Consider the following 288,358-nt stretch of genomic DNA (forward strand, 5'->3'; position numbering starts at 1 on the left):
CCCTCTCTCCCTCTCTCTCTCTCTCTCTCTTTCCACATACACCAATAACATACATGCATAACCAATCCTGAGCATAATAGATTCTCACTCTCTCAGCAGAACAGGCTCAATTATCCTTCTGGCCCAAGTATTCACAACTCTATGAAAGACTACTACAAAGGGCTACCTGAATCTGTTGGAGAAGGGGTGGATGGTGGGAGGCTTGTTCCAAAGGGCAGGTAGAGCAACAAAGAAAGGGGGTAAATATTTAATTGACTTCAGCATCCCAACCAATTTGCATCTTCCTCTATGAGTGAGGCCCCAAACAGAACTTGTCCTCTTCCATCCCTCTGGAAGTATCAGATTTGGGTAGGTGGGTAAGGTCACTTAGCAGCATATGGCAGGATGGATTTGTGGCAGGAACTGCTTGATGCAATCCGAAAGGAAATGGCATTAACCATTTGCACAGATACCGTCTACTTGAGCAAGCTGTTGATATGACTTCTGGTTTTGCTTCCTCACTGTAATGGAATGGGACAGCAATCTTGGAAAATGTGTGTGCATGTGTTTGGGGTGGGGGAGGGGGAGAGAGGTGTGTCCCCAAGGTAATATTTAGATAAAAGAAGGAGTAGCCTACAAATGAGTAACATGCAGAGGGGAAAAAACTTAGAAAGGATCTTCCGTAACTAATAAATGGGTAAAAAGAGATTATGGGAAATTTGCACTTTCAGGCTTGCAAAATTCTCTTAATGTATCCTTGCAATGAAGTAGAATTAACTAATCTTGTCATGTGCCTTGTCTGGTTTACTTGGGAGGCTTACATTGATTACGATCAAGTCTCTTCAGAAAGGGGAAGACGAGTGTCTCATATGGGTTGCAACAAGAATAGTAAATGTCCACAGCAGTAACAATATGAATGATTCATTGGGGGGAAAGAGGGCATAGACTTTTTTCTAGAACCCTGTAGGTGGGCTGATAGAAGAATAAAACTGAAAAAGTGAACATTTGCCTAGGGGTAAAAGAAAAACTGATGCTTTTGTGCTGTACAAGCTTTCAAATCTCCCAGTATAATTGACACAAGTTCCCCTCTAAGAAGTTCATAATTAAGCTAGGTGCATACGGTTAGGCCTAGCCTGGTACGTATCTGTAAAATCTCCAAGGGAGTTGAGGAATGCAGAATATGCCATTTTTTTACACAGGTGAAACTGTGGGAACCTTTTTAGCCACACCTTAAATACCTGTCGGAGGGCTATATGTGAGAGGGAAGATTAAATTGCATAGGAGGAACTCAGTGCTGTGTTGTAGACCCTCCTGGGTTTAAGTATACAAGGAAATGCTGTCAATTAAATATTCTGTTTTCCTGGAGGTTTATCAACAGTGTCTCCTTTATTTATAGTTTTTCTCTGAGCTTCCTCATAAAGGATGGTGGCTTTATTTTACGCCACTCTTTTATGCAACCCTTATTCAGTTTCCACCATCATAAAATTGTGTGGGTAATAAAATGATCCTGTTTCTTCAGGAAGCTTTTTCCCTCCTTGCCCAGGACTTTAAAATGCGGTGTGATGAATAAAAACCTGGGCCTACGTTTTAGAAGCTATTTTATTTTTTTGTCTCGTATTGTTGATTTGGACCCACAATGGAATCAAAAGAATGCAATATAAAACCAGGAACACCTGCCTGTCAATTGACCTCATTGGGAAATAATGACTGTTGCTTTAGCTGAGGTAAAAATGTCCAATGGACATTCAAATTCACTTAATTCAATATGGAAGAAACATTTAAACAGAACATCCTAGTATCACTGTTACATGCACATTTGAGGGGGGATTTCAAAACAGTCAAGATAGCAATCATCACTCCATAATCAGAACCTGCCTCTTTTTTTACATGTTGTGATTGGTTTTGATCACATGCTTGCGACTTCGGTCATGATTTTTGGACATCCCACTTGTGCCCCTAATTATATGATCAGACTTACTGATTTCATGAGCATATCATAAATGTTGCACATAGATTACTTAAAATTTGATGCAGTTTTCAAAGTTATATGTGGCTACACTCTGCAATGGTGGCTTTTGCATATGCCAAAATCAATGCATAGCACATTGGGGCTTCTGCTGTAGCTGACATCTGTGTAATTTATGTTACTGGAAAAAAGGTATTAAATCTACAGATTTGTTTTGATTTTACTTCTTTTTTTTTACATTTTTATTCTGCTTTTATTACTTTATAAGTAACACAAGGCAATGAACAAACCTAATGCTACCTCCTCCTCCTCCTCATATTTTCCCCACAGCAACAGTCCTATGAAGTGGATTGGGCTTGAGAGAAAGTGATTGGCCCAAAGAAACCCAGATGGCTTTCATACCTAATGCGATACTAGACTTCACAGTCTCTTGGTTTCCTGCCTTGTGCCTTAACTACTAGATTGGATCTTGGATGTGACATGAAAAACTGGTCAGGTGTGTAAGCACCTACCCAGACTCTGTGGTTCTAGGGTCAATTAAACTGAGCAAATAAGGCAAATTAGCTTCCTGATGCCACTGAGTCATTTTAATAACAAATTCAAGCCCTAAACCACAAACTGAGGCTGGCAAGAGGTGGACTGAACAGAAACATAGATCAGCAAATCTCTTGACTATTTAAAGACAGCAAGTCATGCTTATTAGCTACAAAAGGCTCAGTGTCTAAAGGGAAAACTCAGAAATGTGAAAGAGGGATAGAAAAAAGCAGTGTGGAAGAAATCAAGATTGGCTATTTATCATTGGCTGAAACTAGGAATATAGGTAGTTATCAACTTATGCTCACAATTGGGTCATAAAAATGTCAGTCTCTAAATGATATGATTATTAAGCGAGCCACAACTATTTTTTTTACCAGTAGTTAAGTGAATCAGTGTGATTGTTGAACAAGTAATGTGGTCATGAAGCAAATTCCCAGATTGACTTGGCTTGTCGGAAGCTGCCTGGGAAGGTTGCAAGTCACAATTGTGATGGCAATAATTATAGTAAATGAAGCAGATCTCTAAGGATCTTGGCTGAATGAGCCAAAAAAAAAAAAAAAAGACAGATGGGATTCCTTCTAATGAAAACCCAGATTCTCTGAAGGAGTCTGAGGCAGCTGTATCATGAGAATTTGACAGATAGTTCATTCAGGAGCCACGGTCGCCCAGTGGTTAGAGTGGTTAGAGTACCGTACTGCAGGCTACCTCTGTTGACTGCCGATTGCCAGCAGTTTGGCAGTTCAAGTCCCGCCAGCTCAAGGTTGACTTAGCCTTCCATCCTTCCGAGGTGGGTAAAATGAGGACCCAGATTGTTGGGGGCAAGATGCTGACCCTGTAAACCGCTTTGAGAGGGCCGTAAAGCACCATAAAGCAGTATATAAGTCTAAGTGCTATTGGAAAGAACAATTAACCAAGATCCACTAACATCCTCTCATCGCCTGACTCTGTGTAAGTGAATTTTGGTTGTCTCTTCAAATCTTTTGAAGCACATTTCCCATTTACTGGCATTTTGCTTAGACCAATTTGTATGATGACTCATTTTCTTTTTTAAAAAAATGCTTAAATTTGGTTCAACGTTCCTTTAGTCACTCACTCCTCTAATGATTTGCCAACTGGGCAATTTCCTCTAGTTCTTCTACATTTTTTCTTTTTATGTTCTGTACCAAGAGAAAGAATTACATAATGGATAGCGTCATCAATAAAAGAAGCTGAATTTATCAGGACAGAAACTGTTCTCGGAAATGCATAACTTGTGACAATGTTTTTTTCCATCAAATATTTGAATTTGTCTATGGTTTTTGGCACCTGCAGAAATAAACTCTTCCTCCTAACTTGATAAAATGTTTGAGATTTTAATTTGCACGAAGGTAGGTCTCTTTTTTAAAAAAAGAAAATAATATTAATTTCCTTTTTAGATTTTGTATTAGATTATCTTTTATTTAAAATGCCAGTAACAGACTCCATTGAAATTGAATAGAAGTCATGGCTGCAAAAACATCACTAGCCTTTAGGAAAAACAAATACAGGTTGTCCTTGACTTATGACAAGTCATTTAATGACCATGCACAGTCACAATGGGTCCTTAACTGCAGAAGTAAACTCTTCCTCCTCTCCCTTCTAATCTCATAAAATGTTTGAGATCTTAATCTCCATGAAGGTAGGTCTCTTTTTGTAAAGAAAAAGAAGAACTTCCTCTTCAGATTTTTTTTAAATTAGATTTGTTCATTTATTTATATTTCATATTTCTGAACTGTCCATATCAATTATCTTTTAATTATTCCAATTACAGACCACATAGATTGAATAGAAGTCATGGCTACAAACATCACTAGCCTTTAGATTAAAATAAATACGGATAGTCCTTGACTGATGCCAAATTATTTAATGATCATTCATAGTCACAACAGCCTCACAATGGATGCCTTACTATAGGAGTAAACTCTTCCTCTTTTCTCCTTCTAATCTGATAAAATGTTTGAGATCCTAATTTGCATGAAGGTAGGTCTCTCTCTCTCTCTCTCTTTAAAGAAAAGGATTAACTTCCTCTTTAGATTTTTAAATTAGATTATCTTTTTAAAAAATACCAATTATAGATGTCATTGAGATGGAATGCAAATATGGCTACAAATATTACTACCTTCAGGAAGAGCAAACCCATTCAGCCCCTGATTTATCACCAGTCATTTAACAACCTTTCACAGTCACAATGGCCTCAGCACCAATGCTTTGTAGTCTACTCTACAAAACAATACCAGCCTTTGTAAAACGTTGCATTCGCCCCAACCTCAGGTTCATGATTTTGGATGTTTGTCAACCTGCTTGCGTTTGTAACTGGTTACCAAGTGCCCTGCGATCATATGATAGCCATTTGCAATCTTCCCTGCTAACTTTCCTAGAAAGTCAACAGAGAAGGCAGCAGGGATGGTTGCAAGCAGAAGAGACATTGGCCTTAAGGGCCATTTCTCCAATGTGCAAAGTGATGTTTTCCTCTCAAGTACTGGAGGAAGGGACCTCAATTCTGGCAAAAATGTTATCAAACACCAGCATCCTGAGCCTTTCAGAACAAAGACATCCATTAACAAATGTCATCATATCTGCCCCACCAGAGTGGAAAATACCAATGAACCAAACACTAGCATTTTTAGCCTTCCAGAATGATGGAATTGTTTATCCAGATTTGGGATCCCTTCCTCCAGCATGCTAAGAAATTTCTTGCTGGCAGAATGGACCTCATATGAAAAACTGCTGGTGACCTTCTACCGCTGCACCGAAGAGAGTATCTTAACTTACTGCACCTGTGTATGGATTGCCAATGGCACAGGGGCAGATAGGACAACACTCCAGAGGGTTAACATCACTGCCCAGAGGATCATTGGTTGCCCTCTCCCCTCTTTGGAAGAGCTTTATAGTTCCCACTGCCTTAAGAAAGTTCAAAACATTCTCAAAGCTCCATCTCATCCTGGGCACCTTTTCTGAACCACCTGACAGACGGTACAGGATAACAAAAACAAGGACAAATAGGTTGAAAAATAGCTTCTATCCCAGGGCAGTAACTCTATTGAATTCTACTGTATAGTGCAATATTAATGCAATATCAGGGATTTTCAATTCAGTGTATAGAATGTGAAGGATGTGTGTTATTTTCATAGTCATAATGTACACTGAAGATGATATTTAATTTTGTTGTACAAGGTGCAATAACAATAAACTAAACTAAACTAAACCGTATCTGGCAGAAACAACAGCAAATCCCCATCATTCTCACAATCATTCTCCCTAGTAGGGCAGGGATAAGTTTTGGCTCTTCTAGATATGATGAGAGGCCTGGTCCCACTCTCTCCCCAGTGTTTCCCTTATCAATGTGTACAGTTACTTAATAAAAACAAAAAAAAAAAAAAAAAAAAAAAAAAAAAAAAAAAAAAAAAAAAAAAAAAAAAAAAAAAAAAAAAAAAAAAAAAAAAAAAAAAAAAAACACAACACCACACACCCAAACCCCCCCCCCCCCCCCCCCCCCCCCCCCCACCCAAAAAAAAAAAACAAAAAAAAAACAACCCCAAAAAAAACCCCCCCCAAAAAACCCCCCCCCCCCCCCCCCCCCCCCCCCCCCCCCCCCCCCCCCCCCCACCCCCCCCCCCCCCCCCCCCCCCCCCCCCCCCCCCCCCCCCCCCCCCCCCCCCCCTTAATAGCCAGCCACAATTCAGAGAGCCAGGATTGCAGTCGTTGAGCAAAGCAATCATGTGAAATCTCTCTTAACGACCGCTTCACTCAATGACCACTCAATTGTGGTTGTAAGTGGAGGAATTCCTGCAACTTTCTGTAGTTAGACTGTCACAAAATTGCTGGAAACAATTGTAGTATATCCTTGACTTGACTTTGTGAGCACAGCTTGAGAATTTGCATTATTTGTATAAATTCAAACAAGTTCCTGGCTGGGTTTGCCCATAGTTATTCACTTTATTAGCTGTTCTTATTTTTTAATAAAGATAAAATTGTTTACAGAACTGCTTCAATAGTTTGGAGAAGTGGGTTCATATGCTTCATGAGTGTATCTTCTATAAACATCTTTTCATGCATATAGATTGGAGTCTTGTAGAACTAGTTTTTCAGAGTTATCCCTGGAAGCATTAAAGGTTATGTTTATTCTGAGTATCATGAGGGTACTTGCCAAATTTCACTAATCTTCTAAATATATCACTGCATTTAACTCAAATTTTACCCTCCTTTCCTTTCCTATTCTAGCTATACTGGGAATACCAAGCTGAAATCTGTTAAACTGAACAGGAAAGTTTCCAGGTAGTTTGTTTCTAACAAATAAAGATAACATCAAATTTGCTACAATGAGTTTCTGTGAAACTTGATCTACTACAATTGTTTCCAGCAATTTTGTGACAGTCTAACTTGCATTTCCTTCTGGCTTGCATTTCCTTCTTTGAGTGACCCTCAAGACAATGATTGTCATAGTACCATAAATGCAAAAACACAAACAAACAAATGGTTTCTTTTTCCTGGATTTTGGCTATAGAAACTGCTGTAGAAATTAACAATGATGGAGAATGGCATTGATGCAGGAGGACTCTTGAAAAAAAGAATGAACATAGAAGAAGGAAATGCTTTTTGTTTGTTGTTTGAATTGTCTATTTTAAAAAAATAAAACTAGTTTTTTTTTTTTTTTGCAGCCTAATTCTCCTCACCGGGCTCAAGGTTGACTCAGGCTTCCATTCTTCTGAGGTCGGTAAAATGAAGACCCAGATAGTTGGGGACAATGCTGACTCTGTAGAACGCTGTAAAGGACACAGTGGGCTTTAAAGCACAATAGTCAAAGGGGTATTGCTATGTAAGCCACTGTTTCCTATAAACCATGACTGATGGTTGAGCATGGTCTGATAGCTGGCAGCATCTCTAGAGGACTTTGGACCTCTCAAAAAGCTAAACAAGGCTGGACAAGGTTAATGTTTTGTTGGGAATCCCTAGAAAATACCAAATTATCGACTAGGTGAGGAAGCTGAAAATACATGCTGGAAGTTGATTTAAATCATTTCCATACATTGCCAAGGAAATGACATGGATATGTCCATGAAGTCACCCCAAAATAATTTTTGACAGTAATATTATACAGAGCTTTTCAACTATGCTTAGTTTAAGAAACCATGGTTTACTGTGGTTACTGAGGCATGTTCCCATAAATAAGAGTTTGGAGGCTAAGGTTATTTTAACTATTTATATTTATGGAGATATAAATATGCATATTTCTTTTTCTTATTCCTCATGTGGGTCACCTAAGACATCTCACAACCTTGGCTGAAACATAAACAAGCCATGATCGGAAAGAGTTTTCTGAATTCATGGCTAAGGTGGGGGGCTAGTATTCAAGGTCTTCTGGTTTCTAGCCTGGGGCCTTAACCATTAGACCAAACTGGCTGATGCTGATAATGGTTTTTCTGTAGAAGTTAAGGGGAGCAGTATCATAACGCTTGTTTCATCATTTTGGCATGACTATAGTCAGGCAAACTTTCAGAATGTTTACTCTGAAATTTTGTAATTGTTGAAACATAATTTGTTCACACATACTTTTTTAAAATATTTTTTTAACATGCCTTTATGGTTTTTATAAAGAACTCAAGGTGTGAACATATCTAATACTCCCTTCTCTCCAATTTTCCCCATAACAACAACCCTGTAAGGTGAGTTGGGTTGAGAGAGATTGACTGGCCTAGTTTACTCATACTAGGTATGACCTTCTACAATAGCACGTGAAACTTGCGGCCCGCAGGGCAGATGCGTCACATGCTGGCCACATCCAATTTTCCCCATAACAACAACCCTGTAAGGTGAGTTGGGTTGAGAGAGATTGACTGGCCTAGTTTACTCATACTAGGTATGACCTTCTACAATAGCACGTGAAACTTGCGGCCCACAGGGCAGATGCATCACATGCTGGCCACACCCATGCCGGTTTAGCAAAGGGGAAAAAAAGTCCAATATGCTGCCATGACGGTGCGAGTTTGACACCCCTGTAGTTTTCGCGGGTACTTACATGTATGGCCTTCAGCTTTGTTCAGGTATTTTCCCATGTCATAGTCGTATACCATGACGTGGGAAAATACCCGAACAAAGCTGAAGGCCATATATATATATATATATATATATATATATATATATATATATATATATATATATATGTATATGTATATGTATATGTATATGTATATGTATATGTATATGTATATGTATATGTATATGTATATGTATATATATATATATATACATACATACATACATATATGTATGTATATATGTATATGATGTATATGTATATGTATATGTATATGTATATGTATATGTATATATATATATATATATATATATATATATATATATATATATATATATATATATATATATATATGTGGATCTTTAGTTATTCGGGTTTTCTCCGCGTAAGATTCAAAGTATCTAGGCAGCGTTTCGGCGAGGTCCCACTCGCCATCTTCAGGCTGGTGCTTTCGGCTTAGTGCCAGTGCAAGCAGTGTGTGACCGGAGCTGCCATCTCTCTATATACAAGTGGTGGGGATGGTGTGCTGGGCTGGTTGGCTGTGCTGCAGCCTCTTGATTGGTTGATGGAGTTGATGTTGGTATAATGGGCTGTGTAATGGCCTTTTGTTGTAGAGATATCCTGGATCTTGTGCTGTCATCTCCTGGGTCGTTAGCCTCTTGTGTTTTAACGGCTTGGGTAATGGGTTGTGTGATGTGCAGGATATCTCTACAACAAAGGCCATTACACAGCCCATTATACCAACATCAACTCCATCAACCAATCAGAGGCTGCAGCACAGCCAACCAGCCCAACACACCATCCCCACCACTTGTATATAGAGAGATGGCAGCCTCGATCACCACTGCTTGCACTGGCACTAAGCCAGCACCAGCCTGAAGATGGCGAGTGGGACCTCGCCGAAACACCTGCTCAGATACTTTGAATCTTACGCGAGGAAAACCCGAATAACAGATCCACATACAAATACCCGAGAACCTCAGAAAACAAATATTGCACCTCTACGGGAGGAAACCCACCATCTGACCAGGACTTATAAAAACTTGAAGTCCAAAGAGCTTCCATTTTATGTGACCTCACATTCCTATGCAACTGCCGAGATCAAAATTTAATTCCCACAAGCTTCCAATTGAAATTCCACACCAACACAGCAGCCACCAAACGCATCCTAAAAAGAACAGAATTGGCCCTAATTAGAAATGAACTTCACACAAAAAGATTTCTCCTAGACCAAATCAACAAAGATCTTCTTACACTTCACCTCAGACTCAGCAACAAGATTCACCCCTTACTTTGGGACAAATCCAAACAACTCGCTGTCTGGAGAGCCGAAACACAGACCACCCTCAAGACAGACACACACACCAACAAACTCAGAAAACTACAACAATGCCAGAAACCAACTCCCCCCTCACAGCCACACATGAAACAAACAGTGCACAACATCTCAGACAAGATCCTCACGAAGCCGAAACCAAGGTCCTTTCAAAAGGATTCAACTTTGCTGTTGCTCCCAAACACATCCCCACAGAAACCATCATATGCGGAGTTGAAACCAGCCTGACCAAAACCAACCCTGATGAGGCTAATAGAATCAGACTCGAAATCACCAACATCCTCTGCACTAGCAAACCACCCAAAAGCAACTTATCCAAAGAAGAACAAACTGCACTACGTAACCTGAAAGAAGACACCAGCATAATAATCCTACCAGCAGACAAAGGGCAACGCAACAGTGGTTATGAACACATCTGACTACCAAACCAAGTTAACCAACCTACTCCTAGACCCCACATACAAACCCCTAAAGACAGACCCCACCACCTACCTAGAAAAAACCACCAGATCCAAAATAAAAGCCTCCCCCCATCAGTGAAGAAATCCAGCAAAGAATCATACCCAGAGAGAAATCATCCAGATGCCCTAAGCTTTATGGTCTCCCCAAGATACACAAAGAAGGAACTCCACTTAGACCAATAGTCAGCTCCATAGGCTCACCTCTACAAAACCTAGCCAAATTTCTCGCCAAACAACTACAGCCCTATGCAGAATCCATCAACTCACATGTAGAAACTCATTCCAGTTCATCGAGATCATAAAGAAACAAAACTTACAACCCAGCGACCTACTAGTTAGCTTCGATGTCATATCCCTCTTCACCCAAGTGCCAATAAAAGAAGCCTTGACAGCCATCCAAAACAAATACAACCCCCAAGCACATCCTAGATCTGACCAACCACTGTCTATCAATACATACTTCACCTACAATGGACAAAAATACAAACAAATAGAAGGAGCACCCATGGGATCACCCTCTCACCTGTCATCGCAAACCTCTACATGGAACACTTTGAAACACAAGCTCTAGAAAATATGATCACAAACCCAAACTCTGGCTCAGATACGTAGATGACACCTTCATAATCTGGCCACACGGGAAAGAAAAACTGAACAACTTCCTCACACACCTCAACAGCCTACACCCCAAAATACAATTCACCATGGAAACAGAAGCTAACAATCAACTTCCCTTCCTAGATGTCTTGGTATACAAAAACCCAATGGCTCCCTAGGACACACCATCTACCAAAAGAAAACACATACAAACCGCTATCTACACGCACTCTCACACCACCACCCAGCACAGATCAATTCCGTAGCTGAGACACTCATCTCCAGAACAAAATGCTTAGCTGATGAACAACACCTAAAACCGAACTAAACACTCTCACCAACGTACTAACAGCCAATGGATTTCAAAGAAAGAAGATCACCCACCTAATCCAAAAAGAAACCCCAACCAAAATCCAAGACAGAGAACAAGAGAACGGCAAAGCCCTCCTCCCATATATAAAAGGCACTACAGACAAAATCAGCAAGATCCTCCAAAAACACAACATTAAAACAGCATTCTGCACAAACAGAAAAATATCCACCATCCTAAGAAACCCTAAAGACAAAATCGAGTTAGAAAACCAAGGAGTATATGAAATCCCCTGCACTGCCTGCCTCACCACATACATTGGACAAACTAACAGAAGAATAAGTGCACGCGTTGAAGAACATAAGAACTCAATCAAAAAGAAGAACCAACCTCTTCCCTGGTCCAACACCTCAAAGCCACAGGACATGAGATTGACCTTAAAAATACCAGAACTATCGCCAAAACTGAACACCACAGCAGCAGAATAATCAGAGAAGCCATAGAGATAGAAAAACGCCACACAGCATGAATAAAAGAGATGACACCTCCCGCTTACCAGCCATTTGGAAACCCGCCCTCATGAACAGGCGAGTACCCAACATGATAAATGACACCAGACCCACACCCATGAGGGCCACACAAGATGCCACCACCACACTTCCACGTAAAATCAGACTCACACCCACACAGAAGATGAGACACGACCACAGACCAGAAGCCGCACTGCAGCTGCATCACTACCCACTTCAAACTCCTCTGAACCATACATGAAGCGAACTGACCCCCACCATGAAGATGTGGCACGACCACGAACTCGAAGCCAAACGAACACAGACCCAGACCCCAAACTCAAAGCCATATTAAAAACCCAAAATGCTACATCACAGCCACCCGCTCAGGACATCACATCAGAAAACTCAAGAAATTACACCTCAAGAACTCAAGAAGTCACAACACAGCAAATGATCCAGGATATCACAGCACAAGACCAAAGATACCACAGCAATAAATCTCACAAGGTCATCACACAACCCATTACCCAAGCTGTTACTACACAGGAGGCTAATGGAAAAGAGATCAAAACACAAACGACCCAGGAGATTACAACGCAAGACCCAGGATACCACAACAAAGAACTCACAAGCCCATCACACAACCCATTACCCAAGCCGTTAAAACACAAGAGGCTAACGACCCAGGAGATGACAGCACAAGATCCAGGATATCTCTACAACAAAAGGCCATTACACAGCCCATTATACCAACATCAACTCCATCAACCAATCAAGAGGCTGCAGCACAGCCAACCAGCCCAGCACACCATCCCCCACCACTTGTATATATAGAGATGGCAGCTCCGGTCACACACTGCTTGCACTGGCACTAAGCCGAAAGCACCAGCCTGAAGATGGCGAGTGGGACCTCGCCGAAACGTTGCCTAGATACTTTGAATCTTACGCGGAGAAAACCCGAATAACCAAAGATCCACATACAAATACCCCTGAGAACCTCAGAAAACATATATATATATATATATATATATATATATATATATATATATATATATATATATATATATATATATAATAAAAGTTTTATTAATTTTCAGTAAACAAACATACACAAACAAAACACAAAACATGAAAACATAAAACTTCTTTTTGGAAAGCGGCTTAGTCCCGGGTTACATCTTTTGTACAGACATAATTCAAATTCATGCTCACTTTATATACCATTTCATATCTTATTTACCATTCTACATTTTTTATATATCTTCTCCCCTGTTTTCACTCTCCTAATTCTATTTTATTTATTTCATCTCAATTTAAATCATTATGCTTGTATCTTTTGTCTGTTCTATTTCAATTATCTATTTATCTTTTCTCATTAACACAAGATTTCTCCTGTAATCACTGATTGAAGTATGATGCCTTTATATCTTTCCCCTAAATTTAACACTTAAAATAATATATGATTTCCATTCTGATTCTGCTTAGTACATTCTAAAGCTACGTACTATATTTTAAAATAGGAAGATAATAAGTTTATAATATAATTAAAACAATAATCCATAGCAAGTTAAACTCTATCGTTAAATCTTAAACATTTTACACATTCCTTTTAGTATTTTATCCCATTTTATAATCATATAATATTCCAGTTTTCTAACATTATTTCAAATAGAAATACAACAATACAGTCTTATGTACTTTTGCAGAATCTCTTTTTTAATTATATTTTTACCCATTATCTCTGAATAAATCCTGTTTCTTTACATCTTGTTTCAAACCTTGTGTAACTTCTCTTCCCTTTTTTCCTTTCTTTCTTCTCTGATCTAGCCTTTTTACCCCCTTGTCTCTTGATCTCCACCCTCTTAATCTCCACCCTCTTCTGTATTCCTCTTTTCTGTTGCTTTCTGACATTATATCGATTTTTCACCTTATTTTTCGCTTTTTTGGTTGTTTTTTTAAGTCTTAAATTCTCTTTCCTCTCTTTCCCTTTTCTTCCTCAGCTAGAGTTGCTTGTTCATTAAAGATGGCTTCTTCTTCATCCCACTCTTCTTGTTCTTCTTGTAGTTTCTGATAGATAAAACTCGCCATTTCTAAGAAATGAAAAACAGATCCAGAAGAGCCCTTCCTGTTCCTCTTCTTTTAGCTTTTTAAATTCCATTTTGAGTTCATCAACAAGAAATGCCATTATGAAAAAAAAATTTTTTTTAAACAACCCAAATGTTTTTAGTCTTTCAAAAAATAATTTCCAAAGGTCCCAAAGTCACCAAGCAATCCAAATAAATAGTCTGTTTCATTTAGCACTTTCTTCTTTTTATACTTTTTCTTCTTGGGGTTACAGTTCAATTGCAAAGTTCCAAAATATATCTTTTAGAAGTCTTCTTACAATTTAACTCTAGTCTTACAAGTTCCAAGCAGCCTCCTCCAGCAAAAATCTTAATATTAATTCTTTTCCTCTCCCTTCCCACTTATAGCAAAAAAAAGTTTTTTTCCCCCAATGTTCAGAAATCTTTAATGTCCCCTTGGCTTTAATTTTCAAGTTTAATTACCTGCTCGTGCCAAAACGGGTTTTTCCGATTTCCATCTGCTATCACCGTAAGGAAGGAGAGTGAGAAAAAACAAACTTCCCCTTTTAACTTTCATCCGCCGCTTTTTCCAATCTTCTTTGGGAACAATGTATCTTTAAAGAAGTTTAAATTCCAGGGTATTTAAATGTTACTTATTATCCCGGTCAGCCAAAAACTTTCACTTCTCAAGCTTCCTCCTGCACTTTCTTATCTGGATGAAAGCTTCTTTGTGGCGGCCATTGCTGACCGCCGCTCCACCGCTTTCGGAAAAGGGAGTTAAGCCAGCTGAGGAGGGGGGTTGCGATTCCCCCGGACCCCTGCCGGATCTCCCCTGTCTTCAGTTACCTCTATGGGGTAACTATTAGCCCCCAAATCCGGCTGGATCGGGGGCACTCCAGTGGCGAGCGCAGCAGAACCGTGCACGATCGCGGATTCCTACCGCCGCCGAAGCCTTGCAAACCGGAAGTCATTTTGGCATGACTATAGTCAGGCAAACTTTCAGAATGTTTACTCTGAAATTTTGTAATTGTTGAAACATAATTTGTTCACACATACTTTTTTAAAATATTTTTTTAACATGCCTTTATGGTTTTTATAAAGAACTCAAGGTGTGAACATATCTAATACTCCCTTCTCTCCAATTTTCCCCATAACAACAACCCTGTAAGGTGAGTTGGGTTGAGAGAGATTGACTGGCCTAGTTTACTCATACTAGGTATGACCTTCTACAATAGCATGTGAAACTTGCGGCCCGCAGGGCAGATGCGTCACATGCTGGCCACACCCATGCCGGTTTAGCAAAGGGGAAAAAAAGTCCGATATGCTGCCATGACAATGCGAGTTTGAAACCCCTGTTCTACACGCTCACTTAAATATATTGAAATCCTTCCATTGCTGTGACTTGTCTTTAAAGGCAAACAAAAAACTTTTGTCTGAAGTCAGTCCATTTGTAAGACAACCATAATATTAAATTCATTTTCTTTTTCCTTGCAAAAACACAAACAAACCTGGGTCAATTTTATTGCTGTAATATTTCAAACACAATATTTCTTCAGCTTCTTTCTCTTTCTGTTATTCCATAGAAGAAATTGAACTTTTGTTCCCTGATTTTTTGAATGGCTGCTTTATTGTCCTATATAGAGCCTATTTTTGAACAGGCATAACACTTTAATTCAACAGTCAGCTATGTAATAAATTTAATTCAAGTCCACGTGCTATGGTTTTATTAACAAAAATAAGAACACAGCATATTTAGAAGTAGTAGGGCCACATTCAGCCCCATTAGCTGAATTGTGTTCTATAAACAACCAGGTCTCGAAGGTCAAAGTTCGAACCACAACCTTTTACATTTGAGTTGAAAAATTTCTCTGCCGTGGAAGGACATAGAACTATTTAATTATTTTTAATCTCTGCTGTAGCTGTAATAACAACCCCACCTCCATATAATGATGAATAACAACAAACAAGGCTATTACAGATGTGAAAGGTAATTGATTGCTGTTCTGCTAATGCAATATGAATATAATTGACATTTAATTGGTTGGTCGCTATATTTTAATTCAAAAAGAGATAGGGAAAGTGATAAAGCTGGCCTAGAGAAACAATGACTTGTATATTTGGGTTTTAAAAGTGTATTCTTCATTCATCAAATGTGGTATTGTTCCATTTTGTCGTTTCCAAAGATTGTGAAATATAAGATCAAACTAGGCATGTATATTCATAGCCATTTCCCAGCTTATATGACTTACTATATACTTTTTCTTGTACATGTTTATCTTATTACTGTGTCATTATATGTGTTTTGTTCGTAATCATCTACAATGTACACATTACTCTGCATTTTCCCATACAGTAGATATTTTGTGTATATTTTCTAAGCTGGGAACCAAACCAGTATGGACTTTCTCCCAATGTCTCTGCTTATTTTGTAAGATCTGATAGAGTGACATTCTTCATATCTCATTTGATAAGCAACACCATCTGAAGGGCCTTCCCTGCCCTCTGGAATAGGAATGGCTTGGAAATCCAAACAGCTCAACTCTATTGTCCTTTAATATGCCTTGAAAACTTTACTTTCCCTCCAAACTCTAGTTTGGTAGGATGCATTTGGGGTTTGTCATTTTCTCCTCGATTTTTTTAAATTTTTGGGCAATGTTTTTAATTTGCATACTGCCCAGATTCCTAATGGGTTGTGTGGACTTATAAATTGAAATTGTAAATACATAAATAATACAAATACTAATTTTGGCATGGGACTTTCATATATGCTAATTTATTTGGTGGGACTGTGTGTTTTCTTAAAGAAAATGCAATTATGCATTGTTAGAATTTCAGAAGATAGTAGATCCTATCATCATACTTGATCATTTGCTATATGAACTGCAGGTGACATGCAGTGCTGGGAAGGCCTGAAGCTGACATTTAATGGATGAGATAAAGATTAAATATTCCTATTGGGGGAGATCATATTGGTAGAATATTTCAATATAGCATGTTAAGACTTCCCATTGCAAATCCTGGCCTCCAGTCCATATGAGACCTCCAATCTTTTTATGTGCTTCTTGGATTTCCTTCCAGCTGCCTTTTAATTTTGAATAAGAAACATGTGGAACTTGTAGTGAAATTTTTAAAAATCCCAACAATAAAAAAGAACATTCCAATCCTACCCACTTTTCATAGCCTCAATTAGCTCACCATTACTTTACTCACTATGGAAACCACTATGGAATCCCCATGATTCCAGTAAACATTGCTTCTACATACCAGAGTTTGCCCTGTCCTCACTGAAGGCTCCACAGCAGGGATGTCAAATTCATGTCATCATGGCAGCGTCACATGATGTATTGGTACTTTTTATCCTTCACTAAACTGGGGACGTGTGATGCATCCAAACTGTGTGCTGCGAGTTTGAAGAAAAAAGGCAATTACATGCAGAAACATGCCTCCCACCCCAAAATATTTGAATATTTGAAACCAGAAATGTTTGGGGAGGGAGAATAGAATTGCAGCATTCTTTGGCTCCAGGAGGAAGGGGAAAGCTATTTTTATAGTTTGAGCCAGTCACTCTCTCTCATCCCAGATCACCTCAGAGGGTTGTTGTTGTTGTGGGGAAAATAAGAGAAGTGTTTTGGGTATGTTCTTCACCTTGAGTTATTTGTAAAAATAATAAAGGTATGATATAAATAATCAAATAAATTAAAAAAATAACTTTTTATGGAAACTGGATTTTTAGGTCTTTTAAAGCTAATAAATAATATATTTTAAAAAAAATAAAACTAAGTCACTGGATGTGAACAGAATGGATGATTTGGCTGACCATCAACAAAACGAAATTCTGTCCTTGTTCTTGGGATATTTGACAATGAGCTTCCCATCTATTTCTTAAATTTCTTTTTATTTCTTCAGAGGGGAGAAGAGAGAAAGAGAAAGAGAGAAAGAGAGGAAGGAAGGAAGGAAGAATAATTTGCATGTACAGAGATAATTTATCTGATTATACCATAGACCAGCCTGATTTAAATTAACTGCAGCATCCTATTTTTATAATTCTGGAGCATTCTTTTTTTATTTTATGATGAAAAGAGGTGCTCCTTACCATTCTGAAAAGAAACTGGGACCCTTCATCTTGAAGAACCTGTTTTGTACCCTAGGGGATTGTGATTTCCTTTGCTTAAAACCAGGAGCCATTGAGCCAAATGGCAACCTGGATCAAAGCAGATTGTTTTGTTGGCACCAGTTGGTTCCAATTGTATCAAAAGTAACTCAAAAGGGGTGGAGAAAGAGGCAGCAGAGGAGAATGCTTTTGAAAAAAAGGATAAACTTTGCAATCCTGGACAGAAAGCATTCCAATGCATCATTGTTCCAATCTCAGAATTGCAGCATTGTACTTAATCTCCCATATCAAACAGAATGAGATTTAATGGGGATAAATGTGAAAGCTTGCATTTGGGGAGAAAAAGTAAGTTCCTTACATCGCTTAATCAGGCCATGCTAGATTGGTCATCAAGAGAGACAGGTCCTGGATAATTAGGACATTTGGTCTCAGTCAATAAGTCATAGGTTCTTAGGGCCATGGTGTGAAACATTCAGTTCCTTTTCAAGTCAAGGTTAAAAGATGACCTTTGTAATCTGACTTCTCAGGCTTTGTTTAGGATTAAATATTATTGCTTTAATCAAACAGATTTACTAAGGACTAGGTGTTCTAGCTGTTTCTTTTATGACTTTGGCCAATAAATGATAATCATCCTGTACCAGTTGCTTTCTGACAGCACTCATACCACATTCATAAACATATTTTGGACACATTGGTACTGAGTGTGACACATACTGAGTGTGACATCTGTGTGAAATCCTCTTTGTGATATTTGTATGATACCTTCTTTTGGGCAGGTATAGAATAGGTGATTAAGGTTAGCCTAGCGGCCCTAACCCTAAACCTGGCTCAGTGGTAATGACTGTGAGAGGAATCCTGGAGTCCTAGCGGATGATCACTTAAATAGGAGCCAGCAGTGTGCTGGAACCACCAAAGAAGTCAACACAGTCCTAGGCTATATTAACACAGGGAATGAGACATTAGTACCACTTTATAATGCTTTGATGACCATATTTGGAATATTGCATCCAATTTTGGTTGCCATGATACAAAAAAGATGCTGAGATGCTAGAAGGAGTGTCTAGAAGAGCAACAAAGATGATTAAGCTAAAACATAAGAAGAAGAGTTGCCGGAAGTGGGTATGTCTAGTTTAATGAAAAGAAGGACTAAGGGTGACATGATAGCAATATTCAAATAACTAAGGAGCTGCTGACAAAGAAGAGGGGGTCAACCACATGGAAGTGTATACATTTATCTTCACTTTGAGAACAGTAAGGCAGATGGCTAATGAAAAAGATGTGGAAAATTTGCTTAGGTTCTATAAAGCACTTGGTGCAGGCATGTCACTGAAAATTCACTTCTTACACTTGCATTTACACTATTTCCCTTTGAACTGTGGGGCAGTGAGTGATGACCAGGGGGAGAGATTCCATCCATTCTTGCCAATTACTGCAAGGGCTGAGCCTACTGCAGTCCACAAGAGAAAAGGCAAGAAGTTCAGTTTAGATACCGAATAAAGATGGAACCTTGTCATTTAATCTGATGATAGAGCTTGTCAGTTTTTCATGCCAAAAGCATGGCAATGTTACATGAAAAACCAATAAATGAATGTCAAGTTAGATTATCAATAAAAAGATAAATTTATAATGATTAGTGTGGCACCATTCTCATTGCTATATCACATATTGCAGAAAAGTTATGGAGCATAATCACACATCCCCCCCTCATAATTTTGAATTATTTTGATGCAATTTTGGAGCCAATTAATACTCAGGACTTAATTTTCCTTTCTTAGTGATCCAATTCTGATAAAATTAAGCTACTTTCATTTCCGAGGCTTTCTCCTTGTAGACCAGTGTAGCAACGATCCATTTTGAGGTATGTGAAAAACATTTTTTCATTAAATACATAATCAAGCACCTTTAACCATAGCTTGGCAACTGTTTTGGACAGAGGGAAAGATCAAATTAATGGGCAAAACTCGTTCATTTCAAGGCTTTCTCGTCAATAAATGCCACATTTTTAGTGCATTGATGTATTTCTTTGCTTACAAGAAGGATAAAATATGGTAGAGAGCAAGAGATAGGCATTCTTATATATCTTTTTGTCTTTATCTCAGCACTGCTTTTCATCCATAATAATCACTAGGACCCATATCATTTCTTTATTAAGCATTTCACATGCATGGGAACGGGGAAGGCTCAGGAATTCTGGGAGTTAAAGTCCACAAGTCATAAAAGGACTATAGTTCCCTACCACTGCTTTAGAGTTCGATTCAAATAGATGTCTACTCAGATGTAAATTTAATAATATTTAATCCCAGATTAAAACATATGATTAAAATGGAAAGCTTGATGTGCTAGAAGAAATGACATAGGAGCTCCCAGTGTGATACACTGCATAACTCCAGTTTTGGTGCCCCCTTGAAGATTCTCAGGCAATGACTAGTCTAAAGGTGTTGAGTAAGTGGGATTGAGCCTGGGATGAAATATGTATTCACAACTGGGGCTAGATTTTTTTTCAGTGCTTGGTCCAAAGTGCCCAATGTCATGCCAGGCTCTCCCAAGTTCACTTTATGCCAAGCCACACTTCCAACTGGAATTTTTCTCTGTGGTGTAGCATCAGCACACCAAAGTGTTCAATCAATCTATAGTTAATTTTCATCTGTTACTTCTTTTGCTCTTTGAAGCGCACCAGAGAACCGATTGCTAAGACAATAATCATGCTAAATTGCTATCAGCTATATTGAGGGGCAGGGAGGAAGAGAAACCTCATCTTTTTCAGCCCCGACCTCTCCACACAACCTCCCTATATTTGTATAATAGCCCCTTCCATCCAAGAAAAAAAAAGTATTAGTGTCTCTCTTGGTGAACATCACTTTCTTGTTTGGGTTTAGCATAGGATAAATATCATTGAACCCAGTCAGGCTTACCTCTGAGTAACCTTTGTTAGGATTTTTCCTTCTCGTTTTCTCACCTACATTTTAAAATTTAAACCCAGCTGGTAGCCAGCACATAGCCAATTTTGACTGATCTGGGAGAGATTAGCAGAATTCTTAGAAAAGAACAACCAGGAAATCTCAGAGCTAAAAGCTAGACTGGGAAGTCAATAAAAACTCCTAGATGAAGAAGACTCAGTCCAAGGGCTTCCGTTCTGCTGCTAGGACAACCTCATGGATATGTCCTGTCCTGTGATTTTAGCTAAGCTCAAGATATACTTGATCTTTATTCCATTAAAGCAGTAGCAATAGCACTTAGACTTATATACTGCTTTACAGCTCTCTCTAAGTGGTTTACAGAGTCAGCCTATTGCCCTCAACAATCTGGGTCCTCATTTTACCCACCTCAGAAGGATGGAAAGCCGAGTCAACCTTGAACCAGTGAGAATCGAACTACAGGCAGCAGAATTAGCCTGCAGTACTGCGTTCTAACCATTGAGCTACCATGGCTTTTGAAAATAATATTGAGCAAAATCTGGAGTGCAAGGGCTCTGTATCTCACACAAAGGCTATCTACCAGTGCTTTTTTTTGCCAAACACATTGATTTTTTTCCAAACTGAATGAACACATTGAGGAAAAAGTGCAGAAGCAATTTCTAGTACAAAATAAATCATCCCACATACTTTTTCCAGCTAGTAGGTAGTTGGCTTCTTCAGGTGTATTCAAGGTTACAGACTTACAGTAGTTTCACAGCTTATCCCAGGGGATATTTCTTTAGTGATGAATGAATGTATTGTACCTCATACTATTGTGTTGATACCCAGTGAGCAAATGCACACACTGTGAAATGTCAAATGTAATACAGTATCATTGTGTTTTCAAACGCCAGTTTTTCAGATGTTATGAAATGGAAAAAAATCAGATCACAGGATATTTATTGTTTTATAATATCATTACTGAGTCCCACTGACTAGTAGGGCAATAACTGGCTTGATCAAAATAAGTTAGACTGGATCGTTTGGATATATGATTTCATGCTGCTGACATCAAGAAGTGATTTGACCTTTGAGTTCAGTGGGAGCTGGATTGCATCTGTTTTTCAGAACTCACTTTTTAGTGCTGTATACAAGGCTGAATTTCAAGGTATTCCACTCTATACACACAGAGAGAGGGAGGGAGAGGGAGAGGGAGGGGAGAGAGAGATCAGTTAAATTACTCTGGTTTCTTGTATTAATTATGTCAAGTTGCTGATATGCCAACAGCATATCTTTCCAGATTTAAAGCTGTTATGTTTATACACATTTGGGCCATTTTAATTATTGACCAGCATGTGAATAATTAATCGTGCACAAAAACATTAGCTTAATGTCTTTTAAAAGAATATTCTTAAGTTTGTTCTGGACATGAGAAGGTCACGGTTGCCCGCAAGAAGAATCCATCCACTTAAACATATAAAATTAATTGGTCTACTCTACAGTTTAGCTATTTGATTAGAGAAAGTTCAGAGGAAATCCCTGTTGCCCTACAGTTTCCAGTATGGTGTTAGTGGTTGTTAAAATAGATTCTACTCTACTCTCAGCGGTGGAAATTTCCTGCTGACTTTGTCTCAGTTACAGACCTGTTGTAACATTGGAGGACAGAAAGTTGTTTTTGCAAGCCTTGAGCTCCTGAATACTGTAAAAGGAGAAATATAACTGTGGCTTAAGAGAAAACATTTTACAGATTCCAGATAATCAGAGTTGGAAGGGACCTTGTAGGTCATCTTGTCCAACCCACCCACCCCCGCCCAAGCGGGAGACCCTACACCATTTCTGACAGATGGCAGTCCAATCTCTTCTTGAAAGTCTCAACTGATGGCGCTCCCACAACTTCCGAGGGCAAGCTGTTCCATTGGTTGATTGTTCTCACTTGTGACTATTACAGGGAGAATACTATCTACAATAATGGAGTACTGAAAACAGCAAATAATTATTTTTAAATAAATTCTGCATTCCAGCCAAGGTGGCCTTTTTCACAGAATTGTTCTTTTGGTGGCAGATTACCTTGTAGAAAGTTAGCACCCACTCCTCTCCTAGAAGAATGAAATATTCTAGGCAATATTAAAAAGGCAGAATATTTTCCCTAAAACAGAAATAAAAAAATTAAAGGAAACAGAAACAAAAGACCCCAGCTCCCTGCCCCCAGCAGATATTTTGGTGCCAGTTTATCTACAAGACAAAAGACCCCAGGTCCAGGATGATGGGATTATCCTTCAGGGCAAAACCATTCAGCCACAATAGCAAATTACCTTTCATTGCATCACCCAGCAAGATTCAACCTAGCCTGGAGCACAAACAACCTCAGCTATGACTGCATAGCCCATGGGAGTCTGACTGCAACCAATAGGATATATCCCTTACCACAGGAACAGGAAGCTCAAATTCAAAGCTGAAGAGAGGATCTCTCTCTCTCTCTCTCCCCCTCCCCACCTCTCTTTCTTCCATGTGGTCAGCTACCCAGGACTTCAAACCCACATGGGTTTGGTCCTGTTCACCATTAAACCATCCTTCCAAGCAATCTCCATGTTTCCAGTGTCTTTCTTCCCATTGGAACTGAACCCAAATGCATATGTCTTCCAACAACCTTTTACTTTACTCACTTCACTTCACGTACGTCCTGACTTCCTTTGGGGGTTTATGGCAGCATCAATTCAACATCTTCCCTCATTTTTATTTTTATTTACAATAACTCAGCTATGTACTGCAGATTGGAGTGAATCAGATTTAAATGTGAGACAGATTTAAACCATTCATTTCAATTGAAAAACCTGTAGGCATCTTAGACCAAACCAGATCAAAAAAGGCAGATGAATTTCTAGAAGCTTAGCATTACATGTAACAGACACATGGAAATCAGCTCCATCTACTGCTGAGAGTTTGGAAAAAATATAAAGCACAATTATCTCCTAAAACATCTTTTTTTCAAGAAGAGAAATGATACTTATACAAACTTGGTTGATCTATTTATGTTTATTGAAAAGAACCTAGAAAAAGAAAGTTATATTTATCAATGGTTTCCTTATATACAATCAGCAGAAAGCGTTAAACTGGATGAAAATAATTTTATTTTAGCAGATGAAAAAACAGACTTTGAAAGGGATTTATGTGCTAATGATGAGTATCTCATTGCCAAAGTATATAAATTACTGTTGAAAATGAATAGGATTAATATGTCGAATGGTATAAGAGTAAATGAAGGAGGGGGAATTGTATCCAATTCCCCCCCATTTAATCTTATAACATTATGTTTGATCAGTGGGAAAATATATGGATTAATGGAGTGAAATTTTCACTGAACTATAATTTGAAAGATTTTTTTAATAGAATGATATATCATTGCTATTTAATGCCTGAAAAATTGTCAAAGATATATAAGGGGATATCAAACAAATGTTGGAAATGTAATCAGTATGAAGTCGCCTTTCACATCATGTTTGACGGACATGTTGGACCCCCAAGAAGTATTGGGATCAGATGTTTGATTCAGGAAAAACTTAAAAATGAATGTAAAATTGAAACTAGAAGCTTTTAGGAATCATGGATAAATATATTGAAAGAAAATAGGGGATTGTGTTTATATATGATAACGGTAGCAAGACTTTTAAATGTACAGAGGTGGAAAGATGTACAAATTCCCATAATTGAAAAGAGGACTGTAAAATTAATGGAATTGGCAAAACTGATCACTTTGATGAAAGACAAAATCTAGCTTTGTTATTACTTGGAAACTATTTTTGGACATCTTGCTTGAAGAAGATAAAAATGAAGTTTTGATTTTAGGATTTCACTATTAGATTTATTATGATTATAGAAATAAATTATTTCATTTGTGTTATTAAACATATATATTGTATATTTTAAATGTCTAAGTTTACCTAGAGTAAGAGGTTACTTTGTTACATAAGTCTAATTATATTTTATTGTTTAATCTGTGGTTTTATATGATGGATTCGTGCTTTTGTTTTAATTCAGACTGTGAGGTTATTCTACTATATCTATTTGTATCTATCTGCACTGAAGAAGATTGGAAATCAATCTTTTTTTACTTATCACTTTTTAACTTTCTCCCCTTTTGACCCTCCCCCCCCACTTCACACAATTTTTCCTTTTTTGTTATTTGTATTTAATCTGTTTGTGGAACCTAATAAAGTTAAATTTAAAAATAAATAAGCTCCATCTACAATTCTTTCAAAAAAGGGAACCACCAAAGTCAAGAAAAGAAGCAAACAGACTTAAACACATCCTTTTTCATCATGTTCCTCTTAACCAACATGAGATTAGCAGGAACTAGCACCAGATAAACAAGAACAATAAAAGGAGAAACAATCATCCATTCAAAGACAATCAAGGAAGAAACATTATCCCAATTAAAGCTGATAAGACACATATTTAAACAGAGAGCAAAATTTACTCACACGGGCACCTAGCTTGCTAATGAAATGTCTGCAGGAAGATAAGCAAGCTCAGAAAACAGGTGGAACTCAACAACTCAATCCCAAACCACATATATTATCTACTATGGCAATTTTCAGTATTGATTTTACAAGGAAAAATAGGATTTCTGATATTACTAGAAGCATTGCCATCTTAACAAGGTCCACTAACTTCAGTAAGTAGTGGTGGTTACTCTTGATCTGGATTCATAAAGCATGTTAAATCTCCATAATTCAAACTATTTGACTTTAGCTTAATATATAATTTGTTTAATTTGTTGAGCAATGGTGGTGCAGTGGTTAGAATGCAGTATTGCAGCCTAATTCTCCTCACCAGGCTCAAGGTTGACTCAGGCTTCCATTCTTCTGAGGTCGGTAAAATGAGGACCCAGATAGTTGGGGACAATGCTGACTCTGTAAAACGCTGTAAAGGACACAGTGGGCTTTAAAGCACAATAGTCAAAGTGGCATTGCTATGTAAGACACTGTTTCCTATAAACCATGACTGATGGTTGAGCATGGTCTGATAGCTGGCAGCATCTCTAGAGGATTTTGGACCTCTCAAAAAGCTAAACAAGGCTGGACAAGGTTAATGTTTTGTTGGGAACCCACTAGAAAATACCAAAGTATCGACTAGGTGAGGAAGCTGAAAATACATGCTGGAAGTTGATTTAAATCATTTCCATACATTGCCAAGGAAATGACATGAATATGTCCATGAAGTCACCCCAAAATAATTTTTGACAGTAATATTATACAGAGCTTTTCAACTATGCTTAGTTTAAGAAACCATGGTTTGCTGTGGTTACTGAGGCAGGTTCCCATAAATAAGAGTTTGGAGGCTAAGGTTATTTTAACTATTTATATTTATGGAGATATAAATATGCATATTTCTTTTTCTTATTCCTCGTGTGGGTCACCTAAGACATCTCACAACCTTGGCTGAAACATAAACAAGCCATGATCGGAAAGAGTTTTCTGAATTCATGGCTAAGGTGGGGGGCTAGTATTCAAGGTCTTCTGGTTTCTAGCCTGGGGCCTTAACCATTAGACCAAATTGGCTGATGCTGATAATGGTTTTTCTGTAGAAGTTAAGGGGAGCAGTATCATAACGCTTGTTTCATCATTTTGGCATGACTATAGTCAGGCAAACTTTCAGAATGTTTACTCTGAAATTTTGTAAATGTTGAAACATAATTTGTTCACACATACTTTTTTAAAATATTTTTTTAACATGCCTTTATGGTTTTTATAAAGAACTCAAGGTGTGAACATATCTAATACTCCTTCCTCTCCAATTTTCCCCATAACAACAACCCTGTAAGGTGAGTTGGGTTGAGAGAGATTGACTGGCCTAGTTTACTCATACTAGGTATGACCTTCTACAATAGCACGTGAAACTTGCGGCCCGCAGGGCAGATGCATCACATGCTGGCCACACCCATGCCGGTTTAGCAAAGGGGAAAAAAAGTCCAATATGCTGCCATGACAATGCGAGTTTGACACCCCTGTTCTACACGCTCACTTAAATATATTGAAATCCTTCCATTGCTGTGACTTGTCTTTAAAGGCAAACAAAAAACTTTTGTCTGAAGTCAGTCCATTTGTAAGACAACCATAATATTAAATTCATTTTCTTTTTCCTTGGAAAAAAACAAACCTGGGTCAATTTTATTGCTGTAATATTTCAAACACAATATTTCTTCAGCTTCTTTCTCTTTCTGTTATTCCATAGAAGAAATTGAACTTTTGTTCCCTGATTTTTTGAATGGCTGCTTTATTGTCCTATATAGAGCATATTTTTGAACAGCTATAAGATAACACTTTATTACATAGCTGAGTGTTGAATTAATGTCCACGCGCTATGGTTTTATTAACAAAAATAAGAACACAGGATATTTAGAAGTAGGGCCACATTCAGCCCCATTAGCTGAATTTTGTTCTATAAACAACCAGGTCTCGAAGGTCAAAGGTCGAACCACAACCTTTTACATTTGAGTTGAAAAATTTCTCTGCCGTGGAAGGACAAAGAACTACCGTATTTATTTATTTTTAATCTCTGCTGTAGCTGTAATAACAACCCCACCTCCATATAATGATGAATAACAACAAACAAGGCTATTACAGATGTGAAAGGTAATTGCTGTTCTGCTAATGCAATAAGAATATAATTGACATTTAATTGGTTGGTCGCTATATTTTAATTCAAAAAGAGAGAGGGAAAGTGATAAAGCTGGCCTAGAGAAACAATGACTTGTATATTTGGGTTTTAAAAGTGTATTCTTCATTCATCAAATGTGGTATTGTTCCATTTTGTCATTTCCAAAGATTGTGAAATATAAGATCAAACTAGGCATGTATATTCATAGCCATTTCCCAGCTTATATGACTTACTATATACTTTTTCTTGTACATGCTTATCTTACTACTGTGTCATTATATGTGTTTTGTTCGTAATCATCTATAATGTACACATTACTCTGCATTTTCCCATACAGTAGATATTTTGTGTATATTTTCTAAGCTGGGAACCAAACCAGTATGGACTTTCTCCCAATGTCTCTGCTTATTTTGTAAGATCTGATAGAGTGACATTCTTCACATCTCATTTGATAAGCAACACCATCTGAAGGGCCTTCCCTGCCCTCTGGAATAGGAATGGCCTGGAAATCCAAACAGCTCAACTCTATTGTCCTTTAATATGCCTTGAAAACTTGGCTTTCCCTCCAAACTCTAGTTTGGTAGGATGCATTTGGGGTTTGTCATTTTCTCCTCAATTTTTTTTAATTTTTGGGCAATGTTTTTAATTTGCATACTGCCCAGATTCCTAATGGGTTGTGTGGACTTATAAATTGAAATTGTAAATACATAAATAATACAAATACTGATTTTGGCATGGGACTTTCATATATGCTAATTTATTTGGTGGGACTGTGTGTTTTCTTAAAGAAAATGCAATTATGCATTGTTAGAATTTCAGAAGATAGTAGATCCTATCATCATACTTGATCATTTGCTATATGAACTGCAGGTGACATGCAGTGCTGGGAAGGCCTGAAGCTGACTGAACATTTAATGGAGGAGATAAAGATTCCTATTGGGGGAGATCATATTGGTAGAATATTTCAATATAGCATGTTAAGACTTCCCATTGCAAATCCTGGCCTCCAGTCCATATGAGACCTTCAGTCTTTTTATGTGCTTCTTGGATTTCCTTCCAGCTGCCTTTTAATTCTGAGTAAGAAACATGTGGAACTTTTAGTGAAATTTTAAAAAATCCCAACAATAAAAAAAGAACATTCCAATCCCACCCACTTTTCATAGCCTCAATTAGCTCACCATTACTTTACTCACTATGGAATCCCCATGATTCCAGTAAACATTGCTTCTACATACCAGAGTTTGCCCTGTCCTCACTGAAGGCTTCACAGCAGGGATGTCAAATTCATGTCATCATGGCAGCGTCACATGACGTATTGGTACTTTTTTCTCCTTCACTAAACTGGGGACGCGTGATGCATCCAAACTGTGTGCTGTGAGTTTGAAGAAAAAAGGCAATTACATGCAGAAACATTAAAATGCCTCCCACCCCAAAATATTTGAATATTTCAAACCAGAAATGTTTGGGGGGGGGGGGAGAATAGAATTGCAGCATTCTTTGGCTCCAGGAGGAAGGGGAAAGCTATTTTTATAGTTTGAGCCAGTCACTCTCTCTCATCCCAGATCACCTCAGAGGGTTGTTGTTGTTGTGGGGAAAATAAGAGAAGTGTTTTGGGTATGTTCTCCACCTTGAGTTATTTGTAAAAATAATAAAGGTATGATATAAATAATCAAATAAATTAAAAAAATAACTTTTTATGGAAACTGGATTTTTAGGTCTTTTAAAGCTAATAAATAATATATTAAAAATAAAAATAAAACTAAGTCACTGGATGTGAACAGAATGGATGATTTGGCTGACCATCAATACAACAAAATTGTGTCTTTTTCTTGGGATATTTGACAATGAGCTTCAGATCCATTTCTTAAATTTCTTTTTATTTCTTCAGAGAGGAGAAGAGCGAGAGAGAAAGAGAGAAAAGAACTAAGTAAGTAAGTAAGTAAGTAAAGTAAGTAAGTAAGTAAGTAAATGTTGGAAGAATTATCCTTCTGGGTTCAGTTCCAAGTGGGGAAAAAGACACTGGAAACACGGAGGCTGTTTGGAAAGATGGTGTAATGGTGGACAGGACCACATGACTTGGAGCTCCAAAGTGAAAAGGATGATCACATGCTTCAAGGTGAAAAGAGAAGGGAGGGCCAAGATGCTGAGAGACTCTTATATACCCTCTGTTGGGCCCCACCTTCGTGTTTCCTATTCCTGTGCAAGAAATGTATCTGATTGGCTGTCAGACTCTCAGGGGCGGGGGTCTTAACTAATTTTGTAGGCTTTGTCTGGACCACATGGCTTCACCTGAGTGTTGGCTGATACACTCTTCCCAGGTGGTGAGATGGGTAGAGGCCTTTATTATGTAGAATACTCTGGCCTAGGCCTTAATGGCCCATTAGCAAAGGTGGCGGGGCTGAGTTTTTGCCTCTCTGAAGTGAGTTTCTGCTTCTGAGTTTCTACTCTTTTTAGGGGAAATATTCTGCCTTTTTAATATTTCCTAGGATATTTCATTTTTCTAGGAGAGGGGTGGGTGCTAACTTCCTACAGAAGGAAGGAAGAAAGAACAATTTGTATGTACAGAGATAATGTATTTGGTCATATCACAGACCAGCGAAGGCTCTGATTAAATTAACTGCAGCATCCTATTTTTATAATTCTGGAGCATTCTTCTATTTTAATATGAAAAGAGGTGCTTCTTTCCACTCTGAAAAGAAACTGGGACCCTTCATCTTGAAGAACCTGTTTTGTACCCTAGGGGATTGGGATTTCCTTTGCATAAAGCCAGGGGCCATTGAGCCAAAAGGCAACCTGGATCAAAGCAGATTGTTTTGTTGGCACCAGTTGGCTCAGATTGTATCAAAAGTAACTCAAAAGGGGTGGAGAAAGAGGCAGCAGAGGAGAATGCTTTTGAAAAAATAAAAAGGATAAACTTTGCAATCCTGGACAGAAAGCATTCCAATGCATCATTGTTCCAATCTCAGAATTGCAGCATTGTACTTAATCTCCCATATCAAACAGAATGAGATTTAATGGGGATAAATGTGAAAGCTTGCATTTGCGGAGAAAAAGTAAGTTCCTTACATCGCTTAATCAGGCCATGCTAGATTGGTCATCAGGAGAGACAGGTCCTGGATAATTAGGACATTTGGTCTCAGTCAATAAGTCATAGGTTCTTAGGGCCATGGTGTGAATCATTCCGTTCCTTTTCAAGTCAAGGTTAAAAGGTGACCTTTGTAATCTGACGTCTCAGGCTTTGTTTATGGTTAAATATTATTGCTTTAATCAAACAGATTTACTAAGAACTATGTGTTCTAGCTGTTTCTTTTATGACTTTGATCAATAAATGATAATCATCCTGTACCAGTTGCTTTCTGACAGCACTCATACCACATTCATAAACATATTTTGGACACATTGGGTACTGAGTGTGACACATACTGAGTGTGACATCTGTGTGAAATCCTCTTTGTGATATTTGTATGATACCTTCTTTTGGGCAGGTATAGAATAGGTGGTTAAGGTTAGCCTAGCAGCCCTAACCCTAAACCTGGCTCAGTGGTAATGACTGTGAGAGGAATCCTGGAGTCCTAGCGGATGATCACTTAAATAGGAGCCAGCAGTGTGCTGGAACCACCAAAGAAGTCAACACAGTCCTAGGCTATATTAACACAGGGAATGAGACATTAGTACCACTTTATAATGCTTTGATGACCATATTTGGAATATTGCATCCAATTTTGGTTGCCATGATACAAAAAAGACGCTGAGATGCTAGAAAGAGTGCCTAGAAGAGTAACAAAGATGATTAAGCTAAAACATATGAAGAAGAGTTGCCGGAAGTAGGTATGTCTAGTTTAATGAAAAGAAGGACTAGGGGTGACATGATAGCAGTATTCAAATAACTAAGGAGCTGCTGACAAAGAAGAGGGGGTCAACTTACTCTCCAAAGCACGTGGAGGCAGAACAAGAAGCAATGGGTGGAAACTAATCAAGGAGAGAAGCAACCTAGAACTAAGGAGAAATTTCCTGACAGTTAAAACAATTAATCAGTGGAACAGCTTACATTCAGAAGTTATGGACGGTCCTTTTAAGAAGAGATTGGACAACTACCTGTCTGAAATTGTATAAGGTCTCCTGGTTGAACAGAGTGTTGGACGAGAAGACCTCCAAGGTCCCTTCCAACTCTGTTGTTCTGTTGTTCTATTTCTATCCAGCAAATCGACATGTAATATTAGAGAATATCTTTGGCAATGCCATTCACACTACTATTTGTATGCCAGCTTTTGACACCATCATCTACTATTTATTGTAAGATCTCCAAATAAATGATGACATTGAGCCTTCATGCCTGGTGATAATAGTATAACCCAACATACTTGAATGACTAAAGATTAGGGCAGGTTTATCTAGACTGAACTGAAGAGCAAGGATCTGGACATTTATTATTTTTTAAAAAAATAATTATAATTTTATTGAAAGTTTTTACATGAATGATAAACAAGACCCAATATATAAAATAAAAATAGAGAAAAGAAAAAGTGTTTGAAACAGATAAAAAAAAGTTAATGAAGCATCTTCCAATCTTCTTTAGAAGTTAAAAATAACTTTTATCTTATCTCTCCCCTTAGAACTATATACTACCCTTCTTTCCATATTCAACCTTTTTAATCAACACCCCCCCCAAATCACCTTTTATTCAATTTCAGCAAAAAGTCCATAAAATGTTTCCAATTTTTCATGAAAGTAGTTGTTTTTTCTCTAATCAAACAAATTAATTTTGCCATCTGTGCAAGTTCTGTCATCTTCATAACCCACTCCTCCATTGTGATGAGTACTTCTGTAATTTTCCAACTTTGTGCTGATAAGTAGTCTTGCTAAAGTTACCATATATTGTCTACAATAGCCTGTTCTGCTCCAGTGCTGACCTGATCCACTGGGCTTTTGAAACAAGAACATCCAATTTACAGAGAGGACATAAATAAGAGGAATAGCTAATTTTGCCTATGGCACTTTGAGTACTTTTCTACATGATAACAAACATACATATTCAATATGAGAAGCTTTATCTATGCCAAAGATTCTAATAATTCAGAATAGTCAATGCTTTTTTCATTCTCGTTTCTTTCTTGGCTTCTGACAACTGTGTAGCAGGGAGACTTTACAAAATGACTACCTATACCCCCCCTCGGATGAAAGATAGAACCATTATGACAACATTTAAACCATTCTTTTATTTAAAAATAGCAATACTACTACTAATAAAGAGAATGTGTTCTGCTAAGAGAAAAAAAATGCTCCAAGATCTAATTCCACCCATTCTCTCTTCCTTAACATTTTACGTCCTGAAATGGCTGCAAGGTCATGATAATTCATTGGCACCTTTATTGTGTAAATGTGGGCCAGCATGGAAATGTCGCATTTGCATAATGAGCTTGCATGGAAGAACCCACAGGTGATGGTTTAATAGCTTGCCAGGGTGGTAAAACAGAAAGGAATGGCTATACACCTCAGTGAGATAAGCTTGTTGATTGCTATGGTTACTAACTCTTAAATCTTGATTCCCAAACAGAAATACATTTATAGCACCAGCAGCAGCCATTTTAAAAGAGCCTTCCGCATTCATGGCCTTGAATGAATTAAGCCTGGGGCCAGAGAGGCAATTAAGAACACTCCTTGTTTGAGAGAAAGAGATAAAACGGGAGGAGGGGATATCCAGTATTATTCTGTTTCCTTTCATTGAAATCCTGTATTGGTCAAATACAAATAGATTACACTTATCCTCCCCTTATGCAGGACATCCAAAAATACAATTTTGGGAGGGGTGTTGTTGAGAATCAGATAGATTTAAAATGGGAAGGTTGCTTGTTAGGAAGTTAGCACCCACCCCCCTCCTAGAAAAATGAAATATCCTAGGAAATATTAAAAAGGCAGAATATTTCCCCTAAAAAGAGTAGAAACTCAGAAGCAGAAACTCACTTCAGAGAGGCAAAAACTCAGCCCCGCCACCTTTGCTAATGGGCCATTAAGGCCTAGGCCAGAGTATTCTACATAATAAAGACCTCTACCCATCTCACCACCTGACCTGGGAAGAGTGTATCAGCCAACACTCAGGTGAAGCCATGTGGTCCAGACAAAGCCTACAAAATTAGTTAAGACCCCCGCCCCTGAGAGTCTGACAGCCAATCAGATACATTTCTTGCACAGGAACAGGAAACACGAAGGTGGGGCCCAACAGAGGGTATATAAGAGTCTCTCAGCATCTTGGCCCTCCCTTCTCTTTTCACCTTGAAGCATGTGATCATCCTTTTCACTTTGGAGCTCCAAGCCATGTGGTCCTGTCCACCATTAAACCATCTTTCCAAACAGCCTCCGTGTTTCCAGTGTCTTTTTCCCCACTTGGAACTGAACCCAGACGGATAATTCTTCCAACACTTGAAAGGCTTGTCTTTCGAGATGAGGGCTGCCCAGATTCCTAACCCTATTTTTTCGGGATCTCTGTTCACAGAGCTGGAAGAAATTCCACAAATCCCTAAATGTCTATTGAGATTCTCAGTCATTCAGGTCATGGCTGTCCCAAAGGTGTTTTTTCAAGAGGCAACTGGACTTTTTGGTTTTTCTCTAAGAAGCTTCTTCAGCTCTGACTGTATGTTTCGGTCAGAGATGAAGAAACTTCTTGGATGAGAAGTGAAACATCTTCAAAGAAAAACCAGAAAGTGCAGTTGCCTCTTGAAAAAGAAACTTTGGGTCATCCACCAATCCCTACAAATCAATTTTAAAATCTAAATATCCTGATAATGGCTGATACAATCTTTCTTGAGTACCCCCTTAAAAAAAATGAAGATGCCTTCCTGCCATTAAATCCCAACTGTAACATTCAGATGTCAGTATTTGTTTTAAAAAAAGTTTTTAGGATTTGCTGATGATAAGAAGTATTGTGGAAGGAAGTACCAGCCTATTCGGGTAAACATTCCTTCCAGAATGTCAGGGACTCTCCTAATTAAATAACAAAAGGTCCTTTCCACAAAGCCATTGCTACCTCCCTGTGCAATGTTAAAAAAGTGGAAACAGCAAACTCAGCCAGCTGAGCACACATTGTTTTTAAAATAACTGCAGTAATGTATTCTTCCTTTGTCCATTTCAAACTAATAGCTTTCTGAAAGACAGAGTTTTATTTGGGCTTGATGTGTTGTTACATGTATTCTACCTTTATGTGATAAAACAAACTAGGCTTAAATTTGTGAATCCAGCTAAAAGGAAGCACCTAAAGGATGTAACTTTGAAAACAGATCTGTCGAAGTGGGTGATGTGTTTGGTATTTTAGAAACCATTCACTTTCTCTGCTGAATGATTTCGGTCTATCTGTTCGGCCTATCTGGAAATCCTATACACTACAGAAGATATGCAGCCCTTAGCCAAATTTATGGGCTATTTTCTATATCAATATTTTAAATCCCTTTTTCCAAGATGGAATACAGCAAAACCGGCTTACAAAGTGTAATTTTACAGGTGAAAAAAGTTTATTTTGAACTTGGGTGAAGCCTGTAGAACAAAACAGAGCTAGATGGGTTTATTGATTATCTGTCTATCTGCAGCAGGAGGTGGTTGAGAAGCAGGATCCCACTGCTGTCTCTTGAGTGATGAGCTCCATTTCCAGGCCTCATTTTATTATGTAGGTTCTTCTAATTAATATATGGTAGCTAATTGATAGTGCCTTAGTTTTGTTGATTTATTCTTCTGTTCCCTCCTGGAGCCCTCATGCAAAGGCATGAGTCTTTGCCTCATGTGAAATAATTGCTTTATTATTACTGCTTTGATATAAGTTATTCTGGGGAAAAAAATTTAAGATAAAGAGCAGGATAATATGCTTTTAAAAAATAAAGCCATCAGCTAATCTAATAAGACTTGTAACTCGAGCATGCTTGGGAAAATTCAATAGAAATAGTGTACTATAAACTATTTAAACTCTCCTTTTTTCTCAAGGATTCTCAGTAAAAGGTAATGGCACCAGTCTGGCTGTTCATCTTGACTCCTCTAGCCTGCCCAGATAGAGAGATCTGTTATTTCACCTTCTTGTTCTTTAACTAATTATGCAGTCCTGCATCCAGAACAAGGGGAAAGATTGAAATGAGCTAAATAAAACTAACAAAGCCAAATTTTAATTACAAAAAATATTTGGTTGTGAATAGAGTGCTATAAGAAAAACAAGAGAAGTCAGAATCCCCCCCAAAAAAATCACTTAAATTGGCTACTCCCCCCAATAAGATTTTAGGTTTCACCGAAGAAAGGATGATTTGAGAGTGATCATTTGGGATCCTCCTGTTTGGAAGTCCATGGACGGGCCTTTGTCATCTTCTTGCTATTTTACCCTATCAATATTTGGTTGATAATCCTCAGGTTCCGCCTAGTCCAACAGTGCCTCTAAAAGAAGCTGGTAAATTGATCCTATGCTAACAGGCCTGAAAATATGGATTTGTGTTTCTTTCCCAGAAAAGCATCTCCCATATAATTTTTATAAGAGAGAATGGACTCTCATTCTCCCATAGTTTCATCATTCCAACCAGGTTCATTAGGAAGGTGCGTTTAATCCCTGGGCCATTCCTGATTTATATGCTAGTCACAATGCATCAGAAAAGAACTACTGTCCTTGACTGGACAAAGTCACAATCAGTCTCTCTAAAGAGTCTGACTTTTTAAAAATCCCCTTATTCAACTAGGCTGGGAAGAAGAGCTTAAAGGGGTGGGGGGGAGAGATAAGGAAGGACCTTCCTACCAGCAACCAACCAAAGTCTCAAAATTCTCTTTCCCACCCTCCTCTTGGCAATGAATATGTGCTTCATTCAAGGAGATAATTAGTTAATTCCTTAGTTGATTAGTTTGTGATTGCTTCATTCCCTTGCTTTCCCTGTAGTTCTCTTTTCCCAATAAACTCTTTTGAATCTTTAGATATTTGACTTCCATTGTTTCAAAAAGTGAATTTATTACACTGTTCTCCCGATGCAAGTTATCTCCTGGGTTTCATCACCTTCCTTTTGATTTTCCTAAGGCTCATCTAAAGGCAGAAGCCTATGGAAGGGCTAAGAAAAAGGTCAGGAAGTTCAACTGGTCCGATGGCTGCTATAGTAATTATTTTTTTTTTTTTTGCTGAATATCCCTTGGGAATAGATGTCAGACAGAAAGGTTTGAAATTATCTTCCTCCTGGGTTGAAACACCACCAGTGGGGATCACCAAGCCCACCAAACTCCTTGCAAAACTGCATTTGCTATCCTTTCAATTTTTTTGCTGAAGCAGCAACTGAGTTGGAGATTAACTGAGGACTGATACTTAAGACCCCTCCCCACAACCCAAGGAATGGCACCCTGGGAATAGGGGCACAGTGCAATGGTCGAGGGGTCTGTATTCAAATTCTGAAAATATAAAGCTTTCCTTATTTGTGTTTTATATAAATGTTATTTGTCCTTTCTGCCTTGGGATTAGTGGTAAAAACATTTCATTTTCAAAAAGGAAGTAAAACAGCTTCAGTATATTCTAATTAGTTGTCCTGACCATGTACAGAATTAAACATATAGATTAGTTACTTCTTCGAAGAAGAAATATATTTTGCAAGATAATTATGATATTAGGCCAAGGCTGACAAATATGATTTTAAAAGACAAATCAGATTACAAAACAGAATACTTATTGGAAGGGCAAAATTGATCTAGGAAGCAATTAATTTGATATGTGTGTGTGTGTGTGTGTAGTCTTCAATTAAAATTAAGAAATACCAAAAAAGTTGCTTTAAACCTGCAACCAATTTGACTAAATTGCTGTCTTTACATTTATGTAGTTTGCTAGTACTCAGGCTACAAAATAAAGTGGAACATCCTTATAACTAAATTAACTGAAGAGCATAGAGGCAAGTTTCTTCCCTTCATCAAAAAATCCGCAAGACAGCCAGTTTACTTGAAAATCAGTCAAAAAGATAAAAAGTCTCGGAATACTGAGGCTGACCTGATATTCATACTCATATTCTTCTTTTAAATCTTGCTTGCACAATTAGCTTTTGAATAAAGTATCCATTATCCATATATGATGCCCATATGCCTAGCACTTTGGAATAATAAACAGAACGTCAACCCTTTTCACTCACATTAGCAATCATCTGTGAAATTTAACTACTGCTTTGTAAAAATCAACTAGCCTTTTATTTAACAGTGCTTTAGAAACTATCAATTCTAAACTTGGAATCAGTGTGATTGCTCAATAAATAATCTGGATAATTTAACTCTGTATTTTAATAAGTCTTTATTAAATCTTCAATGAGAAGTGTTTCGTTTGTAAAAAAAAAAATAGTACATTGAAAGCTTTGATACACAGAGATTTGTACTTTTCTAAATCTTTTTTTATTGTATAAATAATAAAGTGTCCCATCATTGCTCATGAAAAAAATGCCGACTTCTGGTGAGACATAGTATCAAGAGGATCCATAATTCCTTCTAGGTCTAAGGCAGGGAATTGCACTTGTGTTTCAAACCATCTGGCTACGGTGAGGAGCTGCAGCTCATGAAAAGCACGGCCAATAAATTGCAATGCAATCGGCAAGCCCTTTCCTGAGAGGGCTGAAGGAACACTTACAGCTGGCAACCCTGAAAGACAAACAAACATTTCTTTCTTTGCATTGTCTGATAAGGAACATACAGTACAACAGAAAAACTAAAGCAAAAATTATCTCTTTCTCTTAAAGGCAAATATTTAATTTAGTTTTGTAGCTTTTCAAGCTGTATTTAATTAAGATTAAAAAACCCAACCTTCATTTCTTCTTAAAACATTTCTTTTATAAGCATTGATAACTACTTATTATTACATAATATCTAAACTAATATTGTATATCTCTAGTGTCTTAGAATAAATATGGATGGTTGATGCAAATTGTCCTTTATTGGGACAAGAGCAAGGTTTCATCATTCTGAGGTTCAAATATTCTTCCTAACTATTCATCATGATAGCTTCAGATTAAAGTTCCAAATATACTGAATTTAATTTCTCACTCATTATGCACTAACTGCTGCTTTGATAAACTAATATGAAAAATCACTTGAAAATGATTTGGGTTTTTTCATGTGGGTTTCATCCCAACAAATTATCCCTTTCCTAAATGGGTAAATTTAGCAACCACATATTTATTTGCTCATACTTGTTAATTTAGAAAATTGCATACAAACATACTCAAATACACAATTGATCAAGCTTTGGAAGAGTACTGCTGTAATCAAACTTCAGGAGTTGTTCTTGTTACAATTACATATGCTTTCAAAACTCCTCATGACATAAACATCACTACATATTTCCTCCTTCTTGTTTTGGATTTTTTTTTCTGATCAAGATTATCTGAAAAAAATCAAATGTAATTTTGCAAATTTTCAGTTGACATACTATAGGGATTTACTCAAATTTGGACAGAGTGTGGATTAGCAATATTTTGAATAGCTACAAGTAGAAGATTGCAGTATCAAGTAAGCCAAGGTTAATCTCATCTGACTGTCCATTGGAAGTCTGACTTGGTGCCTGGTTTTTGTCGTATTTAACGTTTTAATGTGTTTAGTTTTTTCAGTGTTAATATGGTTTTTTTGTTTTGTTTTAACTTTTCATTGGGAAATGCCCAGAACTGGCTAGAAAATGGGTGACTACACAGATATTTTAAGTAAATAAATAAAAATAAATATTGTATTGTCACTTAGTGTTATGATGGGAAACTCTACAGTGAATATGTTTTGTAAGGGACCAGATTTTCCTGAAGGTTGGAAGCTTTTACCCATTGATTGAAACAATTGCTGCCTGGTTTTAATTCACAAAACAAAGAGTGTCTACAATAAAAACTTCCACTTTTTTTACCGGCCATGTTGGCAGCCTGAGTGAAGAGATCATCCTGTGTGCTGCGAGTCCTATTGTCTTCCTTGATGAATTCTTGATACAACATAGCCTGATTCAAGGTAGTTGGGGTGAGTAGTACATCCACACCAGAATGGAAGAGTTTTGCAAAATCAGTGGCTATGAGTCTTCTTACTTTCTGAGCTTTGATGAAATAATTCTCATAATTTCTAAAGGGGAAGGGAGGAAGAAACCCAAAATATACAGTGAACCATTATTCTAGTTTTCCAGCTGGCTAGGCAATTGGTGGACGGCTATACTTTGAAGCAGGGCACTGGTATTTCTAAAACCATTACAAAAACAAAATCATGGGCCAACACTTCATGATACTGGCCTCGACCTGTCAATAGGACAGTATCTGTTTTAACACAGTCTGAAAAGTGAAGTTTATTGCTAAAGATAGACATAAAATGCTGTAACAAGCACTCACAATTCAACAATGCGTCAACTGCAGAGGTAAGTAACATTTTACTGCTACTTGATATATAGCTCTGAACTTTAACACGTGTCTTTCAGCGATGCTACCACGTATTCTGTATCTTTCCAGATATCTAACAGTCTTTTTCTCCTTGAACCCTCTCCATACTAGTGGACCCTAGATACTTTCATATTGCAGTTTCCCAAACTAACTATTCTAATTATTGGGATACCCGCCGATATTTGACTCTTGAACTTATTATCAGGCCATCTCTAAACACCTTGCATCACCCATCCATGCCACTGAGCCTTCAGCTCCAGCAATGATCACTATTGCCTCTGCTTACTAATGATGCTGAAAGTTTATTTTTATACGCCCTATCTTTAACCACCCATCTCTCTCAGAGTTTCAGTTTATTAACAACTGGGGTGCTTCAAGTTCTTTATTAAAAGAATGGGTGAACTTTGGGGATTAGGAGCTATACGTGCCCCTGATTTAAAGATATAAAATAACTTTTTGAATATAAACTTTAACACCAGTGGAAGTTTCCTTTTATTCAGTCATCTTAATGGGGCTGCAAAGGGAGGATAGTAAGCAAGTCTTTGCACATATTGGGAGTTCCCTTAACAAATAAAATAAATTCTTGACCTACTGGATTATGCATAACTTTAAGATACAGGTAGTCCTTGATTTACAATCTTTTGTTTAGTGACCATTCAAAATTACAGTGGCAGTGACAAAAGTGTCGTATCATTGTTTTTCACACTTATGACCATTGCAGCATTGCCATGGTTACGTAATCAAAATTTTGACAAGATGAAAAAATCTTGTACCTTGTGGTACTTGTGGTTTGAATTGAACAACAAGTAAAACATCGGTTTTGTAACATTGAGCTTTAAAATGTGTGAAACGTACTGTTTTAGCAAGAAGTAGTTCCCTGATAGAATTCTTCCCCTTACAACATCATTAAAACCTTCTCGGCGTGTGGCTGCAATCAAAGCTTCTGTGGACTGCTCAGCACTGCTGCGATGCCCTAAAAGGAGAAGAAGCAATCAGCAGTTGACAAATATATCCCCAAAACATTCAAAGCTGATTAAATTACACCAGGAGTGTCAAACTGGCGGCCTGTGGGCCGGATGCGTCACACACAGGCCATGCCTACCTCAGCTCCGCAAAGGGAAAAAAAATGTCACGATATGTCACATGACATCAATGAGATGTGGTAAGTTTGACACCCATGAACTACACAATCCCATTCAGCATAAAAAGCTATCAAACTGACTTATTGTTGCTAAACCCGTTACATTCCATTTATACATCAGCTCAAATGGGGTGGGCTTCAAAAATTTTAGCAATGGGTTCTCTGCCCAGTTGCTGGGTGGGTGTGGCCATGGTGGGTGTAATCGAATTGGCCTCTTGCACCACGGTGGGGTGGTGGTGTTTTTTTCCTTCCCCAGGTTCCAGAGGTTTTTCTCGAGCCTCCGGGAGGGTGAAAAGGGACTACCCAGGCTCCGGAAGCTCTCTGGAAGCCGGAAACAGGCCCATTACTTACCTTCCTGAACTTCCGCGAGGCCCATTTTTTGCCCTCCCTGAGCCTCTGAGCACGTCCTACACTTACCTGCATCCAAAACAGGCCGCGTGGGGACTCCTGGGAGGGGAGGGGTGGGTGGGTGGGGCCAGCCAGGAATGGGATTTGGGGGTTCTCCAAACTGCACAGAATCTTAGCTAGGGGCTCTCCCGAACCCATGCAAACCTCCAGCAGCCCACCCCGAGCCCAAAAGCTAAACATTTTACATGGGTTTTAACAGTTGACACCTGATCTAGCAGTTAGAAGGACTGAGCTGAACCTTCTTCACCAAATATTTCTTGCACAAAAAGGATGGTACACAAAGAGATGGAAATCCTCCCCAAAGATGACTAAATGTGACCTTTTTATGTCTCTTTTTCCTGATTCTTGCTGAAGAAGGAAAATGAGAGAGAGAGAGAGAGCTAAAATTAAGTGCAGTTTCCCATTGATACCTTACCTAGAATACTGGGGTTAATACAGTATATTGAAACAAGGCAAGATTTACATGCCAACATTAAACCAAGATTTGAAAACAAGGCTTGCCTGGAACTTTGGTTCCTACTTTATTTTTCCACAAAGATAAAAAGATACATGAAATAAATGATCAAGAAATAGGCTTCATCATGGTACCTTCGTTTAATCCAGATGTAATAATCCAATTAAATTTTCTATATCCCTATTCAATAGTGCAAATTATGAAAACTTCTCAAATAATTCTATACAGAGTAGAAAAGAGCTCTACATATACTGGGGCTCCATATTTTATCATATTACAATCACTGTGGATTTGGTAAACATTAAGCGAGCAAGGGCCTAGTTCCTTCCCTTCAATACTGCCATCTAATGGAAAAGCTAGGAAGTATGCCTTTTCTGTGACAGCCCCTGCCCAATGGAGCACTCTGCCCCGAGGTTCATAGCCTCTATCCTCCCAGCCTTCCATAAGACCTGGCTTTCCCCCCAAGCACTGGGATAAGATTGGATAATTGCACATTAGAAGTTGACTTGGCATCAGGTTTTTGTTGTTTTTAATGGTATAATATGTTTAGTTTTATAGTTCAATATGGTTTTGTATGTTGTTTTAACTTGTGATTGCAAGCCACCCAGAGTTGGTTATAATGTTTTAGATAAATAGCAATAGCACTTAGACTTCATAGTGCTTTACAGCCCTCTCTAAGTGGTTTACAGAGTCAGCACATTGCTCCAACCAATTTGGGTCCTCATTTTACCCACTTCGGAAGGATGGAAGGCTGAGTCAACCTTGAGCCGGTGAGAATGGAACTATTGAACTATTGGCAGCCACCAGTCAGTAGAAGTAACCTGCAGTATTGCATTCTAACCACTGTGCCACTGTGGCTCATAAATAAATTTAGAATGAAGTATTTCCAAAATTAGCCTAGCATAAGGTATTAAGCAAACAATGGCTCTGCAACATCAGTTGTGCAATGCAGTGTTTTATACATTGAAATAAATATTTTGAATTCAAGCAATATGTCCTAGCTTTGTTGTTCTTCTCTTCAATCAAATGCTGGGCACAAACATTTAATGGTCAAGATGTTGAATGGACAATATCGGTGCTCAGAGAACTTAATAAGCACAAGGGAAAATGTTATCAAGCAGGAATGATTCAGAATTGCATAGTTTCAGTAACACTGTATTTATTTTTCAGTTAGATTTGAGTACAGGACACAGTTGAGTTTAAGACTGTATTTTTGTTGTAATCAAATCATTCCTCAAAGGACAAACCTGAGACAATATTTCCAAAATATTTCCAAAACATAATAAAGTTATTTCCACCATTCATCAAGCCTCAACTCAATTCAACAAGACTTTTCTTATTATAAAAAAGCTATGGCACAGACTTGGTCACCTATAATTAAACAATTATTTCATTACTGGTTCAGAGTTGGCTCATTCTTTATAAGTTGTTTGTTATTCTGGAACATATTAGTGGATCCTCATGTATTTAATTATCCTTATTCTATGAGATATGATTCATAGACAGGTGTACATAAAAAGCTCAATTTTTTTTCATGCAGGTTGATGAATTTTAAAATATTTGGCTTTGACTTTGAATGCAAAATCTTCTATTCCAAAAGTGCTTTTTCAAGAGGTAACTGGATTTTCTTGTTTTTTCTTTTGAAGACTTCTTCAAAATCTTCCATTACTGCAGTTTTCTACAGTTAGCAGGGCCTAACTAGATTATCCATCCAGGTCTAAATATTTTCTACATCTATATCTAAGTGAGATACTCTAAGAAAGGTTAATGTAGAACATTTCTTCTCTAATCCTAACGTATTCTGGTACTGGTTTTCTCTAATTTCTGAGGCCATTATTTCCAATTATGTTTTTCACTGCTAGGTACCAAATTATTAACAAATCCACAATCAGAATTAGAATTATTTTTATACCAGGGTCACTCAAAACAAAAAGATTGCAGTATAACTTCCTGGAATGTCTCAGAACATTACTCATATTCATAAAACATTAAATCCATTATTCCTGTTGTTATCTTAAACTTTAGTATAAGATTAGAGAGATATGCCAGATACCAGATTCCTCCTGCTAAAATGTTTTACTTCCTGTATCATCAACCAACAATATATTTTTATTTATTGACTCTGACTAATACTCAATCCTGCATGGCATAGTTTGCCCTTGCCTTCTTTGTAGGGTTAAAGGGAGAGTGGCTGGTCCAAGGTCACTCAACTGGTAGGCCAAAGGAAGTCTGGAACTTGGATTTCTGCACATAGTCCTTTAATTACAAGACAAAACTGGTTCTCTCTCACATACCCATCCTAAGCCATGATATAACTGATTTGACTTTGCTTTACCTAGTTGTGTGTAACTGGCTTTTTTTTTTTAACAAATAACAGTATAGGTTTTACACATTGTGTGAATGCAACTCTTGTCACATTGCTGTAGCTGGGAAGCTTCCTTAGGTTTAGGCAGGTGAACAAGTTATTATAAGAATGAAGGCTACTTAGAAGTCTTATTTTATAGGGCCCCTTATGAATTGCCAAATGAATTGTCAATTAAAGAACCAACATTCTTAATAATATATTATCTTTTGTTATTAAGATTTTTACTACATAGAGTTTGGTTGCAAATACACTAAATGTGAATATTTAAGAGACGACTTAATATTCAGCAGTGAGAAGGCTTACCATACTCCAGACCATCAAATCGAGCCATATTAGAAGCTACCTCTGCTGCACATAACACATGGTAACAGACAATGGAATAGGAAGTATGGGGCAGGCTCACTTCCATCACTTTAGCTCCAGCCCTCTCAAAGAGGTCAGCTGCCTTGGACCACATGGCTAGAGTCTCATCAGATAATCCTGCAGTATGGTATTCCTGGAAAAGGGAGGGAGGGAGGGAAGGAGGGAGGAGAAAGCAGAATGTTATAAACCAGGGGTTGCCAACCTTTTGGACCTCAGGGACCACCAAACTCATAATTTTAAATCCCAGGGACCACTAACTGGTTCTGTGGGCATGGCCTAATTTGTAGGTGTGCCTTGGTGGTCAGGTGACTGGCTGGGCATGGCTTGTATGTAAATATTATAAATATTGATATAAATATTGATATATATTTTTTATAAAAAAGAGCAACTTTTACCCAAAATCAGGCAAAGCAGGCAGGCAGATTGAATTGCTCACAGAATCACAGATTCATTCAGAGATCTATCTTATCTGCCATCGGCTAGCTCAGTCTGTCACATAAAATTTGCTTGCAAGCAAACTCATAAAATTTGCTAGCAAGCAAACTCACAAAATTAACTCACAACACACCATGTATTTAAATATTGATTTTTTTATAAAAAAAGAGCAACTTTTACCCAAAATCAGGCAAATTGAGTTGCTCACGGAATCACAGATTCATTCAGAGATCTATCTTATCTGCCATTGGCTAGCTCAGTCTGTCACATAAAATTTACTAGCAAGCAAACTCACAAAATTAACTCACAACACACCATGTATGTAAATATATAATTTTTTATTTAAAAAGAGCAACTTTTACCCCAGATCAGGCAAAGCAGACAGACAGATTGAGTTGCTCACAGAATCACAGCTTCATTCAGTGATCTATCTATCTGCCATCGGCTAGCTCAGTCTGTCACATAAAATTTGCTTGCCATGAGTGTGCACTGAATAATAGAATCTTCAGTCCTAAGGGAAGTTCGGCTGTGCTTAAAAGCAGAGCCGAAGATCTAAAGATGAGCTAGAAAGTAAGAAATCCAACAATTTCCTGCTTTCTAGCTAATCTAAATCTCCCGGCACAGCAGAACAGCTGTTGGTTGAAAAAAAAAAAAGGAAAAATAGCAATTTAGCAGGCAAGTTTGCTGGGTAAGGAGTGAGTGGGCAGGGTCGGTTCCTGCGGGCCATGTGGGTGGTGCAGCCTTGTGTTTCTGCGCAGCCTGGATTAATTGCTTTGGGGGGGGGGGTGCTCTGGTGGTGAGATTTCTCTGCGGTCCACCAAAATTTTCTCATGGCCCACCAGTGGGCTGTGGCCCACTGGTTGGCGACCGCTGTTATAAACAACCAGCCACATTTCATAGGGTTCATCTGATCTGAAAATGTCAAAAATACTCAAGTGAATTGTGGGATGACAATGAAAGGTCCTGTGTTTGAGAGTGAAATTTCTCTCTGGATTATACCTTATTTCTAATTCTGTACAGGTAGTCCTCAACTTACGACCATAATTGGACCCAAAATTTGTGTTGTTAAGTGAAACATTTGCTAAGTGAGTTTTGCCCTATTTTACCACCTTTCTTACCACTGTTGTTAAGTGAATCACTGCAGTGGATAAATTAGTAACATGATTGTTAAGTGAAACTGGCTTCCCCATTTACTTTGCTTGTCAGAAGGTCACAAAAGGGATTCACATGACCACGGGACACATAGCAACAGTCAGAAGTATGAACCAGTTGCCCAACCATTTTGTTCTCATGATCATGGGGCTACTACAAAAGTCGTAAGTGTGAAAAACAGTCATAAGTCACCTTTTCAGTGCCGTGGTAATTTTGAACGGTCACTAAATGAACTGTTATAAGTTGAGGATTACCTGTATTAGGGATAGTCTCTATACAGGGCAGCCAAGATGGCTGTGAATCTGATATTAAATTGCAGCCCATCTCAGAGTCAACTTACATTTTGGAAAATCCTGGGATAACAAGGGCTTTTGCTCAGGGAACAAGAATGATATTAACTAATATTAAGTAATAGCAGTCATTAAGTATGAAATGAATAACAATGCTAAGAACTTGTTCTAAGACATTTTATAAATCCTAAAATAGGCTTAAGAAGCTTTAAAGAGCATACATCTTCTAAACCAGGGGTGTCCAACCTTGGCAACTTTAAGACTTGTGGACTTCAACTCCCAGAATTCCTCAGCCAGCAAAGCTGGCTGAGGAATTCTGGGAGTTGAAGTCCACAAGTCTTAAAGTTGCCAAGGTTGGACACCCCTGTTCTAAACGGTGGCTTTACTCACAGTTACTCATGCCCTGCTCACCACTAGGATGCATTACTACAATGAGCTCTACGTGGGGCTGTCCTTGAAGAGTACAGAATGCTATTCCCCTTGAGATGAGTGTCATGTACAATGAGAGTCGTCTCTCCCGTTATCCTGAATTATTTTTTTCTGCTTTTACTTAATATTTTATGTGTTAGTTGTTTTTATGTATTATATGTAGTCCAGAATCACATTTGTATACATTTGTTAAACAAAGATATGCTATGATATAGAAACAATAGAAATTTACAAAGGTTTAATATTGTTCTTCTGTTACATAACTATTAAATCTAGCACCATCCTCTTATTTATTTTTTTTTGTAACAAATAATTCTGAAGAACATTAATGTGCAGAAATGCCAATAGCAAATGGATGCTACACAGAATAAGCTGCCATTTCAGCCATGTTCTTTATTAAATAAAGGTTGTTTTTAACATGCTCCAATGGCATGTTCGCATGCTTTTTTTTTCTGTAATAGTACAGTGAATTCTTTTTAATAGCCTCCATCAATCTGGACACTCTCCAGGTATATGGATTCCAGTTCCCGTAAATCTCAAGAGTGATTCTTGACTAATATATCTTTTCTTTTATGTATACTGAGTGTATTTGCACCAAGACAAATTCCTTGTGTGTCCCACCACACTTGGCCAATAAAGAATTCTATCTATTCTATTCTTCTATGGCCATGTGGCTAGGAATCATGGTGGTGAAATTCTCGATGTCTGGAGAGTGCCCTTGGAGAAATTTGTATTTACAATTTTTTTTTTTAAAAATGATTCTCAATTCATTTAAGTAGAGAAGGAAAAATTATAAATCACAGGCTTTGGTCTTACGTTCAGAATGTGAACTTCAATATCTACAAACATGAGTTTTGAACACAAGATTTTGGTTTTGAAATTTAAATTTTTGTACAGAACAAAAAAGTTTTAAAAGAAAAATGCCACACATTCCCTTTATATTTTTATTCTGGTACCGGCATCTTTCTCTTTAGAAGACAGAAAGACATTTGGAGCTGTCACAATACAACCAAATATTTCATAATCCTCTCTAAAACATGCAATACATGTTTTTATTCTTGAAATATGAGATGGCTATAGTACGTTTCATGTATTGTGAACTATAACTTGTAGCATCAATCACAGTTGCCAGTAGTGCCTGATGCTGCTGGGAAGATTAGTTTACAAATGAAAACAAATATGAGTCCCAGGATAATGTTGCAGAATCCAATCTGGGTCAGTGGAAAATATGTCTCCCAATTTTACTAAACTAATCTTGCTGTCAACTCGTAAAGCATTCCTATGCCTGTTTTAGAGTTGCTATAAACAAGGGGGGTGCGGGGGAAGGAAATCTGAAGGAGCAGTGCGGCAGTTTAAAACCAGAAGACATTCCAACACTCATCTTACACAGTTTGTAGCTAAGCTACCGGATCTTCTGCCCACGAAAATCCTTAATTGGAGAACGTGATTGATGCCACCCGGCCCGGTGAACAGCTTCATTGGAGAATCTGATTTATGACACACCCGGGGGGGGGGAGGGGGGAAATAGGGTCACAGGTGACTGTAAATTATGTATGCCAGAGTTGGCTTCATACAGGTTAATGCCGGACATGTTGCTCCTAATAAATCTTTTGGTTTCTTTTGAAGCTTGCCTCGAAGCTCATGATTTAATTAGGGCAATCACAGGAATCCTAACACTTGCAGGATCCAATCCGGGTCGGTCAGTGGGACCAGAGATTTTAGTCTTCTGAGCTTTCGGACTTGTGCTAGAGCCCATCTTCAGGGAATTTCTTTCTCAACCCAGATTGGATCCTGCGAGATTAGTTTAGTAATATCTGGAGTCACATCTGCCATAAAAAGGTAGAAAAAGCTTACATTTCACTTTATTTTGGGTAAATGATGCTGAATCAGTACAACCAACACAAAACTTAATGCCAAATAATAATACAATTAGTGTTGTACTAGTTAAACTAAGAATAAGGAACCTGTGTAAAGAAACACCTATTAAATTCCCACTATCTCTGACTATTCATCATTTTAAGACTGGCAGAAGCTACAAGATTTGGACAGGTCCAGGGTTTCTGTCTCCCATACTGGCCTTATTACCTTTGCAGGTTGAAAACATGAATCAAAGATCGAAGGATATGCTCACATGTTTAATTTAAGTTAAATTAATCTTTAGTGGTCCCTAACTTAATGCTCACTAATTTCTTAATTTAATGCAATTTAATGTAACAATGCTCACTAATCATACACCCAATTTACCTTTGGAATCCCAATGCAAAGATTCTTCATATCTATCAAGTTAGATAGCTGAAATGGACAAAAGGGATCTTGCACTGTGGTTGAATCTTTTGGGTCATGCCCGCCAAGAACACCTGAAAGAAATGGAATGGCACATGACATAACAGGAAAAAGAGAACTGCTAAACTAGACTTAACTTGGGACAAACGCCTAAGGAAACATATAATTGTTGTACCTAACACAGCAGCTGCATCATCAACACATCTGGTTAAAATGCCTGGGACATCCATTGAGTTCACAAGTGGGATGAGACCATAGCGGGAAATGAGGCCATAGCTGGGCTTTAGGCCGACAACTCCACAGAGGGAGGCTGGATTTCTTGTGGAACCTCCTGTATCAGATCCCAGAGCCCTGTAATTGAATTTTAAAAAAACTCATGGAAATCAGACACAAATAAAAAACTGTATCCCATTAGACTCTCCTTTTATATCTGTTATCTGAAAGCCATTTTTGAATGAATGAATACACATGTAATTATATTTCCTTCCAGTTAACTCTTGAGGATTTCATTGAGTTTTCTCAACAATAATACAAACACAGGTGCTTTACCATTACCTTCTGGTATTTTATTTTTTATTTTCACCCTATCCTGATGCTCTGAAATTTACTGATGGCCTTCTATCCACGAATTAAGTATGTCTGATCTGACAAGACTGGCCTGATATTGTCATCTGCTGAGCAGAAACAGACAAGCTAGAGTTAAAATGTGTGTGACCAACCTGTAATTTTGCACTGGACCATTCACCTTTCAGCTCTTAGAAGAGGCATGTTTGCATTCCATTTTATATTTAATTCCATTATAATTTGGAAAGAACTTGAAATGGTACTTAGCACTGCTGCAAGTAGTCCTCGACTTATGACCCCCATTGAGCCCAATATTTCTGTTGTTAAGCGAAACACCTGTTAAGTGAGTTTGGCCCATTTTACGACCTTTCTTGCCGCAGTTACGGTAAGTGCACTTAAAAGTAAGAGAAGCACTGTAGCTGTTAAATTAGTCAAACTGTTGCTCACTAAATCTGGCTTCCCCATTGATTTTGCTTGTCAGAAGTTCTCAAAAGTGACCCCGGGATACTGCAAGCATCATAAATACCGGTATGAGTCAATTACCAAGCATCTGAATTTTGATCACATGATCATAGGGATGCTATAATGGTCGTAAGTCTAGAAACTGGTCGTAAGTCGCTTTTTTTCAGTGCCGTTGTTAACTTTGAACAGTCACTCAACAAGCTGTTCTAAGCCGAGGTCTACTTGTATTACCATGTTCGAAAGTCAAGGTTGTGAGATCCTCTTACGCAAAGCATGTGAAAGAGGACACCGCGGCAGCACTGCCGCCAGAGCTCCCTCCAGTTATCAGCCAGCCAGTATCGTCGTGTTGAGCAAGGGAGGTTGGTGCACATTTTTCTCTGTACTGCCTTGAATAACTCCAGGGGTTCCGCACTGGCCCAAATGCCCCATCTGTACTTCCAGACCTAGGATGAGCAAGTTGAAAAGGAAATTTTAAGAATTGTGAATTATTAAGCAGGCTATTTTTTATTTTATTTTTTTTGGCCTTTCAAGAATTTAATTCAACTTACCCCATGGCAAATTCGTCTAGATTTGTTTTTCCAAGCAGTACAGCTCCTTGATCCAGCAATTTTTGAACTACTGTCGCATTGTATGGTGGGATATAACCTGAAAAAAAAAGGTAAATATTGGATTGGCTAAGGATTCTATCTTGTAACAATTGAGAGTGTTTTACCATTGCAAATATATTTTATTCATCCGATATATCTGATTGATTTTTGAGTCTTCATTCGAAAAAGGCAGTGCATAATAGGAATAGCACTTAGGCTTATATACTGCTTCACAGTGCTTTTACAGACATCTCTAAGCCGTTTACAGAGTCAGCATATCGCCGCCCCCCCAACACTCTGGGTCTTCATTTTACTAACTTCGGAAGGATGGAAGTCTGAATCAGCCTTGAGCACTGTCAGGATCAACGGAATCCAACTCCTGGCAATGTGAGTCAGAGTTACCCCGCAGTACTGCATTCTAACCAGAAGTGGTATTCAGCAGGTTCTGACCAGTTCTGGAGAACTGGTAGCAGAAATTTTGAGTGGTTCTGAGAACCAGCAAATATCATCTCTGACTGGCCCCACCCCCATCTATTCTCTGCCTCCCGAGTCCCAGGTGATTGGCTGGGTCTTCTTTTGTTGCCCTGCACAGGAGAATGGAGCTGGAAAGTAGGTTAGTGGGGTGGGGAGGGAATGGGATTTTGCAGTAACATTCTCCTGCCACGCCCATAGAACCAGTAGTAAAAAAATTTGAATACCACCACTGATTCAAAGCGCTATATGATATGTGATATATGTGATATATGATATACAATATATGATATATGATATACTATTATGATACACTGTCGCGAGGGAAGTTCAAACTATAAAATCAATGCCGCACTTTGGACTGCATCCACATCACATGAGCAAATTTCTGCTTTTTACAATGCAACTTTTCTTTCCTCTTCCTGCAAAATACAGATGGGATGAGGCTTCAAAAAGGAATCCAGTTCTGCTGGTGGAGCTATTCCATAGGCAGAAAAATAACACTGGATTTCAATTGAAATTTACAAGTTATGTAGTTACAACAACGTAACTATGTACATCAAAAATTTGTCTAGAACAAAAAAAAGTATAATATAAAAAGTGTCACCTTGCTGTGAGATGAGCAACAAATTTATTAAATCAATAATGCAGAAATCAATCATTCCAAGCAGACTCCACAAATAAGAAACATGGCTCAGTCTTACAGCATGTGATTTGCAAGACTTCAGTTTCAATCTGTTATTTGAGACAGGGATAGAAAAATTTGTCTCTGAAGCAGAGAGAAATTCTGCCACTGAACATGCTTAAAACTTGGTTATATGAACCCTTGATCTGCTTCAATGGTAGGCAGCTATCTATGGTCCCATGATTCTACATAAAAAATTGTTTTTAATCCTGTTGTTGCCTTGCCCATAGCATCAGGAAATCAGCAATTTCATCCTTGAATTAGATGGTACTGGGAACTAATTGCTTGGTTTCCTGCTATTAATGACAGAACTCCATTTCCTGCTCACTTACTGACCACACAGATCAGTTGAAGACTAAAAAATTAGTCTGTCTCAAAACCGCAAGACCTGAATTCTGCGGCCAAATAACAACTGCATTTTTCTTATGAATTGTATTGGATTTTCTCCCTACCTTTCTCCATTACTTTTTTATTCAACGTTTTATAGGAAAATATTATTTTGAATTTGATAAACCTATGACAAAACTCTGGCATTGCTATCAAAATGATCAAAGGCTTCACAATTAAAGCCCTTAGATTAATGTGAGACAATTAAGACACTAAGAATCAGAGCTCTAAAGTGTGGACTTGTGTTTTTTTTAAATCAAGTTTACCTTTTAACATCTTGGATGCACATGTTGTTTCAATGCCAGCAGTGCTGAAGTTGTCTTTCACAGCAACAGGAATACCATCTAAATCACCCAATGGCTGACCTTCATTATGAAGAATACAAGGATAATTAAACCAGTGTTTTGTCAGAGTTATTTGAGAGTATATTGCTAGTAATAGTAAATAAAGATTTTTAAAATACAATATGAACTCTACAATACAATACAGGTAGACCTCAACTTACAACTGTAATTAAGTCCAGAAATATGGTTAAAAGCATGGCAATCATTAAGCAGATCATCCAATGATTACGTCTGGCTTTACAAATCTTTCGCAGTGGTTGTTAGAAGAACACATTGGTTGTTAAGCAAACCCACTGCACCCTATGGGTGTTTGAAACTGTAAGTTAATGCTGGTTTACAGCAAAAAAAGTAATAAATTTGATCATATGCTTACAGGATGCTGTAAATAGCTGTAAATGGGGGCCGGTTGCCAAGTGTAACATATGATCACATGATGGCATGGTGTGTGTGTGTGTGTACGTGTGTGCATGCATGTGCATGTGCTGCCATTGGAACTTTGAAACTGGGTTGTAAGTAGCCTTGGAGAGATCCACTGCAACTTTGAATAGTCACTAAGTGATCGGTTGTAAGTGAGGGATTACCTGTATGCACAATATGCAGAACTAAGCCATAATGGCTTGATTCATACAACACAATAAGCCATATTCTTTGGGTCTGTATGTCATGCTAAACAGAAACAAAACATGTTATGGCTTATTGTGAGAACTAAGTCTTCAACTCTACGTAAAGGGAAGTGTATATTATTGGAATTCCATATTGACACATAGGTTCAATAATAAATTATCTCTCTCAGATAAAGGAATATCTATGAAAAAACATCTGATCTAAAAACTACCTGCTCTCATATATTAAGTTCTTCCTGTGGATCATGACAACATCTAAACCAGCAAATATTTGTGGGCCATTTACAAGCTCTGAGAAACCCAGAGGAAAATAATGTTACCTTAAACAGAACCTCCATAGACAGTTACTTTAAACAAAGAAGTAATATTTTTCTGTGGTATAAATAAAATAACTTAGTGATATATTTCTTATGATAATTAATTAATTAATTCTCTTGAGGAAACAATAGTAGGCTCAGAGGCTAACAATTTTAGGAGAGAGCAACTGTTTAGTAGTAGTATCCTACCTTGTCTGTATCTCTCCTCTGATGCCTGAGCTTGTTTTAATGCTGTGTCTTCTGTTACTGTTATGTAAGCATTAAGAAATTTGGTAGTTTTTATTAACGAGAGACATTTCTGACAAAGTTCAGTTGAGCTGACATGGCCTTTCTTTAATGCTGCAGAAATCTGAAATGACAATGAAAAAAAGGAAAAAAATACATGTACTGTAGTAGTTATACAGTACTTATATCTAACCTACGATGATTAAAATACACTAAATAATACAAAGAGAAAGAAATGAAAAATTAAAGGAAAAAAGAGATAATATAATATAATAATAGCCATTTAGTATTCATAGAGAATTAACTTATTTTAGGTAACAAATTTGTATTGTGAATCAATTCCATAGTACCAGCAGGATAAATTTCTATTTATGTAAGATTATTCTTTTTCACTGAGCCTCAAGGTCAGTAGAACCAAAACTCTTAAAAAATATATTTTAGAAATAAAGTTTAGCATCACATCTTTAACGACATTTCTTTCTAAGATTGCATTAACATGTCCTATAACTGAAGCCAACACAAATGATAAGACAAGAGGAGATCATATGAAGAACTCTCAAATTTCTTACAGTGCTAGCCAAAAAATGAAATTCAACCCTTTTTAAGTACTCTTTGGGGAGTTCTAAAGACACAAGGCATTTTCTGATGAATTAATTTCTATCAGTTCCCTCCAGGTAAACACAACCAGATGAGCTAATTCTACTTCATTATTATTTTATTTACATTAACAAAAACTGCAAATTTGAAAGCACAGATGTCCTGCAGAAGATTATTAATTGCCTGATCCATTAAGGCAGGTCTTTTCTAAATTTCTTTCTCTGACTATTTATGCAACTTAGATCTCCTCTTCTTGTCTGATAATTTTTAGGCAGCATCTCTTAGTCCCTCATTCTCACATACTGTTACAGTTTCAACCTTAAATCACAAGTTCTCTGTATATGTGTGTGTGTGTCTGTGTGTGTGTTTGTGTATGTGTGTGTGTATTTGCCGAGGCAATAGGAATAAGAGATCCACAAATAAATGCATTCCAGAATATTAACATAATCATAGAATCCCTATGGTTATTTATGTAGAAATGAATGAATTTTTGATATATTCTGCAAAAGAAGGCTTTCCTTACAAGAGAGGTATTCAAACACCACCTGGATTGTTCTATATTAGATTTTTTAATTTCTCCTGCTTTTGGTGAATCACATCCCCACTGCTATCTTAGACTATGCTCCATTTTTAAGTACAACTACTAATAAATCTTCTCATATCATCACGACGTGGCAGTATCAGGTAACCAAATACAGTGTGTAATCCCTTGCAACCTCCCAGTTTTGTACATATGTAGTTGTCTGTTTGCAAACATGAATATTATATTATCACATTGAAAAAGGCATAATAATATACCTACAAATGAAACATTAATTTATGCTGTTAGTTTATGTATAATATGCCATATGCTAAACAAATAACCTACAGATAGCATAATCCTGTTCGTGAAGGACCTCATTGTGTTCACTGGGGGCTACTTTTTTTTTTTTTAATAAAGTTTTATTTGGGTTTTCACACATACAAAATACAAGTAAAACATCATGCTCATTTTTGTGTTCTATTCCATATCTTTTACTATTCTACATTTTCTATATAGTTTTTCCCCTCTTTTAATTTTCTCAATTTTATTTTGATTATCTCACCTCAATTCAAATCATTATATTTATACTTTTGTCTGTTCTGTTTCAATTTCATATTATCTTTTCTCATTAAACAAATTTTCTCCTGTAGTTACTAATTGGAGTATGACACCTTTATATCTTTTAATTACATCCATTCAACTCTTATTTAAACTTCAATATATACCTTAAGGTTATGACCTTCAATATAATACATAATACATAACTTCGAATTCTGCTTGGTACATTCTTATAATACACACTATATTCTTTAAAAAAAAGGATTATAAATATATGTAATTATAAACCCTCATTCCATTCCAATTCAGTTCTATCATTAATAATCATTAAAATCTTAATATCTTTAACATTTCTTTTCAATTAAATATCATACTTCCTTAAAGACACATATAATCTCCATAATTAATTTTTCCCTTATTTCTCTTCACATGATTTGGAAATCATTAAATATTCATTTTGTTACATGTATTTATTGACAAGCATTCCACTGAGTTATGATAGCTATTTTATCAAACATTTTAATCATACATTATTTCATATTTTCTGAAATTATTTCTATTTCTAATATAACAATGCTATCTTATGTACCTTTGCAGAATCGCTTTTTCTATTAAATTTTCACCCATTATCTCTAAATAGGCCCTGTTTCTCTATATTTTGTTTCTCCTTTATAACTTCTTTTCCTTTCTTTTTTCCCTCTCATCTTCTCCCTCCCCTTTTTACCCCCTTGTCTCTCTACTTTTAATTCTCTCTTCTGCATTTCCCTCTTCTGTTGCTTTCTGATTTTATACTTATTTTTCACTCTATTTTTTTTTTTGGAGTTGTTTTTCCCAATCTTAAATTTTCCATTCTCTTTCCCCCTTTCCTTCCCCCCCCACCTAAGATTAATTGTTAATTAAAGATGGCTTCTTCTTTGTCGCAATCTTCTTGTTCTGCAGGAATTTCTTGTTGTTTCTCATAGTTCCAAATCTCCATTTCTAAGAACTGAAATACGAAGCCAAAAGAACTTGTGCATCTTCTTTGTACTTTTTAAGTTCCATTTTCAGTTCTTCTAAAATTGGAGCCATTTTAAACAGTTTTAAACAACTACCTGATTGATTTTAGTCATTCAAATACAATAACCAAGAATCCAGAGATCACCAAGTAATCCAAATAGTCCCAAGCTGTTTCTTCTTATTTCTTTTTCCACTTTCTCTTCCTGGGGTTTTACTATTTTGTTGCGATGTTTCAGTTAAGATGTATCTTTTGGAAGTCTTGTTGAGGTTTTGCTGTAAGTTCTTTTTAAGTCCAGGCAGTCTCCTCCCTTCCAGATCCTGCCCTTTTATTCTTTTTCTCTCCTTTCCTGTTTTCAAAAGCTTTTAATTATCCAGAAATCTTTATTATCCCTTTTACTTTTTATTTTCAGCATTAAATGCCTATTAATGTCAAAGTGGATTTTTTTTTCCAATTTCTTGCTTAAGTCTCTTAGCTGTCAGTATAGGAAAAGGAGAAAAAAAAAAACCCAAATCTTTTTCCCTTTCTTCTCCTTCGCAGCTTAAAAATCTTCTTAGGGAACAATGTTATTGGTTTTTTTTTAATAATTTCAATTCCAGGGTACCTTATTTGTTGCTTTTGCTGTTTGACTCAGTCAACCAAAACTTTCTCCTCTTATCTTCCTCCTGCACATTCTTTTCCTGTCGAGTTCTTTGTGGTGGCCATTTCTGACCACCGCTACAACTGCCTTCGGGAAAGGGAGTAATGGCCAGCTGGGGAGGAGAGATGCAGCTCTCCTCAACCCTGCTGGCAGTCTCCCCCCTCTTCACCACTTCTACGGGGTAGCTTAGCCCCGAAACCAGCCGGCTCGGGGTGCTCCAGCAGCGAGCATGGATCGAAACCACGCAGAGACGCGGTTTCTGTCTGTCGCCGAAGAAGCTCAAACCGGAAGACTGGGGGCTACTTTTATATAAACTGTATGGGTTATATTATGTAAATATAAATAGTTTATTTTGTATGGATTTAGTGAGAAACTAAAGTATTTGTATCATGCTGAGCATAAGTAACTATTTGAGTTTCTCTCTCTCTCTCTCTGTGTGTGTACTACTGACATTCATGGTTTCTTTTTACACTACCAAGATTGCAGCTTGCCCTGCAAAAGTCCGGACGAACTACTATCTGAACTTTCCATATCCCTTTACTGTCATCTACTGGTCATCTGGATTTCTTCTACCACCCACATCCGTTATCTTACCCTTACTACAACAGCAACCTAAAAAATAATAATCATAGAAATGCAGTACCCTCCATGCAATCCTGAAAGTCCTGAATTTGGATTTCTACCCTTTGTATGCCAAGTATACTTGGAACATCAAGCGTCTCCCCCAAATGCAGCAGAACCCAGTTCTAGAGACAGAAATAACTTCCGGAACAGCCAAATAACAACAACAACCGACGCACCTCTCGGAGCGAGGAGCGCAGCATCTTTCCCGGCATCCCGGGATGGAAGATTCCGAGAGACCAGCAGACCTTCCTTCGCTGTACGAACTTCTGTTATTGATACTGCAGGAAGGCACCTATGGGGGCATCCATCTTGGTAAGCATTTCTAACATTGAGATCGCTGATTGGTTTAGCGCTCACAGCATCAAAGCATGCTTGGTTTGTATTGGTCCAGGCTCCGGAGCCTGTCAATCGGTGCCCGTTTGAGTGCATGGGATTTGGGTGACCGGGGTTGTCAAGCGCTGATCTGCACGAGATTTGAGATTAAGACGGGTATATCTTTGCACGAGTTGAAAAGTCATAGGAAGAACGTTGTGGAAGGGTGGAGAGAAATATTATAATATTTGGCGGCGGAAGAGATTAGTTTCAATTGCCTTGAGGACTTGGTGCATTCTGGAATTGGGAAGAGAGAGAAAATAGTTTTACTTCCTGTGAACTTTAGCATTCTTTTGCTCATCAGCCTGGAGGATCAATGAAAGCTATTTCTGTCTTTTCTCCTCCACGGTTTTTTTTCCTTGTCTTGTGAGAAAAGAGAAACAATAGGGGAGGAGGCATATTTTTCAAAAATTGTAAAGGAACAAAATGGTAATTTTAAGATAAGGATTAACGTTTTCCTAATTTATTAGAAGCGTTTTTCAAAGCAGATCAAAAGAGGCTTAACATTTCTGTTGTCTTTTGCAATCATGTTGCTAAGGGGACACACACTTAGAAGCAAAGTATGTTCTAAATTGTTGGGCTGTCTTAGCTTGTCTGCATTGAGGCAGAGTTTGAGTCTACGGCCGCTGAGTAGAAAGTTCCACGTTTCCTGTCAAAGATGCTCAACAATGCCTTCCTGGGTGATTGACCGCTATGGGAAAAATGATGTACTTCGATTCACAAGTAATATGACATTTCCTGCAATTCGTCTCCCTAATGAAGTTATTATTAAAGTTCACGCTGCAAGTTTAAATCCCATAGATGTTAACATGCGAAGTAAGTAGAGGTTATGCATTGCATATTATAGATATAGATGATGGATGGATAGATAGATGATAGATAGATACATAGATATGAACATCAGTGAACTAATTGTAAAAGTACTCTGAACTCACAAAAATAAATCTTATGGATGATTTCTGTACTTTTATTTCAGTACTGATGGAGTATGGTGTTAATTATCTTTTTTTAAAAAACAATCTCTAAGGTACAGTGGAACATTGCAGTATGCATGTAACTGCTCTAATAACCAGTTTTATGCTGGATGTTTCTATTTTATTATTAATGTCATATGAATTTGTCTAGTAGAAAAAAAGTTCTAGAAAAGCTGATGAACACAGAATTCTCTTGTCATCTTAAGCAAGAACTACCAGATTGGAGTTGTAAAAAAATTGAAACAAGTACTGGGTGGCAGCAAATCAAAATGTCTATATTTCTTAGCAGCCTTCTACTGGCTGCTAAATTTTTGCAGCCAAGATACAATAGTGTCTTAGAGATTTTCATAAATAGACTGTGCCTTGAGCTTCTTTAGAGTTAAGTCTCTTAAATCTGTTGAAACCAGTGGCATAATATTATTTACAAAGTGAATATTGTTGGAAACTTATTAATTTTCATGGAATGCAAGTGACATTTAATAGAATAGGCTTAGATTCTTGCACTGTAACCTTAACTGAGTCTGCTTAAACATTTTCATTAACTTAATTTTGTCTTAATCCAGTCTAAATGAGCATAGAATTATCTCCATTGACATCTGCTCTTTGACTTTACTCATTCCTTTTTGTCCTGTTTCATTTTACCACTTACAAGGAAGTGTGACCTCATTTTCTCTTTCAGTCAGATCATCCTATTAGGAAATGCTGAGCCTTGCTGGGAAGATTCCCCTTCGTTTTTCACATTGGCTTATGATATTTAAGAGTAAATTTAAAAGTGGAAAATGTGCAGTAGGAAGCACCAGCGAACATAATAGTTTTATTGTTATCTTATATTAACCAGACTCCTGTTTATATGTACACAGTTTAAAACTTCAGTATATACTAAATTGAATTCAGACAAATCTGACTTTTATGTTGCTCTGGGATGCTCTGGCAATCCTCTGGGACATGCTGATGGGGTTGCAGTTTTAAAGAAACAAATAAATACACTTTTTCTTGTTTAAAATAGCCAAATTGGATACCGGATTATATGTATTTATACTGTGGCTGAGACTCTAAGCCCATCTCAGTCTCAGTTTTCAGTCTGTAAAATGGGAATCCTCAGTTTGGAATGAATAAAGTAAGGAATAGTGCAAGCAAATAGTGAAGAAAAGAAGTATATAAATCTAAATAAAGGCACGACAAATTGACTCCTGTTTTTCCATTTCTTTTAATAGATGGCTATGGAGCTTCTGCTCTAAGAGTGAAACGAGATCCGTTGCACATATCAGGAAAAGGCAACGAATTTCCTCTAATTCTAGGTCGAGATGTTTCTGGGGTTGTTATGGAATGTGGACCGAGTGTTTCCTACTTCAAACCTGGAGATGAGGTAATGGAAGATTGAAATAGAATCCTAGAATGGAAAAGAACCTAATCCATCTTCCTGTTTTATGCAGGAATTTTCAAACCACCGTGGCAGATTATTTAGCTCCCATTTGAAAACCTCCAGTGAGGGGAATCGACCACTCTAATAGGCAGATTGTTTCACTTCTTCACTCTTCTCATTAACATCTCATTAAGATGTTCCTCTTAATACTCAACCAGAATCGCTTTAATTTCAGCCCATTGTTCCTTGTTTTGCATATGGTTTCAACAAAAATCAGATCTGATCGCTCCTGTATGTAATAGCCATAGCCATAGACTGTTATACATGTACTTCTTGATTTAACCGCCATTTGTTTAGCGACTGTTCATAGTTTTTAAAAAAACTGAAAAAAGTGCCATATGTTTTTCCACGACCGTTGCAGCATCCCCATGGTCACATGATCAGAATTCAAATGCTTGGCAAATGGCATGTATTAATGATGGTTGCAGGGTCCTGGGGTCATGTGATCACCTTTCACAACCTTCTAACAAGCAAAATCAACAGGGAAGCCAGATTCACTTAACAACTGTGTTGCTAAGTTAACAACTGCGGTGATTCATTTAACAACTGTGGCAAGAAAGGTCGCAAAATGGGGCAAAATTCATTTAGCAACTGTCCTGCTTAGCAATAGAAATTTTGGGCTCAGTTGTGGTCATAGGTTGAGGACTACCTGTAATATTTTCCTTGTGTCTCTTTAGAAAACTAAGAATGTTAAGTTCTTTTAATTGTTCCTTTTAAGGTTTGGTTTCCAGGCCCTTTTTTTGTCCGGATAACTTTGTTCTGTTATTAAAACCTGTTAAAAATCCTTGTTAAAGCATGAGGCCCAGGATTGGACATAGCTTTCCATGTATGATTCAACGTGCAGAGTACAGTGGCAGATAGGAAAGCACTCCAGAGGGTTAATGTCATTGCCCAGAAGATCACTGGTTGCCCTCTCCCCTCTTTGGAAGAGCTTTATAGCTCCCGCTGCCTTAAGAAAGTTCAAAACATTCTCAAAGATCCATCTCATCCCTTTTTTTTAACTATTACCATCTGGCAGATGGTACAGAATAATAAAAAACAAGGACAAATAGGCTGAAAAACAGCTTCTATCCCAGGGCAGTAGCTCTTTTGAATTCTGCTATATAGTGCAGTGTTGGTGTGGTGTTGGGGGTTTCCGGTTAAATGTGTAGAGGGTGAAGGATGTGTGTTTGTGTTTATTTTCATGGTCATGGTCATGATGTGCACTGAAGATGGTTTTTGATTTCGTTGTACGAGGTGCAATGACACTAAACTAAACCTAAACTAAACTAAACTAAACTAAACTAAACTAAACTAAACTAAACTAAACTAAACTAAACTAAACTAAACTACAGTGAGACTATTACCTCCTGTACAGGAGTCTGGATTCTATCATTGTGTTAATGCATTTGAAGTTTGCACTTTACCTTTTTAGCTGCTGCATCATGCTGCTTCTTTAAATTCACCTGGCATATATTAGCACTTTTAGAATTTTTTCACACAAGAAAATTCTTCAGCCCTGGCTAATAAAACCAAACCAAGAAAAATCATTAGTATTTTGAATGGGTTTATAAATCATTAGCATAGAAACCAATGACTTCAACAGAGATGCTTCATTTAAGATTGTAAGTGGGAGTATTTTTCTCTTTTACTGTTATTTTATGGGAATAACAAACTTGCTTAAAGGTTTTCCACAATGGAATGAGTTGGACATTCTGTGTGTAATACACTACCATGCAGGAGTATGAATTTTAACTATCTGCTTGCTTTAGATATAGCACCTTCTGCAGGGTAAAAAATTTGTTATTTTGTACAAACAAAATATTTCAGATTGTTTATTTTTCAGGTATGGGCAGCAATTCCACCTTGGAAACAAGGTACCTTGTCAGAATTTGTTCTAGCAAGTGGAAATGAGGTAAGTCAACAAAATTTTATTTTAAAATGACGTAAACATATGCACAAATGCAATTTTTTTTTAAGTTGTAATTTTTAAAAATGGCAACACACTTCAATATATATACCCCCTCAAAGTGCTTTACAGCCCTCTCTAAGTGGTTAACAGAGTCAGCATATTGTCCCCAACAATCTGGGTCCTAATTTTACTGACCTTGGAAGGTTAGAAGTCTGAGTCAACCTCGAGCCCCTTCAGGATTGAACTCCAGACTGTGGGCAGAGTTTGCCTGCAATACTTCAGTCTAACCACTGCACCTAAAATGTGATGTTATGTCTATATTTGCCCTTCAAATGGTGGCTAAAAACCCTCTGAAGTTAAAATATTAAAACAACATAGAATCTCCACTCCGATCTACATAGTATTATAAGCATTTCCCTCTTTTCCATTTGGCCTTGGAAAAGAGAGCGGAAAGGAGGAATCCGACTGGCTGCTGCAAAAGTACAGTGCTTTATTTGTCCATCTGGCAAAACAAAACTCTGCAGAAGACAGAAGGAGAATTTGCATTCTCTTGCCTGCCTTTATGATAGAATCAGAAGTTTTTCTAGCAGTGCCGTTCATCAGAGTAGGTTACGGAAAAGACCTGTCACTCACTGCCAAGTCTTACTTTCCATAGGTGAGCTACAGTACAGTTAGTCCTTGACTTAACAACAGTTCCTTTAGTGACTGTTCAAAATTACACTGGCACTGAAAAAAGTGACTTATGGCTGTTGTTCACACTTACAAATGTTGCATCATCCCCATGGTCACGTGATCAAAATTCAGATGCTTGGCAACTGGCATGGATTTATGTCCCGGGGGTCATACGATCACCTTTAGTGACCTTCTGACAAGCAAAGTCAATGGGAAAGCTGGACTCACTTAACAACTGTGTTATTAACTTAAAATTTTATTTATTTATTTATTTATTTTACATTGCTGCCTATTTGCCCATGGCGACTCAAGGCTGCTTACACAATGTAAAACCATGTTTAAAATAAAACTAAAACTAAAAACAATAAAAACTAACAAAAAGAATCAAATAAATTAGTAAAGTACAATAGAACAAAATTTGGGAAAGCAAAAAACAAAATTAAAATTGCAATAATTCACCGAACAACTGTGTCAAGAAAGGTTGAAAAGTGGGACAAAATTCACTTAACAAATGTCTCACTTACCAACAGATACTTTGAGTTCCATTGAGGTTGTAAGTCAAGGAGTACCTGTGCTATCTAAAGCAGAGGTGTCAAACTGGCCGCCTGCAGGATGAGTCATGCACAGGCCACACCCACCCCAGCTCCGTGAATGGGGAAAACGTCGCGAAACATGCTGCGAGTTGGACACCCGTGATCTAAAGGGTGGCTGTTCATTTTGTGAAATTGATTATCCCGAGGTGTCTTTCCAAATACAACATTTTCCAACTGCTTCAAACTGAATAGATACCTGATAGAGATACGTGTATGAATTTGACAATTGTATGGACACTTGCTATTTTGGGGGGTGGGGGGTTAGATCTGCATTGAAGGAAAATGTTTTGATTGAGAGAACCCAGGACAATGTCTCCATGAGTTTATTTTTATGCAGATATCAAGGAAACCGAAGTGTCTCACTCACACTGAAGCTGCGTCCTTGCCTTATGTTGGTCTAACCACATGGTTTGCCGTGTCCAATGCTGGGGGACTTGATGCAGATAGTTGTCTCGACAAAAGGTAAAAAGCCAGATGATCTGCAAGAAGTTAGTCATGGGCTTTCTCGTTCCAAAGTAAGTCCCTAACTTTCCTTTGGATGCCTGTGAGTATGAATATTACCTTCCTGATTCAATTTTAGCATCTCTTAAAGAGTAATAGATTTCATGCCTTTCAGCTTTTGTAAAATAATACTTCTTTGAACATAACTAATTTAAATATCTTACATCAGGCACAGGAATATGTCACAGATAAGTTCAAAAAATCATTCTTCATCTGTATAATTTTCTCAACATTGCTTGATTTTATCCTTCATGCCAATATTAACCAAGTGTAACCAATTTTCATATTTTATTCTCATAATATTTTACTATGTTATTACCTTTATTGTCAGAGTACAACGTGTATACAATGAGATTGGCTGAGCCTCCCTTCGTGCACCCCCCACCCCAACACAACTCACAGTGAGGACAGAAGTCCCTAACCCAGTCCCAATCTTATTACACTATGTGACCTTGTTGCACAACGCACCAGCCCCGCAAGTCTATCATACTATGTTGACATGAAGTTATTTTTCATTCAGAAGTCTGACAGCCCACGGGTAGAAACTGTTCTTCAGCCTGTTGGTGCGGCTGGCTATGCTTCTATATCTCCTACCTAATGGTAGGAGAGTGAAGAAGTGCTGACCGGGATGTGAGTCATCCTTGAGGATTTTCCTCACTCTTCTAAGGCAGGGAAACCTAGTGATGTCATCTAGTGGTATCAGGGAACAGCCTACAATGTTTTGTGCTGTGCTCACCATACTCTGTAATGTCTTTCTATCTTATTTCTATCTTATGTTGATATCTTATTATACAGTACATTTAAATATTACTGTCCTGTGCTTTAAACTTGCAATATTTTAAATGTGAAGGTTACCTGAAATGTAGGTTTCTCTTCATTTATAGTTTCTTAACGCTGCACTACGTAAATTGAATTCCTTAAATACAGCTTGCACAGTAGGCACTTTTATCAGTTTACTCCTTTTGATCACTAGATATAAAACTACACAGAAGTTAATACTTTCATTATTTGTAATTGTTTTTACTTCATAGAATATTGATCATAGGTGCATCAGGTGGAGTGGGTACCTTTGCTATACAGGTAAGTATGTTAAATCGAATCATCTTGGCAGACGTTTTGCTTCTGTTTTGCTTCTGTTTCTTGAAAGAATCCTAGAATAGAGTCTTGGAATTGTATAAATATAATTCATTACTTTATCTTCATATTTAGAATAGTGACGACAATAAAGAATATTGTCACTTAGAATAGAATAGAATACTTTATTGGCCAAGTGTGATTGGACACACAAGGAATTTGTCTTGGTGTAAATACTCTCAGTATACATAAAGAAAAGGTACATTCATTAAGAATCAAGAATCATAACGTACAACACTTAATGATAGTCATAGGGTACAATCAACAATCAAATCATACTAGGAAACAGTCAATATAAATCATACGGATACAAGCAACAAAGTTACAGTCCTACAATCACAAGTGGGAGGGGATGGGTGATAAGGAGTGATGAGAAGATTAACAGTAATAGTAGTGTACACTTTGTAAATAGTTGAATAGTGTTGAGGGAATTATTTGTTTAGCAGAGTGATGGCTTTTGGGAAAAAATTGTTCTTGTGTCTAGTTGTTCTGGTGTGCAGTGCTCTATAGCGTCGTTTTGAGGGAAGGAGTTGAAACAGTTTATGTCCAGGATGTGAGGGGTCTGTAAATATTTTCACAGCCCTCTTTTTGACTCATGCAGTATACAGGTCCTCAATTGAAGGCAGGTGGGTAAAAGTTGTTTTTTCTGCAGTCCTAATTATCCTCTGAAGTCTGTGTCTGTCCTGTTGGGTTGCAGAACCAATCCAGACAGTTATAGAGGTGCAGATGATAGACTGAATGATTCCTCTGTAGAACTGTATCAGCAGCTCCTTGGGCAGTTTGAGCTTTCTGAGTTGGTACAGAACATTCTTTGTTGTGCTTTTTTGATGATGTTTTTGATGTTAGGTGTCCATTTTAGGTCATGTGATATAGTAGAACCTAGAAATTTGAAGGTCTCTACTGTTGATACTGTGTTGTCTAGTATTGTAAGAGGTGGTAGTATGGGAGGGTTTCTTCTAAAGTCTACCATCATTTCTACGGTTTTGAGTGTGTTCAGTTCCAGATTGTTCCGATTACACCACGAGGCAAATTGTATAACCTCCTGTCTGTATGCAGATTCATCATCTCGAATGAGACCAATCACTGTTGTGTCATCAGCAAACTTCAGTAATTTAACAGATGGATCGTTTGAGATGCAGTCATTGGTATATAGGGAGAAGAGAAGTGGAGATAGCACACAGCCTTGGGGGGCCCCTGTGCTGATTGTACAGGTATCGGATGTGATTCCTCCTAGTTTCACCTGCTGCTTCCTGTCTGTTAGGAAGCTTATGATCCACTTACAAGTGTGTTCAGGTACCGCTAGTTGGTTTAATTTACTTAGAAGAGTGTCTGGAATGATGGTATTGAATGCTGAACTGAAGTCTACAAAGAGGACCCTTGCGTAGGTATTTGGAGATTCAAGGTGTTGTAGGATGTAATGCAGAGCCATGTTAACAGCATCATCTGTCGATCTATTTGCTCGGTATGCAAACTGCATGGGATCTAACAGCGGATCCGTGATGGTTTTCAGGTGGGACAGCACAAGCCTTTCAAATATTTTCATAACTACAGATGTTAGAGCAACTGGTCTGTAGTCATTCAGTTCCTTGATGGAGGTCTTCTTTGGCACGGATGATGGTAGAACGTTTGAAGCAGGAAGGAACATAGCACATCTCTAGTGATCTATTGAAGATTCGGGTGAAGATGGGGGCCAATTGGTTAGCACAGACTTTTAAGCAAGAAGGAGTTATCTTGTCTGGCCCTGGTGCTTTTCCTGGCTTTTGTCTGTGTCATAGATCTTGCACTTCTTTTTCTGTGATCACCAGAGGTTATGAGCCCAATGGATTGGGGCCAGTTGTAGGAGGCTTGGCTGTTGTTGGTGTGTTTGAGATGCGGGTTGTGGAGATAGGTGGCTGTAGTTTCTTTTCAAACCTGCAGTAAAACACATTCAGGTCATCTGCTAGTTGTTGATTTCCTTCTGCCTGGGAAGGAAGTTTGCTGTAGCCAGTAATGTTTTTAGAGTTTTCCACACGTTTGCTGGTTCATTTGTTGAGAATTGATTCCTTAACTTTTCAGAGTAGCTTCTTTTTGCTGCTCTGATCTCTCTTGTTAATATGTTTCTGGCCTGGTTGTATAGCATTCTGTCACCTTTTCTGTAGGCTTCCTCTTTGGAACGACGTAGCTGCTTAAGTTTAGCTGTGAACCAAGGTTTATTGTTACTATATATTTGCACGTTCCTTGTTGGTACACAATTGTTGGTACTTGTTTATGTTCTCTAATCAAGTATTACCAATTGCATTATAGTTTATAGAGGTTCAAAGAAAAACTTTGACAGTGCATTATGTGAACTTGGAGATGTGTTAATTCAGGTTTAGTGTTCCAGGAATCCCTGCTATTGAATCATTGTGGGAAAATGCTGTAGAAAGAGACAATTATTAGTGTAAAAGGAAACATAATTAAAAGCAATGCACAATAAGACTCTCTTTGAGAGTTAAGGTTTTTTAGCATCATTTGTAGGTAGTTCTCAACTTACTACCATTGTTTAGTAACTATTTGACTGACTTCTTGGAGCTATTTTTGACCAGGATTCAAAGTTCTGAGGACTGTCCCTCCTCCCCACAAATCACATTATTTTGGGTACTCAGCAATTGCCCTGCATAGATGGCCATTTGCATTGCCCTGTAGTCACATGACCACAATTTATGACTTTTTTTACTGGAAACCGGCATTTACTTTTTAATTTCTGACCAAAAAAAGCTCATTGCAGAAGTGAATTAGTTTAACAACTAGCGTTCCCTTAATGACTTCAGTGTTTACTTTATGACTGCTGTGAAAATGGTCACTTATGACCCACTTAAGGACCGGCCTGACTTACTACTGTAATTTTGGGCTCAATTACGGTCATAGTCTAAGATTACCTGTACTGTAAAGTACACAGGTATAAAACATGAATAGCTGACAATTAAACTTTTGGAAGGTACTCAAAAGCATCTATTGGAGCAAGGGGAAAAAAGAGTTCAAGACATAGCAGTGCTGTTGCATTGTAAGGCTCATCTGTTTGGGCTACTCCATATCAAAAATGAGATTGTAAACTGGGGGGAAAAAATCCAGAACCGACAACTAACAAGTTAAGTCTTCCCTAATCTGCCATTCTGATGTGTGGTGGGTGAAATGTTAAGGATGAAAACCTGTGGAAAATGTGACACTGCCAAATATCCCCACAGCATTTCCAAAACAAAACAACCTTTGGTGTAAACCTGAGTTAGAATCAGGGAAATTGTGTAGCATTCATAGCTAGAATAATGATTGTGCATGTGGTTGAAGATTTCCTTTTTTGTCTTCTCTCTTAGTTGATGAAAGCTTGGAGTGGTCACGTCACTGCAGTTTGTTCTCAGGATGCCAGCGAATTGGTGAAACGTCTTGGAGCAGATGACATAATTGATTATAAATCGGGAAATATGGAAGAGCAGCTCAAAAAATTACCCATGTATGTACTCAACTAATTAAATTGTGTGTTTGGCAGAAGGTTTCCAAATGGCGAGGTGGCTATTCACTTTTTGGTACCTTGCAAATCAACATGGCTATTTTTCACAAGCTAGAAATTTATTTTCAGATGGCCCCTATCTCTAAGACACGAGAGGACAACCTGCGGATTTCAACTCCCAGAATTCCTAAGCCGGCCATGGTGGCTCAAGAATACTGAGGGTTGAAGTCCACAGTTCATAAAATCGCCATCGTTTCCCATCCTTGCTCAAAAACAATTATTTCCTGACCTCTTTTAAATATCTTATAGGAATTACATTTATTTCTAGGATGGTTTGTGAAAGTACATGTCATGTTGAGCTGCTCACTTTTTGAACATTAATTGGTGCGTGCGTTTTTCTTTTTAGGTTTGATTTCATCCTAGATAACGTTGGTGGATCTACTGAAAACTGGGCTCCTAATCTTCTCAGAAAGTGGTCAGGGGCCAGATATGTGTCTTTGGTCACACCCTTTTTAGTCAACATGGACAGACTTGGCGTAGCTGATGGCATGCTACGGACTGGCATCACGATTGGTGCAAAAGTTTTGAAGGTCGGTTGGGGGGGGAAAGAAGGTTTTGTTTTGTTTTGTTTTTTTCCCTTTGCTTATGTAGGTGACAAGCTCACTAAAATGTTTGTGGAAGGTTATGCAGTTTTGCTTACTTTTTGGTGCTTAGATTTCTTTCTTTCTTTTGCAGCATCTTTATAACGGGATCCATTACCGATGGTCATTTTTTGCATCAAATGGTCCTCATCTGGATGAGATTGCAACTCTTGTTAATGCAGGGAAGGTATGTCTAACCTGGCTATTTCATTTTTTGCTATTGGATGAACCCATGATATTTTTGGTTCAAGCCTTTCTGCTAATTTTAGCAGGAAAGCAACTCGCCACCAGGTGCCACTTTCTGCTGAATATTCCTAGTGGTGGGAGGGTTGTTTTATTTTCCACATTGTACTATCACAGCTTACCAGAAAAGATGTCATTTGCAGAATGTGGTTCTCTAGCTTTTTAGTTCTCTTGGGCTTGACCCCTTCACCTTGATGTCAGGAAGAGTTCAAGAGCATTAATGCATGCAAACTGGATAAAATAAAATACATTGGGAACATCAGGCCTTCATTTATGTAGGCTTTGGTTTTTAATTTTATCCAAGGTTAGGGGTTATTTTTTTGCGGGGTGGGGAGATATTCTTCTCTTCTCCTTTATTATTGAATACTTCAGAAAAAAAAGTATTGAATTAAATGAAACTATGACAAAAGTAACCCTATTTATTGGAAGAAAAACAATCATCTTGGTTTTTGGGTCTGGCAGTAGATCAGGTAAAGAAACCAACACATAAAAGTCAGGACAGTTTTTATTGTAACAACTATTTTATCTCCCTCCCTCCCCCTCCCCCTACATCTGTCTACCTACCTACCTACCTGCCTACCCTCTTTCTGTCATATGTATCTGCCTATCTAAAGAAACTCTTAGATATGTTCTCAAGTTATTTTCTTGACTTGGATTCAAGCCCAAATATCTGACTGTTGCCTTGGTAGTAGCTTTTTCTCTTGTAGTGGTATAAGATACCTCCCCATAACATGTGAGCTGCTTTAATTGCCAATGCTATAAGATTCCCCCCCCCCCCACTTTACATGAGAACTTCTTAAAGTGCTCTGTTAAGAAAATATTTACAACAAGCTTCATTGACTGAGTGGTGATGGGAGGGAGGGGGGGAAACCAGATGGAAACAACTGACTCAATAAACCCATACTTTAAAGATATTAGCATATTGACCTAGTAACAGTTGATAATGAAAAAGTCACCCAGATGGGTTTATCTAGCACATTCCAATGCCATGCTGTAATTTACACTGTGTCTGCCTTTTCCTTTTCCTTTTCCTTTCCCCTTTTTTTTGTCTTTGAAACTAGTGGACCTATATAAACTCAGATTCTGCTTTTGTTCGGCAAACTGCCAATGCTTTGCTGGGAGCTTGGTGTACACTGCAGCTGTTTGCATGCTTAACAAATTTGTATTGTATGTTCAAAGTGATTTCAAAGTCATAACACTCTTGTATTTCAATGCTATTCTCTATGCCCTTTACGTCCCCCCTGCTAACTCTTTAGTTTTGATAATTCCTGTTAATCAGCTTGTGTGATAAGAATAGAACTATAGTGCACATACTATATTTCACAATACTTTGCATATATTATCTAGCTGAGGTCCTAAGAATGACCTTATAAAATTAGTGCCTACTCTTATTTCCCAAATGCAAGTTAGGCTGAATGTTTAGTAAAGGTGTCGTAGTGTGATCATTGTACAGGTAAATTCTCAATAAGCGATTCATTTGCTATTGCTGTGAATTGTATAATGCATCTTCAAGGTTGTTTCGTGTCATGTATAAACTTGCAGATCTAACAACTTTTCCTGTAACAAACTGAAAAAAGAACCCCAATAGATTCTTATTATTTATAGAATGACATACTTCACTGGACCTAAGTAGGACTTTTCAAGCAAAACCAGCAAACTGTACATGTCTGGGAGAGAATGAGGAAATATTACAGATAGAATTTGGCCAAATGGCCATGTCACATTTCTTTTTTGTGGTTGGGAAGATCTTGTCATTGCCCTTGAACGAGAGAATAGTGTGGCTTTAAGCCATCCATTTGCGCAAGACCAGAGCAGGTGAATGTTCTTTACTATTAAAAGTGTGGTTGGAATGTTTGTGGATGGCTAATTTTCTTTTGTCATAAGAATAACAAAGATTAAAAGTGTTTGCTTCATCTTTTGTTTGCTGTTTTCACAAAGGACAGCGTTTAATGTTGTACAAATGTCATACTTTCTTATCTGCAGAATGATCTTTTATTTGTTTATTTATATATATACTTATTTGGATAGGTGGGTAATCTTTCTTTGGAATCCATTGGCTGTTAGTATGTTAGTGAGAGTGTGTAGTTCGGTTTTTAGGTGTTGTTCGTCAGCTAAGCATTTTGTTCTGGAGATGAGTGTCTTCTGGAGATGAGTGTCTTCTTTTCATCCAAAAAGAAACCTCAACCAAAATCCACAGAGAACAAGGGAACGGCAAAGCCCTCCTCCCATATATAAAATGCACTACAGACAAAATCAGCAAGATCCTCCAAAAACACAACATTAAAACAGCATTCTGCACAAACAGAAAAATATCCATCATCCTAAGAAACCCTAAAGACAGAATCAAGTTAGAAAACCAAGGAGTATACGAAATCCCATGCACCGCCTGCCCCACTACATACATCGGACAAACTAACAGAAGAATAAGTGCACGCATTGAAGAACACAAGAACTCAATCAAAAAAGAAGAACCGACCTCTTCCCTGGTCCAACACCTCAAAGCCACAGGACATGAGATTGACTTTAAAAATACCAGAACTATCGCCAAAACCGAACACTTCAACAACAGAATAATCAGAGAAGCCATAGAGATAGAAAAACGCCCACACAGCATGAATAAACGAGATGATACCTCCCGCCTACCAGCCATTTGGAAACCCACCCTCATTAACAAACGAGTACCTAACATGAAGAATGACAGCAGACCCACACCCACGAGGGCCACACAAGATGCTACCACCACACTTCCACGTAGAAAGCAGACTCACACCCACACAGAAGATGAGACACGACCACGGACCAGAAGCCGTACCGCAGCTGCCCACTTCAAACCCCTCCGACTCATACATGAAGCGAACTGATGCCACCATGAAGATGTGGCACGACCACGAACGCGAAGCCAAACAACAGGATCACAGCTCACCAGCTCAAATCCCCCGGCAACTAAGACTAACCTGAGCACAACCAAGCCCCCACCTGAACAGAACATACCCCCAGCCAATCAGAACACAGTCAATCCCCCCAACCAATCAGAACACAGCCAAACCCCCTACCAATGAGAACACACCCCCACCCAATCAGAACACAGCCAAGCCCCCACCCAATCAAGTCACACCCCCACTAGCAGTTAAAAGGAAGAAGCAGCTGCAAGCTCACATGACTCCGAGAAGCATAAAGCCGAAGACACAAGCCTGAAGATGATGAATGAGACTTCATCGAAACGTCGCCTAGATACTTCCAATTTTACGCAGGAGAAAACCCGAATAACCAAAGATCCACATACAAATACCCGCAAAAACCTCAGAAAACATATACTTATTTATATATATTTATATAATACTTATAGAGTAAATATTTATTTATTTAGTGTATGGTATATCATACATGGTCTAGCAATATATGTTAAGATTTCACCTAGATTAGCAAAACACAATAAAATATAAATGTTAAAAAAGACCTATTCTCAAATACCAATGTCTAGGCCATCTAATCATTATAGAGTAAATAGTATCATATTTGCTTGTAGAGAATGTAATTGTGATGTGCTTTTTAACATTTTTGCCATAAGCTAAATAAATAAATATTTGATTGTTGTTCATTCAATCAATTTCTATAGTCACCCAGCTCAACCAAATGTAAGTCTGGGTGACTTACAATTCTAAAATTATAAACATTTAAAACAGATTAACCATAATAAAACAGTAAAAACATCCCCAAAAATGAATAAAAGCAGCACCTAAGATAATTAATCAACTAATATAGTATTGTATAATAAAGCCATACTATAAATCAATGGTCAACTTTCAAAATTTAGTTATACAATATGTATTCTTATTTCTGTTTTGGTATGTTGATGAAGTTGAACTCGAGGAACTCCAAATTAAATAGGGAAGCCTGAGAATTTTTCCTTGAGATGCAGCATACATGCATCCTGATTGTCCTTGGGAATTGTTTGGAGGAAACATGTAACAAGGCTTTTTTGTGGCAGCATCTGATTACAGAATTTTCGCACCAATGTGGTGAGATCCTTGAATGTTTAAAAGGCAGCAAAAGTAAGTTGAATAGTTAGGGCTGAAAAGGAGCATATATCTTAACATAAATATGTGTTATGAAAAAATGTCACAAATAAATGGATAGACTATTGTTATAAAAACATAAAGGTTTTGAAATCGATTGAAGTTTGTGCCTAAGTATTTGGTGCATCATGTTCTCAATGTTTTGGATGAGAAAGTGTTTAATTTTATGTGGCTGTCTTTGCTGTGTTCTATGTGTTTTCTCTGTTATTTGTTCAAAAGACCAGCCATTGCTCTGAGGGACAACCTTAAAAGTCTATCCTCCAGTTTTTTTCCATTAGGGAAGCTGCAGTGTGACACTGGCTCCCTCAAGAGGGAGAAGGGAATAAGAAAGCCAAAGATCCAGGATGAAACCAGAGTTCCCACTAGAATGGGGTTGTTTATACACTGTTACTATTTTAAAGAATAGTTTTATGATTCCTTCTGAGGCAAAACTTAACCAAATGTTGATTTGCAGGGCAACCAAGGATAGCAACACCAGGTAAAAGGAGGTGGCTTTTGAAGTCAGTAATTTCCTCAGTAATTTGAGTTTCATTACTATCATAAGTCATTAAAGGATGCTTTTATACATATTGTCTGGGCAACTGACTTTCCCATCCAAACGCACAGTGCATTTTTTTATTTATTATGTGCCACTAAGACCACATAAATAGATTTTCTTCATAGCAATCTGTACCTAACCTAGTATTTCAGGCATTCCAATGCTATAAACCCAGGGCCACTAATGTATAACTGAGTTCATTCATCTTGCTGCTGGTAATTCTCTTCTTTTCATCTTTGGCCAACATTAGACCCTTCTCCAGAAAGCCATGCCTTTGCATAATGTGCTTGAAGTAGGAAAATTAGATGCCTTCTCTTTAGGCAGTTTCCATGGCTTATTCTGATATCCAGTTTGTTTTCTACTTCTTCGTCTTTGTATCCTGTTCTTGCATTCATTCTAAAAGACTTCTTTAAGTCCAATCCACAGTTTCTCAAGATTCCCTACCAATGAGATCAGCACTTCTAAGTAATTCCTGATCCTCCCTGAAAATGGCGGGTAATGCTCAAAGTTGTATTGTGGAAACTGGTTGGCTTTTTTCTTCTTCTTTAGCTTGGGGTAGAATTTTTACTTTTAGCCGTTTGTGATCTGTTCTATCATCAGCACCTCACCATGTCTTTGATGCAATAATAGGGTCAATTTGATTTTTATGCACTTCATCTGGTGATGCCCATGTAGGCAGGCATCATTTTGACTGTTTGAAAACAGTCTTAGCTGTGAAGAAATCATTGGTTTTTGTGTTGCCATAAAACCTGTTTCCTTGAGTTTGTCAGTGTTCTCTCCAACATCAGAAATAAGAGTTATCAGGAGTTTCACATGTCCTCGTTCTATGGCAAGACAAGGCAAGGGAAACAAAAATCCAAGATGGCCAGTGTCCATTAATTGGGAAAGATGGTACCTGGAGAGGACAGGAGGGAGATCTAGAGTCTGGAGAACAGTGCTGGAACTCGTGGGAAGATGTGCTCTAAATCTCCAAAGGAAGCACTACAAAACTCTCTCAACAGCATTTTCTCTGATAGAAATTCGGCTAACTTCCTGCTTTCCTTGAGCCTCACAGTATCAGTGGAAGGTACAATATCTTGACTGTGGAAGGACATTTTCCTTTAATTTATCAATAGGTGTCAGTAGAACCCGGAGTATAAAAGTACAGTTGTACCCTGCCACAAATACATTTACGGGATACATTACTCTTGTTCAGTAGTCCAACCAAACAAGGCTTCTGTTTCAAGAAAGAGTCTATTTTGATTGCCCTCCTGTTCTTTTAAAATCTTGATTTATTTTCTCCATATTTGTGGGTGAACAAAACTGAAGGTTTTCTTAGCGACTCCTGATAATCTTATTATTACATAAGGACAGGGCTGTTTTGCCTAGACTATTAGAGCACGACCAACACAAGAATTCAGTTTGCTATTAATATATAGAATGATTACACGAATGAACGATGAACTAATAATGGACAAATGTGGTCAGAATTCAGCAATAGTTCTTTGTACAATGTATACAACTCTTTTCTGCTGCAGAGACCTTGGTCCTTCCTGAGTTTGGTCATTTGTTTGCAAACATTTCATGATCTGATTAGGTAACATGATCATGCTATTGAATCAAGTATTTGTTCTCTAATTATATAAAATAGTTTTCCTTGGCCAGTGTTGGTGGCAGTGTGGTTTTCTCCTTGGTAGTTTCTTGATTAGGCTATTTTCTGCTTGATTGTTTATTTGCTTGTATGTCTCCTGAGTAGTCCCTTGATTAGACTATTGTTTTCTGTTTAATTATTTATCTGATGTGAATCTCTGCTTATCTGGGTGTTGGTTGTTGAAGAGGATATGTTCTGATCTTTTTGTTTCCTTCTTGGGGTTTTTTTTTTTGGTCTCTTTTGAATGGCGTGTAAATGTAACACAAAGGTAGTGTTTTCATTGTCTTGCTAATCTCCTTTTACTGTCACATCACCACCTGCTGACTTGCATGGTGGCGTGTACGGAAAGAAATATTTGTCTTAGTCAGGCTGTTTGGAGTAAACAGTGAATGACATATTATACTGGGTTACACGATCAGCCCTTTTCAGGTTTATTGAAACAATGAGTCTGGATCAACCAGCCAGATAAAGGGCTTAATGTACCAAAGTGCTGTGCTCATCAGTCCCAGCCCTCATGACACTTCCTGTCAGTGTTGAAGGCTAGCAACCCATTTAGATAATGGTCTGCAATAATATCACACAGGGAAGTAGTTTGCTATAGCCTTGAACAAAAATCTGTTTAAGCTGAAAGCAACTTGCTTCTTTGAAAAAAAAAATGGTGTTGTGGGCATCATTGAGTAGTAAAATTGTGCCCTCTAGAGAGCAATCCTAAGAATTACATATTTTTAAAAATCACATTATATGTAATATTACACGTTAGTATGATAGTGTAACTTCCAAAAGAAAACGATGCAGGGTGAAATCCTGAGTTATTTTATAGAATTCAAAAACTTGAACATTTAAGAATTTCACTAGTTCTTTCTATTTTTATTTGTAAAAATAAGATAGGAGCTTAGAAATTAGAAACCATAGTTTTGTTGGCCTCGTCAATCTTTTAGCTCTTTAATTTATTTAACTCCTTTTGTGGAGTAATTTTGGGTATTTTAATGTCTTGTTCTATTGTCAGCAAGAGATGAAAAAGTATTTCATTATTCTGAATGAAATCACTGTTGAAGTAGCTGTCCCCTAGTAAGTAGACATTGAACGATGAGGTGATTTCTATGAAGAACCTTATCCTAGCAAGAGATGGCATCTTGTATTTGCCCCCTCTGTCATCAATTTTTATTAGTTTTATCTAGGGTAAAAAAAATCATACTTGCAAAAATAGGACGAGAATTAATTCTAATGTGTTTGTATGTATGTGGGGGTGGTGGTGGTGGTGGTGGTGTGAATAGTTGCTCAGCATTTATTCCACAAAATGTGCATTGTTTGGATAACATATTTCCAGTAAAGAACCTCCTTAAAACTGGTGGGAGGGACCATATTGCAAGTATATTTAGTTTTTGTTGCTTATACTTTTTCACATCATCTAGAGCAGGGGTGTCCAACCTTGGCAACTTTAAGACTTGTGGACTTCAACTCCCAGAATTCCTCAGCCAGCTGGCTGAGGAATTCTGGGAGTTGAAGTCCACAAGTCTTAAAGTTGCCAAGGTTGGGAACCACTGATCTAGAGCATTGCTTTCATAAATAGTTTCATATGCAACAATAGATAAGCAATCAATCATCTGAGAATTTGTTTCATTGCTATCATTCTGTTGAAAGGCTTTTGAAAGCTTCAGTTACACCTCTGTGAGCAGGCAAGTGTTACAGATCAATTACAGATATACTGAAATTGGTGGCAGTTTTAAATAACAGTATTTTTCTTCCATGTAGATACATCCAGTTATTGACCAAGTGTTTGAATTTTCGGATGTTCCCATGGCCTTTCAGAAGATGGAAAGAGGGCATGCACGTGGCAAAACGGTGATCAATGTAATTAATAAAAAATACTGAAATCTTGGTTTCTGTTTCTTTGTAAGAATTATTACTTTCTTTAGAAATTCCTGGTGCTACAAATATTGTTAGCCACTTGAAGAATTCCAGCGTCAAACCAGGAACATAATCTTTGGAAGTATATTTCTTTCATATTAGCCTTTCAACATTTTCCAACTGAAACCCCTAGAATGTTTTTGTGCAGTTCCTTACTGTTATTTAATAATAGTGGGAAGTGGGTGGAAAAATGGATTCTTATCATTCGTTAGTATGAAGTTGTAGGGAACGTAGAAGTTACTTAGTATTCGTACAATGGCTGCATTGGATCAGTTATATGTGGTTGAAAATGTGGTAGCTTTAGATACAGATATAATTTAGGTACCGTATTTTTCAGACTATAAGACGCTCTGGACTATAAAGACACACCTAGCTTTTGGGGAGGAAAACAAGGAAAAAAAACTGCCTTTGCCTCTGAGCAATTGGCTTCCTTGCAGCAAACAGCCTGGTCGGCTTCAGCACAGACTGATTTAGCATGAGCATTGGCGGTTGGATCTGCCTCCCGGAATACCACCAATCAGCTGTTCCAGGCTGTGAGGATTGCCACTGCTAATCGCTGCTGCCACCTATCACTGCCTCCGCGTACCCCATTTTCAGCCTCCATGTGTTCCATTTTCGGCCCGTTCCAGCCGGCACCAAAAATGGGGCACGCGGAGGCCAAAAATGGGATGCACGGATGTGGCGATGGACGGCAACAGTGCTGATGGGTGGTATTCCAGGAAGCTGGTCCAACTGCCAATCAGCTGCTCATGCTAAATCAGGCTGTGCTGAAGCTGATCAGGGTGTTTGCTGCAAGGAGGCAAATTGCTGGGAGGCAGAGGCTGAAGGGTGGAGGCTGGCAGGTGGATGGGGTTTCGGCAACATTTGGTCTATAAGACAGAGGCATTTCCACCCACTTTTGAGGGGGGGGGAGTGCATCTTATAGTCCGAAAAATACAATATATTAGTCTCCTGGTTCTACAAATATTAGTGGAATTATGTACACATATATAGGCAAATATGTTTGTTTTGGTTGGGACACGGGGAGGCCAAAAATGGGATGCACGGAGGTGGCAATGGATGGCAACAGTGCTGATGGGTGGTATTCCAGGAAGCTGATCCAGTGGTGTACTCTACCCTATTGATCTAATCATTGAAGGGATTTCCATTCAGATAGTTTATTTGGGTGTAAATGCAATTCTCCATGGTAATTAAAATATGCTCTTTGTTCATCTGAACCATGGATTCTCTTATTTCTAATCAATGTTGTGATTACCATGTATATCACCTTTAGAGCAAATGGCTGAAATTCTGCATAGCAGCAATTGCTACATTGATATTTCCTGACCACTTTGTCAGAATTCTTATGTTTGTACAACAAAAGAGATTCCATCTGAGTAATATTTATTTGTAAAATACATGTGTTTATACAAGGGTTTGGACACAAAGACATTTTCTGCAAATACCACACCCTAAAATATTTTCTTTATCAAGAATATAAACAGCAGTTTCAAAATGTCACCAGAAAAAATATATAGCAGCTATATGACTGTTACAGTTACAGATTGGGGTCAAAGTAAACATTTTAACATTTGGATTATTATAATTTCCCAATAAACAATGGCAAATTAACACAATAGTGGTTTCCAAACAAATCAGTGCAGCAGTGTTAAATCCTTTTAGGTTTTTATGACATTTGACTGAGCAGCCTAAGGGCATTGCTAGTTATGACTTCAGATCTGTGTTGGAAGCTAATTGAGCCCCTACTGATTTCTCAGTGTGGCATAGCGAGGCACTTCCCAATGCACCAGGCTGGTCTATCTCCTGCTGCTGTGGCAGGTTTTTGTGTGGTATTATCGAGTGTGTGTGTGTAGGGAGGAGGGGAGTGGGGAAGGACACTCAGCTTGCTGCATGAGCTTCAAGCAACATCTGGTGATGCTCCAAGATAGTTGCTAGCAATGTTGTTTTTCAATTGGTTTGTGTACATGGTAGCAGAAATAATAGTTACAGACCTGGGCAAAACAGTAATGGCTATTGATGCAAGAGTTATTTTATTTCTAAATTCTCTTGTAAAATGCAGCAGCTGGATTAGACATTCTGAAGAAAACATGGATTTATTAGCAGCATTTTCTATTCAGTAGTGTGCGATAGCTTTATCATTAGTGATGATAATATTACAAATATTTTGGTGGATTTTTTTTATCTGCCAAAATTTCCAACATTTTGAAATTCAGCTGTTACATATAAACCCATTTTTATCTTAAAAGTAGGGTTTGTTTTATTGTAGAAACAATTGTGTAGAAGTAAAGCCAGCTTTAACATCAACTGTTCTTCAAGAAACTACTTGATACTCTGATATTCAGGTTATATTTTTCTGAATTCAAACTTTTTTCATGTTAATGATCGGTACAGCACTAGATGAGTGTGAATGCAAATACGGGGGTTCAAAGCAGGAAAAACTACACTGAATATTGAAATTGCCTGAATACAAAATCAGCAATAGAAAACTAACATGCAAATACACGTAGTGAGTTTTCATCAGAGGTTTAAAGCAAAGACATAGGGAAACATTTCTTAATGCAGTTCATTAAAAAGCAAGAACTGTTGTGCTACGAAAGTCACATAGCTTGTTACACAATTTAAAGTAACTCGTTTTAAAACAGAGAAACAGTATACTTGCCATGTACAGAAACAGTAAGTGCAAATTGTGTAAAATAAGGCAGCCACACAGATAATTGGCATTTTTTAACAGATGAAAAACTCGGCAACAAATGTTTGTTAAGCACTAAAGCATTCATCTATCACAATTTTATTTTATTTTAAAATCATCTGAAATGATTTAAATTTTATATAAATATCTAATTTATTTTTTGATGACGTTGAACTAGTTAGTTTTCACTACAAAATATTCCAGTGCAATAGTAAATTCAGTTTCAGCTCTTAAGCTTGGAGCACCAAAATATTAAAAGTTTACTTGTACTTTTAGAATTACACATTAAAATGTTAGTAGCCTTAGTGATATAAAATAGCCGCTTGTGATGCATGTTTGTAATAAATGGACAGAAAAGTCTTAAGACTATTTCCTTTCAACTCAGAATATTTATACCATACACTCATACACAATTTCATTTGTGGCAAAGGAAAGTGGGGCTGAGCTTGCTAAACCTGTCATCTTCCTGTGTCCTACCCAAAGAGTTGGAAAAGAGAATCTGAAACAGGGAGTCCGTTCTAGGCATGTTATAGCTCCATATTTAGTGACTTCCTCACTTCTGGTTTCGTCTGACCCTCTGCAGAGCATGGAGGCAGTGGGCTTGAGCAAAAGAATGAAACAAGGCAGAGTTAATGAACATAATAGAAATTAGGTGACATGACATCCACTCTACTCTTGGATGCAGTGATGGAGTTAGCATATTACAATTTTTGTTTCTTCAAATGAACAAGCTGGCTGGAAAACCTCCACTTGTCTAATTCATTCCTCAAGTATTGGGGTTATATCTCAATCCGCCTTTTAAATAATCAGTGGCTCCCAGTACTGCGTTGGTATGTCTTCACTGGCTGTACTGAGAATTAGGTGGCTTTGATCATATTGTTTTCCCCCTAAAAGAAAAAAAAAAGAGTTTTAATTTAGTCAGATTATGATTTATTTTTGGATTGAACATTTCAGAAACCTTAAAAACTTCCACTTCTATTTCTATTATTTGCTCCCTTTTTCTATTATGATAATTTTGCTTTAAAAGAAATATTTCAAAGACTTCATTGTATTTCATTCTTCTGATTCACTGCCATGTAAATGTTTTCTGCATTTGTCTTGTTTTGCAAAGGTATTTCGAAAACACATTACCCTGTGTAATTATATTATAACCCAACATATGATTTATATGTAGTCTTCGACTTATGACAATAGAACCCAAATTTTCTGAAATCTTGGCCAGATCCCCACTGTCTTCAGCTTCATCAAACTAACTTTATAACCTTTCTAGATTATACACCTCAAATCATGGTTGAACTGACACAAATATTTGCTAGTTTTAATTATCTATGTTCTGAAAATGTTTTTCTTACAAATGCTTTCTGGTTAGGAGAATCAGTGAGTAAATTCTGTTGCATGCCAAGTGCATACTTTTGCATCCAAGAACAAGGGTAGGGCCTGTTTTTTTTCTGCAGCTGAAAATATAGATATGTGCCATCTGGCTTATACTTGCAGGGACAGATGGTAAAAAGCACCTTATGGTTGAAAATAAAACCCATTCCTTACATAATAAACATAGAAACATAGAAGAAACATTGATGTATCTCATGGGGGAAGCATATAAAGAAAAATTCTTATCGATGCTATTTATTAAAAATTCCCCACAAACTTATCTGTAAAAATTTAATTGGCAAGAAACCATTATGTATAAGTAGATAAAAGTATGAGGTATAAAATTAAGTGTCTTGGAATAGTTCCATTTATTAGTTTCCTGAAATACTAATGATATTTTTATTTATCTTATTTATATTTCATATTTCTAACCTGCCCATCTCCCTCAAAGCTTAAAATACTGTTATGCAGATTATGAAACATAGCTAGTTCTTGCACTCCTATATGTAATCACCTGGGCCTAAAATCCATGAAACTGATGGATTTGTTCTGAACAGATACACCCAGGATCATGCTGTTATTGTTACCTCTTGTATCCTCCAGAGGGCACACTTACATTATGAGCTGCAAACTTGTACACTAGGATACAAATTTATGTCCCGATTAAGGTGTGTCCTTTAAACTTTAATGAGTCACTATATACCATGTTTTTTAGATTAATAACAAAAACAGCAATGTACAAAGCAGCTTTGATACAAATAACAAATCCTACATTTATTCCTCAAATGAGTGATTTTTGTACTTTCACATCTATTCCAATGTTTAAGTGAATTGGACTTGCTATAAGATAAACTTGTTCTTCTCTAGCAATAGGTATTGTTTCTCAAGAGTATTTTTTTTCCTGAGAGATCTCATGTAAATTATGATTACAGGATTATCACTTGATTCCTTATATTCATTTACTTGTAATACTATACAAAATAAACACATCATCAGTTTGCATTAGGCGTAAGGGTTCAAAAGCTGCCCTTTTAGAACCTGTTTCTTCACTACAATTTTAAAAGAAAAAGTATTGTGTACAATTAAGTCAAAAAATCAACAAAAAGCAATAGCGCCCCTTATTTTAGAACATTCTCTTGGATTTCAAAAAACACTAATTAAACACTTCCCTTTAGTTAAGCACTGGACATGCTTTTTCATTTGAGGCTATTATGATTTTATTTTTGTTTTTGTAACTGCTGATTTTTTAACAACTACTCCAGTTTGTAGTTTAATATGAATTCATATATTCATATTCATACTAATTTATTCATAAATAATTCAAGGTGACCGAATTATTCTACTACTCTTCTGTTATTATTTTAACACCTGATAATTAATGGAGCTTTATCATGCTTGTTACATGAGGTAATGAAAAATATGAGGTAATGAAGAACTTATTTTTGCTATTTACCATATGAAAATTAATGTTCATATTAATCAAATAAAGTTCATAACTTAGCACTAAAAATTCTTACCTTTAATATCTAACGCTAAATGTGGTTTCATTTTGCTGTAAATCTTGCCATCAGAATTAAAACTCCAGTTTTGCTTTTCATCATTTTGCTGAAGGGCGAGGCCCAGCTTTGTACCAGGAGTGATCAAATTTCCTACAATCGTCAAGCAGATGTCTTCTGCCCCCTATGCAAGGAAACAGCATCAGTTAGAGCCCAGTTCACACTATCACACAAATAATTGGTCGCATGCTTGGATAAAAAGCAGTTATTTCTGAGGGGTCCTTGGTGCTCTCTCAGCTTGGCTGTTTTCTTGCAGATGTTTCATTACCCAAACTAGGTAACAGCATCAGTGCTAGTCCTGACAGTCCTGACTAGCACTGATAATTTACCTAGGAGTTTGGGTAATGAAACATCTTCAAGAAAACAACCAAGCTCAGGCAGCGCCAAGGACCCCTCATGTCATCCCCGAACTACAAATATTCTCTTTTATTAGCAGATATTTCTATTTACTACTTGGAAATTTATTCATGCCAAAATGATTCTCAATATGGTGTTTAAAGATTTCAGCTTCATCATTACTTAAATATAGGATATCTTTCTAGATTGCTGCAAACATTCAATATTTTAAAAACATAATATTCAGTTACTTGAAATTCAAGATATGGTATATCGCATTTATAATTCTTTTAATATAAAGGATCTTCTCACCAATTCAAGCTGCTTAGCATCATTGAATTGCAAGTAAGCAATAGCCTTAACTTCTCTTTAAACATATGCTTTTGGAGCTACTATAATGAGGCTTACTCTATCGGGAAAAAACTGTTTTTTTCCTCTGCCTAGTGGCCTCCTCTTCTTTTAATAGGAGGTTCTATTGGTTGTGCTTTAACACTAAGAAAAGGCCTCTTCCCAATCCTGCCAAGAATAGTTTGCAAGAATTCCAGGAAGAATATGCTCAAATGTAGAGAAATCAAAGCCCTGTGACAAATGTTGCCAAATATAGGAAAGGAAAATACTGAAAACCCTTTTATGTTGTTTTAGGTGGGGCATTAAAATTAACACTTTCACTTTTTTAGTCTGTTGTAAGCTACAGCTCCTCATCTTCCCATGTTCAAACATGCTCTTGAAAAGGAGGAACCCTTTCCGCTCAGGTTCACAGGGTGATAATATAGTTGAGAAATCTCTCCCTTTGGAAGGATGCTTTGGCAGGTGTTACCCAACGGTAAACAAGAGATCAATACATAGCTTGCCACTTGGCTATCTTCATTGGATTTGATGTTAATGAGTGTACGCTGTTAAACATGAAGACTGAAGAAGGCTACAAATCAGTTCCAAGATCAATTGGCCAGATTTAACATGTTTCATACAGAACCTTACCCTACACTTGATGAATCCATCTTGATAAACCCAGATCTGCTCTCCAGATTTATTGTCTTCCACAGCTTGTATCCTCAGAAGACTCAAGTCATCCATATTTCCATCAGCTGCCATGAATTTTCCGGTCTCTTTGTTTCGGAGTCTGAAGTACACTTGTCTCTGAAATGTAACTAGTTTTCTTTAACAATAAAACACCTTCAAGAATTAGCATTTCCCCCTTTTTCTTTTAAACTAATGTTAATATTATTAAAGGAAAACTTAACTAAAATATATGTACACGTTTGTAACTACATTTTGAATATTAATTTTACTGTACATTTTTATTTTATTTCATATTAGAAACAAAATGCAGATTAACATCATATATTGCTTAGATTTCACTGATAATATACACATTGAAAATATTATTTTTCCTATATGGAAATTGATGCCTAAATAACTTTTATGAAGAAGACTTTCAGTTAAGTATTTTCCATAAGAAAGTAAAATGAAATCTATTAAATAGTTTAGACATTTTAAGGAAATAATCATAGCTATTACATTTTTGGGAGCAAATACATATGAATTTTGTAAAAGAAAAGAAAACATGATATTATGTTTAAAATTTACTACCCAAAATCGGAGAACTTAACTAAATCCTATTTTCTAAATTAAAAATAAATTCCACTGAGGACAAGAAATGTGTGATTTCAGCATTCAGTATCAATAATAAAAGATATTTCTAAAACCTCAAAATGAGAAGCAGAATAATATTCATTGCATGCAATACTGAATAGACTCACTAGTGATTTTGTTTAGTGTTTACATGTGAAGGGCAATATGCTTACTTTTTTATTCAGAGATATAATTTTGAACAAAACTGGCTGGTAGAATGGAAAAATCACCATTTAAAAGTCCTAAAGACCATAGTACTCATAATATTCATAGAAGATAAAAATCACATGATTTATATCATGTGATTTAAATGGTACTCAGGTGAAATATTAAGGCAAAGAAACAATGCTGGAAGAGAAGTTGAATGAAGATGATAGAATTATAAAAACTTCATAAAAAGCTTTCATATACCAAAATGGGCTATAATACCTCTCTTACCTGCAATAAAGGTCGTAGGGAACCAATTTTGTGATAGCCATGTGTCTCTTTCCACTTTGATATTTTTTTAGGTGTTAGTAAAATCTGGCGGCCTTTATAATTATGATGTTCATAAATAATCCATCTGGAAAAAAATCTCTCATTATATCTGTAAAATAATGCTTTCACGAAAATATCCCTTTTTTAAAAAATCATAACTTCATAGTAGTGTTTGAATCTAAAGTCTGTTGACCTTTTCTATTCTATCAATTGAAGTTTTAATGGAAATGGTTCTACCTTAAGGCAGCAAGATGGAGATAAAAAAAACATTCAAATACACAGATAACTATGTTTAAGGTTTTTTTTAATGGTATTAACCTGCATTGTGGAGAGTGGGACATATCTATTTTTAACAAATCTGTGACAAAAATCTTATCAATTGTGTGAAATTAAGTATTATTTTTCTGGAATTATATTATATTAAAAACACCAACATAGTTTTGCTATTTTCTGTAATATAAACATCTAAGAAAAAAAATATTTGATTTAGTTCCCTGGGTAAATCTGAAACCAATAATTGGGCCTAGCTTGGCAAAAAGACAGGTATATATTCTTTCATATAGATACTGGAATGATTAGGAAGCATTATAAATCCTATTTAAATTCTACAAATAATAAATCTTCAAGTTTAAACTATAACTTACATGCCACCATGGACTTCTACTGAAGCAATATGAGGATTGTAGCCAAGAAACTGGAGATTTACTATTTCTGTAATGAATTCAAATTTCTTTCCTTTGAAGTTTTCTTTTTCAAAAAGAGATATAACTGGCTCAGAAAGTTCCTGTGTTTTTTTTAAAAAAGGAAGATCTTAAGTTATTGTTTTGCCAGCAGGGAATTAAAGTGCTAATATTCTAAACAGAAAAAATGAAATACATGAAACACTGTGACTTTTTTTTCCAAACTGAAAAAAAAATATTTTGAATAGAATAAATGCTTATATCTTTTAAAACTTCATTTACTGGGAAAGTTCAGTCCCCAGGAATAAGTTGACATCTTTAAAACTTTAAGTGCTCCTAAATAATGTAAATATTTATCTTTTCAAATAATTCCATCATACAAAACTTCCCAGATGGCAAAGTCTAGAATAAAGGACTTTGCTCATTGAAAAGTTATTCCAGGTGTGGGAGGAAAACAAGGAGAAGAAGCAAGGTGATTACTTGCAACCACACCTTTCATTCTTGGCTGACATTTTCATGAGTCAGCAGTAGTTGGGTCTCCAGATTTCCCTTGCAAATTGTTGGTATCTGGAATTTTTATAGTTTTTTTTATTGCTAGTGCCACAATGTTAGAATTTCAAAAGACTTGTTTTCTCTGAGGAAGAATTACTAATAAAACCATACAATTTTCCAAATGAAGCCTTCGGTATTAGAATCTGTGTTCTCCAGATTTCTTGGACTTGGTGAGTCTTAATGAACTTTAGTGAATCACTGAAACTTCATTTGCAATGAGCTAATTTTATGCATTATATAACTGACTTTCTGCAGCCAGTATCTGCCGTCTTAAACCATGTAAAATAGACCATTTTTTTTCATTTTGTTAATTTACATCACTGTACAAACACTTTTATTCTAGTTTGTGTTTTAATAATCATGGATAAAAAGTGCAATACGTAGTCTTACTTTATCCAAACATCCTTTTAATTCTATAATAAATACCGGATGCATTGTTGTGCAAAAAATCATTTTATATGCCTGAACAACTGTATTGAAATAGATAAAATCGTTTAAAAAAAAGAGCACCTTTCAGTACAAGTTCAACGCTAAAAGTAATCTTAGCTTTGGGGTAGAATTTGTTCTGTTCAAATGGGTACAACCTTTTTTCAAACTCAAAACAGACTTGTTTGGATACTCCAGGGACAAATTAATGCAGTCTTCAAGCAGGATTATCTACCCGTGTTGACTTAAGCTTTCATCTAAGAAAAACTGAAGGGTGTAAATATGTTGAAATTCCAGCCCAAGTTCATCATCACTCTTAATACCCACATAATTATCTTTCTCTCCCAATTTTGTAAAACCTCTTTATTTTTCTTTTCCGGTATTATTCCAGCTAATTAGTAACTTACTGTAACCAAGAAAACATTATGGCATTATGGACTTCAACTTAGTGATGCCTTCTCATATTGTGCTACATAATAAAGTAGTCAAGTATGCTGCATTATCCAGGGGTATCTTTTGCTCTATTATCTCATACACATATACCCCAGGAAGGCATAAATGTATCTGTAGATATATGATGCCTCTAGCTTGATCACACAAAGATGGACGTTTGGTTTCTATTTTTGTACTCAAAGAGGACTTAGCAGAAAAGAACCTTCTCCTCCTCTTCTCATTGCATACTTTCACTTGAAACTGTTTTGCTTTTAATTCAACTTGAGCACTAGAAACTGACTTGATCTAGGATGAAAAATACAGGCAGTCCTCAGTTCATTTAGTGACCATTCAAAGTTACAACAGCACTGAAAAAAGTAACTTTTCACGCTTTTCATTTTTTACGCTTACGACCGTTGCCACATCCCTATGGCCATGTGATCAAAATTCAGGCGCTTGGTAACTGGTTCCTATTTATGACAGATGCAATGTCCTGGGAGTCAGCTTTCATGACCTTCTGACAAGCAAAGTCAATAGGGAAAGCCAGATTCACTTAACAACCATGTTACTAACTCAACAACGCTATGATTCACTTAACAACTGTGGCAAGAAAGTTCATAAAATGGGGCAAAACTCACTTAACAAATGTTTCACTTAGCAACATAAATTTTGGGTTGAACTGTGGTCATAACCCAAGGACTATCTGTACTTCAAGCTACTGAGACCAGTGAGATATGTTTTTGTTTTACATTTTTACTTGTTTTTTTCACACTATTTACAAGCACGTCATCCTAAAAGATTCTGGGAGGCACATATTAACAAACAGATCAGGTTTTAGTAGCAAAGTCAATTCTGAAAAAGAAGACTGGGTTATCATAGAGTTAATTATTATTTTTGTTGACTAATGGAGTGATATAATAACAACTTTCTAAACAAATTAACAACCTGGAAATACTTAAAAAGTATCCAGAATCAAAGATGTTATTACTTAGGATTATAATTCATATGCTCTCACTGCTATGCCTCATATAAATCATTTGTCAGGGCTCCATGAGTCTCGAGCCGAACTTCCAAAGCTTAAAGTAGATTTATTAGGAGTAAACATGCCAACACTGCCTGTGTGTAGCAGACTCTGAGACACATCATTCACTGTCACCCTTGACCCTGGTTCCACACACCCCCAGGTGTATCATAATTCATATTCTCCAATGGGACACATCTATAGCCAAGAGTCATCAATCATACTCTCCAGTTAGAATTTTGCGCGGCAGAAACTTTGGTCACCTAGAAACTATATTTGAAAACATTAATGGAATGCAAGCTGCACACTGCTCCCCCTCCCTTTCTGTTGGCAACTCTAAAAAGACCATAGAAATATTTTATTTTACATCATTCATATATATATTTTGAAGTCTCACCCTTTTCTAACCTATATGGTTATAAAACTCCTTTTCACAACTTACAATATTTACAACTTGTAAAGATTTCAAGCATGTTTGGGGTAGGCAACCCATTGCAGATAGATCAGGATAGGCTCCTTCTTCTAACACATACTGATTCCCAGAGAAATTTTCTTCATCATATGCAATCCAACTACAAGAAGAAATTAAAAAAAAAGAAGTAAGAACATAAGACAGATTTTAAATAATTTCAAGATTAGACTGCTGGGCCAAATGCAGGAACGATTTGGTATTTCTATTCATTATTTCTTTGGTGAAAACAAGGGACAGAAACCAGATTTTTAAGAACAATAATAGGAAATGGTACAATTTAAAAACTCTGTCAACCATTTTCCTTTATGTACTTTATTGAAGGAGAATCCAGGCACACTTTCTAAAATGTAAGGAAAATAATTCAAACAGACAATTCGTCTTCAGAACGGGCAAATGCTTTGGATTTGAGGGGAAAAGATATAATCAGGGGCACCTTACAAGAGCTGCAGTCTTAGAATCTTAGAAAAGGAGATGGTTTAAGTGTTACTGACAAGTCCTCTGACTCACATTTCTCCCTTCAAATGCAAGGCGTAAGGATTATTTATTTTTATGGAGAACAATGTTGATTAAAACGTCCTTCAGTGTACTTTTGGACTCATTCCTCTGTCATTCATCTTAGGTTAAATTTAACTTATTAAAAACAAAAAATACAGGAAACCTAGTGTTGTGGTAGTTGCCCATAAACACCCAGTGACCATGCATCAGTATAAAAATATGTATCCATCCAGCCCAGTCTAAATGATCTCCCTTTGTGCCTCTTTCAATAATGTGCTTCCATAATAGCTTGTTGACTAGAACGTATCAAAGTAACTTTTCACTCACCTGCCAGATAATACCTTTGAAGATTTAGCAGGAAATTCCACAATTTGAGAAATATCTTTCTCAAGTATTTGACTGCTGCCTTGGAACTCTGGTTCTGAAAATAACTGGACCTTTAAAGATAACAGAGATCATGTAAATTAACGATACATCCAGACATAATCCCTCTTCTCTCTCTTGATACAAATGAGGCTGATTCAGATATGTAGTCTTCTTTTTTGCTGTTCCTTGCTGGATTATGTTTATACTCCGCAAACTATTCTATCAGTAACTCTCCCCACATCCCAATTCTACACTTTTCTTAAGTCTCTATACATCTGACTTGGCTTACATTCATATTGCCTATGCAAAATATTTGATTATTTTTACCTTAAATTTTCCCACATGATCATTGATATCCTAAAAAAAAAAAATACAGAGAACAAAAAATAAGAAAATGACACCAGAAAAAAATAATAATTAATTTATGAGTAAAGAAAAATGTTTTAAAAACCTGTTTGTTTTTTAAAAAAAGAACTTCTTACCAAAAGTACGGGTTGAATTGAAGATATCTTATTATTCTTTGCTCCCCAAGCTTCATAGCTGGGATACATTCCTTTATCAAGAATATATTGTTCTCCTGTAAAGTCGGGGTTTTCATAAGCCACCCACCTGAAAAAAAATGTCAATTACATTTTACTAGGATTTTAGTGGAACTTTACATTTATACAGTATATATTAAAGACAGAAAAAGTCAATAAAAGAACAGCATGGCATAGTTGTATAGATAGTTTTTTTAGGGAACACGGTTTGCCTCTGTGTATATTTTTTTCAGTCCACTTAACAAATAACTCAAGATTATTATTATTTTTTTTAAAAAAGGACTCAATGCCTATTTCCATGCAGGATTTGTAAAAAAACTGCTTCATTCAGACTCTGCCACTTTAGGAAACTTTTATATTTTTTCCTATTATTATGCAATTTGAAAACACAATCCCACTTCCTCTAGGAGTATTTCCTATTGAACTCAATTCAGTTTCAGGACTGACATATTAATAATGAAGTTAAAGCTATTTTTCACTGAACACACGTGAAATTACATATAGGTTCCTTTAGTAAAGTTTTTGTAATCCTCCCAATTCTTCAAGTGTTACCTCAAAATATCATGAGATATTAGTAACGGTCATCCCTATTTTCAAAAATGTGACCCCTGCTTGGTTGAAAACTACAGACCAATCTCATTGTGTTACGTCACGTGCAAAGTTATGGAATCAATTATTAATCAATGCATTACCTTCCACCAAACAACTTACTGTCCAATAAACAATTTGGTTTCAGAAAAAAATTGTCCTGCAATTTGCAACTTCTACACTGCAAAAACATATGGACTACACTTCTTAACCAGGGTAAATCAATAGATATAATTTACATTGACTTCTGCAAAGCATTTGACTCAGTGGTACATGACAAACTACTATTAAAATTAATTTTTTACGGCATTTCTGGATCCCTTCACAAGTGGATTACTGCCTTCCTGTCAAATAGGCAACAAATAGTAAAAATAGGAAACACCCTATCAAACCCTGCACCAGTCATCAGCGGCATCCCACAAGGGAGTGTTCTAGGACTCGCACTCTTTATACTATGTATATATTAATGACCTTTGTGATCACCTTATTAGCAACTGCATCCTCTTCACTGATGATGTAAAACTATTCAACACCACCATCAATGCTACCGTCCTTCAAAACGACCTTGACTATATGTTTGAATGGTCTAACAGTTGGCAATTCCAAATCTCCACCAACAAATGCTCTGTCCTACACATTGGTAAAAAAAATCTATATACCAAATACAAGCTAGGCGGACATGACCTTGTTGATGACCCTCACTTTGTCAAGGATCTTGGAGTTCTGATATCAAATGATCTAAGCACCAAAGCTCACTGCAACAGTATTGCCAAAAAGGCTTTAAGAGTTGTAAATTTAATTTTACGAAGCTTCTCCTCTGGTAATACTGATTTGCAAACTAGGGCATTCAAAACCTTTCCTAGACTAATACTTGAATTCAGCTCTGCTGTCTGGAATCCGCACTGTATATCAGACATAAATACAATTGAGCGAGTCCAGAAGTATTTTACCAGAAGAGTACTACATTCCTCTGTTCGCAACAGAATACCCTACAGCAGGGGTCCCCAACCACCGGTCCGTGGAACAACTCCTACCGGTCGCAAGCGTTGGCCGCCATCTTTTTTCATGAAAAAGTGCTTCCCGTGAGCTTTTCGGGTAGAAAGCTCACTGAAGCAGCGCGTTTCATCAAAAAGATGGCAGGCGCTGACGCATGCCGTGAGCTTTTCCGGTAGAAAGCCATTTCTACCCGAAAAAGCTTCATCGAAAGCGCCGCCATCTTTTTGATGAAAACGCAGCCCGTGAGGTCACGGAAGCACTTTTTCATCAAAAAAGATGGCGGCGCCCAGCTGATGCCGGTACCGGGCGGCGCCCAGCTGATGCCGGTACCGGGCCGCGGCGCCAAAAAGGTTGGGGATCACTGCCCTACAGCACCAGACTTGAGATTCTAGGCTTAGATAACCTTGAACTACACTATCTAAGATTAGACTTAAGCATAGTACATAAAATCATTTGTTACAACATCTTACCAGTTAATGAATATTTCAGCTTTAACAACAACACAAGAGCACAGAACAGATATAAACTAAATGTAAACCACTCCAAGCTTGATTGCAGGAAGTACGATTTCTGCAACAGAGTGATCAATGTCTGGAACGCACTACCTGATTCTGTTGTCACTTGCTCAAACCCCCACTACTTTACCCTCAAACTAACATCTATTGACCTCACCCCATTCCTAAGAGATCTATAAGGGGCATGCAAAAGCACACAATCATGCCTACCGTCCCTGTCCTATTGTCCCCAATTATTAGTTCCTATTTCTTGTATTTAAACTTATGTTTGTTCTTGTTTCTGTTATATTGTAAGCTCTTGACAAAATAAATTAAATAAATAAATAAATCATAAAAGTGACTGTTATGTGCTTTTGCCGCTTCTGTTTCTTATTTTTATGTTCATCCTTATGAATGTTGTTTAACTAGCTGGTAATTAGTTGGTTAATGTTTATTCAGATATACACCCAGACATGGCTGTAAATTGCTTGGTCAAAGCGATAAGGTTATGAACAATATGTTAACCACCGTCCAACCAGGCGTGTTTGCACTTGAACCTGAACTCAAAGTTTTGAAAACAGTTCAGGCATGGCTGGTTGTCAAAAGATATCAGCCGTTTCATTCTGCAAACAACATGCTACTCCTACTGTATTAATGCATAATTGAAAACATGAATATGGTGTTATGCTGAGAAAATAATCTAAACAAAGAATAATGGTTTCTCCATTCTGCAGTTAGACTATCATGAAAATGTATTGCATGATTTGTGCCAGCTAGAATTTTTCTCCCTGTTACTATTACATATTATTCCCTTAATTTGTGCTTTCTCAACAGGAACAAGTACAGTACTGTATCCTGCTTTTTGAACTGCTATTGAAGCAGGAAAAAAACATTTTGAGTGTCCCTTAAACCAGCGGTCCCCAATCTTTTTTGTACCAGGGACCAGTTTCAAGCACAAACACTTTTTCAAGGACCGGGGGAGAAGAATCCGAGTTTGGTGGTTTGCTTGCAGAGCGTTTCATTACCTGACTAGGTAACATCTGATGTTGTTACCTAGTCGGGTAATAAACGTCTGCCAGCAAACCACCAAGTTCAGGAGCGCCTCGGCCCTGCCTCCCTCAGCCCCATCCCTCAGGTGTCTCCGTCCCTCCCTCAGGTGTCTGCCTCGTTCCTCTCTCAGTCGCTCTCTCGCTGCTCCACCAGCCCAGGAAGAAACTGCTTCAAAGAAGCCGGGGTGGGTGGCTTTTCCTGTCGCCGCAGCTCCTCCAGCGCCCGTTTACCCCCACCCGCCCCGCCGCGTGCCTTCAGCCCAGTGCTCCGTTCTGCCTGCCTGCCTGCCTGCCTTTGTTTCGGAGCAGCTTCGGCTGATAAAAAGAGGCGAATAGTTATTATTCTCAGCCAAAGCTGCTCTGAATCAACCAGACAGGCAGGCAGGCAGAACAGAGCACTGAATTGAAGCGTGCGCGGGCGGGCGGGGTAGGGGTAAACGGGCGCTTCGGAGGAGCTGCAGCGACAGGAAAAGCCACACACCCCCCGGCTTCTTTGAAGCAGTTTCTTCCTGGGCTGGTGGAGGAGCGAGAGAGCGACTGAGAGAGGAACGAGGCGGGAGGAAACCGAAGCTGCTGAGCCAGAGAGCAGGACAGGCTTCGGTTGCTTCCTCCCTCCCCTTCTTTCATTTGTGTCCTTGATCCCCGATCCCAGCAGCATTCACCGAAGGCGAAGAAAGCCGCCATTTTTAATTTTTTTTTTCTTTGCGGCCCGGTACAGAGTGCTCCACGGACCGGTACCAGTCCGCGGCCCGGTGGTTGAGGACCCCTGCCTTAAACTATTTAAATAATAGATATGGTTTTAAATATGGTCCTCATAGAGGGATGAAAAGACACACTCAGGATCTCAGAGTGATTTGCAGAGAGAAAGTCAAATATCAGTAACTGGCCAGACAGGGCATAGTTTGTTAAGTAAAATAATACTGTTTGTATGCTAATTTTAATTATGATCCACTTTAGTGCCTGATAAAATTCAAGTGAGTTTTTCTTTCTGTATTTAACTGTGTGACTTTAATAGTTTGCATATAGTTATGAGAAAGAAAATACAAAGAAGCTAGAATAGAATTTCCTTCAAGTTATACTTCATTGGTCCCTTCATTATGCTTCCAGGATCTGTTCATACCTAAAAGGACAGAGGCACTTTTGCACTTAAAATAACCTATTTGTTGTTTAAATTACAGTATTTTGACGGGATTTAAGCAGCCATTTTTTAAAAAAAATATAGTCAGTTACCCAAAATGAGTTTGAAGTTTGAAGTCAGTAATAATTTGAACATCAACCTATGATCAAATGATATACAATATAAACCTTTAAAGGAAAAGTTGGGGAAACCCCAGAAAATTCCAAGTTGGGATATATTCCATAGGAACGCCCCAATAATAGATGACAGTGATGACTATAAGTTCCTCTCTTGCTTTGATTTCATTCATGGGAACTCAGACTAATCTGAGTAGGATTAAGATTCTGTGTTAATCACCACTCTTGAATCAGGACAAGGACATTTGTTTATGTTGCCAAGCATTTCAGCTTCAAAGTGCTTTGACATAGTTGCCAAACTATGACAAACTTATTCCTGCAGGGAATTAAATATTTATGTAAAGTGGCAGAACAGTGCAATACATCTTTTGTCTCTGAAAGGAAGAAAGCAATAAGGTTTGTAATCTATTACATATATATAATTGCAAAAATGTGCCTTATATGAGGAATATCAGAGCACTGAAAATTTTTACTTAGGGCCAACATATTAATCAAACAGTCATTTAAAAAAAACAAAACTCAGAACACTTAACTGATTTCAAATTGAATATGCGCCAACAATATGATCTGGCTGTAAAAATGGCAAACTAGTTTTAGTCTGCATTAGCAGTTGTATAATTTTCAAATTATGGGAACGGATAAATCCAGTCTATTCTTCATAGGTGAGAATTTGCCTCCATTTATGTGCTGAGTTCTGGGCACCACGTTTTAAGAAGGATTCAAAGTAATTAAATAAATTCAAATAAGGATAATGGAAATTATAATGGGACTAGAAACAAGTTCGCTAAAGAGAGATTGATAGTGCAGCGTGTATTTAGCCTTGAGGAAAAATGCCTGAGAAGGGACTAAGTGAACTTCAAATAGTTGAAATAATGTTATATAGACTTATTTTCTCTTGCTCCAAAGTATAGGAATTCTGCTCCAGAACAAGGAATAATGGATGTAAGTTACAGGGAAACAGATTCTAAGAGAATGTTAGAAGAAGAAAAAAGTTCCTAATACAGGTAGTCCTCGACTTACAACACTTGTTTAATGACTGTTCGAAGTTACAATGGCACTGAAAAAACTGACTTATGACTGTTTTTCACAGTCACAATCTTTGCCGCATTACCATGATCATGTGATCAAAGCTCAGATGCTTGGCAACTTGTTCATACTTATGACTGTTGTGGTATCCCGGGGTCATCTGATCACCTTTTCTGTCCTTTTACAAGCAAAGTCAATGGGGAAACCAGATTAATTTAACTACCACATTACTAATTTATCAACTGCAGTAAATCACATAACAACTGTGGCAAGAAATGTTGCAAAATAGGGCAAAACTCACTTTAACAATAACCTATTTAACAACTGAATTTGGGCTCAGTTGTGGTTATAAGTCGAGGAACACCTCTACTAAGAACAATTCACCAGTGTCCAAACAACTGATGGACAGAGATATAGTGGACTTTCCGTCATTGGATTTATTCAAGTGGAAGCTAGAGAGCCATCTATTCTGAGAGGCTTTAATTTAGATTTCTTTACTGATCAGAGGGGTAGACTAAGTTGCCTTAATGCCCTCTTTCAATTCTGTGAGCCTATGATTGTATGTAGTTTAATCTGTGATCATCTTCCTAATAACATTTAAAATTCACCCAAGAAACTGCACATTTAAAAAAAAAAAACCCTGTTTCATAAGGGAAATCTTTTTTTCTTTTGCATTTTAATATGAAGAGAGTTTTTACCCAAACCATTAATGAATATAACATCTGATGTCCTTGTATTTATTCCCTATGCCAACATTTCCCATTAAATTTAAAATGAACATCTTACTTACACTCCACTAATCACATTTACAGATTGTGTCCTTAATCCAAAGCCGGTATCCTTCAAATTGGAAATAATACCTAATACATTTATACTGGAACCTTTACTGCCAAAGTCTTTTTCAGTGTACATTATCATGTGAGGGTGCATCAGATCCTGAAGAAAGAAAAATCAAAATAAGATAAACAGAGAAATGAAGACAAAAATTAACTGTTTATCATATAGGAATATTTCTTGAGCACATTAATGATGTGGTAGGAATTGCAACAGAGACTGAAACAGCGTAAAGAGGAAACCAACAGTAAGAAACCAACATGAAGAAGGAAATTGGAGGATTAAAAGAAAGAATGAATGACTTAGCACTCTAATGGAAACTGCCTTCACTTTTTACAGGTAATTAGGAATATCTGGTTTGAGGGTGTTTAGCAGATTAATTGTTCAACCAAAACAGATCCTCTAAACATCCTTCAGGTATCTCAGTGCCCTCTGGATACACTGGAACTTCAGTGCCCAAAACTAAAACCAAAGTTAGCAGGTCCAATAGCCAACATATCTGGAGAGCAGCAGGTTGGAAACAAGCGCTCTCAATTGTTAATGGCACATTTCTTCTGGAATCCATCTTGATGCTCCAAAGTCTGTGAAGACAAAGTTGCCTTTCAGTTGAAAGAATCTCAGTGAAAGAGCAACAAGAACCAACCTTATAGGAAAAACTAATTTCAATGACATGTGCAAATGCTGCCTTAGCACTTTCAGTGCTGCAGGTAATCTGGACGCTGACTAAACCACACACCCGAGCGCAGATAGTTTGCTACAGGCATTTCTCTCCTTAGCCTTTTAATGCAGGAAGTGGTGTACTGGAAAACCCTCCCATTCTTTCCTGCACCAGTTGGTGACACTACATAATTTACATTGGGGTTGTTGTCTTGGCTCTCAACAATTTGCTGATGGATCCATTAATGGAAATAAATATAAAGAATGGGTAGAAAGCTCCACTCCCCTATTTAGTAAGAATGGAAAAAAAGCTTGTTTGATTCTAGTGGGCTCTGAATGGTTATTCTTTCTACTTTCTCTTTACTTCAGATTAGCCTCAAGCTGTTTTTCACCTCTGCCATTTTAGCAATCCTGTTTCTCTGTTTCCAGAGAATACAGAAATCCTCCTTTCTTACTTCCATTTTGTTGTACAAGACAAATATACATTGGTTCTTTGCACATCTGTCTGTATAGCCTGGCATTTCATCAGAATCACGGACAGCCCAGATAAGCAAGCAATGCAACAAATTCTGCAGATACCCAGAATAACACAGGGATGAGGCTCAGGTAGATATACAGTAAGTAGTACATTGGACTACACTACACATCATGCCAGTAACCAAAACTTCTAGCAATGATGTGTGTGTGGGGGGGGGGGGGAGTTGGAATCTGCAACCCAATGGAACAGGAAGAAAACAGGTAGGAAACCATACAGCATTGCTTTTCAGGTTTATACTGTACTTCAGATTCAAATACACATTTTCATCCCCAACTAGACATACAGTTTCAGATGAATGAATCATCTACCTGGTTTATGATCCAGCAAATAACTCACCCTCTCACACACATACCTTTTTCCATATTATCTTTACTGAACTGGGCATAAGGGCAATGTAAAAGAAAATGTAAGTAAAAAATTGTTCTGCAAACCATGAAAAGGGTACATTGCATTTATTTAAGATGCCAAGATTATATATTCTTAAACTTACCCCTAGAACAGGCCGCAGTGATTGCAACTGTTCATCATAACCACCCCAGTCCGTCCATTTCTGGTATTCACCTTCTTCCAGTAAATACTGATGCCCTTCAAACCCTGGCTTCTCATAAGCAACCCAGCTACAAATAGAGAACAAAAATTGAAAACTCAAAAACAAGCATGATTGTTAAAATGTCATCTTAAAAAACCAAAAATGGAGCATAAAATAAACTTAACTAACATTTTAAATCAAAGGAGACACAGCATTTCAAGGCAATTTTTTAAACTCTGTTTAGATCACCATCTGTAACAAATGGTATTATACTATCCAATTTTACTCAGTTTTAGTTAAATTTTAAATCAGATTGGTTGGAAAAAATAATAATAGATTCATACAGCTTCAAAAAAAATCAATCACTATGTTTTAATACTAGCATTGTCTACTATGGGATCTATATTTACTTAATAGTGATGATAATTCATTCATTTCATTTGAACATATTTTGAATACACCTAGTCCTGCACTATTTGCCATAATATTAACACAATTTTCAGAAAAATCTGCTCTCAAAGTTTGTACAATGTTAATAAGCAAATAATGAAAACACAAATACGGTAGTTTTTTCCTATTATAAATGCTTCACTGAGTTGTTCAGGTCATTATTTTAACTTTTTTAGATGTTATAGTATCTCCTAATCTTCCAGTTTAATAACTAATACAGTACTATGTTATTGTTTCTACAAGAGTTATGAGTAAAATCACAGGAGCGTTAAAGTACTGTTTCCTTAATCTGTACTTTAGGATCAATTTCTAGTTCCAGAAAAGCATGAGATGGTAAAGTTTCAACTTCCTAAACACTCCTGCATTTTAGGAATCTTAGAGGGTTTTAAAGATTTTCTAAATCTTTTCCAAATAAATACTTACGCCTGCAATGTGATACAATATTTTAATGCTGGCTCTCTGATTTATGGACTGGATCCAATCAGCTATATTATTTGTGATATAACCAGCATAAATCCCATTAAATCAGTGTACCTACTTAAACATTATTTAATCTGGATCCAAGTCTCTCTGTGTGTATATCCACTGTTCCTGAATCAGCCTTTTTTGGGACTATTTACTGAAGCTGTAGATTCTAATTATATTCTTTCATAAACATACATGCTGTGAACATGGTCCATCTATCACCTTCCTAAATCATATATTTGTAAGATTTATATCCTTCCTTATAAAGCACTCATTCCTCAATTTTTTCTACCAACAATCTTATGGGATAGTTTAGGGACTAATTGGTCCATAATTATCAGCACATTTTTGTAACTGAAAGTTCTACTCCAACATTTAACCACTACATTACATTCACTCTCAATGCCAATTTCTCAGCCTCTACGTTCCAGGGGATGTAAAATGAGATGTTATTTTTTTCCCTTATACCTACATTCCTCCCTTCACTTTTATGGATCCTATTGATGTAAGCAGTTCATTTTCCAACTCTTCAGATTCTTCAGTTCTGTCTCCTTCCTTAGCAAGAGCTGTTAATTCTGAATCCAGTTCTATATGTTTTCCTTCAAAGAATGGCTTTTCATAAACAATTACCTTAAACAAAATAGTTTACAGTTAGAAATTTGCTTTTTATAAAAGTTCAGAATGCTTTCACGTATATTTTGGCAGAATTCCTCTGAAACATCTTGTGAGCAGCAGCCAACATTATCATTTCAGATTCAGAACAGATAACAACAAAAAAGCATGATATAAGACATTATGTTTGTTCGTAACTAGTATAACATTTAAATCTGCAACACCCCACCCACAGCCAGGGGTGGGATTCAGCCTGTTCGGGCGAACCAAATGTTAATTTTATATCTGGTTTGCCGAACTGGTAGTTGAACCAACCAGCTGGCCCCGTCCCCTGCCCCTCCCAGGAATCTCTACATGGCCTGTTTAGGATGCAGGTAAGTGCAGAGTCTGGCGTCATCCCAGAGGCCCGAGGGAAGCCTCTGGACTCTGGGGAAGGTGAAAAACGGCCCTCCCAGAAGTAGGCCACACCCACCATGGCTACGCACACCTAGCAACCAGTCAGAGAACCGGTTGTTGGGATTTTTGAATCCCACCCCTGGCCATAGCTCTTCTCTTCAGTCACCAAAAGCTAACTTGAATATATGATATACCAACAAAATCAGAGCCATCTGAAATCTGCTAAAGGAATCCTTCCACCAGAGAAACAGATTTCTTTTTTTTTTACACCACAGCTTCAAATCTTTTCCAGAATATCAGGTGAACAAAGATGCTAACATTGTACCTAAAGGCATAAATTTGGAGGCACTTCTAAGGCAGTATTTCTCCATCTCAGCACCTTTCAGATATGTGGACTTAACTCCCAAAATTTCTCCTATGCAACCGTGCTGGATGGAGAATTCTGGGGAATTGGAGTCCATACATCTCAAAGTTGCTGAAACATTGATCTAAGAGTATCTTAGAAACTATAATTTGTCAGGATATAAATAATGTAGATAATCAGAAGCATGAATGATTAGTATATGAATATAAACTCTTCTGGAAAAAGTGATTATCACAACATAATTATAGTTTAAATATAATCAGCCACATTCAATAAACAAAACATTTGTATATAACTATTTTACCTTTCGGCTTTTAGGATATTCAACCTTGCGTCCACCCTACAAAAATTGATGGGAAAATGTTACTGGAATGTTACATAACTCAGATCGTTTTGAGTTAGCAGAACAATTCAATTACCACCCAAATTTTCCAATATGTCAATAGAAAATCTATTCATAACAATGATCCAGTAATCAAACTTTAATTATACACATGTAAATTTAACTACATTTAACAGTAAGACCTCAAATAAATGTTCAATAAAATGTCTGCGCTGCCACCTTCCAATGGAAAAATATTTCCCATCCAATTTATATTTTAACAAATTTAAAATTTCACAAATTATGTTTATTTTGAACTTGAAAAATAGGACAGATGAACGAATGAAGCTAAAACTATTCTTTTACTATTACTGTCTTTCATGTGTGCGTGTGTATCTTATATCTTGTTTTAATTATCTCACCATTTTCAAGGGCTTCAAAGATCTAATATATGCCTCTTTTTTCTCCCAGCATGACAGATCAGGATATTCTCCTGGTTCCAACATTAAAGGGATTCCCTGGTAACCGGGTTCTTCATAAAGTAGCCATCTAGAAATGAAAAACAGTATGGCGATTATAGGAAAATTCAAGTTCAAAAAAGCCCAGAGGATATATGATACTAAGAATGTCTCATCTGGCTATTGTCTAGATGGAAGATTGCATGGATAGAAAGAAGTTTACCTAGCACTGAAACAAAGACTGTTCATTAAAATGTTTATAACCCGCATATTATCCAGCAGATCTTATAATATTATATAATAATAAAATAAAATCAGATAAACTTCAATTTAAATTATACAATTTAAATACCTGGAGCATTTAAAGGATAAAAAGTAGGGTCAGTCTGGACACTGAGGCAGAAATGTAAGGAGGAAAGGCTAGGTTATTACTACTAAATGATTTTGTTATATGATTTTACAAAATTATTTAATAGTAAATGTTTCAGCCCAAATAAGTGATAGCATCTAAGTTTGTCTAAACTCAGTAAGACTGGTTAACACCTGGATGGGAGGTTACCAGGAAATCCAAAGACTATAGTCTAGACTGCAAAGTTTTAAAAAAATGTGAAAGAAAAACAACATATCACTTATGTGTTATTGCTAAGAAAAGTACAGAAACTGTTCCTGTGGTCAAGCTCATGTTGAAGGATAGGTTATATTTAGTTATAGGATTTTAAAGTGTCAGATTGGTCTCAATGAATAGTAACAATGAAATGCATATAAATACTTTGCCAAGATTAATATGTAGCTTCATTCATATCCACACCCACCAGAAGCATTCCCAATACACCCAGTAACGCTATGATTCATATTCATAATGCAGTTTGGAAAACGATGAAACCTAAATTGGATTTTTTTATACTGCTATTTCCAGAAGCTGACACTAGAATTAGAATTAATTATTGTATAATTAGACATTATACATTTATCCTGTCTGAGAATTCAACAGCGAATAAACCTTTTTGTATCACTGTCAGACAATTTTGAAAAATATTCCTGATAAAGGACTCCTTGCATAATTAAAATGTATACAACCTAAAATTCAGTACAATAAGAGAATCACATTTCAGATTTTTAAATTCATGTTTTAATTTATTAAATTTATATTCTATCTTTCTTTCAATTTGGTGTAAGACCTGCTTACAGAAGTACAAGTTACTATTGTACTTCTAAATATTTCTTGTCTGCACACATTTCTCTATACAATTTTAATTTTCATGTCTATACCTATACCCTTTTTCTTGGAAAGTCAATGATTCTAAGCAAGTTGCAATTGATCACATGTATTCAGCAACCACACAGGATGCTAGAGCTATTTATCTAAGGCAATTCTTTATTCAGCGAATTGCATACTTCCGCATAATTTTATAAACATCAATGCAAAATTATTCTTAGACATATAATTGCTACAACCAAGATTTCACTCTAGATGCATTTATGCTCATAACAAGACCAAAGATATATTAAATAACCACCAAAATGTTTATCAGATATTGTATCATAAAATAAACTACCTATATGTTATATTTTGTTTTGTTATCAATGAATCACTCCTGAAATAACTATCATTTCTTTAAAAAAAAAAAGAGGTATAAAATATATAAAAGATTCAGGGTTATCCAATAACTACAGCTAATATACCTATTCATATACTTACATGCCCCACAGCACTTGGATAGAACAAGTCTTCTGAGAAGAACCAAGTCGTGTTTCTTCAGTATCATCAAAATATGCATTTACCAAGCCTAATCCTTGTGGTTCTGTAAATAGGTCAATTCGGCAAATTCTATAATCCTGAAAATTTATAAAATTCAAATTAAGTAGGCATAGCCCTTACTTCATCAGTTCTATTTTAGATAGAAAAAAAATATCATCTTTACTACTTATAAAGCCCTAGGTCTGCTTATTTGGAGGACCACCTGTCTTCCTGGCCAGCTCAATCTGAGAGTGTTGGTGTGCTCTGGGTTCCATCAATTCAACAATCTATTGGTATCCCTGAAACAAGTCTTCTTTGTAACAGCACCCTTCCTCCGAAATGAAGTTCCTTCCAAGATATGAGTGGCCCCCACTCTATTTGTATTTTGTAGGGGCCTGAAAATGGCTTCCCTAAGTCTTTGGTGAGGATAATTACTGACCCTCTCTTTCTTTGGTCCCCCTCTAGGTTTGTTTTCTCCATGTTCTTTTATATTGGTTTTCTGGTTCTGTGTTGTTCCTTTTTTAAAATAGGACAATTTGTAATCCACCCCAGAGTACATATTCTTAATTATAAATAATATTCTTTCACTGAAAATATATGGAAATGAATCAAAATCAAAATCATATGCATTAACTCATGTGTGAGTATCAATATATATGTACAACCATATATCCCCTACTAGATTGCAAGACAGTGTTAACCAATCCCATCAAACTGGCGAAGTGCATATTTCATAAATACTGATCTTACAATGATGATAAAGATATACAACTGCATTTCTCTGTATTTTAGGGTGTGTTTCACTAAATGCTGGTGGAGTTTCTCTTGCTATGCATATTGAAATCACTTCAAAATGTTTCAGAAAATTAACTTTTTCATAATAAGATTTTATTTGATAGGATATAGAATCTTCCGTGTGAAAATTAAAAAGAATATAATTAGTCTACGCCATTTATCTACGCTGATATATGTAGACTATCCTATGTCTTTCCAATTTCCCTCTTAATTCCCTATATTTATTCAACCATAAAGACTAAAGAAGTGCAGTGGCCAATTGGTTAAGATGATGGACAGTTCGAGATCAAGCACGCATGATGGAATAAGCTTATGTTACTTGGCCCAGCAACTGCCAACATAGCAGTTTAAAAGCATGCAAATGCAAGTAGATAAATAGGTACCACTTTAGTGGGAAAGTAACAGTGTTCCTTATACTTTTGGTGTATAGTCATGCTGGCCATATGACCATGGAATCTTCTTTGGACAAAACTGGTTGTGAATCTGCATTGCCCTCTAGAATTGGATATGACTGGTAGGGAAACCTTTATCTTTTTTTACAAAGCCTATTGTGATGCCATTTAATCTTTACAGCAGAGGCAGAGGAAGCATTTAGATATGGGTTAATGCGGCTATCTTTAAAATCCCATCACCCCAAACAGGGGCTGATTACATAGGTTCATCTCACTTATTTCTCTTGGTTCTAGCTGGAGAATATCACACTATTACATATGCACAAGATTCATATATAATTTTGCATTACCAGAGTAAATCTGAGCATTGGGTAAAACTACAAATAAAATCAAATTGTGGTTGTTGTAATTTCACTCCTTACTTGCCTTTACTACATGCCTGATTGAACCAATCACAATAGGCTCGGGAACTTTGCATGTATCTTCATTATCAAGTGCTTCTTCCCCCCAAAGATTTGAAAATTCCAATTCTCCTTCTTCCATCGGAATAGAAACTCCTTCAAAATCTGGTTTCTCATACAGAATCCAACTATAATACAAGAGGGAAAGTTAAACTATTGGCATGTTTAAAATACCTATTAGTTCCTATTGATTGCTGCTTTACAATTTTGTAAAAGGGAAGTTAATGTGATTTTTAAAATACTAGAGCAAAATTACTATAAAAAGTAACAAATACATGGTTAAAGATTGGTGTAGATTTCTACTTAAATCGGTGGCTCATCCAACCATGAACTAGCAATAGTAACCTGACTTATATACCGCTTCACAGTGCTTTACAGCCCAGTAAACTCTAAGCGGTTTACAGAATCAGCATATTCCCCCAACAATCTGGGTCCTCATTTTACCCACCTCGAAAGGATAAAAGGATGAGTCAACCTTGAGCCGGTCATCATTGAACTCCTGTCTGAATTATCCTGCGATACTGCATTGTAACCATTCTAACCACTGCACCATCACAGGTCCAACTAATGAACTTAGGTCAAACAAATTTCTTCATACATTCCTAATTCAATCCTAAACTGTGTGTGTCCATTATGTAGTAGATATGAAAGGTACATGGTGGTGGTGGTGAGGCAGAAATTAAGGAAGAACTGTTGTTCTATCAATACACAAATAAAACCCAAATATCCTTTATGTATATTTCTGCTTCATTTTTAAAACCAACAAAAAATCACAGTAATTTTCTATATATTCTCTATATTATGAAACTCTTTCCCTCCACCCAATCCTTTCTCCACATATGTAGCTAATTTAAAAAACTAAGATTCTGGGTGCTTTTTCCCCAAATGGACACAGTACTATGCTTATACCTGCCAAGATGCTTGTGTTCCTGACAATGGATAGAACATGACTCATCTACAAGTTTTCATCTTCAAGAGCAGCAGTAGTATTGAATTAATCTCTTTTATGTAGTTAAAAAAATAATAAATGTACACAGAATGACTAGAACCATGCATATGCATGCCTGGTAAAATAATCAAGTATTGAAACAAACTGAAAGAAAATCCTCTCAAACAACCCTGACATGTAATGTAACAATCAACCCATATAAATTACCACAAAGCAGTTGAGTGAAAAGGCGACTAAAAGAAACATCCTACTTTCTTCAGCATACGAGTATTAACTTGCTTGACATAAGGCAACAATCATTAAGAGAGATCTTGCTAGCGCTTGAGGGAGAGTGATGCCATTTTCAAGAGATCAGAATGAAGATCAAGAAGATAGGCTGGGAAACAGAAAATAGATATCCAGAAGTAATTCCAAATAAGGGCAGAAATCAAAGCAACTCAAACATCAGGTGCCAGAAGTACAGAGCTTAAATTTTAATGCGAAATTTTTTAAAAAGTGAAGAAAATAAGCCCCTCAAGCCACCTAGTTAGTTAGTAAATTAAAAACAGGCAAGCAAACAGGAAAGCAAACTATAAAAAAGAATCGAATGAAAGGATGTCCTGTACTATAAATAGGCGAAAAGAAAGGTGACAGGGTAATACTGCATCTCATATACTAGATTTTATGTAAAGTCATCAGGTTTACTCTTAATTGCTAATTACTTTAGCAATTTAGCAGCAATTATGGACAGGAGTCCACTTGTGTAATTTGGAATTAGCATTGCAATCTTGTGATCTCATAATGTCGGAGCTCATTAGCAGCTCTTTTGCCATGGTGCCTTACCACGTTACTTATTATACTACACAAAGGGTATATTACAGTACAATGCCAGCATTTCCTTAATTTTCCCAATGATATCAGTTTCAGTTATCAATGTGCAGGAACTATGAACCAGACTAGCTCATTGGATATGATGTTGCTAGAGTCTGATACATGTATTGGTCTTTTATACTCCTTTTCTATGCAAAGCATAAATGAACACCTGCTCAACATACAGTAAATTTACCAAACAAGATGTTTGAAAAAGGAGATGTAGCATACTATCATGACAGAACAAAGGAAAAATACTAACAATTGTTCAAAATGATTAAAATCAATTAAATGCTCAGTTATAGGGTGCTATAGAAATTTTTTGAAATCTTCTACAAAGCCATACTTAATGTAAGAATTTCTATACTTTTCTTATGCATGCATCCTTTTATACTTTTCATCAGCGAGCATCTTTGGAAGATGACCGACTTTAGAAATTAATTTTAAAATGAAAATGAAAAAAAAACTTGAATATTTTAATTATATCACTTTAAATTAAAATCTAATTCTAGATACAAACATTATAGTAACATTTTCCTGCTTTAAACCAAGCTCTTTTGCTTTAGGTAAAAAAATCTTATTTCTGTGACATCCCCGAGGTACATTAGTTACCCTGTCTCTATCCTTGGCTTTACTAAGGCCTTGATAGTAACAGCAATTCCGCAATAGGAAACAGATCATTATTTGATAAATGCAATAAAACAAGCTCTCTCCAACTTCCAGTTAAGAGGTCCAGGAAAGATATTTAAGAAAGTTTAGCATTCAATAATATTTAAAGCTAGATTTCAGGTTTTTTTTTCCAAGGCAGAAACTAGTACTCAATTTGATAGACTTAAGACAGTGTGCAGCTTTTAAAAAAGAAGTTATTTAAAAATTATAGGCAAAGCTTTTAAAACATCAAAAAAAGAAAAAAGAAAACAATAATATATAAGCAAAGTTAACAATAAAGGTTCTACAAACATTACATTGTACATCTTATGACACTTTTAAACATGTCTTAAAAACAGTTCAGAGAAAACATGTTTAGGCAAGCTCATCTAGAAAACAGGCATGGGGCCAACCTGAAAATTTGCCGAAGAAATAAAGAAATCCACTTTTACATAGAAAGGGGAACAAGCAGGAGAGTGGCAGGATACACAACTAAAGGAAAAATGTAAGAGAATGGAGACTTCCTATTCTTACCATCCCCGGATGACTTTAACTAAAATCACAGGTGACAATTTCCAAGAGGTGCAATCCAACACATCATGAAAAATTTCAAAATTATTTTCGGAAGCATCTGATTTATTGCAAATCACGACCTGTATTTTTTAAAAAAGAAATTCAGTCTCATTTAATCTAACGACAAAATTACAATAAAACAACAAGCATTCACAAAGAAAAATTGTCTTACCTTTCCAGGTCTAGGATTAATTTTATTCTGGTATTTTCCTGAAAATGCCTATGGAAAGCAAAGGGGAATAAACGGTAAGAAGAAATCAAACATGAAATTGGTATGTTCTACTTTCACCACCGTCCCGACACTGAGCTCACTCCTCCAGCTTCATAGCACTGCACCAAATCCAAACTGCTTTTGCAGAAATGAGTATGGAGACATTCATGATATGGATATTTGACTTTTTCTATGCTTTATTTTGGGAAGAAGTGAATGGGTATGTAACATATCTTCTCATGCAGTGCAAAGAAATATTTTCAAGCTAATATGGATTTATCCCTAATTTACATATTTGAACGTATAACTGTTCCTACATCAGGCAAGTTTCTCCTAACAAAACATTGATCAAATGTAGATATGTATAGAGAACATCCTTTTAATTTACCCATAAAGGCCTATTTTTCTGCAAGTTTCCAAGAATGATCAGAGGGTTAAAAGAGGACTGCGCTTGAAGTATACATCTTTATTAGCTAAATAATTGCTATATCTCTTCTGTTATTCTGTGCAAGTAATTCTTTATATTAATGCAGTTCATCCCATTGACCGCACTGTGTAGAACAATTAGTACTGTGAAGATAGAATTGCAGCTTTGGAAGGAGCCATTTAGATCAATCCCCTGTGCAGTACAGGAATATGAATGAAAGCATGCCTGAAAAATGGCTATCGAATCTCTATTTGAACACGTTCAATGGTGAAGAACATACTCCAATTGACTCTGACTCCAATTCACTTCAATCTTTTGTCAAAATTAAAACATTAAAAATAAAACAGAACAGAACACAGCTCTCAGTTGAACTCTCCTTACGGCGATCTTTTCTAACATTCAGTCAGACTGGATCTTCTAATTTAAATCCATTATTCATGTTCTGCACTCTGAGGGAATAGAAAGTTGACCTCCTTCTGTTTCATAACCCTTCACATATTTGAATAGTACTATCAAATAGTTCCTTTCTCCTGTCCACTAATTTTCTTGTCTCAAGGATACCCATTCCTTATTCTCAAAGTCTCTCCTCATAGATTGCTATATTTTGAACCTATGTTTTCTCTATATCCTTGTTGCAATATAATGTCGCACCCAAAATAAAGTAGGACTATGTAACATTGTTTTCAGTATAAATAACTTCCAAATGTAGCTGAAAACTGCATTTTCTGTTTTTTCGCAATCAGATATTTCTCTTTATAATCAACTACTATTTTAAGATCTTTTCTGTGTGTCTGTCTAATCTATAAGCAAATACTTGCACAAGAATAGTTAAAATTGTACCTATATAAGATTTTCTTTTACTTTTATCAGGACCTTACTCCCCAGAATAACAATCCTGTGAGTAGATTGGGATATTTTATTGTGATATGCATAATCACAACATACTGCTAAACCAGATTTTTTTTGGCACAAAGAAAATGGCAATGACATTTTTATGTGAGTGTTTAATGAAGGAAAAACCATTTTTTATTCATCCAAATGGTCATTTTCAATATTCTTATAGCAACTCACATTTGCTAATTTCAGCTCTGTTTTTAAAAGGACTGTACTTCACTGAAGTGAAAGAAGAAAAACACGAAGTCAAAAATTCACTATGCAGAGATTTTCAAAATTTCTAGATAGATTGCATTCAACCCACCTCAATAGCTAAGAATTCATTTGATTCACACTGACCAGGTTTCAACCAGTTTGAAAAACTGTTTTCAAGGCTTCCAAAGTTTGGCATTTGTAAAATTCTCTCTTTCTTTGCATCAGTTTGTAAATATTTATCCATATAGTTTGGTGCTTTGAAACCTGAAAGAGGCTAAACAGAAAATAAAACAAATGATTGGCTGCAGGTGAAATATATTTCAGGTAACATATATTTCAGATAACATTCAATAACATGACATATAAAATATATTTCAGATAAAATGTTATTTCAGATAACATATACAGATATAAAACAATTACCTCAGATTTCTGAGTTACATCAAATATTAGAGGATGAATACCCGGAGAGGTGGCACTCTTCTGAGATGCAAAAGATGTCGTGATTGTGTTTACAGTGGTTACAGATGGTGTAAACATTTTTTCTTTACTTGTGGGAGCTAGCATACTGGAGAAGATGGAGCTGTTTTCAAGTCGAGACCTCTTGATATCACTGTCTGTGCTGTCCTTGCTCTCTTTCCCGCTCATTTCCTGCGTGAGAGCCGGATCTACTCTACTGGATAACTTCAGGGACTGGAGAAGAAGGCTATTTTCAGCAGAAGCCCGCTTAGGTCTAATCCTAGCATCAGCCTCTAAGCTTTGCAATTTTAACTGGACAGATGGAGTTAGATCTTGTGATCTGTCTCTCTTTATTCCCAATCCCATAGTAAATATATTAGGGTCAAATATTTTCTCTAAATTGTCCTCATGAATTGGAGGCATTGCAAAGTGAGGGGCAGGAGACTTTGGAAGCTTCTGCTTTTTCTTTTTCTGAGGTATACAAACAGAACTGTCTAGATTTTTAAGTGTTTCTGTAAACTTGGCCATATCTGAAGGAGAGTCACAAATGCCATCAGTGCTGCTGCCGCCTTCAGAAACATTACAACCACTGCTTTCCTTTTCTTGCCCGCTGTTATTTTGTTCAAATTCTTGGTTGTCTTCCAAAACTGTATTAATCACCTTTTGATCTATGTTTTCAAACTGAGAAATCTGATTTAATTCTGAATTTTGGAGTGTCGGATCAGGCTGCAGCAAAGATTTATCATTATTATTGGGAAAATAATGATCTGAGCTCAAGGAAAATGTCTCTTCGCTTTCAGGAGATAAGGATGCGGTGTTCATACTCCAATTACTTGTTTCTATTTCTTCATTCTGCTCTATAGATGAAACATTATCTAGGTCTTTGTCCTTGACTAATTTTGTATCAATTTTTGTAAAAGTGAAATCATTCACTTCATTACCATCTACTTTGTCATTCTCATTAACTTGAGATTTAACAACTTTTCCAAGTTCTTCACTTTTTCTAACATCCTCACATGTAATCTGTGCCTCAATCTTTCCCTGTGCCTTAATGTTTGTGTCTGAAGAGATTTCTTTTACTTTTGTGCCATTTTGCAATAATTTCTGGCGATGGTTTCCTTTATTTGTTATTTTGTTAGTCTGTTCACTTTCAGTTTGCTGTCGTCCAAACTTCAACTTTGCTCTGCCAACAAATGTATTTGATACAGAACCTCTTTTTGGAGCAGGAGCATCAGCAGATTGATGTTGATTATTTTGTTTGCTTTCAAACATGGATATTTTATTGGCAATGCTGACATTAATTTTAACTTTGTCTGTAGAATCTTGCTCATTTTCCATATTTTCCAGGGTTTTGGAAGCTTTAAGGTTTAACTCAACATTCTTTGGTTTAGCTGGCCTATAAAAATAAAGTAATAAAAAGTAATAAAAATACAAATATTTTAATAACGTTTACTTGAAGAGAAATTTTCTTCTCAATCTAATTTATGAAATTTCTATGTCTATGTCTGTTTAGGAATTATTTCCAAATAAACACATAACAACTTGTACTACATATTGCACTGACATACTTTCTATTAATGATATAATTATAATCTTGTTTACTAAAAGCCGTCCTAAATAAGTCCCCTAAAAAGTACTTCCCACCGAGTTATTGAATTTAATATGTATAAAAATGTACAAAATGAGTCTAATAATTTAAAGGAATAGTAAAATGAAACTAATTGTGAGTGAGTCTGTGAAAAAAAATTAAATATAGCATCAGAAAGAAACACAAGAAATATATTTTTAAGCCACATAAATTAGCAGAAGAACATTAGTTTCTTAGCAACTTATTCCTTTCCTTTTCATGTAAAGTTATATGCTTTAAGTCATATGATGCATATGTTAAGTCATATGCATCAAAAATTACATTTACTATTGGAGGCTTTCACTATTTCTTTCTGTGAACTCATTAAGTCTATTTTCACTTGGAAAAGTTCTCTCTCTCTCTTTGGATTTTTAAAAAAATCAATTTCTGATCTTATATTTCATTTCTTGATAATGCTCCTGACATGCATGTTTGTGTGCGTGTATATATGTACGCACGTACACACAAACACACACATACACTATAAGAGAGGAGGATGAGTGTGAGATGTATTTGAAATCTACATGATTATTTTGGAAAGCTGCCATAAATTACACACACACACACACACACTTGACATTTATTCAAAAATATCTTTCTAACTTTTATTTTGTTCTCTAACAAAGCTTTACATTAACTTATTTCACTTTGTCCTTTAAATACTAAGGGTTGTTAATGAAGCAGAGAATTGAGGATTCAGGTGCTTTTGTATATTGCTATTGTTAAATTCTTGTATTGTGCACATTGAGTAGAAGAGATGAAAAGTTTCTAATCTAGATAGGCCTGAAGTAGATGAAATATATAAACTGAATCAAACCACTATGTTCATTTACTAATTCAGAACCAAAGATTTTTTTTTTAAAGAAAGCTGAAAATGATCACTATTACTTTTTCTGGTACAGCATTTACAATCTTACAATGCCATTAATATTTTTTTCTTTATTAAAAATAAAAATTATATCAATGTTTGTATTCTTTGCATAAAAATAAGGAAGCATAACCCTGTTCAAAAATTAATTTGTCAGCAGTTAAGTGGGAAATGCTTAAGTCCTTCATACTTGCAATTTTTATAAATTCCTAAAGGGAACACTTTGGTTTTAATGTTAATAAATTCAAAGAGTTATAAGGGGATGCCAAATTTGAAGAACATTGTTTAAAGAAAATTATAAAAGAACAGGATATCTCTTGAAAGATGTTGAAGCTAAATTTTTGTTCTATTCTAATGGAGCAAAGTGAAGGAAGCCAATTCTTGAACCATTTAAAGGCTCTCAGAATGCAATAGAACACAAAAGTGCTTACAGCAGTAATTCATATTATAACAATGGATGTGTTAGAGCTGGAAAGCAATGCAAACTGATTGCAGATGATTGCTTACCTGATGATCATGAAAAATGATGCTAATATCTTCCTGTTAAGCATATTTAGATAGAAATGCATTCCATTGATTTCAACATAATTTATTTCAAAGAAGGGCTTGGATTTTTTTTCTACCCTAATAATACTTTAGAAGTGCTGCCAGTTTTAGTCCTGAGAAAATATATTTGCAGTTCCAAGTGTTTTGTACACATTTAGTTCAATTTCAGTGAACTTAAATTAAATGTAAATGGATTTAGATTTGTATTATGGCTATATAAAGCATTCAAAGGAAAACTTCACAACATGTGTCGGTGCAAATAAAACTTCCCTCCTTATATTGATGAAGTAGTCACAGCTCTTGGAAAGTTTCCCATACTTTCTCCAAGGCATTTTTCAGGTTGCATGTATGTACATGCCATGACAATATTTCACCTGGAACTGCTGACTAAACAAGGCTGTTGGGCATGCAAACACCTGTGAAGATAACCTTGGAAAACTGTTAAATTTGAAGGTGAGCCTTTCATAGGTCATGGCGACCACAAAGCTCTGAAAGGAGGTTCTCTTCGCACCAGCATGCTTTGCAAAATGTCTCTTTTAATACTTCAGCCCCAATTTAGGGTGCAATTTTGTAATTAAGTGCTAAAAAGTGTCAGTATGTTTAAAGAACCTTATTTTATATATTTCTGAAATGCAATTATGGATAAAACTTTTGGATTAGCCACAAAATTTTAACATAATAAACTAACATACTGTAATTCGAACTAGGCAAAAGAAAAGTTTTAAGCAAATTGGAATACCAACTATATCAATTTGAAATGAAGTAAAAGAAATCAAATTTAGCATGGAATTCAAGGTTACTATTTCTTTTCCAGACAAATATTTAGAAGAAATTCAATAACAGAAGAAAGAAAAAACCCAAGAGATGTACATTTTGCTGATTTCTTTCCATTGAATGAAAACCTGTTCCAGAAGACTGAGAAAGTATCTAGAATTGTATGTTAGCTACAGGACACTGGTAGTTATTAGTAGAAACAGCTCTTGCTTCTCCATTCTCTTATACTTTCTATGCCAAGAAACCAATTTGGATTGAAGTTTTAATATAATACTATTTTGCATATACTTATTAAGAATAGATATATTTCTCTTTCTTTATATGCTTAATAAAACCAGAGATTAAAGATATTGTACGTCAATTTATGTAAAGGATTGCTGTAATTATCTTCCCAGGCTCAGAGAATATACAAAACCAAAATTAATGAAGCATATACATTGCAGGGTCAATTTATAATGCGATCATTATTTCTTTGTATCATGCAAATACAAATTTTAATTTCTATATAACATTATACTTATAGGTTTTGTGAGCAAAGTTTATAGACAGGCCTCCCATAGATAATTAATTTATTAATTGTGATGATTGCACCTAATCTACTATTGCAGATCACTAATCTACTATTGCAGCATAGATATCATATATAAGTTTTTTTTAAAGAGCACCTATGCTTTCTCTCTTCCTCCTAAATCAAATTTAAACCATAATATATTCTACTTCTCAAAGTGTATGGATTCAAATTGAATATCAAGTTTAGTTAGCAAACTTAAGTGAATATTCAGATGCAAATTAAACCTGGGAGGTTAGATAGGTGCATTATTTACAAATCATACAACTGACCTGAAAAAATGTCGTGGATTCTCTTATCCTATCTTGAAGAAATTTTATGTAAATTAATATGGTCATAAAAGCTATATTTTTAATACATTGTTCTGGGAAGCCACTTCAATTTTCATTTTTTGTTCTGCTTCAGAACATTTCATATTCATAAATTTCACTTAACATTTATCTTTCAAGATTTAACTCCATGTGGAAGTTTCATTTGTAATTTATGAACTGAATAGTTAGAATCTATGCAGTTGCTTGGGCAACTGGTTCATATATATATTTTATTATGTGTAAAATCTGCATATGAACTTGTACCATTTGTGTATAAATTGGCACTAGAATCCCTCTTTAGATACAGAATTTTATCAAATCGTCTGACACAGAGGTAAGTCGTTCTTGAGCCTGAAAAGGGCGTTGGTACTTACCTGATACGCCCGTTCTCTGTGAGCTGTGAAGAGCATCCAAAAGTGGGAGGTGCTTCAGTCTCTTCTGGAAAGGCTGGGCTTAAAACTCCGGGACGCTCCTCCTCCTCCACAGGACACCTCCTCAGCGTCCCCAGTTTTGCGAAGACTGAGTGCCAAAGCCCGGGACTCATCACCTAATCTAGATCCCTGACTGGAATGGAATCCCCCAGACAGAAAGAAATGGGTGGGGCTGGATGCTCTTCACAGCTCACAGAGAACGGGCGTATCAGGTAAGTACCAACGCCCTTTCTCCCATGAGCTGTTCAGAGCATCCAGAAGTGGGACATACCAAAGCTTGGCCTGTCCTTAGGGAGGGACTCTGTCTGGATCGAAATCCACTCTTAAACTCTGTGGACCCTCTGCAGGACTCTTCTGCCAAATGAAGCGTCTGCTGAAGCATAGACATCAATTTTATAATTTCTGACAAAGGGAGATGGTGAAGCCCAAGTTGCTGCTCTGCAAATTTTGTCTATGGGAGCCCGTGTGGCCCATGCTGCTGATGTTGCCGCACTCCTTGCTGAGTGGGCTGTAATGCCTTGAGGAACTAAGATGGACTGGCATTCATAACTTTTAGCTATGGTGGCTCCCAACCATCTACCGATGGTCGTCAACGACACCTTTTTCCCTAAAGTGGATGGATTGAGGGATAGGAATAGAGCCTCAGATTTTCAAAATGCTGCCGTACGGTCTAGATAGATGCTAAAGGCCCTTCGAACGTCAAGTCAATGCCATTGATGCTCCAGTCTATGAGATGGTTTCGGACAAAAATTTGGAAGGACCAACTCCTGCGCTCTGTGGAAGGCTGAATTTACTTTAGGAGTGAACGGTGGATCCAATCTGAGAACAACTCTGTCCGCATGAAACATGCACAGGTCCTTTCTCATTGACAATGCCGCCAGCTCAGAAATCCTCCTTGCTGACGTGATTGCAATCAAGAAGACCACCTTGTATGTCAGGAATTTGAGACTAACGGTTCTTAAAGGCTTGAACGGGCCAGTTGTAAGTGCGGTTAACACCTTGTTGAGGTCCCAGGTGGGATAGCGGTGAATTACAGGAGGGTCGTAAGGTCGTTGCAGCACCCTTAAGAAAGGGGAGGCGACAGACATCGTAGGGCATTGACGGCCTCCGCCCTGAGTTTTTTCAGTACCGTGCAAAACAGCCACGCCCGCGCGCCCGGCGCCCGCGGCCCCCCCCCCCCCGAAATATACCGGGGCACTGCAAAATGGGCGTTGAGAGGAGAAGCAAATAGATCGATCACTGGTTGCCCAAACCTCCGCACTGTTTCCTGGAAGACAGACGGGTGTAGGCGCCACTCTGCCTGATCTATCGTGGCCCTGCTGAGCCAGTCCGCTTGTGTGTTTAAGGCCCCTGCTATGTGTTTTGCCTTGAGCGAAAACAGATTGGCCTCGGCCCACTTGAACAACTTGGGCCTCTCCAGCATCAGAAGTTTGGAATGGGTACCCCCCTGTCTGTTTACGTGGGCCTTGGTTGTGATATTGTCTGTCAACACCAGAACGTGGCGTGATTGGAAAAGAGGTAGAAAACTGCGTAAGGCCAGGTGAACTGCTCGCAGCTCCAACAGGTTGATGCTTTGTGATTGTTCGGAAATAGTCCAAATTCCCTGCGCAGTGTGGGATTGAAAGTGAGCTCCCCATCCTACCAGGCCGGCATCGGTTGTGATCGTTGCCCTGTAAGGTTCCTTGAAAGGACACCCCTTGTTTATCGTTTTTTCCGACCACCAGCGGACCGATCGGAGAACATTGTGCAGTACCTTTATCCGGACATTGGAAGTGGCTCTTCTGGATCGCTGGAAAGGCAGCAGGAACCATTGTAGCTCTCTAGAATGGAATCGAGCCCAAGGCACAATGGAAATACAAGAAATCAGTTTCCCTAACAGTTGAGACGGCACTGCCAGGGAAACACTCTTTAAGGCTCTGATCTCTCTGGCCAAAGACTGGATACTGTTTAACCTGTCCTGAGAGAGCAGGACCTTGCCCTCCACGGTATCTATCACTGCCCCTAAATGAACTAACCTAGTTGAGGGGATCAAATGGCTTTTATCCCAATTTATGGAAAAGCCATGACCCTGAAGGGTCTCCAGAGTAATCTTGGTATCCAATTTTGCTTGGTGTCTGGAAGATGACAAAATTAAAATATCATCCAGATAACATTGTAAGCGAATAGATTTGATCCTGAGTGAGGCAGCCAAAGCCGCGAGGACCTTGATAAAAGTCCTAGGGGCCGAAGCCAGACCAAATGGTAGGGCGATATATTCGTAGTGCTGATCACAATAGCAAAATCTAAGATATTAGTAGTGAGCAGGTCTAATTGGTATATGTAGATAGGCCTCTGTGAGATCTATAGGGGTCAGGACATCATTCTCTCTAATGCTGAGCAGAATGGACTGGAGAGTAGTCATCTTGAATTTTCGATAAACCAATGATCTGTTCAGATGTTTGAGGTCCAGAATTGCCCTCCAGCCCCCCGAACTCTTTGGGACCACAAACAATAGAGAGTAACAGCCTTGACCCCGCTGTTCAGATGGGACCTCTCTAATGGCCCGAATATGTAGAAGATGATTGATAGCCTCCTGCATCAACGCCCTCTTAATGGGGTCCGTGGACCTAGGCCTCCTAATGAAAAAGTTCAGGGGGGGAGGATTGAAACTCTAGCGCCAAACCAAACCTAATAGTGTCCCTGACCCACGCATCAGAGGTGGAGCTGTCCCATTGATCAGCAAACAATTTTAGCCGCCCTCCAATGGGAACTTCTATCAAGGACTCACTTGGGGCGACGAAAAAATTGGCCTCCAGTGCCTCTGGGGTTTCGTCTGTTTTGGCCTCCCCACTGACCTCTATTGGAAGATTCAGACCTATCCTGTCTAAAACTGGGCCTGTTGCCTGATGTTCTCTGAGATCTGGGAACGTATGGGCCTTGATAGTAGGGCCAAGAGGAACCCCTTCGAAACGACTGGGGCGTTCTGTTTTCAGATCTCTGAAAAAGAGGGGGAAGCACTTTTTTCTTGTTTCTATTCTCTATAAGGAGGGGCTCCAAGACACTGCCAAATAATTTATCCCCCGATATTGGGGCTGATGCCAACTTGCATTTATGCTTGGTATCCACCTGCCAATGCCTGAGCCATAGCAGTCTCCGTGCTGATACGTGAGATGCTATGGCCCTAGATGAGAATTTGACTGCATTAAATGTGGCATCGGCAGAGAATTCTGCTGCTGCAATAATTTTAGCTATGTCCTGGTGGGCTCTGACATTTGACGCCGGCAATATATCCCTCAAGTGGAAGAGCCATCGGAAGAGACCGTGTAAAAAAGGACGCCGCTGTAGCAGCCCTAATGGCCCAGGCATCAGAAACCTGTGCCCTACGGAGTGCCAACTCTGCTCTGTTTTCTTCCGGTCTCAGGGCTTCCTTGGCCTCATTGGGAAAGATTGAAGAAGAGGCCACTGCCACAATGGGCTCATCCACCTCTGGCGTTTTGAGAAAATTTGAAAACTCTGGTGCCAAATTATAATATCGTTTATCGTACCCTGTTGGGGCTGGGTATGATGCTGCTGATGCCCATTGATTTTGTACTAATTCAGCAAACATACTAGGGACAAGAATAGTTTCTGCCTCATTAGCCGGTTGTGAGAATATTAGATCCTTGGATTCGTCCAGAGACCCTGTTGACAATGAATGAGGTTTTGATGTGCCTAGTTTAGTGGTGTTCTTTGCCTTGAACAGTAAGGACTTAAAGAGGTGCGGGCGAAAAAGGCCAGAAAAAGTAGGTTGGTCCGGAATGAGGCCTTCGTCGTCCGACATTCCTCATTCTAGTAGATCAGCCTCTGACAACCCCAAGTCCATCTGATGGATTAACGCCCCCTCCATGGGAACATCCTGATCCTCAAAGTCCACCTCCTCCCGAAGACCCTGGGCTGGTATGTTGGGAATATTGGGGAATACCTGAGATTGATGTTGTCCAATATGCTCAAAGGATCGAGTGGACAGGGATCCCGCATCCGAAGCGGCCGAGAAGTGTCTGGTCCTGATGGATTGCTGAACTCCAGCCGCAATGCCCCTTTGAATTGCCATATCCATCCATTGCCTCATTTCGATGGGAATAGACTCAGGTAATCCCTCCTCCTGTCTTAGGCCGGCGGCCGTAGGGGTGAAGGTTGCCTCTGGGATTGGCCGGGCAGTGCTCATTGGAGGAGATGTGCCTATGGGAGGTTGTCCAGAAACAGCCTGCCTGGGCTGGGTAGATAAGTCCAAGGGCCCCATCAATGGGTTTGGGTTCTGATCATATTGTTGTGTCATAGCCATCTTGTCTGCCTTCCTGGCTCGTTTCTGCAATTGCCTTTCCAAGGCTAGGTGCCATCTATGGGCATCCTTATCTGCCACCTTAGAGGCCTTTTTGGGGCCCACTGGCTTATCTCGGGACTTATTTGTCTTGGAGCGGAAAGCGTTGTCACCTTCCATTGTGGATGACTGATTGTCTTGCCTCTGACTTTAATTTTAAATTTTCTTTTTTAAAAAAAATTATTATTATTATTGTTGTTGTTAATATTTGTACTTTGGGGTGATGCCTTCCCCTGCAGTTGAAAGTAGAATGCTCCTCCAGAAGAGTAAGATTATATATATATATCTATATCTATATATGCATACCCATATACATAGACATATGCCTATATCTATAAGTATAACTGTGTATATGGTGAACAGTATCTAAGGGTCCCCAACAAGGGAAACCCCCAAGTGCTCCAAGTGAGAAAAACTCTGGATCCCTGGTCCCCAACAAGGGAAACCAGCTATATAGGCTCTGAGGTGAACCCTTTCCTGTCAAAACCAAACGTCCCGCAATTTAAATGGTACTTGCAGTTTCAGTCCGAATAAATGATCCAAAGGTAATTGCAAAGAAATGCCTGTTTAATGACTAGCCTGCTTTTCCAACGTTCGCCAGACAAGGGAGAGCTAAACCCAGGGAGAACAAAGTGGAAAGGTACTGCCTCGGTCCCCAGCAAGGGAAACCAGCGAGGAATGGTGCCTGTGATAATTAGGCGCGAAGTTGAGCCAGCCGTTGAAAAGGGCGGGAAGCAGAATCACCGTTGCTAATGTCTGATCCGTCTAATGAGCCGCTGCTGCTGAGGCTCTAACTTGGGAGTTAAATGCTCCTGTCAGACGAAACGGCAAGGCGAAGTGAGCCGCGGCTGCGAGCGCTCCGATCGCAGAGAAAGCGATCAGAAAGTTAGATAAGATAATTGTCTGAGGTGGTAGCCTCAAACTGCCTGCGGAGTGGCAAGCTCTGCTATTTACAAAGAAACTGTTTTTTTTTAACTAATCGAGGTAACCTAACAGAGGGACAAGCCTGAAAAAGCCAAATTAAATGGTGAATAATTTTAAAAGCCGAAATAACCCAAGAGCAAACCTGAATCAGAAAACCGTTCCAGTCAGGGAGTGCACAACCTCTTACCACGAAGGCTGAGCTAAAACTGGGGGACGCTGAGGTGTCCCGTGGAGGAGGAGGAGCATCCCAGAGTTTTAAGCCCAGTCTTTCCAGAAGAGACTGAAGCACCTCCCACTTCTGGATGCTCTGAACAGCTCATGGGAGAAAAGCACTAACTTGTAATGATGGCTTGGAAACTCTGTATTCAAATTATAATATGCTTGATATAAATGGAAACAAGGTTATAACTGTCCAAAAGTAGCTTTTTGCCAACTATTTTAGAAAGTCTGCTATCTTTAATTAATGACAAGTTCCAACTGATACCACTGTTCCCCAATATTATTGTTCTGGCTTTATAAAAAGAACTTCACTAGAGCTTGCAACTGAGACAGAAAGGATAACGGCAATGGGGAGAAAGGCAAAGGAGCTCTAGATGTAATTGTCTTTTCAGTGGATGCAGGGAAGGGAAAAGTTTAGAGAGGGAAACAGTCAGGGAAACATTTAAGAAGCATTAACTACTTCCAATCAGCTCCACTCTGTTCATGATTAACCTTTTTATTAAAAGAAACAAAATCGATTCCAGGAATAAATTTAAATGAATAATCATGGTTAAGACAACCATTCATTGCAAGAGACATTTCTCCTACTACCAAAAGAGTTTCTATAATATCCCAAAAGGTGCTTTTTTCAGGAGGCAACTGGACTTCCTTGTTTTTTCTTTTGAAGATGTTTCGCTTCTCATCCAAGAAGCTTCTTCAGCTCTGACAGGATAGTGGGGAATGGAAGGGTGAAATGTCTTCAAAAGAAAAAACCAGAAACTCTAGTTGCCTCCTGAAAAAAAGCATCTTTGGAACAACCATGACCTGGATGACTGAGAATCTCTACAGAATTTTCTATATTTTAGTATACAGGTAGTCCTCAACTTACAACCACAACTGAGCCCAAAGTTTCTGTTGCTAAGTGACACAGTTGTTAATTGAGTTTTGCCCCCATTTTATGACCTTTCTTGCCACAGTTAAGTGAATCCATGCAGTTGATAAGTTAGTAACACAGATGTTAAGTGAATCTGCCTTCCCCATTGACTTTGCTTGTCAACAGGTTGCAAAGGGGTTAGGGTGATCACAGGACCCCAGGACACTGCAATCGTCATAAACATAAATCAGCTGCCAAGCACCTGAATTCTGATCACGTGAGCATGGGATGCTGCAATGATCATAAGTGTAAAAAACAGTCATAAGTCACTTTTTCAGGGCTGTTGTAACTTTAAACGGTCACTAAACCAATGGTTGTAAATACAAACTACCTGTATTTAGCAAAATATTCTTCTAGCTCCATGCCAGCTGAAATTCCTCCTAAGAAAGAAGTCCAAGAATAGAAAATGGAAAGCACTACTATGAATTGCATTTCATTAATGAAACAGTGAACAAGTGAAAGTGAACAAAATGAAAATATTCTAATTGACATCAGCTATATACGTTCTAGAAAATATTTGTCATTATAGTGCCGGAGTTTCTTTCTGACAATTGAAGTATTTTATATTCACTTACATTTAAACAACTGGAGTCCATGCATAACAACAGATATTTAGCCATTAAAATCCAGGCTTGTTGAAAGATACGTGACATGGATGGCATATAAATTTAATAAATAAATAACAAGTATTTCACTTCATCATATGTAAAACATTAAAAATACTTACAGGCTAACTTTTGTTGTGACTGTTCTGGAAACGTCGAGGCATATATTTCTTGGCTTTGCTTCATCCAAATCAGAAGAAATTTGCTTTCCATTGCCTCCCACCTCATCATTTTTATGCTTGTCAGCCTGCAATACAATCTTGCCATCAGAGCTTCTGACGGGCTGCAAATCCCGAGACTCTGTCCTCTCTTCAGAAGGCGACAAAGTGCTGCTATTGCTTACAATGCCTGCAGGAGAAACTACAGTGTTTTCATCAGAAGGCAATTCTTCTACTGAAGTACATTTGGATGTTGGATTACCATCCATTATGCCATCACTTTGTCTTTTGGTGGAAGCATTTTTGGCAGGAGTTTTTATGCCTATGGGTGAAGGAGGACCTGCATCAGACTGATTCTTTTTTAAGGATTTCTTTTTATATGGGGATGAGGCTGGGCTCTGCTGCTTGCACTTCTCAAGCTCTGATTTAGTAAAAGCCTTATGATTACTTCCAGACCTCATGTCATTATTATTTGTAGGAGACATAATCTGTTGACAAGGCCTAACTCTTCTTTCAGAAGTGCTTACTTTTTCTGAAACCATATCAGAAGGAATACCATCAAAACCAGGCTCCTCTTTCACACTATTCTCACTTGCATTTCTGTCCCCATTTGGCACATCACTGGAGCTCTGAGATTTTCTCCTCTTTCCAGATTTCCTAATTGCAGGTTTTTTATCCATTATGTCTGTGTTGCTACAATCGTCGTCTAATGCAGCAGCTACTGGTTTATTCAAATATTGTAGTTCAGTTCTACGAAGAAAAATATCCAGAGTCAATGTTCTAGAAAGTTGGGGATGCTCATCATGCTCAGGCTCCACAAAAAACGGTTGATCTTTTGATTCTGCATATTCTGGTTCTGCAAATGTAAGAGGCTCCACTAGTTCCTTGTGGTTTAATATGATTTGTTCTAGATTTTCATCAGATAGAGCAGATAAACTTTTAAAGAAATTTGGAGTCGTGCTTGTATCAGTGACAAGTTCGTTCTCTCCTTCCAGTGTTCCAAGTGTAAGATTGCTATCAAATAATGTATTTTTTATTGTTTCATTACTACTATGCAAATCAAGTGACCATTCACTGCCAGAAGAAACTCCTTTAGTGTCCCATTCTGAAACGATGTCATTATATAAAGGCGTCAGATCCTTATTGTAGAGATAATCTTCTGAATTTTCAATAGTACTCTGGGACTTTGACTGGTTCTGCTCGTAAATTGAATCAGTAAGAGATTCCTCACTCTTAGATAGGTCATTTAGGTCCTCTATTTCTATGGATGCCAATGGGGCTAAATTCTTATGAGGAGACTCAGGCCTTATATTTTTTATACTTGGCTTTAAAGATGTTTCTTGTGTATTCTTGGGATTTTTTCTCCTCCGTGTGGTAAAAAAATGTCCAAATTTTCCTAAAACTGCCTTCTTTTTAAATTCCTTTGAAGACTCTGAAGAAGAGCGGGCTTTAGACTAGGAAAAAATGGGGAAAAAAAGGAAGTGAGGTTGTATAGTAATCAAAACTTGCTTATTAAACATTTATTTGTTCAAAATAATTAAGAAACTACTATATCTGAAATATCTGTTGAATGCTAGAACCTTACTTGAAAATGGTGCCTTAACATGTAAAATATTGTATTTTGTAAAATGTATTATGTGCATTAAGTGAAATCGTATTTGGCAATCAAAGCAGATGGCACACCTAGCCAACTTAAGTAGACCTTAAAATAGGCTTGGAATAGCTCTGTACTTTACACCAAAAATTCCCAGGACTGAAAATTATAATGAGACGTCAGAAAATATCCCACAAGGTAGCAAGGATATTTTTGTACAGTTGATTAAAAAAACCACGTGGACATGTTCTTACAGTTTGCATAAGGTGACTTTGACTCAAAGCAAACTCTACTTTTTAACAATCCAGTTCTTGATATAAGATTAAATGCCACCCTCTCCTCAGTTTACAAACTTACTTCCAAATACGTTGCAGTAGTATTATAGTACTATAGTTTAAATTTCTTACTTAAATAGGTCTCTAAAACGTTATGCTATTAATGACAAAAATATTTTTGAACTTTTTGAATTTTCAACAAAACAAAGAGGAACAAATTTTCTCATGTTTGTATAGTTGTGACATTCTTAATAAGCATGTTTAGTAATTGTTTGGGGTCATTTAGTGCATGTGGTAATTTTCGGCCATCTTTTATTTTTAAGGTGTATTTGCATTGCTCACTAAGCCACAAATTAACCATACATGCATTAGCTTGTGCTGTACAAACTAAACCCATGTAGTTAATGGCTTAACATGTACACAAATAAATTAGGCTAAAATTGGGCATAGATAATTATATCATCCAAATACAGCCAAACACAACAATAAAAACAAGAACTAGAACAAAATCTATTCCTTCTAAATCACCAAGATCTCTAATGTTGATTTGGTCCCCTTTGAATTTCTCCAATTCCCTTGCATATAGCCTGTAAAGATCTTACAGTCACAGCACAAGGTCTTAAATTGGACTGGGTGCCAACAACACCCTGATCCATAAACAAACCAAATTGGATCGAGATGGACAGCTATAAAAATCGAATGGATGGACGCACTTCGGCCCAGCAGCGTTTGTGAATCCAACTCTTGGGAATACACAATTCTGCCTTGATGGAAGCATTAAAATTCCCTGCAACAACAATATCAACAGCCAGCTCCACGGAAAGAGCCAGAACCCCTTTCTCAAAGCTTCTTCCACGTGCTTCCTAAAGACACAAGTGTCGCGGAGAAGATAACTCTCCCCAAGTTCAAGCCACAGCTAGTGGCGCCGCGACTGAGCCAAAGAGGTCATTCGATCCGCTGTCGCCTCTCCCCTCTCCTTCCAGCCCTGCGCATCTTCGCGGTGGCCTCGCCTCCGAGGGAGAAACGGGTTGGGCAGGCGCGTCCCCCGACCAGCAGAAGCTCACGGACCTTCCCCCCAGCCTTTCCCTATACTCGGGAGGGCAGATCGGTCTCTCACCTCCCGAGATCTCTCCGCAACTTCTCCCGCCCTGTCGGGATCGACTACTCCCTAAGCAGCTCTTCTTCCAACAGTCCCAGACGCGAGTTCGATGGCCGCCTCCAAGCGACCTCTGGTCCGCAGGCAACTCCTGAGAAAAGAGCGCAAAGGCCGGCTCCCAGGAAGGCGCCAACTGCAGAGGAACCAGCCGCACCCGCCCGACAGAGCGAGGCCCGCCTTCGCCTGCGGTATCAGCAGCTGCTGCCGCTCTACCTGGCACAGGTGGGACGGATGGAGGGCGGGGCGAATTCTGGGAAGGGAAAAATGTGGCCCGCAGAAGCTGGCGGGAAAAGGTTATTCGGGAGCAGGCGCCTGAAGAGTCAAAGCAAGTGGGTGAGGAGGACGGTGAGGAGAAATTGGCTTCGGAGTCGAGCTATAAAACGCGGATTACGAAATGGATTATGGAGGACGATTTCTTTTCTCGAAACTCCAAACTTTGCTTCGAATCTGGGTTTCGGAACGGTCCCGCAAAGATTCGAAGTATCGGCTAACTTCCGGGTTCACCTGACCTGCAGCATCTTTTTGAAAGTATTTCTTAAGAGCGGACAAGCCACTACATTAAAAAATAAATAAATCAGAAAACATGACCCAGTGCGACAGTGAGTTTCTGCTTAACTTTGAGCGTAATCGGCAGAGCACCAAATTAAAATCTGCCATTTTATGTATTAATCACAGACTAAAGGATGAGGGCAGAGGTTTATCATTTAAAATTGTACCTCAATCTCATGATAAGTATTCTGCCTGGGTAATTTAAAATCAAAATCAGTTAAAAATAACATTCAGTTTTGTGGGAACCAGCCAATATTGCTTTAGTCAATCACAAATCATGGCTTAGTGTAATGTGTGAACACAAATGTGCACACAAACATAAATGTAGAAACAAAGCAAAAGAGAACCAATTATTTTAAGGTTCCATGTAATCAGACAGAGCTTTCCAGAAGAAAAAAAGGAAGGATGCCAACAAGCATGACAAAACTCACAAAATGCTTCCACAAGCCTGAGCAATCTGAAACACTGCTGGTACATTGCCTATTCTCATCTTTTCAGACAGAAAAACCGCCTCAAGCAAAACTGACACTTTGATGGTATGGTAAAAAGCCAAGATTCTTCTTGCTTTAAAAAAATGGTTTAGGTTATGTAATCAACAACCACATCTGAAGTTAACATGGTTATAAAACAAGACATGAAACATATATTTGAAAATAACATATATTTCAAAATAAATGTGAATAGGGCATGCTCATTAGCTAATAGTGTTTAGGGAACTGTATCTGGTGAATAATGAATCTTTACTCCTGTTCATCTTTGTGCCATTGAAAACAATGATCTGGAAGAAAATTATATAGCCCATATTGATCCCTTCCACAAAAATCTGATATATTATAAATTGTAATTTGTAAACAAATTCAAATAACACAGCTACTTGGTTTTTTTGCCTAAGGAAAGATCCAATGCTTTTGCTTACTCATTGAAACTTTCCATACTACATTACTGCATGCAGTTTAGAGTATACAGGTGAAACTCAAAAAATTAGAATATCGTGCAAAAGTTCATTTATTTCAATAATGCAACTTAAAAGGTAAAACTAATATATGAGATAGACTCATTACATGCAAAGCAAGGTAGTTCAAGCCGTGATTTGTCATAATTGAGATGATTATGGCTTACAGCTCATGAAAACCCCAAATCCACAATCTCAGAAAATTAGAATATTACATGCAATCAATAAAACAAGGATTGTACATAGAACAATATCGGACCTCTGAAAAGTATAAGCATGCATATGTACTCAGTACTTAGTTTGGGTCCCTTTTGCAGCAATTACTGCCTCAATGCGGTGTGGCATGGAAGCTATCAACCTGTGGCACTGCTGAGATGTTATGGAAGACCAGGATGCTTTGATAGCGGCTTTCAGCTCTTCTGTATTGTTGGGTCTCATGTCTCTCATCTTTTTCTTGGCAATGTTCCATGGGGTTCCGGTCAGACAAGTTTGCTGGCCAATCAAGCACAGTAATCCCATGGTCATTGAACCAGGTTTTGGTGCTTTTGGCAGTGTGGGCAGGTGCCAAGTCCTGCTGGAAAATGAAGTCAGCATCCCCATAAAGCTTGTCTGTGGAAGGAAGCATGAAGTGCTCCAAAATTTCCTGGTAGACAGCTGCGTTGACCCTGGACTTAATGAAGCACAGTGGACCAACACCAGCAGATGACATGGCTCCCCAAATCAACACAGACTGTGAAAACTTCACACTGGACTTCAGGCATCTTGCAGTGTGTGCCTCTCCATTCTTCCTCCAGACTCTGGGTCCTTGGTTTCCAGATGAGATGCAAATGTTGCTCTCATCAGAAAAGAGGACTTTGGACCACTGAGCAACAGACCAGTTCTGTTTTTCTTTAGTCCAGGCAAGATGCTTCTGACGTTGTTTGTTGTTCAGGAGCGGCTTGACAAGAGGAATACGACATTTGCAGCCCATGCCCGGGATCTGTCTATGTGTGGTGGCTCTTGATGCACTGACTCCAGCCTCAGTCCACTCCTTGTGAAAGTCCCCAACACTTTTGAATGGCCTTTTCCTGACAGTCCTCTCCAGGCTGCGGTCATCCCTGCTGCTTGTGCACCTTTTTCTTCCACACTTTTCCCTTCCACATAACTTTCTATTTACGTGCTTTGATACAGCACTTTGGGAACATCCAACTTCTTTTGCAATTACTTTTTGAGGCTTTCCCTCCTTATGGAGGGTGTCAGTGATGGTTTTCTGCACAACTGTCAGGTCAGCAGTCTTTCCCATGATTGTGATTCCTACTGAACCAGACTGAGAGACCATTTAAAGGGTCAGGAACCCTTTGCAGGTGTTATGGCTGAATTAGCTGATTAGAGTGGGACACTTTTGAGCCTAGAATATTGAACCTTTTCACAATATTCTAATTTTCTGAGATTGTGGATTTGGGGTTTTCATGAGCTGTAAGCCATAATCATCTCAATTATGACAAATCAAGGCTTGAACTATCCTGCTTTGCATGTAATGAGTCTATCTCATATATCAGTTTCACCTTTTAAGTTGCATTACTGAAATAAATGAACTTTTGCACGACGTTCTAATTTTTTGAGTTTCACCTGTACTTTCTGAGAAGAGTCACTTAACAAGAAGTACACTATATACTGATTTGTCTAAATTTAGACATAAATTTAGACCTAAATTTAGATAACAAGAAACCAAACTTTCATTTTCTAAAAATACCTTCCTTTTTCCCCTTAGTTTCTAAATGCAAGTGCAATTCCTTAATAGATAGTGTTGTAGAGAAGATACAATATAGTATAATATATGTGCCAGACAGATTCCACCCCTGCTGGTTTGAAATGCGAAAAGGAACATCATATAGTAAAAAATTTTAGAGGCAGTATACCATCTGATTTGCTTTTCCAATATAATAAGTTTTGCTGATTTAAATGGCTAATAGACAGTGGATATATTTAGGTAATCAGACAGCAGGCTATGAAAATTAAGGTGTACTATATATAATGCTAACCACCCATTTTTCTTTTTAGCAACAAGCCACTGCATTAAAAAGATGGCAGGTGTAAAAAGGTGTTTCACAACCAGATGCTGAAGTTCCCCTTTCCTAATTTGCATCAAGCTTCAAAACAGCTCAGCCTAAATAGGACCTAAATTTTATTTGTCTTCTGTGTCTGGAAACAGGGTTTCAGTAATCCAACGCTTTTTATGTTATTAAACCCAAGTTCTGAAATATTTCCTAGTAAACATGTCTATGAATGTTAGCTTAGTCTAGCTTTAGGAATATATTATTACTTATCTTTAACTTCAGATGTGTAAGAGCTGTACTAGTGAGGGCATTAGTTTTTAAATCAAGCAAGAGAGTATAGTTAAAAAAACACTGTCTCTTTCTTTAAGCCTGAGCAATATAAAGCTTCTTGCACTTTTCTCTCTTTATTTTATTACTTCCACAAGATAATTAGATGCTTCCTTTGGTATATACAGTATGCATGTTTCTGATCAGGTGCACATGCAGTTTCTTATTCTAATTAATGAGCAGGCAACTTCATTTCTTCTCAGAAGATTAAGCACAATGCAGAAGAAATGAAGTTACAGTACTTTCTATACACATCTACATATTTTTCTTTATTACAAACTCTAATAAACTTAGAACAACTGGCTAGATTCTCCATCATTTTCTTTCAAGGCATTTGCATACAGAACTCAAGATCTGTCAGCCCTTTGAGTTAGACCAATTTAAGTAACATTTTGCAGGAATTCCAGAAAAACTAGAATACTTTATTGTCGTAAGGCCAATGTCAACTCTAAAATCCTTTAACTATATAATTGATCTGCTGTACACATAAACTATTGGTTAGGTTTTTAGACAGTGTCATAAAATTCTCATAAAATGTATAGGAATCCTCATAACTTATTTGAATATAGTTTTTTTAAAAAATTGCCTTTGAGTCAGTCTTGACAACTGGCTGGACAAGTTCCTGAGTTTCCTTGGCGAGGTTTTTCAGACATGGTTTGCAATTGCCTGCTTCCTAGGACTGAGGATGAGTGATTGGCCCAAGGTCACTCAACTGGCTTTGTGCCTTAGGTGAGACTAGAATCCATATCTTCTAGTTTCTATGACGCCTTAACCACTACACCAAACTGGCTCCTTTAGTGAAATAATAAAGGTTTAAAATTCTTCACTGAACATTATTTTATTGTTATTATCCCTATAGGTGATATGATAATTTACTTTATTACTTTAGTGAATAGCATCTGTACTCCAACACTCAGGTAAGAAAACACAGCGACATCAGTAATGCAGAAAAAACAAGCAAAATGTTCTTTGTGAGATGGTAAATCCTGAAACTCATTTGCCAGGATATTCAGTGTTACACTGTATTAACAACGTAAAAATGTGAATACCATATGTAATAGTTCGAATCCAGTATTCACCAAAGTTCTCCACTTATAATATACCTGATTTCACCAATGCATAGCAGGTGCACACCAATGTATCTGGAAAACTTATGATCTGCTGAGGTTTTGCTCTAACAACTTCATCACTGGCTCTAAGATTTCTGTGATTTTTTAAAAAAATATGCCAGATCACGCTTGCACATTTCTCTTTATCCTCTGAGTCTGTCTACCCAAATCACTCGGTGAAACTATAATGAGGATCTACACCTTTCCTACCAAAGATTAGCTCAAAATGTGAAAAGTTTGGCTTTCCTGAAGTACTATATGTTAGGTAAACAGAAATGATTGTAACTTTGCATCCTAGTTTTTGGGTTTTCTAACTGAGGTGAAAGAACAGTTAAGTCTTTATTTTGCTTTTTAAAGTTCCATTTCTTCTTTTTCTTAAGCCATTAGTTTGTAGACAATATGCTGTGGTTTTTAATTGAATGATGCCACCACATTTTCAACAAGTTACTTCAACAATCTGAAATAACTGCACATCAAAAATCAAGCTGTGCAAATGCTCCCCACGAGAACATTCCCAGGTGCAAAAATTACTATTATGGCCATTACTAATTCAGAAGATTTTGATAGCAACGAGAGCAATCATGAACCTGGGACTGATCTGGTTGGTAATCATCTAGAGCAGTTGCTCCCACAGTCAGCTGATGAGAACCAAGAGCTGAAGTGCCTGCCCAGCCCTCAGGCACACCATACTCTGCAGCAAACAAAGCAAAGGTTCTCTATGTTCAGTACTTGCCTAGGAAAGCCATTCCCAGCCCTGACTGGCCCCTGATGTACTTAAAGATTATTGTTACTCAACAAGACGTATTGGGAACAATTGCCTTCTCTGGACGTTGCACCTGAAGTCTTCAAACTCTTGCTTTCCAATTGGTTGATCTGATTGGACAACCTACCTGCAATGCTTATAGCTTTGGATCGTGACTGAATAATGTTCCCCCTTGCTGCTTTGGGCTCTTGCTATGTGGAACTTGTTGCAGGCAAGCTCAGGCATAACTGAAATATGTGTGCTTTTGCATACAAGTTCTGCTGCCATTGTCTATACTTGCTTTAACCAGAAGTAAAGTCTGGTAAAGCAAAGTAGTTCCTGTGATTGGCCTGTATAGCTGCTTCCTCTGGATATCTAGTGAAATCTAGTGAAAAGCCAACTCTTTTCCTTTTATGCCAATCAGTGAATTTTGTGAACCAATTCATTATATTCATTTTTTCAGCTATCTTGTGTTTTTTACTCACCAAATGGGTTAGGATTGGAGTACAGTTATCTTGGTAAATGTAGGTACCCAATCCATAATCAAGGATTTGGAATCGATTTTACATCCGTGGCATGTAAAAAATGTTGGACATGATATTTTAGCAGGCAAAAGGGAGTAAAAAAAAAAGGAAAAAGATTTAAGTGAAGATACATCTTATTACTTTTCTAATTAACTTTGGGGAGATGCCAATAATATTCCCCCTCTACTCTATAGATTCCATTGTTTGAACAAGTTTTATTCAGTCTCCAATATTTTCTTTTTAAGGGAGGTGTTGAGGAGATAGTTATTGTATGCATCAGGGAGCCCTGGAGGAAGCAGATTACTTGAACCCTTTGTAGCAATGTTTCAGGCCAATGGGACTGAAAGCCAATGACTATTATTGTGTATGGCCTCTAGTGGAATAGTGATAGTACATCCATCATTGCTCTTCTTGACCTCTCAACCACTGATGATATCTTTCTAGAACAATTCAGGGGTTGGGAGTTGTCACAATTTTGTATCGGTGTTGGTTTCTTTCAAGGTAGAATTCCCAAGTAGGGTTGTTTGCTTGCAGACATGTCATTACCAGACTAGGTAACATATTCAGTACCAAGAGTTGTTTCAGTCAGAGTTGATAGGGATCCAACCCATACCCACTTTTCTACAGCACACTTGGTGCTCTCAACATTCCTATTTAATTTTAACACCGGGTGAAATCATTCAATGGCATCATCAGTATACTGATGGTTCCCAGTTGTGCATCTCTGGCCAATGTTGTTGTTGTGGACATTCTGTCCTGGTGGCTGTGGGGTTCTGCAATGGGAAGAACAGGCTTATTCCTTTGTTTTTCAAGTTGCAGTGGCTCCCAATAAGGCTCTGATTGCAATTCAAAGTGCTGTTTGTCATAGTAAAGCCCTCCATGGCCTGAATCTGGGTTATTTAAGACAGGGGTCCCCAACCGCCGGTCCACGGACCGGTACCGGGCCGCGGAACAAGCCTTACCGGGCGCTGGTTGCTGGGCGCCGCCATCTTTTTGGTAAAAAGCAATTTTTCATCAAAAAGATGGCGGCGCCTAGCGTTGGTGAGCTTTTCCGGTAGAAAGCCATTTCTACCCGAAAAAGCTCACTGAAGCGCTGCGCCGCCATTTTGATGAAAATCACTTCCGTGACGCCACCGGAAGTGATTTTTCGTCAAAAAAAGATGGCGGCGCCCAGCTGACGCCGGAACCGGGCCGCGGCGTCGAAAAGGTTGGGGATCCCTGATTTAAGAGACTACTTTTCTCCAGTTCTCTCTACCTGCCCCATCAGGTCTGGCAGGAGGGGTATATTTCAGGTTCACCTCCTAAAGCATGTCATTAAGTGGGACTCAGGAAGCCTGCCTTTTGTGTCACTGCACTTGCCCTCTTAGAACATCATTACACCCCAACAGGACTGGCCCCACTCCTGTTAGTTTTCAAAGGGTCTTAAAACGAGGCTGCTCTTTCAGGCATGGAGGTCAGCTGAGCCTGTCAGGTATTATTTATTATTGTTTGTTTATCTTTGGTTAACTTTATTTGCTTTTGTTAGGTTCATATCTTTACTTTTTGTTAAACTGATGTTTTTAGATGAGTTAAATCAGCTGACCAGTAATGTGTCAACTGTGCTCAATCCCCCATGCCCCACCATCAATAAAACAAATAAATAGGTTGACTTATAGCTGGTAACAGTTTATGGCTACTTTTCCTAACCATCTCACCCATAGGACAAAACTGACAAAAAGCACTCATCCCTTAACTGACACCTAGTAATAAAAATGCCCAATCTAACTGGATCCTTTCAAAGCTCACATTTGGAACTGCAGTACAATTTTCTATAAAGGAATTATTTTCCCAAAATACTTGCCCCTAGTTTCATTCTTTTTCTCTCTATTTCTATTTCAATGTATTTCAGAGAGTTTTCAGTCTATAATTTCTATTTTTGTTTGATGGGAACAAGACGGGAGGTCCCATACAATGAAGGGTAAAAAACATTTTTTCGTAATATGCACCTCATATCATTTTAATTTCTCCACTCCTCTGACAATCTGGCCACCAGATATTTTAAAGTAACTGCAGCATCCTTTTTACAATAACTTTGTCAATTAGGTTCACCTTTATTAGGAATAATAAAGTATCCATATTACTGCAAACAAACTTTTACTAATTCTCTTAAGGGTTCCCTAATTTTTTCTTGAATGATGAGAAATCCACAATATCCCTTTTTTCAACGTAGGCAACACAATTTTTGTCATTTTCAATTTGTTTTCATAGGACTTACTCCACAATGTCCAGCCTTCTTTTCCATAAAAGGAAGAACTTCTACCAATTTTCTTCTTTACCTACTGTTTTACCTTTTCTTTTTTGGGGGGTAGGATTACTTGAGAAGGGGAATGACAACATGTCTACGCAGCTGGTGCAAATTATATAATTGCCATTTCTGCTTTGATGAACATGTTATTTTTATATCAATGTGAATCTTTATAGATGTCTGTGATCTAGACTAAATTCATTAGAGTTGTCGATTTGTTGCCAGCTCAATTGTCTTGTTTCCTTCAGACAATGGAAATATTTATTTTCCTTTATTAAGGACTTTTAATAAGGCAAGCAAGAGACACAGTTGGTCAGTACTTAGGAATTTGGGTTCTATTTTCCAGGAGATAACCAAAAGGACAGACAAAAGATTGCAGTGCGGGGGTTGGTGGGATTTGACAATGATTTGAGATCATGACCTACTACTTTATTATTTAAAACTGGAAGTCAAATGCCCATAAATCTTGATGATATTTTAAAGTAAACTTGGTGGTATGTATCTGCATGGATAATAAATCTGAGATGTTTCTGTGAAGGAGAACTGTAGAAACCATCAGCTACCTTCTCCCATTCAAAATCTGAGAACAGAACACTGTATCTGCTGCTTGATGCTAAGGAGCTGAGTTGTAGATGAAGCAAGAATTTCTGCCAATGGTAAAACAGCCCACCCACATTTTTGAATTGCTTCAGGACTGCAAATGGAAATAGCACATTCTTGGCTGAACTAAACTAGCTTAGCTGCCAGATAGATAATGATGTAACAAGATTGTCCGTACATGACTCGGGACTAATACAAAGTATTTCTATGTACAACTGTATGTGTATGTATGTATGTATGTATGTATGTATGTACGTGAAAATATATTGTACCCTGTGTACTTTTATTTCTTCTTTTACCTTTCTTATAACTTTGGGTATTCTTTGGGGGGGGGGGGTATTGAGTTAATTAAAAATGGGAGACATTTATATGGAAATGTGTATATTAAAACATTGGCAATAAATATGGAAATGTATCAAATTTCTTTTAATCGCTTCTTGGAGGACTTTCTTGGATTAAAACACATTTCAGCAAAAGCAAAAAAATTGATACCGGTAACACTGAAATTAAATGGGAAACGCAATGGGTATCATACTTTTCTTCAAAAATCATTTTTGTAAATTTAAGGAAAATAGGAATACCAAATTTGTATTGCAAAAATCTAGACAACCACTAGTTAACAGCAAAAAATTATAATATATTTTCCTTGCAACTACTGATCATCTAGATTTGTGCAGTCCAGATCTAGTAGCATTAAATAAAATCTAGAGACATTCCCACATTCTTTTATTTTTGGGAGACTATTGACCAATCAGATTTACTTGTTACAAAAAGCAAAAGAAAAGTGACACTTTATTTCTAAATCAAAAGTATTCTGGTACGCTCTATAGTTTGTTGCTCTCTGTAACAAAAGGTTGCCTTATTTTCCTCAGAATAGTTTACTTCTAAGTAAGACTGTTAATATTATTAGTTTTCTTTATTCCACCTTTATTTATATAACTCAGGGCAGTGAATATACCTGTCTCCTATTTTCCTTACAACAAGGGTTTATTTGTTGTTAAGTGCAGTAAGGAAACAAGATGAAGGTTGTGTTCATGAAAAAGGCTAAAAGATAAAGAATATCAACCAAACAGGTAAGGCATTCCTGTTCTAATTTTGCCATACCTAACAGCAAATACTTTGCAAACCATATTCTTCATCCCAATCTGTCAGCTGCAATCTTTTTTCCCCCTTTAATTAAAGAAACACTACAGTCTTTATTCTGAAACATGCCTAGAACGATTTAATTTAGACAATAAATCTCAGATTAGAACAAAAATGTTAAGAATACTGCCTTACCATTGTGATGTTAGAGCTCTTTTCCACTTTTTGGAAAACAGGCAAGGATATAAGAGGTGAAGTCATGTGTACATTAATGTAATACACCTACTACCTCTGTCCCTCCCACTCTTACGTTAACTTTTTGATTTTATGCTTAGGGCATCTCATAAAGTAAAGCATAATTCAAAATAGTATGTTTCCTTAGTAGTCAGGCAATGGCATCCACTTAAGTTGAAAAATAGGTTAGTTTTTCTCTTAACTTCTGATGACTACAAATGTTTAGAAAGCTAACAGTTTTTGAAAAAGCAACAGAAACATGTTTTGAAGAATAAGAAAAAAAACATGTAAAAGATGCCAAGTAACTAATGATCAGTTACTGTTAGGATTCCAAATCTATAAACAAATATATGAATAATATAAATATGTGGGCAGCTTAATCATACTTTTTCAAAATTTACTAGTATAAAAAAATTCATTTTCATTTCTCCTAAACTATATTACTCGGAGGGGCATATAATATTTGAAAGATTACATTAAATGTTTAATACTATTATAATATTTAAATAAATTTAAATGAACTAAATAAATAATAAATGTTAATACTGAGTGCAGCAGATATCAGTGTCCCTGCATAATTTTATTCACGTTTCCATGAAAATAATAGCTGCAAGTAAATATCCAAGTGCATAGGTTTGTCAACTTATGTCTGCTAGCTAGCATTATAAAAGCACACAAATCATAGTAATTCTATGTAGCATTTATGGAAGACCAAACAATCTTTTTTTCTGAAAATTTCAGTAAAGCCCTATTTTTTTTTAAAAAAACAGTTCATCAGAAAACTATTGGGAATGGACTCAGTGTTGCTATTGGTAATTATTGGTCTTGTATATCTGGTGTTGCAATGTTACATTATCTTCAATCTCTATAATTAAAAAGATCATGTTAATCTTCTCGAAATGAGATGAAGAAATATGGTGGTTTCATTATTGTTTTTGAAAAGTAACTCCATCTTACTAGAAATGAGAAAGCTTATGATGAAGCTACTTGATATGATCTTGTTATCTTCCATAATATCTAAAATAAAAATAATCTTCCAAATACCATGCAGTTTTGATGGCAGCAATAAAGATGTTTTCATCAACTGTGTCAAGTCTACAGCTGTAGTTTAACTTGATAGCAATCTGCTGTCCATGTGCTAATTAAGTGCAGATAGGTTGGGCCAGATAGTGCCATATGCTGAGACCATAATATCTACCAAACACAAGCACAGGAGTGACTGCAATGTTAAATCATACTGATCAGACTGCATTCCATGACTATGATTTTTTATTTTATAGGTAAATAACCCTAACCCTAACAACCAAGAGACAATGATGTACAGCCAAAAATATAACTGTGCTTAGGAAAGACTATAATAATAAATGTAATTAAATAAGTGACATATATAGAAATTAAAACACACCTATAAAGCATTAATATAGTACTAACTCAATCCTTTAATATATTGTTAAATTTAAACTACAGAGGCCATCTGTTGTTCCATGTTCTCACTGTTGATACAATATATCATTTCAGTACAATTATATTTATATGATATACAGGTAGTCCTTGACTTACAACAGTTCATTTACTGACCATTCAAAGTTACAACAGCACTGAAAAATGTGATTAATGGCCATTTTTCACAATCTTAGCTTTTTTCTAATAACAAACATTTGATTAATTAAGATCTTTACCTTTCTCTTTTTTAAATTATATTTGGAAATGTATTATGTTTGAATCAAGTTCTTTGTGCTGTCCAGCCAGTGTATGGGAATTGGATAGTTAATTAGCAATTGTGAGCTGTCCCCTTAAGGGAATGCATCATGGTAAATGTAGTTAACATATCCTGGGAAATGTAGTCCATGTCACGTGACCACATCTATAATCCTGATTGGTCACTAAATTGACCCTCGATGGGTTGGAGGAGGTTTCCTCACTCTTGCCTGAACTCACAGACTTGTGGTAACTGTTCTACTTCTATTGCTATGAGATGGGAGAAAAGGGATAGGAGATAACCATCTTTTTACTTACAAGACAGATATGCAAAGGATTGGTCATTAAAGAAGAACTTCATCACAAATGTACAGAATACAGAACATTCTTAATTTTTAAATCCCCAATGTTTTTAGTATATATGTTTTTTTCAACAAGCAGTGCCTGATTTGTCTCCTTAAAGAAAAAAAATCTTGTTCCCTTGCTGCTATTAGAAAGAATGTATTTGTAAATGTATCACCAATATTGATAACAAACAAGGAACCATAGACTGTCGATAGTAGAATTGTTAGGTTTTTTAAAAAATCATTTTCTTTTTTTCTATTTTTTTTCTTTCTTCTTCTGTTTTTTGTGTTTGTTTGATGTTTTGGTTTTGTAATCAATAAAGTTTGTTTTTTTAAAAAAAGAAAGAAAAGTTTTATTTCTTGTTCTATGAAGAACTAAGAGGACTGTGTAAGAAATTTATATGGTTTACACTTTAAGGAGACAGGATAGAAAAAGCAAGGGAAAAGATTGGATACATGAAGGCTCAGCTGTTAGTGAATCCTCATTCTAAAATAGTTGTACATGCATTGTTTACATTAAGCTAAGTGTAATATGTTACAATTAATATGTATTAACTTCTTTGCTTTCGTGCATAAACACATTACACTACAGTTTCTGAAAGACTATCCCCTATTTATCTATTCTGGCTGGGAGAAGTTATCTAATTATTTTTTTCAGGAGTAAAAAAAAAAGTATTTCTCCCATTTACAATGCAAATTATGCAGAATTCAGTTGAATTAAGGTGAATAATTAATTAAATTAAATCTCTCTTGAAGACATATATTTTAGAAAGAGATTTTTCCTAAGGCCTATATTGTAATTTATTAGAAATTTACTCTTGCCAAGAATCACAGTGTCAGCCTTACCAGTTAATTGCCTCTTTCAGTGCAATCTTGACATTATCAGGACTGGATTTACAACATTCAGAACTTGTAATGCCACTGTAAAATATTGAATTTACAAGGATTTTCTGCTAAGAAAATGACTTCTCAGTCTTAATCTACAAATGCTGTATGTAAACTAATTTATGGAGATATTTTTCTGCAGTTTTTAAAGCACCACACACACAGTGTAAGAAGAGAGGGAAAGGTTTTTGTAGATGACCTGGGCTCAGAAAGAAAGATTCAATATTCCTCCTTCAACCCTCAGTAGATATGAAATATTTAATCAAGATTGCCTCTATCCCAACCTCTACAACAACTTCAATTAAAAGAGAAATTGCATACTCTATATTTTATGCATTTTGCAGTTTACACTGCATGTCAATTCTGAAAATCTCATCCAAGTTTAACTTTAGATTGTTATTACCTTATTCCCAAATAGATTTAAAACAGGAAATTCTCTGACAGGAAACTATAAACTGAATTTAAATATCAGTACAAAAATTGGTTGCCATACTGTATGTAGTAAAGGAGTAGCTAGCATCTGAGGAATTTCAATATATAACTTGCTTGTTTTCAGATCTAATTAAAAGTCATTCTAGTTTTATAATATATAATCATATTGCCAAACTATTAAAATATGCTGATTGTCAAGCCCGAAATTGACATAAGTGTAGCCATTTTAGTTTGTCTAAGTATATATTCTTTTTCTTACTTTCTCTGTGGCAGTCATGGGGGGAAGGGTTTCAGGTTTGCCACACTCCTAAGTGGGGAGGAGTGGAGATAAAGAGCGTTGTTTTGGCTAGGTGATCTTCTCGTGGGAAACGAGCTGTCCTTGCTTGGGCCCCTGGAGGTGGAGATTTACCACATCAAGCAACGTTGAATTACTTCTATTGGAGAATGTGACTTTTGGGGGTTGTTTCTAACTTGTAATATTGTGGGGTAATTCCGGGTTGGATCAGAGCCAGAATTACCACGGACTTTGCCAATTTGATGCTTTCCTAAATAAAAGAAATTGTCTTGGAAGAGGGACTTTGTACTTTTCTTTTTAAATGGATTTCATCACTTGGAAACCTTACACTGATGCTTTAGCAGTTCTTCATGTTCAGCACTCCCCTCCCCTCAAAAGAATTGTGGGCTTTCTCTTACTAGAATGAATGAATGGAGAGTTTCTTTAGTTCTTTATATAAAGGGTCTACTAAATCTACATATGCCAAGGGGGGGGGGGGAGAAGAATCCACCCATCCATTCATCATCCATTCATCTTTTCCAAGAAATTATTTTCCAGTCCTGGCAGAGACTGACCAACTGACCAATGGTGAATGATTCTGGGAGCTGTTATGCCATAATATCTGGAATATCACATCCTCGCCCCTGAAATTTGACAGGGATTCAAATATTAATGCTCAATTTGGTAGGTATGTCTGTATGGATATACTTTCTATATATGTAAATAAATTTTACATCACATGCATTCCCTCAATCTCCAGTGAACTGCTTTTATATCTAATTATATAAATATTTATTTATACAAGTTTTTACTAAGATGAAATAGAATGAACATGTGAAACAATGTTTGTTGTCTGTTTTTATTATTGTAAAGGAATTTAGAGATGACCCAGAGGAAAGTATGAAATAACCACTAAGGGGAGATTTGCAGAAAATATTACATAGTGCAGAGACTAAAATAAGAGTAAGAAAGAAATTCATTCTACTTTGATTTTGTTGACAGGCTTTCATCATTTTGATATTATAACCTACAACAATAAAGTAGCATTCCTGGAATCCCTGCAGTGTTTGTTTTTGATCTAAACTACCTTGAAGAGCTGACAATTATTTGCCACTTTTCAACATAACATTTTAGAATGTCACAGGTTACACCATTCAGTCATCAACTGATACAACATGAAAGAGAAATAGCAGCATGAAACAATGAATCTGACTAAGGCTTCACATGGCATTATTATAGTAACCATTCAATATGAAGAAATTCCTGAGCATATTTTAAAGTACTGTAAAAACTTTGAGAGTGACTAACAATAACAAATTAGGCATTATGGAAGATTTTCCAAGAAGATATGCTAGATAAGTTGCAACAGTCAAGAAAGCTCCTTCGTTACCACCTGTTAATCTCAGATGTGAAGATTATCCACTATTTTAGGTTAGCAACATTAACAAAAACCCTGAAGCCAGTGGTGGTATTCTACCTGTTCAGCGGAACAGGTAGTTCTGAGGATCATCTGTGAGCGAACTGGTTTGCTCCAATGATCGGCTGCTGGGCCCTACCACCTGTCCCGGCTCTATACTGACCTTTATTTCCAGCTTTTCAACCTCAGCTTTCAGCAAGGCATTCGACAAAGTAGACCACAACCTACTTCATGGTAAGCTAGAAAAACGTGAAATAGATAGCACAAACCGTACTCAACGAGTAGTCCTTAATGGGTCTAAGTCTACATGGAGGGAAGTAAGCAGTGGGGTGCCACAAGGTTCCATCTTAGGCCCAGTACTCTTCAATATCTTCATTAACAACTTAGATGAGGGAATAGAAGGGGAACTTACCAAATTTGCAGGTGATACTAAACTGGCAGGAATAGCTAACACCCAAGAAGATAGGCTCAAGATCCAGATGGATCTTGACAGATTAGAACACTCGGCCACATGAAACAAAATGAAATTCAATGTAGAGAAAAGTAAAGTCCTACACTTTGGCAAGAAAAACCAAACATACACATATAGACTGAGTGAAACCAGGCTCAATAGCAGTAACTGTGAGAGGGATCTTGGAGTCTTAGTGGACAACCAGCTAAATATGAGCCAGCAGTGTGCAGCAGCCGCCAAAAAAGTGAATGCAATCCTAAATTGCATTAACAGAGGGATACAATTGAGATCAAGTGAGGTACTAATACTTCTCTATAAAACCTTAGTACGACCACACCTGGAGTACTGCAACCAGTTTTGGTCACCACATTAAAAAATAGATGTTGAGATTCTAGAAAAAGTACAGAGAAGAGCAACCAGGATGATTAGGGGACTGGAGACTAAAACTTTTGAAGAATGGTTACAGGAACTGGGCTTGGCTAGTCTAGTGAAGAGAAGGACCAGGGGAGACATGATAGCAGTCTTCTAATATTTGAGGGGCTGCCACAGAGAGGAAGGGGTCAAGCTATTTTCTAAAGCACCTGTAGGCCAGACAGGAACGATGGATGGAAACTGAACAAGGACAGTGAGAACAATCAATCAATGGAAGAGCTTGCCCTCAGAAGTTGTGGGAGCATCATCACTTGAGACTTTCAAGAAGAGATTGACTGCCATTTGTCAGAAATGGTGCAGGGTCTCCCGCTTGGGCGGGGGGTTGGACTAGATGACCTACAAGGTCTCTTCCAACTCTGATTATCTGTTATTTTATCAGCTGGTTCGCACGGCACAGCTGATTGCCCTGCATCAGCTGTTTTACACACAGGGCTTGCAGCAGAAGGTGAGTTGGAACCGTAGGAAAAATCTTTGAAACCCACCACTGCCTGAAGCCAAATTAATGGAAAAATACAGCAACAAAGCATTTAATAAGGTTTTAATAAGGGACTAATATAATACAAACCCAAAATCTTCTGAATTTTTTTCCCTTTTCCCCAGCTGTTTCTGCTGGAAAGCATGTTGGTAACAATGAAAATACAACTTTTTTTTTCATCTAATGTTCTTAATGTATGGGTTTGGACACATTCAGCTTTGCCTTTCAAACTGAGGACTTTTATTACAGAAAATTATTTCAATTTTTAATAAGTTTTGCTATGTGGTTATCTGACCAATCATTACTTACAGTTTTTCCAAATAACATATTTGTCTGGATTATTCAGCGTCATTATGGTATCCAATTTTAAATGTAAGTAAATTATTTTTAATTAGTCTTAGATGGAATGCCTATGCATAGCGATAGATAGATAGATAGATAGATAGATAGATAGATAGATAGATAGATAGATAGATAGATAGATAAAGATAGATGGATGGATTGATAGGCAGACAGACAAAGATGGGTGGATGGACAGACTCCTTTCCAGTTACCCATCCTACACAATTTGACGAGAGACATGTTATGTGTACCATCGGCCAAGGAGTGTCGGCTGGTGAGTCCTTGAGCAATCTTTTCTGCCATGATATCCATCTTCTGGAATACCACCCCTTCTGAGATTAGGCTGGCCCCTACTCTGCTGACCTTTCATTTATTTTAGGATTGTATGCATGTTTTACTTATTTTAAAATTGTGCACTCTATTTTTCTAAGGGACATTTACAGTTTATTATTACTTGGAGCAAATCCTTTATAAATAAATATATAAAACTGAGAGAAAATGAAGCAATTCTTTGTTATTATTTGTTTGTAACATAAAATACAAAAAATATAAAAACAAATAGGAAAAATAGGAGGAGGGAAAAGGAAGAATGCAGAAAAGAAGGGAAAAAGAAAGAAAAGGCATTGATTTCTGACTCCCTTTTGTGCAGTATAATAAGATAATAACATCCAACCTCAACTTTTTACTTTTACATAGTAGTATGGAATAGCCATTTCTATATCAACAAATCTATCTAATTGGTAAAACCCAAAATCAAAGTTTCATTTTTTTCCACCTCAAGTAGAAAGTCCAGAAGCGGTTTCCACGTAGAAACAAACATACTTATGTTTTTTTTCTTTTATCAAAGCAGTCAATTTAGCCATCTCTGCTAACTCCGTTAACTTTTGCAGCCATTTTTCCATTTTCGGGATCAAAGTATCCTTCCATTTTTGTGCATTAAGTGATCTTGCTGCCATCAACATATATAACATCAAAGTTCCAAAAAATAATAATATTCAAGTCTTTTTCCATTAAACCCGAAAGAAAAGTTTCTAGTTTTATCTTTTTATTTACTATAGGTCAATCAGTCTGGCTTCATCATAATTTCTTTTGTGAAAAAAGCTTCCTGAGGGGACCCATAGAGGCACCGTCACAGAAAGCAAGTGAAGCACTTCTGAAGGACCCATTCTTGATGAGAAGCTTATTTAAGTCTAATTATCTTTGACTCACTTGTAAAACTTTTTAGAAAAAATTATTTGTTACACGAATATAAATGACTGTAATGAATCAAACCTAGTAGAACTTGAGCCTTTGACCACATATTAGAACTTTGTCAGTCACCTATAAAATACAGATATTAAAACCAGTGTTCCAATTATTTATAATTATCTTTCTATAGATTTTAAAAAACAAATCTAGCTTTATTATAGCAACTCTCCTGTGAAATGAAGCAGATCTACAAATGTTTTCATTATGCCATTGGTATCTCATACTGGCCTTACTCCCCATACTCACAACAATTATGGTTATCTTGTTCTTAAAGCTCTTGCTTGGATTTACTAATTCTCTAAAATTATATTATTTTATTGTTGTAATATAATCATGGTCTAGATATTGTAAATTGACGTCTTTACATAAGAGCATTGTTTATCAGCATAAGCGCACAAACGTGCCTGTCCTATTGTTTCTCTTATTCTTCTTTTATTTTTCTTATATGTACCCATTTCATGTATTCACAACTATGCATACACTTATACTTATTATCTTGTAAACAATTGGCAAATCAAATAAATAAATAAATAAAATAAATTGTAAATAATGAATGCATGGTTCTATTAAATGAAACAGGGCAACTTGATTATATTAACTGCTTTCCAGTTCATTTACATGTCTATATCAAAATAATGATTATACGTTCAAAGGAGGGATAGTTCAACAGATGTTGTTGATCTACATTTTTTAGCATTCCTTATTAGAGAGCTTGCTGGTTGAGAGTTGCATCAATATCTTGGAATTTAGCAATAGGTGGAGGATCACAGGTTCCTCAATCTTACTTTAAAATCTGGAATAATTTTGGATTTAGTCTTGATATAGGGCGTTGGTACTTACCTGATACGCCCGTTCTCTGTGAGCTGTGAAGAGCATCCAGAAGTGGGAGGTGCTTCAGTCTCTTCTGGAAAGGCTGGGCTTAAAACTCCGGGACGCTCCTCCCCCTCCACGGGACACCTCCCCAGCGTCCCCCAGTTTTGCGAAGACTGAGTGCCAAAGTTCGGAACTCATCACCTAATCTGGATCCCTGACTGGAATGGAACCCCACCAGACGGAAAGAAATGGGTGGGGCTGGATGCTCTTCACAGCTCACAGAGAATGGGCGTATCAGGTAAGTACCAACGCCCTTTCTCCCATGAGCTGTTCAGAGCATCCAGAAGTGGGACATACCAAAGCTTGGCCTGTCCTAAGGGAGGGACTCCATCTGGATTGAAATCCACTCCTAAACTCTGTGGACCCTCTGCAGGACTCTTCTGCCAAATGAAGCATCCGCTGAGGCATAAACATCAATTTTATAATTTCTGACAAAGGACAATGGTGAAGCCCAAGTTGCCGCTCTGCAAATTTCGTCTATGGAAGCCCTTGTGGCCCATGCTGCTGATGTTGCAGCACTCCTTGTTGAGTGGGCTGTAATGCCCTTAGGAACTGAAATGGACTGGCATTCATAACTTTTAGCTATGGTGGCTCTCAACCATCTACCAATGGTCATCGAAAGTGGATGGGTTGGAGGATAGGAATAGAGCCTCAGACTTTCGAAATGCCGCCATGTGGTCTAGATAGATGCTTAACGCCCTTCAAACATCAAGTCGATGCCATTGATGCTCCAGTCTATGAGATTGTTTCGGACAAAAATTTGGAAGCACCAACTCCTGCGCTCTGTGGAAGGCTGAATTTACTTTAGGAGTGAACGATGGATCCAATCTGAGAACCACTCTGTCCGCATGAAACACTCACAGGTCCTTTCTCATTGACAATGCCGCCAGTTCGGAAATCCTCCTTGTTGACATGATTGCAATCAAGAAGACCACCTTATATGTCAGGAATTTGAGACTAACGGTTCTTAAAGGCTCGAATGGGCCAGTTGTAAGTGCGGTTAACACCTTGTTGAGGTCCCAGGTGGGATAGCGGTGAATTACAGGAGGTCGTAAGTTTGCAGCACCCTTAAGAAAGCTGCAGACATGTGGATGGTGTGCTATGGAGTGAAGGTCACTCCAGGATATCACCGAGGCTAAAGCTGCCACCTGTCTGCGTAAAGTATTTGGAGATAGGCCCTCCTGTAAAAAGTCCAATAATTGTCCTATTGATGGGGCAGTTGGGTCGATCTCAGACCCCCGGCACCAGCAACAGAAAGCGGACCACGTGGCCTCGTATATATGATTTGTTGAGGACCGTCTGGATGCTTGAATGGTGGCAATAGCATCCTCTGAAATCTGTTGGGCCCCTAAATGGCTTCGCTCAACCTCCATACGGCTAGACTGAGCCATTGTGGGTCCGGGTGAAGTATCAGCCCTTGGGAGAGGGAAACCTTCGATGGTGGAATTTTCCAAGGTTGTTCCCTTGACAGGTCCTGTAAACCAGCGAACCACGTTCGTCTGGGCCAGTAAGGGGCGACCAATATCAATTCCGCTCGTTCCTCCAATAACTTCTGGATCAACCTGGGTATTACCGGGAGTGGAGGAAACGCGTATAGAAGTCCAGGAGGCCACTGACATTGCAGGGCGTTGACGGCCTCCGCCCCTGAGTCAGGTACCTTGAAATATACCGGGGCAATTGGGTGTTGAGAGGAGAGGCAAATAGATCGATCACCGGTTGCCCAAACCTCCACACTGCTTCCTGGAAGACAGACGGGTGTAGGCGCCACTCTGCCTGATCTATCGTGCCTCTGCTGAGCCAGTCCGCTTGTGTGTTCAAGGCCCCTGCTATGTGTTCTGCCTTGAGCAAAAACAGATTGGCCTTGGCCCACTTGAACAACTTGGCCGTCTCCCGCATCAGAAGTTTGGAATGGGTACCCCCCTGTCTGTTTACGTGGGCCTTGGTTGTGATATTGTCTGTCAAGACCAGAACATGGCGTGATTGGAAAAGGGGCAGAAAACTGCGTAAGGCCAGGTGAACTGCTCACAGCTTCAACAAGTTGATGCTTTGTGATTGTTCGGAAATAGTCCAAATTCCCTGCGCAGTGTGGGATTGGAAGTGAGCTCCCCATCCTACCAGGCTGGCATCGGTTGTGATCATTGCCCTGTGAGTTTCCTTGAAAGGACACCCCTTGTTTATCGTTTTTTCCGACCACCAGTGGAGCGATTGGAGAACACTGTGCGGTACCTTTATCCGGATGTTGGAAGTGGCTCTTCTGGATTGCTGGAAAGGCAGCAGGAACCATTGTTGCTCTCTAGAATGGAATCGAGCCCAAGGCACAATGGAAATACAAGAAATCAGTTTCCCTAACAGTTGAGACAGCACTGCCAGGGAAACCCTCTTTAAGGCTCTGATCTCTCTGGCCAAAGACTGGATACTGTTTAACCTGTCCTGAGAGAGCAGGACCTTGCCCTCCACAGTATCTATCACTGCCCCTAAATGAACTAACCTAGTTGAGGGGATCAAATGGCTTTTATCCCAATTTATGGAAAAGCCGTGATCTTGAAGGGTCTCCAGAGTAATCTTGGTATCCAAATTTGCTTGGTGTCTGGAAGATGAATAAAATTAAAATATCATCCAGATAACATTGTAAACGAATAGATTTGACCCTGAGGGCGGCAGCCAAAGCCTCTAGGACCTTGGTAAAAGTCCTAGGGGCTGAAGCCAGACCGAATGGTAGGGCGATATATTCGTAGTGCCGATCACAATAGCAAAATCTAAGATATTTGTAGTGAGCAGGTCTAATTGGTATATGTAGATAAGCCTCTATGAGATCTATAGAGATCAGGACATCGTTTTCTCTGATGTTGAGCAGGATGGACTGGAGAGTAGTCATCTTGAATTTTCGATAAACCAACGATCTGTTCAGATGTTTGAGGTCCAGAATTGCTCTCCAGCCCCCTGAACTCTTTGGTATCACAAACAATAGAGAGTAACAGCCTTGACCCCGCTGTTCAAATGGGACCTCTCTAATGGCCTGAATATGTAGAAGGTGACTGATAGCCTCCTGCATCAACGCCCTCTTAATGGGATCCGTGGACCTAGGGCTTCTAATGGAAAAGTTCGGAGGAGGGGGAGGATTGAAACTCTAGCAACAAACCAAGCCTAACAGTGTCCCTGACCCATGCATCTGAGGTGCAGCTGTCCCATTGATCAGCAAACAATTTTAGCCACCCTCCAATGGGAACTGCTGTCAAGGACTCACTTGGGGCGATGAAAAAATCAACCTCTGGTACCTCTGGGATTTCTTCTGTTTTGGCCTCCCCGCTGACCTCTATCGGAAGATTCAGACCTATCCTGTCTAAAACTGGGCCGGCAGCCTGATGTTCTCTGAGATCTGGGAAGGTATGGGCCTTGATAGTAGGGCCGAAAGGAACCCCTTCGAAATGACTGGGGCGTTCTGTTTTCAGATCTCCGAAAAAGAGGGGGAAGCACTTTTTTCTTGTTTCTATTCTCTATAAGGAGGGGCTCCAAGACACTGCCAAATAATTTATCCCCCGATATTGGGGCTGATGCCAGCTTACATTTATGCTTGGTATCCGCCTGCCGATGTCTGAGCCATAGCAGTCTCCGTGCTGATACGTGAGATGATATGGCCCTAGACGAGAATTTGACTGCATTAAATGTGGCATCGGCGGATAATTCTGCTGCTGCAATTATCTTAGCTCTATCCTGGTGGGCTCTGACATTTGATGCCGGTAATATATCCCTCAAGTGGAAGAGCCATCGTAGGGAGGACCGTGTAAAAAAGGATGCAGCTGTAGCTGCCCTAATGGCCCAGGCATCAGAAACATGCACCCTACGGAGTGCCAATTCTGCTCTCTTTTCTTCCGGTCTCAGGGCTTCCTCGGCCTCATTGGGAAAGGTTGAAGAAGAGGCCAGTGCCACAATGGGCTTATCCACCTCTGGCGTTTTGAGAAAATTTGAAAACTCTGGTGCCAAATTATATCGTTTATCATACCCTGTTGGGGCTGGGTATGATGCTGCTGATGCCCATTGATTTTGTACTAATTCAGCAAACATACGAGGGACAGGAATAGTTTCCGCCTCATTAGCTGATTGTGAGAATATTAGATCCTCGGATTCGTCCTGAGACCCTGTTGACGATGGATGAGGGTTTGATGTGCCTAGTTTAGCGGTGTTCTTTGCCTTGAACAGTAAAGATTTAAAGAGGTGCGGGCGAAAAAGGCCAGAAAAGATAGGTTGGTCCGGAATGAGGCCTTCGTCGTCCGACATTCCTCGTTCTAGTAGATCAGCCTCTGACAACCCCAAGTCCATCTGATGGATCAACCCCACCTCCATGGGAACATCCTGATCCTCAAATTCCACCTCCTCCCGAAGACCCTGGGCTGGTATGTTAGGAATATTGGGGAATACCTGAGTTTGGTGTTGTCCCATATGCGCAAAGGATCAAGCAGACAGGGATCCCGCATCTGAAGTGGCCGAGAAGTGTCTGGTCCTGATGGATTGCTGAACTCCAGTCGCAATGCCCCTTTGAATTGCCATCTCCATCCATTGCCTCATTTCGATGGGAATAGACTCAGGTAATCCCTCCTCCTGTCTTAGGCCGGCAACCGGAGGGGTGAAGGTTGCCTCTGGGATTAGCCAGGCAGTGCTCATTGGAGGAGATGTGCCTATGGGAGGTTGCCCAGAAACAGCCTGCCTGGGCTGGGTAGATAAGTCCAAGGGCCCCAACAATGGACTTGGGTCCTGATCCAATTATTGTGTCATAGCCATCTTGTCTGCCTCCCTGGCTCGTTTCTGCAATTGCCTTTCCAAAGCTAGGTGCCATCTATGGGCATCCTTATCCACCACCTTAGAGGGCTTTTTGGGGCCCACTGGCTTATCTCAGGACTTATTTGTCTTGGAGCGGAAAGTGTTGTCACCTTCCATTGTGGATGACTGATTCTCTTGCCTCTGACTTTAATTTTTAATTTTTTTTAAAAAATATTATTATTATTATTATTATTATTATTATTATTATTATTATTATTATTATTATTGTTATTAATATTTGTACTTTGGGGTGATGCCTTCCCCTGTGGTTGAAAGTAGAACGCTCCTTCAGGAGTGTAAGTATATATATATATATATATATATACACACACACCCATATACATAGATATATGCCTATATCTATAAGTATAACTGTGTATATGGTAAACAGTATCTAAGGGTCCCCAACAAGGGAAACCCGCAAGCGCTCCAAGCAAGAAAAATTCTGGATCCCTGGGCCCCAACAAGGGAAACCAGGCATACAGGACCTGAGGTGGATCCTTTCCTGTCAAAAAAAAAACGTCCCGCTGTTTAAAATGGCAGTTGCGGCTTCACTCCAATGAAATGATCCAAAGGCAATTGCAAAGAAATTCCTGTTTAATGACTAGCCTGCTTATCCAATGTCAGCCAGACAAGGGAGAACTAAAGCCAGGGAGAACGAAGTGGGAAGGTACTGTCCTGGTCCCCCAAAAGGGAAACCAGCGGGGAATGGCGCCTGTGATATTTAGGCGTGAACTTGAGCCAGCCGTTGAAAAAGGTGGGAAGCCAGAATCTCCGCTGCTAATGCCTGAGCAGTCTAACAAGCCGCTGCTGCTGATGCTCTAACTTTTGAGATAAATGCTCCTGTCAGACGAAACGGCAAGGCGAAGTGAGCCGCGGCTGCGAGCACTCCACTACGATCGCAGAGAAGACGATCGGAAAGTTAGATAAGGTAATTGCCTGAGCCTCAGGCTGCCTGCAGAGTGGCAGGCTCTTTTAGTTACAAAGAAACTGTTTTTAAACTGATCGAGATAACCTAATAGAGGCACAAGCCTTGAAAACGCCAAATTAACTGGGGAAGATTTTTACAAGCCGAAATAACCCAAGAGCAAACCTGAATCAGAAAACCGTTCGAGTCAGGGAGTACATAACCTCTTACCATGAAGGCTGAGCTAAAACTGGGGGATGCTGGGGAGGTGTCCCGTGGAGGAGGAGGAGCGTCCCGGAGTTTTAAGTCCAGCCTTTCCAAAAGAGACTGAAGCACCTCCCACTTCTGGATGCTCTGAACAGTTCATGGGAGAATGACTTTTCCAGACTGAGTCAAGCTTTTGGAATTTCTTTAAAACCCTATTTTACGTGCCATTGCCAGTAAAGTTAGATAAAGAACCCCTATGGAAAGGGACGACTCAATTGTAGTTCTTTCTTTTTCTCAATTGTAGTTTACCTTCTTTCTAAGAAGAAGAATCACTAAAACACCATGCCCCCCCACCTCAATTCTAAAGCATATAGCTGGTCAGAAAGATATCATGCTCCCCATCAATTTACATCAGAGGTTATCACAAACTCATTCAATACTATTTTGATCCCAAGCACAGGTCTAAGATCCAACTAAGAGACCCTGAGGCTGTAACACCTCAGCATAACCATATTTCTCAAAAATGGAGGTTGGAGACAGGACAGAAATTGTCCAAGATGAACCATCTCTTAATGGCTTCTGTCATGCCCCAGTTGGAATCTGATTCTGAGAGAGGCAGAACAGCTGACAGGGAGTGGGAATGTGGCTCCGGTGCCTGTGGAGGAAACTGGGGAAGGGCACAGGCCAGCTGGGCATTCAGAGGAAGACCCAAGCCCACCCCATCTTCATCCTAGGGCACGCAGGGAGGAATGGATAAGGGAGCAACATGGTTTGCAGGGAGGAGGGGACCCTGACCCCCTTCATGGGCTGCAGCTGGGAAGACTGTTTAAAAGGGCAAACTGTGCATGGCAAAGTTGCTGGAAGCAAAGCATGCATTATCTTTGTCAAGGCTTATCTGGGTTTTGCCGTCCTCCCAACTGTGGGTGCTGCATTATCTTTTGGAAGTCTGCAATTTATCATCCTGGCCTGTCGTGTTAATTACTTCAGTGTGGTTTGTGTTGGGTTTTTTTATTTCTAATTATCTTTACTTTCAGTTCGGACTGCATTTCTTCCCTTCGTAGACTGTTTTTGGAAGAGTTTGATCTCCAGTCGAGGATAACTGGACATCGAGGGCCAAGTTGGAGGCATTAACGGGAATTTATCTACTTTGGTGACTTTGTTATTTTTGTGCCCCACCCCGGGTCATCACAGCTTCTTTATAAGGGGCCAAACTATTGCCCCCTTAAGCATTGGCAGGACTGCCCCATCTCAAGGCTGATTTCACAACTGTGTGTCACCCCTCAGGAAATCTACCTAATTAGTTGATAACACAAGAAACTTATGTACTTTCTCAAGACTAATGGGATCAAATTCCCAGGTAGCCAAGCAAGAACAGGTCTCAGTGAACTCCATGTACCTGCTTCATGATCAAACCCAAATTTTGAGTGAATTCAAATTATCTGATAGATGCCTAGGATATAATCCTCACAAGTGAATCTCTACTTTTGCCTTGTTGAGGAGGAACCAAGTTGCTCTAAACAACGCAGTTTGGATGGCAGTCTATGGATGCAATAAGAGTGAAAATATGCTGAAGTTTTGCTGCCATAAAGTATGCCTTTAATGGTTTGGCTCGTGCTTAATTAGATTCACTCTTTGTTGCTTCTCCAGAACCACTCTAAGTGTCTCTTCTCCATTTTATCTCCCTCACCTCTTTTGTAAAACAAGGAAAGCCCTGAGAGCAGAGAAAAACCACAAAAACATAATCCAAAACCTCCGCTGTCTTATCATTGGAAGCAGTAACTAAAGTTTTAGTTGCACAATGCACCAGGCCTTCAGGAACAACCTCAATTGAATCTTGCAGATGGCTGGGGCTCACCATCAAATAGGAAAGGGTTCATCAAATAGTTTGCTTATATCTTTTTGAGAATTAGGAAATATTTTTCTTTTACTCTTTAAATAAAAATGTGCATCATCTAAAAGTAATTACAAATATTGTTTTAAAAATGACATTCCTTAAGTTGAAAGAGACAATGCCTCCTTTAAGGACCTTTTCCTACCATGAAGTTAAAATGTGATCTAATATATTTGAGTTAGCAAAAACTATCAACATGGAATTTATTGCCAGCAACTCCAAATCCTTGTCCTGTTTTTATTGCCTCTCTCCTGATTTGCTCCTGGATGGTGTCATTTGGATTATTCATATATAGTGCAAATTTACCAGTTGAACATTTTTGCAGTCCTCCTTCAGCATGGTGGGAAAGACATCTGCCAATCATGACATCGTAGCAGGAATGAGGTTGGTCTAATTGCATAGCATTCCATCCATCATCTCTAGGTTTCTTGTGCATTTGCTTCAATGCCTCAACTTGTCACAATTCAAATTAAATAAAGCATGTTTATAAAATCATTGTTCGGATTCACAAATGGATTTGAATCACAAGCAGCACATTTATTTAAGATCTCAAACCTCTTTCATTTTCCTTATTTTGTGTGTGTGTGAGAGAGAGACAGAGAGGGAGGGAGAGGGGAAAGAGAGATTCCATCATTCACCTGTTATGCCATTCGTGTCTCATCTTACACCACTTACAATAATGCTTGTATTGTTTAGACTAGTATTATTGTGCAATTCTTACGAACCATCACTTTCTACCATTCCATAAAATGGAGTGATGGAATGTAGGTTTGACTCAGAGATGGGGGATGCTAACAAAGGAAAATAGATTCCATGACTCTTAGCAACTCCTGTTGTCAGCCCTACAAAACAAGACGAGAAACAAACACTACAAAGTATTATTTGTATTAAGATTGGCTATAATTACAGAATCTTACAGAATCTTACTGTGCTTCCTGTCTACCTGCTTTTATATATCATGTGAATTTGGGTGTGGCCTGCCGAATCTTGACTACTTTGAAAGGCTCGCAAGCGATGATATCCATTTGTGATATTGTGCTGTACAGGTAGTCCTCAACTTACAACAGTTCATTTGGTGACCATTCAAAGTTACAATGGCACTGAAAGCTGCCTTAAGAAAGTTCAAAACATTCTCAAAGATCCATCTCATCCTGGGAACCCTTTTTTTGAACTATTACCATCTGGCAGACGGTACAGAATAATAAAAACAAGGACAAATAGGCTGAAAAACAGCTTCTATCCCAGGGCAGTAGCTCTTTTGAATTCTGCTGTATAGTGCAGTGTTGGTGTGATGTCGGGGGTTTCCAGTTCAATGTGTGAAGAGTGAAGGATATGTGTTTGTGTTTATTTTCATGGTCATGGTCATGATGTGCACTGAAGATGGTGTTTGATTTCGTTGTACGAGGTGCAATAACAATAAAGTAAACTAAACTAAAAAAGTGACTTATGACCATTTTCACAGCTACAACCTTGGCAGCATCCCCATGGTCACATGATCAAAATTCAGATGCAGAATAATAAAAACAAGGACAATAGGCTGAAAAACAGCTTCTATCCCAGGGCAGTAGCTCTTTTGAATTCTGCTGTATAGTGCAGTGTTGGTGTGATGTCGGGGGTTTCCAGTTCAATGTGTGAAGAGTGAAGGATATGTGTTTGTGTTTATTTTCATGGTCATGGTCATGATGTGCACTGAAGATGGTGTTTGATTTCGTTGTACGAGGTGCAATAACAATAAAGTAAACTAAACTAAAAAAAGTGACTTATGACCATTTTTCACAGCTACAACCTTGGCAGCATCCCCATGGTCACATGATCAAAATTCAGATGCTTGGCAACTGGTTCATACTTATGACCATTGCTGTGTTCCAGGGTTTTGCGACCTTCTAACAAGCAAGCTCAATGGGGAAACCAGATTCGCTTAACAACTGGGTAACTAACTTATCAACTGCAGTGATTCACTGAACAACTGTAACAAGAAAGGCTGTAAAATGGGGCAAAACTCACTTAACAAACATCTGACTTAACAATAGAAATGTTGGGCTCAATTGTCGTCGTAAGTTGAGGACTACCTGTATAGAAAGACATGCCCTTATTGTAAGAAATAGTCAGCAGAGGACCACTGCTTTGCAGATCTAAAGGAATCAGAGAGGAGGGAGCATCCACACATCAGCCTAAAATAATAAGACACACCCACTACGGTCACCTAACTTCATCTCTGCATAAGGTAACAAATTTTGCATACTAGCAGATATTATTGAATGCTGTTCTTAGAGGAAAAACTCTATTTAAACACCAATGTAACTAAAAATGACTTAAGCTTTTCTCACTGATAGGGTGGAGTTGAGATGAAGGCCATGACTCAAACATGCCCCAGGGAAAAAAATATTGCAAGAGCCCGATGAGCTATAATTAGGTCATTGCCTAAAATGGTGGTAACTACTTGTATTAAAAGTGCTATTAAAATACATCTCAATTAGAACCATTTAATAAAATGGTGTTCTTGGTCACACAAAATAAGCACTGTAATACCAAATAATATGATTTTAATGCAGGCTATCACATTAGTATGCAACATGATATGTAACAAACCAGTACCACACCTATAGTGCATCCTGTGGATAAATGAAACTCAGTAGAATGAAAAATCATGTTGAAAATAGTTTTACTTTCCTAAACTAGTATCTCATTAATAAGGAAAAACTTAAGTACAGAAGGATCTTAAAGTATATTAAAGCTACTAACAAAATTGATTTCATCTCATAATGACACATGAGAAGACTAAATATGCTGTTTGCAACAAAATGAGAAACCCTACAAATTCTTGTATTAAAATAATGCTTACATGCATAGCTTGCTTAATGTTGTACCTTTACTTAAATATATAATTTAATAGATAATATGTTACTGAATGTATAATAATGTAATATAATTATCATTCAATAAATATAATATTTCAACCCACAAATCAAAAATAATGTATAATGATGTAACGTGAGGCATAATGTTTACATGTATAGTAAAATAGATAATATAAACAATACTTTAGAAGAATTAACCATGTTATTAAAAGCTAAAAAACTTGACTGCTAAATCATTCGGAATCATTTCTAGAATCTTAATTGTCAGTCTACCTGAGTAATGCTTGAGTTTTAAGAGGATTATAAGAACTTCAGATACCTCTCAGCACAAGAAGTAATCCTTTCTGGCAATCTTGGTTACCTTTGGAAAAGCAGTCTGCTACCCAACCAGCTTTTGCTCGCTCATTGACAAGATGTGAATTCTATGTCCGTGATGGCGAACCTATGGCACGTGTGCTGGAAGTGGCACATAGAGCAATTTCCACTGGCACGCAAGACGTAGCCCTGGAGCTGGTCCCACTACGCATGCACACATGCCGCCCGCCTGCCAGCTGATCATCGGGTAGCTGCTGCACATATGGGGGGGCGGGTCATGTGTGGGGAGACGCACGTGCATGTGGAAAAACATGCAGGGTGCACGGTGGTCACGCATGCATGCACAGAGAGGTGCTGTGCACGCACGGGGGGGTCATGCGCGCATGCACAGGGGTGTGGGCTCCTCCGCGTGCATTGCCTTATGGGTGCTGGCACACACACTTTTGGCACACAAGGACGGAAAGGTTAGCCATCACTGTTCTATGTCATCTCCAAATGTGGGAGTTCGGGAGTGCCCTTGCAGTCATGTGATCAAAATCCAGGCGTTTGTCAACATGTTTGTAAAGGGGTGCTGAAAACCACCTAACTCCTCCATCAAGGTGATTTCCTTGCAAAACGTGGGAGTGATGGCCTCATGTGGCCAGCAGTTGCCTTGTGAAGGGTTAGGGTGGGCATGCTTCAACAGCAGCAGGAACAGCAAACCTGTGAAGATCAGCTGGAAAACAAAGAATTTTAGAGTGCAAGGTGTCAAGGGCAGCTGGGACTAGGTTGCAGTGGTTGAGGTTTTTCGGGGTGGCTATGGTATTGTACCACACAGTTTGGGCAGCTGGTGCTTCTCAGGTCACTGTATCTTTGCACCATGCTGCTGGCACATCCAGGGACATTTTGGCCTTGCACTGTGCTGCTGGAGTGGCTGGGGCTTTCCGGGCACTGTGGCTTTGTACTGTGCTGCTGGGATGGCTGAAGTTTCCAAGGGTGCCTGCAACTTTGCACTGCACTGAGGCTCAAGGGTGTCTTGCAGTCTCAGACCTGTGGTGCACCAACAGGCCTCTGATCTTCAGTGTGACAAGCAGCTCCAGAGCTACTCAGTTCTAATGCAACTTACTGCCCTGCAAGGCAGGGTGCAAGGCAACCAAAAGGGTAGAGATGGGGGAGTAGATAGGTGAGGGAGAATTTAAGATGAGGCACCTCACTAAGACTTGAGTCTCGAGGGACCAAGTCTGTAACTGGGGTGGGGTAGGTCCTCAGCTGAAGTCTGATGGAATTTGGTTAACAACAGCAATGGGGATTGCTGTGATTACCGCTGTTGAGCGATATGATCATGTGACATCACACTTTACAACTGCATTATTTAGAAATGGAAATTCTGGTCCCAATTGTGGTTGTTGATATAGGTATATCAACATTAAATACACTACCTTCAGCTTTACCTATTTTTATCTTACTGCAATGCACAAATGATCTCCACAGAATTTCTGGTCAATAGATACAAAGACCTGATGAAAATTCAGTATACATAAAAAGAAAGCTAGATATTGACCATAATAAAGTATAGCCAGAAGCACAGAGTGCCCAATAAAAGCACTGCCACAAATGACTTAAATTTTCTACTAGACCTGCCTTAGGCTGTTAAATTCAGAAAATTATAATTTATTATGTACTGCTTATATTTTAAAATTTTGTTTTGAGATTCTTAGAAATATACCATGATGAGATTGAAACAGTATAGAAATTATGTTAATAACTAAATACATAAAATAAGTCCTGTGCTGTGCTCATCTTCTGCTAGATACAATGTTTACCTAGCTTTGGATTGAAATATGAAAAGTACATTCGTCTGGCCACCTTGGGAAGTCACTCATCCAGCCAAAATCATAACATTGGGGGAGGAATCCTGGAACTTTTGGCATACCATAAGGAGATCATACAAAATACTGATGTCATAGGTAGGTTAAATAAAAGAGAACAATGATAGGGCAAAATTAAAGGAAACTTACATTTGGAGGTAAACATTTATTACATCAAAAAGCAAGGATGTGACAACTGCCTATTTCATTGTATTATTTGGAAAACTGAAAGTAGTCTTGATCTGGTTTGCCAACAAAAGAAAACATAGTGCAACTGTTCGTTATGAACTATAAAGGTTACACAAATAGCTTTTTTGGGTATTTTGGGCAAGAAATACTGAAAACAGAAATAAAAGTGAAACAAAAACTATAGTTTTTAAGGAAAGAATGCAGTATATTACAATATGTAAATTAATTGTATAGAATTATCACCCTGGAATTTCAGGTTCTGATATTTAATTACACATTTAAAATAATGAAAAGATACACACAACGTCTTGATCAACGTTTTATAGCAAGTTCTTTAAACTTTCATCTTTTAAACTTTCAAACTTTCCTATTTCAGACTCATTATGCAAAACCAAACTCTCCTGAAATGGTTCTAATGCTGAGAAAGCTGGAAGGAAAGAGAAGAGAATGAACAGTAGCCTGGTGGGTGGACCCAGTTAAAGTGACAATAGGTACAATGTTGGAAGATCTGAAAGACCAGTTTACAAACAGTTCACTATGGAGAAAATCTATGTAAGTGGTTGTTAGGAATTGGAAACGAGTCAATGGCTCATAATCAATCAATCAAACTGATCATATAAATTGTGTTATAATAATAATCAAAAATTTACTTGCTGCATGAAAAAAGAAAGAATCAGAAAATATACTTGCTATCCAACCAAGTGTTCCGAAGGGAAAGTCCATCTTTAAAGTCTTTCCCAACTACCAAAATTCTCTGAAAAGCATTTACCTGTTTAGAAGTTCCACAGAACAAGCTTCATATTAAATGTCTCTTATTATCGCAAAGACATGGAGCCATTTTCTATATTCCAGTTCAACATAATGTACGTATGCATGACATGAACAAGGTAGGAGTCTTCAAACTATAAAAACAACTGCTTAAATGTTTATAATTCCCACTTCATGTTAGTTCTGAGCTGAAGACATGCATAATATAAAAATGCAGTTCACCAAGCCATACAGGTTTTTGTATTGTAAAGTGACAGATGATACATATATAGATGAGCTTCCAGTGAAAGAATCAACCTTTATCCTGCATGCTTCATTTTTTATTTATTATTTCTTTTATTTGTCAATCGCTTACAAGATAATAGGTATAAGAATAAACATGAATATGAATACAGGAAATAGGTACGAATAAATGGGGACAATAGGACAGGGACGGTAGGCACAATTGTCCACTTATGCACACCCCTTACAGACCTCTTATGAATGGGGTGAGGTCAATAGTAGATAGTTTGAGGTTAAAGGAATGGGGGTTTGACGATGTAACAACAGAGTCAGGCAGTGCATTCCAGGCATTGACTACTCTGTTGCTGAAGACGTACTTTCTGCAATCAAGTTTGGAGAGGTTTATATTGAGTTTTCATCTGTTGTGTGCTCTTGGATTGTTGCGGTTGAAGCTGAAGTAGTCATTGACTGGTAGGACATTGTAGCAGATAATTTTGTGTACTACACTTAGGTCCAACCGTAGGCAGCTTAGTTCTAGGTCCGTGATGGCGAACCTATGGCATGCATGCTGGAAGTGACACGCAGAGCTATTTCTGCCAGCACGTGAGCTGTTGCCCGGAACTGATCCACTGCGTATGCTCACTTTCCCCCCGCCAGCCAGCTGATTGTTGGGTATCTGCCGCACATGCTGGGGGAGATTCATGCATGGGAGGCATGCGCACATGCACAGGGGACGGTGCATGTGCGGGGGTCACATGGCATGCATGGGGGGGCGGGGAGGTCGCACACACGTTGCATTATGGGTGCACTTTTGACACGTGATGATGAAAAGGTTAGCCATCACTATTCTAGGTTGTCCAAGCCCAAAATTTCAAGCCTGGTGATATAGGGTATTCTGTTGCGAGCAAGGAGTGTAGTACTCTTCTCGTGAAGTACTTCTTGATTCGCTCAATTGTATTAATGTTCGATATCCAGACAGATGAGCTGTATTTGAGTATTGGTCTAGCAAAGGTTTTGTATGCCCTAGTTAGCAATTCAATATTACCGGAGAAGCTTCATAAGATTAGATTTACAACTCTTAACGCTTTTTGGGCAATGCTGTTACAGTGAGCTCTGGCATGTAGGTCATTCGATATGATTACTCCAAGGTCCTTGACAGAATGAGGGTCGTCATTTGTTCTGCTGTCTCCTGTTTTCAAAGAACTACACTTTGAAAAGCACTACAAATTAGTTTCTATGCAGTCTTCTTTTTGTTATGTTTATGGCTTAATTTTCCAGCAAAAAGCAAAGTAGTTGTTAGGAATGATAGTCACCTAACAGTTGGGTTGGAAATATATAAACCAGGATAGTCATTTAATACTGTATCTTTAAGAGAATGCTGTAAATGTGATTGGCTGAGGTTCCTCCAACGGCCATAAGATGGAGCCAGAAACCTGGTTTGTTCTTCTTGCATTTCCTGTTTTGCCATATTGCCTGATCGTCATTCTACTTGGATTGCTGTGAGTTTTGCAACTGTTAGCAAACTCCGTTTACTGAACTCTGTTTATGATACTTGACTTCGTTTTTGGATTATCCCTGGACTGATACTAACTGCTTTAACCGTGTATGATTTGGACTGTTTGTTGGACTTTGTTTACCCATTTACTGGAAGTAAAACCTACATTTTACTATTCAGTGTATCTGTATGCTAGTCGGGTGCTATTCAACATCACTCTCACTACGTTTCCCTGAGTGCACTCATTCTCCTAATGGAGAATACCTCAACAGTAGTCAGTTTTAAGACTTATCGTAAATATCTTCTAAGATAATTACACACTTATTTTCCATACTAGAAGAGAAATAATCAGTACTCTTTGTTCCTGCTTACTCCCTGTCATATTTATATAAATAAGATGATATGAATACAAAAACAATGTTTTCCAATATACAATGGAGATGTAAGACAACCCAATCAATTAATTTCATAGGACTGAATAAGAATAGACATTAGATGGATAATATACCAATTCCTCCATCTAAATCTATCACAATAATTCATTTGTGCAAAAAAAAATGGAAAAAACATTTTAAAATTTCCTTCAATGTCCTATCGGTCAATGACTACTTCAGCTTCAACTGCAACAATACAAGAACACACAACAGATGAAAAATAATGAATTTTTGTACTTTATATTATGCAAATGACAAAAATAGATGGCTTCTTTTGTTTCTGTCAAAACAAGTTATTTCAGAATTTAGAATATATTCAGAGATTTTCTTTCTGTAATAAAATGTAGTACAAATACTTTTAATCGAATCTTACCTTTGTAAATGAGGATGGCAATGTAGTCGAAGATATTGAATCCATTGAGATACCATAAGCAAACTGTGAATTTTCTGTTGGAATCAGAGATTGCTGTTTTTCCTGAGCCGCATACTGCATATCAGGCATGTCAAAATAGCTGAAAAATAGATTTAAAAAATTGTTTTAAGAGAAGTTGGAATATTACATTTACATTGAATTATATAAAAGTTTAAAGTTTTTTAAACGTTTTTTTAAAGTTTTTTGAAAACTCAAGCAAGAGCATGAAATGACTTACCACAATGCCTATGGGGTAGTTAAAAAGCAGTTATTAGGCAGTTTATGATCATCAATTCTTTAGATGATGCAGATAATTCAATCCACCAAATTATAGTAATTTCCTCAGTTTGTTCTTCAGTGCTGTACACATCCTCTTTCTGTTTGCACAAAACAAGCCCTATCTAGATTCCATAATTTAAAGATGTTAGACTGATGATGTGAAACACTAGCAGAACTTTCCCATGGCAGCACTGGTCTAATGAAATTTCATTTGTAGGGAAGTCTGCCAGACCTACTGATATTTAGAAGGCTAGTTAAAACCAAAGCTGTCCCGTGCAGTTTATCCCTGCAAAGATAAAAGTGTTTGCAAAGTCATGATTTTAGGTTAGATTGGGCACTCAAAAATATGGCAGAAAGTACAGGATAAAGCATGAAAAAAAGATAACTCCATATGGAAAAAAATGGTAAAACATAATGGCAATCCCCTTGCAAACTATGGAAGAAAACAACTTTGGTGTGCCATAAAGAGAGCAGGGATAGAGCTTGGCTTGAAGGGGGTATAATCTTACTGAAGATGATATATAGAATGAAACAGCATATACTCAAAGTAAGCTCTATCAGATGCTTGCAACTGTTCCATAAAATATATTTGTTGTCTTGGCATTAAAAGAGTCATGCTGTTTGCTTGGTTGCAAACTACTTTTCATCATGTTTCTCAGGAACAGCTGACATTAGAGCCCCAAGCTACTTTTTATTTGATCTGAGTTTTCCATCACAGCTTGAGGGCAGAGTTCACTATTCATTTTCCATCACTATTCAGAGATTCCAATGAAACCCTAACCAATGATTCCCCAGGCTGCTCCTGAATCTGTCCAGATTTTCATCACAATTTGCTTTGGAAAAACTTTGCGGAACAATCCTTAGGATGTAACAAGGAAGATTGAAATCTTTAAATATTTGGTAAAGTCTGCCATCTAGTGAATTGATTCTACTAAGCACTGAGTATTTAAGCCCTAGAAATTTTTTTAAAAAATAGAAAAGGGTAAAGTAATGTTCATTATGTGGTACATAAAATTAGTTTTTGCTATAACAAAATAAGTTAAATAGAATATCTAATATTAAACCTGCCTTGTAGCAATATAATATAATAAACTGAAATGAAAATAAATTTTAATAAATGAATTAATATATGTTTTATGGCATTTTTGAGGTTAGGTTTTGGTGGGTAATATTTTTCCTTGATAAAATTTTGTATTTGTCTATTAAAACATAATTGTGCTTCAAATATTTTTAAAAAATATATATCATAAATATGAGTTAGTTGCCAAGCACCTGAATTTTGATCACATGACCATGGGAAAAGCTGCTGCAATGGTCATTAGTATGAAACACAGTCATAGGTCACTCTTTTTAGTGCTGCTGTAACTTTGAACGGATACTAAATGAACTGTTGTAAGTTGAGGACTACCTATAGTAACCAAGGTAGTCCTCATAGACAAAATGAGGCACGGGCATCATTGTCTGGGCCATTGCATTCTAGATGAGCAGTAGTTTCTGGATGGTTTTCATAGGCAGCCCCATGTCATGCACATTGCAATAATCCATTTCTAAGGTGGTGTCTGAGCCAGGGACCTAATAATATTTGCAGTCACACAGTCATGTCAGGATTAAACCTGAGTCAAATGTTAAACAGAAGTGAGAGCACTGCAATGCCCAAAACATGACAGGATGTAGATTTGATCTTCCCCCTCTGTTAGCACTGATTGTAAGTAGATACAAAGAAAAGTAAAACCACAGAAGAATGCCCTCTACTCCCAAATCTTGCAGCCAGTCTAGAAGGATATCGTGATGAATAGAATCTAAATCCACTGATTTAGGAAGACAAATATGGTCAGAGTGCCTCAGCAACAAAAGCAACTAATGCTCTCTTCACACTGTGATTTGCCCTGAAATCTGTTTAAGTGACTCTAGATAATCTGTAGAATCCTCTGCATCTGAAATCTAATCATCACTTAAAGAGTGTCCTTAAAAAGATGGATTGTTCAGAATCAGTAGGTCCGGCTATGAACAAAGAACATAAAATAACAGAGTTTGCAGCGACCTTGGAGGTCTTTTAGTAGTCCAATCCCCTTCACAAGCAGGACACTCTATACTATTTCAGACAAATGGCTGTCCAGTCTCTTTTTGAAAGCCTCCAGTGTTGGAGCACCCACAACTTCTGAAGTTCCACTGGTTGTTAGGAAATTTCTTCTTAGTTCTCAGTTGCTTCTTTCCTTGATTAGTTTCCATTCATTGCTTCTTGTCCTGCCTTCAGGTGCTTTGGTAAAAAAAAAAAGGCACAAACACACACATAGGGCTTCTTGAAGGAGCACACCACAATAAAATAAAACAAACTTGCTATGAAAAAAACAAAACAGATTTAAATCCCATCATTTGCCACATGGTGGCATTGCATGCCTTTATAAAACCAGGTTGTACATCTGCTGCATTAACCAGTTGCTTGCTATTTTCTTCCATTGTAGGGCTGTCACAATGTATTAAATGTTACAATTCATTGGATTTGGGGGGGGGGGGGGAATTACACTTTCTCACCAGAAAATCCTCTGAGACTGTTGGATGCTGTGTGAAATAGTAATTTGAATGTATTGTCTGTCATGTTACATGTGATAAGCGACACAGCTTTCCAACTCCCAGACAATTTTAAGAATACTCTTGAATTTTTAAAGGTGCTTTCACATAGCTATAAAAAGAAAAAAATATCTTCCTTGATTGTATCTTTTAAATGACATCTATTCTCCCCCTGCTTGCTATCATGTGATGACATATGACTACAATACTGCCATGGGATTTTCACTAAAAGGTGTGTGCATTTTTGAAATTGTCTGGGCCAGGGAGGGGCTTTAATTGCACCTTTGTAGTTATGCATTCAATGAGTTCTTGATTTTGCTGACTGATTTATGTAAATGTTTTTTTTTTCTTTCCAAGATTACCCCCACAAATGTACCAACCTTGTAAAATAAGCTTTTTCACTTATTCAATCAATTAGCATTATTTACTGTCTCCCCAGAGTTAATGATTTCGTATTGTATTTCACTTACTTTCAAAATTAACGGTACTTTGCCAGATAGCTGTCAGTGTTGACACAATATACAGTAAAAGCGTTAAAAAAAGACTCCCGTATGTAAACAATGCCAGCATTCATGTAAAAAAGGAGATAAATATGGTGCCAAAAAAAGTAAGTGTGGGCGGATGCTGAGCAAGCTTCTTACACAAGCTGTTTAGAGGCTTACTGGGATTTTGGTAAAACAGCCTGCTCTTCCAGAAAAGGTGCTCCCTGAACAATGGCTATCTGATAAGACAAATTATACTGTAAATGGTTTTCTAAGAGTCAAATGAATAGTCTGAAACTAAATAACTCATGCTCAGCTATCCTAACCACAATGAAAGCATGCTTTTGGCCTGAAATCAGCCTTGCTCAAAGGCAGCACTAAAGTAGAAACAGAAACTCCAGGGACAGTATATCCTGGCATTAATGAATATTTCTGAAGCACAATTAGCCAAACAAGTTAAAAACAGCTTTAATAAATACTGCAAAATAAATGCATAGCATCGTTTAACACCATACCCAATTTATACAAGTTAGACTGAAGAATTAAAGAGTACTTTAAAAGTCATTGTATTAATGATTTTGCTCAAAATCCGGTTATATTAAAACATGCACAAGCAGCATTTGTATATATTTGCGCAGGTTGCACATTGAAATGAAAATAAACCACACTTTATTACTGTACTGTACTGTTATCTTTTTACCCTGAAAACAAAATAACTCCCATGTTCACTGATATCAAGAAGATTATATATATCATAATCATGTAAAGAAATTATTTTATTTATTTATGCTGCTTGTGCAAATGAATGTTTGTGGCTCTGTTCAGAGATGTAATAACCTCTTTACTAATTTGGGAAAGGTATATGACTAAATAACAGAGTCCCAAAGGTGCTTTTCAAAAGGCATAACATAAAACAATAAAATTAGATGACTGTAAGATGAAGAGTTTACCTCTTCCGCATTGTCAGATCTGTACTCTCTCCACAAGTTGGCTGTTATTAAATGTACATATTTACCTCACATCCTCTCAGAAGGATTCCAAACAAGAAGGCTTTGATGTTGCATTGTCAATCTTAGTTTTATTAAAACTTTCCTACAACTTGTCTTCTGCCAAAATCCTGTAAGGTTTCTGTAAACCACAAATTGTTCCTGTATATTTGCACTGCTCTGACTGATGAACAGCAGGGAGAAAGTATCTTTCTCCAGCAAACCTTTTCCCCATGAGCAAGATTCTGTTCTATGAGATTTACCAAGTTCATTTTGTCTTTAATTACTTCCTATTCAATTCAGTCAATAAAACATCCTTTAACTATCCAATAATTATTTTCTTTTTTTTTTTTTTTTTTAAAACAAGTTTTATTAAAAGTTTCAACAACAAACAAATCATTACATATTAAATCTTTCCCTGTCTTTCTACAATAATTTCCCCAATATTCTCATAAAACACAAACAAACACAAACAAACATAAAAAAATCTTTTAGTAAAGTACCTTGGCCCCAGTTACCTCTCTTTGCATGGGCTAAAATAATAGCACATATCACTCTTCACATTTCTATCTTATTTAATCCATCTTAATTAAATCATTAAATTTGTATCTTTTGCCCATTCATTTATCTCTCTATCTCTTCTTATAATAAAAAAATTTCTCCTGAAATCACTAATCAGAGTATGATGCCTTTCTATCCTCCCCTAAGTTAGTAAAATTAACATTCAGCATAACAAATACCCAATTTGGTTCTGCTTGGTACATTCTATCCACCAAAAATGTTTAAATACATTGTATCCTCCTTTCCTTCGATATTTTATTACATTTTAAAAATCAATCATTATTAAAAACTTCAACATTTTAATTTCTTATTAAATCTTAAACCATTCTAATTTACTATTTCAAATATAAATGTTACAATACCATCTTCTGTACCTTAGCAGAATCTTTCTTACAGAAAATTATATTTCATCCTTTGTCTCTAAAAAAATCCTCTTCTCCCATCCAATTTTAAAGCTTTGAGGCTTTTCTCCGCCTTTCCCTTTCTTTTCTTCCCCCACCAAATCTTCCTACCCCCTTCTTCTTCTAACCTCTACCTTGCTGGGATCCCTTCTCTGTTGTGTTCCCTTTTTCTCTTGTTTGTTATCATTATATTTACTTTGCATCATATTTTTCTCTTTCTCAAATGTTTTTTTAGATCTTAAGTCCTTCATTTTCCTTGCTCTCTTCCTTCCTTCTTCCTTAGATAAGTTTTGGGATTCAATGAAGATGGCGTCTTCGTCTCTTCCTTGTTGTTCTTCTTCCGTTTCCATCTGTTCCATTGTCTGTTGGTAATTGACCAGCGCCATTTCTAGAAATAGAAAAGCTTTTTCCATGCCATCTTTGCAGGTTGCTTTTTGTTTGCTCATATTCATCCCTCAGGTCTTCAAAAAGGAAAGCCATTATAAATAAATCTTTTCTTTTCTTTTATTCCTCTTTCTTCTTACACCAACCAAATATTCCGAGAGAAAGGCAAAACAATCCCAAAATCCGCAATCCTCAATAAATCCAAGCAAGCCAAAATTCCCCCTTCCTCTTCCAGGGGTGGTATCAAACAAATAAAAAAAGAATCCAAGTCTATATTTTAAAGCCTTATTAAGATTGTATTTCTGTCCTCAAGTCTTCAAGGCATCTCCTCCAACAAGATCCAAATTTATATATTTTCTTTATCCTCTCCTTCCGGCTTAATTCCGTCGGGAGGGAGAGTAAACCTTCCTTCAGCACCTCAAAATAGCCGCTTTTTTTTTCTCTTGTGGAAGAAATCATCAGAAAACCATCTTTTCCAGGAATTAAAATAGATAAATCTCAAAGCCCTGGGTCGACCAAGAAGAACTTTTACTTTCAATAACTTTCTCTTCTTCCTCCTGCGCATACTTGCCCGGCTGTCAACTTCTTTGTGGCGGCCATTACGGACCGCCCGCTGCACCGTCCTGGTAACAGGGGGTTCTGCCGGCCAGGAGGGGTCTGCAACACCCCAAACCCTTCCTCCGGATCCCCCTTACCTTCAGCTACCCCTGCAGGGCAGCCTTGCTCCGCACCCGTCCGGTCGGAGCCCCAAAACGCCAGCGCGGCAGGGATCGCGCAGCTTCGCGAATCCCTACCGCTCGCGAAGCCGACAAACCGGAAAACCCCCCAATAATTATTTTCTATTCCTCTTGACTTCAGTGAAAATTATTGGTTTGCTTGTTTTTCTTTTCCTCAAGACTAATATAAATGAGCATATAAATTTATACCATTATGTTGTGCATTGTTCCACTTGCTTCTAAGTGCCAAGGTAGGATGGAAATGAAGGACTACTTCATTACTTCATGCATTGCATTTGATGAGTATGTATGTATGTATGTATTTATTATTTATTCATTCTATTTGTATGGCCACCCATTTAACCAAGTGTCTCTGGATAGTAAATAGAATTTAAAAAAATAAAATCCTCTGAGACTGTTGGATGCTGTGTGAAATAGTAATTTGAATGTATTGTCTGTCATGTTACAAGACACAGCTTTCCAACTCCCAGACAATTTTAAGAATACTCTTGAATTTTTAAAGGTGCTTTCACATAGCTATAAAAAGAAAAAAAAATATCTTCCTTGATTGTATCTTTTTAAATGACATCTATTCTCCCCTGCTTGCTATCATGTGATGACATATGACTACAATACTGCCATGGGATTTTCACTAAAAGGTGTGTGCATTTTTGAAATTGTCTGGGCCAGGGAGGGGCTTTATTGCACCTTTGTAGTTATGCATTCAATGAGTTCTTGATTTTGCTGACTGATTTATGTAAATGTTTTTTTTTTCTTTCCAAGATTACCCCCACAAATGTACCAACCTTGTAAAATAAGCTTTTTCACTTATTCAATCAATTAGCATTATTTACTGTCTCCCCAGAGTTAATGATTTCGTATTGTATTTCACTTACTTTCAAAATTAACGGTACTTTGCCAGATAGCTGTCAGTGTTGACACAATATACAGTAAAAGCGTTAAAAAAAGACTCCCGTATGTAAACAATGCCAGCATTCATGTAAAAAAGGAGATAAATATGGTGCCAAAAAAAGTAAGTGTGGGCGGATGCTGAGCAAGCTTCTTACACAAGCTGTTTAGAGGCTTACTGGGATTTTGGTAAAACAGCCTGCTCTTCCAGAAAAGGTGCTCCCTGAACAATGGCTATCTGATAAGACAAATTATACTGTAAATGGTTTTCTAAGAGTCAAATGAATAGTCTGAAACTAAATAACTCATGCTCAGCTATCCTAACCACAATGAAAGCATGCTTTTGGCCTGAAATCAGCCTTGCTCAAAGGCAGCACTAAAGTAGAAACAGAAACTCCAGGGACAGTATATCCTGGCATTAATGAATATTTCTGAAGCACAATTAGCCAAACAAGTTAAAAACAGCTTTAATAAATACTGCAAAATAAATGCATAGCATCGTTTAACACCATACCCAATTTATACAAGTTAGACTGAAGAATTAAAGAGTACTTTAAAAGTCATTGTATTAATGATTTTGCTCAAAATCCGGTTATATTAAAACATGCACAAGCAGCATTTGTATATATTTGCGCAGGTTGCACATTGAAATGAAAATAAACCACACTTTATTGTACTGTTATCTTTTTACCCTGAAAACAAAATAACTCCCATGTTCACTGATATCAAGAAGATTATATATTATTATATTTATTTATGCTGCTTGTGCAAATGAATGTTTGTGGCTCTGTTCAGAGATGTAATAACCTCTTTACTAATTTGGGAAAGGTATATGACTAAATAACAGAGTCCCAAAGGTGCTTTTTCAAAAGGCATAACATAAAACAATAAAATTAGATGACTGTAAGATGAAGAGTTTACCTCTTCCGCATTGTCAGATCTGTACTCTCTCCACAAGTTGGCTGTTATTAAATGTACATATTTACCTCACATCCTCTCAGAAGGATTCCAAACAAGAAGGCTTTGATGTTGCATTGTCAATCTTAGTTTTATTAAAACTTTCCTACAACTTGTCTTCTGCCAAAATCCTGTAAGGTTTCTGTAAACCACAAATTGTTCCTGTATATTTGCACTGCTCTGACTGATGAACAGCAGGGAGAAAGTATCTTTCTCCAGCAAACCTTTTCCCCATGAGCAAGATTCTGTTCTATGAGATTTACCAAGTTCATTTTGTCTTTAATTACTTCCTATTCAATTCAGTCAATAAAACACCCTTTAACTATCCAATAATTATTTTCTATTCCTCTTGACTTCAGTGAAAATTATTGGTTTGCTTGTTTTTCTTTTCCTCAAGACTAATATAAATGAGCATATAAATTTGTATCATTATGTTGTGCATTGTTCCACTTCCTTCTAAGTGCCAAGGTAGGATGGAAATGAAGGACTACTTCATTACTTCATGCATTGCATTTGATGAGTATGTATGTATGTATTTATTATTTATTCATTCTATTTGTATGGCCACCCATTTAACCAAGTGTCTCTGGATAGTAAATAGAATTTAAAAAAAATAAAAAGAATTATAAGCATACAAAGATTAATATATATATGAGCCTTGGTGGCGCAGTGGTTAGAATGCAGTACTGCAGGCTACTTCTGCTGCCTGCCGGTTGTCTGCCATTTGGCAGTTCAAATCCCACCAGGCTCAAGTTTGACTCAGCCTTCTATCCCTGCAAGGTGGGTAAAATGAGGACCTAGATTGTTGGGGGCAATATGCTGACTCTGTAAACCACTTACAGAGGGCTGTAAAGCACTGTAATTCAGTATATAAGTGCTATCGTTATTGCTATAGCAGCCAAGAATAAATCACCCACCATTATTGCTAAATTAGCCAAGAAACAGGTCCTTGCACCCACTCAAAAAGATAAAGAAAAAACAGCCATTGGAAATAATTACCATAGCTGAATGCATTTTGTAAGGTAGGATTGCCCATTACAGTATTTTTCACGAGGATGAAAACTTATGAATAATGTAACAATTGGAGAGAGGAAGGATGGCTCTGTCTAGATCACGGGTCTCCAACCTTGGCAACTTTAAGACTTATGGACTTTAACTCCCAGAATTCCTCAGCCAGCAGACCAGGCAACTTTGGCAACTTTAAGACTTGTGGAATTCTGGGAGCTGAAGTCCACAAGTCTTAAAGTTGCCAAGGTTGGAGACCCCTGGTCTAGATCACCCAATGAAACTGATAGACATGCACTGAGGGAATACAAAAATAATGCTTTTAAACTATAATTAAATATAAAATTTATAATCACAAGATAATGGCAATGATCATCATGGCATACAACAAAATAGCATAATACATAAGCATTAGAGATTAAGAAAGGAATTGAACAAAGTAATGACAAGCTGTCACACATTGAGAAGCAAACACCTAAAAGGACTGCTGGCTTTGTATTTGGCATGTAGGTGCTTTTAGATGCATCTTACTGGCCATGGGAAAAGAATACTGACCACAGCAAACTGTATTCTTATGGATTTTGAAGTATTTCAAAAAGCAACACTGATGAAGTTGCCATATTAAGTGCCATACACAACATGCATACCCACAAACTGTTCTAATGAAAACTGTATTTTATTATGACCAAATTTCTTCCTAATCCTGTAACCTCTCAGTTAACAAACCTCAGCTGAGCAAACTTCACATACAATAAACAGGTCTTTGTTCAGACTTCATCCCCATTTAATAATGTCCATTAAGATTGTGCTGCAAATGAGGCTATTTACATCAATTATCTAATCACATAAAAGAACATACCTTTCCCCTCTCCCTGCATAATTTTACAATGGGTTTACAATTCTTGAGGATATATGTTATTTATTAAATCAATGTATTTAGCTTCCCAATCCAATGTGTGAAGGAATAAAAAAACAGATCTTGAAGGCCACAGGTGCAGTCATCCAATTCTTGGGGAGGATGCTATTTCAGAGAGCAGGCGTAGTGAGCATGCCAACCCTATCAGATGTTTTCAGATTGTATTAGAAATAAAGATCATCACCTACTTATTCAACATTTGCTCTCCTGGCTAATTTAAATCACCAGAACAAAATATGACTAAAGAAGCTGGTTATTATTCTTGCAGGATATATTTTCAGGTGTCACTGAATCTACTGAAGATTAGATACTAAGGAGCATCTTTGCACAGATTATATGTAGTACAGAAGCTGTATAGTTTCCAGAGTCATCCAGGTTTGACAACGATGTCATGCCTTTGCTACAATCCATCTCAAAGACTGCAATGTGCTAAGACAGTATCCCTGAAAAGTGTGTGGAAATGGCTTTGGATACACTTTATATCACAGCTATATTAAAATATAATAGATTGCTATTTTTTTTAACTTAAAGTGCTCATATTGACTTTTAATATCATAAACTGCTGTAACGATCTGCAGGAGGGGCCCTTCTGAAGCTATGCCATTGCCAGAGGCCCATCTTTCTGGCACAGACAAGTTTTCTCAGTTTAAAAAAACTGTTCTTTCACTAGATTTTATTTGTGGGTATTAACCTGCATTTTTAATTTTCTATACAGGTATTCCTCAACTTATGACCACATTGAACCCAAAATGTCTGTTCCTAAAAGAAACATTAAGTGAATTTTGCCCCCATTTTATGACATTTTTTGCCACAATTAAGTGAATACTGCAATTGTTAAATTAGTAACCTGGTTGTTAAGTGAATCTGGCTTCCCCACTGACCTTGCTTGTCAGAAGGTCGCAAAAGATGATCACATGACCCTGGGACACTGCGACTGTCATAAATATGAGCCAGTTGCCAACCATCTGGATTTTGACCATATGTATGAGGATGCTGCAACAGTCGTAATGTGAAAAACAGTTATAAGTCCCTTTTTTCAATGCTAAATGAACTGTTGTAAGTTGGGGACTACCTGTATTCGGCTTTTGCTTTTAAATTTTCTTGCCACCTTGAATGTTTGTCAGAGAAAAAGACTACTATTATTATGCCACCTTTAAATACATACAAAGGTGCATATTTATAAAGGTGCAAATATACTTAATATAGCTGCTTCCTGTTTCCCCTAAAACAACAAATTTCCTGGTTTCTAGGCCAGCACCATCATCTCTGGCTCTTGTGCAAAAGAAGGAGTGCAGCTATTGAAGTCTGATATATACATATATACATACACACACACACACACACATATATACACATATACATATACACAGTATGTATGTATGTATGTGTGTGTGTGTGTGTGTATATATATATATATATATATTCTTAAGTTTGGGTACTTACATGTATGGCATTCAGCTTTGTTGGGTATTTTCCCACGTCATTATAGTTGTGCTTTTAGTTGTAGCAGCGTTTGTGCAGAATCTCATCTGCCATCATCAGGCTTCTGATGCCTGATGCCTTCAGAAGCCTGATGATGGCAGATGAGATTCTGCAAACATGCTAAACTTTAAAATATATATATATATATATATATATATATATATATATATATATATATATATATATATATATATATATATATATATATATATATATATATCCATATTGAGCAACATATTGAAAGTACGTGATTTGGCAGTAAACTGGATTTAAACATAATACACATTATTTATGTTTAGGTTCAGACAGCGGAATGAAAAGTATGAGATTTTACTAAGAGGTGGAGTAATAAATAAACAACTGTCCAGACAGTTGCACAATATCACTATTAAAAATAGCCAAGATTTGCGTAAACATTCAATGCAAAGGCTACGCTAAAGATTGCAAGCAAACGTTTGTCATAATGAACTTCTAAATTCCCATGTTTCTAAAAATCTAATTGACCAACTTGCTCAGCATTCACTATACACACACAGACACAGACATACACAGGAACCTGGCATGCTGTGGTCCATGGGATTGTGAAGAATCAGACACTACTTAGTGACTGAACAACAACAACCACACATACACACACACACACAGAGAGACTTACATAGAGAGAGAAAAGATGAGAAACAAGATATATTTGTGCCTGCAGCTTATTAAAAATGAATTACTGTGACATAAGAAAAGGTCACAGAGTACTCAGATGGTACTGAGGAAAAGCCTCTATCACTAGACAAATGCTTAGTTATTTCTGCATTTATTTGGCAGCAATTATTCTTATGCTCAAAGGCAAACTGCCATACCTTGTCACCCTCCTGCCAGATGTGTCCCCAATGTAACCACTGTATGTATAGTTGACTGTCAAGGAGGCGAGTAGCATCCTTCAGACATTGGGATCAGTGTGGGAAATTAAATTGATTATTTTCTATCATTCAAACCCATTTTTAAAGCTGCATGAAGGATTTTTTTTCCTTGTTGCCTTTCCACAATGAGCCTGAATAAATTCCAGTGCCTTTTCCCAAATATATCCCAAATACAAAATTTGGTATTAAGATAGGGAACTAAGAAATGTCTTGTGGATTAGACCAAGAACAGTATAGCGCCTAAAAATATCTGGTTTTCTTAATGAAGTTATTTTGGAAGTCTTGTGGTTGATACCGTATCAGTTAGCTTCAGTAAATGGAAGTATCTTTAAACACATTTATTGCAGGATATACCAGAATAACCACTGAAATCATGATTGCTGCATAAAATGCAAAATGTCATCAAGATGCTATCCAAAACAGGTTCTTTAATCTGATTTCAGTTAATAATAGTAAAGAACAACAAATAGCTGAGAGATGTCTAGTTTTGCTACACAAAAGCATACATTTGGGGAAAACCTGTTGTTATGATATGTACAGAATAACCCTTGAAACGTTTATGAGAATAGTTATGAATAATTATCCAGCCACATAGATACACTAAATTGAGTTAAAGTTTATTTTAAGAAATAGCACAGTCCAATAAACGGTCCAGGTCAGATACATTTAACAGTCCAAAGAATATCCAGTTACAAAATCTTCTTACAGGTTGCCTTTGTCATTTACAGTAAACAAAGATATCAAAGTATAAGCACAACAGAGAACCTTAGATAGCAACAGAATATCAGAGATACAGAATTTTAGAGAGAGAGCATGTCAGAGAGAGCAAGCTATGACCTCTAGCTCCCTCTTATGGCAACTCACAACACAATCAACCAATCGGAACATAGTACAAATCAATACAGTGACTTTGTCTTAAAGCTACAGACATACATTGTTGGTTTATATATTGCCAACCCAACTAATTGGTGGACAGATTCCTAACACCTGTCACAGAAGACAATGCATGAAGTTCTGGAAACATATGCTCCTTTCTTTTTATACAGATTATTCCAACATATGTGGACACTCACCAAAGAGTTAGTGTGTATGCAAGAAGGATTATGACTGCTCTTTTTGTGATTTTGTTGGCCTCTAGCTTATGATGATTTGCATCAATTAAGTTTTAACAGTGACTGTAGGTGATACCATAAGAGTCAGCCCTATCATTAGACATGTTAGGCAACTGCTGCAAGTAATAGAAGTTGCGGGGCAAAATTTCTCACCAATTCCTCCGATTCCCTAAAGCCACCATTTCTTTCTCTTTGGGGATGGAATTCTCATTCTCATTCTCATTCTCATTCTCTCTGTCTCTGTCTCTGTCTCTGTCTCTGTCGCTCTCTCTCTCTCTCTCTCTCTCTCTGTGTGTGTGTGTGTGTGTTTCTGTCTCTGTCTCTCTTTCTGTCTCTCTGTGTGTAAAGATCTCAAAAATATTTAATCAGATTTTTCCCCCCTGCTGTGGGGTTCCTGATGATACAATTCATGTGCAGAAATGACTAGATCGCATATACTAGATAGCAATGATTGCCACTGATGTGGGAGACCACAGTTCAAATCCTGGCTGGTACCTACCATACTTGTAGGGGTCCTTGGGCCAAGCCCCCTAACACTTTACCTACCTACAATAAAATATGAGAGTGGCATGAACTAGAAGAGTCATGCCAATTTGGATGTTGCCTGGATTAACAAAATCCACATCATATGTTGAGGAACCAAGACAATCTGATGATAAGTGGGCTACCAGAACAAACCATACATGAATGAGACAAGAGAACCACAAAGGAATAGCATCAGCCAACCACCAGCCAATAACCTGCCTCTCCACAACATGGAAAATCGTATCAGGCTTTATAGCCACCAGACTACATGCTCATATGGGCCAGTACATGAGCTCAGCTCAGAAGGGCATTGGGAATAACACCAGAGGCTTAAAAAACCATTTGCTCATAGATAAAGTAGTTTCCCAGGACTCATGGTCTGAACAGACCAATCTGAGCACAGCCTGGATTGATTACGGGAAAATCTATAATGCCACATACATGGATCTCTGAATGCCTGTCACTATACAAAGTCAACAGGACGCTAAGAACCAATCAAGTTGTACGCAGAGAATGAATGAGACATTGATTCACAGTGGATCCACCTGACATGGATCTAAAATGAGGACATCAGAATGTCATTTGGACTAGAAAAGCATAGCTGGATGTTAGTCAAGAGAGGGAAACTGGTTAAGACTTACAGTTATACTAGTGGGTGACATAGTAGACATTCAGACCAGTTACAAGTACCTTGGTATCCAACAATCACATGAAAACCACAATGTATAATATGCTAAGCACTGTGGGAAAAGGGGGGCTCTGACCATCAAAGAGTAGATTTTAAAATTGATTGAATTAGAGAGATGGCAAAATTAACTGCTTTGATTAAAGACAATGGATTAGACACGTTTATAAGACATTGTGGAATTTCTACATGTTAAATACAACAACAGATGGTTAACAGGGTTTTGAAGATTAGTTTTAACTTTGCAGTAGCTTGTTGACTTTTTATATATAAAATATAAATATTTACACACACACACACACACACACATAGTGAAATACAGGTGGGAGAATTTATAACTATTTGTAGATCTTTTATATAAGGGGAGGGATATATATATTAAATTTTGATGTATCTTTCAGCATTCAGCCAGGGTGGATTTTTTCTTATTTAAATGTATTTGATATTTGGGGGGAAGGGGATTGTACACATGGTTTTTTTTCTTTTTGTTGTTAATGTTGGATATTTGTTAGTCTGTTTTTTTCTTTTTCTCTTTTGTATTTTATCTTTGATGGTAAAAGAATTAATTAAAAATTTTTTTTTGAAAAAGACATTAAGTTCCACATCCATAGACGTAGGAGTCTACAGCACTAGACAGGACCCAAAGTGCAGAATATGTAGAGATTCCTCAGAGACAGTGTAACACATAGCGGCAGGTTGTAAGTTGCAGGCAGGAGAAGCCTTCACTGAATGGCACAACGAAATAGGTGGTATTGTATACAGGAACGCCTCTACAGAATATGAGCTAGACCTTTCCAAGTTCAGATGGGAGATTCCACAGAAGGTTGTAAAAAAATAAGATTAAGATCTTATAGGATGTCCAGATCAAGACGGACAAGCAGGTACTGGCCAATCAACCAGACATTGTGGTAGTAGACAAAGTCCAGAAGATAGTGATAGAGATAGATGGGGATAAACGTAGCAGTGCCGAGTGACAGCAACATCAGAAGGAAGGAACATGAGAAACTGGAGAAACATCAGGGCCTGAAAAAGGAAACGAAATGTAAAGGCCAAAGTGATCCCAGCAGTGGTAGAAGCACTTGGGCAGTGACTCCTAAACTGGGAGAGTGGCTCCAACAGATCCCAGGAAGGACACCAGAATTCTCTGTCCAGAAGAGTGCAGTGCTGGAGCAGTTGAGATCCTGATACAAATGTTCTACTCTCACCATCAATAGGGGAAAAAAAGGAAGAATCAACATACTCTATGGAAATAATATGAAAAGTATGTATGAAGAGCACCGTAAATCAAGAAGTCTAGTCATAAATACATTAGATGAGTGAAGCTCTTAAAGTCCAAACTCTGTGGCAGAAATATCACTGAGTAAAATGTACACCTGGGCAATTCCTATTTTTATGCATACAGCTGGAATAGTGGACTGAACTCAAGGAGATCTAGAAGTCTTGGATAGGAAGACGAGAAAAATAATGATAATGAATCATGTCCTTCATCCATTCAGTGACAATGACAGACTGTATTCACTAAGGAAAATAGATGGGTATGGAATGTGGCAAGCATACCAAACAGTTGACGAAGAAAAAAAGGACATTGGAAGAATATCTGAAAGACAATGAAGAAGATGCATTAAAGCTAATACACCAGAGAGACAAAACTGGCCTAGAGGAAAGACCAAATGAAGAATAGAAAAGAGAGATGGCAAATATTACATGGCCGATACTTATTTTTTTTAAAAAAGCAGGCAGATAACAAGAGCTGGCAATGGCTAGGAGCAAGAAAATTGAACAAAGAGACAGAGACTGATTCTAGCTGTACATGTCCAAGTCTTAAGAACAAATGTATATTAAAGCCAAAATTGAGAAGACAACAACAGGCAGAAAACACAGCTTCTGCAAAAAAAGCTGAAGAAACAGTGGGCCACCTAGTTAGCTGTTACAAGAAGATCCCACAGTCTAAGCACAAACAAAGGCAGGATGAAGTAGCAACAATGGCACATTGGAATATCTGAAAAGAAATATCATTTGTCTGCAACCAAGAACTGGCAAGACTACAAAATAAAGTAATAGAAAATGAAGAAATGAAAGTGCTCTGGTATTTTGGAATTCAAACAGATAAGCATCTGCCATACAACACCAGACTTAACGATTGTTGATAAGAAAACTAAAAAAGTCTGGATAGCATCCAAGGAGAGCAGAAGGGAAAGGAAGAGAAAGAACTGGAAGAAAAATAATCTTTTCGGAAAGACTTGATAGATAGACAAAGCGCCAAATTCAATCTACAGAACTGGCTGACTGAGCAACCAATCGTAATAATGTATTAAATATATCTGGATGAATTACAAATTAAAACATTTAAAACAAGAAATGACAAAATCAGAAGGGAATGAACAAAAATAATCCACACAATCCAAATGCATGGGTGAACAGCCAGGTCTTCAGGGCCTTTCAAAATACCAGTAGGGTGGGGCCATTTGAATCTGGGGGTGAACTTCATTCCAGAAAGCAGACACCCTCTGGAATTTCCTGAATTACCTGAAAATATGCTGGGGTTGAATGAAGTAAAGCTCTACCCATAACCAAAGCTTAAGTTTTGGTAACCACGAATTCCTTTGCAGTCAGTTGGTCTACATAATCCATCACCTCTGGTTTATAATAAGATATTTCCATACACATCACAACATTTTGTTGTAGTTTGCCTCATGCCAAGTATTTATTTATTTGTTTGTTTATTTATTTATTTATTATGGCCACACATAGTACTAACGTTACCTTTCCACTGTTGTGGTAGCTATTTATCTATTTGCGTTTGCATGCTTTCGAACTGCTAGGTTGGCAGGAGCTGGGGAAAAGACAGGAGCTCACCCCATCATGGGCACTTGGGTCTTGAACTTGACTTTCCAGCTGACAAGTTCAGTGTCTTAAGCACTGCGCCATCAGTGTTTCCCTTATGGTGGAAAGATAGCAGCACTCCATGACATCATACTGGCCAAATGATCATGGAAACGTCTTTGGACTACGCTAGCTCAATGGCCTTGAAACTGAGATGAGCACTGCCCCCTATAATTGGCAATCACTGGCAGAATAAAATCCACAGAGTTTCCTTTACCTTTTTTAAAAAAAAAATATTACTATGGTGACTATGGGCAGCTAACAGCACTTAAAAACAAAAGGATCAACAAAATACAATACATATAAACACAAACACAATCGGTCAACAATTACAACATCCACCTCATTGTAAGTAATAACTCAGCAATCATGCCTAGGAACACAACCACTCCTTTAGGGCTTTGTGAAAGACCAACAGTGCTTTGGGGGCCAATCTGATCTCTGGGGAGATCATGTTTCAAACAGCAGGTACCATGACAAAAAAGACTTGCTTCCTAGATCCTGCAAGGTGGCACTCCTTAATTGATAGGACAGAGCAGGTCTCTTCTTCTGTATCTGATGGGATGAGTAGAAGCAGTCAAGGAGAGGAATATAATAGAATAACAGAGTTGGAAGGGACCTAGTCCCCTGCTTAGGCAGGAAACCCTGTGCCATTTCAGACAAATAGTTGTTCAATCTCTTCTTAAAACCTTCCAATGTTCGACCATTCACAACTTCTGGAGACAAGTTGTTTTACTGATTAATTGTTCTAACTGTCAGGAAATTTCTTCTTGGTTCTAGGTTGCTTCCACAAATAATTGGCCTTATGTTATGAAGGGCTTTATAAGTTACTACCACTATCTTGAACTGCACCTGGAAGGATACTAATAGCCAATAAAACGTGCAGAATAGAAATGCAACGTACATACACTGAGGGGCACTCATAGCTGCCTGCAGTGCTAAATTTTGAATCAGCTGAAGCTTTCAGGTGCATTCTGGAATATTCCATGGCTCATCTCTCTTAAAATAAAGTATGTATGGTATTAATTGTGACATTATTCTACAGGCGATAGTTTCACTAGGTTATAGAACCACTGTAGGCCATTCCCAATGCTATACATATATTTCCAAAGTATGAATTGCTTCACATTTGTTGCATAAGAGTAAGGGTTTTTTTGGGGTGGGGAGATTCAGATTTTTTTCAGCAATGAACTCCACAAATATAGTACTGTTGTCTACCACACCTTGAAGTGAAATAATGCACATTTTCTAATGGCCACAGTGTATTTATGATTGTGAATTGGAATTAGATGAAAATAAGATGCTGAATACTGCAAAGCAAAACAGGGGAACATTGGGTTTTCCAATGACATGACACAATGGGGCCCGTCTGGGAGAGATGCTCAATGATTTATGCAGTGTCTGCAGCTGTTGATTTACATGAACAAACTTGTTATCAAATGGCAACTAGCCTGGCAACTCCCATTTGTTTACTGTTTGTGAGATGTATAGTTCAGATTCTCTAACTCTTTTTCTTTAACAACATAACTTAATAGTTTAAATGAAAAGTACAAAAGTTCTGTCCTTCCTTCCTTTCTCCCCTTCTCCCTTCCTTCCTGAAATACCATGAGCTAGAATACCTAGCATCTGAATAGCAGGGTAACTATAACACAGTCATATCCATTATTAGTTTTGTGAAATTATTATATTACTTTTTTAAAGTGACTCATTACCAGAAGAAAGATGGGAGAAATTTAATATTTGAATCTATGTTATCAATGTTGAATTAATATGCTGATAATGCACAAAGAAAAGAATGTCTTCCTTTCATTTTAATACAATGAAAGAGGAACGAGTTCAAATTGTTTTATTTTTTAGTCTGGTTGCACCCAAAATAGTCTGCTTAGCAGGACTATTAGCAAGCACAGTCTTTATTAAAACATAGTCAGGTATTTCCATAGGGAGTCAATTTCTATGTAAATTACTTATCTTAACAGGTGTTTCACTTCTGCACCTTCTGTTTTTGGGTACCTGTTTATTACAATCCAAATCTATGGACGGCAGACAATAAGGGTTGTTCTTTAACACCAAAGTATAAACTTTCATGAGTTGCAGCTCACTTCATCAGATGCATAAGGTGGATAGACTAATGTAGATTTAAAATTGGGATTAGGAACGGAGAAGGGAGGGGAAGACATGTTGTGTACTCAGATGCTAGTTACAGGGAAGTGGATTACAAGTACCTTATATAATTTTTGCATATTATATTTAACACAAGTCATTTTAAGCCCTCACAAAAGCTTATGCCTTTTAATAAAATGCGTTAGTTGAAAATGATGTTAGCTAGATTTCTGATTTATTTTTTTTAATTAATGGAAAATGCTTGACCTTGGCATGCTTGTTGTTAGAAGCTCATGTGCCCTGAAATACATCCATTGCCCCATTTCCTAATTAGTTTGGAGCATCAACAAAAAAGTTTAATTAAAAGCTGAAATACAGGAATACTGGAATTTATTAAATTAAAATGACAGTAACCCTATTTTATAAATCACAGTTCTATTTAATTCTTATGCTAACTCAATTATGGAATTGGAAAGCCAAGTTCCTCATGATTAATTATTTACCAATTGTGCCTTATTACAGCATGTATATGCATGCATGGATATAAACTTACACACATTATATATTTTGTACTTAACGACTCAATGACTTGCTGAAACATGCAATGAACGTAATTGCATTGGAAAATACAAAATATTGCTAAATGTTGAATGTAAATAAATAATAGTTATAACAGTAAATTCTCTGCCTATTCAGACTCATTTTTGATAGCATTACTTTGAATTAAGAGTAACAACATTATTCCTAGAAAGGCTTTCCACAGTAGAAGCACATAGCATCCAAATTCTACTGTGAATAACCTCAAAATTGTTCAGAACTTTGTATAAATTTTCCACAATTCCTCTGCAACGTATGATGATCTTTTCTTTTATGAGTGGAATTATCCTCCAACTTTTTATGAAAAGGTATATTACAGAGTTTATGAATCCACAATAATTACTAATTTACAGCAATGCGAACTTGTTGTAACGTGCTGTTGATATGCTTTTGGAATATGGCAAGACGCTGAAGAATTATATTCCAGATGACCTTTTCCCCCGCTCAGTCATGACTCATTCTTGTAGACTGCCTGGACAAATCCCTGCAGTTTTCTTGGCAGTTTTTCAGAAGTGCTTTGTCACTGTTTCCTCTCTTGGACTGAGTGAAAGTCACCGGCCCAAGGTTACCCAGCTGGCTTTATGTCTAAGGCTGGACTAGATTCACTGTCTCCTAGTTTCCAGCCTGGCACGTTGACTTCAGCTCTAGCGCCATTGCTGCCGCTCAAAAAAAGCCACCTTGTATTGTTGCCTCAAAATGACTGTCCCTGGGGCCAACCCACACCTAAATATGTAAATTGCTACACACTTAGAAGTTATATATTGCTGAGTGCTACATTTTAGCTGTTTAATATTACATATATTTTATTTTAGGCTTTTCTTGAGCAGCCTGGCCCTCCAGATAGAATGGAAATAGAAATGCGATTTATTTTATCTTATTTTTTAAATAAAGTTTTATTTGGGTTTTCACACCTGCGCCATTTTAGGGATTTCTTTAATGTTAAACAACAAGGAAGAAGGCTGCTAAGGGGAGCCAAAAATAAAGAAGTATGGAGCAAAAAGAAAAAAAAAGCTGATGAAAAAATATAAAGACTGAAAGTGGTGGTTTTAGCTTATTATTGTAGTAACTTGTAGCTTGCTCTGCTTTGTTGTGGGTGGCTAAAACTTTCCAAAAAACTTTTCTAAAACTTTTATGGTTCCAGAATGGCTATCAATTCCTAAGTGACTTACAAAAAAGCTATTCTTTGACCAAAGAGGAAGTCAAGATGGAGGAGCAAATTATTAGAGATACAGGTGAAACTCAAAAAATTAGAATATCGTGCAAAAGTTCATTTATTTCAGTAATGCAACTTAAAAAGTAAAACTAATATATGAGATACTCATTACATGAAAAGCAAGATAGGTCAAGCCGTGATTTGTCATAATTGTGATGATTATGGCTTACAGCTCATGAAAACCCCAAATCCACAATCTCAGAAAATTAGAATATTTCATGCAATCAATAAAACAAGGATTGTACTTAGAACAATGTCGGACCTCTGAAAAGTATAAGCATGCATATGTACTCAGTACTTAGTTTGGGCCCCTTTTACAGCAATTACTGCCTCAATGCAGCGTGGCATGAAAGCTATAGCCTGTGACACTGCTGAGGTATTATGGAAGACCAGGATGCTTCAATAGCGGCCTTCAGCTCTTCTGCATTGTTCGGTCTCATGTCTCTCATCTTTCTCTTGGCAATGCCCCATAGATTTTCTATGGGGTTCAGGTCAGGCGAGTTTGCTGGCCAATCAAGCACAGTAATCCCATGGTCATTGAACCAGGTTTTGGTGCTTTTGACAGTGTGGACAGGTGCCAAGTCCTGCTGGAAAATGAAGTCAGCATCCCCATAAAGCTTGTCTGTGGAAGGAAGCATAAAGTGCTCCAAAATCTCCTGGTAGATAGCTGCGTTGACCCTGGACTTAATGAAGCACAGTGGACCAACACCAGCAGATGACATGGCTCCCCAAATCAACACAGACTGTGGAAACTTCACACTGGACTTCACGCATCTTGCAGTGTGTGCCTCTCCATTCTTCCTCCAGACTCTGGGTCCTTGGTTTCCAAATGAGATGCAAAAGTTGCTCTCATCAGAAAAGAGGACTTTGGACCACTGAGCAACAGACCAGTTCTGTTTTTCTTTAGCCCAGGTAAGACACTTCTGACGTTGTTTGTTGTTCAGGAGCGGGTTGACAAGAGGAATACGACATTTGAAGTCCATGTCCAGGATCCGTCTATGTGTGGTGGCTCTTGATGCACTGACTCCAGCCTCGGTCCACTCCTTGTGAAAGTCCCCAACACTTTTGAATGACCTTTTCCTGACAATCCTCTCCAGGCTGCGGTCATCCCTGCTGCTTGTGCACCTTTTTCTTCCACACTTTTCCCTTCCACATAACTTTCTATTTATGTGCTTTGATACAGCACTTTGGGAACATCCAACTTCTTTTGCAATTACTTTTTGAGGCTTTCCCTCCTTATGGAGGGTGTCAGTGATGGTTTTCTGCACAACTGTCAGGTCAGCAGTCTTTCCCATGATTGTGATTCCTACTGAACCAGACTGAGAGACCATTTAAAGGCTCAGGAACCCTTTGCAGGTGTTATGGCTGAATTAGCTGATTAGAGTGGGACACTTTGAGCCTAGAATATTGAACCTTTTCACAATATTCTAATTTTCTGAGATTGTGGATTTGGGGTTTTTATGAGCTGTAAACCATAATCATCTCAAGTATGACAAATCAAGGCTTGAACTATCTTGCTTTGCATGTAATGAGTCTATCTCATATATTAGGTTCACCTTTTAAGTTGCATTACTGAAATAAATGAACTTTTGCACGATATTCTAATTTTTCGAGTTTCACCTGTATATTTGAACATTCTTTAAATAAAATCCGCCAATTTGTTGATCAGCTCTGCTCCAAGGATGATTAAAAAAACCTCTCAAACTACTTTAGAGATGCAAAAATGTGTAGAAATTTACCAAACTACTGAGGCAACTTCACAAGTAGCTAAATGCAGAGGAGTTAACTGCAATTTTGGAATATAAACCTCACACCAACCTTTATTATGATGACAGAGCCTTATAAACTTTTCAGAGAAAAAACAGATTTTACTCCATGAAGACAAGCTAGAAGGAATGACTTTAAACTTAATCAGTTAACTGGATCTAGGATGGATTTTTATTTGTTTGATATAAGTGAAAAAACGATGTAAGTGAAAAAAAATCTTCAAATCCAAAATTTGAAAATGTAATTGTTTAACATACATAACACTAATATAACTCTTAAAGTATGCATTTTTTTGAGTTTTAATAAGGATGCTTATAAAAGAAAAAATATTATTCTATAAGGGTAGTTTGGAGAGGGATCTAAATTTAATACTGAAATTACTAATCACTAATCCTTCAAAGCCTATATTTTAAGAAGCTAAAGAAATAGATGTATTAGAAAGTTTAGATTTTAGAAATGTGTTTAAAGAAAAGTTTAGCATTTTAAAAAGTGAGGGGGGAGAGTATTTTTCCCTCTAAAGTCAAAGAATCTGAAAGAATACAGTAAACCTTGTTATAAAAAATATGATGGTTCATAAAGATTATTAGGTGCAAATAGAAATACATACTATTTCGATAGCAAGGAAGATAAAGCAGGAATGGTTAAATTGATAATTTTATTCAAAGAAGATAATATATTTAAGTACGTTTTTCACTTGGATATCACTTCTGGATTTTGTGCCTGTGATGAAAAAAAATGAAATATTGACTTTGGTTTTGTCAATTGGATAGATTTGTCGTTATAGAAATGGTTGCTTTTATACTAATGTGTAAAAGCAAAAAGTTGAAACTGGAGTGTTTTTATCTTGTACTGTGCTAAAAAGATATGGAACTCAATGCCTTTTTTTCTTTTTTCCCCTTGTACCTCACATTTTCTTTTCCCCCTTCTCGTTTTCCTTTCCCTAATTTCTTATTTCTACTTCTTTTGGGTATTTTATAGATTAAATTAAAAAAACTTTAAAAAAAAGAAATGAAGTACTGATCTGCAAATGTTCTGTTTTTTTACACTTGCTACAAAAATAAAGAGAAAAGTCATCTCTTAATAAGCTCCAATTAATCTGTCATCAAACTGCTGAGTCTTAGGTATGCCTGGAGGTTACATTCCCACAGTTTAATAATGAAAGTACAATACTGTGAAATTATAGACAAGCAAAACTATATGGATAAATCATGAGGTATTTTGGAATTTCACACTGACACCGAAATTTTTATTCATATCTTTATTATTTCTTTATCTGCTTATATTTTTTTATTACACTATAAAACTGCAGCCTGTTTCCATGCCAAACTAATATGCGTAATACTTTTATTCTGTAATCAAATGCTTAAATGTTTTTTTTTAAATCTAGGTGAAATATTTTTGGTACAAGTTTAAACAGAGAGAATACTACCAAAATTGGATTTTTTAAAAAGTAAATAATTAAACTATTAATCCTTGAGGAAAGTACATTTTAGAATTAAAACAGAAAGGACAAGGTTCAAGAAAACAGATGATTAGGTAAACTCTTCTCATGAGCATGCTAAAATGGATGATTATAATAGAACAAACATTTTCCTTGGGCTAATAATTCCAATGATTATTTGTAACAGGGGCATCCAACTTGAATTAAATTCAAATGAATGTATGTGGAACATAAAATTTATGTAAGAATATTAAGAAACTATCCCCTTCATTATTAAGTTTGATAATATTTTGCCCTGCAACTTTGAAAGGCAGCATTGAGAGCATACCATACCAGTCAGGGGTGGGATATGACAAGGTTTACTACCGGTTCGGGATTTACGAGCTTCCCTGCACGCTGTGAGCCACGTGCCTGTAAATTGTCATCAGCATGCTATGTGCAGAGACGCAGCCTTTGAAACAGCCCTCTTTTCCTGCTTTTTTAACTGCAGCTGTGCCTCGTTCGGCAGCTGAAGTTGAAAAAGCAGGAAATAAAGGTCAGGTAAGAGCCCAGGCGGGCGGGTGGGCAAAAACATCAGCAGACATAGAACCGATTCTATGTCTGCTGCTCTTCAGAGCTACTGTTTCTACAGAGGTGGACAGAACCGGTAGAAACCCACCCCTGATATCAGTAATGAAAGTCATGTTTACTCTGTCATCCCTACAATAGTAATATGTATTCTAAGCCAGGCCAAAGTTGTCTTTTGTCTGTGTACACATGAATTATTTGCTTTATAATTTCATCACCTGTCCCTTCTCAAAAGGAACACTGGTTCAGCTTTCTAGACAGGGCACACAGGAGAAATGATATAAATGTGAACTCTAGATCAGTGATGGCAAAACTTTTTGGCACTGAGTGCCCAAACTGTAATGCACATGCATGCGTGTGTATGTGTGTGTGCTGGAATGCCAGAAACCCAAACACCAGCTGGCCGGTGCATGCATGCCTTTTTTGGGGCCATTTTTGGGGCCATTTTGGGCCATTTTCAGGCCATTTTTCAGGCCAAAATGGCTCAAAATGCCCCCAAAATGCCCCCAAAACAACCCCAAATGGCCTTGAAATTGGCCTGAAAATGGCCCAAAACCAGCCTGAAAACGGGCCCCCAAATGGCCTGCTTTTTTGGCTGTTTTTGGGGTTGTTTTCTGGTGCTCTGGCACCCACGAAGACCAGCTGGCTGGTGCCAGAAACGAGAACAGCAGCTGATGATGGCATGCATGCCCATAGAGAGGGTTTTGCATGCCACCTCTGGCACACGTGCCATAGGTTCACCCTCACGGCTCTAGAGAGAGGTGGGCAATTAATTTTCCCAAAGGGCCACATGAGAAACTGGGACTGTTCATGGAGGGCCGAAGCAATAGCCCCCAGATGTGCTTCAACCAAGGTGGCAGTGGGTGACCAAGCCTGAGTCCCCTCACATGATTACCCCCGCTACTGCCTCCTCAAACCGCTCAGGTGATGGGTGAGCTCTGCACAGGTGCAGAAAAGTGCTCTCTCTCCTTGTCCTCCCACAGCCCATCAGCCAACTGAAGGACTGCATGGTGACTGCATAGAATTGGAACCTATTTGGCTTCCTCTCCCACTCCCTGCAGCGCACTTATTTATATTTGATTTCTAATTTCAAACTGACCTTATGCAGGCCGGACAGGGACAGCCAAAGTGTGAGATGTGGCCCAGGAGCTGTAAGATACCCAGGCAGGGGTGGGATATGACAGGGTTAACTGCCTGTAAATTGTCATCAGCATGCTATGTGCAGAGATGCAGCATTTGAAACAGCCCTCTTTTCCTGCTTTTTTAACTGCAGCTGTGCCTCATTCGGCAGCTGAAGTTGAAAAATCAGGAAATAAAGATCAGGTAAGAGCCCAGGCGGGCGGGTGGGCAAAAACATCAGCAGACATAGAACCGATTCTATGTCTGCTGCTCTTCAGAGCTAGAGGTGGACAGAACTGGTAGAAACCCACCCTGTACCCAGGTCTGCTTTAGACTGGTGTTTCTTAAAGCATAATCCAAGGAACCCTTGCGCTTCCTCAAGACCCTCTCAGTGGTGTACAAAATCATAATTATTTCCCAGATATTGAAGATATTTGTAAAAATTTAAAACATGGATTTTAAAGGCCTGCGGGCCGCATCCAACCCATGAGATGCTTAGATCTGGCCCATGGGGCTGGCCTGGAAACAGCATAGGACTGGCCCGCGGTGCCTCTGCCAGTGAAAATGGAACTTGTGGAGGCCGCATGTGGCCCCCTGGGCTCCATTTTCACTGGCAGAGGGCTGCAGGAGGCCGTCCAGGCCAAAAATAGGGTGCAGGGTGGCCACATGCAGCCGAACTCAGTTTTTTCTGGCAGAGGGCTATGAGCATGCAAGAAGGGGCAGGAAAGGAGAAAGGGAAAGAGGAAATACAAAGAAAAAGATGGGAAGATGGGAAGAGAGCAAGGAAGGAAAAATAAGGAAAGAGGGGAAGGAAGGATAAAGAATGAATAAGGAAGGAAAAAGAAAAAGAACAAAAGGAAGGAAGGAAAATTATAATGAGAGTGAGGGAGGGTCTCAGAGTAGTCCTGCCTTAGCACTTGGTCACCACAGGTGCCCCTGACACAAGTCCCGTGTCATGTCCACTATGGCTGCGCCTACTTCCGGCCACCCCCCCAGTTCTCCGAGGTGAAACACAACCTGATGTGGCCCTCAGTGAAATTGAGTTTGACACCCAATTGATACAACCTGAGTCTTATTTTTATTTATTTGTTAAAAATATAGGGTTTTTAAATGAAAAATATTTAGTTAATAGTTAATTGTTTAATATTGTCATCTTACATTATTCAATAAATACATATATGAATGTCTCAATTTTAATTTTTAATATAGTAAATATTGATCAATATAACCTATTCAAACAAAAGCTCTCCTCCATAATAACTGGGAAGGATCCTGAGAGTAAGAAACATTGCTCTAGATCAGAGTCCCCAATCCTTGATCTGTGGACTGCACCAGTCCGCAACATGCCAGCAACCAGTCTGCACAAACAGGCCAAGCCCCATCTGCAGCAGCACATGAAACCACACCCCCTCCAGTCTTTAGAAAAATCTCTCCATAGAACCAGTTCCTGGTGTCCAAAAGTTGGAGGCCATTGCTGTAGATAACTAGTAAATTTCACAAAATATTTAAGGAATTTTCTATATAGTATATTGCATATTACAATCACAATTGTCACGACTCCAAGATTACTCCCATGCTGATTCTGTGGAGCTGCAACAATGGAGTCTGTGGTCTTATCATGCAGTGGTCTTGCGGCTGTTGTGAGATTGGCATGCTTGCCGTGCTTGGACTAATCCCCTTTGTGGCTGTGATGTCTGATGGAATTAATCGGCGTTTTCCCAATAGTGCAGGCAGGCAAATGCAGATGGACGCAGCTTGATGACATCAGTTGCCGACAAGATGCCCGCAGCGGATCATGGCTTATTGCGCAGAACAAGACTCTCCGTGGGGAAAGTGTTGGGTGCTGTGGGTGATGGATAGTGTTGGTGACGGGGATATGGGTGTTAATGGCAGTTAGTACATAACCTGTATATTTCGTAGTGAACAGTAACATGACAAGAATGTACACTGGTGCGATAGATATCCCGGATAGTTGTGCTCATTGTCTTCATTGGCCGGATGTTGGATGCCTTAATTATATGATTAGTTAATATATGACACATATAAATACAGCTCTGGCTGTAGATGAAGTCAAAGCTGACTTTAAACTATTATGCTTCATTTGTTACCTGATGTTTTGGAACGGAAGAAGAATAAAAGCTCACTACTTGTTCAGTGTGAGTGGTCTTTTTCATCACTAAATCCGGAAGAACAATACTCTTATTAGCCTCCTGAAAATTAAGCAATTGCTTCGGGAAAAAAGATTTTTTTTGTATTGTTTGGAACAGATATATACTGTAAAAGGAATATTGCAGCTTGTAAGTACATGCTTCCAATCTTTTGTATCACTGCCCACAAATTTCAATGTTCTATGCAACTTTGGTGTATAACTGTGTCAGAAACACACACACGCACTCACACACACACACACACACACACTTACTTTGTCATGCATGTCAGCATCCTATGGAAAAGAAGGATTCATAGAAAAGCATTTACTTTTACAAATGTTTATTCTCCTACATTCTGGACAGAACATTCCAAAGAAATATAAAAAACAAACATTTAAAACTGATAGCACTGCAGCTTTGCAGCTGTACTGTAAGTAATAACATCAATATTTGGCTCTGTTCTCTCTCTTAAAAAGAAATTAAAGAAGTCAGAAAAGGAAAGTCAGTTATCTTTGTTTTGAACAAAGATTTTCAGATTGGCAGCTATTAAGCAATCTTACTTCATTATTCCAGTCTCAGCGTATGAAAAGCCATTTCACGCTGATTTCTGCATAGTTAAGCCTACAAAAACATTATTACAGTAATTCTATGTATGGCAGTTTAGGTTAAACAAAATAAAGTATAATTTAAAACCACACAGCTACATGCAGTAGAGTCACCTGAATTGACTTGAATGAGAAAAGGAAGAAATACCAAGCAAAATAAAAACCAACAATGAACCACCTCTCATTCATAACACACACCACAGCTATGCAAGTGAATCCCTTTAAACTTGAGTTCCATTCATTCTGTTCATGAAGAGTTTATATGTAAACATTGGGACATTGAGATTGCAGAGAAATGGATGAAAGAATTAAGAATATTTTATGAAGAACATCCAATAAGCATTCTATTTTCAGTTCCTTGAATATGTTTTTTAAATTGTAGATTGGAAATATTTTTGAACTTCTAATTATTTTGTCAAATTACTTTTTGATAAAATAGTATAACAAAAATATTAATAATCTTGAGAATATTTTTGAGAAAGAATGATGGGTAATATACAATGAATTTATATAATTTATATATATATATATATATATATATATATATATATATATATATATATATATATATATATATATATATATATATATATATATATATATATATATATATATATATATATATATATATTCTTAAGTTTTCACGGTACTTACATGTATGGCATTCGGCTTTGTTCGGGTATTTTCCCACGTCATTGTAGTTGTTCTTTTAAAGTTGTAGCAACGTTTCAGCAGAATCTCATCTGCCATCATCAGGCTACTGTATAGTGTTCGTCTGTGAGTCAGACTTTTACAGTGGTTTCAGATTTAAATTTGGGGCAGCCTATTGCTGTGCCAGAATGGTTTTTTCTTCATCCTGATTGGTTGGGAGTCTTGGTCTGTGTTTATTGGTCTCGGAGTTTGCTGTGTTCTGCTTGATTGGTGTCTCTAATATCTTCTGTCTGTTTTTTGGCTCTTTTGTATCTTGATTGGCTGGCAACATTGTGTTACTTTATTGGAGGCCTTTAGTGCAGCTTGGCTTCGGGTAAATGGACGGCTATCATTAGTTAGGAAGCTGGGTTTCATCTGGGTGCCTGGTTGGGGTGTGTTTGAGCTGGAGGTATCAGGGGGATCTGTTTGTGCCCAGGTGTTTGCCTGGCTTGTGGTGTGGAGATTTTTTGTTTGTGAGTGCAGGCTTCAAATGATTGACAGCCTGGTGGAATCATCTCTTCTATTCATGCTTTCTGGTCTTTTTCAATCTCTATGGCTTCTCTGATGATTCTGTGGCTAGGGTTTTCTATAGTGGCTAGGGTTTTGGTGCCATTGAAGTTGATGCTATGACCTGTGGCTTCCATGTGTTGGACTAGTGAGGAAGTGTGTTCCAGCTTTTTGACTGCATTTTTGTGTTCATCCAGGCGGGTACTTATTCTTCTATTGGTCTGTCCAATGTATGTGGCTGGGCATGATGCACAGGGGACTTCGTATATGCCTTGGTTTTCCAGGTCAATTTTATCTTTGGGGTTGCTAAGGTTGGCTGCTATTTTTCTGTCTGTTTTGAAGGCAGTCTTGATGTGATGTCTGTGTGGTACCTTACTAATTTTGTCTGTAGTACCTCTTATGTAGGGCAGGACAGCTGTTCCATAGGTCTGTTCATCTTCTGGGTCTCTATTATGTTTCAGTGTGTTTTTGTGGATCAAGCTGGTGGTTTTGCTTTTGTGGAAGCCGTTGGCTGTCAGTATTTTAGTCAGGGTGCATAGTTCAGTCTTAATGTGTGTCTGCCAGGCGTTTGGTTCTGGTAATTAGTGTTTTAGCCACGGAGTTTATCTGTGCTGGGTGGTGGTGGGATTGGGCGTTGAGGTAGCGGTTAGTGTGTGTTTTCTTCTGGTATACGGTGTGTCCTAGTGTGCCATCTGTTTTTTTTTGTAGATTAGTACAGGAAGCTTTTTTGTTGTTGTTGTTAGGAAGCTAGGTTTCATCTGGGTGCCTGGTTGGGGTGTGTTTGAGCTGGAGGTATCAGGGGGGATCTGTTTGTGCCCAGGTGTTTGCCTGGCTAGTGGTGTGGAGATTTTTTTGTTTGTGAGTGCAGGCTTTCAAATAATTGACAGTCTGGTGGAATCATCTCTTCTATTCATGCTTTCAGGTCTTTTTTCAATCTCTATGGCTTCTCTGATAATGATGGCAGATGAGATTCTGCCGAAACGTTGCTACAACTTTAAAAACACAACTATAATGACGTGGGAAAATACCTGAACAAAGCAGAATATTTTATATATATATATATATAAATAAATAATGTGGATCTTTGGTTATGAGTTTCTATATACACGTTGGAGTCCCACTCGCCATCTTCAGCTGTGCCGGCTTAGTGCCAGTGCAAGCAGTGCTTGCAGCCACTGCTTGCATTGGCACGCCAGCACCAGCCTGAAGATGGAGTGGGACCTCGCCAATGCCAGATACTTGAATCGGGAAAACCTGAATAACCAAAGATCCACATATACCCGAGAACCTATATATATATATATATATATATATATATATATATATATATATATATATATATATATATATAATGATATTCAGCTTTGTTCAGTGTGTGTGTGTGTGTGTGTGTGTGTGTGTGTGTGTGTATAAAATTAACTACATAGAATTATAGAAAACATTGTTGGAATGCATCATGGAAATTATCTAGTTTACTTCCCTGCCCACTGTAGGAGTGTATCTCTACAATATCTCTGAGAAATGATAATCTAGCCTCTATTTAAACATTATCAATGCATGAATAGCTATCACCTCTATTGGCAATCTGTTCCAGTGTTAAACATTTTGTGGTCACCAATTGAAATTTATGTCATAAATTAAACCTACTGGTTTTTATCCTGCTTTCAGGAACAAGTCTGAAAATTTTGAATCATCTAAGAAACCTCCAACAATACTTCAATAATTTCACATACCCTAAGAGGAATAGATCAACACAGTAGTAGATACAGGTTATAACACCATGTATTGATACTTCTGGTGTGATACTTGTTTATGATAAATATTCTCTCCTGATGTGAGCAAATATTTAATCAGCATTTGAGGCTATTTCATAGGTATTTAGCATCCAACCTATTTTTAGCTCAGCCTGACCAATCCTCATTGTGTTTCTTTTAGTGAATTCCAATTCTATTTGGAGCTCAGAGATTCTCCATTTTAGAGAGGTTAGCAGGAAAGAAGAGTAAGGGAACTCTACTTTCCTTGAAGAAGGATGACTTACCAAGCTTAGCAACTCCAACACAACCCATGTTCTAAGTCATTGCCCAAATATTTTATTGTCAGTCAACGGTATTTAAATTATTGAACTACCAAGATGACAATAACTAAGTGTATGACTTGGAATTTTTCTCAGATGCTATCTGTCAACAACAGGGAGATTCTATAAACAGAAAGATCCAGGCTACAATCCTATTATATCTAATGTAAAGCTTTTCTCGAATTAGTGGTACGTACAATAAATTAAACATATCCTGAATTTGGATCAAAATGTTAGCTTTAGTGATGGTGACATTTATTTATTAAATTTATATACTACTTATCTCACTCTGCAAAGCAATATCAATGATTTTAACTATATTTTATAAATATCTTCATTCCGAAAGTCCAAACATTGGGTAACAGTAGCAGTTATACCTATTTATGTAATAGCTGCCAAACTATGAAAATAATGGTAAAAAGTCATTGTTTCTATGAATAAAATTAATGGCAAGAATATAAACTTTCATTTTCATGTAATCCTTCACTAACAAATTAATTATAAAAAAGAGAATTGAGTTAAAAGAGAATTAAACCTACTTTCTATAGAAATCCATTTTAAATTGGGACTGAAATATTCAAATATGCTTTCTAAAGAAATACTTTTAGTTTACCGTATATACTCGAGTATAAGTCGACCGAATATAAGCCGAGGCACCTAATTTTACACAAAAAACTGGGAAAACTTATTGACTCGAGTATAAGCCGAGGTGGGAAATGCAGCAGCTACTGGTAAATTTCAAAAATAAAAATAATTAATTTGGGAAACGATCTCACTATCATGAAAGGTTTAATTGATTCACTAACCCAAAAGAAGAAGATGATGATGACAGCGGGAGGCAGGAGTCACTCTCTTCCCCTCCCTCGGAGGCCCCTGAGTCAGGAGTCACTACCGCCGGCGCGGCCCCAGTCCCGCTGCCTCGGGAAGGGAAAGGCAAAGCGCTTTTTGCCTTTCCCTTCCCGGCTGGGCTGTTGGGAGTCGCTGCCGCCGGAGGCCGCGACTCCACACCATTTTTTTCAGAGGGAATCTGACTCGAGTATAAGCCGAGGGGATTTTTTCAGCACAAAAATTGGGCTGAAAAACTAGGCTTATACTCGAGTATATACAGTATTTCTTTTCACCCATAGATATATCTAAATAATATCTTCATTTTGAGTTAAAGTATTTACTCTGATTTATTAATATGAGTATTCGTTTAGTTGGAAAACAAATTTCTCAAATACATTTAATTAAGGAAAAGAAATGGTGGATTATATTTAAACAACTTTTTTTATTCTGAACCACATTTATTCTTGGGCATATAAATGTTTGCTGTACTTCACTGATTGCCTTGACCAATAGTTGAATGCTGTGAATGATGACAAACCCATAATATGGCTTGCTCAGTTTTGATTGTGTGTCTGGTCAACTGTGAGGCTTTGTACCCAGTTCATTCAGCAATTCACAGTTACACAATTTCAATTTGGTTGCAAGTATGAACCAAAGAACCTCAGAGCATTGATGTATTTTCAGCTGATACCGTCTAGATATATTAAACTTTATATATAATTTAATAAAACTTTGAGACATTAGGGTAAATTTCATATTGGGAACTACACAGAAAACCGAAAATCTGAGTATTTAAGAAACAATTCAAATATAGTACAAGGAATTTGCTAATTTCATGAGAGACCAGAATTTATTGTCCTCAAATTATCAAGTCTAAATTTAAATAGCCAATACATACCATGACTCACAATGTTCTATAATTAATCATTCCTATATTTGTCTGTATTTTAAAATCCTAACCCTAACATTTATTTTGTGAGTTGCCTTGATAACATACATTAAAAGTCACCTAGTTCTTTAAATGTAAGTTTTATTCATCATGTTAATTTTTACCTTTGAGTAACAGATTTGGGGTTTTAAGTTTACAGAATGATAGTTCAGAAAATATCAGTTATCTATTGCCATATTAATTATACTCTAGCAATTAGGATGCTATAATTTTAGCTGTAAAAGTCATGCAAAGGTATTAATCACCAGCTGATTCAACAGTGACAAAAGGAAATACTTCAAATAATGTACTGTGTAATTAAGCTACCTGAAATTATGTCCCAAAAAGTATAAAGATGGTTATTGACCTATGTGACTTTAAAAAAATATGTATCAACTTGTTTCATATTTGAAAGCAACAGGTAGTTCTGCCATATGTTAGCCCTTATAGTTCTTAAAATGAGTCTTTTCAGAAACAGACTTAGGTAGACCTCAAGTGATTTCTTACTATAAGCAAGGACTACAATACTATAGAAGTGTTTGTGTAGATAATCCTTCCCCATTGATTCTGCTTGTCAGAATCCACAAAAGGTGATCACATGACCCCGGGACCCTGAAACCATCATAAATGCTTGCCAGTTGCCAAGTGTCTGAATTTTGATCACATGACATGGAGAGCTGCAATGGCCATTAAATGTAAAAAATGGTTATAAGTCACTTTTTTCAATGCCATTGTAACAAATGGTTGTAACTTGAGGACTACCTGTATTTGGTTTACAGCTCAGTCCAATTTACATGCTGAGGATGGTAACATCACATCCTTAACCTGGAAATAAGGAGAAACTTTCTGAAAGTGGAAACAATCAACCAATGGAACAGCTTGCCCTCGGAAGTTGTGGGAGCACCATCACTTGAGACTTTCAAGAAGAGATTAGACTGCCATTTGTCAGAAATGGTGTAGGGTCTCCCGCTTGGGCGGCGGGGAGTTGGACTAGATGACCTGCAAGGTCCCTTCCAACTCTGATTATCTGTTATCTGTTATCTTGCAAATGTTAAAGTAGATTCAAGTTTAAAAACCTGTACACTAGTTTCTTATAAGTGTTTTTTTCTGTAAGACTTTTCTCCCCCCCCCCCCCCCTTTCTCATTCTTAAGATGCTAAGAAACTAATTTATTTTGGTGATTTCTTGAGTTTGATTTGTTTTTATAAATGATGGAAATCTACCACATAGAATAGATCCTCAGTATGTTTTCCCTTGGGATTTAAACTGATAATAAGCTGCAGATGTTACAAAGTATTGTGTCTGAATGAAAGATTAGAGACTCTCATGTATCCCTTCAACTCAACCCACCCATGAGAATCTTCTCAAGCTTTGTTTGAAAAGAAAAAAGAAAAAAAAAGTGTCCATTTAATCAAATAATGAAAGGTCTAGGTGAAAAAAATGCAGAAGAAATTTTCAGCGCAAGACTACATTACATATATTAAACTACTTTTAGGTTATTTTCAAATTGGTAATCATCACCAACACTTGAATTTGTTTGCTTGATAGTCTTAGAATGAATAAGGAATTAAAGTGGTCTTTTTCAAGATCAGAACTACACTATTTTTCTTTGTACATCCGATAATGCTCATTGCTCATAATACACAAGGCCATTGAAAGCTCAGAATGCATTAATTATAATACATATTATTCCATTTTGTTTTTAATATTTTAATTAGCAATTAAATACTTTTTTGCATTTTTTTCTTTCAAAAACGCATTCCAAAGTATTATAGTGCCAATATATGTGACCACTGTTATAGTGATAACACAATAATTCTAAATATTAAAAAAAAAAAAACCAATATTATGGTATTCCACTTAAACATCTCATTTAAAATGTATTCAAAATAGGTAAAAGCTGTGTTAAAAGCAAAAGTACACCATACAATGGCTCTTACAGCAAAGGTTAGAAATGTGGATGACAGAGTGACCACAATTCACATTTTTTTAAAACACAACATGGCTTATGTCAATACTTCACCAATGTCAATACTTAAAAAAATACACAAATAGTCCTCTCTTATCAACTTCCATGTTCGGTAACCATTCAAAGTTGTGACAACATTGAAAAAGTAGGTTAACAATTAGTCATGAATTTGCAATTATCTGTATCTCCAGAGTTACATGATCCTGACTTAGCCATTTTGCAACTGGGGCACATTTGCAATGGTCAAAGTGTAACAAGGTCATGAGATTGCCTTTTATGATCTTCACACCCACCTTCAACAAGCAAAGTTAATTAGAATGCTGACAGGAAGTTTGCAAACTATAGTCACTTGACCACCTGTCACACTTAACCACCTGTGGTGATTTGCTTAACTAAAAGTGGAACCAATGTCTGAATCCAGTATGATCACATGATGTCTCACTTAATGACCCTGTCGCTAATTTAAAAAGTTGCCAGTCCCAATTGTAGTCAGTAAATGAGGACTATTTATATAGGTATGTATTTCTTTTCATTGTCAAAAAGTGAAACTGGATTTTCTTGGACGAGAGAGAGAGAGGAGAGAGAGAGAGAGAGAGAGAGAGAGAGAGAGAGATACACTTTATCATATTTTAGCATAACAATAGCCAATAAAATTGAGACAATGAAAAATAGCTAATATGAAAACACATCTAAGCTGTACAGTTGGATGACTTCTTGCATCAGAACTGCAGGAAAATCCCTACAAGTGCATTTCAGAGACATACAGGATATAAAGTGACACATACTGCAGGACAATTATTATGTTACAAAGTGAGACCTTGATATTCTACCTGCCACTGTCATTGTGTCTGCGATGCTTTGGAAGAACACCAATTTCAAAAAGTTCAGTCTGACTACTAAATCAATTCCATCTACTGATGACACATGTATTGATACTGAAGAACTTTCTTTAAAATAGAGACCAACATCACAGAGCTTCTCTATTTGGTAAGCAACATAGATGTGTGAAGGATGATGGGTTAGCCAACCAAAGAACATAATAAAAATAGTGCCCCCTGCCCATCTAGTCCACCTGTCTATTCCCAAATGGCCAGAATGGCCAGAAAGAAACCAACTACTACCCCAGCATATGGCCTTCAGAGGCAGCTCTTCCCCCATCAAAGCTAACAGCTATTGATCCCCCTGGCTGACTCCAACTCTTTTTTGAAACTAGCCAAGCAGGTGGCCACACGTCTTGTGATGGCAAATTCCAGAGTTTAATTATGTGTTGTTAAAAGTAACCCTTCCGCCTGTCCCGATTCTTCCAGGATTCAATTTTATTGGGTAATTTTTTGGGATTGGTAAATAGGATTTTGGGGAAGGGCAAAAAACTTGAGGGGAAAGAACTGCAACCGAATGGGAGGCAGGTGCCAAGATCTAATGCTCTCTCCCAAGTCCCAACGGTTTGGTAAGACCACAACAAACAACAGGTGGAAGAAGAAAACAAGCAGTGCTGTGCCTTTAAGACTCAAAGCTCCGGGAAAGGATCGTGCAAGGGCGGCGCTTGCTTTTGCTTCATACTTTGGAAGAAAGGGTACATTTCAGCAAAGCCCACCCGGCTGGGGCGGAGAAGGAGGGCTCCCCTCTGTTAGTTCTAGAGCAGCGTCCGTCGGGAGGAGAAACGGGATCGCGTGCGTTTTTCCTCTCTGGCAGCAAACAACTATCGGAGTAGAGTTTGGGTCACCCCAAAACCACCTGAAGCAAAAGAAGGAGCGACGGGGAAAGTGGGGGTCGGATGCGGCTGGGGTGGGTGTGAGAGCAGGCCCTTCCGAGGAGAGAAAGCGGGGTGGACAGTAGCAACTACAAGGCTTCTGCTTGTACTAAGAGTGGGGGGCGAGCAAGCGAGGCGCCTTGCAAGACGCAGGTGGATGGGCGCGCCTGGAGATGACAGCAAGCAGGCCGGGATTACCTGTTGGTGGGAGTCGAGGGCTCCGAGGCATCGAAGGAGGGCGAGAACAGGTCAGAAAGGACCGTGCTGTCCCCCGCTGGCTCTTCACCCTTACTCTGCTGCTGTTGTTTCTTCTTCAAGCGCCAGTGCCCGAAAGCCGACCGCTTCTTGCTCTCTCCGGAAACGGTGGTGGTGGTGGTCGTCGTGGAGGAGCAGCTGGCGCGATGTTCCCGCCGCCCTTCTAAGTACGGCGACGGACAAGGAGAGGAAAGTGGCGTGTCCTTACCCAGGTCCGGTTCGGAGTCCTCAGACTCGCTCCTATGGTGGAAGAACCGCCCGAGCCTCTTGAAGCCCCCTTTTTCCATGCTGAGCAAGCGGACCTGAGGATGATCTCCGGCAAACCGCAAACCGCCTTTGGCAAGAGGCTGAAGGATGGCCGGGGAGGAGAAGCGCTCGGTTTGCACGGTCCGTCGGGAGACGGTTGAAGAGGAGGAGGAGGGGAGAAAATAAAGCGCCTCCTAAAGGTAGCAGGAGCTGCTCCTAACCGCGGCTCGTACCGCGCCCTTCCCACCTCCTTAGCTGTGCGTGTGCAAACTTTCCAGCGACACCCATGAATTCGCCCGTTTCCGAGGGTTCTCCTCTCCGCGTTTCTTCGCGCCTTTTCGCGAGTTTCATTTCTCGTTCTTGTTCCCGCGGCTGCAGCTACTTTTCTCGGGTGTCGGGAACCTCTCTTGTTGCCTGTTTAAAGGGCTGCGTGTACGCTATCTTGAAGCTGCCACTGCAGCTCCATTTCGCGCGTTACGTTGCCGAGTAAGGAATAGGCTAGTCTTGATCTGAGGGTGGTGATTGTCAGGCAGCAGTAAGTACTATTGTTTCTTTCTGATGGAAACGGAATTATCAACGGTTTGGGTCCCCCGCACAACGGCTGCAAGTTTCGAAAAACCGTATGAACAAGATACATTTATACATTTAAGGTAGTCCGTGACAGGCTGTTTTCTTCGCTGTAAAACTCCCACTCTTTCTCCATTAATGTGGCAATCCTCTTCTCGTCACTGAACTTAGGTTTATTTCTGAGAATACAGGCGTGTAGTAGCTTGCTCTCTAAACCTGATTCTAAGCTTTGCGTATTGGAAAAATGTATACATAGGAAAAGAGTAAAAGCAAGCAAGAGCGCATTGGAATGGCGGGTACTGTCATCCTATTCATCAATTGTAGGCACATTTTTTTTAAATAGTAACTTTTCTTTCCCAGATAATAAACCTGATACTCTAGGAATTACCTGCTACCCTTCAATTTATGATAGAAAAAAGTTCCTCTTTTGGCTCCAAAGGTGCAAAAATTTAAAATTATATTGATGTTTGATTAAAAATAACACATAAAGGACGTCTTTGTGGACAACAGTGGATCTTCATTATCAATAATTTGTAGTACTGCAGTGCTTAAATTTTTTTTTGTGGAATCTGAACTGATAAAAGGGCCAAGGCTTGGCCTAACTGCCTATATTTTTATTCCATGCAGGTTTCAGAAACACACATCTAATATTTAATTTCCTTTGACATCTAAGCCAATTTAATAAAGAGAATAAAGGGAGTGGGCATGTTTGCTACTGCCATAAGTCTTTGTAGTCCTAGAGTTAGTCTGTCAGGCAAACCTGTGGTTTTGCCTTGTTTTCCTGTCACCTATTATTTCCATTATATTTTTTCTAGCCTACTTCCACTTCCCTGAGAAAATATTTATGCATGACTCTTCAAAAGTTATATTAAGCTGGATGGAATTTGCTTCCAGATGAGTTAGATAGACTATTACTTCATTGAAACATAGGTTGAAATACATATTTCAGGCCAGCCATTTTTGTTTTAATGATCCTGGGTTTCAAATAAAACAATTTCTTATGGGAAAAGTAAGGCAACAGTGGATCAGATGAACTGCACTTTCCTGTTCTCTTTTTAGCAATTCCCAACATATTCTACCTCTGACTCCCTTAAGCTGGCAATATCCAGGGTTTTGGGGGGAAGGAGATTTATCCCCATCTCAACATTACTGCCCAAAATAAAACAAGCCTGTTTACTGTATTTGAAACAAAACAACTCAATTTGTACCATTTACTAACCAAAACACCTGATGTGTGTTTCTATTCAGACTCAAAGTTAGATCTCCATCTGTGGAATATTTTGACATTCCTACAAATTATCAAATATTATCATTTAAGAAGTATGTGGTTGGGTTATCATCCAATTATTAACAGCTTACCTGTCCACATTTTAACCACAAAATCACCCTGGATGCTACTAGTCCATTATCATTCTAGAATAAATGTACCCAAACATAAGTAAGAATAAGCTGTTCTTTTTTAAATTGAACAAGTAACTTAATAATAGTAAAGAAGTTGCTTAACTAACTTGGTCAAATATCACTGACAGCTGCAATCACATTTATGGGAAATGTAAAAAATGGACCCACAATAATAATGGAATGAATCTTATGTCTTATGTCTGCAAATATTTCATTCCAAGGCTCTCCTATTTAACATACATAAGAACACTTTCTTTAATGTGGTTTGAAATGACTTAGGTGATTCAGTTTTTATATTTCTTTGATGTGCTTTCTTACACAGATTTAAGCAAAATGGGCATTTTTTAACTGAGGAAAAATAATTTTAGGTTTGTTTTTGAATGGAATCACACATTACATTAAGCCAAAATGTTTATTCAGCTTCAGCTTGATAAATTATGTGAACCTAACCAATTGTGGTTAAGGAAACCATGTGCAAAAGTCATTAAGAAATAAATTAAACTCATCAAAACTTAAAACCAAACAGTATTTCTTAGTGAACTCTTAACTGATTTTTAATACAAAATTCAATTCCATGTTTTTTAATATAGTGGTATATTTAGAAGTGATTAAAAGTACACAAAATAGGAAATAAGTTTTATTTCAAGCCCAAGGCAAAGTATCACATTCAGATATTTGGGATTGGATTATTGAATTGGATAATTTGTAATTATTTTGAATTAATTATTCATTCTATTTATAAGTGCTTACAATTTAGATTGTTTATTAATTTAAATAACTCTGAGTTATTGTATATATTGCAAAGCTGTTTGGTGGTTTTTAGTAATTATAAGCAACATAAAAGTAATTTCTGTGGTAGGAATTAAGTAAAACTCTATAATCATTGAGTTTATAAAAACAATCACATTGAGTCTCAGGTCACTTGTCAGGCCTTCTGGAAGAATTCAAATTCAAGAGCTTGAGAAATAATTAGAACAATTGGATCCAACATAATTTCTAAGAATTCATTTGGAACAAAACCCAAAATGGTTTGGCTTTTTACGTTTCAGATGAAACAAAACCTGGAATGATCCTGATTTTATAGAACAAGTAGGGTAAGATGGTGGTACACCAAAACCTCATGGTGTAACCGAAACAATCTGGAACTGAACACACTCAAAACTGTAGAAATGGTGGTAGACTTTAGAAGAAACCCTCCCATACTACCACCTCTTACAATACTAGACAACACAGTATCAACAGTAGAGAACTTCAAATTTCTAGGTTCTACTATATCACATGACCTAAAATGGACATCTAACATCAAAAACATCATCAAAAAAGCACAAGAAAGAATGTTCTTTCTGTACCAACTCAGAAAGCTCAAACTGCCCAAGGAGCTGCTGATACAGTTCTACAGAGGAATTATTGAGTCTATCATCTGCACCTCTATAACTGTCTGGATTGGTTCTGCAACCCAACAGGACAGACACAGACTTCAGAGGATAATTAGGACTGCAGAAAAAACAATTACTACCCACCTGCCTTCAATTGAGGACCTGTATACTGCATGAGTCAAAAAGAGGGCTGTGAAAATATTTACAGACCCCTCACATCCCGGACATTAACTGTTTCAACTCCTTCCCTCAAAACGACGCTATAGAGCACTGCATACCAGAACAACTAGACACAAAAACAGTTTTTTCCCAAAAGCCATCACTCTGCTAAACAAATAATTCCCTCAACACTGTTCAACTATTTACAAAGTGTACACTACTATTACTGTTAATCTTCTCATCACTCCTTATCACCCATCCCCCCCCCACTTGTGATTGTAGGACTGTAACTTTGTTGCTTGTATCCGTACGATTTATATTGACTGTTTCCTAGTATGATTTGATTGTTGATTGTACCCTATGACTATCATTAAGTGTTGTACGTTATGATTCTTGGTTCTTAACGAATGTACCTTTTCTTCATGTATACTCAGTGTATTTACACCAAGACAAATTCCTTGTGTGTCCAGTCATACTTGGCCAATAAACTATTCTATTCTATTCTCTATTCTATCGTTGTTGCCTCCATTTCACCTCAGTAAACATTCATTCTCCATGGTATTGATGTTGGTTTCTTGTATGCGCCTATTCCATACTGCAAGAGTTTATGCTTGCAAGGGGAAGGAACATAACACACTGTTTTCTAGTGATTAAGCTTCTTCTTGAATGGACACTTCTAATCAGAGTTCAGGGAAGAAGAGTTTAAGTCCTTGGCCATTCCAAGAGTCCCAGAGTCTGCCCTTTACTATACTTTCCTTAACTGCTGGGAGAAGTTATCTGTCAGTTTCAAGTTAGGTATCATTAGTGAATTGATTTTAACCAAACTTATATGATCATCCCAGGCCAAGAAGGAAGGGGCAGAGGGCATTCCGATCCAGTGACTGGTGATTGTGAGGGACAGTATGGAAAGAAACTTAGAGTGGATCCTAGCAGGATGTAATTGTTTTACAGAAAACATCTAATTATGTGGATGTTGTTTCTGGCAGAATGATGTTATCTTTCAAAGAGCTGATATGTGATTTGGGAGTTCTCCCAGATACACGGTTCTTACTATAGTGACTGTGGCCAATTGTGGTTAATCTGCAACTTACTTCCTTTCCTAGATACAGCAGTGAAAACAGTTATCCGTGTGTGTGTTTGGACTATTGCAATTCATGGTATATGGGGTTACCCTTGAGGACAGTAGGAGCTGGAGCCCTCTGAATCAAGTGGCACATACATTATTGTAAAAATAACAAAATGAATAATTTGACATAGGGTGACTGTTCTGTATTCTGTACAGTGGTAGATTTGTCTTCTGTACAGATGCAAATAGATAAACTCAACAAAACATCCATAACAAAGTATTTTTATTGGTTCATCAGGTATCCCCATAATTCACATTTGTGACGAAGTTCTTCTTTAATGACCAATCCTTTGCATATCTGTCTTGTAGGTAAAAAGATGGTTATCTCCTATCCTTTTTCCCTCATCTCGTAGTGGTAGAAATAGAACAGTTACCATGAGTCCGTGAGTTCTGCCAAGAGTAAGGAAAACCCTCAACCCATCGAGGGTCAATTTAGTGACCAATCTGGATTACAGATGTGGTCACGTGACATGGACTACATTTCCCAGGATACCTTAACTACATTTACCATGATGCATTCCCTTAAGGGGACAGCTCACAATTGCTATCTAACTATCTAATTCCCATACACTGGCTGGACAGCACAGTGACTGAGTCTAAATCAGGTGCTAAATCATATCACTGGATTCAGACATTACACTACATTGTGCTTTGTTTTAGCTTTGCATGTTCTACAGACTTAGCCAATGTGATTTGCATAGTTTATTGATCAGCCCAAAGAACTGTGAATCATTTAATGTTATTGTTCTTAGTTGCGGTCGTGTCCGACTCATCGCGACCCTATGGACAACGTTCCTCCAGGCCTTCCTGTCCTCTACCATCCTCCAGAATCCATTTAAGCTTATGCCTACTGTTTCAGTGACTCCATCCAGCCACCTCATTCTCTGTCACCCCCTTCTTCTATTGCCCTCCATCTTTCCCAGCATTAGGCTCTTCTCCAGTGAGTCCTTCCTTCTCATTAGGTGGCCAAAGTATTTGAGTTTCATCTTCAGGATCCGGCCTTCTAAAGAGCAGTCAGGGTTGATCTCCTCTAGGACTGACCTGTTTGTTCGCCTTGCAGTCCAAGGGACTTGCAGGAATCTTCTCTAGCACCATAGTTCAAAGGCCTCAATTCTTTGGTCCTCAGCCTTTCTTATGGTCCAACTTTCACAGCCATACATTGCAATTGGGAAAACCATAGCCTTTTTGACAAATAGATTTAAGGAATTAGATCTGATAGAGTGCCTGAAGAACAATGGACAGAGGTTTTGCACAAGAGAATCATTTAATATACCATTGTTAAAAGATGGCTCAGCATAAACTCCACTACTGTTTTAAAGAACGTTGCCTTGCAGAATTATGTTTATCTTTTTGTGTTTTCAATCTATAATTTATTGTTTCTTCCAATACACCTGTATTTCTGATAACCTGAAATACATGCTAATGCAGTATATGGTTGCAACCATGATATCTGTTTAATGGTGTATTATTATACAACTTTATGTTAATAGTTGGGAGGTTTAGAAGTTGTACGTTATTTTCAATTTAAAAGAAAAGTTAATAGTTATTCACCTTGCCAGGCTATTTTGGCTCAGAGAAAGAAAGCATAAACTGATTTACAAACTGCAGTGCTTGGGTTCACACATCTCAGTGTTACTTTTCACAGCCAATTAGTATTACTTATGCCACCAATTGGGGCACATGCTACCAGGTCTCCCCCTTGCAACACTGCACACTTGACAACATCTTGAGATCGCTGGAGATGTTTGCTTGTTCAGTGCTTAGGAGTTTATGTGGGGAATACACACACTTGTCACGAGATATCAGTCCTGTGTGTCACCCTGACACACAGCACATATTTTTATACTTAGCACTATTGATTACAATATAGCACAAAACTTTACTTAAGCATACACACACACAGTCCTTTTCATTCTCACAAACTCACTACAGTAATTGTTCAAGAAATCTGAGGGAGAGGGCTTCCGGTTTGAGTTCCTTCGGCGACAGACAGAAATCCGCGATCATGTGCGGTTTCGGTCTGGGCTCGCTGCTGGAGCTCCCCGAGCCAGCTGGTTTTGGGGCTAAGCCACCCTGTAGAGGTGGTGAAGAGAGGGGAGACTGCCAGCAGGGTTGAGGAGAGCCGCATCTCTCCTCCTCAGCTGGCCATTACTCCCTTTTCTGAAGGCGGTTGCAGCGGTGGTCAGAAATGGCCACCTCAAAGAAGAACTCTACTGGAAAAGAATGCGCAGGAGGAAGATAAGAAGTTAAAGTTTTGGCTGACCGGGTTAAATTGCAAAAGCAACAACTAAGGTACCCTGGAATTTAAACTTACAAAAAAATAACATCGCTCCCAAAGAAGAGCCAGAAGCAGCGAAGGAAAGTGAAAAGGGAAAGGTTTGGGTTTTTTCTTCTTCTCTCCCTTTCCCTATACTGATAACTAAGAGACTTAAATAAGAAATCGGAAAAATCCGCTTTGACATCAACAGGCAATTAAGCTGAAAATAAAACAAAATGTCAAAGGGATAATAAAGATTTCTGGACACTAAATTTTTTTTTCATAAGCAGGAAGGGAGAGAAAAAGAATAAAAGGGCAGGATCTGGAAAGAGGGAGGAGACTGCCTGGAATTAAAAAGAATCTACAGTAAAACTTCAACAAGACTTCTAAAAGATACATTTTAACTGAAGCTTTGTAAATAAACAGTAGAACCCCAGGAAGAGAAAGTGAAAAAAAAAGAGCAAAAAGAAACAGCTTGCGTGTATTTGGATTACTTGGTGATCTTTGGATTCTTGGTTATTGCATTTGAATGACTAAAATTAACTGGGTGGTTGTTTAAAAAATTATACAATGGCACTACTTCTGGATAAATTGAAAATGGAACTTAAAAAGTATAAAGAAGATGCACAAGAAGGGAGGGGTTCTTTTGGCTTCGTTTTTCAATTCTTAGAAATGGAGATTTGGAACTATGAGAAACAACAAGAAAGGTCTGCAAAACAAGAAAACTGGGACAAAGAAGAAGCCATCTTTAATGAACAAGTAATTCTATGTGGGGAAGTAAAAGGAAAGGGGGGAAAGAGAATGGAGAATTTAAGACTTAAAAAAACAACCAAAGAAAAGAAAAATAATTCAAAAAATAAGTATAATACTGGAAAGCAACAGAAGAGGGGAATACAGAAGAGAGAAATAGAGGTAGAGAGACAAGGGGATAAAAAGGGGAGAGAGAAGAAGAGAGGGAAGAAGGAAAGGAAAAGAAGTTACAAAGGACCGGAACAAGATATAGAGAAACAGGACCTATTTAGAGATAATGGGTGAAAATTTAACTGAAAAAGGGATTCTGTAAAGGTACACAAGATTGTATTGTTATATTAGTAATAGAAATAACTTTAGAAAATTGGAAACAATGTATCATTAAAATGAGGGATAAAATAAAAAAGTAATTTAGTAATTTTTTAAAAGTAATTTTTAAAAAGTTAAGATTTTAATGAATATTAACATTAATGATAGAATTGAATTGGAATGGAATGTGTTGTTTTAATTACATATATTTATATTTTTTTCTTTTTTTAAGAATATAGTGTGTATTTTAAGAATGTACCAAGCAGAATCCGAATGGAAGTTATGTATTATATTGAATGTTATAACTTTAGGGTATATATTGAAGCCTAAATAAGAGTTAAATGGATAAACTTAAAAGATATAAAGGTGTCATACTCCAATCAGTAACTACAGGAGAAACTTTGTTTAATGAGAAAAGATAATAGATAATTGAAACAGGACAGACAAAAAATATAAATATAATGGTTTCAATTGAGACAAGATAATTAAAATAAAATTGAGAAAATTAAAAGAGGGGAGAAGCTATGCAGAAAATGTAAAACAGTAATAAGATATGGAATAGAATATAAAAATGAGCATGAAATTGAATTTGTGTCTGTATGAAGAAATGTAACCCGGGATTACGCTACTTTCAAAAAAGATGTTTTATTTGTATTTTTTTTTGTGAAAACTCAAATAAAATTTACAAAAAAAAAAAAAAAAGAAACCCGAGGGAGAAAACAGTTTGCAATCCAGATGGCTTCAGGTTCACAGGGTATCTTCCAACCTAGTTCTTTATATAGGGTTAGGGTTTTATTATATCACATGATATAATAAAATCTAATTAGCCCAGGGCAGAGCAATCAAGTTAAATACTCCTAAAGAAAGCAGTGAGAAAATAACTTCCATACTATTGCCTAGAAAAGTGCCAAGACGTATCCAGGGAAGCTACCAAAATTCAACTCAAAGGAGATTGTTTTCCTCCAGTGCTACCACAGAATGTAATGTTTATATCTCATATTGCATAATTCTAAAAGATAAATAAGTCTTTTCAAAATGATGAAAAACAACCCTGACAATTAATCAAATATTTTAATTCAGTTATATTGGTGGTGTCACTAAATAAAAAACTAGGTTGATGAAAAATTATCTCAGCTAATTTGGATGTCTGGAAAACTGTTGACATTATTGAAAATTTCTATAAACAAAGAATAATTAGATGGTGATGGAAAAGGTACTATCAGACAAATATTGCAAAATCCAGAACTGTGGCAGAAATTTAAATATATATTAAGTATTATAAATTCACCATTCATATTATGAAGAATATGGTACACCTTTTAAAATAATTATGGATCTAGAAAATGATATAATTGCTCAATAAAACCTCCCAATGAATGGTAACGAATTATGACAATAGAGGAATATTCACCAGAAGAGTTAGAAATATTTCTAATAAGCTTTAGTTGCTATAATTTTTAATGAGTAATATTTAATAGATATTTTACAGTTATAAAATGTTATGTCCAATATTTTTGCCCAACAACAGGTATATTTGCACAGGCAGATTCTGTGAACTTATATTAATCACTAATTTGGTTATATGAATATTGTACAGATATAGCATGAAGAATGCATTTGAAAATATGATTACACAAGCCACTTGTAGCAAAAAAAATTTGCATAAATTTCATAATTAATAAAATCATAAATAATCTTCAATAGCTTTTATGTTGCTTTTATTTTTTATTTTATTTTTTATCAATAAAGCTGCAACTTACTACCTGCAGATCCTGAGGCAATCCTACATAGATATGAAATATCCATATTAATACATTTTCAAATGGATTGGGTGCCATAAAGATTTATATTAAAATCACATTTGTGTAACACTAAAGTCTTCTACTACGATTATAAATTCTTAATTTTTTAGTAAACAGCAGTCCAGAGAACGTGAGTAATAGTGACAATATTCTATGTAGAAAAGTTTCAATACCCTGCTGTGCTTACATTGAAGAGCAATGGGGGGGGGGGGGGCTTCAACCCTTTAAAATATAAACACATGAATGTTTTAAAGAAGAACATAACAAAAAGCCAAATAGATATAATTTTAAATGAGATAAGGAAGAAATTACATGGATAGCTATTTAACACAATTTTCCTTTCCAGGCAAGGACGATCATGCAAATTACTTAAAAAGAATAAAATGCAACAGGCAAATTAAGTGAAGGCACAACAGAGGAGAAAAGAAAATGCAACTTTCAATTCCTATGTATATTGTATAGAGTGATAGACTAATATATGGATTATGTGTTTTAAGAAGGGGAAAAGGCCAGGTGCACCACAGTGTTATTCTAAGCCAACACAAACAAGGTTGTGCCTAAAGGATTATACATAGTTCTAATATACGATGTTTGTTTGAAATAATGAAAATGATAACGAAACATATACTTTCTGATAAGCACATACCTCTTTAATCACACATTCCTCTTTTTGCACTCCTTAGTATTAATATAATCCACCCCTCCCTTATTCCATTCTCTTGCTATTCTATTTTTGACAGTTCAGAACTTATGATTAGCCTTCTCATGTTTTTCCTGCACCCTGAAATATTCTCTTCCTGTTTTGTACAAGCATTCCTTTTCTGCACCTTTTACTTATAGAAAAGGTGATGGGAGGAGGTGCAGTTGCCCCTTATACTTAAAGCCATAAATACATCTAAGAGCATGTCTTTGAACATTTTATGAACACTTATTATATAAGCCTGTTTAGTACAACACCATTTAACATCAACAAGCATCAAAGTAACTAGAAATACCATTGTGCTACTTACTTTTCTTACATTGAGTATCAATATCTTTTAATAAAGCACTTTCAATTTATTTCTGTACCATTTTTATAGTTTATACTCTTAAGGCACTGGAGATACTGTATAGCAAAATGTTGAAATATATAATGTTGAAATATATAAATATATATTTCAAAATATTTGAAATATAAATATATTCAAAATATAGCAATATGTTGAACATTTCCTAAGTGGCATAATAGGTACAGCCAGCTTTTCAAAAACAAACCAACTTGCCCAAAGAGTGTCACCTGACTTCTGAAAACCAATAGAAGAAAAGAAAGGAGTTCCATCAGATTTGGGGCAAGGAAGAATTTGGTGGGTTTTGCAAGAGAGTTGGCAGAGTCTGATACTAGAGTAGTGATTTCAGGAAACAACCCTTGAATTTTTAATCAAAATACCATGTAAATGCATCATCCATGGATAAGCTTACTCTCAAACGTTTTCATTTTCAAACTGGCTGATCTACACTTAGATATTTTTCATGGTATTTTGATTAAAAATGTGAGAGTTGACGTATGCATGGATGAGCTTATCCACAAGCATATATATGTCTGATAGAGATACTTTTAAAAAGAATTACCATATATACTTGCAAATAAGCTCATACACAGATATGCCGAATCCAATTCTTTGGGTGCATTTGGCTAAAGTTCTTGGCTCATTTACAGATATACATGGTAATTTGGTTTTATTTAGAATTGCACCAAGGTTTTTTTGTATATATTTTTTTAAAAAATTCTTCTTTACTGCATATTGTGTGGAAACTTATACGTCAACTCTCACATTTTAACCAAAATACCATGAAAAATATTTAAGTGTAGATCAGCCAGTTTGAAAATGAAAACGTTTGAGAGTAAGCTTCTGTCAGAAAGACAGAATGTCAGAGCGCAAGCTATGATCTCTAGCTCCCTCTTATGGTAATTTGCAATATAATCAATCCATAAGAATATAGTATAAATCAATACAGATTTTGTCTTAAAGCTACAAACATACATTGTTGGTTTATATATTGCCAACCCAACTAATTGGTGGACAGATTCCTAACAGAAGGATACTGTAAAATCTCCACTGCACCCCACTCCAGGGGAAGGATGCTGCAAAATCCCATTCCCTCCCCACCCCACTGACCTGCTTTCCAGCTCCGTTCTCCTGTGCAAAGCAACCAAAGAAGACCCAGCCAATCAGCCGAGACTCTGGAGGCAGAGAATAGGTGGGGGCAGGGCTAGTCAGAGGTGGAATTCTGAACTCCTCAAAATTTCCGCTACTGGTTTTCCAAGCTACTCAAAATTTCCGCTAACGGTTCTCCAGAACTGATCAGAACCTGCTGAAAACCACCTCTGGTGCACATACAAATCTATGCTGCAGGCTGGTCCTTGGATTGTTAAAAGATTAGAAGCATCCCAATTTTTATGGCCAAGAACTATACTTTACTTTTAAATATTTGTTGAAACTTGAAGGGCTGCAAGGGCTGCATTGTCCAACAATGCAGTGATATTGACACTGAACAAATATTGGTGTTGTTTTTTTTTGCCACAGTACAGATAGTCCTTGACTTACAACAGTTTCTTTAGTGACCGTTCAAGGTTACAGCAGTATAAAAAAAACAACTTATGACCGTTCTTCACAGTTATAACTGTTGTAGCATTCCCTTGGTCATGTTATCAAAGTTCAGGTGCTTGGCAGCTGGTTTATATTTATGACAGTGTCCCAGGGTCATGTGATCCCCTTTTTGCAACCTTCTGACAAGCAAAGTCAGTGGGGAAGCCAGATTCACTTAACAACTGTGTTACTAGCTTAACAATTGCTATCATTCACTTAACAACTGTAGCAAGAAAAGTCATAAAATGGGGCAAAACTCATTTAATTAATGTCTCGCTTAGCAACTTAAATCTTGGGCTCAATTGCAGTTGTCAGTCGAGGACTACCTATAGTGCGTTTGAAGACCAGAAATGATTGCTAAACCTTCCAGAGATCTTACACACTTATTTTATCCCTTATTTTTGCAAACAGTAAACACAAAGCAAAACATCGTTTTGCAGTGAATTGGTTATTTTGACTGTCAAATTTCACCAGTGGAACTTAAAGGTTTACTGATAGTACTGCAAAAATGACTATAGGACCATGAGTTTGTTGTCACTGAATTAAAAAATAATTCCACCTTTATTTTCATTTAGCTGAGAAACAGGTTTGTTTTAATGTTGCCTAAGCAGAAGAGAGTCTGACAGTACAAACCTATCAGGTAAATCAGTACAAGATTATAGTCTGAGACTGTCCTGTCTTCAAAAGACATTACTAGCTCATGACATATTAAGTAGATCCCTCAATAACAAGAGCTGTTTGATATTTTAATATTATATAAAAGGTAGATGTTAAAAGAACAAATTAATATGTCTCATCAACTAACCATACTTTGATGTCTGGGATCCTTGTTTTCATATAAATACATTGGATTTAGTAACGTAAAATAGAGATGGTAAGAGTTTTATGTGGTTACCAGCCTCTCTTGCAAGTTTCCCCACCCAGTGGAATTTAAATTCCACCAGGTTTAAATGTAGATATTTTAGGTTCATAAGATATATATTAAGACTATTCAGAACTAGCACTTGAGTTTCTTTTCGGAAATTTAATGAAGGATGAAATGCACCGTGTCTAGCTTATCCTTACTTTTCAGTTCCTTTCTGTGCTGCAGGAAGCCACAGTAGTAATGAACAAATATATCATGGCAGATTGTTAGCACTGCAAAATTGTTCTGATGAATTATGCTACAACTACCTAGCTTTAGCAACAATCAACAGCTCTTCTTCCTTTATAAACATAGGCTCATGATAAACTGGAAAATACATAGGGACCGGACACCAAACAGGAAGACAAGTCTTTTTAGATGGTAGCCAAGGATAATCACACAGTGAGTTTTGGATTAGTGTGATAGATTCTCCAGAAATTTCTGAAATCCAAATGGTTTCATTAACCTGCATTAACCATTAAGAGAATACCAGGTTTTCAGGGCAAATGCTTCTTAACTGATCTCTGATTTCTCTAGATATTGAAGATGGAATGTATTTATGGAAAATTAATGTTTAGAAGATGCTAATATTAGCACTTATATATCATTTCACGGTGCTTTACAGCCCTCCCTAAGTTATTTAGAGTCAGCATATTGCCCCCAATCTGGGTCCTCATTTTACTGACCCTGGAAAGATGAGCTGGTCAGGATCGAACTCCTGGAGTGAACAGTGACTTAGCCTGCAGTACTGCATTCTAACCACTGCACCATCTATATTGTTGGAGAACAACTGTCCAAGTTGGGAGAAGGGCTCAAGCAGGGAATTAGTCTGGACTTGTTACATAAACACAAGAGGATAAGGTCTGACATTCGTTCACCACTCCTGCTCTGAATGCCTTTAAGCCTAATATGTCAAATTTCCTAAACAAAAGCTGCCAGTCTGGAAAGATTCCTGTGAAATAGGCATAAAATAATAAAATAATAAAGTGGCTAGTGGGTCTGGCTGTTTGCACCTGACAAATATTTCCTAATTTCAGTCAGTTAGGAATATTTTGTATCTTGGAGTTGAAAGTGCTGTTTCTTTTGCATTTTTGGAAGATACATATGAAATTATGTTGAACAAATCAAATCAAAAGCTGGTATTTTTAGCAAGAAGCACTTAAACCATTGTGGATGCTTATACATATAAGTGTGAGAGCTGCTCTCCAATTGTCTTGGGTAAATTGATTCATCCTGATTTATAAGTGGGTATTCTTTGAAACCTATAGTTAAAGATTTATTTTTTCAAAAAATCCTTTGAACTGAATCTCACACCAAGGAACTTCATGAATATTATTTTCATAGCAATTATACAGAATAATCATTCTGCCTTCTTCCAGATCTTTTGTTTGTTTGTTTGGCTTCCTAGTCTAGCCTAAAGAACTGGGATTTCTTGGTGAAAGAAATCTCCCCAAGTATTAAATACAGATCAGGGACTACTGAGTTTTAAAGGTTAATCAGGGTTGGCTACCTGAGGCCACTTAACTCAGCTGTGGGGACTGTGTCAGGTTTAAAACCTAAAAGGGCTATGGGGTTCCTAGTACTCTATAACAGGGGTCTCCAACCTTGGCAACTTTAAGACTTGTGGACTTCAACTCCCAGAATTCCTCAGCCAGAAAGCAGTAGTATCTTTGCCCTGGATTGCAAGATAACTGTGCAATCCTGGGAGAAGACATTTTTAGTCTAAGGAATGCAGTCAGTCTGACCTGCCATGTATGTAAAGCACTGTTTTGCCTTTATACCTTAGGTCAAAGGTCTTCAAACTTGGCAACTTTAAGACTTGTGGACTTCAACTCCCAGAATTCCCGAGCTAATATGACTGGAGGAGGAATTCTGGGAGTTGAAGTCCACAAGTCTCAAAGCTGTCAAGTTTGAAGACCCCTGCCCTAGGTGCTATAAAGATAGGTGATTATAGCAAACCATCAGCTGATTTGATTATTTGTTCATTATCTACCATTAGGAAATGCACTTTTAAAAAAGAAATATATAGCAAGTCAACTTGAAAGTTCAGCCTCAAGTTCAATTAAATACTTTATTTTTGCTTGAAAGTACATGAAAGAGTAGAAGCATACTAACACAGCAACTATTTGGGGCCAAAGGGTATTGGGTGTGACTAAGTAAAAGAAAATAATTTTGGGTTTTACTATTGCAGTAAAACAGTTTATATTGTGTCTGAAGCAAGCTTAGGCCAAGAGTTGTTACACAACTATTGATGCAATAAAGATATTACCCAAATTACAGCAGCTATTGCTGCTACAGCTATTGCTAAGTCTATATTTTAGATTTTTCAGTGGTATCACATATTTATTAATTTGCTGTGATCCATAACATTAATTTATTTAAGTTATAACAAAAGAGAGACTTAGGCTAAACTTAATACTTGGATTTAAATTAGCCCCACCCCACCCCTAATTCAGAGGTTTTTTTTTCATGCATATACAAGAAAGCAGGTTGCCAATAGTATGGTTAGTTGGTTAAAAGACAAATATTTGACTTTATTTATTGAGAAATAGTATTATAAACATATCCATGTATCTGATTAACATAACAATATTAGCCAGTGATTTACCAAATTATTTTGTCAGTTCCCTTAGATGGGTGAAAGCAACTACTCCTTCATATTATCATGCACTCTACAAATCTATGTTAGATCTATGAAGTTGTTGTAAGGTGAGGTTGCACAGTACTACATATTCTATTTCTTCTAAATGCTTAAAATAGACAACTAGGAGAACTGGGCCAGTATTCACAGCAGACAATCACAGCTGGTGATTTTAGTCTAAAGTAGCAATCTATGATTCCAATAAGCATAGTGTGGAAGCTGATATTCTTCCAGTGGAGACACATCTGAAGTATGTATGACTTCAAACTTTTCTTGTTGCTTCCAGTGGCTCCATGACAAAATTAACTCCAGCAGAAATCAGATCCGGCTAGTTTATTACTTGTTATTGACTCACAATCTGGAAAACAGAGAGAGATGATAATTTTGGATCAAAGAAGCCCAAATCTTGGGTTTAAAATATGGGAATATATTTAAATTAATAAATGTTCTCTGACCTTTTTGTATATCTTTAAAAGACTAAACCTACAACTACATTAGAATAGAATAGAATAGAATGGAATGGAACGGAACGGAACAGAACAGAAAAGAATACTTTATTGGCCAAGTGTGATTGGACACACAAGGAATTTGTCTTGGTGTAAATACTCTCAGTATACATAAAGAAAATGTACATTTGTTAAGAATAAAGAATCATAACGTACAACACTTAATGATAGTGATAGTCAATCAACAATCAAATCATACTAGGAAACAGTCAATATAAATCGTAAGGATACAAGCGACAAAGTTACGGTCATACAGTCACAAGTGGGGGGGATGGGTGATAAGGAGTGATAAGAAGATTAACAGTAATAGTAGTGCAGATTTTGTAAATAGTTGAACAGTGTTGAGGGAATTATTTTTTTAGCAGAGTGATGGCGTTCAGAAAAAAACTGTTTTTGTGTCTAGTTGTTCTGGTGTGCAGTGCTCTATAGCGTCGTTTTGAGGGAAGGAGTTGAAACAGATGTGAGGGGTCTGTAAATATTTTCACAGCCCTCTTTTTGACTCGTGCAGTATACAGGTCCTCAATTAAAGGCAGGTAGGTAGTAATTGTTTTTTATCCTGTAGTGGCAAAGTGGAGGAACCATTATTACTTCAAGGAGCTTAGTGACCTATTTTGATTTCTCCATATTAAGAAAAGTGTGGAAGTTTAGAGCTTATTTTTAGCTAGCCTGCTTCCCCCCCCCCCCCCCATTCTCGCTTGCTACACAAAGGGGAAGGGGGAGGAAGTTTCTTTTCCTGTGAAAGTCTCAGACTTTCAATGTTAAGGTCATATGTCCAGCAGGCCATGAAGTTTTGACAAAAACTGTGGGGTTGTTATTAGGGAAGAGCTATACAGAACCTACCATTAGGTACTGTGGAAACTGACTACCCATGGGGCATCTTTGCTGTTGTTATTAAGGAGCTCCTGGAAGCTTGTAAGATATTTGCTTGGTAGGTATGCTTTTTGATGTTATGCTTTTAAATCTGTTTGCTTGAGCTAATAATAAAGTTTAACACCCATTTATTTACTGCTGTGCTTATTATTGTCTCTGGATCCAAAAAAACCAATTGCCTAGGCACCTGACACTTAGCAAAACATATCTCAATTGTTATTTTAAGGAAAGTAGCAAAGCACTATCTTTTACATGTTTGCATGTCATTCAGTGAAGGAAGAAATAATAATAATATTACTATGACAATGCAGCAACAATAGTGCATTGGAATATCTGCAAGATTTACCATTTGCCTGCAAGCAAGAAATAACAGAAGATAAGGAACTGGAGAAAATTTCAAAATACAAAGAACTGCAAATAGAAGTAGCAGGTCTGTCACAACAGAAAGCAAAGTTAGTACCAACAGTAATTATTAGGTGCCTTGGGTGCAATCCCAAAAATATCTGTAGCACCATTTGGACATCATCAGCACTGACAATATCACCACCAGTCATTTGCAAAAGGCACCTGTTATGTATGAGGCATGGGCGTAGAAACGGAGACAAAACTGCTTCTTGTGAACTTCAGCTCTTTATTTAAAGCATGATAACAGAGACAAAAACCCCCCGGTTAGCAGCCGCCCTTTTATAGGGTGAACTGCTATCCGGATGACCAATGGATGTTATTATAGGGTTTGAACCTCGTCCAATGGGACTCGGCCCGCTAATAGCCAATCAGATTGCTCGGAATGAACCAATCATAACTTGCCATTATATGGGCCAATAGGAAGTGCAGGATTACGATCCTGCTATGCAAATGAATCTTTATTAATTACATTTCTTTAGTTCACAACAGCACCTTTAGTTAGACATCCTGTGGTATCTATATTATTAAACAATAACATCTGCTTATCCTAGTCCTTGGAAAGGACTTGATAAGTGGACAAGAATGCCAAATCCACTCTAAACATATGACTTGAGCAACAGCAACTACAACAACAGATGCTAGAAATAAAATTACTAATAAAACATTACTATTTTTTGCTGGGCTTTATCCATGCTTACCTGAGAGAGTAAATAAATTTAATTCATGCTTCTGAGTATGTATATAGTATGTATGTATAGTATATATAACAAGATTAAGTATATGCTGTATAATATTGTGTTACTGTCATTAAAATAAATCTATCTAATGATATATTTCAGTCCGTTCACCTCATCATGTATGCTACTGAAAGCAGACGCTCTATTTAGCAGTAGTTTTATTACTTCAGGGAGCTGAGCTGAGCAAACACTAGCAATACAGTATTTGCAATCGAGTAGGCTGCATGGTGCTACCAATGCCTGTCCATTACATATCTAGAACTGGTTGGAGCAGTTGTGTAAGTTTTCAACCATGCTATAATTCCAAATAATTAGGTTATTAACTTCATTTCTTCTTCTGGGATAAGTTTAATATGTTTAATGGATTTTTTAAAAACAAATGTGTAGCTGAATTACAGATGAAAACCTGGTTTATTGGAAATGCTGTCATACGTGCAGGAATCTTTTGTTAAAAATATTAAAAACAGTATGGACTTGCAGGTTTCAATTCTGGTCATATGTATTAAAATACCACATGTACTAAAATGTGCCTCCTATTTATAGGAAAGGAAACATCTGAGCAATAATATTCATTTTTTCCTGCAATAGTAGGCCTTTGTACAATTGTACCAAGCCATGGTACAAACTTATCCTGGCAACTTATCCTATTACACCCTAAATCCCTAATAAAGGTAATTTTAAATAAACCCTAGATGTTCTCATGGGTTTTTTCCCCCCAATTTAACTAAGCCACAAGCCACAACAATTTTAACATGAGATTAATCTGATGCACTTCAATAACCATTGAGGATTCAGGATATATTATGAGTTTTCTATCACTAGATCCTTTTATAAGTATGGTAATGTTAAGCTTAACTGCAGTTCATAGTGGACGCATGGTTAACTTTATATATGAGATTTATACCCCATATCAATAGACTCTAAGCAGTTTATATATAATTCTAATAAAACATGCAAATCCCACCCCTTACATACATGTTCACAATATGATGCTATAATTATAAAAAGAACAGACTTGGTGCTATAATGTTATAATGCACATCTCATCGCTTCCTCCACCATTACTTCCATGGTTGGAACATAGAATCCAATCAGCTTTACTTGCCATAGTGGCAAAGCAGAAAGAGGAAAAAGCCTTTCTGGTTTTTGTATTTTGCAGCAGGTAGGAGGAATGCAGCAGACTAATTTAGAGTTCCCATTTAGTTTTGCTTTAATGTATGCATCATTTAAATTTTAAGAACTTGTAATGGAATTTGCATTATGCACTGTTAGTCAATAATATAATGGCTGTTTGAATTATTGCAACTTTCTCCAACAAAGAAGTCGACTGCAATCATACACCATGTTTGTATGACATTTAATGCAATATGTAAGCTTATCACTGGATTATTCAACAAATCATGGTTAAGGTAGTAAACTTTTCTAGCCAGTGATTACATTTTTAAAAATAAGCCAGCCACCAAAATCCAGATAGTATAGCAGTGACTCTCAGTAATATGAGGGGAAGGGGAGGACCAATATCTTTGGTATTTTCATTTGAGATTTTATGGGCTATTATTTTAAACAAGTGTAGTAGTCAGTCTGTGGAAACATCTATTTGCTGTCTTATTTTTTAAACCTGGAAAAATAAGTGCCCTCTTGGAACATTTTGGTTAATGAATTTTCAAACAACTGTTCATTAAATTAAGCTTTCCTTAAATATTTTTGAATTTGTAGTGCTTTTTATCATGAGAAAAGTTACAGAAATGATAGAAACACGACTGACACCTAGTGGTGTCAAGATAAGTTTGCAAGAGCATGGGACAACTACTGCAAAATTCTGTATGGAATTTTTTTTTTTTTAATTAGTCCCTTACTTAATCCAGGCATTTCCTTTTGTACTAAAATGCAACAAATACAGTTCAGTTTTATCCAAAATAATTAAATTGTTTAGAACTTATTTGCACATTGTATGAATTATGATATAATAATGAAATTTCAATTGCAATCTGATTCTTGAAATAACATTAAGACAGAAAGTTAGAAAATATTGCTATGCTATTTGACAAGATTCATTCATTTCACTAAGCTATATTGGTTGAGTTAACATACTATGCTAAACTGATTGGTTTAAAACTGCAAATAGTTCAATTAACAGAAATTGCTCGGCTACAGGAAACCACACTCTGGCCTATAACTTTTCCTTATTTTAAAAAAAAAGTATTTAGTTTTTAAGTCAGTTTACCTTTCCCTTTTTACTTGAGGGTGGGGAGCAGTCAGTTTCAAAGAAAGTATTAGGCTGCAGCCATTATTTTTATCTTGTATGAATATTCAAGATTGTTTTATGGAGTGAGAGTGAGGGCACAGAAGCATTTTTGGAAAGGACTATGGCACTTTGCTTCTGGCATGCTAGAATCCCTTTTAAAACAAATACTAAAGAATGAACTACCTGTCCAATGATCTCCTCTGACTATGAATCTCAGCTTTGCATCACAGAATGGCAGAAAAACAGCTGTGTGCTATAATCCATTTTACTGTAGCAGTCAGATCCTGACTCTCTTAAAGAGGTTGTAACTCTCTACCATTAATTACCACACTCTTTTATTTCACAGTAAACTGCAAGATTTATCATGCTTATTTTTTGCCTCCATTTAAATAATGTTGTATTTTAAGATAAGGTTTTATTTTGCATTTTGAAAGTAATGTAATCTGTCTGATTCTGAGGAATAAAAGTCCATATTTTTTTAAAAACCTATTCACTCAAATAAAAAAATTCCATTAGTTGAAGCAATGGCTTAAAGCAGATCCTTTAAGGAGGCCTTTTGCTAAGTTGTGTCTGATTCTTCATGACCAAAGCCCAGCAGCCCTCCCACTGTCTCCCAGAGTTTGCCCAAACTCACCTTCCATTGCATCAATAACATTATCTAACCATCCTCTGCACTCCTCTTCTCCTTTTGCCTTTAATCTTTCCCAATATCAGGTTCTTTTCCAATGAATCCTCTCTTTTCATTTGGGGGTCAAAATATTTGAGAAGGAAGCTTTAGGGAGAAGGATTTTTCTCCTTCTAACTACAATGACATTGAATAACAAAATGTACATTGGTACCAAAGTGATAAACACCTTGTTTTTGTACTTGCATCCTGATATCAAATACAAGTTAAGTAAGAGTTTGTGTTATGATAAACCAGATGGCCTTATTTCCTGGAATGTGCAAAGAATCCATGTGAAAACTTAATTGCCGGATCTTACATATATTTAAGAACTAGATTTTCATAGATTACTTTGTTTGACTTCCCAGTGGGAATTCTTCCCGATTTATCATCTGAAGATTTATCCTCTACCGTAATGTATTGTATTATACTTTATATTACATACTTTTTCCTTTTTTAGTTGTTCAACTTGTTTGCTATTGTACAAGATTCTGCCTTATTTATTACACTGGAAACCAGTTTGTCTAGTTTTGGGTTATGTTGAGTTTCACCCAAGCTTGTCATTCTCACAGAACCCCACCTTGAATGTCTAATTATATATATATATGTTCAAAGCAATACAAATACATGTTAAATCGGAGCGGGGTAGTTCAGCGTCATGCACTAAATGGAGGTAATCATGGAGATTACCTTCCTCCTGTTCTGTGGGGAGCAGGGTAGCTGGGTTTAGAGTATTGCACCTCTCAAATGTAATGTGATCAGAGGTAAAAAGTTCAGCTTCATATTGAGCCAAATGCTGCTGAGTGAAAGCTTGTGTCTGGCTCTTTAAGAGAATCGCAAAAACTTCATGGGGGACTTTTAGCAATAGTGGATGTCCTAGTACTAAATCCTTAGATCGTTTCACAAGTTTGACTGTAGCCGCCACAGCTCTTAAGCAGGGGACAGCCCCTTGAGCTACTGGATCTAGGGTTACAGAATAGTAAGCGACTGGTCAATGTGTGTGTACAAAAGGCTGTGTCAGAACGCCAGAGGCAACACCTAATTTTTCATGGATGAATAAGGTGAAAGGTTTCCTATAGTCAGGTAGCCCGAGTGCTGGGGCTGATGCCAGGGTTTGTTTCATGGTCTGAAGTGTTTTGTCCAAAGGTTTGGACCATTCAATGGGGTCAGGCATGTTTTTGCCTGTTAGTTGAATGAATGGTCGGGCTAATTCTCCAAACGAGGGGATCCATGGGCGGCAGAAGCCCAGTACTCCCAGTAAGGCACTTACTTGTCGTTTTGTCTGGGGTGGTTTCATGGCTAAAATGGTCTCTACCCGGTTAGGGGCCAATTTTCTCATTCCTGGGGCAATAATGTAGCCCAGATATGTTATTTCTTGTTTTAAATATTGTAATTTGGAGGCTTTGTGCCCTCTTTCTGCCAGGGCTTCAAGTAAGTATAGGGTGTCTGTTTTACATGCTAGCTTGGTCTGAGATGCCAACAGTAAATCATCAACATATTGGATCAAAGTGGACTGCTGTGGTAGGGAAATGGAGGAGAGGTCTGCCCTTAATATTTGTGAGAATAGGTTAGGGGACTCAGTGTAGCCTTGTGGCAATTGAGTCCAGGTATACTGTTGGTCTTGCCAAGTAAAGGCAAATAGATATTGGGGTGCTGAGTCCATCGGGTTGCTAAAAAAAGCAGAACACAAATCTATGACAGAAAAATAGGTGGCTGAGGCTGGCACCTCGGTGATTATAGTTGATGGGTTAGGCACTATGGGGGCTCTTGGTATCACTTGGTTATTTATGAGCCTTAAATCGTGCACAAATCTAAAGATGGGGTTTCCATCTTTGTATACTGTAGATTTCTTCACAGGAAAAATGGGGGTGTTGCAGGGAGAGGTACATTTAATGAGAACTCCTTGCTTTAGGTATGCTTGTATTAATTCCTTTATGGGGAGAATTGCCTCTGCAGGGATTTTGTATTGGAGCATGCATGGAGGTGGTCCATGTTTCACTTGGATAGTAACAGGTGTTGCTCCTTTAAGTAGTCCCACTTCTGATGCATCCCAGTCCCATAAGGAGGGTGGCAGGCTTTTTAAATCTTCATGAAGCCCCATGTTGCTGGTTATCAGCATGATTGTCTTATGTGTGCCTTTTCCTGGGATCTCCAATTGCAGTCCCTGTTTGCCACATGTTATGGTAGCCCCCATTTTACATAGGAGATCCCTTCCTAGTAGGGATAGTGGCAACTGGGGGCAAATAGTGAATGAATGGTCTACTGTGAAAGGTCCTAGTTCTACTGTTAGGTTGTGGGTAAATTCTACACGGATTATTTTTCCCCTCATTCCCATTATGCTATCCCAAGCCCCTTCAGCCACTGAAGCTTTATATGGTGGTTCAGTAATTAATGAGGAGGTGGCTCCAGTATCAACTAAGCAATTGTATTTTTTTCCTCCTATAAGAATGGTGACAATGGGTTCCCCTTCTGGGCCATTTTTTAGGGGAATAGCCAGCTCGTTAAAGGTAGCCATGAATTCAGTGTTTTCATTCTCATGTTCTAGTCAGGAAAGGGGCAGGTCAAATGCCCTTCCTGTCTTCCTGCTGAAATGCCCTTCCTGTCTGCACCTATAGCAATGCTGGCATTTGCCTTGCAACCAGCCTGCTTTATCACAATGCCAGCATTTCCTTGAATTATAGGGGGTTTTACCTGGCGTTTGTCTGGCGTCATGTTGCATTACAGCAAACATTTTTAAGTCCTCCTGTCTTTCTATCCTCCTCTTTCTATCTTTCTCCTCCTCTTTCAGTTTGTCTCTTTGATCATAGACAAAGTTAGCGATCCTGCGCAACTCTGCTATTTCTAAGGTTGGCCAGTTAGAGACGAAGCGGTGGAAATGCTCTTTGATATCCATGGTGGACTGGTCCACAAAGGCTGAAGCTAAAATCCTTTGGTCCTTCAGGCAGCTAAGGTCTAGATGGGCACATGGAATAGCTGCTTCTGACAGGTGGACCCAAAAGGCATCAGAGTTTTCCTTTTCTCTTTGTGTTGTTTTTGGAATTCGGACCAGTTTAAAGGCTTTTTACCTATTTCCTCTAAAGCTTCTAGTAAGTTATTTTTTGCTCTTGTGTATTCATCCCAGTGATTGGTATCATTGTAGTCCCAGTCAGGGCGAGGTACTGGCCATGTGATGCGGGCTGGGGCTGCCTGTCCAGGGATAGTTGGAAGTTTAGCTATTTGGTCTGTTTTTTCAAATAGTTTTAATAGTTCATCTTTAGTTAGAAAGACTTGTAGCAGCTGGGTCATATCACCCCAGGATGGATTATGGCTGTCTATGATAGATTTCAGGGTTTGAATTACTGTTTGAGGATCAGCCCTGAAAGCTGGGGTATCCTTTTTCCAAGTCAGAGGCAGAGAAGGGAGTGTGGGTAAAAACGTATTCTAATTGTCCCCTATTTCTGCCTGGCACTGGTTTGCTTAAAAGGGGAGCCATAATCCGTGCCTCAGTCTTTCCTTCCAGGGAATGGGTTTCAGGTTTTTCCTGATCTTTTTCCTCGGTCAGGTCTTTGGTCCTAGCCATTTCAGCCCAGCAGTACCAATAGGGTATTTGGCTGGGTTTAATGTGTGTTCTAAGTGCTTTCAGGGTTTTATAATCTAAAGTACCGCTATCAGACCAAATTTGTCTACCTGTGTCATCTCGCAATAAAGCCCACTTTTTGCAAATTCTTTTTGCTTCTTTTTTATGCATTCCAGTCAGGACAGGCACTTGGCTTTCGTCCCAAGCCTCAAGTAATTTATCCAAGGGGGTCTCTTCCATTGCCCTCGAGCTACAACTTCCCATATTCCCTACCTGATGTGGGGATTACTTTGGTTTAGCCGGGCTACAGCCATCAGTTTTCAGACAAAAAAGGTCTGGAAAGGACTCCGGTTTCCCTACACACGGAGTACGGGCCCCTTTCTTTTAGGGAAACTCAGCTGTCAGTTTTAAGACCCACCCCTAAAAAATGGGGATCTCGGAGGACCGTCTGCCCCCTAGCAGCTCTGGTACGGGCCCCTCCCTACACTCAGCCATCAGTTTTCAAATCTCCCTTAAAGGTGGGGATCTGAAAAGACCTTTTCTGCTTTTTAGACAAACTATTTCCAATTTTGTTTGCCAGCAGCCGGTACGGGCCCCTTCTAAATGCACAGGGCTTTGCTTGCGGGATGCACCGGGACTATTTTTCCTCTGCTTTTTATTTATTTCCTAACACCAGTTCCTTTTGCAGCCCACTCGGTTTTTCTTACGTCCTTCAGAAGGACTCACACTCCGTGATCACCCCTTGCGTTCCCAAATCCAGCCGGTCACGGCTCGTGTTTGAGCTAGCAGCTGGCTGGGGTGCGGCTGGCAATCACGGAGGTGAGGTCCCGCTGTTTCTGCAGAGAAAACCCACAATCACACACCTGGTACACTCACGCTTCCATTCCCCTCCCTAGTAAGATTATAAATTTGAAGCGGTACTCACCTGCTTTCAAGCAGCTGTTGAGCAGAAAAGCCCAAGGACTCCCTTTACTACCCTATACCTTCCGGGCTGGGTCCATGGATGTTGTCCCTGGACAAAGAAGGTCCATGCCGGCTGGGTTTGGATCCGCGGGCCCGGTCCGGTGGCAGCGTTGGCTGTAAAACCTTCGTGGTCGCCAATTGTAAAAAGGTGTCAAAATGCCTTTCTTCCGAGGATTCGATTTTCCCGCTGGGAGAGCTCCGGTGCAAGGACAACTGCTTGAAAGCTGGATCTTTTTATTTTTCAGGAAAGCGGTGGACAGCAAGAAGTCTGCGTTCCTGGGCTAGCTGGCTTCTTATGGTAAGTCCCTGGTTTTTATACCCTTTTCTCCCTTTGTGAGTTGATTTCTTGTGAATGTTTGTATTTGTGCTTAATGTTTCAAATCCTGTTTGAGTTTGTCTTTATTCCCGCCGGAGGGCAAACTCCACAGGGTGGTTAGATTGTATTATCGGTTTTTCCTAATCTCTTTTAGCTTTATAATGGTTTTTTTTTCATATTTGTTTTGTGGCAATCTCCTGTCTGTCTCTTTTGTAATTTATATTTTTTGTGTCTTTTGTCTGTTTGTTTTGCTTATTTGGTATGTCCTGTGTTTGTAAGGGTTTCCTTTTCTTATTTGTCTAGTTTTTTTTAATTACTTAGGCTTTTGTCTATAGGGATTGTTTAATACCTTTTATTTGATTTCTTTTCCTATGTAAGTTTGTTTTATGGCTGGCCTGATGTTCCCCTTGGGCTTTTCCTGTTTGAGTAACACTACCATCTTCGTGAAGTTCCCTTTCCACAATAGCTACAGTTCATTAAATGTGCTTTACTTTTCTCTTACCTGTGGCTATTACATTTTTCAATAACATCAAAATACATATACAAATACATATACAGCAAGCTAAGTCACAGCTTATTTAATCATGGCTTGATGACTGAAACTTGCAAGGTTCTGTCATTAAATTATACAGTATGCTTTACAAATCATCAAGGCTGGATTCATACAACATACTAAGTTGATAGGAGTTATTCCCATTTAGATCTTAACTCCTTTTTCCCCAGGCCTTCCATTTTAGAAAGTTTGTGGGTCTTATATGTAGCTATCATTACATTTTAAACAGGGTAAGCCTCCTGGAGATAATAAAGCATTTCAATGAATACAATGAATAGCCCCATTCACCTTCCTAATAAATTGCTTTGTTATTTTTTTTGATAGTATAGCAACCGATCACCTTAACAGGATTTAAAAAATTTCCCTCTAGCCAAATTAGCACACTTTATTTTTCCTGGTTCTACAGAAGACACTGCAATTCAAACTGCTACAGTACTGTTTCTCAACTTTGGGCAGCGTTAAGATGTGCAGACTTCAAGTCCCAACATCCCCTCAGTAAAAGGGATTTCTGGGAGTTGAAGTCCACACACCTTAAAGCTGCCAAGGTTGAGAAACACTGCTCTACACGGCCTGCAAATTTGCTGAACTTCAACTTCCAGCAGCCCCGGCTCCCATGGTTGATTGCAAAAAAGGTTGGGAGGCTTAATTCATCGACTGTCATGCGCGCCCTAGAATCACCTGCCAGGCCACCAATCTGGGGAATATACTGCCCCCTGGAGGGCAGCTTCAGCAAAGCCGAACTCAGCTCGCGAGGACGTCCTGTTTCTGTAGTCTCTATGATTATCCAGCACTTCCGGGTTGCAACAGAAACCAAATCAATAGCTCTCCGGTCTGGGAGGTTTGGAAGACTCGAGCTGAGTCACGTGACTCCCCCCCCCCACTCGGCGTCTTTAAAAGGAAGACCTCTTTGGTGGGCGGGGCGAGTGGAGTTTGCGCGTTGTAGAGAGGTGCGAGTGAGAGAGTGGCTAGCGGAAGGGCGGAGAGTGCGGGGGGGGGGCGCGGCTGGACACGGAAACGAACTGGCAGGTAACGGTTGCATTGCCTCTTCCCTCTGTTGGGTCTCGGGGCGTCCGAACGGCAGATGCAGTGTGTGCGTGCGGGGGGCAACCTTCGCTCCTCTCTCACCCACCCCCTCCCCTCTCCGCCGCGAGACGGAGAGTTGTGGTCTTCCTTTTCCTCGCGCCCCTTTCCTCCTATGCGGGGCTTTCCCGGGGGCGCTGCAGGCTGAGCTTTAATCGTGCAAGGAGATGCATTGCATACGCGCCCGCTCCCTTCCCACGGCATAAGAAGGTCGTGCCGAAGAGCCGTCCCCCGCCCCGAATTAATTTGGGAAACACCGGGGTGGGTTTCCAAAGAGGTTCCCTGCTCTGTTGCCTCAAGAGATTGCATGCGGCTTATATAGCCTTTGCATGGCGTTTCCTCCAATAGTGTTCATTGGACATCTGGTGAATTAACCGGTGCTAACTTTAAATCCTATAAATCCCAACTAACGTGACTTTTTGGTGAGTTCCCGGGTTATGAGATCCAAACTGTTGGGGAATGCCAGGTGGCCTCTTCCCCAGTATTAAGTAAGCTTGATTGTCTGCCATAATATAAGTCGTCCAACGCCACCCTCCAGGCTATTTGGACAAGTTCCCAGCATTCACTTCAGTTTCCTGTGGGCTGGAAACTCTGGAGTATAGGCAGTCCTCGACTTACACAACAGCCCAAACTTTCTTTGGTTAAGTGAGATGTTTGTTTATATGAGTTTTGCTCTATTTTATGACCTTTCTTGCCACAGTTGTTAATAGCTGCAGTTGATAAGTTAGTAACTTGGTTACTAACTTGAGTCTGGCTTCCCCATTGACTTTGCTTATCAAAAAGTTGCAAAAGGTGATCACACAGCAATGGTCATAAGGGTGAACCAGTTGCCAAGCATCTAAACGTTGATCTAAATGTTCACGGGGACGCTACAAAGGTTGTAACTGGAAAATGGTCATAAGTCACCTTTTTCAATGCTGTTGTAACTTTGAACGGTCGCTAAATGAACTGTCGTAAGTCGTGGGCTACTTGTACAAGTCCACATTTCGTCAGCCAGAAAGTGCTTGAGTTGGAGAAAGCTAATGCAGATGTTGTGGGGGGGTGAAATTGCTTAAGTTAGGTTTGTTTACTGTCTGTTAATCAGTGAATCCCGCTGCTGCAGGGTGTCAAACTTGTGTCATCGTGTCATCATGTGATGTATCGCAACTTTTCCACCCTTCGCTAAACCAGGGATGGGCATGGCCAGTGCGTGACACATCTGGCCTGTGGGTCATGAGTTTGACACCCCTGCGCTACTGAGATTCAGAAGTATATTTCATTAACTTCAGCACAGTTTGGAGAGTTGAGCTTGAGGAAAGGAACTATTTCCTTCTCAGATGCTTTCTGTTCTCAGTTGCTCTGTTAATCTCTCCCCAAAACAAGGAAAAGAGTTGAAACTTTGTCCTGTTTCCAGAATCACAGTGCCACTGGATGACTTGTAACTGCCTCCAAAAAGTCTAAAACAGTGATAGCAATAGCAATTAGACTTATATATGGCTTCACAGTTCTTTCCAGCCCTCTCTAGGCAGTTTAGAGAGTCAGCATATTGTCCCAACAATCTGGGTCCTCATTTTACCAGCTTCTGAAGGATGGAAAGCTGAGTCAATCTTGAGCAAGTCAGAGTTGAACTCCTGGCAGTTGGCAGAGTTAGCCTGCAATGCTGCATACTAGCCACTGTGCCACCACGGCTTGATTGATTGGCAAAAGTTTTGATAAGAAAATATAACTTTTATTGACACTTTTTCCTGTTGAACACACTTGGACACATTAAAAATAAAATTCTGATGCCCACTCTCAAAAGAGTATTTGTGTGTGTGTGTATGTGAGTGTGTGAATAAGATGGCAATTCTTTGTGCTTGGTGTGTCAAAAATCCAGAAAATGGCTAAGTTGATTTTGCTGGCATGTCTCCCCCCTCTTATAAACAACTTCAACCCTAGTGCCACTATTGCCACTCAAAAAGGCTTAACTCACTGCCAGGACTTGGATTCTGATTGGCTTAAGTTGACTTGGCCTTCTATCCTGAGATTGGTAAAAGGATATATTTTTTTAGAGAATTTTGTAAATAAAGTCCTCATATTAGGCAATTACAGATTTGTGTAAAAGCATGCTGTCATTTTGGTTTATTTAATTGATGGTGTACTGAGAAGTTAGAATGGACTTGATAAGCTGTTCATTATTTAAAGCAAATATCTCTCTCTAGCTTTAAGAAGAATTGTCAAATCAGTTCTGATTTTCATGTACATATTTTTCCTGTGCAGTTGTTCCTGTCTTCCCTTCTAGTTGCACCCCTACTAAAATTGCTTTTTGTCTTCAAAGCTACCATTTGCTTAAACAGAAAAATGGGTTAGAACAAATCACATCACAACAATATTTAGACTACATTTGGTTTATTATACAAGCTTATTATTTTTAACTAAAGAAATTCAGAGCATAGGTAATCAATTCATAAAGTATATCATCACAGGTTAGGATGCTATGCAATGTGAAGATAGTAATACTTTTTTCAACTAACCATAATTTGAAGATTCAAGAAGAAAAAAATCCCATACTAAAGGGGTAATATGATTCAGATATTCATGTGGGTTTAAAAGCTGAGTCTTTGTTTTTTGTTTGTAGTGGATTATCTAAGGAATAATTTAGCCTAGATGTGTTTCTGCACTTCCTGGAAGAATGACAGATGACAAAGATGTACTCAGAGATGTGTGGTTTGGAAGAATACCAACCTGTTTTATGTTGTATCAAGATGAGAGTACCGAAAGAGAAGCGGAACCGTACTATGTAAGCCTTTCACTCCATGAAAGACCTATAGTTGAAGAATATTGTGCCTGGGTTTACACATCATACAAAGTAAAATTGTGGCTTAGTTTTGGCTTAGTATGATGTATCAACCCAGATAATTATTCAGTAATTTATGGTTCAGTAAACTATAACCTAGGATGTATAAATCTAGTAATTGTCTTGCATATTTGACCTAACAAATAATGTTTTGTTGGATAAATATTTTATGTCAGTAAACATTGTTGGATAAATATTTCATATCGGCGTTATTAACAAGCTTGATAATAGAATTTCATTTTGTTACAGGATTTATTCTGCTATTCTATCTGGCACATTGTCCCACATTTCTAATATATGTTTCTAATATTGGTATCTTCTAACATTTCTAATATAATATATGCCGGCTTCTTTGAAGCAGTTTCTTCCTGGGCTGGTGGAGGAGCGAGAGAGCGACTGAGAGAGGAACGAGGCAGACACCTGAGGGAGGGAGGGAGAAACCTGAAGGATGGGGCTGAGGAAGGCAGGGCCGAGAGCCGTGGGCCGCCGCCGCCCAGCACTCAGTTTTGAAGGCGCTCCTCAGCCCGGCGCAGTTCCTGAATCTGCAGCTGAAACCCTCCGTTTTAAATGTCCCAATAGAAGAGAATATCTGTCGCTCAGGGTTGCAATGAGGAGGCATTGGCGCTCCCTGAACTTGGTGGTTTGCTGGCAGACATTTTATTACCCGACTAGGTAACAACATCAGATGTTACCTAGTCAGGTAATGAAACGTCTGCAAGCAAACCACCAAACTCAGACTCCCGGTCCTTGAAAAAGTGTTTCTGCTTGAAACTGGTCCCTGGTACAAAAAAGGTTGGGGACCACTGTGTTAACTAGTATGCAAGTAATTGTGGATTGTATCTTTAGCTTTTATGCCCGCAGTTTTCAACCTAATTGCTTGAATGTCAGTCCCCTAAAGCTCAATAAAGCTCACTTCTGTGGTTCCAGGGTGTTATTGTGCAGTATGTTTTTTAAAATCACATAATTACACTGAAATGAATGTTTCATTGACTGGAATCTGAAGAAATTTTATTCTGTTTTGTAAAATAAAAAAGGCATTCTTTTTCCTGCCCTGTAAAGTATGACATGCTCACCCTTGTATTTGTGGGCTGAAGCAACAACAATATCTTATTGTTCCAAAGTTGCTTTTTCAAAAGGCTACTGGACTTTCTGGTTTTTCTTGGAAGACGTTTTGCTTCTTATTCAGGAAGCTTCTTCAGAGCTGAAGGAAGTCTAGTTGCCTCTTGAAAAAGCACCTTTGGGACAACCATCACCTGAATGACTGAGAATCCCCATAGACAATAATGCCTTATTGTTTTAGCAATATCTTATAACGGTGGAATAGGAAATATTCCTCTAGCTATCTCTTTCCTTTTATGGTAATCCCATGTAGTGCATATATATTTTATAGTATATATTTTAGTTTAAATCACAAATTTTGAATGAAATCCATACATTCTGTTTGAAATCAGTTCACAAAATGTGCAAAATCCATTTTTCAAACTTTGTTTTTCAGCTGCTTTTACCTAGGATAAGCTACCTGACACTTGTAACTGACAAAGTGAAAAAACATTTTCAAAAGGTTATGAGACGAGAAGACATAGGGGAAATATGGTTTGAAAATGAAGGTACCCCTTTGAAATGGTGAGTTAAATTTTTGAATGCATATTTTCTACAAGTCAGCAATCTTAAATGGAGTGAAAATTTCCAACCAACGCTTTATAAAGTTAGATTTGCTGGCAGCCATTTAACATTTTCACAATCAACTAAAAGATTGTATCAAACTTTTCTAAGTTTTTGTTTGTTTTTGTTTGTTTTCTAAAACAAACAAAAAATCTTGTTAAACATAGTTGGTATGCCAAATAAAATTTCTTTTCATGAGGCATGTTTTTAAAAGATTGCATATATCTAGACATGAGCTAATCTTTCTGTTAAATAAAATGATAGTTTATGGATTTAAAGTTTTAACATTTATCTGTTATGTAACAGTAAAGTTATGTCTTGTGCAGAGATAATTCTCTCTTTGCTTAATTCAGGAGTGATTGATGAGATTATTTGCATCAATCTTTCTTTTATTTTGGCACACATGGAATCTGCTTGAAGAATCTGTTGTACTGATGGTGATTTCTGGTTAAATGAATGTTTGCTTGTTTCAAATTTTGGTTATACTACCTTAGATAGGAATCCTGGTTGGTAAATCACTCGCACAGACTAAAGAAGAAAATGCCTATCAGTATTTCTTCTGCTACTGCATACCCATATTTTCTAAGATATAAATAGCTGTAACCATATCCATAACAGAGTAGTAATGATTGTGATTAAGCAAGAATCTTTGCTAATCTCAATTAGAATTTGAAAAGAGCTTGGAATTGTTTAGCTTTAAGCCTATTTAAATATGGTACTTAATTATTAATACACATGCCAAGTAATTAGCATTTTAGCAAGGAAAAGGGGTAGGGCAGAACAGAAATCATGTTCTTATAGTCTCTTCCTGACATAAAACATTTGCATGCACCTTAATTATTGTATTATACATTTTGCAAATAAGGGAGTGGATACAAGTGCAAGCTTTCCTAAAATATTTAATCCCATTATGTATAATATAAACAATGCAATAAAAGCATCTACTGGTACATCTTAATAGTTTCAAACATTCTCACAACATTTATGGTTTCCACTCTGTTTCTTCCTGGATATTAATTTGGCAGTTTTATTTTATAAGTTTTATTTTTTATTATACTCATTGTTAGAAGTTCTATGCTTTTCATCCACTTTCATGCAATTTTATATTTCCATCAAAATCACTTTCCAACTTTTCTTCCTCTTTTAATTTTAAAATTGCTCTTCTTGCCTGTACTTTTGGCAGCCATATTTTTTCTCTGCACAATTTACACAGCATTGTTCTTTCATGCCCACTTCTGGAGTTCTCATTTTCATATGTGCATTGTTCTACTTATTTACACCCCATTTCACATAATGTCAATAAGCATCTTGTTCGTATTTACTAATAGCCAAACATTACACACTTCTAAGAGACTGTCCAAAATTTGGGGGTTTTTTGTCTTCCGTTCGGAGCAGTTTCCACATCTTTCTTTATACAAACTTCATGCTGTTAGGAAGTGTATACTTGCTTGTTCCGCACTCATTTTATATTCATTTTAATTTCAGTTTTTTCCTTTATTTTACTTCCATGTCTTTTTTAAAAAATCGATTTTGAATACTATTATTTAATTTATTATTTAAAACCCATTCTTTATATAAGTTTTATGACGTACCATTAAAATCATATGTCTGATCTTATTGTACCCTTTACATAAAATAATTTAATTGCATGATTTTCTTCAAAGGTGAGTGATCAAAATAGTATTTTGATACATCTCTTCAACAGCTACTTTGTTGTTTTTATAGCAAATGCATTAATGAAGGGAGAGCATATGCTGTTGATACTCTTTCTGTGTTAAATCCATAGAGCTTAAGGTCAGGAATACATTACAATTGCTGTTATGTACGAAATTTATAGTTCCTAGAATCTGGGTTGATGCCGAAAAGAGGCAGATTCAGCTTTCTTATCTCAGTGTTCTGGGGCTTTACTCAGAATTATGAATGACAGGGCCAACCATATAGGACTCAATGCAGCTCTTGGGAACACTATTGGAGGACAGCCTGCTATTGGCAATCATACAGAGGATGTAGAAATCTATACATCCTTTTTAAATGCCAGGTTTTTGAGAGGTAAAAAAATCAAACCAAGATAATCAGAATCTTTTTCTACCTTTAACATATGCAGTAAATTATACAACTCAATTGAAAAACATCAAATCTTTTAGGGGAAAATTATAATATGCTTTTGGTCATTGTCATGTAGATAATTCCTCTTATCTGCAGTATTTTAGCAGAGGCCTGAAGGTTTTGTGCCAAAATTGACTGATAATTGGAACTGTTCATAATTCCATCCACCTTGACTATAGCCCCAGTTCCAGCTGAAGAAAAGCAGCCTCAAAGCATAACGCTGCCACTACCATGCTTTACTGAGGGTATGATGTACTTTTGGTAATGCTCAGTGCTATTTTGCGCAAAACAAACTTTTTGGAATTACGGTCAAAATGTTGGTGTCATCAGATCATAAGACAATTTTCCCACTTGCTTTTGTCAGACTTGATGTAGGTTTTTGCAAAACGTAGCCAGACCTGGATGTTTTTTGTTGTAAAAAAGGCTACTGCCTTGCCATCCTACCCCAGAAATTCCTGCAGTTTTGTTAATGTTGCTGAAGGCCTCTTGGCAGCTTCTCAATCCAGTTTTCTTCTTGTTTTTTTCATCAGTTTTAGATGGACATCCGGTTCTTGGTAATGTCACAGTTGGGTGCCATATTTTTCCCACTTGTTGATGACTGTCTTCACTGTGTTCCAATGTATATCCGATATCTTGGAAACATTTTGCCCCTTTCTCCGACTGATACCTTCCAACCAAGAGATTTCTTTGATGCTTTATAAGCTCTTTGAAGATCATGGCCTTTACTGTAAAAACAGCTGAATAAATGTCAGAAAAATCCTACTAGAAGAGTTGAACTTAAATGGGCTTCATCAGAGTCACATTAATTGATGGTAGGTGTACACCAGTGATGGCTAACCTTTTCAGCTTGGTGTGTCGAAAATCGGGAAAAAGTGTAGCCTTTTTCGGGTCGTGTGTCACTTCAAGAAATATCAATAATTTGGTTTATGACGGACTGGGCTGGGGTGATCACACAGGGCTGTGAAACTCATCTCCCTGGTCTCAGGGCTGCAGGTGCAGGATGTGGGGATCGGAAGGCCACCTTACAGGGCTGTGAACCTCATGGATCTCCTTTCCTCCTGTAGCGTCCCTGAGGTAATGAAACTGACAAACCTCAGTTTATGGCGGTTAAAACTGGTTCTCTGCTGCAAAGATCTTGCGGCAGCGGTGACACCACACCTCCACGCAACAAGCAGGGAGCAGGGATTGGAGCAGAGCACAGGCAGCCTCTAAATGTGCAGGTTTCCCCCACACCAACAGGCGTGTCAGTCAAAGTGCCTCGGCGTGTCACGAGTGACATGCGTGTCATAGGTTAGCCATCACTGGTGTACACTGAATACTATTTACCATCAGTTTGAATGTGATTGATGAATTCTGAACACAGCCACTTCCTTACATGTCAGAGGATGTGACCACTTGTGAAATCATGTTATTGTAAGCTTTTTATTTCTTTCCACTTACACTTTCCAATTTGTTTTCAGTTGAATTGTACAGCTGATATGCTTATATTAAAGGTGGAAAAAATTGTGATTTAACTTTCTCTGATTTTTTTTAATATCTCAGAAATCTGGTATTTTAATAGGGTGGTAGACTTTCTGTATCTACTGTATATGTTTATTCCCACTTACCTACTTCTCCCTTTTTACCTCTTCAGTTGTTGCAGATCATCTTTTTGGGCTATGCTACCGTATACTACTTCACATAGACTTTCGTCTGTGAAGATCATTCTGTTAACTATTTTTAATACATTTTTTTCAATTCTTCAGTTGCACAATATTGAAATAATAATAATTCCAGTTGAATGATTTGTTTTTTTCTGGTGTTTTTTTTAAAATTGATTGATAGAGCTGTCCTACCATTTTAGAACATCTATATTATGAGTTTGGTTATATTAATCTATAGTAATATCTGATATTGTTTAAAAACATGATGTGTTGCAACAATATATCGAAGTCTAATATATTTTTGTAGCAATCGTGGCATAAATGATTTAGTCTTCAAGGAACTGAAACATTCTTGCAACTAGCTATTGAATATGTGTATTGATACCAGACTTTAGTTTATCACAACCAGCAGATGGTGCTAAATAACTACATATAACACTTCTATCCTATATGCCATGTTTAGCTTTTCCTGTATATGGTACAGGAAATTAAGCAAGTAAAAAGTATGACCTATTTTATTAGGCTGAAGTTATTAAATAATGTGTATGCTTCATAATGAATATCGTATTTCCAAATTAGAATGAAATTCTAGCTTGTGCTTTGTTATGCTAATCTTATGTTTCTTCTATTAATATTTAGTTATCGGTAACAAACATTTATGGATACTTGCAAGTTTTAATGACAATATAGTTTTGAGGATATGTAGATCTAGATCTAGCTCTCAGCCATTTTGTTGTTGAAAACAGTGTCTTTCGTATCACTCTTGACTTCAGTGTCTGTTAGGTGCATATTCTTGTTATAGTAGATTCCCTTGTGGTGAATGATATAATTTCACTTTTTAAAAAAACCATGATGCATTCCCATTCTGATTATTGGTATTCTGTCTTAAAATTATTGGTATTCTGTTATAAAAAGTTTTTAGTCTCATGTTTCACAGAGGGCTTTAAGAACTTCAAAATTCCCTGAAAGTTAGTAGAAAAATATTGCTACCATATAGTTACAGTTTACAGCTGTAAAAATATATGACCTGAGAAACTGTATCATCACTGTAAAGTAAAAGTTTCATTGTATATTACAAAGATATTGTCTTATAGTACAAAAATGTATTTATTTTGGAGGGGGTTTTTACATATCCCAGCATTGTACTCTTACATGGCATTTTTTTTGCTAAGAATTAAGATTTTTAAGTAATAATAAGGTTTCTGTGCCAAATATTATGTCTAATAATGTATCTTGCAGCTTTAGAGAATCCATCTGCCTGCTTTATTGTTTTAAATATTGCTTTTGTCTGCATCAACTTTGAAGTTTGACACCAGTAAAACCAGTAAAATTTAGAAAACATGAAGTTAGACATGGGTTGGAGGTTTTTATTTGATGACTTTCTCAAAAATCTAAAAGACAAACACGACTCTTTGGAATTGAAGATTAGTTTAGAAGAACCATTTGATTTACTTTGCCTATATAGAGAGCTCAAAATCTTCTCTCTACTTTTCTTAACCTGTGCTCTCTTCTTCTATAAAGCTGTTACAAATTTTCCTATACTTGCAGGATTTTAGCCAATCTGCTAGCTAGAACTGCCCCCACCCCTCCTTTTTACCGTGATTGATAAAAGCCTAATAAGACACAAATTTATTCCACTTTTGCTTTACAGAAAAGCAAAATGACCTAAGTAAAGAATTTATCTCTGACAAAATGGTGTTGTAAAATAAAGAAGTAGTTATTTTCCCCAATCAACATCTGGTCCAGAACTGTAGCACTGATGGTAGTTTACCTATAAAATTATGGAACTTGGATATTTTACTATGCTGCTATTAGTAGCAGACTCTTGACATAAACCCTTGAGATTTCTTAGTAACATAGTGTAGCTATGCAGTTCATGCTGTATCTCGACAAACATTTTCTTCACACAAGACAAGCGTTAAAAAAGAATTTTCAAGGTAGAACAGTGAGTAGTGAGTGCTTTTCTTAGTGTGATATGGATAGACCTTTGTTTGTGGGGTATTATTAATGTATCCTAGACAAAACTACCTTAGAAGATGAGTGATATGTATACAGCTGTAGCTGCTTTTGCTCTTATGCTGTTTCCTCAAAGATTTCCTCTAAAATAATATGAAAAAGGTATTACCTCAATTCTTATTTAAAATATATTGAAGCGTATTCATGAATATTGTATGTCAAATTATTATATTTTTATTTGGAGATATCTGTCAGATTCATATTCTCTCTATCATTCAGCTTAATTCTGTTACACCTACAATATTAGTATATTTCTCATTAGAAATGAAAGAGGAGTTGTGGTTACTAAGCAGCTTATTAATATGCCTATTTTTCTGTAGCAGTGATGTCACTATCTGATTTAAGCAAAAAAAAAAATTGCCAACTAAGCAACAAAAAGTAGGCTATATTGTGAGGATGCAGATGGCCTTTCTGCTCAAACTTTTTGTTTATTAAAAGGATCAAACCAGGAATGTCAAAGTATGTGTAAATATAGAATTTCTGGTGTACCAGAGAAATGCATGCAAATTCTTCTTTTCATTTTTCAGATAGCACACTTTTTCATGATGATCAATTTGGATAAAAAGTGGTTAACTTTAAATGCAAAACTAAGGTATACTTTCTGAATCTGAATCCTGTCAGGAGTTTAGCAGCTATTATCAGAACTAGTTAGCAGGGCTGATGGTTAAATATAGTGTAGATCAAAATCACCGGAGAGACTCAAATCAGAGACAAATAAGTTTAGGAAACCAGTAACTTTAAATCATGTTTTCTGATTCTGGATTATTGTCCTAAACCATAAAAAAATGAAACACAATTCCACGTTTGCAAATAATAAACAGTTGAAAATCAGAGCAGAAACCTCCAATTCCTCAAAACTCTGCTAGAAGACAATTCGGCATCTATTGCTAAAATGATTTGGTTAATGACCTGGTTAGAATTATTTTGTCAGAATCATTAGGGTAACTACCACTGGCAGCAACCATCATGCTAGTTATGTGAGCATTTGATCTTTGGACCATTGTGAAAGTATTTGGTGTAACTAGGATGTTATTTGATCTTTTTTCTGTAACTGATTTCCAAAAGTATGACTCCATTCTCTGCACAATGATTATATACTAGACTATAAGGAACATTAAATAGCTGATATACATGGCTGGCTATTTGTTTTAAAACTTTATGGAAGGCGTTATACTATTAATCTATTTAACATGAGTACACATTTTTCCAGGGTTTGAGGAATTTGATGACCTAATTACAAAGGAAATGGAATGTAAGCATTCATCTTTTCAGAATTTAGGATTTTTTAAATAAATAAAAAGAATGCACTAAGTTTGATTTGTTTATCATTTTCAGGGGCTGTAGGCACTACTAAATAAGTTACTATGTTCTGTTACAGTTCTTGCAATGCAGATTGTTACTATTACCATGCTCTCTGCTTTTTAGGCACTATCCCATTGGTTTACTATTTGATCTCCATGCTTCAAATGCAGCCCTTCCATGGAATATCACAGTACATTTTAAGGTATATAAGCAATATATCTCTTTAATATATACTTCAAAAAGATGTATTAGAAGCAGGATTTATGCTTTAATTTCTGGAATGGAAAGGAAATGGTAAATATCAACTGATAACAAGTAAAGAATTTATATATTATTATTATTTGTTTTCAGAGTAATATGTTTTAATACTCTCCATTCTCACTATCAGTTTTAAAAATGTAGTTGTAATAGCATTGGGGGTGGGCTGAAAAGAATGGAAGAAAAATTGAAATTTTTATTAAAAGTTGCCTACCCACTTTCATAATAGCAATAGCAATAGAAGCAATAGCACTTAGATTTACATACCACTCCATAGTGCTTTGTAACAGTGGTCCCCAACATTTCTGGCTCTGCAGACTGGTGGGGGTGGCAATGGTGGGTGAGAGAGGGAATGGTTTTGCACAAGTTGGTGCATGTGCACCTGCTGCTTGCACAAATAGAGTTTTGCGTGCTTACCCAATGCTTGTGTGGCCTGGTTCCCAGCAGGCTGTGACTTGGAGGTTAGGGACCCCTTGTTTACAGCATTCTCTGAGCCATTTACAATGTCAGCATATTGCCCCCAACAATCTGAGCTGTCATTTTACCCACCTTGGAAGGATGGAAGACTGAATCAACCTTGAGCCCATCAGGATTAAATTCTAGGCTGTGGGCAGAGTTAGCTTGCTCCATTCTAACCACTGCATCACCAGGGATCTTACATATAGATACATGTAGTTAATATACTATGAGCAATTCATGGCTTTCTCGAATAAGCCACAGTCCTGCATATTGACTTCAATACTAAAAGTTGGCTCACTATTGAATGCATAGATCATTAATCATTCTTCCTTGTTGGAAACTAGTTGCTATGAATTAGTGTATTTATTGCTGAATTGTAAACCTAGTAAAGTACATTTCTCTATCATATTATGTCTTGATATATTGGCAATTTTTCCTAATACAGGCAGTCCTCGACTTATGACCACAAATTTGCCTAAAATTTTCATTTACAAACAATTGTTAAATAAGTTTTGCCCCATGTTACAATATTTCTTGCCACAGTTGTTAAGTGAATCACTGCAGTTGTTAAGTTGGTAGCATAGTTGTTAAGTGAATCTGGCTTCCCCATTGGCTTTGCTTGTTAGACAATAAAATGTCTATGGAGATACTCAATCATCCAGGTCATGGTTGTCCCAAAACTGCTTTTTCCAAAAGGCAACTGAACTGTCTTGGTTTTTTTTCTTTGAAAATATTTCACTTCTCATCCAAGAAGTTTCTTCATTCAATTCTTCAGAACTGAAAAACTGAAGAAACTTTTTGAAGGAGAAGGGAAAACATTTTCAAAAAACAAACAAACAAAGTCCAGTTGAATTTTGGAAAAAGTACCTTGGGAAAATTATCAGAAGGTTGCAGAAGGTGTTCACTTGACTCCAGGATATTCAACTTTCATGAACACATTATCAGTTCTCCAGTGTCCGAATTTTGATTATGTGACCATGGAAATGCTTCAATAGTTGCCAGTATGAAAAATAGTCATAATTCATTTTTTTCAGTGCTGTTGTAACTTTAAACAGTCTTTAAGAAATGGTTGTTAAACAAGAACTACCTCCTCTAAAGCAGGGGTCTCCAACCTTGGCAACTTTAAGACTTGTGGACCTCAACTCCCATTTCTGGGAGTTGAAGTCCACAAGTCTTAAAGTTGTCAAGGTTGGAGACCCCTGCTCTAAAGTACTTTTGAGTATATTTTGAATTTGATTACAATTTTATATTTCTAGAACTTTCCAGAAAAAGATCTTCTGCATTGCTCCTCTAAGGAAGTAATTGAAGCTCATTTCATGGCTTGTATAAAAGAAGCAGATGCCTTAAAGCATAAGAGTCAAGTAATCAATGAAATGCAAAAAAAGGATCATAAGCAACTTTGGATGGGGTTACAGAATGGTAAGAGCCACTTTTAAGTGAAGTATGTATATTCAATCACTTTAAAAAACCTAGGGCTGAGTAATATTGTAAATCAAGGCTCTTCAAACTTGGCAAGTTTAAGACTTGTGGACTTCAACTCCCAGAATTCCTGAGCTAACATGACTGGAGGAGGAATTCTGGGAATTGAAGTCCACAAGTCTTAAACTTGCCAAGTTTGAAAACCCCTGTTGTAAGTCATTTCCAGTTTCTACTTGTACTTCTGAAACTCAAGTACTGTATATACTCGAGTATAAGCCTAGTTTTTCAGCCCATTTTTTGTGCTGAAAAAATCCCCCTCGGCTTATACTCGAGTCAGATTCCCCTCTGAAAAAAAAAAATGGTGTGGAGTCGCGGCCTCCGGCGGCAGCGACTCCCAACAGCCCCAGCCAGGAAGGGAAAGGCAAAAGCGCTTTGCTTTTCCCTTCCCGAGGCGGCGGGACTGGGGCCGCTCCCGGCGGCAGCGACTCCCAACAGCCCCAGCCGGGAAGGGAAAGGCAAAAAGCGCTTTGCCTTTCCCTTCACGAGGCGGCGGGACTGGGGCCGCGCCGGCGGTAGTGACTCCTGACTCAGGGGGCCTCCGAGGGAGGGGAAGAGAGTGACTCCTGCCTCCCGCTGTCGTCATCATCTTCTTCTTTTGGGTTAGTGAATCAATTAAACCTTTCATGATAGTGAGATCGTTTCCCAAATTAATTATTTTTATTTTTGAAATTTACCAGTAGCTGCTGCATTTCCCACCCTCGGCTTATACTCGAGTCAATAAGTTTTCCCAGTTTTTTTGTGTAAAATTAGGTGCCTCGGCTTATATTCGGGTCGACTTATACTCGAGTATATACGGTAATTGGAATGAAAGAACTGTATATATTTTGTCATCAAGGTCTTAAGTTATTTGGACATAATTCAATCTTGTTTGTTAAGATCATTTTATAACAAGTGACACACAGGTTAACCATTGCTATCCTTTGTCAACTTTTGATTAAGAAGTGGTAGATCATGCCAAACATTGATCTGAACACCGCATCTCTTACTGATTTGCAGTAACTTGGTGTTGGGCTGCTGGCATTAATAAGAATAACTGAGGGTACTGATCGATTGGAGCAGCAATAAGTCACACAAGGATAGGGAACAGTAAAAGCAGGACAAGGAGAGAGACCTTATCAGTCAATAGTTCCATTCTTTTGATAATGATCTAGGTCAGGGTTCTTCAAACTTGACAGCTTTAAGACTTGTGGTCTTCAACTCGCAGAATTCCTTCTCCAGTCATGTTAGCTTAGAAATTCTGAGATTTGAAGTCTACAAGTCTTAAACTTGCCAAGTGTGAAGAGCCTTGATCTAGGTGCTGTTTCATATAAAACTCTTATATAAGACTATCTAACCACACATTATTTAATTTATTTTCATCTCAGCAAAAATTAGAATAGTCAGTGTCACTAACAGCTTAATATTTGAAACGTGTGGAAAGAGGACACTTGAAAATATTAATAATTAAAAAGTGAGTTGAACTGCTTAGGATTGTTTAATCAGTTTTGACATTCAAGATTTGGAGCAGAAATGTTGCTTGGGTTGATTGGGAGAATTGGGAGAACTTTGTGGTGATCCAAGATAAGAAGTTGACCAGAAATGTTGGTTGTATAGGTTTAAATGTGTGTCACTGGAAACTGCACCTGTAGAACTCAACAGATAATATTTTGAAAACTTTCAAAGGCTAATTTTGTGTTTGAGCCATTAGTAAAAGAGAAATAAGAAAAAACGTATGAAACCAAGATAACTTTTTAAAATACATGCTGCATCTTTCAGTATGGCTTTCATTATATATGAGATGACGTTAAACTTCTCTGTGAAACAGTATTCATGACCACAAAAAAGAAAAGAAAGTAGCAGTTGTTACAACTGCCTGATGGTTAATGATACATCTGCAAGTTGCTTTTTCTATGAAACATTGTGCATTTGTCTTTCTACTTATAGTGTACTGGTATAACTCTTTACTTGACACAATGAAGCCTCTAAAATTCCTTTTTATTTTACCATTTTCCTCAATTTGTAAAGAAATTCATGTAAGTAGTGGAAGTTTACATAACAAAGACTGACATAAGAAAGAGTGAAATAGCACTTCATGATAATCACTTCGTTAATTTACTGTTCTGTTAAAGTGAAATGTGGATGACATTAAAAACAACAGGATTAGAGTAATATAGAGAAAGTTTCACCCTTGATAATAGAAATATCTACTACATCTACTTATTCTAAATCTTGTGTTATATATTTCCTTTTGTTGAAACTACCTGTTTGAGTTTTTATTTATTTAGAAAATACATCTTGAGCAAACTGCGCATATAATAACATAGTGTTTCAATTATTTTTGTATTTCCATGGCAATAAATTCTCTGGAAATTATTTCTGAGTGGAAATAATTTGTTGCATTACATTTCTTCTCATTCAACCGATGAGAAGATAACAATAAATTGAACTGGCACTATTATCAAATCTTTTTCATTTATAACAAATTGGGTTCTATATCGGTAGAAAGATCAGCACCAGATATGTAGTGCTTGGTATTTAAACTTTTAAAAATGTAAATGTATATCAAAGCCATAACGTTTTGGTGCAGAAGGGTGATGAGATGGAGACTTAGCTCCAGTTGTTGCTTCACTCTGCATTTTGTTTCCTGAGATAAGTTTTGCATACCAAAAATATTATTACTGGAAATTATTCTTGTAGGGGAATGTAACTGTCAGAGACAAATAAAAACACTATTCCGCACTACCCAACACAGCTTTTTCCTCTATAGTTCTTCCACTTTATTCCTGTTTAAAGACACTTATTTACACCTGATGTTTTTAATTTCAATTATAAAACTTTAAAGTGCCTGGAAAAATATGAAGCCAGAATGATAGTAAAATAACATTAGCTAAAGTTTTAAATGACAGCATTACACAGTTAGGAGGCTAATACTCATGAGGTCTGATCTTTAAATCTTAGCTACACTGGGGAGACAAAGATTGGGATAACAGTCTTGTCTTCCCCTCCATCTGTTGGCAAACTTCCAGGAGCTCTGAGTGACCTTCAAGCAGATTGTGAATTGGGAAATTGAAGCAATTTTGCATTCCCAAACTTTCTTTTTATTTCTCACTTTCCTATTCAAATAGAAAAAAAATTACATTTTAATTCAAATATGCAAATAAGGTATCACAAAATGTGACACATTAACTAATTACTCAGTTAAATAGATCCCAACAATTTATTTTGAAGTGTGTTTAAAAATTATTTTGAAGTGTGTTTAAAATATTAAAATATTTTATCTGCAGCAACAGACTAGGACCACCATATTATATTTATTTGCGAAAAAGTCTCTTTTTCCAACCGGCCTTAACAAAATTTAATATCCAGTATTTGATTGCTTAGAAATAATTCATCCTAACAAATACAATCTGACCCTTCCATTCATAGGAATATGGATGTAATGTGAAATAAATAAAACTATAACAGTGTAGTCAAGTTGTTTATATCTATTTCCCTGTGTTTCTTATGTATTAGGTATTTGCAGTTTTGTGGTTGTTTTTGTTAACCCTAGTAATTGCTGTTTATTTTCAGACAAATTTGAACAGTTTTGGGCTATAAACCGGAAACTCATGGAATATCCTGCAGAAGATAATGGATTTCGCTACATCCCATTTAGAATATACCAGGTCAGGGAATATATGAATATTGTTTTTAATAGCAATTTTGCTCAGCTTTGCTATTTGTGACTTACTAAAAATATAGCCATTGAGAAATTTTTTATTCTTTGGTCTAATTTGGAAAGCTTTATAAAAATGCATGGTGCTAAGAATAGTATGGAAGACGAAATACTAACTTGCTTCCTTTGGTGTTCTTGGGTGAAGTGATATTGATGGGCTTCTACTACAATAAGTCCAATGTAAATTGTGCCAAATGTGTTCTGTACTGGTTTCATTGGCTGCAGTGCTTTTATGGCTGAAAAATATAATCATTTGATGTTAAATGATTATTTCGCCCCAAAAAGTTTGCTCTGGCTTTAAAATAGTGATGAGTTACTTAATTAGTGGTCAGTATGCTTCCTTTTATCCTTTTTGAGTCTAATGTAGATCATTACCTGAAGTTTCATGAAAAGTGTTTCTTCTGCAAGATTAGCACATCTTATAACTTCTTTCCTCCCAGATTTTTATACAAATCTACTTTGAATTGGATTTGAGGTAATTTATTCTTTTGTAAAACAAACAGTTGATTGGAAGAACTGCCATTTTTAACAAAGGAACCATTAAAATTAACTGCTTATTTGTCAGAAAAATAACATGCATTTAATCATTGTAGTGAAATTGTATTGAAGATTTTGCCTTTTTTGGAGCAAAATTTGCTCACAGTGATTGAAATTGATTTTTTTTTTTAAAAAAAAAAACTCTGCTTTTCCTTTCATCCGTCTACTGTTAACTTTCTTATTGACATATTTAATTGTATAAAGTACAGTCCCATTTCAAAAACAACAAAGGCTCATAGCATTTATCCCACTTAGTTATAGGGTTGGCTTAGTTATAGGGTTGCCTTGTACTGTGCCTGTGTCTCAGTTTCTTACAGGGAATCCATCAGTGAGTGCATGATAGAGCATTCAGATATTTTGACTGTTTAGGCTGAGAGGAAGTGACTTCCTCTTAACCTAGACAGCCAGCTGGTTTCCATGCCTAATGACCAGCGTGTGTGTTTCCCACTCCTAATTCGGTTACTTCAATTGCTACATTATACTGGCTCTGAGTTTGAAAAAGAAAAATATTGGCTAAATACTAGTTGTAGTAGAAATCTTTCTTAAAAGGATGTTAATATTTTTGTCCATTAGCATTCTCCTGAGACTTTCTCTCTCGGTAAATGGTCCATGACTGTACAAATATCATAGCTTTTATAACCATATTGATTCTTCTTGGATATAGTATGGACAGTTGGTTATTGAATTCAGACAGAACATAATCTGAGGAAAGGTTATCTTGACTCTATTTTGAAAAGTATGCATACATTTGTTATCTAGAAGCTGATGTACTATAAAGGATAGAACCAACCAGTGAATCCAAGAACCTTAGAAAGAGGACCAACATGGCTAAAGCAAAACTAATCTGGACTGTTTCCTATCCCTTCCTACCTATCCTGAATATCTCATTTGCTGTTCAGCTTCTTTTCTTATAAAAGCTTTCTTGCTAGAAAATAAGGTTAGACTTGGACAAAGTGTTACTGAACATATGGGCTGGATTGCCAGTTTGTGAACGGCAGGAAAATCCCCCCCTTTTTTTGAGAAAGAGAAGAAAGGAGATTCAGGTGTTTCTTTGATTTATTTTAAACAATTCTAGGAAAGAAGTAAGGGGGAAACATGCCCAATTACACACTCCTAAAATACAGAGAGAGATATAGAAGTAGAAATAGAGAAAGATGAAAAAGAAATAGAATTGTATTGAATTCTAGAATTGAGCTAAGTTGCTTGTCAGTGGGATAACCTCTAGGGCTGCAGCAGTCACTCATGGTCTGCATTCATCAGCTCCCAATACAAAATGCACACAATCAGCTGTGTTTGCCTTTTCTTGCTCTCCTCCCAGTTTCTTTTGGGCAGATAAAAGCAGTGGAGCTTAAAATACACTATTCCTCACTGAACTTCCAGTTAAGAATTAACTAGCATTTAATTGGCTGTATAAGGTGGGCAACTCTCAGAGGTTCTTTCGGGTTGATTGATAACACTTCTCTCTGCTGCCCATATCCTGCTCCTCCCTCTTTTCATGTGTGAATTATGGTTTGCTGAAGAGTCAGAGATGTGTGTGGTGGTGGTGGTGGAGTGTAACAAGGAACTGCAAGAACAAAGCAATGTAAATAGTTTAGGGAAGAATACAAAACTTTACCAATAATCATTTGAAGACCTGGGTGCCATCTAAACTATCCCAGAACTCAAGCTATATTTTGGCTCTCAATTTATATACTGTCTGATACACATAGTGGTGATGCTGACTTATGTAAGTGCAGTTATCCCAACAATTATTTTTTTGGGCTAATTGTAATGTTTTAGGGGGGAAAAATCTATATTGTGCTCATAGTTCATCTGCATATTTATTGTAATACTGTGCCTAAATCATTTGTGTTGTTTTGTAAACAATGCAAACGCTTAGAAAAAGAATCAGGCAATTTAAATAAATTATAAAATGAAATTAGTTTGTTGGATAGTGGGTAGCACCATAAAGGAGGTTTAAGAACAGTCTGTGTGGGAGACTCAGTCTAAACAGTTGCCATAATTTCTCCCTCATTCCTGAAATAATGCTTCTCTTGATCATGTAGAAGATTAGGATAGTTTCATTATTCCTTATGACATATCCTGCCAAATGAAAGGATGTGAGGAAGACATGGGTTGTTGCCCACATATGATTAGGAAAATTGTCCTTAACTGTTTGTGACCAAAATCTTTGTCTATTGTCTAGACAAAATTGTAATAATCCTTACTATATAAAAATAAATAAGTCTAGCTTCATTCCAGATGTGTGTGTAATTCTAATGACTGCCCTTAATTTAACCACAGTCTCTGAGACATTCATATTATTTACCTTAAGTATCACTGACATTGCTTTGATACTGTTATAGACATAATGATAACATTTTACTAAATAACAGACCGTGGCAATTGAAGGTTTCCGTTATGGGTGTACTATTTGTGTGTTTGTTTCAGATTCCTTTAGGACTGTATAATTATTAACTTTCAACAAGGAGTAGTGCTTCAAAGTAGCGCTCCTTAGAAGTAACTTTAAAGTATGTATATGTAAATAATTACATACACACACAACAAACTGACATACTATATGTAGCAAAGCCTTTATAAGTTATATGAAGGCTGATAATTTCCAATTACTTTTGTATTGTAGGACAATTAAATTAACCAAGTTGTTACCATAAAATGTAGTGATTACCACCTACTGAGATTTTTTTAAACCAGGAAATTATATAAATTCACAGAGAATAAAGCTAGTAATCGTGGTACTATATAAATCTATCTGTTTTGAATGAACAATGTCATATGAAATCACTGTTGTGGTACTATAGGATAACAAAGACTTTAACAGTACAGTTACACATTTAGTTTTACAATTTTATTTGTCGTGATTTTTTATGTCAAATAATTGGCAGATGCACCAATAAGAAAAGAAACAGTTGAAAACAAAGAATTAGCAGGATATAAATAGCTGCCAAGTTCAATTAGCCACTGCTTGGAAATTTAATTTTTTTATATATATCGAAAGAGAGTTTTGTTTGTTTTTTCCCTTCCTTGCCTAGTTATTTTTTTCTCTCCTGACCTTATCTGCCTGCAGTTTTGGTCACTTCTTTCTTTTCCTGATAGTCATACTTCCTTTTTTCCCCCAACGCATCCTTTTGAAATTATTTTGCTGTTTCTACTTGAATAAAGGAATAAGTGGGAAATGCATAGTTTGTATAACGAGTTTTTGGGTATGAAGAAGCATTGCATATAAGAGAATGGTTGCAGAAAGGAATGTTGTAAAGGGCATACTTTGTGTATAGGCAAATAATTTTAAGTAGTATTTAATTTAACTTTGAGTTTCTTGACTCTGCCCTTTTTGAGAAATACGGCTTCTTGGAAGGTAAACACATACATTATTTTGTGAATACATAACACAGATGTATCATTTATTTATTCAGTTTTTATTCTACTAAAATTGCATAACCCTCAACTGTTACGATGTTATAGTAAAAACAATTTTTTTACATAAATTTTAATTTTTTTATTGAAATTAAACTTTAAAACATTGAACGTGGTGATCTTTTTGAGATGTATATCAATCTTTACATTGTTATATAAGCAAAATATCACCAAACAGTATAAACAATATATATAAAAGCTATGTACATATTTACATTTAATCTTTATATCAATTTTTATCCTAGACATTATGTTATAATACAAACTCTTCTTACAGTTCTAGTTTGTATTTTTTATACTTCCTTTCATATCCCTTCGTACATAGAAATTTTCTCATACCACATAGAATTCTGAAATGTCTCGCTCTTTCAATTCTAATGTCATACTATCTAGCTCAGCGCATTGGAAAATCTTTTCTATTATTGCTTCGTCATTTGATATTTCTTTTAACTTCCATGTTTGGGCAATTAGTAATCTTGCAGCTGTAATGACATGAATGATGAAGTAAATATCTGCTTTTTAAAAATCATAATTTATTATTCCCCCCAAAAAAACATTTCTGGTATATAATTTATTTTTAAATCCAACATTTCTTCTAGCCATTGCCATATTTTGTGCCAGAACTCTTGTATTTTCTTGCACTTCCACCACATATGATAATAGGTACCCTGTTCTTTCAAACATTTCCAGCATGTAAATGGTTGAGAGCTATATGTTTTGGCTAACCTGGCAGGAGATGCCATCTGTAAAACATCTTAAACAGGTTTTCTTTGTAGGGTGTGGCTAACGTAATCTTTTTAGTCCGGTCCCAAATTTGCTGCCATTGGTCCAAATTTATGTAATGGCTGAAATTTCTAGCCAGGTTAACATTGATTCTTTAACTTGCTCCTCATCATTTTATAATCTAGTAAATAATTATACAAATTCTTTATTTGTTTTTTCTCTGATCCTAATAATATTTTATCTAATATTGTATCTTGGCAATTAATTCCCCATTCTTTTTTGTTCCATTCGTATCTAGATTGTACTTGGAGATATGCCCACCATTCCAACCTTGCTGATTAAGTTCCAGTCTTTGTTTTAACCGGCCTTTATCTGTTAAAATATCTTCATATGTAATTGCCTTTTTCTGGTTGTAGAGATTCGGATATGATATTGCTTCTAAGGAGGAGAACCAGCTTGGAGTTTCCATATAGTTTGCAATCTTATTTTGTTCCAAATTAAGATTAGAGCTTGTCAGATTTTGTGCCTCAAAAAATATTGGTGTGTCGTATGTCTACTGGGCCACAAATATGCATGCCAGCCCTGTTGTAAATCATGCCCTTCTAAAAGTAACAGTCTTTTATTGTCCAAATTTATCCAATCTTTAATCCATGTTAAGGCAGCCGCTTGATAATACAGTTCCCAATCCGGAAAGCCGAATCCTCCTTTTTCTTTTGCATCTTGTAAATATTTTAATTTGATTGTTTGTCTCTTACCCTGCCACACAAAATTTAATGTTATCTTATTCATATCTTTAAAGAAATGTTTTTCTAATTTCATCGGTATATTTTGGAATATAAACAAAATTTTGGGTAATATGTTCATTTTGATTGCCAAAATTCTGCCTACTAATGATAGTTGAAGATTATTCCAATTTTCTAGATCTTTTTTTATTTGTTTCAATAGGTTCTCATAATTATCCTCAATTGTTGAGCAACGTGCTGAGATATTAATTCCTAGATATTTTGAAAAAAATAATAATAATAAAAAAATAAAGTAATATAATATAACTCCAAGTCTGAAAAAAAAAGTAGGAAGAAAAAAATAGGGTATTCAAAAAAAGGATTGTTTTTAACACTGTTCCTAAAATAGTGGTTGCCAACCAGTGGGCTGGGGACCGCTGGTGGTCCGCAAGAAAATTTTGGTGGTCCCCAGAGAAATGTCACCCCCAAAGCCCTCACAAAAGCAATTAATTAATCTAGACTGCGCAGGAACACAAGGCTTGCATCGCTTACATTGCAAACAACATGAGGTAGTGAGGGGAGGGGGGAAAGGGCAGAGGGGGGAACTCGCCCCACGTGCCTGGCCTTGCTACCGGGCTGCTTCTTTCTGTTTCTTTCTTCTTCTGCTTTTGGCTGCGTGCAAGGAAAGCAGCAAAAGTCTTTCTTTCTCTCCCCCAAACTCCACCAGAAATGAGTCTTTGGAACCCTGAAAGGCATCCTGCTCCAAGAGGCTGCGTCAGCATGACAAGTCTCACAAAGACTCATTTCTGGCGGAGTTTGGGAGAGAGAAAGAAAGACTTCTGCTGCTTCTGCTGCTTTCCTTGCATGAAGCCAAAAGTCTCTCTCTGTCTCTGTCTCTCTCTCTCTCTCTGTCCCCTCCCCCCCTTTACAACGAAGCTAGAGACGGTATCCTGCGATCCCAAATAAAGAATGATCGATTGGTAGGAAAATGGTGGGGAATTTTCCTGCAGGCTTTTTTTGGGATTTTCCCAAATTTGGTGTTTGGTGGTCCCTGAGTTCCAAAAGGTTGGCGACCCCTGTTCCTAAAAGATACAAGGGGACCTGGGCAGTCTGATTTTAATGGAGTCCATTCTGTAGCATTTATGTGTTACAGACAAGCAGTGCCTTCTGGCTTCAGCTTTTCTGACACCTCAGCAATGTGGAACTACAAAAAGCCCCTCCCTGCATGAGTCTAAGAGGCCAGGATGAATCTAGTTTGAGGAGAAGAGATCTGTAACTATCCAGGTGGGAAGCTAAGTAGTGAATCACCCATAATGACTTAGGTGATATAGGCAGGGTAGAAATTTGATAGTGAGAGAGCTAGTGGTTTTGTGGGGGTATATTCTTGATTCAGGAAAGTAGCTGCCAAAGTGTCAGTATCATATTTTAGGTAGCTGCATTTAATATTTGAAATGTAAAGTTTATAATGGTACATTAAATAAGACAACCGGACAGATAATGTCTTCTACAATTGTTTTGAACCTTTACACCATCAACATCCATATATTAGTTTTGCATGAGACAAATTTCCCAAGAAGTCCGGTGTGGTTGAAAAATATAACAACAAGATTATACAATTCTGTTTAACACTGTTTGTCATCAATGCAAAGGTAATTATTAATGAGAAATACAGTTAAGATGCTTGCCCGTTTCTGGGCAAAACATTTTTCCTGACATTATTTAAACAAAGTTTATCTTACTCAGTTTGTTTTAAAAACATACTTTCCAGGAGTAGTCTTTCCAGGAAATCTTTTTCCTTACAATCATTACGCTGTCACTTTGTCTAGAAGTTTCATTGCTTCCACTTCCTCATATAATCATGGAAATTAATCTGTTTGCTTATTTGACTTCCCCTACATCCTTATTGTAAATTTCACTAGAAAGATATGGGTTGCTGCTTAAAGGCATAGAATGGGTTTAAAATCTTCTCTTTCTATCCATTCTTCCTTTTTTTTTTTTAAACTTAGTCAACTGCTTGTTACTATATCAGAAATTTGGGGATGCAAAACATACTGTGCTTGTAAATTTTTTTGATAATATAATTAATGTAAAGTTTATTTCCCGGGGTACTAACAGTGAAATTAAATGGTATAATTGGGACTTGATGATTTTGTTGTTTGGAATATAGCAATTCAAGGATATAATTTGCGAAAAAAAGATTAGCAGAAACAGAAAAGGCAGAAGAAAAGCAGAGTTATGTATATTTGTTCAAAAATGCAAGTGAATATGGTAATGCTCATGAGAGACTTCGGGTTTTAAAAAAATAACTAGAGAAAGGAATAAAAGAGCAATACAGGTAGCCCACGACATACAACCATTAGTTTAACGACTGTTCAAAGTTACAATGGCACTGAAAAAGTGACTTATGATCATTTTTCATACACCGCCATAGCAGCATCCCCATGGTCACGTGTTCAAAATTTGGACAATCGGCAACTGACATGTATTTATGATGGTTGTAGTGTCCCAGGGTCATGTGATCATCTTTTGTGACAAGCAAAGCCAATGGAGAAGCCAGGTTTACTTAATAATCTTGTTGCTAACTTAACAACTGCAGTGATTCATTTAACAGCTGTGACAAAAGAAAGGTGGTCAAAATGGAGCAAAACTCACTTAACTACTGTCTTGTCAGCAATGGAAATTTTGGTCTGGTTTGTGGTCGTATGTTGAGGACTACCTGTACTGTGATCAATGTTGTGATGAGGAATAAAAGTAAGATCGTGATCTGAAAGAAAGACACTGCAACACTATAGCATAAATGAAGCATCTCTCTTCCCTTGGTTAAAGGAGCTATGTTTTTTTCAAGGGATTGCGTCGAAAGCTATTCCCACTTTCAGACTCAGGCACATCTATTTTGGGTGTTTCCCAACACCACAAACATTTTCTAAAATCAAGCTTCTTTCAAGAAGACAAGAAATGTTAAACACATTTTTCCTGACATGATTTAAGTCAAAACAGAATTTCTAGGAATAGTCTTTCCAGGAATTCCTTTTCCTTACACTGTCATTTTCTCTTGAGGTTTCATTGCTTCTACTTCCTCAGCTAAGCTAAATAGAGGAAAATTTTGGACAATCAATGTAGTGCTTAATGATTATTGGACAGGAAGTGTCTCAAAATTGAGGAGAATCTGGGAAACTACAGGTTGGTCAGTCTGTTGTTGATATCTGTGAAGAGACAGAACTTTTCATAATGCAAGAGATCTGTAAGCATTTTGAAAAGATGCAATAATAAGAACCATTAGGAATAGCCTGTAGATACATTTAATACATCTTTAACCTTAATACATCAGGTTAAATAGTATTACATAGACCTGTTTTTAGGAAATTGAGTCATTTGAAAAGATTGGAATCAAATTTAAACCAAAGTTCAGCAGTGTTAAAATGCTGTATTTGATATTTTATTTATTTAGAAGCAATACGATAGTGCGCATAATCTGATATTTTGGTACACTGAGGAAGTAATGTAGGAATTTAATGTAAAGATCTTCAGTTTTTGTATGACTAAAAAATTGACATGTGGAAATCATAAGGGGTATTGTGTGGGTTTAACATTTAAGACAATTTGCTGTGGTTTAAATATAATTAGGAAGTCCATTCTTTTATGTAGATGTAAAGACTAGTAAGTCTGTTGGCTTTCATTTCTTAAGAATTACAATTTGTGGTTTATGTTTTTTTATATTATGATTACATCCTGTATAAATTGTTTGGCTTATACATATTGCTTAAAAGCCAGTTAGCCAGTGTTCTTAGGAAGAAGACAGTAGTATTTAGTCAGCTTACCTATGGAAGAAGTTACTGTGTAATGGTACATGTTACTTTGAAAAAACATTCATATTTTTTAAAATCTACTATATGTGGGTGAAGTCTGAACTTTACCTCTTTAATACTAGCTTTCAAAATAGAATCAAGGCTCTTTTAAGGAGACTTCAAAATGAAACAAACTTTATTAAAATTCAAATAAAACTAAGTTCCCTGACTAAATTGGTGAAACTATTTTTATTTGATGTTCCAACTTTCCATTTTCAGAACTCTTTAGGTACTATGGGTTAAAAATAATACATATGTGATACCTAAAATAATTATGAAGCAACTCAAAAAAATGCGGACAAGTGCCCCAACTCCTTAAGAGTAAAATTCCAGTAGCAACTATAAGGGAGGCTTTCCACTGAAGATGTGTTTCAACTATGAGTCAATTCAATTTTTTTTACATGATTTGAAGAGCTGAATTGATATAGATCATTAGTTTTTAATAATAATCTAATTTGGAACCACTGCAGAATTATCTAGTGCAATTTGATAAATTAGTTTTTATGCACATTTGTATTTAGATGGTTTCACAGTGTTGCTTTTCAATCAAAACTTCAAACAGTTGTATTTCCCTTTTTTTTTGTCAGATCACCTTAGGGTCTTTTCTATCACTGATCAGATATACCCGTATGGTCCTTTAGGTCAACAGCTTTTCAAGCATAGTCTTTTGTGGACAGGTTTTTTTTTTATTATTGTTGTCCCTTAGTCCCTTGTGACTACTTGAGACCAGAATTCAGTCTGAAATGTCCCACTATAAATAATCAGGCCTTATATCACTTAATGACTTTAAAAGTTAAAAGAGCACCTTGTAATTGCAGTTAAAAAAATTGATACATATCTTTTAGCATAGGATATGTGTGTGTGTATTTGATTTTTAATTATTATGTAACGAAGACATGGGTAACTGTTGCTAATTCTGCTGACTACCAATAGTTTGATTCCCACCAGCTCAGGGTTAACTCATCCTTCCATCCTTCCAAGGTTATTAAAACAAGGACCCAGATTGTTGGGGCCAATATGCTGACTCTGTAAAAACCACTTAGAGAAGCAAAGCGCTGCAAAACACTGTGATGCTCTATATAAGTGCTATTGCTATGTGCTATGTTTTATTTTACCACTCATGCTCTTGTGACATAATTATGTATAGCTTATTCTCGTTGAGCTTTGTCTAATATTAACACTTTATTCTAGACAACACCAGAACGACCTTTTATACAGAAGCTATTCCGTCCTGTTGCTGTAGATGGACAGCTACATACACTGGGTGATCTCCTAAGAGAAGTGTGTCCCGCTGCAATTAATTCTGAAGGTATTCTGTTAAGAGATGTAATGGAATATGTTTTTCTTGCTTATAGAGTGGGTCTTGGGAAATATTTTGATTTTTTTAACCACTTTTTTTTTCTGGAGAGTTACAGTGTTAATCTTAAATTTGAAATGACACTGAAGCATAGAGGTAGTCCTTGACTTATGACCCCATGCTTAGCAATCATTTAAAGTTACAATAGACCCCCCAAAAATCTACTTACAACCTAGTTTTGAAGTTCTGATCTCGCTCTTCCCCCATCTCCAGGTCATGAGACCATATTTTGGTTCTTGGCAACTGGTCTGCATTTATGGCTTTTTGAAGTGCCCTACAGTCATGTGACCACGATTTATGATATTTCTGCCAGAAACTGGCCTTTACATCTCATTTCCAGTAAAAAAAAAAATGAAATGCCTCACGGTGAACAGTGGGTTTACTTAATGACCATGTTGTTTGCTTAATGATCTTGGTGTTTGTTCAATGCCTGCCCCAAAAATGGTCATAAAATTGGGTCCAGTCACATGATGACCTGCTTTATCACTGACACAACTGATAACTCTAATTTTGGAGCTCAATATGGTCATAACTTGAGGACTACCTGTCGTGAAATATAAATGATAAATAGCAGAAGCAATAGAATCAGATTTTGGATTTTTAATTGGGCAATGAGAAGGCTCTGCCAAGCATATATAGCCTCTGCTCCTTTTCTATGTTTGGCAAGATCAGAATAAATTGTTTTTTAGTTTGCAGCTTTTGAAATTTGTTCCTCTAGGGAAGAGGAGACAAATCATCTTCAGGAGGATGTCCAGAAACAACAACTCAACATTTTCTAGTTGAGAATGCATGATTTACATTATGTTGTGTTTCATTGTCTGGAATCAATTGATTCAAACTATTTCACATTTATGAACTATTCAGTCATTTCTTGAGTGAACCTCAGGTTTAGAGAGTTTCAGGCATTATGGGTATGAGGAGAAGAGTGTTTCATTCATTTCCCTTTATACCCTTGTAAATCTCTTCCTAAAGTTTCAGGGACATTTGGAATGGTATGTATATATGTTGGATGATTACAGGCGGAATAAAGAGCAATATTATCTATGAATAGAACAATCTATGATCATCTATGAATAGAAAGAACCTAAGACCCAAACATATTTCCTGAAAAAGCATTGAATAATTTTCAGATTAATACTCTATAATACAATTCAGAATTTATCATACCATCTACAAGCTCTTATGCATAATTTTGTATCCCTGATTTAAGGATTAGTATGATGAGTCTAACATTACTATTACCTGAATTTTATTTTTTTTCTTTTCTTTTTATTAATGTATGGAAGCACAACCAAGAAGAAAGAGAAGAAATGAAATAGAAAAGAGGTTTACAAGATACACAAAATGAATAAGGATTAATCAGTGAAGGCAGCCAATATAATCATCAATCAGAATAAATACACAATAAGAATTTCTATCTAATCTGAGAAAGTTTCATTATCATAACAAGTCAGGCAAAATCTAGTATTTTAAAAAAAAGTTACATTAGGAGAGACCCAAATTTTGAATGTGCTACAAGTCTGTATGCAGAATTATAATCCATAAATGTTTTCCAGATTAAATGAATTGAATTAATTCAGTATCCAACTTGTTTTTTTAAATTATTCTTAACATTGATGTTTCTCACATTGCTTAGTCTGCCATTCTTTTGAGAATATGGCATTGGTTTTTTATATGATAGAATTTGCTGGGATATTTTTATTTAAGTTACAGGTTCCTTTCTTAAAAGTTAACAAACTTTAGTTGACAACTACAGCACTATACTCTGTAGATGTCATTAAGTCGTTCTATACCCCAAATCTCTCTTTCAGCATATGTGGAGACAGACTGTCGTTGTTATATTTTCTGAGGTGTACAACAAGGTCAACAAGAATTCAAGGATTCCTCCCAATGTTTTTGCTGGGGAAAACATTTCGTATAATTACGCCATACTGCTTAGATTCGCAGAACTCTGAAACATAGTACAGATTATAAGGACAAACTCTCTTCTTATGACCTGTAAAGAGGATGGTGTTTGGTCACATTGCACTTGCTAGAAGGCTAAGGAACACTTCCTGTGAATTGCTTGGATAGTAAACAGAAAAAAAAAATATCCCTTGCCATAGGCTGTCATGATTTAAAGTAATTACGGTGAGCTTTTCCTGTGGTTTCTGTGCTCATAAGCCAAGGTCCTTACCTGAAATGAAACGAATTCAGCAGCAAAGTATTCTTTACTTTGGTATTTGTTGCTACTTCTCTTTTGCTTTATATTCTGAACATAATTGTTTGTATCCACTAATTATTCAACAATGTTTTAAAGTAATGATTAGTATTCACTCAAAATTAGTTGAACCCTCGTGTCATTTGCCATGATTTGTGTGTAAGCCTGGGTGGAGGTATTTGAATTTGTATTATTTGTAGGAATAAGACTTCTGTTTGTTAGCTTTGGATTAAAGCTATCAAGGCTTGAATGCACACTTTTACTGCTACATCATGTAGCGTATTCTTCAGATTTTGATCTCATTCCCTCTTCCACAAGTGTTTTTGCGTAGGATTAATTGCCCTTTTAAAGTTAGTGTGTGATGTTTTTGCTGTGGCCATATCCTGACTCAGTTACCCCTCTGTCATCTGACACCACTGACTGTCACCAATATGGCTGTGACTGACATCTTTTAGAATTTTAGCCCCTTTTAGTCAGGGGCTATTTGTGGAGTTGATTTGATTAGGCAAAATTTTACTGATCCACAAAAAAAGAAAAATGCTTTTGAACAAACTTCTGAAAATATCTAAATGGCTCTTTACCTAGCCCCCCTCCCCCCATATACATTTCACTGTGCATTCCTTTTATTTATGTGAATTTGTTGAATTGTCTAAACTACTATAGAATGCCTAGTAAAGTTAAGAATTTATGCTTCAAGTCTTAGTTCAAATATCAGTTATTACCACCAGCAGACTACTGTCTTTAACAAATTGCTAAAAATCTTAATCAGTATTGTTACTCATATTGTAAGTGTGAACATTTGGAAAATAATGAGCTGTTTTTTTTTAATTAATGAAAGTTTTTGTTGTACTTGTGTTTTGGTCTGTGACCGCAAATAAAGTATTATTATTATTAATTAATGAAAGTAAGGCATTTCTAATACAATAGCATAAAATGACTTTATTGTAGAATGTAATAGGATTCTGCTTTTATATTTTGTTACCCTTTCCCTCAACATGTTTTTCAGCTAGGAGAACATTTCAGAGTGGCTAAACTTTTTAGTTTGGTGTAAGGTATGGTTGTATGGTTTAAGTTGGAGTAATGCTGAATATGCTTTTCCAACATTTATTCAGGGCAAACCTCCTCTAATTCAGTTTAACAATTAAAATACATAAATTTAATAGTATAAAATACATATATTTAGCACAGCAATTAAGAGATGCCAAAAAAGAAACAAAATAACTCTTAATAGCATATTAAAATAAAATTTAATAGCTTTTTAGTTAAAAATCATTAAATCAGGCTTAATTCTTCACTACTGTAAGAACACTACCTGGACAGAGATAATTCACAACTTTTCTAAGAACTTTCAGGGATTCGGTTTCTCTTAGTCTTTCCAGACATATAGTCAGTCATTTGTTTCTTTCTCAATTGTTACTTGCTGCATATACCGTAGCCCTAACCCTTACCCTGAATCTAGATCTTACTGTTTCCTGGTCATCACTTCATGGGATAAGTCTTTATCCATGCTAAATCAGTCCATGGAATTCTTAACAATCAACTTGAGATCTATAACTTGAGGATACCTATCTTATTTTCTCTTGCTCTTTGTTAGTGTCAGCTTTTACAAGCATATGATACCAGTAGAAAACAATGGATTTTGACTATTCTGATTTATCATAAAAATATTCTTATCTCCATTATCTTGTCTAAGTTGATCATTGCCTTTCTCCTAGTACCGTGTTTCTCATAAAATAAAAATTATATTTTTTTGAGCCCCGAAAAAATGGCTAGGCCGTCTTTTCAGGGGTGACTTAATTCCCCCCCTTGCATCCTCATCTAGAGCGCCCCGCAGGCAGCCTTGCCACCAGCCGCTCCTAACGGGTGATCATGGCGAAGCGCAGAGAGCTCCCTACTCCCACCAAACACCTTTGCTGCAGACCCAAGATCTTTGGCACCCGCTGCTGTTGCTTTCCCTTCTGCCGCCACGTTTGGAGCTGCCACTTCTGTGTTTGGAGTGCCGCTGCCATTTGGAGCACCACCGCCACTTGGAGCACCACCGCCACATTTGGAGCTGCCACTTCCGTGTTTGGAGTGCTGCGCCGCTGCCATTTGGAGCACCGCCGCCATGTTTGGAGCTGCCGCTTCCGTGTTTGGAGCTGCTGCCATTTGGAGTGGCAGCAGCGCCTCAAATGGCGGTGGAGCTGCACAATGGCAGTGCTCGTTGGAGCTGCTGCTCTCAAGTGCGGCATGGCGCTCCAAACAGCGGCAGTGCTCCAAACAACGGCAGTGGTTCCAAATGCAGAAGCGGCAGCTCAAACGCGGCGGCAGCTCCAAATGTGGACAGCGGCAGCTCCAAACAGCGGCAGTGCTCCAAACAGCAGTGGGGCTCCAAACGCAGCGGCAGCTCCAAATGCAGAAGCAGCAGCTCCAAACGGCAGCGGAGCTCCAAACAGCGGCAGTGCTCCAAACGTGGAGGTGGCAGCTCCAAACGCGGCGGCAGCATGGGCAGAAGGGAAATCAACAGTGGCCGGCACTGAAGGTCTTGGGTCTGCCGCAAAGGTGCTTGGCAGGAGTAGGGAGCTCTCCGCGCTCTGCCATGATCACCCATTAGGAGCAGCTGGTGTCGAGGAATTGCTGCCAGCGGGCGCTCCTAACGGCAAGTCCCCCGCCCTTCCCCCATTTTGTATGTTTTAAAATAGGCCTAAATTTGGGGGGAGGGGCTTAATTTCATTTTATGCCTAGAAAACATGCTGGGTCTTCCTATTGGGGGAGGTCGTATTGTTGGAGAAACACGGTATTAATCTCCTGTTTACTGTACTTATATAGTGCACGGTCCATCTTCATGTATTGTTGAGCCCAAGAAAATAAAATTATCTCTTAATTTTTGCTTCATTGCTATTAACTGTTAATTAACTAAGCTTGATGGTTGACATTGTCTTAGTTTTCTTAATATTAACCCAGATTTTTCATTTTCCAGTTTTTACTTCCATAATGAGCTTTCTTCAGAAGCGTTATCATTTGCTTATTTTTAATTGTTGGTATTTTCACCTCCTATTTTGATTTGGTCCATTATTCTGTCAATTTATTTCCTAGACAAGTTAAACAAATATGATTGAAAATGCACATTTCTCTCACTCTCATTTAAGCTATTCTGTTCCTCCAAATTCTGTTCCTTTACCAGCTGCTTATTTGTCTAAAATTTCCTTGGAAGAATAATCCTATTTTCCAGTGTATTGCTTACTCTTAATAATTTGTGTGTTCTGGCATGACCTACACCATATTTAATAAATCAAAGATAAATGTATCTTGTCTTCACTGTTATTATACTTCATTACATATCATATCTTGTACGAGATCTGCATTTAATATTTTTCTCTGTAACTTTTCAAAAGTATATAAAAGTAGAGCCAGGAATACTTCCTTTTTAAAGGAATTTTACAAATAAAGCGAAGCACTGTTGAAGTCATTGTTCTGAAAAAAACCAAACAGATTTGTGAAGTATAAATAAGTTCTTAGCTATCTTCTTGCCACTTCTAGGGTCTTGACTTTGATATTTTGAAACAAGAAGTATTAACCTTTAAACGTCTAAATTCTTTTCACAAGGTTTTAGGAGGTCTTCTAAAATAATGGGGACACTTTTGTTTGTTGATCTATCATATTAATAATATAAGGTTTTTAGTAGCTATTTCTGCCACACTGAAGTTTTTAATACAATTCACTTCAAACTTTTGATGAAAGTGCCCACAATTTCTAATCTTTCCCAGAATTTTAGAACGTTCTCTTTAGGACCTCTCTTTGATGTAAGATGCTCATTTAAATTGTTCCAATAAATCAAATCCATATTGAAATTCTTGAATTGTGAAGGCTCCTCTTGGAAAAAACTCTCTAATTATCATTTTGAAATTATATGCATTATTTACTCAGGAGTATCTCTACAATATAAGTGTCAGATATAATAAGTGTACAGATACAATATAAAAAGTATGCAATATAATAAGTGTACAAATTACTCATAGTCTCTTTATAGCTTCATCCCAATTAACAAAGGCATTTTCATCCCCTCCACATATCACTTTGAAAACATAAAAAAAAAAAATAATCCCTAGAAAGCAGAGCTGAGCAAATCTCATTTTCAAAAGACCCCAAATACTGTAGTAAAAGTCCATTGCAGCTTTCATATGGCAATTTGATTTGGATTTTCTACAATAAAATGTAAACCAAAATTAAATTGACCAACCTTGGTGTCTACCCAAGCCAAAGCTCTTGTCATAATCTCTGAACCTTGTATTGACACCCCCCCATATTATTTGTACATATTTCATTTCTACAACATGTACAAGATTGTATCTGTTTTAGTTGTATTTTATAGTAGATCCATTGAAATCTTGAAGAACTGTTCCAAATGATTTCATTCAGTCTGCTCTAAGACTGTTTAGTTTGGATCCAGTTAATTATTAAACAATTATGGAAAATTTGTCCCTTTGTAAATTATTGCCACTTAAATTAATTTAAAACCTTTGAATTGAAGACATCTTTTGAAGCTCTGTTCTTAAAACTATTGTTTTTCACTTCAGTGTGCACAATGAGAGAAAGGTTGATATGTTTAAGATTACAGTGGTTTTAAAAAAATAGCAGCAGCTTCTTGATAATGTTATGAAGCTTCACTTACTAGAATTTCCATGTGCCTTTATAAATTCATTTGAACAGTGGTAAGATAATAATCAGTAGCAATAAAACAAGGATTCTGTAGAATTTCACTATGAAACTAAGTATCGTATACTTCCGATATAGTTGTTTCTTTTTAAATCTGACAAATGCTAGCTTAGCAGTTTCTCTTTCTCTTTTACTCTCTCTGTGAATTAGATGGTGAAAAGAAGACTCAAGTGATGATTCATGGAATAGAACCAATGTTGGAGACGCCAGTACAATGGCTAAGCGAACATATGAGTTATCCAGATAACTTTCTACACATCAGTGTTATTCCATTGTCTGCAGATTGAAGTGTCGTCATGTTTGTCTGAGGATCAGCCATTGTTGGGGACAGCAAAATCTACAGCTAAGTTCAATCAAGCTTGATGAGATTGACCTGACCAAAAAACTTTGCTCTTGCAAGCTGAAGAGGAAGAAAGATCCTTCATGTGATAACAGTAGTTGAGCTGGCCAATTTTGGCATAGCCCCTTTTCCCCCCAATGTCATCATTAACTTTGTGGCGCATGAAGGCTACTGCAAATTTTCTATTTTTCTAATGGTAAATATGAAGTGGAGAACATGAGGAATAAATTGAAATACGCACCACTTTGTTTCTTATTAATCAATAAAGGAGGGTGTTTCCCAAAGTTGTAATGACTTACCTTTAAAATAAAATCTGATTTATTCTAGAAAATCAGATGAGTATCCTATAAAAATTGTGCACTAATGTGTAGTATCCCTTTAGAAAAAGATGGCATGCTAACGTCCTTTCCCTGGGATTTCATACACAAAGTTTCTTTCCAGTTTTATACTTGGCAACTGAATTTTTAAACAGCCACATGTTTTGTATTGCACTAATTATATTAGTGATCCTAAACACATTACTAGCATCATAATTTTACTGGCATTATTATGCCTTAGTTCAAAATAATACTGGAACATTTCTTGCATAATTTATGTGTAATGTAACATTGAATATGCTCAGATAAATGACTTCTTGAATGCATGCTGCAAGATGGTTGGATAATTGGGTTCTCTATCAGCAGAACAACCTCACAGGTGGAAGGTATCTTTTCCCTCCCCAGCAGTTTCCTATATAATCCACCACCTGTTCTGGCAAGTCAAAGAACGAGGTTTAGTGAAAGTAGGATGAATACAGGAAGGGGGAGGGAAGCCCTGTTACATGGCCAGATGTCTAGTCATATGGCACTGAGTAGAGTCCCAAACTACGGGACTTTTTTTTTTTTAATCAGAAATATTTTGGTGTCAGATAAGGGGGTGGGTGGGTTCATATGCAGCAAAAAAAGTTTTGACAGTCTTTCTAAATAGATTATAGGAAGATTTTGGAAGTTTCAAGGGTTAGATTTTTTTCGACTCCAAAAGAACTAATGAGTAGGTGACACTGAAGACATTTCAAGTATGCTGAAGCCTCAGTAAGATTCAAATGGAAGAGTCTTCCTGCTTCCAACAAGACCTTATGCCAGCATAGGACAACTTTAGCACATTAGTTCTGGGCATCTAACACAAAACAAGTCGGATAGATCAAATATTATCATAGATACATTAAAAAAGCTTTCCAAGATCAAAGCTTTTCATAATTTTTGATATCAGAAAAGGCCATTTTTAAATTATGTCTTGTGTTTCTGGTCCTAGTAGAGTTAGGGATTTACTTTTATAATCCATGATTTAAAATTATATTTGGAAGCATTAGAGATTTCTTCATTTGTTCCAGAACTTTTCAAAAGAAGCTGAAAGTCTTGCTTTGATTATAATGAGGACTTACCAAAGTAGGAATTGCCTCCTTTATTCCAGTAGTAAATAAGAGTAGTAATGTTTGGAAATATGAATGTATACTGACTTTTTACCTAACTGCCTTGTATCATCTTCTAAATAAGACACTAGATATTATAAAATATAGAAAGTTTTCTTGAAATAAAGTTTGCCATTCTCAGAATTGTTTGCTTTTTAAGTATTTCACCTATGTACAAAATATTGTAATAGTTTAGTCATAAATCAAACAGAACTGTGATGCTAAAATGAATTCATGATGTTGAATACATTGAAAAGTAATACTTAAGAATAGATAGTCCTTGATTTGTGACTACAACTGAGATTAAAATTTCAATTGCTAAGTAATGTGGTAATTCAGCGAGTCGTAATATGACCGGATCTGATTTTATGGCAATTGTTACAGCAGTCACTAAGTGAATCTAACTTATATAATTGACTTTGCTTGTTGGAAGCCGACAAATCACAATCACATAACTACAAAATACTGCAACTGTTGTAAATGTATGCTGATTTCCAAGTACCCCGAATTACAATTACAGAATCATGGGGGTGGTGTGATAGTTACAACTGTAAATCACTTTTTCCAAAGCTGTTATATCTTCTAACCATTATTAAGCTTACAGTTGTACCTGCATTCTGTTCAGACATCAACTTAATTTGCATACCTACAATGCTTTAGATAACAAAAGAACAATGTACTACTATATTTGAAAATGCTTGTAGAATTCTTTATTGGCCAAGTGTGATTGGACACACAAGGAATTTGTCTTGGTGCAAATATTCTCAGTATACATAAAAGAAAAGATACATTCATCAATAATCATAAGGTACAACCCTTAATGATAGTCATAGGGTACAATAAACAATCAAATCATACTAGGAAACAGTCAATATAAATCATAAGGATACAAGCAACAAAGTTACAATCATACATCACAAGTGGGATGGGATGGGTGATAAGGAGTGAATTAGAAGATTAACAGTAATAGTAGTGCAGACTTTGTAATAGTTGAACAGTGTTAAGGGAATTATTTGTTTAGCAGAGTGATGGCTTTCGGGAAAAAACTGTTCTTGTGTCTAGTTGTTCTGGTATACGGTGCTCTATAAGCGTTGTTTTGAGGGAAGGAGTTGAAACAGTTTATGTCTGGGATGTGAGGGGTCTGTAAATATTTTCACAGCCCTCTTTTTGACTTGTGCAGTATACGGGTCCTCAGTTGAAGGCAGGTTGATAGTAATTGTTTTTTCTGCAGTCCTAATTATCCTCTGAAGTCTGTGTCTGTCCTGTTCGGTTGCAGAACCAAACCAGACAGTTATAGAAGTGCAGATGATAGACTCAATAATTCCTCTGTAGAACTGTATCAGCAGCTCCTTGGGCAGTCTGAGTTGGCACAGGAAAGAACATTCTTTGTTGTGCTTTTTTGATGATGTTTCTAATGTTAGGTGTCCATTTTAGGTCGTGTGATATAGTAGAACATAGAAATTTGAAGGTCTCTACTGTTGATACTGTGTTGTCTAGTATTGTAAGAGGTGGTAGTTTCTCCTAAAGTCTACCACAGTTTTGAGTGTGTTCAGTTCCAGTTTGTTCTGGTTACACCACGAGGCAAGTTGTATACGCTTGTGTCTTTTTAATGCTTGTGTCTTCTTAAACCCAGAATGATGTCCAGCTTTGGGCAAATGTGATTTGCTCAAACATTTTCTCCTTGTACATTACATGTGCAGAACAGAAGAACTAATCCATTTGCTGTCAAAGAAACCACAATAAGAACATTGACTTGTATGTTTCTGTTGTTCCTTTGCTGACAGAATCTTTCATGATCAGTAGAACCAAAAGGCTCTACTTTGGCAATTCTTTCTCCTTCCTACAAGTTTTCAGATCTGTTCCCAGTTTCATAGCATTACATGAGGTGCCATATGAGATTACAGAGGAAAAGCAGGGAAGTTGTGAGTTTGCTTATTCTTTGTGCAGCTGATAGTCTCTTATTAAAGACACTCATGTCTGTATGAATCATCTACTTCAAAATAAGCATAATACAGCTCATGCTTGCATATATGGGGCAACATGTACATACAGTCATGGTCCAATTTTCATCATTTATTCCTAGAATTCAACATATCAATTCAGATCTTGTCTTCTGGTACAGCGGTCGCCAACTGGTGGGCCGTGAGAAAATTTTGATGGGCCGCAGAGAAATCTCTCCCCCAGAGCACCCCACAAAGCAATCCAGGCTGCACAGAAACACAAGGCTGCGCCGCCCACATGGCCCACGGGGACCCTCCCCACCCACTTACTCCTTACCCGGTAAACTTGCTTGCTAGATTGCTATTTTTCCTTTTTCCGACCATCATCTATTCTGCCCTGCCGGGAGATTTAGATTAGCTAGGAAGCAGGAAATGGTTGGATTTCTTGCTTTCTAGCTGGTCTTTAGATCTTCGGCTCAATACAGCCGAACCTCCCTTAGGACTGAAGGTTTGCTTGCAAGCAAATTCAGTGTAGACTCACAGCAAGCAAATTTGAGAGACAGAGCTAGCCGATGGCAGATAGATCTCTGAATGAATCTGTGATTCTGTGAGCAACTCAATCTGCCTGCCTGCTTTGCCTGATTTTGGGTAAAAGTTGCTCTTTTTTAATAAAACATTCAATATTTATATAAATATTTATAATGCCCAGCCATGCCCAGCCAGTCACATGACCACCAAGCCACACCCACAAATTAGGCCATGCCCACAGATCCGGTTAGTGGTCCCTGGGATCTAAAGTTATGAGTTTGGTGTCCCTGAGGTCCTAAAGGCTGCTTTGGTATATGCAATTTACACTAACAGAACAAATAGGCATAATGAAGACATTCTTAATTGCATTTTATAACCACATTTTAGAATTTGAAATTGCAGCACCAGCGTCCTGCAGGGTTCAAGCTCTTTGAGTTCAAAATTAATGTCTAGGGACATGGGTTATACAGTCAAAACCAAGAATGCTTCAATTATCTTTTAAAAGGGGTGGGAGGACTGAGAGACTGTGCAGTTTGGCAGTGATATGTATCTTTCACTGTAAGGATTGCCCTTTTGGTCTATATATATGTGTGTGTGTGTATGTGTATGTATAATATATAATATATATATGTATTTGTTTTCTGAGGTTTTCGTGGGTATTTGTATGTGGATCTTTGGTTATTCGGGTTTTCTCCCGCGTAAAATTGGAAGTATTTTGGCAACATTTTGACAAAATCTCATTCACAAAATCTCAGACACAAGCCTGAAGATGACGAATGAAATTTTGTCGATCTATCTATCTATCTATCTATCTATCTATCTATCTATCTATCTATCTTTGGTGTTATGTCTCCCCTTTAATTGCAGGTGAGCAAAACAAAAAGCAGCCGTTTCAGAATTAGTTCAAATCAAAAACAAACCCCCACAAGAGAACGGCTGGAGTAATTCCAAAACACAGCAATAAATCCACACTCTGTCCGGCAATCTTGGCGTAGCAGTAATTCACAAGCCTCAGAGAGTTTATTGCATATCTTCACTCCATTTAGACACTTTGCTTCTGGCGAAATCCATCAGCCCAGCCGTGTCCTTTTATTCACTTATGGAGCGTGCTAATTTCCTAATTAAGTACTAGCTCGACGCTTTCTTTCTAACTGAGTTTGGCGTCTAAGCCTCCTTCTGTTTCTAACGTCTAACCATAAGTTGTCCAAATTTTCATCTCCGCTGGAAAACTCTCTCATGCCTTCCCTGTCAACCATTCCCGGCTGCTGATCAGATAAAGAACCAGAGGAGGTCGAAGGTCCTGACAACTCTATTAATTCAGGTCTATCTTCCCTTGTTACATCCATCTCCTCATCCTGGTTACTATCCCAATCACTAAGCAATGCCGGCTCATATTTTGCTGCCATGTCCTCATCACTTGAACTCATATCTGCCACAGGAGCAGAATCCAAACCCGGAGCCACAACACTTTGGTATCCATCCATCCATCCATCCATCCATCCATCCATCCATCCATCCATCTATCTATCTATCTATCTATCTATCTATCTATCTATCTATCTATCTATCTATCTATCTATCTATCTAATCTTGCCTGGATTACCTTAAAAGGGTTAACATGTTCTGGGTTGAAATGGCTAACAACATCTGAGAAGCTTTCTCCACCCCTCCTTCAGATTCAAATTCAACTTATCAGACTATTCTGTAGGCTGCAGGTATTCCTTCTGTGATTTCCTCATACTATTACAGTACCAGAGAAAAATGAGGGCCAAAATTCTTGTCATAAATTAACACCCTGTTGATTTTTTTTAAAGAACTGCAAATAGATTGTTGTCAACTGATAGGAGTGTTTAAAAAGGATTGTAGGAGGATCTTTGTTTTTACAGTGGTATAAAGGAGGTCATGAATGGTTCTTAAGTAAACATGAGTTTCCTAGGTAAGGAAAATGTCACAAGTCTCTTTAAGGAAAATACTGTTTCAGTATACTTTTGTTATTTCTCAGAAGATAGAAGCTTATGTAGACAAGAGGGCACTAGAGGCTTAAGTTTCTGTTTATATAGAGAACTTCTTGGAAACATACCTGACCAATTATACTTTCCAGTTTGACTCACTGGGATTCAGGGACCTAGCTGCCTTTTGTGAACTACATGCCAACCCAGATTGTGCTCTCTTTAGTTTTGATTCATTGTTTGATAGGAACCCAAACATTTTGTAAACCACAGTTTATAACTGAGGATACCAGGCAGGCATAACTAATTGTGATTTAAGCAATAATAAGTGTTTAATTGACCATGTTTAAGTATAACTCAGGCAAAGTGAGAATCCACTCAAGGACTACAGTCTTTCTTTTATTGCAGCCAGCCGCAATAAATTGCAATTATCAGGTAGGAAAATGTGAAAATGGTACCACTGCCGGAAATGCAAATATTTTATTCATTATAAATTTAGTAGGAAGTGTTAATGTTTCTACAGTATTACCCTGTTCCAAAAAAATACCCCCAACACAAGGGCCAGCACCACCAATTATTTTAAAAAAAAGGGAACCCCCCCCCCCCCCCAAAAATAAAAAAAAAAAAAAGAAAAAAAAGGGGGAAGGGGGAGGGATGAAGGTTGTTAAAAACCTCCACCCCCACCTCCCCCCCCCCCCCCCCCCCCCCCCACACACCCCCCCCCCCCCCCCCCCCCCCCCCCCCCCCCCCCCCCCCCCCACCAACCCAAAAAAGGAAAATAAACCCAAAAAAAAAAAACCACCCCCTTTTTTCCCCCAAAAAAAAAAAAAAAAAAAATAAAAAAAAAAAAAAAGTAGCAAGATATTCATATGCTTTAAATGGAGAAAAAAATCCTTAATCTGCAGGATCATACCACTTCATAATACTGAGTGACATTCTAGATTAAGGTATTCAGAGAAACATGTTAAAAATACTTTGCCAGGTATATAGCGGTTATTGGACAGAAGAATGGAAATATTCCAATGAATTTTAAAACAATAGTTCGTTGAACTTTTTTTAAAAAATTGCTTGTGACTAAAGTGTGTTTCTAATTTTGGATTCAGTACATACTAGATTTGTGGTTGTGGCCATACTATGCCAATAATTGAAGTAATATCCACTGAACATTGGCAACAAGGGTAGCTGAATGCTACAGTTTGTCCACTTGGTGTGGGAATCTGATTGCATCTCTGTTTAGGCTGGAGCAGACGTCTCTGGCATTGCATGTGAGAGAATATATGTGTCTGTTGTTTGGAGACAGTTGTATGGATGTTCCTTTTATACAACAGCAAATTTTAACTTTCGGTCTAGGGAGGGCAAAGCACAGAAAAAGAATTCAGATCAACCAATCAGTATGCAGGGTACGCACCTTCACACAATGCACAGTTGGGATTTGGAAGGTATTTGCGTCAGCCCATCTTCAGCCACCTGCAACCTCCACTTATCCATCAACCAACTTGCAGTGACCACAATGAACAGTTGTAGGCAGCTCTAAATCAGCCTTTAAACTGATCAATGTCAGAACAGCTGATTATACAGAATAGTCTTGCTCAAATGACTGTGTATGTCTGTGTGTGAGGAATTTATTCAGAAATGAAGTTGAAGTGCCAGGTGTCATATGACAATGTCATAACTTCATTGACTACTAATTCTCCCCTGAGCTGTTCAGAGCATCCAGTAGTGGGAGGTGCTTCAGTCTCCTCATGGATAGGCTGGACTTAATTACAAGGACGCTCCTCTTCCTCCATGGTACTTCTCCCTAGTGTCCCCAGTTTTTGCTCAGCCTTTGCAGGATTAGGCAGCTTTTTCTGTTGGTTGGCCGGAATAGCAAAAAAGACTCTCCAAAACTCTCAGGTTTGATTCTCTTTCTCTAATTACCCTCTTGAGATTCCTTACCAACTCCGTCAGTCTTATCTAAAAGAATCACCATCAACGGAGCTTCCGATACCTTGTTAGCGCCTTCAGCGCTCCAAGGGGGAAGAGAGGCTTTTGCCTCGAATGTCTCTCGCCTTAACATCGCATTTGCTTAAACAGACCTCCATTCAACTGGTTATAGCGAATTTAAAGCAGCGCCAGACCGAACAACGAGCGTGACTCGTGGTCGGTCAATGCTACAGCCCGAGGCATTTCCCCACAGAACACTGCAGGGAGTGCCATTGAAGTCAATGCTATGACCTGTGGCTTTCATGTGTTGGACTAGTGAGGAAGTGTGTTCCAGTTTTTTTACTGCATTTTTGTATTCATCCAGGTGGTACTTATTCTTCTATTGGTCTGTCCAATGTATGTGACAGGTCATGCACAGGGGACTTCATATATGCCTTGGTTTTCCAGATCAATTTTATCTTTGGGGTTTCTTAGGATGGCTGCTATTTTTCTGTCTGTTTTGAAGGCAGTCTTGATGTGATGCCTGTGTAGTATCTTACTGATTTTGTCTGTAGTACGTCTTATGTAGGGCAGGACAGCTGTTCCATAGTTCTGTTCATCTTCTAGGTCTCCATTATGTCTCAGTGTGTTTTTGTGGATCAGGCCAGTGACTTCAATGGCACCAAAACCCTAGCCACTATAGAAAACCCCAGCTACAGAATTATCAGGGAAGCCATAGAGATTGAAAAAAGACCTGAAAGCATGAATAGAAGAGATGACTCCACCAGACTGTTAATTCTCTGAAAGCCTGCACTCACAAACAAAAAAATCTCCACACCACAAGCCAGGCAAACACCTGGGCACAAACAGATCCCCCCTCCATACCTCCAGCTCAAACACACACCAACCAGGCACCCAGATGAAACCTAGCTTCCAAATAAATGATAGCCGTCCGTTTACTCAGAGCCAAGCCGCACTAAAAGCCTCCAATACAGGAAACACAATGTTGCCAGCCAATCAAGACAAAAAAAAGCTATAAAACAGAAGATATTAGAAACACCAATCAAGCAGAACACAGCAAACTCCAAGACCAATAAACAGACCAAGACTCCCAACCAATCAGGATGAAGAAAAAACCATTCTGGCACAGCAGTAGGCTAGCACCAAATTTAAAACAGAAACGGCTGTGAAAGTCTGACTCACAGATGAACACTACACAGAAGCCTGATGATGGCAGATGAGATTCTGCCGAGGTCTAGGTGTGTTCAGGTCTTTTCCCGTGTAAGATTAAGAGTATCTTGGTGACGTTTTGGCGAGGTCCCACTCGCCATCCTCATGCTGGTGCTTTCGGCTTTGTGCCAGTGCAAGCAGTGTGTGATCGGAGCTGCCGTCTCTCTATATATACTGGTGGTGGGGGCTGGTGTGCTGGGCACACGAGAGGCTAATGGAAAACACGAGAGGCTAATGGAAAAAAGATCACTACAAAACAAATGACCCAGGAGATTACAGCACAAGATCCAGGATATCTCCACAACAAAACTCACAAGGCCATCACACAGCCCATTATACCAACATCAACTCCATCAACCAATCAAGAGGCAGCAGCGCAGCCAACCAGCCCAGCACACCAGCCCCCACCACCAGTATATATAGAGAGACGGCAGCTCCGATCACACACTACTTGCACTGGCACGAAGCCGAAAGCACCAGCCTGAGGATGGCGAGTGGGACCTCGCCGAAAAAGTCACCAAGATACTCTTAATATTACACGGGAAAAGACCCGAACACACCTAGACCTACATACCTGTACCCGTGAAAATCTACGAAAACATATGTGTGTGTGTGTGTTTTCTGAGGTTTTCGCGGTGTTTGTGGGTATTGGGTTTTGTATGTGGAAACCACACACACACACACATTATTATTATTATTATTATTATTATTATTATTATTATTATTATTATTATTATTATTATTATTATTTTCAAATTACTGGGGATTCTTAATTTCAACAGGGTTCCCTGTCCAATCGTGAAACAGGCCCCTGGGCTTGCCAACCGCCCCATGCTGCTATTTTACTACTCGCAAAGATTATACTGTATCTTTAGAGGCAATGGCAGGAGGCAAAAGTTCCAGAGCTACTTCCTCAAGAGACTCAACCAGGACTCACAAAAAATCAAGGAACCCAAAAGGTCCTTCTAAAGCCTCCGAAAAGGATGCCCAAAGTCATCATCTGGCCATTGAACGGCATATGAGGAGAAATATGCGGGAGACTGAGAAGTCCACTACAGTCTGATCTACTCCACAACCAGCTGAAGCCCCAAACCCTCCTTCCCCCCCTTGGACCTGTTCTCACAGTCCAGGAAGGATCCATCTCACAACCTCACCTTCAGAGCTTGGCCACAACGTCCACAGCACATCAAGCCCCCGAAGCCACATTCACCCCTACAGCAACCGGGCTTCGTCAGGAGGATGTCTTACCAGACGAAGTCCCTGCCAAGATGAGGGCGTGGATGGAGCTGGAGATTCAGCAGGGCATCGCAGCAGGAGTCCAACAGTCTGTAGCCATCAGACAAAGATCCACAGTCTCAGATTGTGATTCACAATCTCTGTGATCGGTAAGCAGAATGGATCAACATTGCACACAGGTACATTCCCATGGGGAGTTTTACATCTATCCAGATGCCCCCCTTCAGGATCCACAGGAGGAGGGTGAGCAAGATGACCAGTTGCTCCAGGTTGAGTCAGGTTCAGCCCATGGGACTGATCCGGCGCTGTCAGAGGCGGACCCTCTAGAACAGGGCATGTCCGAGGACGAAGGCCTTATTCCCGACCAACCGATTTTCACAGGCCTGTTTTGTCCCCAATTATTTAAATCGCTATTATTCAAGGCCAAGAATACTGCACGTCTTAACAAACCAACCCCAGCTTTACAGCAAGAGATTTCACAGGATGAGTCAGAAGACCTAATCTCTCAACCTGTCACCGAAGCGGATGTCATTCCAGTGTCTCATATGTTTTCAGACCTAGTTCAAAAACAGTGGGCCTCTGCTGCATCTTATCCTGCTCCCATGGAATATGATAGGAAATTTTATAATCTGGCCCCTGAATTTGCTAATACTCTTAACACCCCTGAGGTAGATGACCCCCTAGTAGCCTTGGCATCCTCCTCTACTATCCCTGGTGAAGCAGAGGAGGCACTCAACCAGAAGAAAAAAGGGCGGAACTAGCGCTTCGCAGAGCTCACCAAGCTGATGCGTGGGCCATAAGGGTAGCTACTGCCGCATCCTTTTTTACTAGATCTTCCTTAAGATGGCTTCGCCATCTGAGGGATACCATCCCCCACTCCAATATACGAGCACATCAGGACATTGCCAAGCTCATAGCTGCAGCAGAATTTTCTGTGGATGCAATGTTTAATGCTGTTAAATTTTCCTCCAGAGCCATTGCCCCTCAGGTATCTGCACGCAAACTACTTTGGCTCAGACACTGGCAAGCTGACACTAAACACAAGTGGAAGCTTGCCTCTGCGCCCATCTCAGGCGACAAGCTGTTTGGCACTGCCCTTGATCCACTCCTAATAGAATCTAGGAACAAGAAAAAATTCTTGCCATCTCTTTTTCGGAAATTGGACAATAGAAACCCGCAGTCCTTTCGGAGGCACTCCTTTTGCCCCTTCTACCAGAGTTCCTACTCCAACAGATCCCAAAGGTCCCAGGGATATAGGCAAGGGCAACCACTCAAATGGTCCGACTTTGGAGACAGGACTAGGAGGGGAGGTCAAAGCAAGAGACCTTTCCGGGGGACTGGAAACAGGTTTTTCTGGCGTCCCAAGTAAGGAATCCCAGGAGATCCCTATCAGTGGTTGGCTACAATTCTTTGCCAATCATTGGGAGTCCTCTACCACTGACTCATGGGTTAGGGACACAGTTAGATTTGGTTTGGCTCTGGAATTCCAATCCACTCCCCCGAACTTCTTTATGAAATCTCCCCTGTCTGGAGATCTGGGCCATTCAACTGGTGGTTCTGGATCAGCAAGGACAGGGGTTTTATTCACACCTTTTCGTGGTTCCAAAGAGTTCGGGGGGATGGAGGGCAATTTTAGATCTAAAATACCTCAACCGCTCTCTGGTGTACTTGAAATTTAAGATGACCAAGTTCCAATCTATCCTACTGGGCATCAGGAAGGGCAATGTTTTAACATCTATAGACCTAACAGAGGCATACTTGCACATTCCTATTCGGCCTACTCACAGTAAATTTCTTAGATTTTGCTATAATAATATGCATTTTGAGTATGTGGCTCTTACTTTCGGGCTAGCATCAGCTCCTAGGGCATTCACTAAGGTCTTGGCAGCTCTAGCCAGACATCTTTGAGGTAGACCCATCCGGTTACAGTGTTACCTTGATGACATTTTAATTCTGTCATCATTGGTTAAGTCAGTCTGAACTAGACACCCATTTTACGATACAGGCTCTTCAACATCATGGGTTCTCTATAAATTGGGCCAAGAGTCATCAACTCACTTAATTCACCTAGGAGCCATCATAGATACCATAGAAAGGAGAGTCTTCCTTTCTCCCGACAGACAGGAGAGCATTAGGCTTTTAGCTCAGGAGATCAGGACCCTTAAACGGGTACCCCTGATCCAGTTATCTAAACTATGAGGGAAACTGATCTCCTGTATTTCTATTGTTCCCTGGGCCCACTTGCATTCCAGAACCCTACAATGATACCTGCTACCCTTCCAAAGGTCAGGAAGAGACAATTCCAACTCACGGGTACTAGTGCCACCGAAGGTCCTCAGATCCCTTCACTGGTGGACCGCACCTGTCATCAACAAAGGTTGCCTATTCAAGGAACCCAACAGAGCAATCATCACAACAGACACCAGCCTGTTTGGATGGGGAATGCACTACCAACACCACATGGCACAGGGGCATTGGTCTGTTCTAGAACAATCATGCAGTATAAATCTATTGGAACTCAGAGCTGCCTTTCTGGCTCTTCGCAGCTTCCTTCCACTAATTCAGTCCAAACACGTCCTGGTTCTAACAGACAATGTTACAATGAAGGCTCATATAAACAAACGGGGGTACCCACTCGGGTCAACTGATGAGGGAGGCAGAGAAGTTGTGCCTAAGAGAATAAGAGGAACTTACTCTCCATCAAGGCAGAGCACATCTCCGGTCTGTCAAACATCCAGGCAGACTGGCTGAGCAGGGCCACGGTCGATCAGTCGGAGTGGCAACTGCATCCGTCACTATTTCAAGAAGAGGCTGAATTTCAAGAACTGAAATTCGGACAACCAGTGATCGACTTGTTCACCTCAGCTCTCAACACACAACTCCCGAGATTCATATCGAGGTACCCAACCCAGGGAGCAGAGAATATCAATGCCCTTTGATGCCGTTGGCCACCAGGTCTACTGTACACATCCCCCCCCCACTGATTCCCAAGGTGATCCAAAAGCTTCTGGAGGAGAAAGCAGAGCTGTTACTAGTAGCGCCATACTGGCCCAGGTGGCCATGGTTTGCAGACCTCCGAGATCTGTCATTAGTAGAACCATGGAGAATTCCACCAGACAGAGCCTCTCTATCTCAGGGTCCAGTCTTACACCCAGATCCTCAATGGCTCCACCTTGCCGTATGGAGATTAAGCGGCGACATCTAAAAGGTGAGAAAATTTGCAACAGTCATTTCCACCATTCTGGTGGCCAGGTGCTCATTGACTAATCGTATTTACAATGCCACCTGGAACATATTTTGTAAATGGTGTATTCAATATTGAACCCACTTCTCCATCAGTGGCACAAATATTAGAATTCTTGCAAGAGGGTCTGGACAGAGGTCTTTCGCCCAATACCTTGCGAAGACAGGTGGCAGCCTTAGCTTCGGTCATTTCTTGGGGTAATCTGTGTTCCATTTCACATCATCCTCACATTAGTAGTTTCATTCAGGGAGCCAAAAATCTAAGGCCCCCGGTGATTCACCGCTACCCAACTTGGGAGCTTGACAAAGTCCTTTCTGCTCTCACGAAGAGACCCTTTGAGCCTCTGAGGGCGACGAGCCTTACCTTTCTAACATATAAGGTGGTGTTTTTGATAGCTATCACATCAGCAAGATGAATTTCTGAACTAGCCGCATTGTCAGTAAGAAAGGACCTCTGTATATTTCACCAGGACAGGGTAGTTCACCCAGATCCAACGTTCGTGCTGAAGGTCAATTCAGCGTTCCACAGGGCACAAGAGTTGATTCTCCCCAACTTTTGCCTGAGACCAACTCATAGACTTGAATACTAATGGCATCGGCTTGACGTGAGACGCACCCTGTGCATTTACTTAGATCGTACAGCTGCTTTCAGGAAAACAGAATCTCTTTTCATTTCTTTTCAACCTAATACCCAAGGGCGCAAAGTTTCTCCTTCTACAATTGGCAGATGGTTGACGGCCACGATTGCCAAAGCGTACGAGGCCCAATCACTTTTAGTACCTAGAGGCATAACGGCGCATTCCACAAGGAGTGCAGCAACATCAGCAGCATGGGCCACACAAGCACCAATAGAAGAAATTTGCAGGGCAGCAACTTGGGCTTTTCCGTCGCCCTTCATCAGACACTATAAAATTGATGTCTTTGCCTCTGCGGAGGCATCATTTGGTAGGAGAGTAGAGGGACCATTGATCTAGACCAGTGATCCCCAACCTTTTTATGCCGCGGCCCGGTACCGGCATCAGCTGGGCGCCACGGCCCGGTACCGGCATCAGCTGGGCGCCGCCATCGTTTTTATGAAAAAGTGCTTCGGTGGCGTTACGGAAGCACTTTTTCATCAAAAGATGGTGGCACCAGCGCTTCGATGAGCTTTTCCAGGTAGAAATGGCTTTCTGCCGGAAAAGCTCACGAGCGCGCGCCGCCATCTTTTTGATGAAAAAGTGCTTCGGTGAGCTCTACCCGAAAAGCTCACCGGAAGCACTTTTCATCCAGAGCGGCGCAACCAGCGCCCGGTAGGACTTGTTCTGCGGACGGTGCCGGTCCGCGGACCGGTGGTTGGGGACCCCTGATCTAGACGGCATCCCTCCTGTAGGACAGGCCAGCTTTGGTATGTCCTACTACTGGATGCTCTGAACAGCTCAGGGGAGAAAGGGCATTGGTACTTACCTGATACGCCCGTTCTCCGCGAGCTGTGAAGAGCATCCAGCCCCACCCAATTCCGTCTGGTGGGGTTTCTATTCCGGCCAACTCTTAGATAGGGTGAAGAACAGAAATGTGTCCACACTTCGACTTCGCCAAAACTGGGGACGCTAGGGAGGAGTACCGTGGAGGAGGAGGAGCGTCCTTGTAATTAAGCCCAGCCTATCCAAGAGGAGACTGAAGCATCTCCCACAACTGGATGCTCTTCATAGCTCATGGAGAACGGGCGTATCAGGTAAGTACCAACGCCCTTTTCCTTTCACAAAAGGAAAACATAATTGTGGTTTTCCTTTCTTCACATTTTTTTTTTGTGCTAGATACTTCATCTTTGAAATAATTTCTATTCAGTTATTGAAAATGTTCCACTCAGGCAGCAAAATATAAATATGAATAAATAGAAAACCCTGTTTTTTTAAACGTCTTGCTTCATCTTGATTTAAAGATCATTTTAGTGAGATATAATATACACAGTAGTTCAAAGGTTAATGGCGTTACAGTATATTTTAAACACACCCAGATTTCTCCGTTGACATGTACAAGACTGTCAGTTTGATCTTATTTTGAATTCCCTTTCATTTTCTTGTTCTCTGAAGCCAAACTTGCCATGCCAGCTGTTATGCTAAAGCAGCAGCTTATCATTGTCTGACAAAAGCATGCAGCCAGTATTTTCACAAGGAAAGGAATTCTCTTTTCAGCATTTTGTGTCTGGCAGGACTACCCAACATGAGGTAACCTTTTCACAGCTTCTAAAACATTTTTGAGAAGACCGAGCTCTTGACATAGAACTTGATCACCACATTTCCAGACAGCCAGCCCAGTTCAGATAAAAGCTGAGGCCGCAGAGCAGAGGAATAGTTTTCCATAGGGAAATTGCACTACCACTTGCTGAGCTGATAAATGGCTGTGGCAGACAGGTGGTTTTCTTAAATAAAAGGGCAAGTGAATTGTTAACTGCTCACTCCATAGACTCTGGGAAGCTATGCAAATGATTTAATGAACAGCACTGCCATGAGGAAACATTGAAGCGCTTTGTCAAGATAATACATGGAAATGTAGAGCACCCTTTTTGACAAGTGCTAGCTATCACTAGACTGAAGAAAGATTTATTTTGGGTTAATAGCTGTCCTTGAAGCAGCTTCTCAAAAAATGCCTGCCAAGACATGTTTGCTTTATGGGTTTTGTGGAGGGAGCTAAAATAAAACTATTGGGGAGTGCAAATAGGAATTTGAGGTTAAAAAGGGGTTGAATCATTCTTCTGAAGAACAGATGAGAGGAAAACAAATGGAGTTAGCTCTAGAGGAAATATATGATTCATCAATTTGATATAATAGAAAGTGGACTGATTTTAATGAGGGAGGCATTCAAAGGCCCACGGGACTGAAAAATGCCTTAACTTTTGGTTAAAACCTTTTTTGTTATTCATATTGCTCATCAGTTCCAAAAGAGTTGTTTGGATTACAGATGGCATCCATTTTGGTTTTGTTTTTTTAGTACTTGCTGTCAGAAAAGGGTGGAAAAATGTCAACTTTTATTAGGAAGACTTGATTCCTTGTATTCCAAACCAGGCTTCAATATCGTCCCATAAGAGTGCTACGTTGGGCAAGCTGATGAGATGTTCTTGTTGGTTAACAGCATGTATGAATAGAGCTCTTTTGATGCAGTGTAACTCATACCACTCCTACACTCCATTGTGGGTTCTAGCTGTACAGGGTTCATTATAACCATCTTGTTTTTTCTAGTTGAGAAAAAAAGTTTTTTTCTCCTACCTTTATTACTTTACAGTTAACAAGGCAGAAAACACACGTATTCCTTCCTGTGTTTTCCCACAACAACAAACCTGTGAGGTGGGCTGGCCACAGCATGACTGGTCCAAAGCCATCTAGCTTTCATGCCTAAGTCAGGATTAGAACTCGCAGCCTCCCGATTTGTAGGCCAACATCTTAACATCCACCGAACTGGCTCTCTGATCTTGGATTTTAAAACCTGCATATTTGCATCATTTATTTTGGCATTACTTTAATTGAACAGAGTCCAATCTAGTTACACCTTTTACTCTTATCTTGAAATGTGAATAGGCGTGTGCTGAGTAGCCACTTCCTTTACATTATGAGGCTATCTTGTCTCTTTGAGTTTGAGTTAATATGCACAGCTTGGATAGGGCTTTTATGCAACTTGGAACCTGTACTGTTAAGTTCCAGAAAGTATAGGAATATAACTAAAAAGGTGGCCACTTTATCTTAGTAATTGTTTCTGGTGGTCACAAAAATGTCAAGGTGGGAATATTCAGTGTGCATAAAGTTAGGAATGTGTCTTTGTTCGCACGCATTAGGATGGCATGTAAAGGTAATATTTACATTTCGAACTGTTGGATGCACTTACTCAGAAATAATAAGTACCATAAAAATATTTGGACTGAATGAGGTGGTGCCTACATCTGATTAAACATGTTTTAATCAAGTGACATGGATCTAGTTTTAATTATTCTCATTTATGTCTCCCAAAGTATATGTGTAGCTAGGCAGGTTCTTTGTTTTATCTGCTTCTGACTTATGTTTCTAATTTAAGTTTTTATTACTCTGGGTGTATGGTTTACAAAAGTAAATTAATTTAAAAAAAAACCAATTAAGTGTTTGTATCCTTTGTTGAGCAGAACAAAATGCTGAAGTAAGTTCAATATAAAACAATATGTCATTCTATTCGCACTGAAATAAAATTGGATCAACATTTGATTCACATGGCAGCAAAGGAAGAATGAAGTGATGGGATTCTGCTGCTCCATACTGTACCTTCATTCCTGAATGGCTTTTATTTTCAATAAGAATTTGCTGCAAAGGGAGTGCAGTTGAATATCTGAGGAGAGGGATTTTCAAATGCCACAGCAGAAATGTAGTGTAGGCCTCTTAAGAAGTGAGGGTGGGAAGTGATCCAGTGTAGCTTATGCAATAACTATCTTATCTATTTACAGACTAATCTTTGATAACACTCTTCAAATACCTGAATGGATCTCACACGCAAAAAGGTCCAGACTTATTCTCCATCATTCCAGAACCAGGACATAGAACAATAGATTTAAAGATGGCTGGTTTTGATTGTTTAAACATTAAGAGCAGTTCTAAGCATACTTGCCTAGAAGTATGGACAACAACACTCCTTTGCTGGATTTGGTCAAGCAGACACTTAAATTTGGGTCCAGTGCTATAGAGGTTAGAATCAAAACCCTAAAAGGCCCTTCCAGTGGTGTAATTCTCTATCTGTAGAAACAGATGAACCTGTAGACTAGAGTGAGACACTAAGTCACAAACTTTATTTTCCAGAAACCTTTTGGTTTTAGACACCTTATTTACACATCCTTGCCTTGTATAGCTGCTTGGCTATACTGCTTATATCATCTCCTGTATTTTCTAAAATAACATTCCTCCTCTTAACCCCAGTCTGAGACAGAGCTAGGTCTCCCACAACCTGACAAATAAATGTTCTTTTAAGGAAATAATTCTGTTTTGCAACTTCATAATCCTACAGCATAAGTATGAATGACTTTAGCTCTTTTTTCTCCCTTTCAGAGAGAAAACAATCTCACAAAAGATAAAACTCATGTTTTGTTTAAAAAAAATACCTCAAAATATATATAAACCCAATTTATAATAATATACTCAATGGTCTCTAAGACAGGTTTGTTATAAACGGCGATCTTGGTAGACTTTCAGGTTATGTCAACTTCTAGGAAAGTATTAAGAAAACTACATCATTAACTCAGTCTGAAAGTACATAGAACGCCCTATTTGAACACAGAATTGAATAAGAGACAATAATGTTTGTAATATATATAGAGAGAAATTAAATTTAGCATCTAGTAAGAGTGGTTAACAGACATAACTGAATCTTGAAGCAAAGAGGAGGAGCGTTTGATCTGTCTGACTCAACCTGAGTCAGCTGAGAGGCCGTGAATGTTAGACTTGAGGACAATCGCTAGGACAATATCACCAAATATTGATATTATTCTTTATTAGCCTACATCAAAAGAAGTGAAATCTGCTACCAGTTAACTAGATCACTCATCTACAGATTTCAACAATGCAAAACTACTTAGATTTGAGGCTCAATTAATATAAATGCAAAATTTCAAAAATAATTTTGGCTCCTACAGAAACATAAATATATTGGGTTTTTTAAAGTTAAGGTTACCTAGCTAGAGTCACCTATTATGATTTGATTTCAGGGCCACATTCCTGTTGATTACAGACCTTGTATGGTCTAGTGCAGTGGTCGCCAGCCAGTGGGCCCGGAACCACTGATGGTCTGCGAGAAAATTTTGGTGGTCTGCAGAGAAATATCAACCCCAAAGCAACCCCCAAAACAATTAATCCAGGCTGCACAGGAACACAAGGCTGTGCCGCCCACATGGCCCATGGGAACATATCAGAGGTAGTATTGAACCGGTTCGCACCTATTCGGGTGAACTGGTAGCAATTATTTGGTGTGGGTTGCTGAACCAGTGGCAACCCCTGGCTGGCCATGCCTCCAACCCGGTTGCCCGGTCACTCACTTGCCCCGATCGCTCTCCTAGCTTTCTGTTCCCCACATCCTCTTTCCCCCTGTTTGGGGGGGGGGGGAGGAAGAAAGGCATGGATGCTGCAAGTATCGCTTTCCCTGTGTAAATTAAAGTGCCTAGGATGAGAGAGTGCGGGCTGACAGAGGGGGTGGGGGTGAATCGAGCCTTGGAGCACTTTTGCAATGTAAAAGAAATGCATTTTGAAGCAGGTCCTTTAAAAACTTCTCCAAGGATTCTCCATGGATGCTGCAAGTATCACTTTCCCCTTGTGAGTTAAAGTGCCTGGAGTGAGAAAGAGTGTGGTCTGACAGAGGGGGTGGGAGAATCCACTCCAGCCTTGGAGAAATTTAAAGGAGCTGCTTCAAAATGCATGTCTGTTAAGGTACAAAAGTGCTCCGTGTGTGTGTGTGTGTGTGTGTGTGTGTGTGTGTGTGAGAGAGAGAGAGAGAGAGAGAGAGAGAGAGAGAGAGAGAGAGAGAAAGAAAGAAAGAAAGAAAGAAAGAAAGAAAGAAAGAAAGAAAGAAAGAAAGAAAGAAAGAAAGAAAGAAAGAAAGAAAGAAAGAAAGAAAAGAAAGAAAGAAAGAAAGAAAGAAAGAAAGAAAGAAAGAAAGAAAGAAAGAAAGAAAGAAAAAGAAAGAAAGAAAGAAAGAAAGAAAGAAAGAAAGAAAGAAAGAAAGAAAAAAAAAGAAAGAGGAAGGGAGAGAAAGAAAGAAAAAAATAGGAAGAGAGAGAGAGAGAAAACTCTGTGCTATTATTTTTAATTGTTCCATTATTTATCATGTGTTAATATTTTACACTGTCCCTCCACCTAGAGTGATTTTTCTGCCTTTCTTTTGCCCAGGGCTACCACATATTTTTCAGGGTTTACATGCATTCAATGTCAATAGCCCGGCACATAAAATACACATGTGTTTAACAAGAATTGAAAGGGACTTTGGAAGTCTTCTAGTCCAACCTGCAGCTCAGGCAAGAAAACTGAGGATGCCAAACTCTGAGTAGAGATCCTGGGAAAGGTGTCAGAATAACAGAATAACACTTAGAAGGGACTTTGGGGTGAACCCTATACCATTTCAGGTAAATGGCTGTGCAGTCTTTTCTTAAAAACTTCCAGTGTTGGAGCACCCAGAACCTCTGGTGGCAATCAGTTCCACTGGTTAATTGTTCTCACTGTCAGGAAGTTTCTCCTTAGTCTTAGTTTGCTTCTCTCTTTGTTCAGTTTCCATCCATTGCTTCTTGTTTGCTTTCTGGTGCTTTGGAAAATACATTGCCCCCCACTTCTCTCTGGCAGCCCCTTAAAAGCCTGTTGCCTATCACACTCTTGAGTAAAGCATGTGAGCCATTTCCTCCTTTCAGTGGTCCATGAAAGTACATCTATACTATGCAGATAATAAAGTCAAAAAAGGTGAACATTTTTACAGAACTATAGATACGTTGAGGCTGGGTGTGACAAGGAATGGCTGGGAGGGGAGGGGCCAGGTGAGGCACCCCTTGATGTGAGTGACATTGAGTTGGCCACACCCACCCAGTCACATGACCACCAAGCACGCCCACCCAGTCACATGACCACCAAGCCACACCCACCCAGTCACATGACCACCAAGCCACACCCGCCCAGTCACATGACCACCAATCCACGCCCACCAAATAAGCCACACCCACAGAACCGGTAGTAAAAAAATTTGAATCCCGCCACTGGAACACATGTCTTGCATCTCTTGCATTGCGAACAACACAGGGTAGTGAGGGGAGAGGGGAAATGGCAGAGTGGGGGAACTTGCCCCACTCACCCCATGCACCTGGCCTGGCCACTGCGCTGCTTCTTTCCGCTTCTTTCTTCTTCTGCTTTTGGCTGCACGCAAGGTAAGCAGCAAAAGTCTTTCTTTCTCTCCCCCAAACTCTACCAGAAATGAGTCTTTGGGACCCTGCAAGGCATCCTGCCCTAAGAGGCTGTGACAGCAAAGATTCATTTCTAACAGAGTTTGGGGGAGAGAAAGACTTCTGCTGCCTCTGCTGCTTTCCTTGCATGAAGCCAAAAGTCTCTCTCTCTCTCTCTCTCTCTCTCTCTCTCTCTCTCTCCCCCCACCGAGAACGGAGCTGGAGACAGTATCCCGCGATCCCAAATAAAGAATGATCTATCGGTAGGAATATGGGGTGGGGAATTTTCCTGTAGACTTTTTTTGGGATTTTCCCAGGGTCTCTGGTCTGCAGGATTTAAAATTATGAGATTGTTGGTCCCTAAGGTCCAAAAGGTTGGCGACCCCTGGTCTAGTGGTCTCCCTTTTAATTACTCATCAGACCTTAGTCTTGTTTTACCTTCTATCCTAGTCAACTAGGCTGAAATGAGAGAATATAAGAAATTCTTTAAAATACACTCACCCTAATGGAATAGAATATAAATGGGTTGAATTATGTCTCAGCTAAAAACAAAACAATTTCAGAATTTACACTGAATTGGAAGATTTACTGCGCAATCTTATATTTGGATTAAGTCCCATTAAGTTCAATTTATTTAGACTGATTGATTGATTATATGCCATAATTGACATTGACTCCTAGTGACCATATAGATAGATTTTCTCCATGACAATCTGTCCCTAACCTGGTCTTTCAGGTCTTCTAAAAGTGAACTTCGCACATCTTCACTCATCTAAATTTTGTCTAAAGGGAATAGATTTATGAGTGCCATGGTCTGGCTTATATAATGCTGCATGTATGAACATTATTAAATTACTTTCTTGGATTGCAGATTTTTGTGGCTGACACAATAAGAATTAATGTGTCTCTGTGTGAGTATGTCCACGTGTTGAAACGGATATGATACAAAGAAAAATAGATGATGATCATCTAAAAGAAACTGGATTATTTAATTACAACCTTTAGTGAGCTATCAGGTTTGTATGTTGATAGAACTTCTTTTTTAATTGGTGGGAAGGAAATAGCACCTTACTGAATGGTCCCAGAAACGTGATGTGACAGCTTGTCTGGTTTTATTGCTAATATTTCATAGTTATGTATATATGTCAGCTGTGATTCATAAAAATCAGATGGAGTGTAATTGTTTTCTGTTTTCTCAGTGGGGCCTGTTTTATTTGATGCCAAAATGTATGTAGTTAATCTTGAGACGGAGATGTTCATTCTGTGCATGCCAATCTTGTATGAATCTTATTTTTTGTTGTTTGCAATACAATCTTTGCCATTCCATTCTCCCTCATTTTTAACTCAACACTTTTTGGTGTGTTTATGCTTCTAAACCTGTTTTTAGTACATTGAAAGTTGGTTGTTAGAAAGCCAGAATAGTAAGAACTAGTAACAATTACATGTGGATAAGAAGGAAAGAAAGAAGGCAGACTTTTCAATGAATAAGAAATAGGCTTATAACTGGATTCCTAACTAATAGACTTAAGAGCCCAATGACAAAAACATTCAAGGTGGGGTGTTCTATGTAGGTTGCCACAGCTGTGTCGTACTACACAGGGATCATGACTCCATCTAGGTTAAGGAAGCTGTGGGATGGCTCAAGCATATTACCTAAGAGACAGAGAGACCAAATTACAAATATTTACTTCTTTAAAAGTCGGATAACATCTAATAGTGATAGAGGATGATATGGGTCCATGCTGAATAGGTGCTACTATCACCCAGTGGCCCCCAACCTTTTTTGTGCCACAGCCCGGTACCGGCATCACAAAATGATCCGCGGCCCGGTACCGGCATCAGCACGCATGACAAGGCAAGGCGAGCCGAGCGACCGGCCAGCCAGCCAGCCAGCCATCCCCCGCTTCTCCCCGCCACCTTCAACTCCTCCTTTGTACCTTTGTCGATGGGCTTCGGGACGGCTTCGGGATGGTCGCTCGGCTCGCCTTGCCTTGGGTGCTGAAAGAATCCTCGCGCCTTAGTTTCGTTTGAAGCCGCCCCCCACCCCTTCGATGAAACTAAGGCGCGAGGATTCCTCTTCAGGACCCAAACGCCGCTTTCCAACCGGAAAAGCTCACCCGAAAGCACTTTCTCATCGAAACAAGATGGCGGCGCCCAGCAAACCGGCGGCCCGGTAGAAAATGTTCCACGGACCGGTACCGGTCCGGGACCCGGTGGTTGGGGACCCCTGCTATAACCCACCTTCAGCACAGCCTACTTGCATTCTAATGTAAACCAAGGCTGTTAGAAAAATCTGGTTCTATGTTTCCAGAAAATAGATGAGTCACAGAAGGGTTAAAAGCTTTATACCGATAAGTGTTACTGTTAAATGGGACATATTTGGTGCCAAGGTCTTTATTTGGACTTTTCGTTAACATATGAGTAAACTATTTGGAGAAATGCCAGTAGGGCTGATGTTGAAAAGAAATGATTCTTAAGAGCATAGACTAGGAAATCAGCCCTCCCCACCTCTAAACAGCGAAAAAGTCATCTGCCTCTAAACAGCGAAAAAGTCATCGGGAGTCAAGTTTCACTTCAGTGAAAAACAGAGCAGCTGAGACATGCTTATGTAATACCTAATTAGATACTAATTAAAATCTTTCTTTGGAAAGATCAAAAAATCTTATATTACAGAACTTTAAGCAACAAGAAATATACAGCCAGTTCTCTTTTATTTTAATTTATTCTCTACCCAGCATGGATATAGCTTTCATAATTATTATGCTGAAAATGTTGTAAGCTGCAACAAGAAAATAGGTGGGTGGGTGGCTTGTAAGTCTAATTTAACTTTCACATTACGCTAAAACCTAAAACAGAGAACCAATTTTGCCGAGTTCTAAAGAAAGAACAAAATAATGGAAGTGTTTTTCGTTCTTCTCCCTCCTTAGCCAGTGAAGCCTCGGTGCTTTCATTTTTAATGAGTCATCTTCCGTGGAATAAAGGCGAGGTTTCCTTTATTGGTTGGGTAGCCTTAAACCACAACATATTTTTATAAAAAAGAAAAATTAGGAGAAATCGTACAATAATGTAGATGAGGGAAAGTCAAACAAGTCTGGCAACTTCATCACTGTCATAAATATTAGGGGGGCAGACATGCTGCACATGAATGATGCCCAACATGAACTATTAGGGGGGTGCCCCGACAAATAGACTTTGCACTGGGATGAGTAGACGTAGAGACAGAATGTCAGGCTTTGTCATGGTAAACAGAACAAAGTCCAAGCCAAAGGATATACCCCCTTGGCCTCTGATGGACATATCTTAAAAATGTGCAACTTTCCTAGATCTTCCCCTAAGTTGGTCTCACCATAACGGATGTTTAATCAACAACTGCTGTAAGGAGAAGAACCTCAATAAGGTTCAGAAAGTAGATATGATCTGGAGAGACTGTCTGTTCCAGAGCAGATTCACACTTTGTTTGAGGGCAAGACTTGCCTAGGGAAGCAGGGGAACAATACCTGCTGCTCGGCCACAACCTCTCTGGCCCACCCCCCACCATTTCTTTTCTTTCTCCTTTCTCTGGCATTTGGAGTTCTGATGTCTAAAAAGAGCCAGACTTGAAGGTTTCAGGGGAAGCCCATGTCTGCATCTGTCCTTCCCTAGAACTATTTGTTTGTAATTTAAATGCCTTATGGATCTAATTCGGGTTCTCTCTTTGTCTTTACGCTAACAGCTTTCAGTTTCAAGAGGATTCCAAAGGGATAACAACAGTGGCAGGATTCAATTTTTTTTTTTTTTAACTACCGGTTCTGTGGGCATGGCTTGGTGGGCATGGCAGGGAAGGATACTGTAAAACTCCATTCCTACTCCACCCCACTAACCTGCTT

At 37.8% G+C, this 288,358-nt stretch overlaps 5 protein-coding genes across 12 annotated transcripts; 2 read left to right on the forward strand and 3 right to left on the reverse strand.

Annotated features, from left to right (window-relative positions):
- Window positions 1-37,726: 37,726 nt before the first annotated feature.
- Window positions 37,727-58,085, reverse strand: QRSL1 (glutaminyl-tRNA amidotransferase subunit QRSL1). The gene is made up of 11 exons (XM_026666622.2): window positions 57,944-58,085; window positions 53,796-53,955; window positions 52,589-52,687; window positions 50,741-50,837; window positions 50,459-50,635; window positions 49,342-49,517; window positions 49,128-49,240; window positions 44,518-44,710; window positions 40,702-40,819; window positions 39,333-39,538; window positions 37,727-38,086 (listed from the first exon to the last, which is right to left on the reverse strand). The coding sequence occupies exons 1-11, from the start codon at window positions 57,977-57,979 to the stop codon at window positions 37,878-37,880; spliced, it is 1,584 nt and encodes a 527-aa protein (XP_026522407.1). The 5' UTR covers window positions 57,980-58,085; the 3' UTR covers window positions 37,727-37,877.
- Window positions 58,086-58,120: 35 nt separating this feature from the next.
- RTN4IP1 (reticulon 4 interacting protein 1) lies at window positions 58,121-77,797 on the forward strand. Of its 2 annotated transcripts, none has more exons than XM_087942693.1 (9): window positions 58,121-58,256; window positions 60,328-60,479; window positions 62,362-62,430; window positions 64,030-64,154; window positions 65,225-65,273; window positions 68,657-68,793; window positions 69,197-69,380; window positions 69,526-69,618; window positions 77,671-77,797. In XM_087942693.1, exons 1-9 carry the CDS (start codon window positions 58,136-58,138, stop codon window positions 77,788-77,790), a joined length of 1,050 nt encoding a protein of 349 aa, XP_087798819.1. In that variant the 5' UTR covers window positions 58,121-58,135; the 3' UTR covers window positions 77,791-77,797. The 2 variants fall into 2 exon arrangements, with proteins under 2 accessions (XP_087798819.1, XP_087798811.1); XM_087942685.1 differs by having other exon boundaries at window positions 58,156-58,955.
- A 1,395-nt stretch (window positions 77,798-79,192) lies between these two features.
- Window positions 79,193-200,202, reverse strand: CRYBG1 (crystallin beta-gamma domain containing 1). 2 transcript variants are annotated; one of them, XM_026666620.2, is made up of 23 exons: window positions 199,734-200,202; window positions 161,431-161,569; window positions 122,738-124,227; window positions 110,458-111,889; window positions 110,144-110,308; window positions 108,480-108,527; window positions 108,269-108,387; window positions 105,254-105,416; window positions 103,602-103,738; window positions 101,867-101,993; window positions 101,427-101,462; window positions 100,223-100,380; window positions 98,797-98,923; window positions 97,068-97,213; window positions 90,814-90,940; window positions 90,659-90,688; window positions 90,293-90,402; window positions 89,441-89,570; window positions 86,532-86,671; window positions 85,849-85,972; window positions 84,757-84,915; window positions 83,404-83,566; window positions 79,193-81,402 (listed from the first exon to the last, which is right to left on the reverse strand). In XM_026666620.2, exons 1-23 carry the CDS (start codon window positions 200,075-200,077, stop codon window positions 81,314-81,316), a joined length of 5,703 nt encoding a protein of 1,900 aa, XP_026522405.2. In that variant the 5' UTR covers window positions 200,078-200,202; the 3' UTR covers window positions 79,193-81,313. The 2 variants fall into 2 exon arrangements, with proteins under 2 accessions (XP_026522405.2, XP_087798840.1); XM_087942714.1 differs by lacking the exons at window positions 161,431-161,569; window positions 199,734-200,202 and adding an exon at window positions 125,760-126,018.
- Window positions 131,317-149,384, reverse strand: LOC148132932 (uncharacterized). Its single transcript, XM_087954883.1, has 2 exons — window positions 148,502-149,384; window positions 131,317-131,462 (listed from the first exon to the last, which is right to left on the reverse strand). The coding sequence occupies exons 1-2, from the start codon at window positions 149,382-149,384 to the stop codon at window positions 131,317-131,319; spliced, it is 1,029 nt and encodes a 342-aa protein (XP_087811009.1).
- Window positions 200,203-227,655: 27,453 nt separating the features above from the next.
- ATG5 (autophagy related 5) lies at window positions 227,656-264,887 on the forward strand. Of its 6 annotated transcripts, none has more exons than XM_087942751.1 (8): window positions 227,656-227,717; window positions 230,447-230,608; window positions 232,161-232,288; window positions 239,518-239,596; window positions 241,368-241,530; window positions 245,140-245,234; window positions 255,717-255,834; window positions 262,928-264,887. In XM_087942751.1, exons 2-8 carry the CDS (start codon window positions 230,501-230,503, stop codon window positions 263,062-263,064), a joined length of 828 nt encoding a protein of 275 aa, XP_087798877.1. In that variant the 5' UTR covers window positions 227,656-227,717; window positions 230,447-230,500; the 3' UTR covers window positions 263,065-264,887. The 6 variants fall into 6 exon arrangements, with proteins under 6 accessions (XP_087798877.1, XP_087798863.1, XP_087798881.1 ...); XM_087942737.1 differs by lacking the exon at window positions 227,656-227,717 and adding an exon at window positions 227,769-228,272; XM_087942755.1 differs by lacking the exon at window positions 227,656-227,717 and adding an exon at window positions 227,769-228,007.
- The last annotated feature ends 23,471 nt before the right edge of the window (window positions 264,888-288,358 follow it).

The sequence above is a fragment of the Notechis scutatus genome, chromosome 1 (assembly GCF_049901735.1).
Source record: "Notechis scutatus isolate UNSWTSFEM ecotype Mainland chromosome 1, rNotScu1.2, whole genome shotgun sequence".
NCBI lineage: Eukaryota > Metazoa > Chordata > Lepidosauria > Squamata > Elapidae > Notechis > Notechis scutatus.

Coding starts and splice junctions, on each gene's coding strand:
- ATG5 (XM_087942751.1), top strand. CDS start 230,501: ATGACAGATGACAAAGATGTACTCAGAGATGTGTGGTTTGGAAGAATA. Junction 230,609..232,160: donor GAGAAGCGGAACCGTACTAT/GTAAGCCTTTCA, acceptor TTTGTTTTTCAG/CTGCTTTTACCTAGGATAAG. Junction 232,289..239,517: donor GAAGGTACCCCTTTGAAATG/GTGAGTTAAATT, acceptor TCTGCTTTTTAG/GCACTATCCCATTGGTTTAC.
- LOC148132932 (XM_087954883.1), bottom strand. CDS start 149,384: ATGTCGGACGACGAAGGCCTCATTCCGGACCAACCTATCTTTTCTGGC. Junction 131,463..148,501: donor CTTTCGGCCCTACTATCAAG/GCCCATACCTTC, acceptor TGTTTGCTGCAG/AGTATGGTGTGCCTGAGGGC.
- QRSL1 (XM_026666622.2), bottom strand. CDS start 57,979: ATGCCGGGAAAGATGCTGCGCTCCTCGCTCCGAGAG. Junction 50,838..52,588: donor TGCATCCAAGATGTTAAAAG/GTAAACTTGATT, acceptor TTTTTTTTTCAG/GTTATATCCCACCATACAAT. Junction 49,518..50,458: donor TCCTCTTTCACATGCTTTGC/GTAAGAGGATCT, acceptor ATTCAATTACAG/GGCTCTGGGATCTGATACAG.
- RTN4IP1 (XM_087942685.1), top strand. CDS start 58,667: ATGTTGCTAAGGGGACACACACTTAGAAGCAAAGTATGTTCTAAATTG. Junction 69,381..69,525: donor TTGGTGCAAAAGTTTTGAAG/GTCGGTTGGGGG, acceptor TTTCTTTTGCAG/CATCTTTATAACGGGATCCA. Junction 69,619..77,670: donor CTCTTGTTAATGCAGGGAAG/GTATGTCTAACC, acceptor TCTTCCATGTAG/ATACATCCAGTTATTGACCA.
- CRYBG1 (XM_026666620.2), bottom strand. CDS start 200,077: ATGGAAAAAGGGGGCTTCAAGAGGCTCGGGCGGTTCTTCCACCATAGG. Junction 105,417..108,268: donor GTTAAAGTCATCCGGGGATG/GTAAGAATAGGA, acceptor CTTGTATTATAG/TTGGATTCTGTATGAGAAAC. Junction 90,689..90,813: donor CAATTCAACCCGTACTTTTG/GTAAGAAGTTCT, acceptor TTTTTTTTTTAG/GATATCAATGATCATGTGGG.